Raw genomic sequence first — 281,544 nt, 5'->3', positions numbered from 1 at the left:
GGTGCCAAGGGGTTAAGTTGCGGAAGGGCGACGGGAAATTATGAATTCTCGAGTTTTACTTTAGCTTTTGCACTGAGGAGCAGGTCGCTTCCAATACGGTGTAAATTGTAGATAGTAGCAGTTCTCCATCCTGGAAGTACAGGGCATTTAAATGACACCTGAGTCACAAGTCAATGTTTCTCATTCATGTCAGATGTCATTTCCATGTTATCTTCTGTCTGCTCAGCTGATATCTGTATTTCCTTTGTCATTTGACACTGAAAATGTAAAAACATTATTAGGTTTCAGAATATTGCCATTGATGACAATACATTGATGTATGAGACTATTTACTTTATGTGTGCAATTGCAATAGAAATGCTTGCCGGTTTTGTCTTTAAATTGCAATATTGATTTCATTATTGTGGGCTTCTTGACAAGGTTAAGGAATTTGACAATTTGTAAAGAAAAGAGAAAAATTTCGGTTTTATTTCAGTTACAGGATGTCAATTGTAACTGAAACAATGGAGGAAAAGTCATTGATAAAAAAGAGTAAATAGCAAGATGTGTATCCCGAGACTTCCTGAAGTCGATATCTTCAATATCTAGCAAATGCCTTCCTGCCATGCTTTTAAGTTCACTGGCTATAATTTCCACTTCTTAAGGGTAGTACAGTACATGATATTCTTCCCAGGACCATGCTCTCTCCATCTTAAAGGGAGTTAAACAATCTGAGTAAAAGGAGTTTCGAATGAATTAATCAAGTCAGTGCATCAAAATGCATTTGTCTTTTTGTTGGTACTGAAGTAAATAAAACTCTTGCTTCTCCTTCTTTGGGGGGAAAAGTGTTCATAGGACAGTATTCAGGACCCCTGTGCTTAGGACAGTATTTGAGTGGAGAACCTGTGTCACTGGAAGGGACCTTGCATTTCTTGAGGGCTGAAAGAGTATCAGTGCTGACCAGGGTGAGGTTTCGCTGTCACAAACAGCTCAAGCTGCAGGTGATATTTAGCTAAAGAGGGAATTTAATTCATCACTCAGAATCCTAAGCATAAGTGTGAGGTAGATAAAAACATTAGAACAAATAATTCCTTTAAATTTTTTCAGACATCTGACAACCTTTAGTAGTAGGTAACCTTTGCTAAGTTATCTTTGTGATGCCTGCTATAGCTGTCATATACTGGCTGACATGAAATCATTTTGAATGGACTAAAATGTTTCAGTACTCAGCTATATGCACTAAAATATGCTAACTTTGTAAATCTTGACTAAAATTTGGCCCTATTAAGATCAACGGCAAAACCCCAATTAACACCTCCAAAGACTGGGTTTCACCACCTGTCTTCATTAGCATTTTATGGCTCAGTGCCAGCCAACTGTGGTTAGAAATTCAAGTGGCAAAGTTTAAAATGTGGGTAGTGATGTCGCATACAACAGCGCTCTGTAACAGTGCTTTATAATTTGGAGGAATAGCCACACAGGTGTTAACATATTAAAAAAAACACTGTATAATAAATTGTATTGTGCTTTTGAAAAGAGTAGGCTGTTCAGATTTGCCTTATACTTAGATTTTTGTGAATACTTTCATCAGAATGGATCGTAAATAAGTCAGATTGCAGTTTGGGTATGTACCATACTTTAAGAGAGGTATTCAGACTRTGTTGAGAAATATCATCAAAATATGTTGATATGGTAAATATGTTAAATTTATGACTTATTATAAAAATGTCTGCAAACAATAGAGCTTTCTTACAGTTTAGCTCTCTACAGCTTATAAGCTTTTATGTGAGATGAAGGAACAGAAGCATCTTTTCTAAAGAACTTGTTGAAATATTACTGCATAATATTTTTGCAAGAATAAGCTTATTAAACTGAGTGAATACAGTTTAACAAACTTTTTCCCCTATGTCTACAACAGAATGGTTTTGAAAGCATCTGAAAAAGTTGAAAATTTTCATTAAAGATGAAAATGATGATCTACAGAATGTTTTGCAGAATTATTTTTCTTCCAGCTCTCCTCCCAGATCGAAGTAGAATGGAACAATGCTTAAAAGCTAGCCATTTAGTATTATATGTTTATTTAAAATCTATATCTATGGTCCTGTAGGAAACTAAATGGGCATTTGCTTATATACAAGTCCTGTTATATAATAATACCAACATGAACAAAAGAGCTGCTATTAATTCCATTAATTTTGTATAAGCAAAAATGGAAGAAGAAAAAGCATATCATGGTTTAGAGTTCCTGAAAATCATTAGATAAAAGAAAGACTTTTCTATATTTATTTTTAAAATGATGTGTGCAAATTCAGATCTTGAGAAAATGAATGACTGAATCTTGTCAAGTGAGCTGCACTTGCCTGAAACCATGATAGCAAGTAACATGAAATTCAGTTCTGAAAATGCCCATCAGTCCCATATGTTAATAAGCTGGAGAGGTCATTTTTATTCTACTTCCGATTATTCAGGTTTGAGGTCCTGACTCTGTTGGCATTAAAGGCAACTGAAGTCAAGCTGCTAGCTCAGCTCATGCCTGAGCCTTTCCGGGGTGGTGTGGTTATGTGCTGAGCACTTTCAACCACTGCCCTTGTATTACAGTGGCATGCAGTCAGATCCCGGCCTGGGAGGACAAGCACCCACTAGGATTCACTCCTTTGAAACATTCACAATCGAAACAGCCAAGAGGCACCAAAATGCCCTGCCGAAGGCCGTGCAGTAGGGCAACAAACAACCTAGGTCTGAAGCACGAGTGCTCTGTACTTAGTGAGGGTACACTGAGTGCCTTTTAACAGGATTGAGCATTAATTGATCCTTTGATGAAGGCACTGAGGAAGGAATAACTAGCCCCTAAGGTTGTATGTTATTTCCGTCTGATCTTGTTTACTTCAGTATGAACATCAATGTTTACTTATAATAGCCTGCCAAGTAACAGCATATAATTACATATTGTTTGTTCTGTGCTGCTTTTTGGTCTTTACACGCACTTTCCCTTTCGGCATTGCTTTTAGTCACTTCGCTGCGCAGCAAGGGGCGGGTCTGCCTGCTAGAGGCCTCTCTTACAGCAGCGTGAGGCACGTGCCGGGGGTGCGAGACGTGCCCCTGTGGCCCAGGCCTGAGGAGCACAGCACTGGTGTCGGGGCGGCTGCCGTGCATATGTGACAGCGCTGCTTCGAGTACCTGAAATAACTGCTCTGGAGCTAGCCCTGGGATCTGCGTGGCACCCGGTTGTAGAGGTGGTGTTTTGTCTGAGGAGTACTTCTACAATACAGATGTTGTAACAAGTAGTTCTGATGTATAGTAAGCCTAGCTACAAATCTCCTTAAAATGTAATTCGCATTCTTCTGAAGTGCCTATGAAAGATTAGACTGCTAAATAGTGCTGTTAATTTAAATAAAGATCTCTGCTTGAAGATCAGTAACGCATAGACCATAGATATTTCGGGCTGAAGCTTTTTTGTTGTTGTTACAGTTATGCTCCGTGCATGGCTTTTGATGGTGCGATAAGCAAGTGGAAAGAATAGAGAATCTGTGTACAAGACTGTTTTTAAAAGTCTGTTCTTCGTATTGGATGAAATTTGAACTGGATTTGCCAATGAACTGGAGAGACACTGGATTGCTTGTATGTAGTACTGGCTAATACAATACGCATATAGCACAGTGATGTTGGCCTATCTCAGTTATTCAGCAGCAATAGTAGCAATGCTGGATTTGGTATTCACCCAACAGTAACAACTGGGAAACCCATGCCTGATGCTAAAGTTTGTATTTATGGACATGTTTTACCTGGATACCTTTTTAATTAAGATGACACTCATAAATGTCAAAAGAGTCTTATTTTGGGTGGTCTGCTGAACAAATTGGTGACTTTTTATGCCTCACCAGTGAGCAGATGAGCCATTTAAGTGGCTCCATAATTTTGAGGTGAAGCTTAGATAAAGATATGGGTTCACAGGGTGGGGAGGACTTGGGGCTAGTAGTTACCTTTTCATGGAGGGCTCGACTGCCTGTGCACTAGCTTGTATGGGCGTACACAAAGACTTGCCATTAAACAAGGAAGAACAAGAAATGTTGGTACTCAACCACAAGGTGAAAGTGGAGCCATTTAACATATTTGCTAATAAATAGCACTGAGAATGAGAATAGATATAAAGCACGTCAGAGCTATGCTGCCATGGATTTTTCCATGGTTCCCAAAATACCTTCTGAAACAGGATTATATTGCAGACAGGCGAGTCAGTACTGGCTTTTAGAAAGCTGCCTCCTGAAGTGCTGCAGTCCTCAGAGGTGGATTACTGCAAAGATCAGCTTAGTCTCTGCACCTCAGACCCAGGGCAACCTGCAGGGATCTCCTGGATCCAGGAGGAGGTGGACTGACAGTGCGGTGCTGGTGTTCCTGCTTGTACAGGTAGTAAAAAAAAAAATTGAAAAATATGGTTTATGCAAATGCATCTCATCCACTGCATCTGAATACAATTGCATTGCACCTGTTTATTCACTGTAATCCTGTCATGTTCAGTAAAGGTGACATGGAATGGCATCTATTTTAAAATAAGCTTCTGCAGTGTGACTTCTTGATGATTTATTTCAGTTATACGTAATAGAAGACCTGGCACAGATTTGGCAGAATTGGTTATTTACACCACACTTTAATAGAGTTTTTGAAAATAAACATTTTGTTTCATGTGACACTGTCCAGCAAATGTTTTCCTCTTTGGTTATATACAGCAGTGTATATAAGAACCATATCACCCTTTGTCTGTGGCTTTTGATGAACATTATTTACTATTACCAAGAGTTAGATGAATAATACACTTGATAAATTTTGCAATATTTTTGAATCTATGGTTTCACTGGTATTTTATTTATAGTAGCTCTGGTAGTATATACTTTAAAAGAATATAAAGATAGTGATGTATGCTTGTTGGTGGCTTTCACATGCTCACTGTAGTTTGCAATATGTTCATTAACTTGGGGCAAAGCACAAGTTAGAAAATTGCTATTGTTCAGAAGCAGGTGTTTGAAATGCCTTTCTCTTCTGGGATGTGCTACTAAGTGCTGAACTGCCTCTCCACAATTAGAAAAGCAGATTTTTATTCTGTTGTTTTGTCCTAGAAATTGGACACTTCTGTGGGCAATGCCAAGTGAGTTCGCAGACATATTTTGAGGTTGCTCGAGTCAAGATGAATTGTATCTTCTCACAGCTAAGCTGATAATAAAAAAACTCTTTTAAATGATGTGAAATACTACTTAAAACACAATATTGTTATTAGAAAGATGTCAAAGCTCTATAGTTAAGATTGTGCTGAGATATACTTGCAAAAGAAAAAGAGGCAAAACTTCTATTTTACTATTTTATTAGTGACTGGAATAAGACTCCACATTTGGCACAGTATCTCTTCAAATGTTGACTGAATTTTATGTGTGTGTTTTTTGTGGTGAAATACTTACTTAGTTTTCTGTGCTCACATAACAGAAATTGCTGTAATCCATGGCACTATTTACAGCTTGATGGAAGAATGAGAAAGGTAATCAAAAACTAAATAAATTCATGGGAGTGAATTGGCCACTTCCATTTCTCTCAGGCAATGTTAAGGCCTAAATATGGGAAAGCTCACATGACTGCAACGTTGTAGCTGTGAAGTATGCCAATGGATTACTGTTAGTGTATTAGTTCTGATTTCTCTCCATCTTCTATCAGTCATGAGTGCTAACTGCATAGAAAAATCATAACATGTTTCATTGATATTGTTTGTACTTGGATCGCCACTGCAGGATGTGTGTGCTAGAGCAGTTCATCTGTGGCAAATCAAGCTATCCTCATTGCAGTGAGTTCTGAACAAGTAACATGATCCCCCAAAGTGATTTGCCCTTTTAAATTTAACCCTCCACAAAGCAATACTAACTTGGTCATGCTCTACAGTGTCTTTGGTACAGAACGCATCTGTGTCTCACTTTCTGTTGCACAGGCAATGTTCTCCTGTGCAGAGCTCCGGCTCTTCCTTATCTTTGTCTCTCCATTCATGTGTCTATAGTCTTTGTTACTTGTGGCTGTGTAGCTGCTTCATCACTTGGATAATCTCTTATGTTGCTCTCCCTTTTGCTGTATATCAGCTAGCAAACAGATGGTAGGCATCTTTTGAAGGATGAGTGTAATTCCTTGCAGAAGAGGAACAAATGATGTCCATAAAGTTACTGTTCTTCAGCTATTAAGGAATGCTGTCTTCCATTCACTGGAGCATAAGGAACAGCAAAAGTTATTTGATGCTCTTTAGATTGTCATGATAGTCCTCCAAACTACTATGCACAGCCTGAAACACCCTGTGAGCATGAACATTTCCAGCCCTTAAACAAGCTAAGTGCTATCTCCTCCAACCATATATGCTCAAGGCCAGGGGAAAGAGGTTACTTACACCTTCGATACCTCACCCGATTACCTGGAGAAACTTTTCGTAATTGTTCTTGGCTTTGGTAATGAGAAAGGTATCTAAGACTGATGACTTTCCTCATGAAAGTAGTTAGATCTTTTCTGGTGAGAACTCCTGTTCTCACCAACCAGTCCAGCTCCTACTGGGACCCTCATTTTCTTTTCTCTGCAAATCCCTGCTCCCCAGAAAATATGAAAGTATAAGTGAGAGGGAAGGTTCACTGCTGTTATCCTTTACTGTGCTGCTGGTGTGGGAACACTATGAAGACTGAAGGGTATGAGATGTAGAAAGAAGCAAGTAGAGAAGACTAGACAGAAAAAAAGGAGAGGTGAAACACTGGAAAAGAGAGTGCATCCAACAAGAAAAATATAGAGAAGGAGGTGTTTTGCACAACAAAGAGAACACTGTCAGATGGAGGGGGTGCCTTAAAAAATATGTGCACTTATGCATTTAATGGTAGTCATGACTTTCTGGAAAGTTACATTACAAAATGCCTAATTAATTAATAGAGAGCATTGTCTTCCAGTATATATTTTAGCAAAGGAGATTTTGTTTGTGCTCCAATATTAAATTTTGCATTTACAATGTATTGATATGACATATCATTCATACTGGTTTAGTCACTTACACAAGTGTTTGAAGGGATTATTGAATCTCAACATTTTATATTGCAGCTCTTCCAGAAACTGTATTTCTCACAAATGAAAATGGCAAATAGGACTAGCATGAGGGTCATCCAAAGGATGGTTTAGTCTGACCAATTTAGAATATCTCCAGTAAGTCCAGTGGCTTTGCTTCAGGCCATTTAAGAACATTTTTTGAGAAACTGAAAGAGTAACACATAGTCTGCTGATCCTGTTTCTCCTCACTGTGCAGAGTTGTAGGGCTTAGAGTTTAGAAAATYCTTTAAGTCCTGGTCTTGAGAAAGACTCAGTGATGAGGAACAAACTGGGTGTAGGTAGACTTTCCTTTAATTTTCTGAGGGCCACTTCCCCTACTACAAGCTACTTGACTCATTTAAGTCCTTGAGCTGTGTGCATTACAATATAAAATTTTCCCCTGTGTTTAAATGCTGCCAAGTATATTTTAGGTCAAAGTAGCATCAAGTAATAAATAATAATCATTGTTACCATATGTTCTCACAGATCTAGCAGCCTCAGTATTTTCTACTCTGCTTTTTTATTGTAGGTCTCATGGTATTTGGTAGTATGTGCTTCTTAAAGGCCTAAGTCTGGAGTCATCTCAGCACTGAAAAGAAAGCACGTATCCATTTAGATTTATAAGTGTTTATACTCCTGCTAGCTTTATTGACAGTGCAGCCAAATAGTCAGTGTTTTGCATGGAATATGTTCATCCTGTGAAATGCCTAATATAATCAGAATTCATCACTGGAAAAACCTATAGATAGTTACCGCATAACTGTATCATTTCTTCTCTTTCACTTACCATCCAAAATAATTCACATCTCCAAGATCCACATCCAAAATAAAAAAATAAAAAACTCCTGCCCACTACAGCATTTTGTCATTGCTGTATTGCAACATCATTGCAACTCAAAGCTGTTTGAATTGTCTGCACAGTGACAGAAATGAAACAAATCTTTATATTTTAGACCAGTCTATGGTGAAATAGGTTGTAGAGTGGCAAAATGGCAGCAGGGTCCCTTTTATTAAGGGGGAAAGAAGTGGGGCTTAGTGGCCTATGGAGTCTGAGAAATGGGTACGACTAAGCAGGAAGAAGGTGTATAGACACTATACACAGAGTCTTGTGGAACCTTGACGATTACCTGAAGGTATCTTCATACACTAACAAAATACTGGGACAATGTTTCATCAGTGTCAAAGTCTACCATTTCTCTGCTTACATAAATAACTTGTGCTGTGTGGTCAATATCTTACTTATTATAATGCAGCTCATGAGATGCATTATAGCCATGTGACATGTATTCAGAATATGACTGATAACAGATTTCTTAAAGCGATGAATTGTGGTTTTCATCGCATATATAACTCCACATGGAGAAATCACAGTGGATATAACAATTAAAGATAGTTAGATATGCCAATTACTTTTCTGTGGATTTTTATAAAATATGTTTCAGAACTAATTTTACTGTTCAAAATGATCCATTTTTTCAATGAAAAAGGAAACATTAATGAATGGCAGGAAATTTTTTATAGCAACTAGATTTTTATTTCTCACTGTAAAATTACTTTTGCAGTTGAGGGGAATCTCAGCTATGCATAAAGGTATTTTATTCATTGTAAAATACTATTTTAATTCAAACAAACAAATGCACCATAATGTAATAAGTGTCTTGCACTCTGGATGGCTATAGCTTTGGTGGACAAAGATGCAACAGCCTGGAGAAGATACCCAGCCCTATTCAGGGTGCATACTTACAACTTTGTTTTGAGACATCTGAGATCTACTGTGTGACTATAGTAAGGCTGAATCTGGTTAGCATTATGTTTCCTGTACAAACACAGGCACGTAACCGTGCATGTGTGTGTGTGTGTGTATATATATATGTATGTATGTGTGTGTGTGTGTATATATATGTACATACACACATGTACATATATGGTTATCTATATGCAGTGTACAATGGAATTAATGCAGATTCATACTTCTTATCAGAAGTCCCCGGTTTCCTCAGCTTACCACTTTGCTAAACTTTCAGCTTTTGGGCTAAGAACTTCTGCARTCTGCCTTTGGATAAATTTATTTGAAAAATTTAGTCAAATAATTTTCATTGTCTCTGAAAATCTTGTCTAGTGCAGGATATATTGTTTTGCATATGTCCACAAGTTCTGGTCACTCTTTTTCTCTGAGAAATTCTTTTACTACCATGCTGCAGAAAATGGACTTGGCAGTAAATAGTTTCTGAGTCAGGGCTGAATTATTTTTTGTGTAAGAGCACACACACACACACACACGTGCGCACATGCACATGTGCACAGACACACASACACACACACACACACACACACACACACATTTGTACAGTCCAGAACATTGTAGAACTTTGGTCTGCAATCACAGTTTTGAAGTCCTGTAAGGCAGTCTACGCTGCCTAATTGAAGGCATATAGAACAAGAGCCAAAGCGCAGAGGACGAGCAGAGAGAAAAGGAAAGTAAAGGAGATGACGACGACCTGAGGGCCGGGCAAAGAGATTCATACCTGTATGGCAGAAATCTTTGAAGGGCCTAGGGTCTGGCTGGGAATGGTGAATGGTATGGATGAATGGAGAGATGAAATGAGGTGAGAGGAAGCAGCCAACACCTGGGAGACAGGAGTGGAAGAGAAGAAAGTTTATAATGGAGAAGATCAAGATGAGGGAGCCAATGCCCATGACAATGTCTCTAGTCGTACACGCTCTTTCTGAGTCCTACCAGTCTTCTGATATTCGCAAATATTTGTGAAGATCTCTTGTAGTGTTTCATTTTCCTTCAGGACTTATTTATTAAAGGATGTCAACCTACCACTGCTGTGAACAACTCAATGCCATTCACAGAGACCTGTTCAATGTACCTAAAGGTTCCAGTCCCTTTCATGAACTGTTATATTGTCAAGTGTAGTTAAAATGCTGATGCACTGACTGTTAAAACGCTGGTATTCACTCATGTATTTATTGTACAGAGCTTCAGAGGCCAAGGTGTAGACACAGAAAATCTGAATCTCTGAACACCCAATTAATTTAAGCAATTCTGTTTAGTTCACTATATTTAGTGACCAAGACTGTGAGTCTCATTGTCTTTCTGGGAAAAATCTGGAGAAAAGTTTCATGTTGCTCATACGAAGAAAGGAAAGAAGTGTACAGCTTCTGAACTTCTAAAAAGGATGCATTCAATGCACAGGTTGAACTGATGGAATCAGTTTGGTTTTTTTTGTTTTTTTGTTGTTTTTTTTTTTGCAGGGCCTCAGGCAGAGAGGGTGAAAGCTTCTCTTTTTCTCATATTCTTTTGTACAGACAGATGACAATGTTTACAGATGCCTGTAAGGGAGAGCTTACTGAAGCAAACAAGAAATTTGGATGTACTTTTGGAGCTATTTGAAGCATACTGTTTCAGAGAGAAGAGTTCTCCATTCAGAGAAGAAATCCTAGGAAAGCTGAAGACCTGCTGAGTCCTCTGATGTGAGTGAATCAACTGGCTGTAACAGATTAGAAAAAGACTGTTATTGCAGAGGAGAGTGGAGTGCAGGAAACTCTTAATGGGATGAGGCAAAAAAGAAATGGAGGGATGTATGTTAGTGGAGGGCACTTGAACATCCTAAGATACCACTAGAATGGCTAGAGCATAAGCCATCCAGAGCAGATGAAAAGACACCTCAGTAATGATGACATGTAGACGATAACATGCAGGAGGTCAGCAGTCGCTCATATGCACAGTCCCAGATAGAGGCATCAATCACAGTTCATGTCAGAAGAGAAGCCTACTGTAAAGGCACAAAACCAGCAAATTGCCGGTGAATGTAGATAGTATCACACAATCGAAAATGAAAGCTAAGTGCTTGAGAAGATTTCTGTTACACACTACAAAGCAAGCTGAGGAGAACAAAGCCTTCAGTGCATGCAATTGAAGAATGCCTCTGGAGAAAGCAGCAAGCAGCAATGCTGCAGAATTCTTTTTTGTCTTCAGTATAGAAAAAGGAGAATAATAGTGGTGAGACAAGCAACTTTTCTAATAAATCTTGAAGAAATAGCTGTAAAAATCAGCATCAACATTGGGGTACAATTTTGGGGACTGACTATGGGAAAAATTGAACCTATGGCACAAAACATAACAAGACTAGTAGAGTACAAGAATATCTATTCTATGTAGATATAAGTCAAGGAAAAAGTAAATATCCAGGTGTCTGTATAATAGCTTCTCCAGCAGAATTAATTTTTGGATTTCAATTTTAGCTATGTATTAAATTTGTTAAAAACCTTAAGGGCAATGAAAACTGGAAAAGGACACAGCCTGGCAGACCTGTGTAGTAGGAAGTTTTCATGTGTGTTTGAAGACAGAGAATGTCAACTGCTTACTGCAAAATCTATCTGTAAGGCAGTACCAGTAATGCATACTCCACTGCGATAACTATTATCTCTACTTTGAGCCCCTTGGCAATAAAGACCTTAATTAGAAAAGTGAAGAAGACATGGGAAAGTGTACACTTGGTGATGACATTAGAGAAGAAAAATGAGGATATTCCACATATGCTCAGATATTAAAGATCTTTAAGGCAAAGAATCAGGAACAAATCAACACTAGAACAATCAAGCAATGATACAGGAACAAAACAACCCACTCATGCTGGATGACATCACTTCCAAACCCTCTCTAACAAGCATATTCATTATGCCTGATGCACAATTTGGTATTGGAAGATGAGCTAGGACAAGGAGGGCAGCTAATTAATGCCTTCCAACACTCTATCTGGAAGCCAGCATTTCAAAAATGCCTGCTGACGTGTCATCTGCACAAGATACGTGGAAGAAGAGAGGCCTTGCAATAGTAGAAAATCTTACCAGAGTGAATGCCACTAAAAATCAATAGTGTTAATCACTCAATACAGGGGTCATTTCTAAATCACAGTCAGATCCAAATTGTTAGAGAGCAGATGAACGAGAGGCTGTGAAATTTCCATCCTTGGAGATTTTCAAAACTAGCCTGGATGTGACCCTGAACAACCATATCTAATTTTGAAGCTAGCTCTGCTTTGAGCAGGAGGGTTGCTAGATTATCTCCAGAGGTTCATTCCAGCCTAATTTTTCCTGTGACTTAGGGAACTACTGTGGTCTGGAAAGGAGGCATCCAATCGGATCCTAAAGAAAGGGAAAGAAGAAAGGGTTGAAAGAGCCAATCACCTCAAAAGAACTGGAATTCAGATTAGGGGTAGCAATTTATCTACTAAATAGCAGAAATAATAGCATTTCTATAAGAACTGGAAGGGGGAAGAGAATCTGTTGCATGGTCCAAGAACTTGAAAAAATGAGGGCACAGTTCACCTGGAAATAAAACTAAATGTTCCAAGGGGAAATGGAGAAATAATCTGCAAGAAGTGCTTCATGAGCTGTGGGACATTGTGCTGGTGGTGCTCACACCAAGAACCTGTATGACAGCAACAATACACTGTCAAATGTCTTCTTAAGCATTTTTCCTCCCATGTCTGCATCCCATATTGCATCCTCATCCTTCATACACATGCTGTGCTGAGCTACAGAGAGCAGGGAGTCCTTTTTTTTAATGAAAAAATGTCAGGGTCTCAAAAGGAAATGCATTGGCTCCTCATCTGTGAAATCATGATAATACTATCTCTCCCCAAACAGCGGTAGTTTGAARGTAAATTGTCAGTGAAGCATTTATACTGCAGTAATGAACACCATAGGAAAAACCATATGGGGAAATTAATAAATCAGTCTGCCACGCAAGGTTTGATGAGTGTACAATAAATGAAATTCACTGAGTACCTGTAAAAAAATAAAGTATTGAATCACTTATTCAGTGGACACTGTTCATCCTTAGCAACCCAATGAGGAAAGGATTCATATGGAAAAATAAGTGCGAGGACAAGAATTAAAAATTGTAATGCATATCCCTGAGAATGCTAAGCTAAGGGTACATAAGCAGTTTCTAACTTTTGAGTTACCTTTAGTCATGTGACTTTATTACATGCATTTAGTTTTAATAATGTAGTTTCAAGAGATTCTATATGAGATGAGGGCACCAGCACTTTACAGACACAGGCAAGTATGGTTTGTTTTTGTTTAAAAGATCTTGTAACATCACTGAATACAGGGTTTTTGCTAAAACTTTAATACATTCGTAAAATTAAAGGTGGAAAGTAAAGACAATGCAGGTATTTAAAAGCTTTAGGTTACACTTAAGCACATACAAGTTTCGGAAAGCAAAAGCTGATATATTTAGGACACTACTGAGAGCTAATATTAAAGTGGTCTTAATGCTGCTGAATAGTTAAAACTCATCAGTTTTAAAGAAGATGGCAGTATGGCAACCAATCTATTATTTTTCATGTCTAATGCTAGCCCATGAAGAACTCTCATTTTCTCTGTGGAATATTATCATTAGACTGATCCAAGAGGTACACCTCTGTTGTTCATCATCTGCTTCCTTGTAAGTTTTCTTCTTTTTTTAAAGAATCAATTACTCACACTGCAAACAAAATGAATTAATGCTAGGGCATGAGTTAGCTTCCATGACTGGCAGCACTGCCATCATGTCAGTGTGACTGAAGTGTGTCAGTAGCTAGTTGCTCCATGACAGGAGAAAATATAAGAAGAGATCTGTTATTCAAGTAGTTAGAAGATCTAGTTGTCTAGTAATTAAAAAAATACATATTTTGCGTTTCTCTTCCTATAATTTCTGTCATCTTCGTGCAGAACCCTCTTTTTCAGTGACTGGCAAACAATGAATGCATAATGGGCATTTCCTTAAACAAGTCATAATAACTTAAATCACTGTCCTAAATTAATGCATTTAAATCAATGGCTACATAGACTGGAGTCAGACCACCTACCTTTTATGCCTGGAAGTAGAATGGTAAAATACAATAAAAATGCATGTCACAAAATTAATCTCCTTAGTGTCTAATGAGGTGCCTGGACTGATCTGAGGTGCTGTCAGTACTGGGACTATGTGTGGTGACCTCAGAAACTTCAGCCAAGGTGAGCTAGATACCAGGAACCCATTTTAGATTTTGTCCAGGTGGACACGAGACACACATGGGCCTGTTGCAGCAAAAATGCTCATATTAAGGCCTTAATTCTTRTGTAAAAAGAGTTGATTTATATTAAGTCCTCTTTACACTATGAATGTAATGAAGAGTGACCATAGTGAAAGTGAGAATGGGGCCTAATGTAAAGAAATATAGTCTGCTTATTTAATTAAGGTCCCTTTGCATTAATCTGTTAGTGAAAAGGAATCTAGAGATGGTAGGTGTAAATATAATCTATGTTTGCTTCAAAGCCTTTTAACTCTGCTAGAATGGTGTAACTGGTCCCCAGGGTAAACGAGAATGTGGCCCTCTGTTTTGTTAGTCCTTTAACTAACAAACCACACAAAGAACTGCACACATTTCTGAAGGTTTATATTTAATCTTAGAGACTTTTTAAACTCATGTCAGTTCTGCAATTTTTTCTGGTATTTTGCACTCCATGGTTGCAAGGCAGTAGTTCCCTATGTGCCTGCTAGTTTCCTGCTAAAGAACAGTATTTTAAATATAGAACAAAAACAATAACTTTGAAACAGAATGTAGCAGCAGAACAATTAAATAACACAGCTAAGACATAATTTCCACACACACCCCCAAAAAAGGAAATATAAACTCAAAGCCAAACCTCATTTTTAACTTTTCTTTTTGACTGCATGCCAAGTAGAGCCTAAAGCAGAGTCTGATTTTCCCTTGAAGTACGATATTAATTCCATCATGTTTGCTTGTGTGCATCTCCGCACGTGTGTGCATATATTACATCTTTCAATTGTTTTCAGTGGAAAGCCTGGACAATGCCTGTTAGCCTAAAGCAGGGAGGAGACAGGAAAAAATTGCTGAATAGATTGTTAAGAGGCAGCCTTCTCAGTAGGAATATGGGCACCAGGAGGGGAAGAGTTAAGAAGAGAATTTGATGAATAAATGCTTATGAAGTATTGGTATTGTTGCTGCTATTGCCACGAGGAAAAAAAAAAGAAAGGATGCATCAGAAAGCTGGCAGAAAAGAAATCAAACCATAGGCTTTTGGGAAATAGAGCACAGAGAGCTATTACCTTATTTTTTTCAGCTTTAGGGAACTTTCTTGCAAGGCAGATTTTTTCACAGTTTTCTCAGTCCCACTTGCTTACCTCTAGTCTTATTTTGGAGGTTGATAAGATGTCCAGTAGGTGGCATCCTATTAACACAGTGCTAATGTGTCTTCACATTTTTTCTTAAAAACATTTTCCTGCAGAATTTAAATCGACTATCACAGGGTCAGCACATGCAGAAGTTACATTTATGTGAAGACTTCAGGTCAAAACCCTCAAATCTGGATTCCCCAAGCTGCAGAAAATCCATATTTGGATATCTAAATGAAAAAGAGAGCAAGAGAGAATGTGTTTCCCCCCAGAGGTTTGAGGGGAACCCAGCTTTGAGGGAGTTCACCACAAATGGCAGCTTCACAGCACCTATGGAAACCACTCCTGTTTAGATGTATGAGTTTTACCCTGACCGGTCTAACTTAAGGACCAGTTTTAGGGATGTGGCGATTAGGACTTCATGTTTACATTTAAGTGATCGATTATAGAGATTGTAACATCTTGTTCTCCACATTTAATCTACCTCTGTTACATGTTGATCATTTCTTGAAATGTGCTCGTTTTTTCTTCCTAAGAAATAGCCTTGACAATGATAGCTAGGGAAACAGGTGTTGTTAAAAACTATATCTGCYTATGTATCTACATATACTTCTGATATGAATAATTGTCATCATTACAAAACACATATGCCAGGTCACTGGAAATGATTTGAACAGGCATGTGCTTCAGGCTGCTAGTGTCCAGCATGAGACATCAGTACCACGTACCAGCTAGCCATTTGATTAGCCAGTACCCCGCCTGACACCACACTAGATAATTCACAGACTGACTGCAGGTAGAACACCAATGTGTTAAAGTGTTTGGGAATGTGTAGTGAATCAGAATACTGAGTAGTCAGGAATGTCTCTGCTTGGCATGAGATAGCATTTTTGGACATCTGTTCTTCAAATTGAACAGCCACCTACGGCTCTGCCTGCAGGTCCACCTTCCTTGGAGAAGTGCTTCACTCCACAGTGCCTGGAAACAACCAGAAAAAATCACGGTCACTATCTAATAACACAAGATCTGAAATAAACACAGTTGATAGCTGAGTAAGTCTTGCTAGTTCTAAAGCCCTCTTTACACAGAATAAAATTGACAGATCTTCATCAAATGGATCATAGACTGCAATTTTTGAAGCATTTTTCTCCAATTGAGTCCTGTGAAGTTTGCGAATTACCCTGGGGATAATGATGGCGTGCTGTACTGTATCCATCTGCAACGGATCAAGTGGTATCTCCTAGTCCTGGTGCTGTAACAAGTCAATTATCCAGTTAAGTTACATGAGATTGCGAGGTCACTCTGAGAAGAAAAGTTTAAGAAAATTAGGTTGAGTTACTGACGTATTTTCATTCCTTCTTTTATTTGGGTGAAAATTTATTCTGAATGTTTTTCATCCCAAATTATGATGAGGATATTGTTTTAAGGGGCATAAAGCCCCTTAATATTCACTGTACATGCTTGTTGAGTGTTGTGCTTCACGCATGGAGACTTATCAAAGAGTCCATCTCTGTAACTTCTTCCATCCTTGTCTACTCAGCCTGAGACAATCCTGTTTTCTGTCTTTGCAGAGGTAAAACTCCCCAGAAAGACAAAACTAAAAAAAAAGTTGTTGAGTTATTGCTGACAAATGTTTAAAGTGAAAGAATATTTCCAGGGTTAGGAAAATCCCTTTTACAGCAAGAATATGGGAAAAATTTTCCTAGTGAAAGTGTCGAAAAGCAATACCACATTAAATGAATGTCTCTGATGTTTACAAGGGTAATCTTTTAACCAGGTATAACCTGCAAAGTCATCTTCCAGAGTCCACAGGCACCATCTCAGTTTATCTGCTGCCAACCATAACTCTCTCAGGTTGTAGCAGACTGAAATTCATATAACGATAGCTTCATACCCACCCTTCAGCATGCAAGTGGCAAGAATCATGCTGATTTAGAAAACTTCTGCCACTTCTTGGAAAAAGCTCAGAGGAGCTGTATTCATTTCTAGGGTCAGAGGAAAGAACCCAATAAACAAAGTTTAAGACTTGGATAACCTAATAAAGACACTGCCCTTCTAAAATAACCAGGAGACTGGAGGAAAGAGAAAGGGCAAAATTCTTTCTCCCTTGCAGCTTACAGTAGGGGTGGAGTTTCAATATCTTAGATGCATGTTAAGGAGAGAGAGATAATAATGTGAAAAACATCCAGGACAGTCCTGTCTTAGAAGTCACAGCATACACAGTCACAACAGACTGACATGTTTGTCTCAGTACTTGCTGACTGATCCTCCAAAGTCTCTTTAATGACGCATTTTCTGTGCTGACGTCAAACTGATAGGTGTCTGGTAACAAGGACTGTGTGTAACCATAACTCAAACTCTGGTGCAGTCAGCACATCTGTCACAGGTTAATACATAAGCACAAAGAGGACCGCACTAACACAGGAACCTCCATAGTTCCCCAGAGATGTTTCAGGTCTCTGTGTACTAGAATTTGCTCCTATCTTTAGCGGAGAGATGTGCAGAACCAAACCACTGCCAAGCAAGGGCCTGAGGAGGGCCACATGAGGAAGTTTCTTTCCTATGCTGTGTAAATAAAAGGTATTTATTGCTATGTTAATGAGTGGTGTGTAGGACTGATACCCCACATTTTCAGGTAAACCAAGGTCCACTTTGAAGAAAGGAACATTTTCTGATGTACCTCAGTGCATTATTAATTTTGTCAAATTCTATAGGAAACTGTTACTCCTATGTAGTATTATTACATATTTAAATTACACTATTGTCATGGGTTTGAAGACAACTGTTCAGGGCTTTACAAACACCAAACCAAAAAACTGTTCCTATGCCAGAAAATATACCAGCTAAGCCAAAAGACCGAWACGGTTATGTTGATCAGAACAGTGCTAGTTAGGATGATAGGCAGCAGATAATAGGAACCTTTTCAGTAGTACTATGACTTTATTTAGAGTGCTTCTTTCCTGCCAGATGTTACAGAAAATATGACAAAGTTTAATTATATAGTTACAGAGTTAATTAAGAAATTATAGCAAGCACTGAGTGAAATTAGGAACTGTAATCAGGAAGAAAAAGGTTTTTATAGATCAGCTTTGAAAACAGAAGTGTGAGTAAAGCCAAGGAACAAGAGATAAGTAAAGGAGACTGAGTTATTGTCAGTCTGCTGTCCTCAGTAGGATAACCTAAGTGGACTCCTGATGCAACATAGGCCAGTTTGGATAGAGGAAACATGAGAGATCTAGTACTAGATACAAGCAAATGTGAATGTTAAAGAAATCCTAAAGTTAAAAGAGAAAATACAAAAGTCATCCAGAAGATAGTCTGGAGCAAGTACCTGGAAGGTTTTGAAACGTGAAAAGTAAGTTTGAAATGGATCCAGAAGTGAATTAGCAGTCAATGAAGTTATAGGAGGATAGAGGGAATGGGTATGGCTCTTTAGACATGTCATAGCAAAAAAAAATCTCTAGAAAGTTAAATTTTGAAGAGTGAGTCTTGAAAAGAGCTGCAGTAAATAGTTGCACTGGATAAACTGACAGAAAAAAAGAGAATTGTGTAGGCAGTAGTGGCTTCTACGGCTGCAATCCAGTATTTACTTTTTCACTTATGCTTTTACCTTTTTTTTTTTTTTGCTTGACTATAATATTTCTTTTAAAACATTTCAGTATTTGTTGACCTCTAGGTAGATCTGTGATTGTTGATTGTGATTTTATACACAGTAGACTACTGTGTTTTTTCCTATTTTGCTTTTTTGAAAATGTCCCCCAAGTTTGTCTTATGTGTTATACCCCTTAGAATAAAACTTTGTAAAAGTATACTTCATGAGTGTAGTAGCATCTGCTTTATAATCAATATTTGATCCTATATTTTTCCATTGAACCTCGTAACTTAAATTACTAAATCTAAGTAATTTTCAATTACTTTATCTTGTTGGAGAAGATGGCATGGTCTTGACTCACAAAGGGCAGCTATGGATGGTATGGTTGCAAAGTGGCACATGGTTTAGAGATGCAAATATTTACTTCAGCTAGCATGTTTGTTTTCATAATATAAAGCACTGAGTATTTAATAATTAACACTGGCTAGATTAAATTAGATACGTCATGGTCTTCATTTTAGACATACTTCATCTTGTTCCTGCTTGCATATTGGATTTGCTGTTTGATTACACCTTAAGAGTCTAATTGTCTTCCAGCTGAAGTCAGCACTAAAGACCAACACAGTTACAGTAGATCAGGCAGGTTCTTAACAGCTCCGTACCACTCCCACAGTAGATAATTCTGGACAGAAGTGATTGACCTTATTATCAATTTCAGTTATGGATCAGGAAGTATGCAAGGCATAAGTTAACCATAGAACTGGGCAGTGTAGAGTGCAACTTCCCATACTTTGTCACGTTTATCTATTAATTGCATTTTCTACAACTAGCGCTGCTTACCAGATTGGCAATACATAAGCAAAAGACACTTAAAACCATTTTACCGCAAACAGACAGAGATAATGAGCTCATTTCTATGGAAATCTTTCCAATATTGTTATTGTTGTCTCTGTACCAACTGATTTATAAACATACTTGTCCAAATTTTTCATTTATCTTGAAAGACTGAAAAAATAATAGCATAAAAAATGGATAGAAGGTAGTTGATTCATAAATATGAATCTAAAGTTTGGCTTTTTGGAAGATAATTGATCTGACCTTAATTCAGAAGAAGGATTAATGAAATCAGTTTTAGTGGGGTAGAACATGTAAGAGAGAGAACTGTCACCCATAAGAGCAACAGTTACGTGCCTTCTGTATTCTATTTTTTTATCAGTGTAAATCCATTAATCTTTCTGAAGGTGATCTCACTCATTTTTGACAGAATACATAACTGAAAATACAATACAAAATACCTTTGCCTTGAATATTATGATCTGCCTGAAAAAAAAAAAAACACGACAAAACCAACTCTAAATCTAATCATATTTGTAGTTTTTGTGACATTTCATTCTTTCTGAGGGTGAAGGTATGCATCACACTATCTGTCTGGAAAATCAGAGTGAGAGTCAAGCTATAGATGCCCAGAAGTGAAGGCATAAAACACAGAGATTAAGGGGCTCATCCAAATGAATTAAGTGGTGCTTATGCACTGTTCCAGTTTTAAGTTAGTATGGACTGTAGTTCCCAGTGGTTCTTCAACCATTCATCTTTTTAGAAGCAGAATTGCCTCTGCCATTAATGAAAGTTAAGTCTCAGGTTAAGTCTCAGAAGGTGGAGTGCTGAGCTGATTCGACATCTGGTGTCTCAGACTGTGATTTCATCAGCTTTCAGGGTTTTATTGGGTACAAGCTTGTTGAAAACACCATAGAAAATCAACAAAGAATACAAGAGTGTAGTGGGTGGTTCATTAGATAGCATTTTTATTCAGAATCAATACCGAACTAGTGCTGCAGGGACTGTTGGTGGGTAAACACAGAGAGCAGCCTAGGATGAGATTCTGATCATATATCAATGGTAGTTAAGGACACTACCTAGTTTCTTTGTTTGTTTGTTTGTTTATGAGATTATTGGTGGTAACTATGCTGTCTAAAAATAATTCCCAGCAAGGAAGCATACAGCAAAAATCTGCAAAACATTTGATTCCTGCACTGTCTCCCTCTGATCCAAGCAATAGTAGGCAGGAAATTTTTGAAACTTTATCAAAAAAGATTTTTATGATTCAAGATTCATGACTTTTTCATGATTCAAGATTCATGAAAAAGTATAGGATCCATCTCTTGTAATTACATAGCACCTCTATATTTCTTTTCTCCATGCAGTTTCAAATGTGAATTGCAGTCTCCTCTCTCTGCCRTCCTAGTTCCTGGCCCAGTGAAATGTTTCCTGTATTTGAGGGCTCCCAGTTAAGTGTATGCAAAAAATATTTGCAAGATTAGTCCTTAAATCATGATGTGGTACTGTTGTGAAGCATTAAAAGTCTACATTGATACATCATACTAATAGCAGATGGAAGGTGAGAGATTTTGGTATTTAAAGGTGTAATTTGGAAAGCACAYTAGAACCCTTTGAAATTAAAAGTGGCATACAAACTGATATTTTATCTCTCCTGTACAAACAGGTGAGGAGGAAGCTTCCTCTGCATAAACTGCCATAGTGCTTGCTGTATTTTATCATGTGTGTTCATAATACAGCAGCTAGTTTCAATACAACAGAATTAGAATATCAATTGCCTGTTTTTATCGGAGCACATAAAAGTGTTTAACCAAAGTGAAATTGATTGCATTGAATTGCAAATTTCAGATGGGAAAAGCAGTTGAAAACAAAATTAGGATCGCTAGAGAGAAGTTAACATGCTCTTTAGCTTTACTGTGCAATAATATTCTATTATGAGTTTGAAATATGAGTGCCTATTCTGCTAAAATTGGGTTAGAATGTCAGCTTTGCATAGTCAGCTTCACACAGTCTTTAGGCTGTTTCCTGAAACATTTCCAGGTTATACTGTCACCAGATTTGGCCCATCCATGTCTGCCAGAGGGCAGAAACATGTCGTAATGCCAACCCTGCCCTAATCTCCTTCTGGTCTTGCCTTGAATCCAGAACAGCTGGAATGAATTTCTGGTTTTAGTTTACTTACACGGCAGCTAACTTATAAAATGTTCACCGGTAAACCTTACTACATGCCTAGTATAGACACAAACAAGTATAAGCAGGCAGCACATTTTAATCTCATCTACTGTTTAGAGATCTCCAAAATACGATACTCTTCAGCTTTGCCAATTACTGGCTTCAGCTCTTCTGTCCAGCCTGCTTTGCACTCTCCTGATATTAGAGGTATCCCAGCCAACTGCTCATATGATGGAAACACAAATCTCACTGAAGGTATTGTTGAGTCTGATGTAGATTTTTCTCCAGAAAATGGAAAGGGAGTGTTGGCTGGCACTTGACTGACCTGTATTAGAAGGAAAATGAATCATATCAAAATACTAATCAACTAGAATGACCTTTCTATTGTGCTCGTTTGTAGCAGTCAGTAAGTAGTTTTAAACTTATACCATATTGAAAATGAACAGCAGAAAAACATGGACAGTGAAGAACAATATTTTTAGGGCACAGAACTGAAGAACTGCCATTTTAAAACTATTGTTAATATGAAAAGTTTTCTAAATGTTTGAAATAAATAGAATAATAGAAACACTGAAGAAAGAGGTACAATCCTTCCTACCCAATTGTTTTATGAGGCTTTGGTATTTCGTACATCTCAACTTTGCATCAGGAATCATCTAAAAACACATCTGAACAGTCTAGCTAGCTTAACTAATTGTGAGTCATTTACATGTTGTAAATTGCTATAGTACATTATAAAGGTTGTTACATTGGCTTATAACTATTTTTCTGCTTGCCAAATTAATTAAGGCCTACAGCCCACAGTTTCTGTAACTGTGGGCCATTCGCTGTCTATAAGACTATAGAAGGTGAAATAAGGTAGAGTGTGAAATAATGGCCATTTTTGCCTCCAGAGTCTCACACATGCAAAAGAAACCAACTGGGGAAAATGCATGAACATGCAAAATTGAACCTAGTTTTCATCTGTAAAATGAAAAGCATTTTTTTCCAAGATGACCTCCAAGTATTTCTTCAAAAGCTCCTTATGCAAATAACAGCCAGCGGTCTACAGCATTACAAATATGGATTAGGAGTACCAGAAGAAAAAAGTGAAGAAAAGTGTGTCCTAAATGAATATCTATACATGCACATATTTGCAATTTACATGAAGGTTTACAATCAAATATTACATACTGCTAGGAAATAGTGTCTTTATTCATCTGACATCTCAGGAATTGTTAAAGTTACATAAATATGCATGAGTGTGCATATATATATATATATGTATTTACTTTATAGTTTGTCTGAACATATTATAAAATTATGAAAAAAATGACATAATTTCTAATGACTTATAACTGCAGGATTTGACAAGCTGAAGTTCTCATTACTTGCTGGCAAATTGCACTGTCTTGGAGTGGTCTTGCTCTCCCACATTGACATCATTTTCCAAATGTGATTGTACATATATAATTTTAGATATTGCAAAACATTGCACTTCTGTGGTTACTTGACTAATATAGCGAATTTGCTTTAAGTAGAAATATAGCACATAGGACATGCTATTTTTTCAATTTTTACAGTTCAGTTAACATGGAAAGAGCTATATTGTTCATTGTTCATGCTAAGGAAAGCACAGCATTTGAAATGATTGCCAGCATATCAAATTAGTTAATAGCTAATTAAATAAAATCTAATTAACATATCTAACTTGCTGGAAAACACAATTACCCTGATGGACAATATGAAAAGTAAGGACAAGAAAGATGATAGTAACTAAGTTGACTAATTTAGAGATGGAGATGATATTCATGTCAGTATTCAGTGGAGTGAATATAATCAAAATAGGCTGTTTAATTACAAGCCCATCAAACAATATGTCTTCCATTCTTGGCAGGCTTGAGCACATACTCATGTTCTTATGTAAGACCAGGAACAAATCACCGCAAGGAGGAAAAAAATCTGCAAGAGATGCTTCTTAGTGTTGCTTGTTACATCCAAAAAGTTGACATGGTCCCTCATCAGTCTTGAGGAAAGGATATCTTGGAAAAAAAAAGCCATGGAGAACGTACCAGGAAGGGGTGTACAGAACGGTTATTCATATCATTGTCTTTATTCCCTCACTGCCTATTGAAAAACCCATCACAGAACAAGCAGAGTTCTTTTTCCTGTTCTATGACAGATTTCTYATATAAATCACTGACTTCTAAAAATAGGATGATAACAGAAGCCCTACTTCATGGACAGATATGAAATGAGTCTTATTGCAGTTGATAAGGCAGTCAGATGCATAATATTAGAGATATTAGCAATTATTCTTAGTTTTCAGTAAGATAATGTGAAACACTTTCTTTAATATTCCCCATGAACTGTTATAGCTGAGGGTCTATGAATCAGAGCAAATAGTCAGCACCACTGCAAATCAGGCAGTGAACTTTGGACAGAGATTTTTTTTAGAAGTGCTTTCAGAGTAAATGTAAAACATGCAGCTTGTTTATACACTTTTCAGGTTTCTCTTCTCTTTTACTATTTCTTACCTCCTGAGAGCTTTTTGAATGCATTACTGCTGCCTAATGGCAATTACAAAAAAGCAGAAGGTATCCTATACATGTTTTGAAGAGATATACAAGTATCTGATTCTGTTCATTTTAACTTTAAAATTGCGAACAGATTCTTTTCATTCTTTCTAGAAACAATTAAAGTGCATGACTCATATTATGTTTACTTATTTCCTTCATCTCCTTGCATACTATGTGATCCACCATGGAGTGGATGGCCTGCAGTACTTTCCTCTGCTTCAGCACGGAATGGCTTATCGGCTGATGTGGGAGCACTTTCTTGCTGACAGCTGTGTGAGAGGAAGCTGTTACAGCTGAAATTACATGGTATGTGAAGCCTGATTGGATCTCTGGGGATGGCAAAAGTTCCTGGAAAGCATGTCTGGCTGGAGAAAGTTATTTAAAGTTGTACCAATACTTTCCTAAGTGATGTCCGTATGGAGTACAGGGTGGCGTTCTCATGGAACAAGCTGTCCTTGTTTCCAGCTGCTAAGTCACATTACAGTCAGCTAAAAATACGTTAGTTTCCTGGTATTAGTTTTTTCCATGTGAGCAATTGATGTGGCTATCATAGGGTAAATCGGATTGTGAGGAGGAATAGAAGTGTTTTTTGAGGTTGCAAACAGTGTAGGATTCCAGCTGTCAGATTTCAGAAATGGGAAGGAAGATGAAGTCTGTGAAATCTTGAATAGGAAGGAAGTTGATCTTTCAGGTCACACATAGGGAAGTCTGTTCAGATTCTCTTTATGTTCAAAATTTGTTCTGGGAAAAAAAACTACCAGGGCTTGATAGCCAGAAATCTAAAGTGCCTATTTAATTTATATGCTGAAAGAAAGGTTTTGCTCAACCCAAGCAGTTGTTGTTGTGCCTGGACTGGGGCAAGGGAAGTGGTCATTCAGTCAGTGCAGCAGTAAGAGCTAGTCAGGTTCATGATCAGAAGGGAAGCTGGAGTGTGTTTTTGGCATCTGTTTTAGGTGTTTGGTTGTAATTGATTCTTAATTAATAACAATCTGTTTACATCAAAATTTAAATTGAAGACAACTGGCCATTATTAGATCACTGCAATTGTGATCACTCACCTGTACAAAAAGTACTTTTTGAAATTCATTTTAGCAAAACTTGTAGAAATTATAACTAGCCTCTTGAATGTCTAAACAGCCTCTCTGAAATCTTCTGTCAGTAAAAGCTCATCAGAGCTCCCTGCTTATATACAAGGAGTTAGATCATCTCTGCCAGAACAAACCATTCCCAGTTTGTGTCTTGCACCAAATCATCTTGACCAGCTAGGGACTCTGGTGCAACATTAACACAACTGGATTTCTTTTGACTTAGAAAATCCTTTACTGTTGAGAATTGAGGGGACATATGTGACAAGGTTGCCTTCCTTGGAAGCATATGACCAAATTGTCCCTAATTTGAGTATCTGTCCATGTAACACAGTACCTGTTTTCAGTCTGTCAGGCCTGCCTATGTGCTGTCGTTCCTCTTCGTTCCCAAGGCTCTCTCTGATTTTCCCATGTGGATTACATCTTTTTGACTCCAGTTTCTCTCCTAGACCCTTTTCCCTTTATTCTCTTATTTGTTAGCTTCACTGTAAAGCATTATATTGCATTTATAGTGGCCATCATACTCATCTGGTATAAATCATGGCTAAAGCCACAATATTGGTGGATTTTTGAAATCTAATCAAACATCAGATTCACATTGGACTCTTAGGATCAGATTGAATCAAAATAACAAAAATATCCTTAGAACTTTTCAATGTTTTTTAAGAGCTGTTCAGGGGAACTGGTTGTAACCTATGTCCTTACACTTCCATGAACATAAGTTTGATAACAATTCTTACCATGAAAAAAAAGTCTTAGAGAATAATGTTGTTATGGTGACTACTGCAATTTTGTATTTTGGGTGAACTGGTGTCTGGAAATGTTATTACAAAGTTACTTCCTAAGTCACCCTTCTGTATCACTGATAGGTGACATCATCAGCATTAATGAACATGATTTTGTTATTAACGCAAGTTGAGAAAATGGAAACTTGACCATTTCCCAGCTAAGGATCAGTAAAATTAGAATTAAAATATCTTATATTATCCATAACTTCTTTTTCACTGTGTATCAACACTCAGTCTTGCAACAACTTATTAACTTCCTCACAGCTAAATATTCTGGGGTAGTTTAGATTATATTTAACCTTGGTTTTAGTTTGACTGAACTCTTCATTTTCAGTTTGGTAACAAGAACTATTTTCCCCTCTCATCAAACAGTGCAGATTAAATTTATTTTGATTATTATAGAGATTTCTCTGTAGTATCATTTACATTCAGGTTGGGCTTGGATGATTTAATACAGATTGTGTCTGAAGCTAAAATAAAATATTGAAATCAGGTAGTCTGATTTTAATAAGTTTCTCTAGGGAATAGGTTACAAAATCTTTGACATTTTTTACTGAGTGTAATGTTACTGGTGAAAAAGAGCCCCTGTGGCTCATATTTCTCTAATGAGTGTTTCTAGTTTAAAGCTTCTGTCCATCATCATAGTCATGGTTTTTATTCTATAATTATATATGTTGCTCTGACAAGAATACTAAAAGAGTCTGCAGGCATGGCAAAAGATTTGTATTGTACATAGTGATATCAATGAAATGAGTATATCTTAATTATAAAAAATATGTCTTGCTGAATTTGCTATGGTGAAAGATTTTATTTCTACCATTTTCTATATGGATCATGGACAGCATAGAGAAGAAAGCTTCTGTTTGGGTTTGTGCTTGTGTCCTGGTAAAACTATACTGAAGAAAAATGGTTTTGATGGCTTGTATATGTCATAGGGTCCTATAAAAGCCTAAAAATTGTTATTAATGACTAGCTAAATTTGCAGAGTTGGAAAATTTGTCTATAACATCTGTGTGCTTGCGTGGATTTAAGTGAATATATTGGATGCCAGCACAGCAGAGTGGCATTAACAGTAATGTGATTCAGGTTGTCTTTTTGACCTGCTTTATCATTTTGCACAAATAATTTTATTTCATCAAGCCTGTCTGTTATTTCTTGTGCTCAGAGGAGACTTGTGATCATATAATCAATAGACTATTTGAAGTTCTCTGAGTAAAATTTGATCATGTTTGTCCATTCTGCTTCTTTCTTGTCTGTCCTACTAATGAAGTGTGTTAAAGGGAAACATTTTGCAAGTTTCTGTATTAATTATAGGCAAGATAATTTGATATTGGTATTAATGTAATCAAAAGCAAAAAATCATTTGCACTGATAAACCTGGACCATATCTTTGACTTTTCTAAAGTGTCATAGGTGTAACTGAGATCAGAATTTTGAACAATGTACAATGTTACAACAATAGAATCAATAATTTTGAGAAGTCTATTAATTTCCTTTYATGGTTTTACCAGACAGATAAGAAAAATGGGTCAGAAAGCTGTTGGGCAATCAGATTTTCTATGGTGGAAAATTATGTTAATTCAGAATATTCATAGAAGTTTATAGGGAGTGAAAAGTTCTAAATAACCATAAACCAGAAATGTCAATAGTTGGAAGAAACAAAACCTTTTGATATCCCCAAATAAAATGTTTCAATGGTTTATTGAATGGAATTAGCTCATAGAGGAAAATAAGGACATGGGGAATCTGATCCACAGATCACATGAGAGTACGGCAGCTCGGCCAGCTACAGATAAATGTCAAGGTAATCAGACAAGAAATGTTTCATTTTAATTTAACAACAAAAATAATTTGATACTTCTTTTCCCCAATGTGTCCCCACAAAAAAGTATTTAGATTTTCCTAAGGGAATCATGATGTTTCCCAATGAAAAATCAAAATTCTTTGCTGAAATAACAATTTTGCCATGGAAAAATTGAAGACAAATTCCTGACCCACTCTAATTCTAGAGTAGGTATAGTATTCTGTGGGTAATTGCTCTTAGAGGGGAGAAAAATCTTGAAAGATTGAAATTAAGAGTTATTTGTGTCTTATCTAAGCAAGACTTCCCACCTCACTCAGATTATATCACCCTCCAGTGGCTTCCTGATATGATAAAAAATTGCATGCTTGATTCCTATTTATGTGGTTCTGACACTTAATTAACTTAGAACTTTTAAGGCTTTTTGCGTGTGTAAACATTTCAGCCTATGTTCCTGGGCACTGGAACGTCATCATACTTAAAACTGTTAGAGCAGCCCCTGGCTCAGTTTTGGCCTCAGCCAATTTAGACCTCTCCCAAGAGTTGCTGGGTGCAGTTTGGGAATTAGCATGGGCCAGGGACATTCACAATAGGCAGTTGGGGTGTGGCCATCCTCTTTTCAAAGATAAGAGAGTGAAAAGCAAAGATGAAGGTTATTGCATGCCTCAGTCCCAGGGAACTGTCTTGGGCATGTTTAAATTACTAGTATAAAGGTAATCATGGTGTCCTGAATTGTGCTACATTTGCTTCTTGCTCATTCCAACATTTCATTAACAATTTTCTGTTTCTATAGGCTGTGATCTTGAAAAGAACATTTTTAATATTGCTATACACTGTGTACATATATATCCATCTTTTTAAGTGATTCTTGCTAATATTGATCCAAATTCAAAGCCTTACAAATACCCCATGGAATACAGCATTCTACAATTCTAATTCAAGGACTGGACTGATAGGATTTTATCATAACTTCTGAAAGGCAGAATGAATAGGCTGAATTTGTCATGCTCAAATAAATCTTACCCTGGAATCCTGCATAGAAATTCTGTCAAGTTTAGCGGAAATGTGTTTCACCACTAAGTCAACTATAATGAGGAGGATCCATTTYTCTTCTTTGTGTCCATATGGATATCTGCCTTCAGGGGAAATGAGACCATCATGAGACTGAGAGGGTAAGATTTAGAGAGATTGTGCAGGAGGTCTCCTGCCACTACAATTTGTCTCATCTTGTATTCTCAGTAAGAATGATTTGTGAATACCAGAGACCTGAGGACTAATTCTTTTTCACTGAGTCAAAAATCTTTCTTTGCAAGCGTTTATTTTAAATGCTTTCACTCAGCTGCACTGGGTAGACTGACCCAGGACTGGTGGATCAGAAAACCCAAGAGCTGAGGCACTAAGAGAGCCACTTGCATGAGGGCTCCCACTTGTTTTCTCCCAGAGTTGAGAACCTAAAAGCTCTGTGGGTTCAATCTCCATAGTCTGGAGCCTGAAGGACCTGGGAATACCTGTTGGGATCTTGGGCTGCTGTGAGATCAGGACTTGGAGGCTGTACCTCCCAGGGCAGGAACCCGAGCGCGTGTTTCTGGGACAGTCAGCAGGGCCTGGCTGTGCTTCCGCTGGCCGGAGGAGCCCCAGCAGCTGCTCCGGGAAACTGACATTGGTTATTAGCAACCGTGAAACTAACAAGAATGTCAATTTCACCGAGCAGCTGCTGGCTGCAATGAGATTATTTCCTTTAGGAAGTCTGTGTTGGTGTTGTCAAAAAGAAATGCTCTCTGAGTTTCCAGTTCATGGGAAAATTAAAAAATATATTTTTGGTCTGATTCAGACCAAAACCAAATAACCCTCCCTGCTTTCCCCCAAAACTTTTCCACAAACCAGAAGTCCTGCTATTCAGCCAGCTTCACTCAACAAACAGATCAGAGTCTTCTGAGAGAATACCTGTTTCTCATTCTTCAGCTGAGATCCAGTTTTGCAGGCCAATGCAAGGTTGAAGATGTAAAACTGATCTTAGGCAACTTATCCATGTAATACTGACCTTCTAAATCATCTGGTAATTTGTACATTAGATCAGTTCTTTCCTCTTCACATATGGTATTAAAAGTCAGCTCAGAAAGCAATACAGAAATGCTGATCAGAATTCATCCTGATGCTTTTCAGAAAACCAAATTAACATTTGGATTAGAGAGCCTGATACCAGTTCCCTGAATGTTTAGAATATTAAAACTCAGCTCACACAGTTCTGTTTTTAAATGTCAGTACTAAGAATAATATCTAAATTACTTGAATCCCAAGCAAAGGAGATATCCAGCTGATGGATGCCTGCTTTCATCTTGTGACAGAAAGGACAATCACATTCTTTTAGGGGGAAACCATAGGTGTGGAACAAACTTCCTCAATCTATAAATAGCACCTAAGTAGCAGCATCTTCAGAGTTTCTTGCAAGCGTGTTTGCAGAGCTCACTCTGTGCCAGCCAGTAGAGGAGATTCATTTTTACACCACTCACTATAGAGGGCTGACTTTTTAGTTTAAACTGCAGTGTTTATATTCTTGGCCTTGGCCATCCCTGGTTCAATGCCTGATGTGTTGGCCAAGAAAACAGCCATTCCCATCAGTAGGGGCTTGTTTGGGATGCATCTGGGATGCATCTTAGGACAAGCTTTTTTTTAACAAAAGAGATATGTCGCTGTCTGGTGAATTTGTGGTCTAATTTACAGAAGGTGTGAATTGTTATACTCCTCTGCCATAGTAGATTATGCATTTAGTTCCTGAGGTCTCAGCTCAGTCCTATATCCCAGCCAGGAGAGTGTTGTCAAATTTGCAAGACAAACATGTCTAGACAAATAGCTTTTACCAATTATAGTTGGAATGTACTAATTACATTAGCACTGAGAAACCAGCCAGTAAAATGTTGTCGTTGTCAGAGATTGTTTGAAAAGAAAGTTAAGTTCAATGAATCATCAACTATCACAAGATATGAAACTCACAACTGAAATTCCTAATATGTTCAGAATAAGCATCGGGAGTTCTTGGAAGATGTGGAAAAGGTGAATTCTGGTGTCCTGGGGACCGCGACGGGTGCTATGCCTCTGTTCTCTGGTGATGCTATCTTGAATCTGGGAAACTGCTGCTACTGCAAGCAACCCAGGTCTCACTTGCAAAATGCATGATTGTCCTAGATCCCTGACTTCGTGCTGAACTGCGCCTTCTTATGCAAGTGCCACTGGCTTCAGGCAGAATATGATACTGCTAATTTAACATGGAAAGTGGGCAAAATCCAGCTTCAAGTATTTTCAAATATTCAGGTATTTTGGGGGGTATTTTTGCCAGCCTTGGCACCTTGATATTCTGTTTTATTTGGGAATAGTTTCTGATCTGTTCAGGAAAAGAGCATAAAAATAAATCCCTTTCCTCCAGAAGTAAAGAGACAGAGAGGAGACTTTTCTGTATATGCATTAGTTGCTACAAGGCAGTAATCAGCAACATCCAGAGGGTACAATAAGGAATTCTTACTTACCCTCAGAGAGCAGGTTGAAGTTATGCTGCCCCCAAAATAGGACAGTAACATAACACAGCAGAATCCTATGTGGACTCATCTTTGCAGTTTGCTGATATATTCCAGAGGGTTTTCCAGATTTTATTTTTTGATGTGATAATATCAGGGGTTTGCAGAAGGTAAGACTAGATCTTTTATGTGTGTGATTTGGTTTGAGTCTGTGGGGTTACTGTTTGTCTTTATATTAGCAGTGATTGGTACAGCCATGTACTACTACGTGACATATGTTTCTGCTGAAATGAACAGTGATAATTATATTTTTCTAAAAATTATGGAACATTATTTGGCTACATAATGAGCACCAGGAATAGCACKCATTCTTCATGGTTACTCTTGGAAGACATTTAATTTTACACAAAATTTAGACACTTCAGAAAATTAGCTTTTTGAGTTTCAGATGCCTTYCCACTTCAGTTCACTAGAGACATACCTCTGTTTTCTGGTTTTGTTTTCAAAATCGGTATTGAAGTGATTGCTTTTTGCAGGGAATCTATGGCACAAGCAGATATTTTTTTCTAAAACTCCTTGAGATATTTTTATAAAATGTCAATGCAAATCCCCTTTCTCTGCCCCCCCNGAGCTGAAATCTCTTAAAGCTTTGAAACTCAAACCAAAGTTGTGTTGGGGCCTAAGGAGTCATTCTCAGTCTACTAAACTTCAGCTCCCACATAACTGCATGGCTGATTCAGCACCCCCTGATGTCAACGGAGAAGAGTCCATCCAGATCCTTACATAGCAACCTAATGACATCAGAAGATGACAGGTGCTATAACTCATGTGCAGATTTAATACAACAGCTGGTTCAAAAATGGAAATGCACTAGTATCTGATAAATTGCCTTTTAAAGTTGTTCTCATGTTGGAGGTTTAAAAGTGCAGCCACTTTTGTGTGGGGTTTTTCCAGCAAAAATACTTGGCAAATTGCTTAAGAAAGCAGTTTTGAATTTTCTCAGCAAAATGGTTCTRAAACATTTTCATTTTTCAGGGACTCACTTCTGGATAAATAAGTCTATAAAGAAGAGGATATTGAAAGGCCAACACTTTGATTAAGAAAATAGAAAAAAAATCACAATATATTTAATTGTAAAAACAAAATTGAGATTTTTTTAATGACATTATTGGATAAAATGACATTTATCCATTTGCTGGAGAAAGTACAAACAGCACTATTTAATAATGGGAATCACTCAGTTAAAAAAAACAAACAAACTGAAAACACTGCATTGATCTGACTTTGCATGCCTTCCCATCCCATCTGTCAGCTTCCTAATGCTGATTGTGAGAGCTGTTTTAGAAGTCACAAGAAAAAGACAAAGAGGAACTGGTATTCAGCTACAGCATCTTTTATTTGCATGGAGATAACTGAATTGCATCAGCACAGGGTGTGGTCCACGGTTGCCTTGGTGAAGACATATACTGCCTACTTACTTCCAACTCAGATTCCTACATTTATTTAGCTGGTAATATAGTAATCTAATGTAAAGACATAAAACTCTTGGGATGACTCCAGGTACATAATACTCAGAARTTCTGTTGTAGTTCTTAGCAAAATATATTTTAGGATTATAACTCTGAGTGTTTATAATTGTAATCTTSAGAGTAGCTCAAAAGCTAGCACTAGTTATACCTGCTAAGTCTTAAGGGCAGGTTCTTCAGTGCTTATTGAGGAAAATTGTTCATTGGCTTCAATGGGAATTTAGCCTCATCAGTAAGCACTGCAAAGTCAGGCCCCTAGAGAGTGACATTTCATAAATCAATTATAATTAATTCATCAAAGAAAAAAAATACTAATACTGATGCAGTTTATAACACCCAGTCTCATTTCAAATCATTAGTTACCTAACCATGAAGGAAATTAAAATATTGTTAGAATTAATCATGTGTGACTCAGCAGCCTGAAAGACCTTCAGCTAGCAGATCGAGTTAAAACTTTCCATTGATGGAATATGCTAAACATAAATATGACTGGGGATTTTGTTAGATCAGMTCATCTTTTCTGCGTAAGCTGTTGTGAGGTAAGTCAAATGTATCATTCTTGATAAGGCACAATGAGGAGAAAGCATCTCTGATAAAGGATGTGTTTATCTGAGGAAAACAAATGCTATTAAGATTAAAATCCTGCCTTTCCATGGGGAAGCTGTGTTGACAGCAGAAGTGATGACAGCAGTGTCTGTCATACCAATGCCATCATAAAAGTGATGAAGAAGCTGCCTCTGCTTTGCAGTGATGATCTTTGCTTATTTTTTAATAAAAGTACTGCATGATGTTTAACATAGGAGATACATTATGCAGTGGAGCAGACCGGTCATATTGCTTTAGGACTATAAAGCAGTGGTTGATGCAGCCATGCTCAGACAGGAATCTGCTGGGCTGCTTGTCCTTAAAAAAACTTTGTCCCCTTTTTAGAACATCTAGACAAATGCAGCAGTTTATGGTCCTACCTGTAAACAGGACAACAAGTCAAACCCATGGCAACTTGAATCCGCTTTATTTTTTCTTTAAAATAATTCTCCACAAACTTTCAGAAAGTCAGAATCAACCTCTGTTTATAAAACACATCAGAGCTGCACAAATAAAATGTCTTCCTCCAGCAATTATATGGACATCAGGACAAAAAGCACTGTTGCTGATTTCTGATTTTGTACTATTGCAGAGTCTCTGTTTGCTATGGAATACATTTGCAGCCTAACTGTAATGYTGCACTGTGAGTTTGACTGTAAACATGAAAATAAAATACTTCATGTGCAGTGTGGCTGAACATCCTACTGCACTGGAAGAGGTTTTTGTGTCTAATGAATCGCATTTCTATTGAATGAATTCAGCAGGTAAATACTTCGCTTGCATTTTGATGTCCACATCTCACTGAAGAGATTGGGATTTGTTCTTTCCTTTTGTGCTGCTGTTGGATCAGATAGTTTTCCATCCATAAAAGAGAAGCAAGAAAGTGACATCATGTTACAACCTAAGTTTAGCACATAGTAGTTTGTATATTCAAGGGTAGTAAGAAAGAGATGTGCCTAAGAATTTGTAATTACTAAAAATGTTGCACTCGTTGCTTGCTCTGTTTTCTGCTAATGCTCATGGAATGTTAGCAGCATGGCTGCGGTTCCACTAAATACACATAACTAATTTCCTAGGACATTGGAGGTAATAAAGCCTTCATATGAGTGTATGCTTTCTTRATTAATTATAGTTGGTTCTGACTAGTTAGCTTTAGTTTCTTTGGTATCGATAACAACAGAACCTCAGAAAGTGTCCTTGCACTTGAGGTGCTATGGATTTCTGCATGCCCAATATTAATGATGTCCCATGGGAAATATCGTAACACTCGKATATTTTTGTTTTGAAAATAAAATGTAGGATATTAGCAAGCAGTAAGGAAAAAATGTGCCAAGAAAAATCCCATTCTTCRGTGAGTATTGCTGTCTGTGCTTAGAAAGTTAGATGAGGCCCTTGCAAAGATATTCTGAAAGTATGCTCAAAGATGTATGAAAGTATACATACTCTACACAAAATCTAAATACTAGTTGTGCTTTACATTTTACCAAGGAGGTCTAAATTCAGATCTTCAYAGTAATGAACTTCTTTGTTAATCAGAATTAGCTTAACCCTCTTGAACCTGAAGCAAACCTAGTCCAAAATGATATAAACAGCTGCTGTCTGTACACTCCAGTGGCAGGGACATGAGACAAACACTTTCAGGAGGGCTTTCATCCCAAATTTCTGTTCCTGGAAAACAGGTCGTATATTTAAGGTATTCACAGATAAATTTCCCAGGAATCTCAGGTCRTTTATAAAACTTTTCCCATCTCAGTAAGTCCTATATACATCTTATGCAGGAAATAGATACACTACCTAGAATGAAATCTACCATCTACTCTCTCTTTCTTGGGACGAGAAAAGAGAAGGGATCAGGATCTGTCTTCTCCCACTGCTGGGGAGGACAGGAACTTGAATTCTTTTGTGCTTTCCTTTTTCATTTTTAAATRTATATTTATGAGATTAATTGTCATTTTCATTGTAACTTTCCTTCTTCTTACTAGATGCTATTTTGAAAAATAGCTTTGAAACAATAAAACTCTACAAATTTTGTGTATGTAACTGACTGAATGGCATATTCAGGTCTAAACAAAGACTTGTGCCAGTGAACAAGGATTCAGCAATCCCACTTTCAGCCACGCCTGGAAAATGTCAGTCAGCTAAAGTCTCTTCTTGACGTCTCTTTTTGGCAGTTGTGTTGGCTCTTAATAGCAGAATTCTGATCGTCACCCAGAGCCATGGGCTCCATCCCGCATTTGATGAAGTCAACAAGAGCTTTCTCATTGTGTTTGGGTGTTGACTGGTTCCATTATTCCTGCGTAATAATAGTCCGAATACAGCATTGGAGTAATCTAARGGCTACTGAAGTCAGAGAAAAGATTCCTGATGATGTCAGTGGGCTTTGAATGAGGTTTCAGAACTTCCAGCATAAAGCCAAATAGCAGCTTTCACTGGTGACAGGAGACTGCTTACAACATAGAAATAGTCATTTGAAAATTGTTAAAATCTGACTGTACACCAACATTCTAGTGCACCTTCATTGCTAATGAATTCAAAGGATATATTCAAAGGATATATTCGACAGATATATTGCATCACACACATATTGCAAGCTAGCTATTCAGTTTAAAAGGACGCTTTAAAGTTTTCCTGAGTTATAAATCAATCACAGCTTCTTTAAAGTGTCTGAAACAAGTAGTTTGTACTTGATGACTTCAGTGAAAAAAAGTGAAGTTTCCCAAAAAATCCATACTTGGAAAAATAGATTGATATACTRCCACAACTTGTTTTTAGAAGGTTTTAGTATGAAATCTGAATTCAGCTAATACTTGTGTGACACACTAATGAATGCTATGGGGCTTCTTGTATAAGCAAATATTATTTCTGTGAGTAATGGTTGCAAAGACTGAGGCATCTGGCAGCATCTGACTTCCTTTTGCTTCTTAATGTTTCAGTTCCCCTACTGTGGTAGCTAAATAAGATATTATAATTAGGTACACTGTACCAACAATGTATTCATTTTTGGAGGTCAAGTTCTGGACACACTCTTCTGATAAATCTCCCACTACTGTCTGTGGGAATGTTATTTATGTCAGGATTAAGGTCTTTATTTGACTGTTCATTTCATGGCACTGTTTTGCAGAGCCTGATAATAGGAAAGCTCATAAAATAAAGATGCACTTAGCTCTATGACTAAACTCTGAAATGCATGTGAAAATTGTTTTTCTTTTTATAATTACAACTGGCATTTCAGTGCTCTCTGCCAGGCGTCACTTTCCTTCATCCACATCCCCTTTATTTCTTCCCTGGTATTGTCAAAGAAATTGATTTGATCACTCCCAAGACATTTATACAAAAGATCTTCCATAATTTATAGCTGGTCCTGACAGGACTGCTGAAGCTAGACGACAGATATATGTCCGTATAACTGCAYTGACTTTCATTCTGGTTTATGTTTGCAAAGGGTACGGGTCTAGATCGGTGTTTTCTTTCTGTCTAAACAAACAGATAAGGATATTCTCTTTTTAATGCATTATGAAGAACAGCAGTTACAGCTGGAAATGTTTTTCCTACCAGCTACATATTGCAGCTGTAGGAATTATTCATCACTCTGAAAAGCCCACATTATTTATCTTTGCTTCTGGCACACAACAAACACACCCCTCCATTTCCTGCATCTGCTGTAGTGAGAGACCTGTCAGTCCCCTTACTGATACCTGYGTCTACATTAGCAAGTAATTTGGTACAACAGGAGTAAATCAGTAGATCAAAGTAGCTGGTGCCGAAATTTGCCACATCTTGCATTATGTATGTTTTGGGGGGGTTCTTCAGTTTAGGGATATTCTGGTTCCCTGACCAAAATTCATGCACCACAGATGTTTCAAAGCTATCCACAGACAGATGAATGACATTGGGAGACAAAYCATCCAGACACCACTGTTGCTCACAGAGACGCATTGAAGTGCCTTTTTTTCTGTTGCTGCCCATGATATTTCATTTTTTTACTATTTTTTGTTCTTTTCTCAGGGTCTGTGTCTTCCTCCTCACAGTAGTGCTCATTCTGTACTCTTCAGGTCCTCTTTGTCTATTCATCTTCTTCTCTTCATCCTGTCCTCAGATCTTGCCTGAATTTGATCATGATTTCCAGCTGCATCTCTATCTAGTGTTCAGGCACTTTTTTTCTACGGGTTCTCTCAGGCAACACTTCATGCATAAATAGCTCCTATTAAGTACCCACTTGATGGTTAAGTACATCCTGCAGCTTCTGCATTCAGTCATCTGCAATTATTTGGTCTCATCTACTGCTACCTTAGTTGACATTGGCTTTTCTTCCCCGTCTCTCTCTTTTAAGGAAAAAACAAATGTCAAACACATCTGTTTACTGCCTCCTGTTTAAGGGGTTCCCATATTCAATGTCTGCTTGCTGGTTTAAGAATGTTGCACAGGACAGCCTCACTCCTTCATTTAGACCTGGCAACTAGCTGCTGGCCTTCTGTGTTCAAACAGCACGAGMTTTTTCATCCTTCTACCTGTGAAGCCTTTATTCTGCTTGCAATGCACAACCTTCAGAGCACTGTGCAGACTCGATCCAGGCCATGCGCTCTGCAACCTGCAGCTGAACAAACCTCAAGGACAGCTCTTTTCTCACCACAGACAAGTCCAGTGCAAACTGTCCTGTTTACACTTTTGCATTTGATATTTTTATTGGAYGCTGAATTCTTGTGAAGCTCTGATGTTGGTTGAATAAGATGCTTTATTGTAAAGCTGTGGAGAAGCTGTTTGGAACTGCTGGACCTGCTTATTGTCCGATAGGTGAGCAATGTAAGTAACATCACAGTTAAGAAAGGGATAACCTTGGACACAATTCTTGGACATGGACAATAGTAGTTTTTTCCTCCTGAATTCAGCATGAAAAAACTTAATTAAGAAACTGTTTTTCTTGCTTAAATGTCATGATGTCTGCCAGGTTTTCACTGGGAAAACACTTGTCTTTTTTTCCCCCAGATGCTGATTTTCAGGTAACGTAAATTGGATCACATCTACTAATATTAGCGGGTTTTGCTACCTTAAAAATATGCCAGAATTCTTAAGAACACATTCATATGTTCTTTCAAACCACCCTTTACAGTTTGATAAGTTTGGCTGCAGTTTTAAAATTCATGTTTTGTGTTATGGGAATATAGCTCATTTTCTTAAGTAAAATGAGAAAATTAAGTCTTCTCTTTGGAGACTTCCTTAGTTATAACATGGGTTTGATGATATTCACCCTTTAATAATGCATATAATTTATTTCAACATTACTGTGACGGCTGAGATATGCAAACTGACAACTCATAAAGCATCTGCTTAATTAGCACTTCCAGTCTTCTTTGTCAAAATGAACAATTCCACTGAGTCTTGGAACAATAAGATGATTCTAATTCAAACTACATGACCCAAAAGAAACTAGAAGAATGCTGAATTCTTTCAGTAAAGCCTACAGAATTATATGCTAAAACTTTAGCTTTAAAGCAATGAAGAATCATAGAACCATAGAATCACAGAATAATTCAGGTTGGAGATCTGAGGAGGTCTCTAATCCAGCATCTTGCTCAAAGTAGTGTCAGCTAGGAGATCAGACCAGGTTGGTCAGGGCTTTATCCAGCTGAGTCCTGAAAACCTGCAAGGATGGAGACTGTACAACCTCTCTGGGCATCCTGCTCCACTGCTTGACTGTTTTCATGGTGAAAAGGATTTTCTTATATCATGTGAGAACCTCTCATGTTTCAAATTATGCTCATTGTCTCTTGTCCTCCCACCATGTATCACTACAAAGAGCCTGGTTCTGTCTTCTCAATACACAGGAAGGCTGTTATTTGGTCCCCCTGATGCCTTCTTTTCTTCAGGCTTAACAAATCCTCTTCCCTCAGCATCTCCTCATAGGGCAGGTGCTCCAGCCCTTGACTGCCTTGGTGGTCTTCTGCTGAATTCACTCCAATTCATCAATGCCTTTTTTAATTGGGAGCCTAAAACTGGATGCAGTATTCCAGATGTGATCTAATGAGGTTCAAGCAAAAGGAGATAATCGCTTCCCTCAATCTGCTGTCTATGCACCTGTTAATACAGCCCAGAATACCATTCACCTTCTTTGCTGAGCACACTGCTGGCTCATGTTCAGCTTGCTGTCTGCCAAGACCCCCAGGTGCAGGACTTTGCATATGTCCTTGCTGAATTTTATAATGTTCCTCTCAGTTCACTTCTCCAGTTTGATTAGATCCCTGTGAATGACAGACCTGCCCTCAGCATATTGACTATTCCCCCCAGTTTGGTATCATCTGCAAACTTGATAAGAGTGCACTCCATCACCTCCTCCATGTCATTGATGAAGATGTTAAACAGGACAAGTCCCTGATGGACTCATGTGGTAATCTGCTTGTTAAAGGCATCCAGTTAGTGTATAACCCCTTAACTATTAACCTCTGAGCCTGACCATCCAAACAGTTTTTTTATCTCTCTAGCTGTCCTTTCATCCAGGCCATAAATTCCTAACTTAGATACTAGAGACAGCATGGARAACCTTGATAATGAAAAGTTGTGCTTAAAATAACATTGTGAGACAAACATTCACCCTTCTTGTAATTTTTAACTTAGGACTGAGTTGAGTCAGTAATGCAGAGATTGAAAAGTTAGCAGCTCTGGTATCTCACTTCATGTGCTGGGCCTGTAGAGGGAAGCCCTGATCCCATGGGGTAGAACTGTCCCTCGAGATCTGCATCAAGACGGTCTCGGAGAGTGTTAGTTTACAAGAGTCAAAATCATGCCAGGATACATTCAAACAGTTAAGAGAATGGGTGATTGCAAATCAATGCTTGGACTCATGYTCTGGCCCTATTTTAATTATAAATACAGATATAGTCACAGTGGACTCTGGCAGAGGAATTAATAAATTTTGAATGTTGATTAGGCTTAGATCTGAGATAGGCACCAAGTTAGTTGTTCAGGCATGTCAAGAGTTGGATAGTCACAGGCAGGCACAGATCCACAGTTCTAGGTACACTGGGACTTGTAAAGCACGTAAGAACAATGTCTGTGAAGTTCAGATGCTTCTAGGAAGTGCAGGTTTTTTCAGACTGCRGTTGTGCCCAAAAAATAAATGTCTGAATTCCACTGGATCATGCTTTGTGCACCTAAGTCCTTTTCTGACTCTTGCCTCAGYGTCCACTTCTTTTTGCCCAATATAATAAGTGGCAGTGGAGATAGAGGGTGTGTGCCTGTGAACAATGCAAAGCCAGAGAAAATTTCTGTGGATGAAAATGGGATTTGGATAAATTCTGGATCAGGACCCTGCTCATGGTTTACTTTCCCTAACTGATTCAATATATTTTCTTTTTAGTGCATCTTTATGGATATGGGAATAGATACATACTTATTGGTGTCAGCCAATGACAGATGTATTTCTAAATTGACAGTCTTCATTGATGATATACATAAGATGACAAGATGCTTTGTATATGACAATGCTTCTTGTGTAAAGAAATGATTAGATAAGGAATGYATTCAAACAAACTTCCACAAAATAAAAACCTGTGCCAGAAAGGACTCTGGAAACCATAAAATATAACAAATGTTCCCCCAAAGTATATCAGCTTTGTTTCTTATTTGGTATTTGATTTTACAGCTATGTACCTTTCCGTGAGTGTTATAGGTTATAGATACACAGAACTTAAGGGGCAAAAGGATATGAATAGTGGCTAAAATTTAATTATTTGAAGATTGCTGAAAGATGTAAAATGGTAGGTCTTAAGCTAAAAACAAAAGTAGTTTTGTAGTAGTTTTGTGTGCTTGCAGAGCCAAACATCTTATCAGAATGAAATTCCATGAAACTTTGTCAGTAAAAATAATAGACCCAGAACCTTAGGCCAGCAGGCCAGCTGATTGTCTTTCTGTATTTCTTCCATCCTAAATGTTGTTGCACCAAAGCATTGCTAATCACTGTCACAGCTTCTGTTTTTGCAGAACCAACATGCAATTTAATGCTACAGCAATAAATGATTTTTAAGCTTAGAGTGGTGTGATAGTTTAAAACTTTGCAGCTGCTGTATAGCATCATAATTGGGCTTCCCTCCACCTGCCTTCCTCTCACCTCCTCCCCCAAAATTCACAATGAGTGTCTTAGGCCAGAGAGAACAATATTTTTCTGAGTTTTGAGCTTCTGATGTTTTGAGCTTCCAAAACATCCACAGAATTGATGAGCATAATAACTGCCTGCCATCTCTGAAGACAGAAAATTATTTTTTATTTATTTTAGAGCTGTGGACAACTTAATGGTTTATTCCTTGTTAGTCCACTTGAGTCCTTTGCTTGCTCACCCTTCTTCACAACTGGAGGTGTTTCACCATGAGGATGGGATGCAAACTCTTTCAAACTTTAGAAACTGGCACAAAATGACCAAGTATCTCAAAACGCTTGTGTCATTGGCAATTAAAAAAAAAAAATCTTTTTTGACACGCTTCAAAGTGACAGTCCTGTGAATAAGAAGTAAACCTGAGACATGTGTATGTGCTTAGTACAGCAGGGTTAGTTAAGTGCATTCAAGTTATTAATTCCAAGAAGTGGAACCTTGCTATTCTCCTAGGCTTTTAATGTCATTTATAAACTGTTCTCTGCAGCTAAGGGACACTCGCACAGTCTGTTGTATTCATCTGTCATTCATCAAGGGACAACAAGGATAAACAAAAGATGGTGTCATGGCTGTGCATCCAGCCATCACAAAGCTACTCTGCTAAAGTTGTCATCTCAATATGTCATAGAAATAAAAAGTACACCACCACTTGTAGGCTAAACGCTTAGTAGGCAGGGACTAGGGGACTTGAACGGCAGTACTGTTTTTTCCCCCATTAYGTGAGATGGAGCAAAGCTGATGCTAATCAGGAAAGCCAGAGCCCCATCCAGCCTCAGAGCCATGTGTCTATACAAGTCCACACCTTCATGGGATGCTCTGTAACTGTGGTGATACAAGTCCTCTTAGTATTTAGCTTTTTTGTAGTAAACTCTTAGAAATGATTCTTAAAACTTCACATTTTGTTTCTTCATAGGAGTTGCCAACATTATCCCAATGCATTATTCTGAGGATATTTCTTTTCATTGTCAGATCCTTTATATAACATGGTTTGGAAGTAAATTTGGGAGATGTTTTCTAATGCAGTTCCTTATTCTTTTTCTGCTACTTTTGTCTCTTACTGGTTTGGGGGATCTGATTTTCTTTAACCAAGAAGTCTCTCTCAATTTTTAGGAAGTGTATGTGCTGTTGTGTCCTCAACCTGTTTGCTGAGACTGCCCACTTGTCACTCAAGGGCACCTTTCATGTAATACCAGAACTGCTTACCTAAGTACTAAAAATATGCAATGAAACTTAGTGTAAAACTACAGTGAAAACTGCAGTTAGGAACAGGACTAGCTTAAATGCTCAGCAAATGCAGGGGGGAAGCTATTCAACCTCTACCATTTCATATGACTTCTTCCCCTGGCTGAATTGAAAATGCTGATGGGGGAGAGCTATTGTTGCTTCAGCTCCACTCCCATTATCCAAGTATAATTCTGCATCTGGTTATAATGCTGCAATGCCCTCTTCTGTTAGTTCTTAGCAAAGGGATATAAATGGCATTTTTTTTTCTTAAGGAAGTAGGCTCAACTGATATTGTAAACAAAAGGCCAAAAGGCAAATGACATGAAACCCCCAGCCACAATATTGATAGTGTTGAAATGGGTTATATGAAGTGTTCCTCTGAAATGCAGTTAAAGGTAAATAGCATGTTAAATAGTTGAACAGGAAGATATGCATTCTTTGACATTATGTGTGTGGCTTTGGCACCATTTTTGCTTATTATGTTTTCCCTGAAATACAGAATTGTATGACAAATGTGGAAGACAAGCCATCGTTTAGCTCAGCATGGCTACAACATAGTTTGTAGCCTTCCCCACCCTTCAAATATGTTAGGCCTTGTCCCCATCCTGCCTGTCATCCGAATCCATTATCCAGCAGAAGGTAGATGAAGACCTAAGTGACTGAAGCAGCCACCTTTTCAGGAGAAGCTAAAATAATTGGAATTCTTCAATTTGGAGAGGAGAAAGCTGTGGGGATAGGTTCCTGGTTTACAAAATCATGGAGGTGGTTGATAAGATGAATGCCGAACTCTTATTCACCAAAACCCACAAAACTGGAAATATGGAGCAGTACTTTAAAACAGATAAAAGCAAGTAATGAACTTCTGGAAGTTCACTGTTGTCACAGAAGGCTATGGAGCGCAAACAGTACCAGCAGGTTCCAGAGGTATGAGATCTATTCATGGACAGCAGGTTGCTAGACACTAAAAGGAAGAGAAATGGATAGGGAGATATGTGCTAAACATCTCTACTACAACATCTTGGGTAGGAGGGAGAAAGAAATGAGGGAACAGACTGCAGAGCTAAGCTAGATGGGCCATTGGTCTGACCAAGCAGACCATTTCTTATGTTCTTATGTCTTCTTCTGGAGTCACCTCACTTTTAGGTTTTTGCCTGGGTCTTGAAGATTCTTTGTTCATGCATGGCATCTGTGAGTTATGACCTTTCCTATCCAGTCCCAAAGCAGTACTTATCATGTAGTCTGTCACCAATGTGCTTCTCAGATACTAAGCCCGTAATCTCTTTTCTCATGCAAAAAGGCACACCTCTTCCTATTAAWGTAGAATACTAAATGATTTTCCATAAGGGCACCAGGATACCTACCATAAGGATACCTATTCCAGTGCTTTCTAAATGTACAACTGGAATACTTTTTCTGCTATGTAACCAAATCGCTGTGGGATACTAAGCTGATTGCCTCTCACCCTATCACTTGTGGACAACAGAAAACTAGACTCTTTTTATGTACTTTATGTATTTTAAAATGCTCCTGAGTCTTTGCTTTCCTAAATTCTTTCACCAGGTCTCATGAAACAGCTTTCTAAAACTCACTCTTTTACATCGCTCCCTCTGARCAACCGTTTGTCCCCATTTTTCTTAAAAAGCTGGGCTTACAAATTGTTGGTCTAGTACCAGTATCTTTTTGTATATTGAAGTTAGGCTGACTTGTATAATCTCTCCAGTGTCTTCCTATTTCCTATATTTATGAAGAGGTCTTCTTCCACCATCTTATGGGACATCAGCCCTGCCCCAGTTTCTCAATGGCAGTTCAGCCTGCTCACGCTCAGAGGTTTTTTTCCTTCACTTTCTCTTCTAGGCCTGTACTGTGTAGCAGTCTGATGTGAGTCTCATCTCTCTGGCATTACCATTCTACTTTTAAATAATCCTGGTGCATTAAAGTACTGCACCAACCACTTGTTATGTGTTGGGAAAAACCCTTCATTCTTGTTTCCCGTACTGTCTCTCCTCCTTGGAAGGATCCCCCAGTGAATACCTGTTTTGCTGTTTTCATAGAAATCCTCCTCTTCTGTGATTTTATTTAACTTGGCAGGGGCTAGGCTCTTGAGACCACTGGCTGTTACACTGACAGTCTTCTTCCGTGTACTACACAGTCCTTCTGTACTGAACTGTTTCTCTTATCACATACTTAAAGTTAAGTTGTTTGGTGCATGGACAGATTTTCCTTTGTATGTTTTTACTTTGCTAAACAGAAGGAGTTACTGATCTATGACTAGGTCTCCTGGATATTACAATAATACTAATAGTGGTTAATAATGGTTAATAATAGGGGAGTTGAGAAATCAGTCTACAAAGTGAAAATAAAATAAGATATGATTATAGTAACTTGCTTAGTATATTAAATCTCATAGTTTCACAGTAAAAAAACAAACAAACAAAACAAAAACAAAATGTGAATTCAAAACAGAAGGTGTTATTTCATTACTTCACAGTGTGGTGAAAATGCACCGTTATCCATAGTACATCCCTRTTTCTCTAAAAATACAGTTTGAGTTCTTTCAGAATTCTTCTGGATCCCAATAATATCCAGGTGATTTGGATAAATCACACCATCTCCTAACACTACACTGTACCTTTGTAAATCAGTTAAATCAATTATGACATGATATTTCAAAGCTTCTATATCATTTAAAATAAATTAGCTCCTGGCAATATTAGTATATCTGACATATATTAATATATTAATATTCCTGGGAAAAATATTTTCTTATAATTTGTCCCTCTCATGACATTTCTATGTAATCTCATTCCCTATCTGTATTTTTGCTTTCAAGAATTATTGCAGTAATAGTTAAAACAAACAGTCTTAAAATCTATGATTGTAGACATGTTTTCTACGCTTTTATGGCAGTTCTCACTGTTAGAAACACAAAATTTTCCATCCTATCCTAAATATTATAGATAGCATAAAAATGCTGTGCTCCACTACTGTAAGTACCATAGTTTTTCTCGCGTATTTCTTTAAAAAAGCATAAATCTGTCTCCTCAGAAAAAGAGAAAATAAGTGATATTTCTGTATCTTTTATACAGTTGCAAAYATCAGAAGATCATATTAATAAGACGTTTACAGCACAGTTGTGTCTTCTCTAGCAGTCAGTCAGCTTTTGAGCAAGTAAAGTTTCAATTAAGTTGTTTACAATTGCAGGTTACTCTAAATTCATTTATTTTGAATTAAAAGCATAGAAAACAGAACTGAACCTATGATGGCAGCTTGAACAATTTCGGTTCTGCTGTGGGACAGTGTTTTCCCTTTCTTCAACATCCATTATGCCATGTCTCAAACCTAATCTCTGCTGTTCAAAAGTAAAGCTGCTCATTTATTCCCCACATTTTTTTATTCATTAATAAACTCTTTTAAAGATTAAAAAACCTGTCRTTATAATGTTCTGGTTTGGTTTTAAAAAGATAATTATTCCTATGATCCTGAGAAACAGTTGGATGAAATATCTCTGTAGGACTGACTGAAACATTTTTGATGAAGTATTTTTCTGTTAAAAAAATGTTACTCTGTCAAAATCCAAATATTTCATGGAAATGTATTCTCTTAATGGAGTTAATTGGGAATTGCCGAACATGACCAAGGTTTCAGTCATTCTCATTCTATAAAATTCTATGGGTGTGTGGATAACTGCTAATTTGGACTGGCCAATCCAAAACAAGCTTTCTGATTATCCTTTGTGAAATATGACCTCTCTCTGTATGGCAATTGTGAAGAACATTATTTGTGTAATTAAAAAATACTCAATTGAAAATGTCCTTGACTGCTTGAATTTACCACTTTCAGAGATTTACATTTCAAAAGTAAATATATTCCAGAAGTTTTTGTTTTGATTTTATCTGAGAAATTTGTTCTTTTCCTGGGAGTAGAGGACCACAGATAAGAGTTTTAAAATTACTATGTTTAGAGCAACTACGAATAGCATGCAAATTTGTTTCAGAATGAGACTGGCATTGTTGACAACCAATTTGAATGCACTGTCATGGCAGTACTAAGAAGGCTTCTTTCAATCTTCCCAATAAATTAAAGAGAAAAATAAGGTGTCTGTGACTCAGCGGTGGGGGAATTTTTAAAAATACATTGTTTAAGGCAGTTCATTATTGACTTTAGGACAGTGCTGTAATCAGGACTTCCATTTTCAATCAAATATGTGCTTCTGAGCTCTACATGCATGACTAATATTAGTCACCTGCCTAAATTTGTTGTCTGAAGACTGAGTCACTCCAAATCAGAAGTCACTTTTGGAAACACTGATCTAAGTTTTTATTCTTTGTGTGGAAAGAGTCTGCCTTTTACACTTCTGCTTCCCCATGGGRACCTGCTAGAAGACGGCACTTCTAGTTCCCAGGCAGTGCTCCATGGAAGGCACCAAGAGTGACTACCAGCATCAGTAGTGAAAATTAATAGCTCTGGATATAGCTGGAGAAACAGCTCTTGCATCCCTGTTGTGACATATCTGGTCTCTCAGCTCTTCTGCCTGACTGCAGGTTTCCTGGTGAAATGAGGAAAAGCTAATCTAGTCCAATTCTTCACTGACATTGTCTTTCCAACAGGGGTGTTGAAATATGGGATTTCAGAAAATTCCATGGCACCTGCTGAAGTGCAAGCCATGCTTTCAAAAGATGTGGGGTTTGGTAAAAATAAAGACTGGAAATGTGGAAAGAGTTTCTTTTGCAAAATCTTGGCTCTATAGACCACTTCTTTGCATGAGGAGCAAAATAATAAAATCTGCCTTCCTACCTATTTGTATCCTGTTYCCCTTACTCCTCCTCCTTGCACACCACTGCCAACACATCTCCTTTAGCATCTCTTCCAGGTAGCCACATGCCAGCTTGCCACTGCCAAGCAGATGCAATGGAAGCTGAGTTGTGCCGGTGTCTCCCTTCATGAACCATTCATTTCAATCTTTCTTCTCAGATAGACTACTAGTAGTGACAACACTGGTAAGAAACAAAGCTACATCCCTAGGCAAATTGAAAAGGGCACCAGAGACAGAATTCAAAGGTAGATCTTGGTTTCCCTTGCTATGGAGGGATAAGATCTGGAATTCAGGTTGCAGGATATTTCAGTAGACAGTAATATCTAGAATATTTCCCCTACCCCTGAAATACAGGCCAGTCATTTTCACATTCTTTCCTTTTATCGGTGTACTAAAACCAATATTATGGCCAGACATACACCATTCTGCTCCAAATATTTGCAATGAAAACATCAGGATTATGTAATTCACACTCCTTAGAAAATCAGGCTTAAAAATGTTTGATGTTGACCTGAAAATAAAACTATTAGTTGTATTAAAGAAACCATCATACCAGCACCAACACATTATTGCAGTTTGATGAAAGCTTTTCTTTCTTTTTTTTTTTCGGGGGGGGTGTCATTATTATTGCCTCTAAGCAAAATTTGAAGAAAAAAATCGTTTTAAAATAAAAGGTTGAAACCTTCTATTTTCTCCATTTTTTTCAGCCCAAACTACACAACAGAGTCAACTCAGTTTTGCAAATAGTGTAAATGAGCTAAAAATCCTTTTTCTGGTGAATTAGTGGTTTGTCGGAAAAATTTTATGCAATTTTAGTAATTTTAATGAACCTATTTTGGGGTTAAATTGACTTTTTTTTCTCCATCTATCCTTTGGTTAACAAATGTCAGTATCCAGCCCAAGAGAAGTCAATCACTGTGCTTTCTGCTGCTTCTTCTCTGGCCAGCCCCCTCAGCAGTGTTCCCCTGTTTTCACAAATGCCACACTGTTGAACACTGTTCTGGACCCCACTCACCAAGCTAAAATGAAGTTTGAAAAGCCCATTCATAATTCTCCTTAATTTTTTCAGTGTTCTTCTACTAAATATCTAAAAGATATTTTGGATTTGCTTTGGATTGTTTGAAAAATAGTGACAGGGTTTCGGTGACTCCAGGAATCTCTCATAACAATTCTAAAAAGATGGTCCTCCTTCTAAGAAGCTGAAAAATTTATAAGTATTATACAATTTTAACAGGAGGGTGTCACTGAATACATGAAAAGCATGCATATGGGGGATGTTTGCTGTTCTTCTTTGGTTTGGTTAGGCTGTGCGAGGACTTGTAGACTGCCTGTTGAAGGAGGTGTCGTGCAGCCATGCAGCTGAACTGATGAAAGCATCATGTGTGTGCCGCAGCTGGCCCTGTCCCATGTCGCTGCTCATCCCTTCCCATGCCGGAACTCAAGGTGGACTCTGGCCCCAAGGGAGGCATGGGTCCTGTGAACACAGTGTGCCAGGGAAGCAGGCCAAGGAGGGTGTCTGGCTGAAAAGAGCTAAGAACAGACACCRGGGTAATCCTCTGTGGTCTTCCTAGTCCTCCACAGGGGATGGATATTATAGCTTTTTACTTGAGGATTTGGTCCCATTTCCAAAGTGACAGTGCATAAAAAGTATCAAATCCRTTTCCTTCACTTTTGCCTCACTTCCCATTTGGACTCTCACTAACCTCATATAGTATCAGTATTTGCTTCAGATAAAGTCACTAAAAAATTTTAAATGGACTTCATAGCTCTCCTTACAGTTAAAACACTCTCAGTTATGACAGAATCGTGAAAATTTGTGCAACTACTTTGTCAACAACCGTTCATTCAGCCTCCCGGAAGATTTTAGCTGTTTCTAAATTTATCATTCATTGTAGCCCCAAGGCCACTGAGCATATCAAACTTTTAAGAAAATTGATATTAGAAATATAGTTAAAAGGRAGATTTCTTCCTCAGTTAGCTTTAGCACTTGTAAAGGGAAATATTTCTTTCCAGGCATATCAAAACTAAAGCAATGTGAAGTGTGTCTATTGCTTTTCTAATATATCTTCCTTGGTGTATAAATATTTACAAATAAAATTCCCTCAGTCAAACCTCTGTGTACAAATTCACTTTTTGGAAATATAAATAAAAACAAACCAACATGAAAATAGGAATAAAAAATGTCCTATAGCATGTGGCGTTCACTGAACACCATTCCTGGCTCATCATGTCTATCTTAGTAACTTACTCTCCATCAAATCTTGAGCAAACAAAGGTAAAATAGTGTATTAGGAGACCAAAATGTTTGCTTTAGCAGGCTGATCGAAGGTATAGGTCTGAAAATGAGTGGTCTGTTTTTTTGGAGGGAAGAGTACTAGATACTACTGTCTAACTGAAACACTGCAAACTGAGTCCCAGATCTTAACTTTCCATAATGTGAGAATCCAATGTGTGGGTCAAAATCTACATTTGAATCCTGTGGCTAGAGCTCTCTTTGATTTTATCACAAGTTGAAAATGTAAATATTTGTTGTTTAGAGACTTGACATACTGGAGAGAAAAGTGAAATGCCCATCAGATGCCATGATGCATATTTGAAAACAAAGTAATTAAAGAGCCTAAGTGTGGTATGACCTAGGTTTAATTTCAGCAGAAATCAGCTTCAAATTGTGACCTTTTAACACTCCTGTGCTAGTTTTATGCAAATAATCCTTATTATCTGTGGTCATTTAGCTATTTCCCACAAGTGCTTTCAGTCACATTATAAACAGTTCRATGTGACTAGAGAGGGGCATACTGGAAAGAGCTGCACTCTGCCCAGGCAGGCCTGCATTCCCAAAGCTGCAGGCAGCTCCAGCAACATCTTCACAGGCTAACCATTGCTTTGGCACACAGAGTGCTTCTATCCAGCAAATAAGGGTTCCTGGTGACATGAAACTGTGGAATCAAAACAGTTGCCAATACACTTTTAAGGAAGAGGTTACGGATCAATATAAAAAGAGTATTTTGAAGCTGTGCTTGCTACCACTTCTTAATACTGGTTTATCTTGGCCTACTCCCTAACACAGAGAAATGCTTTCTTGAGTTGCAAAGCACTCACAGGGATTCAGGGACCTAAGAGAGACTGCATGAAAATCTGCCTGATTCATGGTTAGCACCATGAGTTGCAACTACAAAAGTTGGATGAGGTTAAACAAATAGGAATAGTATATGCATATCTCCTAGTTAAGACAAGCAAGTTATTTAACYATGAGACTTACCATGCATGCAGAAAACAATGATGGTGAAGAATGGCAGCTGAACAGAACCTGAGTACTKTATGTGTGTATTAAATATTTCCTATCTCTAAATTAAGTCAGCTGTCATTTCCTCTACTTATCTATTAATTGATTCTTACAAGCCCTCGTGTTGCATGCTCARGGAAAGATCTCCAAGGAAAATGTGATGAGATAAGAACGTGAAGTACAGAGCAGACAATGCTGAATTCAAAAATATACAGTAATGGCCCAATTCATGGTCAATAGTACTATTAAATTTGGCTCCTATTGGTTCCAATTTAGGAAAGCACAAACATGCAGGCCTAAATCTATCTCCCTTGAATTATCTCTGTCTTTGCTGATTGCAATGAGACTTCAATGCATGGTTAGATTTAAACATGCATTTACATCTACTGATTAAGGTTTTCTTTTTTCCTTTTTTCCTGAACAGGACTATTTAGTAAGAGTATGCAGAAAATGGCTTTGTGACATCAAAATCTATAATCCTGTCCCATCTTTTACTACTAGTTACCGTGAGTTATAAAAGACTTAATCCTAGGGCAAGGGATGTCAGCATGTGGCTTTCTCTGTAGTCAGTGAACTGCAAATCTGCAGGTCTAAGGAGAAGAACTGAACTCCTTCTTTGTCTGAGAGGGTGCTTTGGCTGGTAGAACAGGCAAATGCCTTTCCAAATCTGCTTTTACATTAATCAGTCCTTAGTCAACATGGGGTTATATCTCTACTCATGGTCGTCACCACACCGTGGAGACAAATCTATTTCCCCAAACTGGTATTCCATCTGTGGCACAGCTGGTTGAATGAGTTCTGCATGGGTAGATGCTAGCCTCAGAAGGAATATTCTTACAGAGCAGCTTCCAACTGACTTCAACGGATACTGGAAAATGACCAAAAACATACAAAAAAGGCCGAGCTTTATTTAGGCAGTCTCACTTTTTTGGCCTTCACAGTTTCCTGTTTTCTTCTGAATAAAGAAAGAGGGGGCAAGGCTAATGAGGTACAATTTCTTCTGCTCCACTCAGAAGGGAGATCAGTCATGCTGTACCTCTGCTAGGGATTTCMTTTGAACAATCAGGTAGTTTTGCAGCATCTCCTTCCCCCTTTCTCCCTCTGTCCCATTGTCTCTCTGGTTTGGTTCTCAAATGTAATTTTGATGTGCATGAACGAGGTGTCCTGCACAAGAAATGAAACTGGAAGCTGTGCTCCAGTGCTTGAGGGGACATTAGGGTCTGAACATATGAGTAGGCTGTATACCCACAAGGTCCCCAAGGGCATATCTAATGTGCATGTGTCCACAAAAGGCTCTTTAACCATCAGCAGCTCCCAAGACAACCTCTTATGCTCCATAACAAGATAAAGAGCCATGTATGCTTTCCTCATGTAAGTCATGTATGSCCTTGACCTTAAGAACTCAGTGCTTTGAGACTACTGCTCCAGCCTCATCCATCCATCCTTCTAATCTGAAATCTTCACCCTTCTTTACCTTCTATATCTGTCCTCACATGCTGAACCTCTTATTTTGTCACTTTAAAAAAAATTATYGCTCTTTTTCTGTTCCTTTCCTGGAATGGTGATATCTATGGCTCCGTCCAGTCTCAGAAAACTCATAAAATGTAGCCTACATCCTTAGGGAAATAGTACAGCTCATAAATCTGTACACTGAGAGAGCCAGATATTTCTCCAGTGGCAGCATAACCCTGTGGCAACAGCGGGAGGTTGCTCCTCATGAGCACCAGGAGATACGAGAGGACAGCTGAGCAGTGCCATACTGCAGTCAAGAAAATCAGCAAGATTGCATTCTTGATGATGCAACTTTGAACTGCACTCTGGGACTAATACAGCAGACATGCCCATTATGGAGAGACTGTAAATATCTTTGCATGGGAGCATACCACAATGCCTMCTGCTCATCTGTAATCCCATGTACGGGGCCCCAGGACCACCGTGCAGGAAAAACTAGAGGAGAGCATGTCCTCCAGTGCCACTCCAGGATTCCTCTCTTCCTGGCTCTCTCTGAAGACTGCTACAAGGCACAWCGAGGGACCCCTCTTTGGCCAGCTCCTGCCACTGCCAGCATCAAGAATCCATGAAGCAGCACTCCAGAGTCCAGACCAGGTAACTGAATTATGTTTTTATGCATGGCTTTGGATTGAAAGGATAGGGCAATGCCTGAGGCTTCTAGTGGAATTTGGGTTTTGAGCTTAGAGCTGTGGCAAACAAAACTCTGTATAAGCTGCGTGCCTAGCAGGGATGCTGTGCATTTAACAGCATAAAAAATGCATTTAGAAGCATAAAATTCCCCTAGGGCTGTGAGCTATGAAGGAAATCTTAGTGTAGCTATATTAGAAACTGCCTGCTATGTCTGCCCAGCTCTGGCCTTGCCCTGTGCAGTATCTTGTGATAATGTAACCCTCCCAGGTTTCCATACAAAGATCCTGTCTAATGGCTCCTTCTCTCTCTAACACAGAAGGTTAAGGACTGATGACATGACATCACATGTGGTAAAATTGCAGACCCCAGTCCTGTCCCACAAATGCCAAGAAGAACGAGCAGCTTGGGAGCTGCTCTTGTTTTGGAGTCCTAGGCAGATGGAGGGTAGAAATAGCACTCAGTTGTATTACTGTTCTTCCCTCTCCCTGCAAACACATACCATCAGAAAGTCCCAGGGTCACCTTCCTTGAGTCTGCAGCTGTGGATAGGCAGCAATAGTGCAGCCCTGCTCCTGAGACCTCTTCACCCATTCCCATACCTCCAGAGATGTTAGCTGGCACTGAATAGCCATGACAGTGACAGGGGACCAGCGTTTCATGGGAGGCCGCTTCAGATCTCCCCCCATGAGAGAAGGAGATGAAGGCAAACTTTTGTGTGGGCAGAAATACCAGGTAGTTAATTGCTTGAGGGCTGCGGAGAGCCAGCCCATGGTGTTGCACGCAATCCCCAAAGCACAGCTTGGTTGTTCCTCAGTTTGGATAGGCAGTTAGGGGTGGGAGCAGGGTCACAGCAAACACTTGCATGGACACTCTTGCTCACTCAGGCCTTATCCACTACCCCAGGAGCACCTGGAGCGGCAGGAGGCTCCTGGTCCCCTCTCCATCTAGTACAGGTTAAAAATCAAAGTGAGGTTTCAGTATCCCTCTAGAAGCCTCTTGCTGCTCTCACTGATAAACACCTACTTTCCACCCTGCTGTTTCCCCAACACCATAATGCCTGAAGCCTCTAGTTCACCTATCCCTTGCTACAGAGGACAGCAGTTTCACAGGATACACAGTCTTCTGGGGCACAGCACTGGCCATGGCACAGAACTAACCTACCAGTACATGGGGGTTGAGGGCGAGAGGGTCATCCTATTCAGAGCCAAACTTCATCTGCCCTTCACAGGGGCCGATCATGGCAGAAATGGTTTGACCCCACTCTGCCCACACCGAGTCTTTGAAAACCTGGGGGCTGTGCCACAATGGCCACAAACAGTAGAGGGACACTCGAGGACCAAAGGTTTGCTTTTCTCTCCTCTGCAGGTTCTTCTGATGAAGAGCAGGGTGAAAGGAGCTGCACTTGCCCCTTCTCTTACGTCATTACCTCATCTCCATGCTGCTGCAGGCAGTCAACAGTGCCTGCACCAGGAGGCTGGAGCCTTGCAGCTGGGGATGCACTGCCAAGGCAACAGGAGAGAGGGAGAGAACATGGAAGCTGTGAGTGAAAGCTCCCTCGAGACCCACAGCACAGCTGGCAGCAGTCCTCAGCCTACCTTGATCCAAACTGATAGAGTCTCAGGAGCAGCAGGATCTTCAAAGGTGGCAGAAATAGCAACTTTCTGTGGATGGCCCTTTGGCCCAGGTGTTGGGACAGCAATAAGAGGTATCAAAAGAGAAAGAAGTTTGGCCCAGAGCTGAGGAAAACCTCAGCAAGCTTTGGTGGTGGCTGCATGGGCTCACACCAAGCCCTTACCTAGACAGTATCCTTAGGCCTCTGTTGTTTTTTCCAGACCTTCAGGTGTTGTGCATCCTCCTTTAGTTAAGCCATAGCAGTCAAGATTCTGTTAATACTAGTCCTAAGTGTGGCATGTTCCTGTTTGTACTGTTTGGCCATGTTACTTCCCACACGCTTCTCCTCTGGACTCCTTCCTTATTTCTCTTCCCCTTTTCCTGGTTTCAAAAGCTCTAACACTCGCATTTTCCAGTTCATAAGTTATGGGCATGTTCYGTTACCCTTCTATCCCTCTCTGACCTTTTAATAAAGTTTTTCTGTTGACTTGAACAGTGTTGGAAACCCATTTCTGTTTGGGTAAGGGATTCTTCCTATTCAGATTCTTAGTCTTTGCTCAGTTTTYACCTAAAGCTATGTGCCTTCTTTTCTTATATCTTATTTGTGAAAGACACTACTGCAGGGAGCATTTTGCTGTGGAGTATTGATGCCTCAGTATAAGGCATAAGTCATCCTCGTAATATTTGGAAGTTGGCCTCTAAGCACAGGAGAATAGGTAGTTTCTGGGACTGAAGAGATCCAGTTGTAAGAACTCTCTGAAAAAAGGACCTTGGGCCGTGTGCTGTTGATGGGATACCAGGAGGCCCATCAACAGGTCACTATTAAAGTATAACAGACTATTCCAGCTTAATGTCTAGGCAAAGGACAGGTAAGTAGTTTCTCCTGAGAAAGTCTGGGACTAGATATCACAGGGGAGGCAGGTATTAACTCTGGGTTTATTGCAAACAAGTTTATTGAAGATGGCAATACAGTGTAGTCATAGTAAGCAAATCTTACTGCACATTTGTTACTGCCTGAGTCTCGGTTTCTTACCACTCCAACGGTTTCTTGTCAGAGGTTCTCTTAACTCTTGGAGAGTAAGCTTGAGAGGCTTCCCAACTCAAGGGGAGGTTCACCACCATGCAGCCCGCTGCCATGCAGGAGAGCTCAGTGGACTCTAGGCTGCAGTGCTATTTATGGGCACAGAATTTGACTCATGGTCATACAATATTTGGTGTGGAGATATACCTTTTTTGCTGATCTCATGCCATGTTGGGGAAGAGGTACCTTTTTGTTGATCTCATGCCGTGTTGGGGAAAATATACCCCTTTTGCTGATCCCATGCCCGTTTCTGGCCTCACCAGTATCAACCTGTATCGCCTCATTCCTCCTGGTCAGTACTGGGCRTTGTCAGTTATTTGTGGTCAGCTGGGCCCAAGATGGGGGAGGGAGAGGGTAGTTGCGCTCCACGACACTAGAGCTGAAAAAGATATAGGTGTCTCGAATCCTTGGGGGTGGGGGGAGGAGGAGGCTGCTGCAATAAATCTGCCCATGTCATTCATCAGAGCCAGCCTGACAACAGGGTGGTAGTTCCTGTAGTTGCTGTAGTCATAGCTATCCCAGGCTGGCACCAGGTGGGAATGTGGATCCCATAAAAGCTCTACAGAACTCTGTAGACTTGGATATGGGAATATGGCAGCTGAATTATTTCCTCCAATTATTTAGATATAGTAYTTATATTCCCAGAAACCATCCTCAGCATTTCTACATAGGTACAGAGATATAGTCTGCATGCACATCAGAAGACTGCTAAACATAGCAGCATGTAACTCAAATAAAGCTCTTCATTTTAAAAGTTGTGGCTTCCTTTCCTGGTTTCTTCCCAAGTACAGTGTGAATTCAGTATTGTTTTCAGCTATTTCACATCATAAAAATATGCAAGTCTTTTTACCCCTTTGTCTTATTACCACAGTCTGTTATTTTGGTAAGGCAGCAGCTTCAGTTTCATCTCTGACTCTGGTTAAGAGGTGATTCTCCTGTGAAGAGCAGGAGAAGAGCAAGTTATAGGTCACTACTTCTACAGGATGGATATTTCTGATGTGCCAGTAGGGCAATATGTTACAGAGATTTCCCACAATTCAGCTGAGGTTGTGGTGGGAAGACCCCATTAATACTTGTTAAAAGCAACAAGTCTATATGCAGTGTTCACATAGAGGTCCAGGATCTCCACTCTTGTTCCTGAACAACAGTCAAAGCAACCCAGAAGCAGAGGTTTTTTTCTGTGAGATATCAGCTGAGATCTGGTCCTGCCATGCTTTGCTTATCATTCATCATAAGACGAGAAGAAAGAAAAGGAGATGATCCTGCATTATCTCAGACCTCATTAGTTTTCCTGAGTTATACCAAGAGCAAAACTCCTCCCATGAATTGTCACCTACCAGTTCTCTAAACAAGTGAAAGTTCACTCATCTGAATCCAAGGTCTCTAGTCTGCTACTTGTCTTCCTCACTTCCCTCTGGATCTTAAACTCATGGTCAACTCATGGCTGCCATCAGCTGTTACATCCCTGACTATTTCTTCCTTATTTCTGAGTAGCAGAGCCAGGAGAGCACTTCCCCTATTTGGGCCATCCAGCACCCACACCAAAAAAATTGTCCTCAGCATTTTCCATAAATCTCATGAGTAGCTCACACCTCATCATGTTGTCCTTGCAGCAGGTATCAGGATGGTTGAATTCCTCCTTGAAGATCAAAGCCTGTGACTATGAGGCTTCTTCCAGTTATTTAAAGAAGGCTCATCCACTTTTTCCTCTTTATCAGGCAGTCTGTAGCAGACGCCTACCACTTCTCGTCAGCTTCCCRTCTGATCCTGACACATGAACTCTTGACTGCTTTGTCACCAGTGTCATCGCAGAGCTCTCTGCATTTGAAACACCCCTGTAGGGCATGACCTGTGCCATGTCTTCCCTGGTCTTTCCTAAAGTTCCTAAGTCTATCAATTGCAGCACTCCAGTTATGCCAGCTATCCCACCACATCTTAATTTCTTTAATGCCAGTAAAATCATAGCTCTGCAGCTGCACGCAGACTTCTGATTCCTCCTGTTTCCAGTGCTGTGTGTGTGTGTGCGTGTGTGTGCAGGCACTTGAGATGGGCTCTCAGTGACATTGTTTTCATGTGGGAGTGTGAGACCCTCCTGTCTCACACGTGCTCCCCCCATTGCCTTTTCCAACCATTTATCTGTGGACTTTAGTCTCCATTCCTTGATGAACTTCATTTAAAGCTCTCCTTACTACTCTAGTAAGCTTGTTAGCAAAGATGTTCTTGTGTTGCTTTGTCAGGTGGATCCCATCCCTCCCCAGCAAACCTTGTCCTCAGAGAGGTTCTCATGCCTACAGAAGTTAAAGCCCAAGGACCAGACAAGTCCCACCAGTCTCTCTGCCATGTTTTGTGCTCAAGCCTGAAGCAAGCATCAGACCTGAGTCAACGGGTCTGGTCAGCAGGTGGGTTGGAGTCTCCAGCCACAAGCATCTGTCACTTTTTCTGATCAGCAGGTTGGGCATGGCCAGCCTAGACACCTCACCTGACAGATCCCATTCCTTCTSTTGTGGTATCAAGGCCCCATACCTGTTTGAACATCTGCAGGTGGAGGAGCTTCCTTGTTGCCAGAAGTCACATGCTTTCAGCTTCACTCATGATGGAAGTCCCCATCCTCAGCCTCTGGCCATATGTCCTCCTGTGCAACATGGGCCTTGGGCTCTTGTCCCTACAGAACCTGTCGATCTCCTGTGCATCCTCGCTGATGCTAAGCACCTCCCTCAGCTCCTTCCTCTGGCAGATCACCTCCCACTGCTGAGGCCACTGTCACCCTGGCCCCGGGGTGAGGGAGGGCCACTGGGCTCTCCCTGTATTTTGAGATGTGGATGGGTGCATCTGCTCTGAGGAGCTCTGTCCCAGTCTAGGACTCTGACTTACCAGGGGTGTGACTTCTGCCACTTCTAACACTTTAAATGGTACACACTTCATAGCCTCTTATTATACTACATCAGTAATGCTGATGGTTTCCAGAGGCTGCTGTATCTCATTTTTCTTTGGATTTGTTTACAGTAAATACCACTCCCATTCCTAGAATTATTGCTGTCATATTTAGTACTAAAATTACATATTAAATGGTAGAGCAATGTATTTTTACAACATTCAAAAATAACAGGGTACCAGACTTACAAGATATCAATCTAAATATACTGTGCTGAAATATATTCCAGTGATTCAATTCTTCAAATCTGCCTATTGCATTAGAACTGAATTCAGGCTGTGATAGGCTTTGGGAAAGGATGGAGATTATATCAGTGTATGGTAGAAGATAGTCTTGTAGCTGAGGGATAGGCTGAACCTCTGAAGATAAAGATATATTTCCCTGCTGTGCTAGAGATTACAAGTACAAACTGAGATAAATCATTATAAAATGCCATTGACTTCAATAGACTGTTATAACGGCTAGTTCCAGCAAAAGGATTTAGGCATTATAAACATGAGCAGCCATAGAGATTGCTTCTATCTCACCTATTTGTACCTGTTCTGAGGGCTGTCATCCGTCCTTCTTCCCTTGAAACCTTGTCTTAACCTGCTGCTGAGACACCTTCTCTTCCTTTTTGTGAGGGTGTTTAGGTTCTGGGGAAAAGGCCTTAAGATGCAGGATGTTTTCAAAATAGAAACCTGAGTGTTGAACTCTGAGGCATGGRTCAATAGCTGTTGAAAACTCAGCTTACTATCATATTTTGCTAATATTATCCCTCTCCACAGGTTCTCACAAAGTTCACAAAAGTGTCAAAAGAAGATGCAGTAAACAAATCTATCTTTAGGTCTTTCACCTCCTTCCCCTATTTGCTCCAAAGCTCTTCTAGGGAACAGATGAAGTGATATTATGCTGGACTTTTTTGGAAACCAACCTACCGGAAAAGGGTTGTAGGTTGTGCTGACTGTAGTTCTGGCTCAAGATATGAATTCTAATTTCTTGAGGAAGTATCCTGAATTCACAAACATGAGCAGGCTCTGTCTGGCAGGGCAATACACACACACACACACACACACACACACACACACAGACTCTTGTATTTGTCTTTCAGGGATCAGTAAGTCCCTTTTAACTCTGTTCACACATGCTTTGTGCTCCCCAAAGCTCATCAGGGAGGGCTTGAACTGTCTGTACACCATTCTGCCTTTCTCTGAGGTTGTGGAGAGATGTGCTCTCACTGCGTTGGATGTAGCAGAGGTATATCAGCTAACCAACTTTCTTTTGATAGTGTGTCAAAATGTGAAATTCTTCATGAAGGCCATGATTTCTTTTTCAAAGAGAGATCTGCCACTCTTCCCTTTTCTATATATATTTTGATTGCCAATTAGGGGGAATTCAGCAAACTCTTCTAAGCAACTTTGGAAGTTTTGTAGCTAGAAGCAACTCAATAAACTTCAAGGCAATGAAAAATCTTTACCAAACGCTTAATTTAATTCAATATAACCTCTACATCCTTCAAGTCTTCTTAGGCAGCATAGTAAATACAAAGGCATTGTAGATTACACTGTTTGTTTTGAGCAGCTCTGAAATGCATCCACTATGTATAACAATAAACAATGTAAACAACCAGAACTGAATACTACTGTTATAGAATTTGTGTAGCTGCAACCATCTGGTGGGTTGTGAGCTATGGTTGTTTTATTATTCTCTTTTCTTCCTTTATTTTGTCCACTTGTGTCTTATATAATCTGTGTCCTGTTAGTTATTTGGTGCTCTCTAAAATAAGGTCTACACTAGTTTGTATCACAATTATCGTGGTGGGGCTGTGGTCCTAATTTTGAGGCCCATGTCATTACTGTAATGAAAAATTAATAGCCCAGTAGTACTCATGTCCTAATACTGCTCACATTGTTTCCCACCCTGAAGCAGAACCAGTCATGAGCTAAATGACTGTATCATTTGGACTGACAGCAAATTGGTGAACTAATAGAATGAAAAGCCATTTCTAGAAATAAAACAATTCATTTAATCTATTCTCTGACTGTTTTTCAGGTCTACAATGCTGGAGTTACGAATCTGTCTTTGGGGATAAGGCAAACTCTTTGTTTTGTTTTGCTTTGCTTTATTTTCAAATATTCAGAGGCTGTCTAAGGATTAGTAGTTCACACTTATTTTGTATCCCTCTGAGTGTAAAATAAGAACTTTGGGGATACAAAGTAAGCCTTAGAGACAGCTAAATATTTGAACTCCTCTTTCCCTTCACTGATCTACCTTATCCCGATAGACAAGTCCCATTACCCAGCTCTTTCCCAGGGAGGAGCTGTGCACAGCAGCCCATGGGAAAGCCCATGGGAGGAGGCTGARCAGAGCAGCTGATCCGCCCCGGCAGGGCGACCGTTCATGGTCTGGGAGAGAAAGGGTGAGGTGAAGAGCTGTTTGGCTGCAGGAGAGTTCATGCAAAATGATCTTCTCACATCTTGGGTTACAATTGTTTCACTGGCTGGTTTTATCACTCTGGGCTGTACCTCCAGGAATTAAACAATTCTTCCACTTTTCAGGGATGGGTATACACATGATATGGACTTGATGTCATGCACAGGTCTAGAATTTTACTAATTATGTTATTAGTAGCCAACAGGGTGTGAAACACTCAATTGTGTGTGATATGTGGTTTATGCACAAAAATATAGCAGCAGTTTCTCTGGAAATGTTTAGGCCTTTTCTTTCTTGTCTGCATTTCATGTGATCACTAATACTCATCAGCCTCACATGATTAGCCTAACAGCAGATTACTTATTTGCCATCAGAAGAACATAAAAATGCTGTATTAGAGATATTCCAGACGTGAATGTGCAAAATCTTGAACTTCTTTGGGACCCCTTATTTCGTGTGCTTTTTATTTTTATATCTTACTTATGTATTTGACCACTGAAATTGTCTCTAAAAAGTTATCCATGGATTAGCTGCTTATTTGAATGGCTTTGTTCAATGAAGTTTCATTTACTAATATTTGAATTGATTTTCTTTAGCGCTTCCAGCCTACTGAAGATAGTTGCTCATCACTAATGATTTAATCAGAGTATTATAGTACAAATGCTATATCTAATCAGCAAAGTAGCATTAGGATTGCTGTTGGGTAAGCTGTTAAAATACTTCATTATAGTTATAAACTTATACTACATATACTTACAGATATTGAGGAAGTCAGTAACCAGTACTGTGGTGCAGCAATCTCTTTTGTGTATCTATTCTTACAAAAGCTGAAATTCAGTTAAATGATAATTTGAATTAATTTATGGCTTCAAGTTCTCAACTGGCACAAATTAGTAAGAAACTGTAGAAGTTTGCACTGAAATAAAATTTGCTGATGACATGTAGAGGATGCGGATAATCTTGTATTGAAAATATTGTGAAAAGACAAATGAAAACATGTTTCTTTTAAAATAGTAGTTCACCAATAGCAGTTAAAAATGACAAAATGATAGAAAGATTTAAACTAAACAATTTATTAATCACATTTCAGAAGTAGCTGATATTTGTATTAGAAAATTCATTCAATGTTATTAAAAAAAAGATCATTTTCCATGTCTTTTGGCCAAATTAAGGCCAACCAGTTCTTTCATAAAGCAAAAAAATGAAAATCCAAGTTGTGATAAATAAATGCTGCAGGAGGACTATTCTATTTTATTATCCTTGCAATCACAAGGATTGTGTCTTTTASAGAAAGATAAATTGATTTTGTTAGATTGATTTTTGTCTGGGAACTTTATGTGGAATTGTTTCAATAGGTCAGAAAACATAGTTCAAATAAATAACTCTAGTAAGAATAAAATTAATTTATAAATATAAGACATTTAACTACTCTGATGGACTTATTTAAATAAGTGTTGGATCTGAGCTGTGCTTTAAGAATAATATGCAGAATATTTTCTTCTACTTTGCAGAACATTAGACTTCTGAAAGAATTTTGCTTCTTCCATAACCAAGAAAAGGTCACCTTTCTGAATACTTTCTGTTAAAGGGAACATAATCTTTATATTATGTTAGAAAAATCATCAAAGAAACCCTATGTGCTTGCTTCTGGCTTGTTCTGAATTCTCATAATTGTGCTTAGCAACATTCTGTTTTTCTCTTTTCTTAACAGCTCAAGGCTTTTCCAGTTAAAATAGGCAGGTAACATTTATAAGAAAGGAGGAAAAAAAAACCCAAACCCACAACAAAAAAATCTCCAGACTAACTTTTGCAATCTCCACGACTATTCATGTTCAAATACCAAAATAGATACAGAAGTGCTTGCAGATTTGAGGACTAAAAATGCTCTTGGCTAAATTCTATTCAGGCTTTACAGATTTTACTAAATTCATGCTGAGAATTGCTTCAGAACTGAGTAAAGACATTAAGATTTGGCCCTTGTCACGCAATCATCTTTGTCAGAATACAAAGTGGTATTAAGAATAACTACCCTGAAATAATCAGAGTGTGAAAGCTGGAATAGGACTTCATTATAGCATTTTGTTMTCTTAAAAGGAGGAGCTGAAGATATTCCTATGGAACTGATATGACTGACATTTATACCTTCCAGGCTTTCAGTTCAGGCACAGGTTAAATATATAATTTCAAGGGCTCAGTGCAGAGATAGTGTTAATGAATGAAACTTATGCTGACATTATCAACAAGAAATTCATCATATGACATTTTTATAAATACGTTTCTTGGAACTCACTATTTTTCAGACAAACCATAATTAAAATGAACTCACTTTCATTTCTAATTTTTCGTTTTTCCTGTTAATAGAACCAAGACCTGATGCCAGTTATTCTTGGTCTAAGCCAGGCACACTGCTGATGTAAGTTCAAGGCAGCCTTGTCTTATCACATCCTTAGCAGAAACTGCAGGCTTTACACCATAACTCTGCCCCATATGGAAGTGTACCTAAAGTACAAGAGTCTTGTATTACAGTCTGTTCAACTAGCAAGTGCAGCTATTTAATATCACAACATATGTCCTCTTGTTTACTTCAAAATAAATATACCCCAAGCTTGACCGAACCAATGGCTCCTAGGAGAACACTTGACTGATTCATGAAATGCAACAGCTGACTCCAGAATGAATGTTGCTTTTCTCTGGAGTACAACTGTCACTTGGCAGTGTTTGCCTTTCACTCTTTGCAACTTCTTGACATAAAGAAAATTTCTGATAGGCAGGGGTTGGACTTGGAGAGAAAAATAAAGACTAAAAAGATGAAAGAAGGTTAGAAATGGCATACCAATTCTTGGTCTGGTAGTTCAGCTTGATGAACAGTTATTAGCAAGCAAGAAAAGAATTACTTTATCTCATTGGTCTCCCTTAAATCTCCTGAGATGGAGCCAATTACAGATTGTATTACTGAGTTTATATGCTATAGGATTCTAATCTAATGTTTCACCTAATTAAATTCCAGCAAGATAAAAGAAGAGCACTGTTCCATAGAGAAGGGTTGGTGAATATTTATAATATTTGTGTATAATATGCATCACTGACTTTAAGACAAAGCTTGAAGTAATTGGAAAGAAGTTCTGATAAAGCTGTCTGAATATTCAAAAAGCCTTTCCTATATCTATGATCAAATAATTGTTTTATCACTCATGTCATAAACCTCACCATGATCTTTGTTACAGCTGGAGAATGTGAGCCCTGGTCCAGCTTTCAGTGAAGTAGAAAGGCAGATTCTGACTGAAGGAATTGGATAATGCCTGGAAATGAAGTCAATAACCAAAATATTCTCCAGATCACACAAATTCAAATTAGCAAGTAAGGCATGAATTAGATGCCAGATTTAGGCAGTCTCACTTGAGACATCTCTTGAGAGGTTACAACTAAATCCTCCACAGGACATAAGTGTCTTCCTGTCTCATGGGTAGCTCCCATGCACCTGAGGGGAGAACTGGGACTCAGAACCAGGTATCACTGAAAGGTACTGAGAGGAGTTACCTGTCTTAGTGGGAAATGCCAAATGTCAGAGCCTAGCTCTGTGGTAAGATGGGAACTGACACTCTTCACTGACCAGGAGTCAAGTCTTGAACAACCCCCTGCGAGCAGGGCCTCACGCCAACTCTTCCTCACAAAGTTCGGCTGATCCAAGCCTTACACTGGTTGCAGCACGTTCGCGTACAGACACCATTGGACAACAGGCGATCCTTCCACTGGAGTAACAAGTAACATCTTGCTAAAGATGGCATCCTCACAGTGCTACTGATATTAGAGGAACCCAAACTTCTACCAGTGTTCTTGCATATTTGGCACTGTGGATAAGCATCACTTACAAATATAAAAGCCCAGAATACTGGTTTTCCCATGTATCTGTGGTAGTTTGCAGCACGCTGCTTATCTGYATATTTACATATCTATAAAGTCCTATCTATGACTCAGATTTTATAGGTACCTAAGTATAGAGATAAGCAGTATGCCACAAACTAATACAAATGCATGGAAACTTTGCCCATAGATACTACAGTTTTATCCCAGTTTTATTTTACCACAAGTTAGCAGCACAGTCTTTACCTCCTCTCTTGATCTGATCTGACAGAGTGAAAAGAGCTGTTCACAAACCATTCAGATATTCACAGATATGTCTCACAAATGCACTTGAAAGAATGTGCTATACTCAACACCATGCACCCATCAACCATGGGATGAAAGCAAACCTGAAAGCTGCCAATATCTTTATGTACAGCTGTTTGTCCAGCCACTGTGACATGTTGTTCTGCTTTTTTTTTATCTTCTTCATCTGCAGCAAATAGAGCTTGAAATAGAGCTTTATTTCCATAAAAACAGAGCATCCAGAAAAAGCTGCCTACTCATGCAGGCCTGCTGGAGCACAAGTTTCTTGTCTGCGGCTTATTGTAGATCACAGAGTGGGAGCATCTGAATCTCCAAAAAAAAAGCAGTATTAAAAATGGTTTATTTCTTAGGAAGTTGTTCTTTGATGTTTTGGTTTCCAGATTTCATGAGCTGAAATATAAATAGGGAGAAACAGCTTGCTTATCTTTATGTTTCACCAAGTGAAATCTCAGTTGACTGACTGAGGTGAAGTTGGAAATCGATTGGAGGCAATGCCAATTTGTTTGTTCAAGTGTTTTCAGCCAGTCTGTTTAATTTCAGCGTTATTGTTACACTTTTCAAAGGATCTGTTCTGACAAGGGGCTACTTCTTCAAGAAAGGAACAAAAAAACAAAATTCATAAGAAAAAGGAATATTTTTGACAGARAACCCTGTCTGTAAAACTCTGCTTTTCAGTCCTTGAAAATCCAAACACCAATATATTTCTAATATTAGAATAAATGCCATGTTCCAGAAATAGCATCACATCCAAAGCCCATGTTTCTGTAAGTGGAGTTCTCTATAAATTGCCCTCAAAAATTGCCAGCAAAAGTTTACAAGCTGTAGTTGCCTGACTAAACAGCGTCATAAGAACTTAAGTTTATGGGAACAAAGCACCARTCCTGGAGTCAGGACCTGCCACCAATTTCATTTTGGATTTCACACCAGCTTAATACATAATGTTGCATTTTTCTTGGACCTCAGCTTCCACACCCTAAAAATTAGTGCAATAAGTTTTGCTATTTTTTCCACAGTGTTCAAGGAGAGTAATGAACTAAATAATGAATTGTGTCTCAACAGGGAAGACTAAACTTTCTCATTGGGGTTAGGCCACCCTGCTGGGACTCATGACCACGTAGCTGCTCCTGCSTGCTCTGGGAAAGCTTCTAGTGCCACAGAGCCCTCTTGGAGCTCCTTCAGCTGCAATTTCAAGCATAGAGATGGGTGGGGAAACCCCAAATCCTGCTGGATGGCCCCAGAAGATTCTTTTAAGCAGGGGTCTGCAGACTGTTCTAGTACCAGCGCAATATCCAGCAGCATTTATCATGGAGGAATGCAAAGATGCCTTTGAAGCTATTTTTGATCCTGTCATTTTCACCGCTTTGCACATTTTGGCCTCCCCATAAAACTTAATATCATCATTGGCACTGTGACCTAGTTTTCAGTGTTGCATATCCCACTGTGCCCACTAACGCATTGCAGCTGAAAATAGATATATCCATGAGACAGAAGGGTAAACAATGTCACATAATGTATAATGCATAATTGCAGTGCAATGACTTTCTCACCATTAAATGGCATAGAATAAATAAGAAGATTGCCAAGTCATCCATTTCTTGGTATTTAATTGGAATTACCTGCAAAATCTTGAAATAATAGACCTTGTGAATTAACATTGAGAAGTCTGGACTGCTGTTTGTTTATTAGAGCTTCCTTCCTGCAACACTCATAAAATTGTAATTTTAATGGAAATTGTTTCCACTAGGAACATAATAGGCTAGGTGAAATGAATGAATGAAAGCTCTGTTCAAAACAGTTCAAAAGGGTATTGGAAATCTTTGATAGAAATACAGCTTCTATGCTGTGCAGTCTATTTGAAAAATGAAATGAGTATTTTTACTTTAACCAACAAACAAATTATTGCTGGACCCTTTGACAGTTGAGTGTGGTGATGGAATGCAACCATTTCTTTCATGTATGGTCTACAGATAGCTCATTTGAGGTTTTAATCTCATAAAACTGCATTGTAGTAAATTGTTATAATTTATTTGCTGTCTCCTGAGTAACCCTGTATACCTGAGAATGTAAATATACTTCTAGTCTGAATCAGGCATAGTGGGATAATGGGACTTTCTGCTATTTCTAAAACTGTTGGGGTATTTTTATCAAAATGTTTTGATAAARCATTTCTGCTTCATTATTTTGTTGGACAATGGCAATTTGTTGAAATAAAAAACCTGCAGGAACATACAAGTTTCAACAATTTTCTTATAGAGAAAAGTTCCTCAGGTTCAGGACTGACCATCTATTCAAAAACAGAAGGGGGTAGAAAGACTACATGTCTTTGCTAAAATACTGGGATGTGACAGATTTCAAGGGTCTAGTATAGTCAGACAGGTTGGGAAGCTGGAAATAAGTCACCTACAACCTAGGTGCATGTGCTAACCACTTAGTTCTTAGCCAGTCTTAGTCCTCCTTGCTGAAATTCTTACCATTTGTATAAGCAGTGAAATATTAATTGGACCAATTGAGAGAGATGGATTCTCATGACTGCAGAAAATAATATTTCAGCCTTGTAAACAATGGATAGCAAAGCCCAGTGTGAGATCTTATGGGAGGGGAGGGTGATTTTTTTTTAAAACAAAACTGATTTCACTCAGTCACACTCTCATACCACTTACACACAAGCCCCAGATGCATGTGCCCAAGCAGTCTGTTCAGCATGCAGACACCACATTGTACCTGGGTGCTCTGTCCAAGATTTCTTGCAATTATATGGAGGACAAGGGATGGCAGCTGTCAAGTCCTTCTCATGTCTCCTGGGTGCTTCTTAGCTTGTAAACCTTGCTCATATTGGATCTGTCTATCTGTACCCTTTAGGAGCTGACAGTGATTGTGGGTTTTTTTGTCTCTATTCTGCCATCTCTGTGAATCATCAGGGTTTATTCACTGTTTTTTGTCTCCTTCTATGGGTGTCTTATGCCTCCTACTCTGTTCACTGTCTTCCCACCATCATCTCTAAATGCACTGAGTCTTTGCTTTAGTCCATGTGTAGGCTGCCTTTGTTTTAGGATGTCCCTTCTTTCGGTCTGTTCCTTGCTGCTGTCATCTTGCTAACCTGCTAAATAAGTGCCATCAGCCCATGCCATTCCCATAGCCCTCCTCCTGTCAGTTGTTCATTCTGGTTCTTCCAAACCCAGATATTCCCAATCATTCTCCATTCAACCAAACTTAACATTTCCATGGCAATTCTCTACATGATTGGGTCCTTGGTCTACCTAGCATGAAAGATGTTCGGGCTGCGCTGCTGTGAAATGAAGGACAAAGGGCTGTAGCTGGGCTGCTCAGTCTGGAGCTCACAATAGGCTTAGCTGTCAGCTGTGGCAATCAAGTTCACATGTATGATAAATTATTTAAATACCTGCCCCCTATTAAGAGAAAGAAAAGTTCAGTGGTTAGATGCCTTGCCTTCCCCAGTTGCCTAACTTAGGGATTTTCCCTTTCTCATTCAGCTGATGGTATCACAGTCCAGGAGTCAGCAACCTTGCGTAGTAGGTAGAAGGAATTAAACAGCATAAGAACGATGGCCTAAACTGGTCTTTATTGCCCTATTAGGGGAATTGTATAGAGCCTCATATCACTACATCTTTAACCACATAGCTGGCACTCAGTTGTCTGGCTATTCTCTTGGAAAAAAGTCTGTTATTTGAGTAAACTCCAGTTTGACATCTTCAAGTCTATTATACTATTCAAAACCTTGATTGCAAACATTGGTATGGAATTTATTAAAGCACCCTATAGTATCAATCAATGACAATGCTTGCACAGAGGTCCCTGAGTAAATGCTCTATTGAAGTTTCATCAAACCCAGGGAATGGTGTTCATCTGACTATTGTATTTGATATAGAAATAGACACTCAAAGGGACTAATTTATATCATCCTAAAATAAACATTTAAAATAAAGTGTGAATGAATCATGTCCTATTTATGCCCATTTCCCTTGACTGTGTCTGCCAGGAGATTTGGATGCATAGCTCAGCTATAGCCAACTGCACGGGATCTGAATCTCACCTGGAAGTTGTAGTATTTCTAACATTCCCCTTTTTAAAAGAACTGTAACAAGAAAGGACCTCATTGTGCAAGCCTCATTCAGAGAGGGGCATTTAATACTTCTGGGTCCATATCTTAACTTCAGGCATCCTTCAAGAGTGTCTTTGTGAACGGAAGAGAAGAGAAGGTGCAGAGGAGGACAGAACATGATCTTATAAACATAAGGGATCAGTCCATAAGATCAGAGAGATCAGGTCCAAATTTATTAGCCTAGTCATTTGAACATGCCTGGTTTGTTCTGTAATTTTTAAATTGCTCAGAAGTGTTACTTATTAGAAAATGACTGCTAGGAGAAGCATTATTTCTTTTTCTTATAATATTGTACTTTTCTTCAGAGAGAAATGGACTTTCTCCCTCTTCCACTTTTGTTGAAGTATAAGGCAACACAAAGCTGCAGCTTTCTTTATTGACTTACTACCATAATTTGCATTACCACTGATGTCAGGCACGTTATGGGAAGACATTTTGCTGAAAGAAATTGTGCTCTTTCTAGTATCTGAATACTCTGACTATGTCTGAAACATCAGGAAAAAAGAAATGCTGGCCAGATCTCACTACCTTAGCTCGTGCTGGGTTGGCCTTTGTCCTTTAAATGGTGAAACTGAAATCAGTGTGTCTGCCTGGGAAGTAAAGTACTCTTCAGCATGAGTCACAGTGTCAGAACTCAACCTGAGAGATCAGTTCTATTATGTTGATTAATCATCTTCATTTAGCATTAGATTAAACCTGCGCGCTTATGTCTGGATAAGGACAACATCACAGGTGTTTCACAATAGGAGGAGCTTTGGGAAGGAACAATGATTAAGACTGACCATACCAGCCAGCCACTTTTGTTTGTTCTTGAGAAAGAGTCTATTGCATCCAAGTGTTTTTTTCCCCCCATCTTGGTGAGGGCACTGCTGCTGGTCCACTGAAATGCTGAAGCCAAGTCTCCAACTTTCCAAATTCAGCTCCTTAAAGAAGGAAGGTTTGGGGGTGTACCGCCTCTGCTTGTGTCCAAGCCAGGATGTATCAACATTAACCGCATTGCAAGACAGAGATGTAGGATTTCAGAGATAACATTAAAAGTTAAAGCAAATGAAAATAAATTAGAAAGGGTAAGGGACATAAAATCTAAGTAGTATTAGGTCCTCACATTTCTGCCAGAATCAACTGCTGTCAGAGAGTTTTTCCCACCACTGCCTGCTGTGATAGCCAGCTTTTGACACTAATTTGAATTTCATTGCTATTTTACATTTATAGGGTATACCACTTGCCAAGATTTGCTTGCTATGAAAACAATGCACTGACTTCCTATCCCAATTACTTAAATCTGTCTCCTATGCAAAATAGTAATAAATGATAGTTAACATAAAGTCCCCATTATTTTACAGTCATGAGTAGGTGAATTCCCAGAGATTTGTCATGAGCAGGATTTAGGATTAGATATACAATGTAGCTATGATACAGTAATCAAGATGATAAGCCAGCACAGTTTATGTTTTYATTCTGGAAAAAAAACTTATTTAAGCCATGTCCTTTTCTTGGCTGGGAAAATTCTCCAGTGTATAATGAATGGATTACAACATGCTTTACATTTCAGGGGGAAAGGAGGAAATCAGACTGTGAAACAGCGGTCTCTACTTAGAGATTCATATCAGAGATTGTAATTAAACCCCAAGGAAGATTTCTGAGAACTACTCATCATGCCTTCATTAATCTGGACATGCATATTCTTAGATATAGCCAGAGTTTAATTAAGGGATCAAGCACTCTAAATTGTGTGCYTTAGCCTAGCTGAAAAGTGGATCTCTGCAAGCAGTGGGAATACCACCTTGTATGGAATTAATTCCCACCTTACCTAAGATAAAGGATGAGTGTCTGTCCTGTTATATTTCAGATTATTCATATCTTTTTTTTCAAAGGCAAAGATTCTTTGTGACACTGCAGGACTGGTACTTTTTGACAGGTTGTAGCACTGATTTTTTAAAAAAAGATTTTGGCATTGGATGGTGGTAGTTTCTGAACAGTGCAGTTTGGTCGGATGGATATACTGGCAGGAAATTGAATAAAGCATGTCAGTATACMTCACAAACCCACTGAAGCAAGCTTTCTGTGCTGATGATTCACTTTACCCTGAATGTACAGAAAAAGAAAATAGAGCTCCCTTGATTTTTCTGTAATTTGGGGATTGACTATAGCTGGAAACTAACTGATGTTGAGGGCTCTGACAGATGAATTAGAAAGAAATGTTAGAGAGAAAGAGAATAAATTTGTTTAACAATCTGATAAAAAATGAATGCCTTGGGGGACTCTCTTTCTTCAGCTCTCTTTGATCTGCTTCCAGAAGGAAATCRTCTCTTTCTTGCCTTGAGTCCCCTGCGGGTGAGATGTTCGCCATCCCGCTGCAGCTGCAGTGGTGCTACACCATATGCTGGGGAGCCCAGGGTGGCCTTGCTGCATCCRCTTCCACGGCATGGGCACAGTGCCCCCTTCAATCCCCTTATACAGCTCTCATCGGGACCACTTGATGTGGGATGTAGCACTGATCAGCTGCCTCCATATAGGCATGGACCTATCCATGCTTAGATGCATGGTCCTTAGATCCTGGTCCTGGTCTTCTCYCCATCTCATAGTGCAAGAAGAAACCAGAGCAGAAGGCAAATTTTCTAGATGAGGAAAAGGAGAAGTTAGGCAGCTGGTGCCCAAAAAAGCTGAATTACTGTTCTGTTTTTGATGGCCCTCATGATGTATAACTCCTCCTTCTCCATATGTAAAGCAAAGTAGATGATCTGGACTGTTATTACTTGTCAGCAGTAGGAATGACTGCGTATTAGGAATTAAATAGTTCCCATATACACCACCCACAGAAGACAAATGTTTTTTTAGTCAAGATTATATTTTGGAATTTCCTACACTAGGTCAAATACATTTCCACTAGTTCAGTGACTTTTCTGCAGCTTTTACTGGCAGTAGATGTTTCAGGAGAAATAATGGCTGTCCTTCTGCTGTACAAAGGAAAGTAGTTAAATATGGGCTAGAGACATATAGGAAAATTTACACTGTTTTTGGTTCCTAGCCTGTCCAAAAAAGCAGGAGTCTTACTGACATCCATGCCTTACACTGTAATTTGCACCACAACTTCTGCATGCAGAATAAAAGCCCCAAACCATGGGACTTTTATTGGGGCTTTATTAAAGGGCATTCCATGGCCTTTTCATGTGTCTTTTCCTGCCTCACCAAAGATAAGGTTATGCACAGTGTGAGAAAGGTATGTAAATCAAATGAGACCAGGAGATTCACTAGTCACCTAGCTAAAACCCATCGGCATCATCTGAGTAAATCTAAAGAGTGCAGGTGAGGAGACTGTGTTGAAACAAAGTAGGGAGCAGTCATGTCCCTTGCGCTCTTTATGGCTTGTTTAGTAAAAAAATAAATAATTTTCAAAGAGAAAAGATATTGATCTCAATCAGGTGTACGAAGCCTCATTGTGTTTACAAATAACAGGTGAACAGGAAGAAATTTTCAACTAGCCTCCAAAATGTCCCTGTTACTTGCAAACACATTTATGTATATACCCCAACACATCTATTGGTTCCAGAACACTACACATAAAGTGCTAGCTAAAAACATGGATCGCTACATGCATAACATTATGAATATTAAAGAGTTTGCAGATAGAAATTTAATCACTTTTGACTGCATGTTTGTAAGTCAATTTAAAATTTGACCCAAAAAGTAAAAAGGAATGTGTATTCAAAATTAGAATAATAGGGAAAACAGTACTCTACTTCTTGCTTGGGAACCAAGTCTCCTGAGATGATACTACCAGTGTGCACATGTATGGACCCATCTGTCCTCTATTGATAACTTTTGAATCTGTTTGTCGGTTTTTCCCAAACTGGACATGCCCCAGGGGTCAATATATTTCTGTACAAGTTTCATGAAAGTAGGTGGATGAGTAGTTAAGAGAAATCCCAGTATGGGTGTCCTGTGAGTGTATTGACTGAGGAGAAAACTGCAGTGTGTGTTCTTTGTTAGAAAGTACAGTATCCACATGCAGCATAGTAAATGTCTCTTCATCGCAAAAATCTATGTTCACAAGTTGTGATTAATCTTAGGACATGGAATCCTTGAGGAACCAAACATCATTAATTCTGACAGTTCAAGAACATTTTGTTTGTGGTTTACTCTCCTCATTTTAGGTATACATTCATGAGGTARAATAAGGATTGTTTTTCTATTAATTTAAAACTGTTTCAGTTAATTTGGTTAAATTAAATAAAAATTTGCTTCACAGCGGCACTAAAAAAATTAGATTTCACTGTTAAAAATTAATATTTATTCTGTTTTGAGAAAGCAAAATGAGCCTTCTATGTCTCTCATTTGGCTTATGTTTATTTAAACATTTAACTTTTTCCTCTCAGCTGTCTTCCTGGCATATTTGTTAGTGAAAAACATGATTTCAAAAGAGTATGCTGGATTTTTTTTTCAAGGATGGATAGAAACCAGATTTGACAAGAATTTCTTATATTGCATAGCAATGCTATATGTTACAGATGTAATTTTAGTTAAATAAAAGGAAATTATTTAAAGATAATTTCAACTTATTTTGGTCTTAGTTTTCAATTTCCTGTTAAAACTCATAGCTCATTGTATCCTGTCCTCTGTATTTCCCATTCTGAACAAGTGTCTCTGTAACGTACAAAAAACAGATCAGAAAAATACCACCTTTCCCAGCATTATTCCCTCCTCAGTCAAGAGCTCTACCCAGTCCCCTGCCCCTCTGTTATGCCTATCCTGAAGTAGCTTATCTCTTTCCTTGTATAGAGAGAATAACTGTGAAAACTTTAAGACGATTTTGGAGTATGAAGGTGACACATGATTTGCATCCTTTATTGTGAAAGAACTATGTCACCATGGGTGGAAAAGTTATTGTTCTCTCAGCGTTCATACCTTCAAAGAACATATAGTATGCCTGAGTCCCACACGTGTTTTCTGCAAGAATGCTTTTTTCCCATGATTTAATTCTTTAAACGATTTYAGTGACTGGACTCTCTAGGTAGCCTGCTGTACCTAAGCAAGATATATCTCTGTCTAACTTTGTCTGTCTTTGCCAGGTTGTTTTTGAAGGTGGCATTGTTATTAGGAATGCTTCAAATGCAAAAATAACCCTTTGGTTTTATTTGCAAGGGAAAGCAAGAATTTTACACAACTTTGTTAAAAAACAAGCATCAAGGCAGAAATCACAGTCTGTTCATATGAATTTAGAAAGGAGTTATACAAGCTCAGATGAATTTAGTTTAACTTCTAGTACTGATAAAGTATGTTTAATGTTATTATCTGATGGAATTATATCAGTGGAGAATTACATTGGTTTTCATGGTACTATTTCATTCCCACTTTGGATTTTGTTTTCAATCTCAAGGCTGGTTGGGAAGTTTTTTCAATATTTTTTTACTGACTTATCTTGAAGTAAGGTTCCCTGTTCAAGTCACAGATAGTAAACTGAAAAAAAATCCTTAAATTGTAGTCAGGAAAGCAAAAGGAAATGGCTTATTTCATGTTGTGTGGTGGTGTTAGAAATCATAACTGTTCTTTTTAATATTATACTGTCACAATCCACAGAGTCTTTTCATCTTGTCTTCTCAGAATAAAAAAGAGTATTTCCATGTCTGACACCAGACTTTGGAGAGCTGCCAGCAAATGAGTTTGGCTTGTGAAACAGAATTTCAAGAAAAAGGCCAATACAAGGATTCGCATAGACCCATCTGCCTCTGCCTGAGAAACCTGTATCACCACTGATAGTTTGTCCCATGATTCTAGCAAACTGCAGGAACTAAACTCTGGCTCTGGAGCCTGTGTGGGGCTTTCCTGGAGCTGCAGTTTGCACAACATGTGGAAGGAATTGGGAGCAGGAGAACAAATCTGTTGCTGAGTGGAGTGGCAGAGAACCTGTATGGAAGTTTTGTTAAAGTTTGTAAGACTATTTAATTAAACAGGATAGTTAGCTCTCTCCCAAGCCCTCATTATTAAATGTGATTGAAGCAAGGCATGGTCATTTCTGCAGACAGTGTTGTGTCCCCCAGCTCTGAACTGCAATTACCAGGGAGAACAGTTTAGCAAGAAATCCATGATGAGTAAAAGTGTTTGTCTTTTTGTCAGTTTTGCTCACTGCTGGAGACCATCCACCTTCTTCTTTTTCTCTGTCTGATCCAAACTTCTTTCCATTGAAATCAATACCAAATATTGATTTTGAATAGCACCATTGGCCCAAAGCAAGGCCAATATTTCTTATAACTTCAAAAGTGATAGCAATTAAGAAGTTGTTACATTTCATTTACATTTTATGGGTCAGATGCTTATTGCTATTTAATCAGCAGTATGTGATATCTTTAATGACTGACACCTGGGATTAAATCCTGAAACAACAATGCAATTAAAATCACTTAGAAATTAATCTATTTTAAAATAGTTATCAATTAAAAATCAGTTTAATTAAGAGCATATGTTCATTCATTTGGAAATAAATAGAAAAATAATGTATCCCAGAAAACTGGCAATATTTCAGATATTTTACATGTCTTACAGTCTTTATTCCTCCTTCACAAACTTAGAATCAAAAGTTCATGCTGCCATGCAGTGTGTAAAGTCCCATACTGAGATTGACTTGAAGAACTTGACATTAAAATTGAGGTTGCCAAACAGTCTTGCCTAAGATCATTATTTCTATAATTAAAATGTCATATGAGATATTTATAGAGCTATAAACATCTGCTTGAAACAGTGACCTCTGTCCTGGCACAAAAACTCACAGTAGGACCTAGTATATATTGTCCTGTCAGCAATACTTATCTTGCAATGGTTAATAGCTCCTGTTCAAATATATACAGACTTGCTCCCAAAAGATCAGAGCTCTGCCCTTCCAAAAATGAGTCCTATCAGATACACCATTTTTCCAAAGAGCTGTCACAGCAAGCATTTGAAAAGGGACTCAGTGTTTAATAAAGATGCAACACTGAGGAGTTCTGCTAAGAAGGAGCTCTATATTCCTTCCAGCATCCAACATGCATCATCACTCCAAAATAACATTATCCCTTGTGAGGGATAAGTATTCATTGCCCTTCCTTTGAAAATAAAAATGAAATGCAAGTGCAACTTAATGTTATTTAAAATTAACAACACTAAGTATACATCATAGGTTGTTTACACATTGCAAAGGAAGTTTCCTAGAAAAACTTCTAGGTCCCTTGATAGACAAAAGGATTATTTTGCCACTTTTATCCATTTGTCAGTAGCTCCTAAAGTATCTCACAATAGCAGAGAAATTTAATGACTTTTTAATCAAGAGCTGTAGAAACAAAATTAAAAAAAAATTCATCATGTAGGAAGGTGCAATAACGTGACCCTTTAAATAACTCTGTCCGTGGCAGAAGTGAGAAGACTGATCAGATGCACATCTTTCAATAGATCAAATCAATAGAGATTAGTGTCTCCTAGTAACCTGTTTCTAATCCACTGTTTTTAATAGTCTTTTATGTTATTAATATATCAAAACACAGTGAGATAACTGATAAGAAAATAACACATTTAGACTTAATTATTTATCTGGCAATACTACAAACTTCAGATCTCATAGTAGTAGGTGCTGTTGGAGGACAGTATTTAGAGCTCTCAGCTAACCAGTGCAGAAATACAGAAAGCTAACAAATGTGCCACAAGGTAATACCAGTTCATAAGTAGTCTGAGCACCAGTTTTGTACCAGCTTAATGTCACTAATTTCAGAGGAATTACCCTAAATGGAGAAAGGAATATCTAAGTCCAAATCAAACCAGGAACATTTAACTGAAGCACTCAGTAAGTGCTTTGGTTGGAGCTTATCAGCACAAATATTTAAACCAGTCTATTCATGAAATGTCTTGCTCACATTGTCTCTGCTCAAGGGCGTAATGTAGGATTGTTTGATCATGTCCAGATTAATATTATCAGTCATACCTACCTGAATGAAAAAAATAAGTCTTAGTCACAGAGGAATAGTATTGCATAAAGTCTCACAACTGTTTTTACTGAAATCCAAGGGAAATTTACTCCTCCCATTTCAAAGAGATTAAACTCATCTACTTCTATCTGAAAAGAAATAGGTTCAGTTCTGTATTACTCTAAAACTATTGAATGTTGCTTGAGCTACAGTATAGGACCAAAACAAAAATTTTAAAGCTAGTCTTTAATGGAAACTTGTAATTGTCTCTAAACTTTGTTTCACTTATTTGGGTTTTGCATTTATTTAATTTGTGAAAATTGGACATATGCAAGATGGATACAGGGCTAAATGATTTTCCCCAATCATTTGTTATCTAATCCTACAGCCAAATTGTGTTTCAATGTCTATAAATTCAGAGTGTAAAAATCTCAGCTGAACTAAGTTGAGCATGTTTGTCTTGCTCTGTATTTTACAGAAAAGGAAAAAGATAGTATCATTACTCTGTTTCAAAAGGGATCTGAAAAGTTTCTAATCTTCCAAGCTGAATCTTTATCTTCATGTAAGCTTTGCTTCATGTCTTTTGTTTTAATCAACAGTGCTCAGTGTCATAAAACCAGGCATTTTCTACTTTCAGTTATGAATTATTAGTTAAAATTTATTTGATATGTGTGGTACTTATAGTCTAAATTATATTAAATAAAAAAGGAAAGGTAAAAGCAGTTAATTTTTTATGAAATTTGGTTGAGGACTAATACTCTTCTCACAGCTCAGGGACTGAATATATGATTGCATAGGATTAATATTCAAAGCTTTGACACATCTGCGTTATTGTAATGTATACTTGGAGCTTTTATTAAGAACTCTTTTGAAAGGCAGGACCACTGCCTTTTACACCAAGACAAAAACAGCAGATGTATTTCATATGCAATAGAGTACCTTTGCTTAAACATCCCACTGAACAGCATCAAAGCACTACCATCCTGACACCCAGACAAGCAACCACGGTCCTCTGATGTGTTGGTCAACCCTATGTCCTGCCCCTTAGTGGGCAAAGAATTTAAAGCAGGGAAGTCTTCCATCCAGTAACAGCAGTGAACACACAGTGTACTCACAGTCAGGCAATATCCTCTGACCTCAAGCAAGTGAGATCAGATGTCATCAAAAACAATAGCATCTGCATGTGATGGAGCCTGCCTAATTGTTCAGTACTGTAGATGGCATTCAGCTACTGATCTGCTTCTGCTGCTTCTACCCCGTGAAAGGTCTACAGCTGCATAAATAGAAAGGGATAGAGCTTGTAATGCCGGGCCTGGTGGGCTTGGGGTCACTTCAGGAAGCTAATGTAGGATACAACAGCCATGTGTACAATGTCTACATCTCCAGAAATATCACCATCATAAACCAGGTTAAACCTTTAAGACAGGAACATTAGCCATATCAGGATACCAGCCTGTATTGCATATGTTTAGCTGAGCCATCAACTTAAGGAGTTAATTCAGTATCTGCTACCAGAAGCCTTGGCAGTGACTGGGAGGTCCCAGCCACTGTGGACCCTGTCTAGTGACAAGAGCTCCAAGTATCTGTCTTCCTATCTTCTTCTTCCAGGACTTATGCACCTGAATTTCCCTGTGAAAGTCTGGTCTGTTGTTATTTGTCTTCAACTCAATATTTTTGATGTTGCTAAAGCAGCTCCTGTCAAGGATTCTCATTTCAGCATGAAAAACATCTCTTGATTTTTGCAGTTGTCAGCCTGAATGCACAACCTCTCCCAGGGTTCCTTCCAACCTCAGCATTTCTGTGCTTCTGTGCCTCCAATATAGCCAAATGAAACCTCCACTATATCTGTATTGTGTTGCTGGTATTGGTTCTCTTTCATGTGTGGTGAAATTGTCAGACCCTGAGCATGCCCTGACACCCTCTTTCTATCTATTCAGTTTCTGGTGAGGCACCCTGTGACCGCAAGGTGGGCAAGAGAGGGTCAGATACCAGTGAAGAGAGACACTCAGAGTTTGCGAGGGGTTAAACAGGACAGATTTAATAAAGGACTTTTACGCTCCAAGCTGCATGGGGAGCCCTGGGAGCTGTGTGGATGGGTCGCTGATGGGAGGCTGCTAGAGGCACGGGTTGGTCTCCCAGGTCAGATGCCCAGGCGGGGCTCAACTYGTTGTTCCTAAGGGCCCCTTAAATCTCATAGAACTGTTTCCTTATCTCAGCTGTGCTAACCTGGAGTAGCTACTGCCCAGGAAGCAACTAGACATTGTTGACCGAGTAGAATATGCATGCCTGGCCCTGATGGCAATTTGATCAGTGTGTAGTTTCACACACTGGGCCTGCTACTACCTACTCTGCCAGTCACTGACTCCTCGCCAGATCTTCTGCAGGTGTTCTCACTACACACCCAAAACTTCAAGAAATTTTTGATCAACTTGCTACACAGCTCAAGGCAGAAATAGATATAACATGGATGCAATCCTCATAGATTATTTCCCTACACAGCAGAGAGAGGAAAGGGTAGCCATTGTCTCTGCGTACCCTGTTCTTGACCAGGAGCTCAGCGTTGACCCTGGTAAACACCAGAATATGTAGTACAATGGCTTTCTCTCACGCAATGGTATTATGCTAGTTTCCCTAAATGCAAGCTAATGGTCTAACTTAAATATGTTGTATACACGTGATTTTTATAATTGTCATTGGCTGGGTTTGGAAGTAAGTCACAGTGGACAACCTCAGCTTTTCTGTGGCATTTTTACCAAATACCAACTGACTAAAATCTGTACTGTGACAATGAACTATATTAATGGCAGAAGTGTGTATTCTTAACATGTTTTATGCTGGCTTTGAAGTCAAAGGTGATGTTCGTAGTTCATTTCATGTACAGGTTTGTTTCATGTACCTTTTGCCTTTCCCGACAAAATTCAGGACGTAAAATCTTTCATGAAGATAATGTCAGATTTGTGCTACTGATTGTTAAAGACTAAGTCCATGATACAGTCACAGGTGTCACAGCCTTTCAGCCTACATATGGCATCTGTTGGGCAAAGTAATACAGAGAAAGAGCAGGTTTCCAGATCTATTCATTAGCTAGAGTTGTTATATTGGCAGTGCTATACCAAAGCAAAGATGGTTTTACTGCACATACATTGGATCACTCAAGAAGGAAATGATATGAAATCATATCATATTAGCGGGAAAGCAAAATGAGTTGATTGTTTGATTTTGGACCATAATTTTAACCCAAATGTCAAATAAGGAAGCTAATTAATAAAATTACTCAACAGGGATGAATGGCTGGGCACCAGGTCTGCTTACAAATTTGAGGAGCAATGAGGGCTCCATCTCTTGCATCATAGGAGCAGCATGATTTTTCAGATACTCTCCCATCACTATCGGCATGGTAACAGCAGATCAATGAAGCAATGATTGTCATAATTACTCTCCAAAACAGCAGCAAATCCATAAATTTGCCTAGCCATCTCTAAGCACCGCCCATTTCATGACTATGCTACAGTACAAGGGGAATTTTAGGCATCCAGGGCTGGCCAGGAGTGACACAAATGTGAAAGATCAGTATTTATATGATTTGYGGTAAATTAATGAATACCTAAAAGTAGTGATAACATGCCCTGTGCCCATGCCTGTTAGCTGTTCTGTCTATATTGTAACCTGTAATTGCATGACAATGATGGTGTTACAGTGGCTGTCTGAAAGCAGCCTCATGAGAGTGGCAGTTCTTACAGAATTGTACCTAACTAGACTGTCAAAGAAGGATGTACCTATTTTGCTACTCCTTGTATAACAGTTTTTACAACTTTACAATTTTAATGTCTTTAATCCCTTGTATAGCAGATCTTTCAGAACTCACTTGCCAAAGTAGGGTTTGCAGAGTTGTTCATTTGCTTGTTTTTTTTGCTATTAGTATTTTCACTGTTTCATTTGAACCGATTTCAAAAGGATTTCAGGATTCCTCACTGACTGCAACTGAATCTGAATTACTGATTCCATTTGTTAAGGGAGGAAGTAAATTCCATTGACTTAAGCGTGATGAGATCCCTGGAGCAAAAATCTATAACCAGAGTCCAATAAGCCAGCCTAATTCTATAGCAAAGGGCTGGGGATTTTGCAGACGCATAATACAGCCAGCTAGATACACTGTAAACTTTTGAAACAAATTCCACATGAGAGATTTACTGAATTAATATGGAAATCAATCAGCACAACATTAATTGACATTAGATGGAATTAACGTAATGTACCATATTTTCTATTTCCATATGCTATGAAACTCTTACGTTGTCAGTATAGGACTGCATTATGAATATATGTAAAGAAGGTGGCAGTAGGATCTTCTGGGAAGAATGCATCTGAAAAACGAGATAAAGGATAATGAGAAAGTGCTAAATATGGGGGAAGGAACTATGACTACAAGGTCTGGAAGAAGAGGTTTTAGGACATCCTTGGAAGACCAAGTTCTGCTACTTGCTTCTTTGCTTTGAGTTGGATTCCTGAATAGGAATGTGTAAGATGTTTCTCCACAGCTAAAATATTAACTCTTGTGCAAGACTCATTCTGCAAAAAACACTGCTTTTGTAGATGCCTCCATTCCTTCCTTCCCAAACAAGACCACCCGTTCACTCTCAGATCCAGACTATAGAGCTGTGCAAACAGTATTGGCATACAACTTCATTTGCCAGTGCTAACCCTGCTCCTGAGATCATTTGTAGCTTTACAGTGATGTTTTCCTCTGTTAAGCATTACTTTCTCTTTTCCTTATAGCTCTGTAAAAAAAACCCACTTAATTGGGGTCAGTGTGTGAGGCTATGCAAGTGACATTACCTTGCACATACAGATATCAAATGAGTTTACCAAAAAAAAGTGTATTTTTCTCTCAGTAAAAAAAGACAAAACAAAACAACCAACCAGTTGATGTTTGTGGTCATTACAAATGAAATATGTGGCTTTTACATTGCATTTCTGCCTGTGTATGTGTGATGTGTGAGCTATATAATATGCAAAGCTAGATTTTGCTCCAAGAAAACAGTGAGAGCTGGGCCTCTCAGTACCTTGGTGAAGCTGGCCCTGTAAGTGTGGTGCAGAAGATACCTAACTTCCAGAATTAGAAATGTTTATATTATTTGAGAAAAATACTCTTTAGACAGCTTTTTAAACAGCTTGTGTCTGAAAAACATTCTGCATAGAAAGGTCAAATGCTTCACCAGGATGAATATATGGCATGCTTTAGGCAAAAGCTAAAAATTGCTTGTAAGCAAATAAAAACCTGAACTCTCTGGATCACCAAAAGGCCAAATCAACCCCAGAAGAAGGGCAAAAAGTCCCCAGATGCAGTCTCCACATATCCTATATGAACTAGGTTGTGTTAAACTGCCTACATCTTGAGATTTTGCACAGCCCTGCAGAAGCTTACACATGCATACACACACACACACACGCCCTGATTCAATGAGACAGTCTGGTTGTCAAGCAAGGTCAGTCCCAGCTGCTGTTGAAGAGACCGTTCTGACTTCTTTCCAAAGCCCTTAGAAGATTTTTATGAAGCTCAGTGCTCATCTGAATGGACTTTCCTTTTGTCCTCTATGTGCTATATAAAGTACTTTCCATATGAAGACACTTTATCTGGCAACATATTTTATGGAAGAGACCATCTATTATTTTTCCACATGAAGCTTTTGATCATGGATGGATATTTCAAGTCATTAACAGCACCAAGAGGCTAAAGTTTCAGGTCTTTTTACTCATTGCCAGTGAAATAAATACTAACTTTGACAACCTATGGTGTAACGGGAAAGATCTTGTGGAGAATTACAGACTACTTCCAGGTTTTTATTTTGAAAACTCTACAAATAGGCTGCTATATTGGAGGGATTTCTTTTCCTATTTAACTGTATCATTTTTGGTCCAGATTATTCTTTGTTTCTGCAGCTAGAGTTGGGAAGAAGATACTGGGGCAACCCTAAGCATAGCTGTTACAAAAATGTCTGAGTGCTCTATAGGCTAAACTGGAGAACAGCCCCATGGCACCTGCACGGGTCTGGGCTGTGGTCAGAAAAGAAAAATTGATTCAATATTTTCAGCTGACCCAAAACTCAGAGGTTAGTCCTCATTAGTGACTTCAGCAGACATTTTGGGGTTAGGTCCGAATTCCTTGTGTAATGGAGCCAGAAATTCAGTTTTGCAGCCCCGGCAAAATAAATCCCTGCTAAGGACAGACTGTAGCCAGCATATCAAGATTTTACCAAAAGCAAACCTTGGCACAAGGAAGCGTTCAGAGTTAGTTTTGGCAGCTGTAAGAAAAACATGATGTTGGAAGCGATCATAAATGAGCTTTGACTGACTGAGTTGCTTGAGAATTGCAGTAGCCCGAGAGGCTTTCGGAGACCTAAGAGCAGAGCAGGTACTAGCAGGTACTATCCTGTCTCTTCGTCCCTGGCTAATAAGATGCTTCAGGCCAGTTCTCTGCTCCCCTCTGGTGCCCTGACCAGGACAAAATTAGGCTGTATATTTATCTGTCTGACTAGAATCTCATGTAAGGAACTTATGCCTGAAAGGAGAGTAAATCAGAGAATGAACTGAAATAATCACAGTAGTAGCAAATGGGACAGTGGCAAAGCCAAGAGGCTAAAAGCTTTTCTGCATTAAAATTAGCAGGTTCTGAGGAGCCACTTTTGCCAATATTGGTGACAGTAAATATTCCCAGACTGTGCCATTTTCCTGTTTAAGGTAGGTTAGCTTCCCAGTGCTGTCCCACAGCTCTACTTAACATGTATAAAGGAGGAAGGAAAACCCAGGGCTCACAGAAAACCGTCCTGCTGTTTTGTGTCTCTGTTTCAGACACACTGTTGAAGGCAATGAAAACCTTAGCACCTTGCAGGATCTATCACTGAGATTGCCCCCAGCATAGTGGGAAGGAAGAACAAAGTGTTAGTCTGTAATCTGAGAGATTGCCCAAATTCCCATAGTAATCCTGAGCTCCTGTTGTCCTCAGAATGCAGGATAGGAAGAGCTCTTCAATAACTATGGTTTAATACAAGCAGAGCTTCACTAACTCCTTAGAAACTTATTCACAGTAACTCATCCTGGGGAACTACCTAGATAATTTCCACCTAGTAGAAAGATGCAAAGACCCACGAGTTCAAAACTTGTACTCTGCCAATTGCAGGATCCAGCATCTTCCCCATCTGGCATGGTTCTGGTGCAAAGGCTTGTTTCCTTGTTGTACCGCATGTTCCTCATGCCTACTTTGTGATTTTTTGGGAGAACACTACATCCGCCTCTGATCCACCAGAAAATCAAGCCTTTCTTCCATGAACCTGAATACTCATGTGCCAATACAACTTCCATGAGAGGTGTTTGGCCATTGATATTCAAGTGTATTCAGGAGCTGTGAAAGGTGTCTGAAAAGACTCTAAACCCCACAAGTGGATAGGCTAATTCCTCTGTTTATTAATATATAAGAGCGACAGGACAGATCTGTTGTTTGCCTGGCATGTGGACAGGCAGCTGATTTCGCCAGAAGATTAAAGATGAAGTTGGTAGTAAGTCGTGGCGAACCCTTCAACTCAGAAGGCATGTGCACATGTTCAGCCACCATCTATTTTAGCCATCTCTTGGTCCTGTTTACTTGTGAATACTTTTTGTCTCACCTGGACCCAGCTATCCCACTGAGACACCTGGATGAAACTCTGGACTCCAGACTGCAGGCCTGAAAGGATGTTTGGGATGAAGGATCAAGGGTTTTCTATAAGTTTTTCTAGGAATGTGTGAGTTACTAACACACGTAATGACTTGTCTGGCTGTTCCGGTGATTTCCACTCCCTCATCTGTGTTCCTTGCTAATCCCCTCTAATTTGCAGAAGAAAAGAGGAACCTTAAAGAAAATACTACCCTTCTCTCTGTAAGCCTATGAAAAGACCCATTTTCCCCCATTTACTCTAATCTAAGCACATGTGTGTTCATTACAAACATTGCCTGCCTAGTTATCGTGAAAGTCAATCTTTCAATGTAAGTTTCCTATAGAAAGTCTCCAACGTTCATAGTTCATTGTTCATAATTCAGTTCCATAGAATTGTTATTTAAGTGGCTAATAGCTACCTCTTGGTGCTTTCAGAATTAAAATATCAGTTTGTAGCAATTTATCATATGTAAATCACCCTGTTAAACTTCTGTAATGAATGTGCAATGCCATAGTGAGTAATGTGCTGATTTTGCCCTAATTGAAACTGGGAATTTAGATTGTTGCACTCAGTCTACAGTGCTGTAATTCCTGACAGAGACAACACAATAAACAAGCACTACAGATGTGATATTTAATTAATCTATAATTCATGGAGATAATCTTATTGTTACTGGCTTACCTGTGCTTCCTTATTTCTGCATTTTTCAGAGATATCATTAGATCAGTTGCAAAAATATGCATAAAATGCAAAGGCATCTTTGGATGACTTGCTATTTATCTTACTTTTTAGTGTAGGTGTGGTAATAGAAATATCAATGTTGCAGTAGCTGTATTAGTTTAAGAACATAGGCAAGGCAAGATTTGCCATTAGAGATAATATCTATTTCAGTAGACGAGCTGGTGTATCTGTACTACTTTCCAAACTCTCAGACACACAAAGCCGTCTTCAGACTCTGTCCCAAAATGGCTTGCATGCTCAAAAGCTTGTCTGTCTCTACTGGTTCATTTAATATGTTAGATACAGCCTTTCCAGATCAGTGGTAATGCATCTTTACCCTGACTTCAAATCATAATCAGGATTTCTATTCCTTATTAGCAGACCTATAAAATTAGAACCAGACTTAAGAAAAAAGTGTTAGTGTTTCAACAAAGGCTCCTTTTTGCCAGGATGGAAATGAAACCCACATCCAGCTATAGCATAGGTTATTCTGTTGCCAAATGGGAATAAAATGCTGTAAAAGTGTGTCATGTGTCTTTGATTTATAACAATCCGCTCACATGATTTTTCACACATGATTTTTCACATGATTTTTTTGTATGATTTATATAAAAACAGTGACATAATAAGAAGGTATATTTTTCTTGTTCTTTTGCCCACCCCGTAAAATATTCACTTTCCTTAAATAATCTACAGGAATGTATGGTTACAAAAAAAGGACCAGTGGGAATTTGCCTGAAGAAGGATAGAATGGAAAGCTGAGAAGGAATTGGCCAAAAGTGAATATTAAATAACTATTTTTCTTTCTAGTATTTGATCTTGTACATATATGCTGCAGCTGAAAGAAAATTTGTAACAAAAATCCCAATATATGGAATCAACAAGGTATTGACCCAAGAAGGGAGGCTGTCACATATGAGGTTATACTCATCTCCAATTAAATGAAGATTTTTCTAATGTGGAGAGAATGTAGGAGCTGGGAAAAGGAATACTCTTAAGTTCAACCCTCATCCTGCAGCTTTTCTTACCTCGTTTAAACTCTTCACCCGTGCTTCCAAAGTGCATCTACAACAGCATTGTCACTGTATTCTTGTTTCACTGAACTCAGTTACTTATTAAAATATTTCTAAATGAATTCACTGGCATGGACTGTACTGTACATACAGCCGAGGTCTAATGTACAGTGCAGTCATGATGCAAGTCAGATTAAAGTCATAAGGCAACCATGAAAGTGACTTTTTCCTTAACTCACTTAAACAGTTTTGACTTAACCACTTGCAGTCACTTTCAGTTTATTTAGCTCTCCCCCTTATAATTGTTGTTGTAAATTATACTAATGTTATTAATATTAGCCACAAAGATTATTTTGCAGATGATAAATACTCTGAAATCTCTAAGAGAATTATAGATACAGATGATATGTTCCAAAGATCTGCTTTAATTTTGCAGGCTATGCAAAAGATTATGATCTGACATAAATGTGTGTGACTCTTGAAGTCACTGCTCTACAGCAGGCTGGTACTCATCCCAAGCTTCTGGATGTGTGCAAGCTGAAGTGTGACCACACTTAGGTAATTGTATACCTGCTTGTTTTACAAGTACTGCTGCAGAGACCTCAAAAAATTGTAAGCACTTTCCAAAAGACCTTTCACAACTATGCCTAAAAGACTAAAATTATATTGTCTTACTGTGTGAGATCCTAAACCACAGCTTCACAGTGTGACTAAATGGCATGCTTTGAGGAATGCTTAGTGATGAACTTGGCATTCATGCAGTGCGGTTGCTTTCATCCATCATGTGGTAGACCACTAGCCAAAACTTCTTCATTTAATCCCTTTATTCAAGCACTCTTAGAGTAGCAGAAATGCTTTGCTACAGAATTTAGTCCTATCCTTTGTTATGTAGCTTTCTGCTGCTTTGTTCTATAGCTTAACTATATTTGACTTTAACGTGATAACATGTTTACTGGCATTTAATAGTTGGGGTTTTTTTATCTTATTATCCATTACTGAAAATAGAGCTGCTAAAATCTGAAGTGATGCTTCAGAAATTTACAACTTCTTATTTAACATTAGTAATGCAAATCTGAATGTAAAAAAAGAAAACCCTCTGCACCGGATATGAATGAAGGTGCTGAGAGCCTGACTTAATTCTCATATGAACTATCATTGTTTCATTACAATGAGTTTGTATTAAGAGCATATCCTTGAATATTGACTGAGGAGGGTGAACTCGTTTTCAAGAGAGACAGTGCGATCCGCTGTCTGTAGCTCATTGTGGCTTGAGTACAAAGTGTAATCACACACGTTGTTCAATCACACACTGCAAACACGGTTGCTTCTTTCACCGTGAAAGCACAGAAGTCAATTTTTTTTAGTTCAAATTCCACAAGAGCTTAAACTGATCTATACCAGGGCTGTTATGTTCCTGCTGCTCTCCCTCTCTTCCCAGCTAAGTATATGCGCCCCCTTCCTTTAACTGGTGCTTGTATCACCTGAGCCTGTGGTAAGTTCAGAGAGTTGCAGAGGCAGAAAACCAGTCACTGGCATATGGCAGTGTTCAGTTTCTGCTGGGATAGCTACTTGGACCAGGTTTTCACAACACCAGCACAAAGGAAGGCTGGAAACATGTAGCCAAGGCCAGAGTACTCCAAAAAGCATGAGATGTGTTATTTATAGTAGCATTAAGTGCCTAACATTTAACTTTAAAGATAAATTCTGCAATATTTTTTTCTTTTAAATAAAAGTATTTCTTACCTGGGATAAATTGATGTCCAGCTTAATCTGAAGACCCATTAGTATTATTACAAAATAGGGTCTTAGGCATTGTTCAGACACTTACTCCTAGGTAAAACAGAATGGTTTTACCAGCTTCATAGAACTGAAAGTGCAACAAGGTTCAGGGAGTCCTGAGGAACCTAAAACCCAGAAATGCTAGGAACTCCTATCTTCAGATACTCCTGTTAACACTTTGGGCTAAAATATTTTATGCTTTATACCTCCCCAGAGTGCATTTGCAAAAGTTAAAAAATAAATCCTTTTGTAAGAAACCACACAGTGTACTTCTTATAAATGCTGCAAACTTTTGCTACCATCAAATCCATTAAAATACTTGTCAGTCCCTTCCTGGAATTTTCTTTTCTTTCACTTTCTTTTAAGACGCCTAAAACCTCTTGAACAGCCAGAAGGGGGATTAGAGATGCCTTCCTAAGTACTGAAAAAGTAGTAATTTTCTGGCTACTAGTATGGTAGGAATCACATCCCTTAGCATTAGTTATTAGAGGATAAAAAAGTACTGTACCCAGATCAACATATAATACAAACAGGATTCATCTAACTTCAGGGACCTGAAAATTAGATACTCGTATTGAGCTAGTTATACTGCCTCCCCTTTTAGTTAATGGAAACCTCCCAGGGGCCCCTCACCCCAGCTTTCAGCAGGTGACTGTGACAGGTAGACAGTAGAATCAGCTTCATTTAATGCTTAAGTGCCTTTGGCCTAATAAAAAGGTTCAATCTTTTCTGAAAACATTCTGGGTAATTTGCCTTGCACATTATTAGTTTCACACAAATAATTCTCATTCGAAGCACATTCTTGTGATGTGGCATCTGTACTTTTTGCCCTTTCAAAGTATAATCCTGTCATGTGACCCCATCTAACAATAATAACCTTCAGTTTTCTCTGGAGTGTTTGTGATCACCATTGGCTGCTCAGATCTGTAGTGTGGGAGCTTTTCAAAACTCTGTGATTACCTTTAAAGTAAATACAGCCAAGTTTGTAGCTGCTTTCCTGTTTCTTTTGATTTTTGTCTGGTTTATTGGCAAGGATTTGCAAAAAAGAGAAGCCTAAGRTAAAATAGCCCCTTCTTGTTAAATAGTTTTCATTAAGAAAATGAAGCATCAAACATTGCCACTTCTATGTAATCCAAATGAATCGATAAAGTAGTTTTATTTAGTCACTTGATCTGTGTAGCTCTGAAATTGCCTCTTTGCCGTAGCTAATAGTTTCCATTTGCATCCACTCAGCATTGCAGACGCATTTCACCATCTGAGCCAGGCAAACTAATAGAAATTAATGGTAATCTGCTTCAGTAACAACTAGTTAATCGTCAAGAAACTGAGCATTTCACTCCCTGACAGTGAAATCACAGAATCACAGAATCACAGAATGGTTGAGGTTGGAAGGGACCTCTGGAGATCATCTAGTCCAACCCCCCTGCCCAAGCAGGGTCACCTAGAGCACGTTGCACAGGATTGCCTCCAGGCAGGTTTTGAATATCTCCAGAGAAGGAGACTCCACAACCTCTCTGGGCAACCTGTGCCAGTGCTCTGTCACCCTCACAGTGAAGAAGTTTTTCCTCATGTTCAGATGGAACTGTGTTTCAGTTTGTGCCCGTTGCCTCATCTCCAAGACTACCAAAAGGAATAAGATAAGATCCTGCAAGTGGCCTAGATGTCTATAAATTACGCATAGCAGTGCCTTTATGTGCCTGACACCTGAAATGGAGAATCTGGAGCCTATATTTCTTAGGATATCTCCTGAGATTGACAGTCTCCAGCCTTCCCACATATTTGAATGAACTGAACAGGGCTCACCATTTCCATTGGAAATGTGACTGTCGGAAGATCATGGTGCCAGTTAAACATTTTGCAGACCATTGCAGTCTAATGCCTAGAGCATGTGCTTAGGAAATGGTAGGGTGCTATTTCCTTCTCTTAGGTTTCTAGGAGTGTGATTGCACAGCTGATTCCTGGCCCAGAAGGTGAACCTTTAAGCAGAAGTCTGATTTAGGAACCCAGTAGTAAGATGTACAGCTGGGAATGAGGGGATGATTTTAATCCTTTCCCCCAAACTGTTTGTGCATTTGGCAAAACAGATGCAAACAGACCTGCAACCCCCTCCTTGGACCCAAGTTTCCTAGATACTTAGCAGCGTGGTCTGCTGGCTTCCCTGCATCTTGCCCAGGAGCCTCTGCCTTGCGTTCCTGCTCCAGGGTTAGCACAGGCAAAGCAGGTTGGTATCTGTCTGTGCCAAGTGGCAAGATGCTCCTGAAGAGGATCTGCAAGCCTTCCTATAAGCTTAGAAATCCTAGAGACCTTGGGGCTGGAGGAGGGTACACAGCTATTCACAATGGGAAAACTGCCCTGAGCTGGAAATCAAGGCATGGAAGGAACTTGCAAGCCAAATAAGGAGGTAGCAAGTGAATTGTAAAAGCTCCTGGGGGTAAGGCAACTACAGAGGAAGGGATATTTTTGCATCACACTTCTGCACTTAGTCACAAAACCCCCAATCCTGTTTCCTTTTCTTCATCCAAAGGTATGTCAACAATATTGTGAAATATGCATGGCAGAATAATTAAATGAGAAGCTTCTCCAGTTCTTCCTCCAAAAAGCCGTTCTTTCTTGTATTTCTTCAGACCTCAGCAAAAAAAAAAAAAAAAGTTGCTTTACTGCCCTTCCTTGAATCTTCTCCCTTACACCTCTCTAACTGAATTTGACCTTCTTTATTGGCCAGCTCAGGCCACTTGTGCAAATGGCTGAGGGGGGAGGGTTGTCCCACCTTTTGGGTAGTCCTATAATAACTGTAATTAAAGCCCTAATTGGTTTAGTATTACAGCTTTAAAAATCAGGGTAGGGCCAAAAGAGATGCCACTACTAAATAGGATGCTGTGCTGGTCCTCAGATGAGCTTCAGGACCAATCCAAAGGGGTCAATGATATTATTATAATAATTGAAGCAGGAGGAATATCTCAGCACATGATAAGCCATGCTACATTAACAAAGAAATGAAGTACAATATTCTAGTTTTAAAAGCAGACTGGGATTTCATACATAACTATTATAACCAATGGAGGATGAAGTTAATATGATCATGGAAGAGGACTGGGCTTTAACAATGTGCTTATGATTAATCACTAAATATGGATGTTATAAAAGTTAAATATGTGAAGCACATTATATTAGCATCAAGCAAGGATATTGCTAGGCTTATGGAAAATAGGATAAATAGTATAGAAACAGGAATCAGAACAACACATAAAATCCGCTTGCGAACTTCAGCAAATGAAACAGATTTTTGTGTCACTATGAACCATATTAAAGAAAAATCCCCATTCTTATGTTCACTCCATTGACCACAAAAACTATCACTTTGGCATTTATAATTCCTGTTGTTTTCCTGCAATAAGCATCATCTGAGGAAAACTTCATGCACACCTAGAAACATCTGCAATGTGGAACCCTCTAAAATACCAAAGCATAAAACAACTTGAAAGATTAGAATTTATTGTTCCATCTTCTGTACTGGTAACAAACATGTATTCTGTTTAAAAAATATGCATTTTTAAATTAATTTCCCAATCTGCTTCATGACATTGCCCCAAACAGCTGTGGGAGTAACACAAGTCAGGATGCAGCACATCAAGAGATGCTGCTGCAGAGGGGTTGATAAACAGTGGAGGTGGGCTCTCACTCCTTTTGAGGTTGCTGCCACCAAAGGCGGTATGTGGCTAATCATGGTATGAATATGGCCGAGGGACCGGATTCATTTCTGATTTATCCCTCCGTGTTCAGGGTAGCGCAGCCTCAGAGCAGCTACACTCTGCCTGAGGCTGCTCTAGGCTGCCCAGTCTCTATCAGATTTCCATTAGACTGTCCATAGGTAGTTGTGTGAGTTGCTATAAAAAAGTGATATGTGTAACACAGGAGTCCCTCACCCCAGCACACTTGAGTGTGCTGCTTTGCACATCCAAGTCTACCTTTTGTGTCAGACTTGAACATGGGTGGCAGGAGATGGAAGCAGAGCTGTGGTGATGCTGATCTCCTGGTCCTCCATCTGGAGGTTGACAGAGTCTGTCTCCCAGGGCTCCCCTTTCTGTGAACCTTTCTGCTTGCCCATTGCTTCTGCCCTGTCCTTTCATCAATGCTTTTTACCTGCGCATACCTTTTCATCTCAATGTGATCATCCTCCTTGATTCAATAGTGATGCTAACCCAAGTGTGTTGCAATGCTAGGGCCATTCTCATGGCCCATAAAGTAATAAAAAGTCACTTCTCAGTCAGGAGCTTTTTTACTTGTGTTGTTAGAGTCTATTCTATTTAAACTGTTGTCACTGGAAAAGACTCCTGTGGAAGAGGAAGAAAAAAGAGGAACTGGATTTTATGTAGCGTGTCAGCCATTCCTGTGGTTAAAGTTGGCTAGAACAAGAAAGACTAGAAATATCAAGACTATATAAGATTTAGTGTGGGAAATAATTCTTACTCATTTACTCAAATATAGTAGCATATGGCACAGTCATTGTGGTTAACAGAGGGGAAAAATAATGTGTGAAATATTTTACAGATGACTTTTTCTTATTTGGGAGGAGAGATGGGAACAAGAAACATTTTAAATAGTTCTTTTGGCACATAATAACGAATGTTTGCTAGGATCACTATCTCACTAGGGTAAGATTTACCTGCAGCTACAGCTAAAACCTCAAATAATGCTGTAAATACTTCCAACACAGAGTACAGAAAAAGTAGATATGTCACTGATAACTTCAACTGCTATTGATTTTGCACGTGCTTTCTAGATCACAATGTAGTGTTGATCTCTAGTAGTCAATCAATAGTGTCATTGTGCTATTCATAGCAAATGATGCATATTTTAAAACTATCTATGAATCAGCAGCTTGTAAGGAAAAGTCCTTTGCCCACAATTTCTCACCTCCCTGCAGATGCAGCAGAAGTACATGAGACAAGAAAGAAGAGTATAAAGTCACCTACAAGACTGGCGTCTTTACGCTACACTACAGAAGCATTACATTACACTGCATAACCACGTGGACACACGCATCCATGCATGTGTATCTGCTGATTGGGCAGCTGACCAAGGCCCATATTTTATCCACTCATGAATCTTTTTTACAATTTTGAACCAATACACATTGCAGTGAATATTCTGAAGAAGATGCAAACAATTCCAAGCATTTTCCTCTGATATAACTGTCCAATTTTTGCTTCAATTCAGTTGCCTGTCATTGCTGATCAAGTACAAATATGTGGCTGACAGTGTAATTGCATATTACTTCTGTGTCATAAGCCTGTCCCATTACCTCTGGCACACCAGAATGGTTCTGGCAAGGCTCAGACAGTGATAAGGCTACTTATTATCAGAGGCAAATCCTTTGAACCCTCTTTTTCATCAGTTTGTTTTTCATATAATCTCAGTGACGTATGACTGCAACACTTCCATTCTGATCTGGTAGGAGATTACATCCACTTAAGTTACATTGCAATAGAAGTGCTTTACACTCATTACATCTTGAGATATTTCTTCTTTAGATGAGAAAGACTACAACTGATCTCATATTTTACTTCCCCTCTGTAAATGGGTGACTTTCCAGACCATTTCAACATGAGAAATGTTGTTCCAGTGCTGTTGTTGAGACAAATGTTGTATGAGTGTTTGTATTCCTCATTACTTGTAAACCAGACTGAGCGTCCAAGTCTGTGTGCCCTTTTTGCATTAAATTTCTGGGTTTCAGATACTTAGAGTGCTCACTGGATTATTTGCCCAGGTATAAAACACCTCACTCTTGTTTTCTAAGTTGTCTGAATAGCTAAGGTATGACAGGCTGCTTACTTTCTTACTGTGGCAGAAGATGCTCTATAGTCATGTTGCTCAACTTGTGGCCTATGCACCATTGGTGGTTCATAAGATATCAGAAGGTGCCGTGCCTTCACAAAAGCGGTGTTTCTGACTCTAATATGGAAGTTCGGTTTTTATGAAACTGAAAAGGATGTGCTAATGCAAAGACCTTGACTTGCTTAAACTCCCACAACTGCCAAACAATACGGTGATATAAGGTGACACATGGATATTGTTCCCAGAAAGGCCAGAGGGGTGTTGATTAAAGAAAAAAGAAAGAAAAAATGAAAAAAATCCCAAGAAAAAGGTTGCCAATCCAGTCCCATCCAAGCCTGCGGAGCCTTGGCGATGCTCTGCTTCTCCTGTCACTTTGTGCATCTAAACCAGTCACTCTGCATGGCTTGAGGGTTATCTGTAGTGTGTCTATCTGCAGTCAGGCTGAGCCAGACGCATCGAGGAGGGTGAGGTCCCACCACAGCATTCCTTTGTCCCTATTTCTCTCTCATTTCCTGCCCAACTTGCTTGTTCATCTCACTGGAGTTTACCCAACCCCCGGCTTTATCTAGCTCCATAAATATGCCTTTTCTGCTGCCGTTAGGCCTTGCCATGAACCAGAGCTTTCCTTTTTTTTTTTTAGGTCATTTTTAAAATATCCAAATTTTTCATAGGTCTGCAGCTGTATACCTAGGTTAGGAGCATCTGAATCAGGACAGCCAAGGTAGCCTCCAGTAAACAGGGAGAAAGAGCTTAAACCAGTTCTGCTGAGGGAGTAGTAACATGGAACCGTACCTTAAATCAGCTGAACTTACAGCCAGGACATCCATAGAGGAGGCRGAAATAAAAGCACACCAGGCTCCGGTGAAATCAAACACAAGCACACACAAGGGTGGAGGTGCACACACACACACACGCACACACATACACACACATATACAGTGCACTTTAAGTCTAAAAAGATGCCCACACATAAAGAAAAGGAGATTATCAGAACAAATAAAGTCTAATACTGTTTTGTTGTTGTTGTTTAATTCCCAGAAGTGTCAGCTACAACGTGTCTCTCCAGAAAGAATCCACAATGAAAAAAACAACCCACAGTTGCTTCTTACTGATTATCCTTCTAATTGTAAGTATGAGAAAAATGAACTGCTCATGACCCCTGCCAAATTTAAACCTGTGGTGACGTTCAGAAAAATAGAGAGTACCGAGTTATATTTCTTGTACATCACAGGTCAAGGAATGAGTTCCATTACTGAGAAATTTTTGAATAAAGTTAATAAAGTTCCTAAATAAGATATCTCATAAAAACTTTAACTTGAAATCAGTGTTTCTTGGTGATACAGAAATGGAAGCCTGAAGAGGTAATGCACGTGCTTTTTGATTTCCATGTTTTACAGACTAAAAAGTATCAGTGATGTGGAAACTTATACTTTTGAAAACATGCATAACATTAATGTGTGAGACAGACTGACCTAATTAATTGTGGGTTTTCCCTGTTTATAGTTATTCTGCTCTGAGGAAAGCAACCAAAAGGGAAAATAACAGTATAAAGATTAGTTATTCACTTCAAACTCTATTTTCAACTGTTTAATCTCAATACTTCTGTTATTCCAGTATGTGCAACATGGCTGAATAGCTGCTGTTCTAAATATGTAGCAAATTGGTTTCTATCTCACTGAATACCTCTCCTGTAAGTGGAATGCTTTCTCTGGTCTCTGCTTGATAAACTTCAAGAGATTAATAATTATTAGCCTCAGTTGTAGAGCAGCAGGTATATATCTGAATGATGCTACTGGGACTAAGCACCTCTCTGCCTCAGTGTTGTCTGAGTTACTTGGATGCCTGGTGCCACCTTATTCCCCAACTAACCATCTACCTTTGTGTTCCTGAAGAAAACTTCGAATGCCTGCTCTTCTTAATTGCGCTGTGTTTGTTAGCTACTCGTGCCCCAGTAGCTGGGACTCAGTAGCGTACCCTCGGTGCTGGAGCACTCTGCCCTGTGCACAGTCTCAGTGCTTTGCAGAAGAGTCTCTCCCATGTCCCTCATTGAATGTTTTATCCTAGACYCCAGTTATAGGGTGTTCTTAGACCCCCTCCCCACACTCTGCAGCCTTAGACTGATCACCAAGTCTTTTTGGTACTTTCTGATAGAAGCCATCTCTCTTACATGTTTCATTTTTGCATAGAATAGATGATAGCACTTTACTCTTCTGTGTAAAGGCCACAATCTCTCCTTTGCCAAACAAAAGCTATTTAAAAGCTATTAACAGAAGCTATTAGTTCTGGAGCACCAGTTGCTCCAAAACTCATTTATTAGATATAAAGCTAATTTCTTATTGCCTTCCTCTTTGATGACTTCCCTTGTTTTGGATGCAGAGTAATGCTGGTGTGCCACCATCACCAGGTATTCCCCTGCATTTCAGATAAAGTGAATTCCATTAGAAATTTTAACAATTCTTCTCAGAGAATATGTCTTAGTTCACTTTATGCCTGATATTGTCATTTTTTCGGTTAGTATTCAGAGCCATAGAATCTGACTGAGGATGTGATCTTATCCTGTAAAAGAGGATTGATGAAGCAGGTTTTCTCACATAGTCCAATTTTGTCATCCTGGGCCAATCACAAAGTGCTTAGTAAAGACAAAATGAATGCTCCAAATGAAGGTCACACCATTATTCAATCAGATCTGTTAGACCAAGATTGTATTTTAAAATAGATTCATTCTGAGCAAGAAACAAGTTGCACAGGTTCATTAAGTCCAAATCTGTGTAATCATTAGCAAGCCTCAGCCACGACAGAGTCAAGTCAGATCCTGAAAGGCTCATGAACTCTTGAAATAATTTCCACTCACAAAACAAGGAAAAATAGTTAAGTGAAAGCCTAAAAAGCAGCTTGTAATTTTATGCAACTGCACAAACTGGCGTATTTTGGAACATGATTACAAAAGGTTTAAATCTCCAGCAGCCGATTAGTAAAGCATTTGCCATTGAATGAGGGCACTGCTCATGGTGTATCCATCTGATCGCTGCCGCTCACAGCTGTGAATAGGATAGATGCCCAGGAGATGGCAGCCCACCCGTGCACTCCACCAGGCTCCTGCCACCTTCCCAGATCAACAGCTTTACCATGAGTCTCTAAAAGCCACATCCGCATGGGCGCTGTGAGGCACATAGCAGATAATTATTAATGAAGCCATAAGCCTTTCCCTGCCTAGACAGCAGCTCTTCCAGCAACTAGTCCAGAGCAGGTCTCACCCATCGCTGGGCCAGAAGGAGCATTGCAGATTTGTCGCAGTCTCCCCTGGCTTCATGAAACACCTTCCTCCCCTTCTGACTTTGTTCGGAGCCCAGCGGTTTCTCCCCTCAGGACATATCCAGCTGACAGTCTGGTTGGTCAGCTGTGCTGGCACATCTCCATCTGCCGGCATCATCAGATCATCGACTTCTTGTGGTCTGTGGGTCACACCTTTGCTAGCTGCCTTGTTGCCCTCCCACCTCTTCTCTGCAGGGACAGAGCCTCATTATCGGTGATACTGCCTTTGAGAGGGATAGTCTGAAGTGCATATTTCCCTCTGTAACTGTGGATTTTTGCCAGCTGTAGGGAAGTGGACTTGCAAATTCAAGAGCTCTGCTTACACAAGGAAAATTTGTGAAAGTAAATATGTTACCTATGCTTTAGAGTTGTTGAGATTTAATTTCAGAACCAAACTGGTCATGGYTTTCCATCAGGGAGAGGAATGGCAGCTTCTAAAAGCACACAAGATTCGGGGGTGATCAGTTTTGTCTCCATTTTTACCTTAAAAAAAAAGAGTTAATGTTGCTCTGCAGCTGATTACCCTAAAAAGGACTCTTAAAAGATSATAATCAGAGCTTCAGCCAAAAGTTATGAAGCCTCCTGCAGCCTTTCTTTAAGCCCACATTTTCCATCAAGTTGCCCTGGGAGTAAAGCTTCCTTGTGTGCACAAATACTGCAGCACTGGAAAAGAACTGTAAGAGATTCATGAGTTGTTTTTAATTAAATGTGTCTTGTCTTCATCTGCTCATGATGTCTTCCTTGTTTAAACAGCTGCCAAAATCTGCAATATAAGTTGGATGGAATCTCAATATGAGTTAACTTTCCATCCTGCTTCAACAGCAATTGAGTATGCAAAGATTTTAACATTCAATGGTTAAACAAAACATACTGTGTTGAGGTATTTCTCCAAAGAAATTGTCTGCTTTTTTCAAGCACATTTGTGATGGATAAGAAATTATTGTTATGTTTACTGATTACCATGCACTAATGACCTTCCTAAAGCATCACAGTGTTTGGTTTTTTTCACTGTGTGTTTTTTTTTTTTTTTTTTACTACTGCTAGTAGCTGTGAAAAGCAGTTCAAACACAATCAAGGTACAACAGGGCTCTGCAACTGGGCTGAGTCATGCTGAGCTCTCACTCAAGGATACAATGTTTTGAGGAGCATGAGTTTAGTGACCCACAAGGTGGTGACTACTTATGGCAGTTTTAAAGCAAATGTTCAAAATGTATTTTTGAGCTCTCAAAATCAATAACGAATAGTTGCAGCATCCAAATTTGAAATATCTTTTGACCGAGCTCAGCAATGAGTGTTGCAAAACATTTAATGGAAGCAGGAAAAAAAAGAAGGAAAGCAAGCCACAGATAAATACTTTCCTGTCCTAAATGTCACATATTGTTAACAGTTTGTACACTTTAAAGTTCTTCACGGTAAAAGAAAAACATTTGGGGATACTTGTTCATCATGTCCATGTTTTGTGAAACAACTGAATTTTATTCTTGCTTTATCTGGATTATGTCTTTCAGAAATGGGGAAAGTCTTTCATGGGTTAAAAAGAAGTGTCTGTCTTACAGAAACTGGTGCACTAATTGGTAATTTCTAATATAGATTAATAACAAATCCAAATTGTTTTCTCTAGATTGCTTCATCAATTCTAGGTATAAAGTGATCTTCAGCATTCCAAGCAGTCTGTTCTTTCTCTTTGTAATGATAACTCATCTTATAACAGTCATTTGTCACGTGGTGGCTTGGTGGTCGTATGTATGACGTCATTTACTTGGACTTTTAGGAGTGACATCATATGTACGGCTGCTAAACTGCTGCATGGGACATCACTTATACAGTTTTCTTCAGAAGAAATCATACTAATCATTTTTAAGCTATGCAGCACATCCTGATTATTAAGTTGTAATTTATTTATTTCTCTTTAATAAAGAATATTTTTAAATGAATGAGGCATTCTACTTTATTGTATCAACAGCGTTTACACTTCCATCTGAAATAACAGATGGAAGAATGGGAAAGGTTTTTATCTTGCAGTAATGGACTATGAGAATTTAGAATTTGTTCAATACTGTAGGTACTAACCAGGTGAAAATGGTTTAGTCTTGGCTTTTTTATGGTAAAAACATATGCTTTAAAACTTTATTCCCAAAATATCTAGGTGTAATCATCAAAATGTAATAAAGAGGTGATTCCTAATCATTTTTTTCACTCGTGTGTATGTGGGCAGAGGGACATTCCCAGTGTCTCACATGAGCATGCTATGCATTAAACTTTTCCCCCTGTGCAGTCATGCCCAGGCTTCTTCTAGTTCTGGTAAGAGAATAATGACACAGATGAATGAAAATGAATTCCTTTCTGCTTTATTTGCCCTTTCCAGACTCCTAAGGTAAGGAGCTGAAGAAAAATAAAATTAGTAATAATATCTAACATCACAAACCATACTAAGATTTTTGGCTGATTAAGTCCCAGATATTCAAGGTTGGATCCTAAGCCCGCTGAAATGAATGGGAAGACTGCCATTAGCTTCAGGGAGTTTAGGTTTTAGGCTCTGTATATCAAAGTGGTAGTGGACATTATTCTCCTGTGTACTTTAGAAACCACTAATATTGCAAATGGAGGTCTTACTGCTTCAAACTCCAGCAAGCCACTACATTTACTTTTCATTGGTTAGCTGAAATGCTCATCAGATTTTAAGACAGAGAAAATATTATTCAGACTTCCATGGGCCAGCTTTTCAAATGTAGCCAAATAGAAGAGAGTAATAGATATCAAATGGAGGAGTACATTCAAGGGCATATCTGTATGAACAATACTGGTAAGACACCTATGTATAACTCTTAATTTGACTTCCCACACAAGATATTTGATTACATTAAAAGTGCATGGAAATATTTATGTGTGACTACCTTTAAAAATCCAATTCTTTGTGTTTGGTAATAAGAGAAAAAATAAGTTAATTTAGGAGATAGCTGTAATCTAATATTAAATATTCTAGTCTTTATCCAAACATGCTTTATATTTATTGTAGGCTGTTAAGTAATTTCTGCTGGTGAAGTAATTTCCATAGAGCTTTGGTGACACAGTCTCTGTCTTTTTAATCTCTCTGACTGAATTCCTGACTGAAATGTGGGCAATAGAAATTTTGCTAGCAGTTTCAATAAGGCCAGCAATGCCTTTCTCAGAGACCATAGAATCATCTTCATTACATGATTGAGTACTTTAAATAATTTGGTGCAAAATACAAAATTCTTATCCCATCCACCACCACATAAACCTTCTGCCGCCAAATATGAAAATATTCTCCTCAATCTATACCCAGTGAGAGATAACTTCTTCAGGAATTAGATTAGCCTCTTACATATAGCAAGTTATGGAACTGGCTTTTAAGAGTAAGGTRTCTTCACTCTCTGAATTGTATCACACCCTAAAAAATTATGATCCCCAGTAACAAACTGTTACATCCTCACCAGTTAAAAGATATAATTAGACCATTTCTTTTCTGCTGGCATTTGTCACTTTTGATGTCAGTTTATGATATGTTTCTATACTGTGCAATCTTGTGGGAATGCACTGTCATTTTAAAAAAATTCTTTGTAAAAGAGGATCCAAAAATCAGAAAAAGGGAAGGATGTTCTGAAACACTTAACAAGTACTTATACTTTCTGTCTGTATATCTGTAATTTGTGAATTATTTTGTATGTGTTGTGCTTTATTCTGTACAGATAAAGCAAATGAAACTGCAACAGCATTTATGAGCAGGGACCCTGACCTTTCTGGTCTCTTTGTCAATGTGAATTGACTTTCTTTGGTCAAACATATCTGAAGAACAAATAAACTCCTTCCTAGAAGAAAACAAAAATCAAATGAAAACATTGTTTCAGGGGAAAGAAACTTGGTGAAGTTTTCCCAGCATAATCAGATGGTTATGCTTTCAAAATACAGACGTCTTCCCAAACTCACCGGGAATGACAGAGGCAATCCCATGGAAGCCCTAGCTTTCTTGGATTATACTTCTATTCTATTCTTGAATCCAAACAACTTGAAACAGGTATTATTCAAAATAAGCATGAAATATCTGTGGATCATTTCAGGGAAGCACTAAAGCCCATGGAGGTACATGGACACAAAGGGCTGAGACAGACTCAGGGTGGATAACCTGTCTGAGGTCCTCTAAAGGGCATCCTTTGAAACTTGTCTGCACTTCCCTACACCACTTGTTCAATATGGGACATTGCTCATTTGGTCTTTAAATGATCTTTATGGACTCCAGTCATTCTCTTTTATCTTTTCATGAATCACGGATCCCAGATATGCTTGGTTTTGCTTCTGCTGAATTCTTCTGGCTTTCTAGATGCTTGATTCTTCMCTTGAGTGGCCTGATGAAATGATCCAAATAGCTTCTCTATCCAAGCTTCTCTGGATATAGTTTTATATAGTAATATATATATACATATATATAGTTATATATGGCTATATGTAGTTCTACAGATATATAGATATATACAGTAATATGTAGTGATATATAAATAAAACTGTATCTACTAGAAAGTATCTTCCTTCTTATTCCTCCCATTTTATATCAAGTAATTATTAAAGTTCAATGATATAAACTGCCTTTGCTATCCTCCACGGTCTTCAAATAGCATACAGGAGAAAATGAAAACGTCAGTATCAGAAGAGATTAGATTAGATTAGATTCCAGAAAATATCAGTTAAATTTAAAAGTATAAAAAGATTAAACTGTGATTATTTGGCACAGAAGTATAATGATAAAGTAATCACTTTATTTTGTCTAAGTCAAACATATTGTCTTTGTTATGTATTTTACCAAGATGTATTAGTTGTTCTAATAGAAAAGAAAGTAATGTATTAATGGAATTGTTTGTGGGATGAGATAAAGAAAGGAAAAGCACCAATTTGAGAAATAAAATGATGTTTGTGCTTTGAAACYTGTCATGTTTTCAGTTTGAACAAATGCTTGCTTGAAGAACTATGTACTCATATTTGGTGCCAATATAAATCTCACAAATTTGAATGTGCTCTGAAGGTGACCAATATAATCTGAAGAATACTAGAAATCCTAGACACCCCTTTCACACTGGGAAAATATTGCAAAAATAATAATGTTAATAACTCTGTTTACATGACTGTTGTCTAGGGAAATCCAGGCTTTGAATAAGAAAGATTCCCAAGAACATCAAACCTGTGTGCTTGTGTGAGTCTCATGTTTTAAAGCAGCCTACAGATGACTCTGTATGTGTTTGTGATGGCTTTAGTACAGCTTTACAGGAAAAAAAAGTAGCAGATCAGGCAGGAAAAGTGCCACAGCAGCTTTGCTTTTGGTTGTGGAAGCAGAAGGACTAATCCTTTCCTATCACCCTCATGTGGAGAAGTGGTCTGACACAGGATTAAGGCATAATAGAATTGAACCAAAGCTTCCCTGCCTCACAGACCCGGGCTGTGCAACAGAAAGACAAAGCAAGCATCTAGGGATGGAAAAAGGTCAACTCTCCTCTAACTGACCTATCTACCTGAGATTTTGCCTACTGGAGGCAATGATCCTTCTGTATGCCCTGCAGGGAGCTCAGAGTGGAAAAGGTCAGAAGATATCAGTTGATCGAAGGGGACTTTTTCATTCAGACTCCCAAATTTAGGAACACTTCGCTTAGGTAATTACCTAAGAGCTAAGGTCAGACAGTGAGGTTTAAACTCTTTGCCTTATGTTTCTATTACCTTAACAGCTGAAGGAGCTCAAAGCAGGTGATGTAAAATATGAAACAATCAGACAATTTCTAGGCTGTGTCACTGAGGTATTGTCTGGGTAGCCTGAAGAGGAATCAGTACCAGTAAGAGGAAATAGATGGGTGTAACTTTGGTGAGATACATACAAAATTTTTTGCAGACTTTTATGCCAGATGAAAAGATTTTAAAGATTTAAAAAGGGCTTGGTTAAAATCTTGCATTTATAGTGAGGTAAACTAGTAAAAATTCAGCATTTCCGTTGCAAGCAGTAAAAGGCCTATCATAATGCTAAACAGATGTGCTTGATAATGCATAATAGAGATTTCTGATCCTCACTTTGTTTATCCTACCTGTTTATTCACTTGTACTAACACTTTTTCCTTTCTGTACAGAGAATGGTTCCAAGTCTTACCTCTACGGTAAATTACACTGATCCTACATTAGAGCCTGTAGTAACTGAAAATTCAGTCATACGACAGAAGATAATAGATTCGCAGTTCAAGTGCTATGAGAGAATGAACAGAGCTCCTCCATATAGGAAAAAAGGTAAAAAGCAAAAAAAAATCTGTTTGTATATTGCCATGTTTGCTTATATTTACTACTATAAAGAAACATTTTCTTCTGTATATTAATACATGGTCTTCCTAGGGATGACACTTCCTTCCAGTAAACAGTAGTCAAATTCACACTAAGTTAGCATCCTCTTATTAGCCACAGAAAGAAGAAGCCTAGAATGAGCACAGGGAGTGAACAGGTTTTCCTTCCTCCCCGTGCAGAAAATACCTCCATCGCATAGATGAAGTACATTTCTGGCTCAGTGTTTTGCAGCTTGAATATCCAATGTTCTTGCTTAGGGAATATGATTCTCCAGAACTGTCAGTTCGGTACCTTTCGCTAAGCTCACACAAAGACCTAATTGTGACAAATGGTCTCTTGAACATAAGTGTCATTTTATTTGCTACCCTCACCATTTCATTTTACTGTCATTTGTGTATTGACTGATACCTGTCTGTGCTCTGTACTATCACAGATGGTCTATGTATTCCACATTCAATGGTAACACTATTAAAAAGAAGTTTATAAACCACTGAGGACATATCTTTACTGAATATGAGGCACACATTAAGATTAATAAGGGAAATGGCAAATAACAGTGATGTTACAATGGCATGATATAAATCAAGAAGCATTCCTAGCTGGGACTGAGTGTTCTGTTCTGGTCACTTTTTCTCACAAAAAAAATGGAAAGAGTTATGAGGAACTAGAGAGAAAGTATTGGAGGCATTGTGGGAATTTATGCAAGCAAAGAACAGAAAGATTGAGGTAACAGTTTAAAGAGAAGATATATTAAAGACACATGATAAAGGTACCCAACATAATGAATAGGGTGTAGAAAATGTGTTTTTTTAATAATACAAGAACAAAGACATTTCTATAACTCATTACCACAAAGATTTTACTGATTTCTGTAAGACTCAAAGAATGATTAGACGTTAAGATGCTCAGGGTTTGATGTTTTGGAATGAATAGAGAGATTCCCATTGCTTTAAACAGGTTTTCATTCAGGCCAATAATGGGAAAAGCCCACAGGTATTCAGATAGTGTTATGGAATAGAAACCTTCATGTTTCAGACATAAACAAGCCTTTAGCTGCTGGGCTTGATAAGGAAAAAAGTTACTATCTGCTCAGATAACTCTTTCAGTCTCCAGCTCTATAAATACGTAATTTTTGCACCCATGGATAGTTCTACTGGATTCCCCTTTCTTTTGATCCTTGATCATGTGAGTAGTTGCTGAAGCATTTGCCCTGCATGAACTAATTCTCATTAGATATGAATTCCTTGTAGTTTTCTCAAGGGAGATGTTGCCTCAGGACAGTTATTGTAGCTATTGTAGATCAGCAGCAACCTGACACAGCACAGCAATTCTTGCATTCCTTTAATTAGCAGCTAGATTTAAGAGATGCCATTGGGGACTGTTATGTTCATCGCAACATGCTCTTAATTAATTTATATCTCAGAATGAAGATAATGGGCAATTAGAGAATGATGCCAACACTACTGAAGCCATCTTTTCACTGTAGTTTCTATAAGTCACAATTAAATCCTTAACCACCCTCCAACATTTATACCTCCTGAAGTGCTGGAAATGAACAAGGGTCTAAATGTCTTGCCTGCAAATTTGAAAGAGAGGATGGGATGAGATGGGGAATTTTCCTGATGCAAAGAATAACTATGGGACAGCCGAGGAGAAGAGCCTGACATATTGGTTGAAGGGATATACCAATTACAAGGTTCCAGCACAAACAGCTGTGGAGTTTCTGTCTAACTGAGGCTCCCAGGAAAGCTCAGGAAGGCTGGTACTGCTCTGAGAGACCCTGTCCAAATGTGTCCACATTTTTTCTGGGGCCTCCGCAGCCCCTAAAGTAGCCAATTTCTGTACTGGCACAAAGGTGGTTTACATCCATCATAATCCTGGGGCTCAAAGTTGATGAGTATGAACTGCAGAGAACTGCACAGTCTCACACTCAAAAGCCAAAGAGTTGGTGTAACATAGACGAGTCGCAGCAGATTAACAAGTGGCCATGTGTCAGCAGGGTTGAAGTAACAAACCATGTGTACACATTTGTCTTGCCGATTTGAAGGTAGAATTGATTGACACCTGACCATCCCTCTGGGACGGTGCTGCGTTCCCTCCCTCCCCATCCATCCAAAATTGTAATCTTTTCAGCCAGTTGCAAACCAGTATTCTGCTCCTCTTCCTTTTCTGTTTTATTGCTTATACTGGCTTATTTCCTGCACCAGTTCTAAAAATAAGTATCTATATCCATTTATCTACCTTGAAAGACACATTCTACAATGTATAGATCAACACCAATGAATTTTTTTTCCTTATAAGGCAAAGCAAAGACTTTAAAAAAGCCAGAAATTCCTAACAAACTCACTCTGCGGTATCTCTCAGATACAATGCTCAAGTTGCATCCATTTTCTACTCATCTTTTTCATTGATATTACAAAATAATCCCTAAAAGTCTTTCAACTATATCTCAAAGCCAGAGCAGAACATGAGAATGCCTGAAAGAAAGATAACAAACTGCTGATATCATGGTTTGTTAATGACCTGAGCAAGTAGCATTAGCACGTTTAACTTGGCAATGGGAAAATATATGTCCATAAAATCTTAGCTAATGATGAAAAAGTCCTCATAAAATATCTTTTTTGCTATAAACTAACCTGGAAAACATTAATTTAGAATGTTTTATGCTTTTGATTTTTAATCCAAAGCTCTTTTGATTTAAAATAACAGGCATCTTTTTACAGCTTTCTAAATCTGTTGTAAATATTGTTTCTTAAAGAAAGCTTAAAGAAGAAAGCTTATCTGAGGATCATTTTAAAGGCACCAGGAGCAATTAGCTGCCTATGTTTTATTAACTTTCAATGGCTATTTAGATACTAACTTCCTTATGAGTCTTTCAAAAACAACTTACATGATCATAACAGCAATTCTAAAACTCCCTTGGGACCAGAGGATAAAATGCAAGATGTGTTTTCTCCCTGTATTTCTCTTTGACCTGACAGTCATGATGATAAATATCTTTTCTCCAGTATAAACTGATTTTAAATGGGAAATAATGAAGAAGTACAATTTTTCAAATGTGTTACTTGACTAAATCTGCAATGACTGAGGCAAGTGTGTTACAGCAAACAGTCTTATCATACAATTTCAGTTAAGCAGTATGTAACCTCTCTGTAATGGGAATCAGGAATGAGCTGTATAATGTATTTCTAGCATGGTGGGGAAAAACAAAATCAAGGATATTTTCTTCTCTTCTTCTTCATCTTTTCGGGGGCTGGGAACAATGCTAGTAGGGGACATAGCCTGGACAGTGCTACCTTCCCAGAAGGGGCATGACGAGGACAGGATTTATGTGCCTTCCCCAGGCAACCTCAGAGGGCAGAGTTCGCCTGTTGCAGATAGCTGGAAACACCCTTTGATCTTATGTCTCACTTCACTGGATCTACAAGTTATCACAGCCCACCTGTGGTCTTGGTATCACAAGCCATGACTTTAAAGACACACGCTAATCTTTAGCGTTGGGCAATGCAACAAACTTACAGGGACCAGTCTTTGCAAATGTTGCCTTTATGTGGGACAGCCTTGCAAGCTCTTCCTAACTTTGCATTTCAAAGACTTGGTCTTCAGACCTGCTGAACAGCAGAAAGTGAAATGAAGTGTGGATGTCTGTAAGGATCCAGGCAGCTGAGGCCCCTTCACCACTATTGCATGTGCTTAGGGCTGAAAAGGTATGGGAATCAGGACCAGGAATCTATAGGATCAGACCTACATTCAAAGTTCAATTCAACTGGTTTTAAAACATTACTTTCCAGTAAAATTAACACCACTGATGACAGGTCAGCAACCACAAGTACCCTGTAGCATGTGAAGGTCACTCAAAGTGTAGTAATAACAAGGTTTTTTTATTGCAAAAAGAAAACACTTTATTATCTGCAGATGCCACTGTTCCTTGGGAGAGTAGAACAGAATGTGTTCAAAATGACTATTTATTAAATTAACTGCTGAATTCCTCTTGAATGTCTAGGTTTGTTCTGTAACCGAACCTGGGACGGATGGTTGTGCTGGGATGACACACCTGCTGGAAGAATCACTGCTCAGAATTGTCCAGATTATTTTCCAGACTTTGATCCAACTGGTAGAGTATTACTTTTCATCATATTATCTTTCAAAAGAAGCCTTCAGAACATTCATGCTATTAAATGTAAGCATGTTTCTAAAGGCATTTTTGTGACATTATGAAATCTCCGAGAGTTTGTCTGAAATGAAAACATATACAGTCATTGGGTTGCATAATTTATATATTTTAATTTTAAAAACATTTTAAATGCATTTATTTTTATATAAATTTTACTCATGGATTTCTGAAATCTATTTTATGAAAACATTGACTGTTTAGTAGCAATATCAAAACAGTTTTTAAAACTTAATTCTAATTTTTTCTGATGAAGAGAAAATGCTGAAAATATTATTCTATGCATGAAATATATATCAGCATTTTCTCTCTCCTATTTTTATTGGAAAAGACAGTTTTATGGAAGAAAGCAAGCAGAAATAATGTTCTTTCAGCCACAGAGCTTCTGTTGTTCATTGAATTCTTCATGCAGTTACTTGCAGCCTTTTAGACTAAGAGAAGTAAATCAAGAACATTTAAAAGCAAATGAAAGGAAAAATCAAGGTTAGTTACCTTTGCTGCTGATAAATACTGATAATGCTGATAAATAGGTATGAGGAAATATTAGATACAGTTAAAATGCCACAAAGCATATTATCTGACAAAAGATACAGTTGCGTGTTCCAAACCCAGGACATATTGCTTATGGGCAGTGTTTCATGCTACAATGTGCTAGATCAAGCACAGACACAGTCTGCCAATTGCAAATAAAAATTACTGTGGGGAACATATATATCTAAATATTTTCAACAAGGTTAAAACAAAATTTATGTGCCTGATTGGAAAGTAAATAGACTACTGCATAGCTGTAAGATAAAGTGTTAATTATCCAGTCCAATAGTTAAACTTTTGGTTTGGGTGAGCTTTTTACCTGTTTAGAAACAGAGGAGTTTCCATGTTGGATCAGACCCAGCATGTATTTAGTTGAATTCCATTTGTAGTAGCAGCCAGATTTGTCAATTTTTCTGATCTTTAAAAATCAAGCTAGCCGTGGTTAGAGAATTCACCCAGCAGGTGGGATATTTCAGTATCAGTCCCAGTTTGCAGGGATTCAAATCCCCATCTTCACTTGGATGAAGGAACCTCCCCCTTTTCACTGAAAATGGTCACTGGACAGGAAAGATTGAAGGATTCATTGTCCCAGAAAGCAAGTGAGTGAGGCTGCATGGGAATATGCTCTTATGGAATACCCCGAAACCTACAGCACAATTCTTACGGTAACCAACATTCCTGGCGTACTTCTTGAGCACTGAATCACAAATTCTTGTCTTTTGTGTCCCTGTTTACTTTCTGACATGCTCATTCTTGAACTCTTTTCTATACAGTGTCATAGTTTCAAAAGGGAATTGGAGAGTCTTGCTGCAGGGTCAATCTCACACACTAATCCCTGATGCACCCTGATGGGAGCTGAGACCCCTCCAGCTAAGGGGAGCCTTTCACCTGTGTCTCCCATTCCACAGACAAATGCTTTAACCATTAGGCTATTTGCACACAAGATGCTAGTAAAGAGTATTTTGAAAGAATTGGACAAATTTCATTCAGTTCTCTAACAGAAGTGCCCACGTTCAGCAGACTGGACAGCTCTGAAGTCCCAGAAGTCTCTCCACAACTTTTAGATCATCATCACACAATGAATGAGAGTGATAATAGAGCAACTCTCCCCCTAGTTCTCAGGACACCTATTACTAGCTCTTCCACCAACCTTCTTGTCTCTAAAGCCTTGTTCTGAACCAATCTCTCCATTACAACAACGTTCTTCAAAGTAACACTTTAAACCATCCATAAAGCACCTCACTCTTTCTATTAATGCTTATTAATGCTGAGGTCTGTGACTCATCCAGCTGATTGCAAATGACTCCTTTAGGTACTTACACATGTGCTGCAGAATCTGGCCCTCACTGTGTAGGTACTATTGTTATTCTTTCTCCCATTTTTTAAAGCTTGCATATTTTATAATTTTTTTTTTAATTTCTGTTATCTCTACACAGCCACAGGGGAAAAAAAAAGCCTCTGGTAATTTCTTGCTATTTTTGCTGCTGTCCTGTTTAGGAACAATATCTTCATTTGTCATATTGACGTACTGACAAATACTGTAGCACCTGCATTTCCCCCCCGACACATTTTTCTGCTCCTTTGTCAACACCTCTGTCTGCCTCTTTGCCTGCATCCTAGTCAATTGACACTGTTTCCGTGACACAGTGGCAGCTCAGCAGCTCCTGCTTCAGCCAGAGTCACTTTCCTAGAGTATCTATTAAGTACCCCAGCATGTATTACAGCTACTGCATAAAAACAGCAGGTAGTCGGCCTTTGCTTTACAGATGCCTGATTGTCACATGGGGATTTAGTAAAGTGGGAGGGAGACAAAATTTTGTGGTGACTAGAAATCTTCCAACTGCTAATGGAAGTGGCTGCCACTTAGAGGTGACCAAAAGCACAGGTTCAACCATCTTGTGAAAAGTCTGTCAGATTTTGTATCACAAGTCATTATTTTCTTTGGTAATTTATGCTTGTTAAGCAAAATACAGCTAGATTTGCTTCTGAGAAACAGAAATTTAATCCTAAAGAACAATAGTTTTACAAGGTGTAAACTGCAGTGCCTGTCAGATTTCCTTCTCACTAAGGCTCCACGATATCAAACCACCTCAGCATATATTTTAGATATGCAGGTAACTCCATTGACTTCAAAAACAAGTATTTCATACTGTGCTGCTTTGGGCTGCACAATCTGCAAAACTAGAATATATCAGACCACTGATATCTAAGCTGCTTTTGCTTGGGGCCATATATAACTTTGAGTCCTAGAAAAAAATTCTTTGTCAAGCTTTCTTTTTGCACTTTGATACTTACTTCATTCATAACCGGAAAAATGAAACAATGTCAGGCAACATAAGGTCTGATCCTCCAAGCCATCTGCACCTGTGAATGTTATATAACAGACCTCCATATCCAAACCCCCAATAAGATCCAGTATCGATGCCAAGAGAAAATTCTTACAGTACGTTAGAAAGTAAATAAGGTGAAATCATATTCTGGAGGAAATTGTTACAGTATGTTAGAAAGTAAATAAGGTGAAATCATATTCTGGCAAAAATGGCCCAGAAGCAAAATGAGAGCTCCAGCATGCTTAGTGCTCAGTCCATTTTCTGCCTGACAGCTTCACAACCAACTCAACCTGATGTAATTCCACTTATTTCACTGAACTTACATTAGTTCATACTAAATAGAAATCTGAGTTCTGAAACAGGAAAGGACCACTGTAATAATCTAGTCTGTTTAATTAGCTAGGGCTTCCTACACTTCTTTTCCCACCTGATGCAGATCTATTCCATGAAAGGAAATTAGTATCTTAAAGCAAACAAACATACAGAAATCCCTCTCTACAAGCTGGGACAACTGTTGCCTTTTGCAGTGATCTCTATCTCACAATGACCATCATGCGCAATATGATAATGCATAAAAACAAATCAGTGTTTTGGGAGAACATACTGAGACCTACTGGGTTAACTCCAGTGACAGCAGGAACTTCATCATCATCCCTGTCTGTGAATGTCTGACCAGGGCTGGATTTTATACTCCCATGTTCAGATATCATATACAGTTTCCCTTGAATTATATCTTATATTCATATTTTATCGAGGTTAATCTTTAGTGTAATTCCTTGGAATAATTCTCAGTCATGCTGAAAATGATACGAATTGCATTTGATAAGAATATAGTACATAATTCATTCTGGTAATATTCTTGCTAATAAAATAGAATGAAAATATATCGTGGATATAATGGCCTTCCACCAAGATGGATTTACTGGGGGCATTATGAGGTGCAGATCATCATTGCCCCATGCAATGCACAGGCAGTTTGCTTATGGTAGGGGAATGTTATATTACCCACCTCACTATCCGAGCTTTCTGCTCATGGTCAGGATGAATTTGCTTCAATCACATATAGCAATACAGCCTAATGTACAAAGTGCATTATGATAGTCACACCTTTTCACTTCATTTTCACTCCCTTTCCTCTTTTGGCAAAGCACATGGTTAAGCTCAGTAACAACCCAACGCGAAGCTAGCCTGGCTGGCTCACAGGCAGCTGGCTCACCCAATGATCCAAGGCCACTTTTACCAAAGCTCCATTCAGTTCTCTGCTTAGTTGGGTTTATTTATGTCTTTGATTTCATATTACAAACTAATTGCTCATAACTCTCCACATGGCTCCAAGAGCAAAGTTTTTACAATGACAATTCAAAAACATATATATATACATAAGCAATTACATCAGAGGAGGATTAATATCTTGTTATCCCTCGTGACTGAAAATCATGGAAGTAGAGCCTTACCTTATTACTCTGACACTGACTGGAAGGAATGAGGTCCTTTCACTCTGGAGCATGGATCGTGGTTCACTCCCTACTTTTATTGGGATCTGAGGAGCACCCTGGCAGTGGAGATGGCAAAGGCACAGGCAGTATTTTTGTTCACTGCCACTCTCTTCTTGTGCCATTTGGCAGTCTCTGAAACCTTTTGTCTTCTGTAAAAAATATCTTCAGAGGAGGATAAATGTCCTGTGCAGAAGAGGGGGAACACACCGAATAGTTCTTGTGGCTCCTTCTGGACATAGCAGCTATGACACCGATGGCTTGTGGCTACAAGAGATTGGATATGATGGGCACAGACAGGTCCTTTCCTCAGCTGGCAAAATGCATGAAGCTGAGTAAGATACCAAACCGACAGGCACAGTCATTGCAGATGAGAAATCATGACCTTACACAAACCAGAAAGAGAGAGACCTTCTGGGTGCCAGCTCCATCCCACACCCCTGGCTCAGGGCAGGCAGGGAGGCCATTTTCACAGGTATCTCCCACTTCAGGCAGCATCCTGACCGCAGCCCCCTGGCTGGAGGCAGGAGGACGCAGCCTCAGGTGCCCTGGAGCCACAGGGACCTGCTAGAGTGCACTGAGCCACGCAGGGAGAACTGTGCCCTGGATAGCCCTTCTCTTCCTGCCACAAAATCTGATATTATCTGCTCTGACAAAAAACATTCAGCTCTGAATTTCTGCAGGTCCTATTTTGCTGTCTTGAAGTGACATCATTTAGACAGTGATAAATAAAACAAATCTGTTTCTTCAGCTGGATTCTTTGTCCAGCTGCTTCTTTCTCCACTTCCCCTTCTGTGTGTTTCTATCCTGCTTCTTAGCAAGCTTGATAGCTACATTTTAAACATCTTTTCTTATCTCCACAGTGCACAACATGACTCTGTTATACAGATTCCAGTTCTACTGACTGAGGCATTTTGATAATATCAGTCTTCAGTTATAGGACCCTGGAGCTGAAGTTTTCTAGGGGCTCCATTGTGTTATATCAGATTTTTTTTGTTTTTGAAATAATTTCTTCTAGATATTTTACCAAGGATATAAGTAAATCAGATGTGCTACAGAAGTATCAGCAATTCCAATTCCTCATCTGAAAAACTAAGTACTATACAGCTCTATCTAAAGAATGGCAAACAATCCAGTGTCTGGTATGTGCTGAGCATTCACTGCAACAGAGGAAAACTTCTGTGAGCCACCAACATATAATTCAAAAATAAAAAAAAGGTGTTGACTCTTTTAGCATCTACTAGCCATAGAGTTGATCTAATTGTAAAAAAAAAGTGACTGATAGAAGTGTCATGTTTATTTCATACTCATTGGGGTAAGATATTTGCTATATATAAATGACTGAGTTTTGTATGAAAATATGATTCATAAAAGTACTATCGGTAGCTCAAACCCCATGCAAAATTATTCTTACTAGTTAATATTTTTAGACATTTTAGTACTCCCAAGAAACTTTCATTGTGGGTGAGATTTTTCTCATCTGGTGCCCAGATAACTCTTAAAGTGTCTGTCATTTCAGGGAAGTACAGACAGCCTGCACAACTACCTTTGAATAAATGTATAATTTAAGGTACCTAAAGTTAGGTGAGATGAATCCCACCCAACATCACAATTCCTACACTGAATAATGTGATACCCAAGTGATCCAAGCTGATAGGCCATAGTCACAACCTAGAGGATTACTGTTCGCATAATATTTTAATAATCTTAGAATACATACTTCTATTTTCCCTTGATAATATTGTCTTACCCATCCTTACACATTTGTGCATTTCTTCAGAGCTTACTACAGCTTCTTATGTCAACTTCTTCAAAAGCCAGTCCTACTGACTAAGCCCATCGCATCTCAGGGTTACCCTGAGTAGAGGAGACACAGGTGCCCAAGACTGATTCTCTTTATTTATAATCCTCCAAGAGCAGAGAACAGTAACATAAAAAATTATCCTTCGTCTGAAGTTTAGCCAGTGCCATTTATCAAATTAACTACCATCTTACAAAGAAAATTTGTAAGAAGTTATACATCATGGTTAGCGAGTCTATCACAATCCCATATTGTGATAACATCACAGTAAGAAATTAGTGGGCTGTGGCAACACAAGCAGCTTCCAAACTAGGCTCAGCTATGTCTGTCTGGATTCAAGGAAAAGTATGAGGCAACAGATTTACCTCTAATTTACAGAGGCCATATCGAGCTGAGGCAGAAAGCCTACCTAGACGTTAAAGTGCAGAGATGATAGATGATATCAGCATTATGCTCTATAGCATATTAACAAAAGCCATGTACATTGCACAGTACATAGGAGAGTAGGTACAATGTTTGTACACTGTGTTCCATGGTAGAGTAACCATTAATCTTTATCTGTGACTGAAAACTTTTTCCAGCTTTAGATAGTATCTGGCAAAGAGTACAAGGGGAACATTGCTGCACAGGCAGTCTAAGATTATCTTCAAGCTGAACTGATGGAAGGCTGAGATAACATGTGCTGTTCCTCTCGTTGTTGAGGCACGTATTGATTTTCAACAAGTCCCCCCCTCCTCCCCAAAATGATTTGAAACTCACACTAATTTCAACAGCATGCTATTTTCTGGATGACTAAATTGTCCTTTTTTTGCAATGGTACTGTATAAAGTTTATTTCTAGTCAGAGGAAGGTAGCACAGCTTATACAAATTTCACCTTGCCGGTATGATCAATAGCTTTTCTTAATTAGGGTATAAAGAGGGAATATGAATCTTCCAAATTAATAGGATCATAAATCATCATTAAGAAAAATAAATGCACATCTTGAACAGAAAAAAGGCTTGTGTTCAGATGGCAATTGGCTCTGTAAAAGTATTGTGACTGGAAATGCTCATACGGTATGTATAGAACCAATACAGTTATAAAGATAAAATAGGTGAAGGGAAGTCAAGGTAGACTTTTTGTACTTTTATATAAAAAGTCAAACTTGCAATACTTTGTTTTCATAAAATAAAAAAAACTGTACCACTATCTAAGAAAACATCAACTAATTAACATTTCTGACTTTATGCACTTCCTGCTTTTGTTACTCAGGCAGACTTTTCACTGACTCCCATGTGGCTAAGTTTGAGTAAAGGCCAAAGGAACAAGTCCAGATCTTGACAGGTGATTAGAAGTGACTGCCTGCGCTTCAGCTTCCAGGGTTTCCCAGGCAGAAATTAATGCATGGCCGAGAGGACACATGTACAGCACACATCTGTGCTTCCAGACATCCCTCAGCCTAGTCAGAGCTATATATTTCTGAAATCCTTAGAGTCCCTCTACCATAGTAAAAGCACACGTACAAAGAAACACGAACCTGATGAGCTATCTGTACTGCACAGCTCTAGGAAAGGATGTCAGAGCTACCTGTGGTGCAGAAGTCAGCCCCTGATGCACACGTGGTGAGGCCAAAAACATCAGATTATTTAAACAGAGCACTCTGCAGCCATTTGAAATTAAACTGAACACTTGGGACCTGTGCCAAAGCGTCCTTCCATTGCAAGTATGCTTCTCTGTATGTCTGCATGCTTTACAGTCTCAGGGCAAATAAAAAGTGCTCCCGCTGGCCTCTGGCAGGCTGTAGCCAGCACAGACGCTGGGCAGGACTCTTCACCCATTTGCGTAAAAGCGGTACTAACAGTGAAACTATATCACCATTTCTCTAATTCCTGGGCTCCACTTTAAACCACTGCTTGCTACACTTCCACCACACAATATTTTTAACTATTGATTCAAAAGACTGTTTCAAACCACCGTGGCACTTTGTAACGATATGTAATGTTTGCCCAGCTCAGTCTTCCAGGGCACCTCTGTGCAGAGAGCTGCAGAGCATCGCGTCAGGACTAATGAGAGCTAGTTTCACTTATGGCTTCTCGTTAGGTCAGGTATTCCCTGTAACACATGAAACCCTGCTACAAGATTCAGTCCATTTGTGTTTGTAGTGATAGCAGTGTCTTCTTGTGAATGAAAAAAAAAATTTGAAACCAAAAACTTTTGATTTACATGCTAGCAAGTGCATGCATCCATTTTCCAATGTTAATATTGTAGGCTGGCATGAAAACTGTTGATATGCAGACACCACTGTGTTTCATGTGTACACCTTGTACAGGTTCTGTGTCTGAGCTTAACATTACTTTTTCTTCCATAAACAGTTTTAAGAGCCTCTTTAAATTAATTATTATCACAGAAATGATTGATTCTGAATGAAGGCTGATAGCTATGCTCTACTGCATTCATTCAAGACCAAAGGAGACAGATAAAAGACAAGGACATTGACAAATCTCTGTGAGGAAAAAAAGAAACATAAAAATATACATTAATTGGACAAGCTGAAAATCCTTTGGATTTTGTTACACAGGTGTTTTATTTTCAAACAAGTTACTTATTTTCGATGAATGCTTAAAGGCATTATATGCACATGCTAAAGTAACTATTATTGCAATTTATCTTCAGAAAGGGCTTCAAAATATTGTGATGAAACTGGAAACTGGTTCCGACATCCTGAGAGCAACCGAACTTGGTCCAACTATACTCTGTGCAACTCTTTCACCTCTGAAAAACTGAAGGTATGCTACAGTTAAAAAGACAGTGATYGTCTGACAATGGTTTGGGGCTGGGCTAGCAGCGAGATACATATGAGAGAAGTCAGAATAATCCTAATCATTCAGCTTTATTTGTTGCACAGGAATTTAATAACCTTGTCCTTGAGATGCTAACTTATTAAAATTATTTGATGAATATTCAAACCTAAATATGGGTTTGCTACAGGGTGGATAATTTAGTAGCAATTCATATAATCAGTTTTGCAGTATTTTTCAAATGCATTTTTAATTACTGTCATTTTCCCTGATTGTCCAACAGTTATAAAGTGATCCTTTAGAATTTCATTTTTGCTTTCTGTAAAAAGCATCTCCCAAGCTGTTGATGCCTTCTCTGCAGGTTTACAAATTTTGACATCATTTGAAATTACTTTTTATAAGCAAAGAGTATCACCCTATGCTCACTCCCTTTGAAAAGAAATATTTATGGAGATACCATTATGGCAGAAATCCTACAAGCCTGAACACATTTAACTTTAACAGTTTGACTGAAGTCAATGAGATTACTTACACTACTAAATTAAGCATTTGCATCAATATTTCCAAAATCAAATTGCTCAGCTGAAAGAGGAGAACTAAGTATAAAAGCACCAAAAGAAACAAGGAGAGAGAAATCTGAGAAAAGCTTTGAAAAATTAATTTAGGGAAGGTCATGAAAATAAACATATTTCTCAAATGTGAATGGAGCTCCAGGAAAATCTGATTACAGATTCATGACAGAATAATTTGTGACTTTTTGGAATTGTGGAAGGAAAAGAGTCAGAAAGTGATTTGATTTGGGGTTTGTGTTGGAGGATCTTTATTTACGCAGCCAAAAAGCAGTCTGTCGTTATATTTAGTAATGATCCAGCTTAAAGTGCCTTGGAAAAGGCTACTGGACTAGATGGGAGGTAAATCCTAAAAGTTCTTGCGGTATGAGGAACCTTTGTGGTAAAATGAGGCTCACCTGTGTAACAAGGAGAGAATAATAGTAACAATCTGAGATCACAAAGGCATTAAATGGAAACACCGTAAAAATTTAATTTTTCCAGATGTTGGCCCATGTGGGGATGCAAAAAATGTACTTCTGTTACCTATTATCCATGCCTTCCAGAAGAAGAATTTTGAACATATTTCAAGCAAAGTGGAGATAGAACACAAAGGAAAATTATACGTACATTGAGATTTTTCTGAAGCAAAAAATAATGGAAAAAGCAGAAAGAATCTAACTTTACAGTAATGCCAAGTTGGATTATGACCTTTAATCCAAGCCTTCAAAACCCAGGAGTATGCTTTATTTCTAGACTATTTCCATGTACCTACAGATAATTTAATTAACTGAGTAGGAAGCATTTCTTTTGGAGAATTCTCTTTTCTCAAGTGGAGAATTCGAGGGAAAAAGGAACATTTAAGTGTTTCTTTTAGAAGTTTTCCAAACCCAAGATGAAAAAAGCTGCATAAACTGTAAAAAATTGGTGAATCAGCATGTTATAAATCCTATATGGCAGAAGGGATATGACAGACTGATGTTTTAAGGAGTGCAGGAGCTGACATAACAGTTTATTATTTGTTTGAAGTTAGTAGGAAATATCAATATGCTGTATTTGTGAGATAAATTATTTAAAAAAACATATTGCAGCCAGTTCTTAAAAGTGCAGTGATATACCGTATTCTTTGTTATTTGACAATTCAGTCCATTCTGATCTGCCTTTGTTATTATTTTTGGAAAGCTTTTTTGAAGCTTACAATAGTAAGTTTACATGGAGTAATCAAAAATGCTATTGTTGAGCCCCAGGTATCCAGTTAAAATGATTTAGCAGTTGTATGATGAAAGACAGATAGTTTGAATAACTATGAGTCCTTCGTGATGCACACACATATACACTTGCATGTAACTACCCAGAATCCTTTCCTACTTTATAGCTGTTTCAGGCAACACAAAACAAAGATTATGAACAGTTGGTGTGTAAATAAAATTCAGACTTGGAAATTTTATTCAATTTAACATAGTGAAAAACCATAGCAACCATTTAATGTGCAGTGAAAGAAATGTCATGTGCACACATGTATAAGCCTCTCCTGCTACACCATATTCGGAAGTTGTCTCGTCTTCCCTGCAGGCTGGTTGACCCTACCTGCAGTTGCTGGTGCTCTCAGAACAACTTGTCAAGCATTTGCACTCATTAGTGGTACTGTGGTTAGTCACTGCAGAGGGAAACTAGGAAACTTAGAGTTTTTCCAGCTAATATTCACGGATTTCCATAACTTTGTGAACGGTATTTATACTCATGTCCACTCTACACGCCAGAATGGTGTAAATGTGACTTTGGTGTAAATATGAATCAGACCACCACATCACCTATGTTAATGAGAGCAGAAACTGATTCCAAAGTTGTAAAATGACAAAAGAATAAACTAGAAGCTTTACACTTGTGCTAAGAAGAATAGATTTCTTTTCTGAATTTTATTCATCCTTGTTTCCAACTGAAAGTTTAAAATGAGTTGGAAACAGCAAAAAATTGTGACTGGCAAAACTCAGGACTACAGAAAGCAATTAGAAGTTAGCCAGATATTAACTGAAGATGTCTGAACTGAAAAAACTGCATGAAACATGCCTTATCCCTTTATTCTTCTCACTTTGCTGAAGACACACAAAAGAAGCGAAGGAGGAGGAATATAGAAACAGTGCTTAAAATGCTCAATGGTACTTGCAAGCTTTTCAGGGAGGAGGGTGGTCCTAAAAGGATTCATCTATTCATTGAAAAGAAAAATTACCCATGCATAACACAAGAAAAATGAATGAAATTGAGCTAACAAAATAAACCCAGCAGAGGAGCTAAGACCTACTATCTAGTAGTCTCTTCCACTACAGGCTGATAATATGTTAGTGATCTCAGAAAAGAAGAGAACGGCAAAGCCTGGCATGCCATTAGCCTCCTGCAGCCTTCTGACAGCTGGATGATGCTTAAGACCTTGACTGAGACCAAAATATGACATTTAAATACCTCATCGTTCTACAGCCAAGGTGCTGTCCTGCGATTTTGTTTCACTGTTGGCATACAAAATATAGATGGGCCTATCTTAGATTTCAGTGATATTAGTTAAAGTGAAAGTCTGATTCCCTGTTTATGCACAACAGTTTTACAGCAATGTAAGACTTATTAGCTAGTTGCCCTCTAGCTAGATTTGTATTAGTCTCAAAAACAGAATTTGTCACAGGTCTGTTGTTCTAGAGTGGTAGGAGCTGCATAATAGTTTTCACTATCCATTGCCTTCACGACTTTGTGGGCCTCGGCCATAAGCCCCCTCTGATTTCTTCTTTCCAAATGGGAGAATCTCAGCATTTACAACCACTCATCATAATGGAGCTGCTCCAGCTCCTTAATTATTTTAGTTGCCTTCTTTGCACCTTGTCCAGCTCCACTGTGTCCTTCTTAAGGTGCAGAGATCAGAAATACACAAGCATTTGTGATATGGGAGTGCCAAGTTTTAAACAGCGACAAAATGTTGTTCTGTTCTCAGTACCTTTCCTGATTATGTCCAACATTTTGTTGACCTTTTGACTGTCACTACGCATTGAAGCAATGATTCAGAACTGTCCAGGATGACACCAAAATCTCTTTCCTGAGCTTTAGTTGTCAGTTCTGAGTTCAACATTGTGTAGGCATTGTTTAAGTTATTTGTCCCTAGATGTATTACCCCACATTCGTCTGTTTTGAAGTTCATATGGCACTCTAAGCTCACTTAGTTTTTTGAGGMCTTTCTGAATTCCCTCTCTATTATCTGGAAGAACTAAGCATCATGTAGAAACTTAAAGATTTCTCTGCATCCTCCTGTCACAGGTCGTTGATGAAGATCATCATGAAGATGTTGAAAAAAAAACAGCCTCAATACCAGTCCCAGAGGCACCTCACTGCTGACTCATCTCCATCCCCAAAGTAGCCATTAAGATTTTTCTTCCTGTTGTTTAAGCAGCTTTCAGACCATAAAATGACCTGACAACCTGTTTTCTTTAATAATTTTTTGATGTGGAATCTTATCAAGGGCTGTTTTGAAAATCCACATAAGTTATGTCCACTGTGCTTTCTTAGAGCTCTGGAAAGTTAGTGAGGCACAGAGTTAACGGGAATCTTGCCAGTGGCTTCAGTGCAGAAGACAGCAGAAACAGATCAACTTATATAAGAAACACTTATCTCATCTGTAGACCTTAACCAATGCTATTTAATGTATTACTGGCATTTAAAGTATATTGCAAAAGAACCTTTGAAAGTAAAGAAATATAAAACAGGAAGTTGATTTTGTAGATTCTTCCTCAATGAAAAATAAATGAGTGCCTGCAAATTGTTCATGTTTGCTTTGTCTTTTTGTTAAATTGCAGATGGCGTTCATACTTTACTATATGGCGATCGTTGGCCATGCTTTGTCTATAACATCCCTGTTGATTTCCTTGGCGATTTTCTTCTATTTCAAGTAAGTGTTTTTTACAGACACTCTTCTTTCCCTGAGGGATCTTAAGTGTTAAGGAAAGAAAAGCTTGGAAGGGGACATGGCAGTGAGAAGCAGCTCTTCTCAGTACTTTTTTATATAATCCTGGTAGAAAAGCCTCAGCACAGGGTCACCTCACCAAAGGGACATCTCTCAGTGGGGTGTGGCCAAGAGCATGCAGTTACACTTATCAAGACTAACATAAAAATGAGAAACAGTGTGACTGGGGATTCAGTAAGCCTCCTTCATTTATCAGTTGCCTGTAGATCCTGGAAGGGTATGGCCAGCTGCTGCAAAGTCAAACGACAGTGAGGGCAGTAGTTTGGAGCCCACTGCTCCCTGAGGGATGGGAATATTCCCATCCATTGCTGAAGGACTGAGGAGGCATATCCAAGACTCAGCAGTAAGGGGTGAATGTGAGACCTAGTGTGTAGCCTGTCAACATCATTAGGAGGAAATAAGTGATGTTTTTTATGAGAACTTTAAAGGAGGCTGAATTATCCTATATTCACAAAAAATATTTGCAACTACTGTATGAAAACTGAACTAGAGTATTTAAGTCTTATCCTTTAGAGAACCTGCTGCACACTATTTATCAGAATGTGTCTGCAGTGAAGGAGCAGAGGGAGGCCAGTTTTGCCCTCAGACATGTAGTCACAGATTCAATTGCAATAAGTAGTGACAGGCTTTCTGTGAACGGCCTTCTGTTTCCAGCTCAGGGAAACAGTAAGCACTAGAAAGCAACAAAGCACCACATTTCTAACAGATTAAGGTCTCCAGTTATTTCTTTTTTTCAAATCACATGAAAAGCTGATGTGTCTAAATCATACTCCAGCCACAGAGGATTTCTCAATGGCAGTCACGGTAAACACATCTGTATGTTAGATGACAGTGGGAGATTACTATGGGGAAAATATTCAAGAATAACCACTTGGCAAATCCCTGAGCCATTGTACACAGAGAGCTGTGAAGACTTGGATAAAGTATATACTTCTCGTAGCTCTTAGGCAATCTTTTTGTGGTATTACACTTTCATTACACCACTATAAACTGTAAGCTTCCAGGACTGATAGCAAAGTTCAGAAATTGGTGTTGTAATGTCCATTTACAGATATTCTGATGCAACAGAATGACAAAGACAGGATTTTTTTAAACCTGGTAAAATGACCCAGGCAGGATGGTATTATCTTGCTGATTTCAGCAAAGGTACATCAGTTATCTGCAATCAGAGGGCCAGATATTCACTTCATGACCAGAGACAGGGAAATGCTCACCATCAGTAGAGGTTTGGAGATGGTAATTTAGCCTGCCTGTAAGAAATTATTTCAAGTTAACATTGTTGATTATATCAGAACACAGATATGCCCACCTGCAGATGACAAACTATCATGTCATTTTTAATATTCCTAGTCCTGTGATGTGTTTGGAAGACAATTTTAAAGCCATGGAAGTTGTTTTGGAAGACTTGTTCAAAAAGATGAGGCAAATCTTATGACAAAAAACAATGGGCTGAGGAAGAGAAAGTAGTTATTCAGGGAAAAAATGGGAAATAGGTGGTTTTGGAAGGTAATGACAAAAGTAGTTTCAAGCATGGGAGGAAAGGTCCAGTTAAACAGGGACTAGCTCACTCTTGGTAGCAGTTATTTGAAACTTTTGCTAAGAGGAATAACAGCTAAAGAGAGCTAAAGCTTCATTTTTTAGACAGATACTCCRTGCAAATCAGCATCTTCTTTAACTACTTTGATGTTAGGCTAATTTACACTAGTTAAGATTTTGGCTTTGTATCTTTAATGGGCAAATTAATAGAATTATGCAGATACATGAACAAAATTAGGTCTGAATTTGCACATACTTATTCGACTGTAGCATGACTAAATTTGTTCAGGTCATGAAACCAAATAATCCAAAACACTAGATTGATTCAATTAATTAGTGTGGAGGTACTTTTATTTCTAAAGTAATTAAAATTAAAGAGCAGATATAAAGAAGGCTGAGGGGGTAGAAAACAAAAAGTAAAGTGCTCTGAGGATGGAAAAATGCGTGATACTTCAGAGATGACAGACTTTTGAAGAAACTTTGTTACAGGTCAGTATTTCTTCCTCATACAGAGAAAGTAAATTGTGCAGAAACCAGAATGAGTGGTTTTAATATTTTTGTTTTCTAGGAAAAGCTATACTCACCATAACAGGCCTTAATTTTCAGGCACAGCCTGATCCTGTAAGAAGGTGCTGTGTGTTATCTCCTCTCACTATCTCTAACGCGGGTCAGGTTATTGCAGTCAGACTATTACAGTAGTACTAAGCATCCATATGATTGTCAACAGGATCGAGCCTTGATGAGCAAGCACCTCCTACACAAGGGCAATGAACTACTGAATCCCATTCCCATCTATGTAGAAGTTAAAGAGCATGAAAGCACAGCCAGAGAAATGTTTCAAGAAACCTGGGAAGAGCAAAGTTTAATCTGATTTGAAATCCTATACCCACGATTCAGAGCTGYGTGGGACAGGAGAGATAGGATCTGGTTAAACTAACTATCCAGAATGATCCCAGCAGGTGATTATATCCTATTGAGACCTTGCAGCTAGGCAGGCGGGGACCAGGCTGTCTGACTCACTCCTTGGCCTGAGTCATGGGCAATTCACAAGCCTGGCCATTCCCAGACTGCGCCGAGAGACTCATCTCTTCAACAGGCTTCCTGACAGGCATACACCTCCTCCTCCTCCTCTCTCTCCTGCTCTGCTTCTCCTCTCCCTACCATGACTAATCCCTTCTACAAAGATTATAGGAAGAAGTAGAGAAAGGAATTAAAATAAAGCACTGCAAAATGGGAGGATGAAGAGGAAACCAAACTAAGAAAATGAGAATCAAGCTGTATGGGAGCAGGCCTGATGATACGTTCAATTGTTTTCTATCATCTGGATATGACAGTGATGGATTATTTGAACTTCATTAGAAGGTAGGCTGTCAATCAGATAGCAACATCAGGTTTCAGAGCTGTGCAGCATAGCCTTTGACCATAAGGGCAATGGCTTACAGAGGTTGTTTCAGAATGTGAGAGAAAACTCTTCCCACATATAACAAGTCTTTCCTGGCAGAGATTTATTTTCTTTTCAGTTTTGGGTATCAAGTTTCATAATGATCTGGTATCACAGATGTTGCAGTACTTTGAGAAGGGAATACTGAAACGGTAGTGACTAGCTATATTAAGCAATACTAACTCATAACAGAAGACAGAGTATTCATAAAGTGGAGTCTCTAACAGTTACATGCATCATATTATCATTGCAATATTTTTATAATTACAAACTGAGACCCTATTATCTTATATGATAAAACACAAAAGAAAAAAAGGACTCCTGGCACCAAATCATTTCCAGCTGAGTTATTAAAACAAAGACATTTGAGCACAGACAGATGGGGAGTACTATATGACTAGATTTGCCAGAATAATAGATGGTGTTGTCAACACACCTCCAGTCTAACTGTTGCCAAAGTTTTTAAAGGGATTTGAAGAAGGATAATGAAGTCAATAGTTTTGTAGACTTTTTCAGTGAGTTTTCCCCAGGAATAAGGAAGAGCATGGTAGAAAGCATGAAAATAATTGTTTGAAAACTAAACAAAAGGCTAGAAGATGGAAAATAACTGACTGAGGGTGAAAATCAGTATTCTGGATATTCATGAATGAGAAGTAATGACAGATTCACAGAGCAGATAGATGAAGAAAATAATTGCAATAATGCCAAAAGTGCCTTGGAAGTCGATATATCATAGATGAAATAGAGAAATGAAGTTAGGAACTCAAAAGGTAGGGTGATTCTGGAAATATAGGAGGAGCTGTATCTTTCAGACGAAACATAGGAGACTCAAAGTCTGAGACACAATACATAGTGGCATAGTGACACAGAGAAAGCCACAAGGGGAATCTAGGTTTTAGTCCTGAGTAACTGGCTTGGTGATGTCTCTTTGCATACTGATTAATAAAGCACAGTAGGGAACATACAGAAAGATGGGTAAGGGATGAGGAGGATCCTTCAAGGATGCAAGAGTGATTAGGGAGGCAGGAAGAGGCAAGAAGAGAGCCAAGAAAGGTGAGACAAGGAGAAAATCACAGCTGGTTGTCAAAAGCAGCAGAGGGACTGAACAGAATAATGGTTTGGGTTTTGCCCAGAAGAGAGTATCACAGACTCATGAGAGCAGTTTCATTTGTGGGGCAAGAAGAAAGGAGATCAGAAAGATTAGAACTGAGGAAGAGGATTACGAGGCAGCAATTGCAGGCAATTTGTTGAATGAGCTAAGAGACGAATAGGAGAAGGGACATAAAAGGAAGGAGGAGAACAGGAGATAAGCTGGGCTATGGATGCAGATGCAAAATTAGAAAAGATAAAGTAAATTTCCATTATGAGGGGAGATCTTGAGAAGGGGGAGGGATGTTAAAGAGAAGACTGAGGCACTGAAGGGGATAGGTTGAGATGGGCTCACAGAAGTAAGCGGGAAGTTAAGACAAGGAGAGTGCCTGTAGGCTATTCCGTATCTGTGACAGAGAGATGCTTGTAGAAGGAAATAAGGAGGAGAAAGAAGTCAATGACATGGGAAGGTCACATTGTGTTTTGTCGGTTTTCCAGGGAAAAAAGGGTACAATTCTGTGCCCAGAAAGATAGAAAGGAAGAGGGAAAAGATAGATTGGGAAATAAAAGTAGGTGTAAAGATAGTTTGGGCTGGAAGTAAGGGATTAAGGAGGTGGAATTGTTTAGCTAGGAGATAACAGAAATGAGGGCAAAGAGAATGATTTTATAGTGGGAGAATTCAGGTTCACCAAAGGATTTCCGCCAGAAAACTGTAGTACCCGAGCAAAAGCAGAAGTAGTAAATATTGGGGGATAGTGAGATTGGGGAGCTGGCAGGGTGGACTTTGAAGTGGGAAGAAGAGCAAGAGTGAATGGGAAGAAAGCAGGGGGAGAATCAGTAACCAAACATCTCAGCAGGATTAGTCTGAGCATAATTGATGGACTGGGAAGGGCAAGTGAGAAGTCACACAGAGGAGAAGAGAGACTGTGAGAGAAGGAACTGCAGCAGGCAGAGCAGAGGAAAGGAAGTTTTTGTCTCAGTGCAGACCAAGACAGGCAGGTGCCTTTGCCATTTTGATGACAAACACTCAGGGTCAAATGAAAAAGCAAGATATGGAACTATACATTTAATGAGTCAGATGAATCCTTAACATAAAAGCTGGAGTCAAGGAAGAAAAGTAGGGGAGACTGAAGAAAGGAGGAGAGCAATCCAGGAGTAATATTAGGAGAGGAAGACAGACAGGGAAAAGAATCTGGGCAGCAGATGATGGCAACATGTAGGGAAACACTGTTCAATTTAATAGAGGAATAAGCCAAAGAAGAGCCAGGAGGAGCAGTGATAAATAACAAGAATGAGGAAGGAGGCACACATACATGGCAAAGACTATCACAAAAGACAGTTTTGCTATACCAATAGCCACGTAGAAAGGCAGCTGGAGAGGGAAGGGTCTGTGTCTCTGTGGCCAGGAGCTGAAGAGACTGCTGTAATTGATGGGGAAGTTCTGATTTCTTGGAGATGGATGGGAGCTGCCAGAACAGCAAGAAAAAGACAGGAGGGGTAATGGGCACATGGTAGTGTCCCAAGACAGGTGGACTCAGTAGTGTAGGTGGATTATGATGATGGAGATCTGGGGAGAAAGGAAGTACCAGGACTGGACAAATATCACCTGAGGAGCAGAAAAAGAACATAGGTGTGGATTTGTGCTGGGGGGAAATACAGCTGGAGTAAGCATGAGAACACACTGTAGGAACAGTCATTCCAGAGAAAGATCTGTTTGGCCTAGTATCCCATCCTACAGTGGATCAGACTGAAGGGGCACCTGGCTCCACATCTGGTGCCCAGCAGTCACCAATAGCAGATGCTAAAGGAATAACATAAAATCAGGGCAAGTGTAAAGTGATACTCCCCCTCCTAGCAAGTGACCAGCATCCCATGGACATCCTGAACCAAAGAGGATCTCTTGGTAATTAAGGAGATCAACAAAAATGATAAGCATTGCAGGATCAAGATGTGACCAGCAGGATGGTCTAAAGTTGAAGGAAGCATTGTGTCCAGTGACTCAGAGGAAAGGTGTGAGGAGAACCAAGAATAAATGGCAGATGACCAAGGAACCAGAAAGGAGAAAAAAAAAAAAAGATAAACATAAAAGAGTGTAGCTGTTTAGATTAGCTTTCTCTTTTTTTATAGAGTGCATTCTGCACTAACCTGCACACACCCAGCAGCAGAAAGTCACAGCAGCAGTCAATTCCAGACTGTAAAAGACTCCTAGTGCACAGGGTGAGGTTTTTCTCAGCGAGGCAGCAATATTTGCTCTTCTCAGCTGTTCTTTTACCTACTCGTTTTGCCTGCTTGCTCCCAGTGATCACTGAATGCAGACATCACAGCATTATCTCACAGCTCCATGACTGCTTTTCTGCAATCACCTCCTGGCAGCCCCAGGCTGAGCTCCCAGGCACAGAGCGCTGTGGAGGCGTTCTCCGCATCGCAGAGGTAGCTGAGGGTGTGGCATTAGGATTCAGGTATGAATTAGAAAAAGGAGATGGTTCAGGTTTGAAACTACAGCCATGATTTAGTTGGACAAGAATTCTTTGAACTTCTCTTATGAAATTTTGCTACCCAGAATAGCAGAAAGCCTGAAAAAAAATCAGCCATTCAGAAAAGGTTGCCGCTCCCTCTGAACAGGAAAACAACCTCTTCTGGTTTGGGATCTCAGCTGGACTCAGAAACATGCAGGATACCAACTCAAATCTCCCTGAAATTTAAGGGGATTCCAGTCCAAGTTTCCCATCCTGTCTCACCACTAATTCCTAAAGTAGCAAATAATTTTCATCTGAATATTTGAGATATTGAGTCTCCAGGGAACAGTTACTYATGAAGCAGTATTCCTAAGGTTCATTACTTGCATCATGCGCATCTGTAATAATTCTCAGGGTTCTGCTTCACCACTTAATATCTCAATTACCATGAAATAAAGAAAGGCATCAAGGGCTGAGAATGTAACTGGATGGCTCTTTACAACATGGTCTGAAAAGCATGCGGTACTAAACAGGTGTAAAAACAAAAACAAAGAAATTGTCAGGGGTTATGGCTGCAATGCAAGGCATGTATTTTCCGACTATGCCTTGCCAAAAAGCATTCTTGAGAAACTGCTGCCAGAATGTGCTTGCTAAAGTGACATCAGAATTAAAATACTAATTTACAACGTGTGCTACATATTTTTCAGGAGCCTCAGCTGTCAAAGGATAACGCTGCACAAGAATTTGTTTTTTTCTTATGTGCTGAACTCCGTGTTTACAATTGCCCACCTCATTGCTGTTGTGCCTAATCCAGGCCTTGTAAAGAGGGATCCTGTAAGTACTGCATGACTCCTCTCTGTCTTGACACCCAAGTAAAATTACTACTGCCACTCCAGAAACAGCCATATCCCTTCATCAAAAAATGATAGCCATCTGGTGAACCCCCCAGCAAGGGCACAGGTTATGTGAACTTCACTCAACCCTACTCAGATCTTCACTGAGCGATAAAAAAAATCTTTGAACAGGAGCAAAAAACCTCAGACTTGCTCCAGCCTGCATGTCCATACGGACTTGTGTCAGATCCCCATTGACCTCATCAGTAGCTACCTGACATTTGCCAACAAAGTCCCTGAGGGGAGAAATCCTCTTGCTGGYGCCCTGTCCTTTCTCCCAAGCAAGTACTTCCTGTAGGGGTAGGGATGGAGAGCAATCTGACTTCTGATTCCAAAATTCCAACAAAATAATCTATTCACTGCATTTCTTCTCCAGAGGTGGTAAATCAAACCAGTAGATCGGTTCATTCCTGTTAGCCTGTGATGCAAATTGTGCCAACCCCTCAGCTGATAAATATGTATAGCATCTCTAGATCTCAGTAACCTAAATCTGATCTGGCTCACTAATGGAGCAATCGCATTGTGCTTGACGTTGTTACAGCATCCCAGGCTGATATGAAACTAATGGAAGTCTGGGAACCTCTGAAGTTGTATCACAACACTGATCAACTTGTCTTCTAGTAAGATCATTTGCTTATGGTTTAATCATTTATCTGCTTCTAATTTTGTGAAAGCAATTAAGCATCAGCACCTGATATTGTCAGGTCACATGTGTGTTTCTCAAACATATGCTACCAGGTAAGTAAGCTAATTAAAGCAGAAAATGTATAGACTAAAGAAAACATCACCAGTTCCAGGGACCATCTGGAGATCAAAACATAGAACAACAAAAGAATATTTTAAAAAATCACACATTTTTCTTCCTTACTGCATACCACCCTATGTACCTATCTCATGCAAAAGATATGATGAAAATACACTTAATATTTGAAGATAAAAAGTTGGCGCATGATATCAGACACCTGAATTCAAGTAAGATCTTACCTCAAGGCTAAGAATGGTACTTCCTGATAGCAGAAGTAAATTGTCTGAACTGAAGTGGTTTAAAATAAAAGTTCAGGCCACAGCCAGGACTCTTGTACTCCAAGACTTCATAAAAAAGCTGTGTTGTAGTGCCTTTGAGCTAGATCCTTATTTGGAATGAAATTGTGACCCCAGTGAAGTCAATGACAAAGCTCCCCCTGGCTTCAGTGGACTGAGCTTTCTTGCTGTAGATCCACATAGCCACAGGACAGAGAGCAGGACATTGAACAGCACCCACTGAAAACCCCAAACTCCATTACTACAGCAACAGACACTATAGAAATGACATAAGTAGCTACCTTTGGAGCCGGCAGAGCCCCACAGCAGTGCAGAGGTTTCTCTTTGCAGACAGTTTTCAGATCTCAGACCATAACGTAAAGAGGACCCTTAACGCTGAATACAGGCTGGAGCCAAAAGAAATAGACAAACAGAAATCATCAAAAGCAGTATATTTCCGCTGATATTGAATATAGTCATATTAGCAAGCCTGGCCTCAGCAAAATATCTAGGAATATACTTAATTGCTTTGAAGAGCAAAGATCTTATTTTGCATTTTCTTCTCCCAAACAAATTTGCATGTGTTTGACAGTGAACTCCTGTCAAGAAGCTGAGATTTAAAACCTGGGGCCAGAAGACCCAGGATTTTCCATTTTTATTCTACAGTGAAGTATGGGATGAGAGCATGTGCATTACTTGATCTTACCCTACTCTCTGTATCTCCCTTCCTGAAAAAAGGTGATATGCTAATATGTGCAAAGTCTCTCAATATTACTAGAAAGTGTATTCTGCTCTTTTAGTAACATAATAAATTTGCAAATACATGGTTGGGAAAAGAAAATGAATTGCTGGGGTAGGTCCTTAACACATAATGATGACACGTACAATCTACATATGATTATAGGAAGAATTAAAGGATTTATGTTTAAATGTTATTTATTTCACCAGACAGATTCCCTTAGTATTTTCATATTAACACTGCTTAACAGAGCAAAAGAAGACTTTGTAGTTTGCTTTTGTCTAACCCTGTTATACCTTCCATTCTATTAAGTCCATTTGAAGAAGACTACTACTGAGTTTTTGTAGTTTGCTGCATTTATCCACTTTCCTCCTGTGTGTCTTCCGAACTTAACAGGTTCATGAGTGCAGATCTCCTACCTCAGAAATACAGAGAAATACGGAAGTGGGTAGAAGGAATTTCAAAGTCACATATACCCCTTATTTAACGGCGATATACAGACATGAAGTTGGTGGTATTTATTCTGCACAATAATAAATGTGTTTCCACCCCAATAGCTCCTGCTTTTTCCCTGCCTAAAGTTTCAGAAAACAATTTAAATATGCAATACTAGGGGAAAAATGCTTACCATGTATACATACTTATGAGGATATCAACCAAATCCATATTATTTTGAAAGAAGAAAGAAATTTCTGTTATATAATGAACACTCAGGAGGAAAGACAGGACGAACAAGAGATGAAATTCATCCCTAAGACCAACACCCCAGATTCTCTCTGTATCAAGATACAAAAAATGTGAGACAATCCAAAGAATCAGTTACATGAAGAGAGGTCCTATCCTCACTCACATATATTTTACTGTCATGATCATTCTACTCATGCGAAATGGTAAGTCAAACTACTTTTTCCATATATCTTAATTTGCTTTTTTTCTTGTTTGTTCCTGCTTTCTGGTTATATAATTATTTTCTCTCTCTCTCTCTCTCTCTCTCTCTCTCTCTCCCTCTCTATTGGATTTATATGGACCTGAAATGATGGAAGAGAAAGAAGCTGTGAGTCCAGGTATCTGTATAGGAAGCAAAGCAGCAAAGCAAAACGTCCAGAGACGTGTAATTTTTTGCGTGTTGTATCTAAACTAACAACTGCATTAAACATACTGTTACTGACACAGATATTACAGGATGGTGTATCTTCTATTGCATTCTTAAATGAGACTGACTGGCAGAAGAAGGATGATCTGTGAACAACACATTATGTTCTCCATTAAAAAGCCTGGAAATATAAATAAAACTCTTGCTGCCTAATCTTTTAATATAGTCTTGCACATCAGGTCTGTATTTTTCCTTTTTCTTTTTCCACAAGCCTAGTAATTTTAATACTGAATACTGATGGAGGTAAAGGAAGATGCAGCTAATGACTAGAGGGATATCTCTGCTAATGAGAAACTGAATAATTGATCAGCTAGCACAGAGTGCTCCATGGGCACTAGTATAAATATGTTTGTAGATGGGACTAAGCTTGGTCACTAATTAGTAATGGCTGGATGATTTGAAACTCTTCCAGAAAACCTTTAATAAATCATACTGTATTTTTATCACTTTGTCCTTCTAATGGAGAGAATATCTGTCATCTGCTTTCTACAGGCTATTCTGTAGCCTCTTCACAGTTGGTGCAGTAGTTTTCCCCTTGCTGTTTACTACGCCTGGCACTGTGTGGTATGAAAGTTTAGATTTGTACTGCAGTGTTACAGAGTCCATAATAAGGGCCAGTGCTCCACTGGGAACTCCTGGGAGCCCTGTGTGGGCTTTCATGCATGGCCACAGTATATTAGAGAGTAAGTCCACATCAGCCATTCAGGCATGCTCCAGTCTCACTATCAAGTCCCAGCTCTCTGCCACACATATTATTTATGCCTAAATGCATAAATCAAGTTGTACCCCACAAGCAAGGTCACAGCACTAGAGCTGGTAAGGGGGAGTTCAAAGCAGTCCATGTTTTATTACAAGCACCTTACTCTCATTTTCTCAGCCAGGACAGACTGGGTATGGGCTGGGCTGAGCATGGTTCAGTCCTTCCCACCAGCAGTGCCAGTAGCTCAGCTCGTGCTAAGCAGAGTGTGAACAGTTTGACACTGAGTTCCAGTGGGGCTGGCAAAATCTGTTCTTACATCCTTGTACTTAAAGACTTTAAAGAGCCTGAGCTAGTTTACAGCCCTAACTGATGGTGCAGCATGTACCTTCTCCCTCTACCAGGACCAGCAGCATGTAGTCCCTTCCCTTCTCAGGCATTTTGCTGAAGTTTCTGTTACTGTGGGCGTGAGGTAGGATGACAAAGTGCACGCAGTTTGTCTGTACCGCACAAGACCCATCTCCTGGCAAGAATCAAGTGTTCAGAAGAAAACAGTAAACTACTTCCAACTCAGCAGTATTAGTAAGATCAATAGAAAGTGAAAAGGAAAGCACAAAAAGGGGTGTCCACTGAAATTACAGTCTTTAAAAGCAAAGCCATGGTAGAAGTAATATTAAAAAAATTAGTATCCTCATGCACACTAGAGTGCTATAAATAATCTCACAATTGACTAATTCAAATGAAAACTATGACTTATCTAAGCATATTAGTCTTTCCTCCCTATCAGAGTAAAACAATGGAAATAAAAGATCAGCTGTGTGAAGACAAAGAGCAGAAAAGGGTAGTTACTGTGATTTATGGGGTTACAATACTGTTGATTTCCCTTATTCTCAGAACAATAGACAGGGAATTAAAGCCAAGAAAACCAAGAAGATTCACAGCATTTCAGAAACTGTGTTAATTTTAGGTCTTTTACCATATAAATGTTATCTTCCTTACAACAGAATTTTGTGCCTTGTTATTTTTAGTTCCTTCTGATGTAGCCTGGTAGAGCTTGGGGATTTTTTAAAGTATATTTTTCTCAAAAGAGGGGCTCATGACTGGTGCCACTGAAGATAAATGGTGAAAATGCTGCCATCTGTGACTTGTGTTGCCTCAGCAGGCTCAGCCTTTCCCATGGTGCAACCCCCACTGGATGCAGCAAAGAGGGAGCTCCACAAAGGAGAAGGACACGTTGATCCTAGGAGTTGTTTCCTGCATTATGTTTGGGGAAAAACTTCAGGAGACATCATTCTTGTTAAATTAAACTGATTCTTTATTCAAGTATCTATTTCCAGAACTTTTCTGTCACTCTCAAAGCATCTCCAAATCCTTTCATCTTAGTTCATCTGTTCCTCCATCCTGTTCCCAGGTTACTTGCAGGGGCCTCTGCAGCGAGTTTACACCCAGAGATGACTCAAAGCTATCCTAGTATATATTCCAGATCCAAAAGTAATCAAAGACAAAAATGCTAGCAGAGAACTACTGACCAGTGCCTAGTGGTCATACCTCCTAAATCTTCTAGCATATCTTCTACACTAGGAACGGGTGGGTGTTCTTGTGAAGCTATGTGTTATCTTGCCTATTAGGGGGCCATTCATCTAATGAAGGCTCCAAATGGCTTTTTAAACCACTGTCCTTCTGCTGTTTGAGGCACAGGAATGAAGAAGCTTGGTGAGATTGGGCCCAGTGTTTGTAATTATATTTGTGCATTGACTTCACTAGGACTAACTGGCTCAGCAAGGCTGTCTACCTCACCCAGAGAAAAAAGTATATATTAGTTGCTTTTGTGTAAGTCAAAGAGGGCCAAAATCATTCTCCATTTACACCCATTTCAAGCCTTACTGAAGTCAAAGKGTTTCCACCAGTTGTGTGTTTCTGACCACTGTGTTCTATGATAAAATTAGCATTTTTTGTTCAGCTCCAAAATAAAGCAAAGAGCAAAAGTGCCTGCAAATAGATTTGTTTCTATTTTTATTTTAATCAACAACTACAGGTTTCTATCCTAAACTAAATGAGCATCCTCTAACAACATATGAAACTCAACATAGAGAGGAGCTCAGAATGTGCTTAAAAAACAGCTAGGAACAAACAGGAAACTGAGCCTCAAAAGTAGAAACATGCATACTAGGAACCATCCTCTCATCTCTACTCTCTGCTGAATACTGAATTTAGAATGAACCTTCCCATTTCTGTTCCACTCCGCTCAGGAGAGGAAGGAAATACCAGCCCTGGATGTTTGTCTACCTCTGAGTTACTTCTCAGCAAAGACATTTGCACAGGACAGCGGACATCACTGCTTCCAAGAATTCCTATGGCTTCTCCCCAGATGCAGTAAGATATAAATGGTCAAGCGGAGAATTTGTGTCTGGGCTGAGGAGCTCACAAGCCAATGCCCCCCATTCGTGTGAAGCACAGCATCGCCGTATGCACACTGCCTGCTGCTGTCTTTGATTCTTCACTGTATAGGTGCTTTGGGCCTGTCTGATTTCCACAGTTTCAGCATCACTCCCAACTATGAGCATAGGATAAATGGATGGGGCTGCCCTTGGAACCCATTAGCTCTGATTTCTTTTACTAATAGAGGCAAGACTTGTTGCAGAATGACTTGTAGCCCTGTATTTGCCTGAAACCATTTTCACTGTGCACTCTGAACAGCTGATAATCAAAGCATTGCTTCTGCAATTCCAGTTTTGTCCCATCCTGATGCAGCAGAAAAGTGCTCTAGTCTTCTGGGTCTAAATACAGTCATGTAATGCATTTTGAGATGATGGTCTCCAGTTTCTGCTCCGGAGGGGCAGAGTTCTTCCACAGCTCATCTGTCACAATGGCCAGACCCTTGTAGATGACTCAGATATCCAAGAGCATCTCAGACAACCTCAGACATTTGTTGTGGGCTGGTAAACCATGCACTTTAATCCATCAAGCAAAGCATTGAGGCTGTGCTTCAGACTTTGTAGATGCCCCAGGATAATCATTTTTGACATCTAAAAATAAATACCCAAATCCCATTAGTTTTCCTTTCCATGAGCTGGTACACCAAGACAAGCATTGAAGCTGGTTGATGCATTCAGAACTCAAGTCTTCCATCACTCTCCTTTCCCCAGTGACAGCTACCTGTCTTTTAATTAGCTTTTGCCAGTAAGGCAGAGAAGAGGAGCAGGCACTCACAAGACACAAGTTCTTTCCTGACACAGCAAATGCTGTACCATAGACAGGAAAGTCACAAACTAGCTTTTGAAATAGGAACCAGCGTTGTCACTAACATCCTTCTAAGATCCATTTGACTATCTTTTTTACCTGAAGAGGATCCCATTGCTTGTGGGGAAAACAATAGAGAGGGAGAAAAGGAAGACTGGTCTCTAATGCTCAGGTTTAGAGAGAAACAGGCCCAGCTACAGAGCTTTTATGAATTAGACTACGAAGCATCTGTATCACAGCCCTGAGGTTCTTAGTTACGGTGGCTGAGATCGTGAGAGGTGCAGGCCAGCACAATCCCCCAGTGATGTTCCTGCTGTGCATATGGCTACAGAGGAGTCATTCACTGTACCTGACTCTCAGGAGGTGATGGGGAGAAGGAAATTCCTGCTCTATTTTCTTCTGCCATGATCCACGGAACAGGACTGACACATGAAGTGCAACAACTCACCTTGTTACCATTGCATTTCTCTAGTGTCAGCAGAATTACACTTCTTGGGGTATAACTCTATTTCTTAACAGCATTTGCTATGTAATGTCCAGACCTGTCCAGCCCTGCTAAGCCACAGGAACAAGTGAACTGGAGCAGAGCTCTGCAGGCTGCCCAGAAGCAGGATCTCCCACTCTCCCCTTCTGCACCCAGCCAGCGCACGGTCGCTGTTCAGGCCTGTGAGCAAAGGCAGATTTCCCTCCGAGTGAGYGTGACCCTCCTTTGAGGGAGTGAATGACTGTGACCTAGGTCTTCAATATCCTTGTTTATATCCTCAAAACTCTCAGGGAAATGGGGGAAACACAAACTTCTAAGTAATCCCAGTGGTATCAGATTTACTTTTGGGGTAGCATGCCACACCCAGGATGCAAAGTATGGACGTTAAATGGTCATTTGTGGCATTCATAAATGCCATTTCAATGAAGAGCATTTGTGGTTCATACAGAACTACTGAATTCTTACTGAAAAGAAGTCAGTCAGTTATCATCTCTGAGAAAGATCTGAACTTTCTCAACTAAGTTATTACAGTTGCTTTCTCAAAGGGAAGGCACCATCAAGTTAAGAGCTGCCATAAGAAGGGAAAAAAATGACTTAAAACTCTAAGTATGGATTTATTTTGGGCCAGATTTCCTCATCTTACTTTCCTCAGGAATTATTCTATCCACATTGCAGTTTGCTTCCTCTTTTGGAAAAGTGTTAGCTCAGGCATCTCAAAACTGTTATAGCATCATGAAGGGAGAGCTTTCAGGTAGCCCCATCCCAAAGTATCTCATGTCAAAATAATAAAAATTACATCAGACTGTGTGGAATGTATTTCTGCAGTGTAGTCCCTATAGTTTAATAGGCTGAGTGACCCTTTCTTCACAAATCTGACTCCAGAAGAGGATTTTGTACTGCAAAATGTGTTGTAGTCCCCAGAGCCCTGGAGATTGTTTCCAGGTTTTTGGAGCATGGGCTGCATCTTTTCTGCTTGGGTGAGGAAGAACCATACTCTCAGCCACAGCATGGATGGAGGCTGCAAATGTGGGAACACCTGAATGGACCACACAGTCCAAACTTCAGATTTGACTGTCTCTGTGAAAAGACTGATTTAACCTGACATTCTGCCTAATTAGTATACATCTCCACCATCTCTGTTTGACCCTGAAGATGCTGCCACTGTGGCAGAGAGAAGTGTGTGCTTCCAGGACAGCCTTTTTCAAAATCAGCAAAGTCACTGCATCCCAGTCTTGTCATTTAAGAGCTTTCTTTTGATTTCCTGCTGTTATTTCCTGAGAAGTCCTTCCCAACATGCTTCATAGTTAGATCCATTAAACTCTTGTGGGATTAGGCCAGAAGCCAGAATAAGAAGCCTGCTCTCCCATAACTCGTGCCAGCCAGCCATTTTATCGTCAGCTGAACCAGCAGCTCTCATATCTGGCAACGGTGGCCATGTGCAGCCACTGGGGTTTTTATACGAGGTTGCCGCACCAAAGCACATGCTGGCTGTAGGTGTAATATGACTGAATCCACTTTGCTAAAATTCACGACATTCATTCAAAACTGCTGCACAAGGAAGCTGTACTTATATTAGCCTAAGAATTGAACAGTAGCTGTCACTGAAAGGCTGTAAGAATTTCACGATTTGGAGATGTGGTTGACCGAATTCTGACACTAAGCCAATTCTCCATGCTTTACTGAGTTTTTTAATCATTTTTCCCTCTGGCTTTCCTCAAGAGATTGGAGATGTTTATAACTACATAATGAAGATGCAAATGTAGGCTGAGATCTGGGTGACCATAGATTTCTATTGATTGTACTGTCTCCTTACGCATTTGGGAGACAGTTAAATAGGTGGTATGTAATTAGCACTTAAACATTCAGGCAYGAAAGTGTCATTTAGCAGCTTCTTATTCTTAAGCTCTGTCAGAGCAAGAAGCTCAAATGCTAACAGCTGCCTTTTTGGTGAATTTTGTGCTGTGCTGCATGGACTTGACATCCTCTAATAAACTCCTGCTCCTGTGCTTTCCACACAGGCCTCCTACATGAATGGGGTGCTTAAGCACTTTAGGTTTTGCTATTGTTCTGGGAGTATAAAGCAATTATGTTTAGAAATTTTACTGAGGTAGAAGCAACTCTTAATTCAAGATAATTCAAATTAAACTTGAAGTTCCTCTCTAAGTGTCCATTTAAAAGAAGCCATCTGAAATATAGGAAATTTGAACCTGAACTGGGCAGAAAGCAATTTTTTCAAAATTCCTCAAGAGATAGACATTTCCAAGAGGGATTCCTCACAGAAGGACTGCAGCATGCAAGATTATTTCCAAAACAAGATATCCTCCCTGATACAGACCTCCATACAGAAAAGAAAATAGCTGCCACAGCTATTTTCCTCACTGGGATTTGTCTGATTAAATGACAGTCATCCCCGTGTATGCACCCTTATCTGAGTCTAGGAGGTGATTTACCTCACTCTAAAGCAAATGGCTAAAACAGCTCAGAGTAATTAAATGAGGAGTGCTCTCCAGGGCCTAGCTTGGTCTATACATCTATACTGCAAAGTTAAACATCTAAGGTGATATGAATGCTATCCACACTAGTTCATTGCCCTTGGTGACTGCTGTACAGAGCTGTATTACTGCCCATTTTCAGTCAGGACCCAGCCACCTAGCTACTCTTGAAGGTATTTAAAACCAAACACAAAGCAGTCTGAAACAGAAGAGTAATGAATGGAAGGGCACCAAAGTATCTTTACAGATGACAGCTAGGCAGATGGGGTAAGATCAGGTGAGAACAAATAGTAGTAATGACTTTGAGCAAGAGGAAAAAGGCTAGAGGCTTGGGCTAGTTAAGTGCATGACCTTTAGCTTAGTTATTTGGCTCTAGGCAGAATGACTTATCAGACAATAACAGGTCAGTTATTTGGAGGATTAAGCTCTTTTTCTCAACATTTCCCCTCTGAATTGCTTACAGTAGCCCACACTCAGCTAGCTGGTCTCTGAATTTCCTTATGCTCACTCTCCCTATCTACTAGGAAGTGACCCTGTGTCCTTCAGAGGACTGGTAGCTCCACCCGGCAGGAGGTCACCCCAGGAAAGGCACTAGAGCAGAGTCTAAGCACGTCTAGTAAGTTTTATAGGTGTTAAAACACCCATAAGCATTTAAAGTCAGATTTGTCTCACCTGCATTTAGACATCTGCGTTGTAGATGGGTACAGCTGAGCTATGCTCATGCTCCTTTTACAGCTAMTGATAGACATAGGCACAACTAGGGCACAATCCAACTGATTTATTTTAGGTATCTCATTTAGGATGAGCTAATTTATGCTCTAATCTCCATCAACTGTATTGACTCTATCTTTCAACTAGAAGGGAGACAACATAGATATCTATATTTAGTCTGACAAATTCCAGTCCTATCATTAGAAAATCCCTGAAGTATTTCTCTGAATCATGGATTGGTTATATCGATGTCATCAAAGTTATCTGTGTACCTAGCCCCCAGGAAATGCCTTTGCAGTTCTATATCTTATACCTCAAACCTAAGCATAAGTATCATCAGGTATTAGATGCATTCCACATARTTTTAAACTAGTCTGGCACAGGAAGTGATAACAAAATATCCATAGTAGAGCAGAGCTCAGGCAGGGCTGCAAAATCAGCACAAGACACTGCATATCTGAGTAACCTGTGCCTTGCTCCATCCTCCTGTGCCTGGTGACTGTGGCATAGGTGTGATTGCAGAGGAGAGGCACCTGGGGCATGCAGCTGGAATGATTTATCCCTCTTCATTGGGGATTAACCCCCCCCTCATCTGAGAAGACAGTAGCAGACCTTGTAAGTACCTTGCATGCTCCTTGCCAGTGAGGAGTCAGGGTTTCCTGGTATGTTAGAAGYGGGAAGCAGCACTGCTGGAGGTATCCCCTGCTCCCCAAGGGAGCTTGGCCTGGTGCAGCACCATGCAGAGTTAAGAGCATGAATCGCAGAAGAGCAATAGCTACAGAAGCTGGAAACTCAAGGTTGTGTGGGTACAGCTATGGTAATTCCTGTCCAAAACTCCTAATTCTGAGGTGACTCAGTGACTGCTTCTCTATAGCATAGACGTGGGCACAGATGCTGTTAAAAATATCCTTTGTTGTTTAATTTCACATTTTACTTTCTTGTAACACAAAACCTAGGGTCCCTCTGAGCAACTGTGTACATTTTGTTCTGTAAATGGTTTAAAAGTATATTAAAACATTAATCTTAGTTGGAGCCCCTGAGTGCCAGGTATTCTGACTGGAACACACTTTAATGGATGACTCATAGTAGATGTATTGTATAATGCTATGGTGTTCTGATAGTCAGTGATTTACAGCTGCATTACTTAGCACAGTCTTGCTTTGGAAAGTCCCTTTACTGCTTATTTGTGTAACATATGGATACTTGGAATTTAAAAATATTTTCATAGAATAGTGATCTAATAACCAGAAAAAAAGTATAAGGCAGGTCAGTAATCAAACTTCAAGTWACTCCTTGTTAATGTTAAGTGAGGAATGCCTGAGCATATATTTTATTGCCTTCAAACTGAATTCAAATAAATCATGTCTGGCCTCTGTGGCGAGCAATACAAACTCTCCATAAGGAGAGCCCTTTGCTGCTATGTACTAAGGAGTTTCACAAGAAAAGCCACACTAGTTGATCCTAGGATGAGGTCAAATATRTTTATTTTCATTTAAACAAAGAAATGAACAGCTAGAGTGGTGGTCCATGTGGCTGGCTTGTTTTAAAATTAATAACCTTGTTTGGCTTATTCTCACCAGCTTCTTTCAAATGTCAGTCTGGGGCATTTCAGCAGCTATAGAGCATTTGAAAAGAGGTTTTATTATGCACACTGACAAACTACGCTGCTTTCATTTTTGATAGACCTTCAGAGTTGGCAAAGTCTGGCGTAAAACACAGACATCCTAATTGCCAGCCTGAGCCCCTTCACCAGGAAAAACATCAAGGGAACAAGGGCACACAGGAATCCACCTTTCCTATGCCAAAATTGAGCTCGTCTTTTTATTCTGACTGAATTACTAGAAAAGCTGCTCAATAACAATTTGTAATTTATTTAATATTACATTTTGTTATTACCATTGAGGACAGTATTCTGGTTTTTATGTAGTCTGAGTGTTTTGATTTGATTTGCCATAATGGCTAGTAATGGTAATTAATGGTGCTGCTCTCTGTCCATAAGCTTTTAACCAATAACTAAGGAAAGTCTTAACAGAGAAGTGGCAAATATATGTGATGAAGGGCTGTTGAATTAGCCAAAGAAAGTGGCATGCCAACTATGTTACAGTGCAATTGCTGGGTCCTGCGCTGGCAGACGAACCTTTGAGACTCCAGGGATGAAACATTGAATAGTGTTTATAATATGTCAATAAATCCTGCAACACATCACAGACACCAGTTCTAGCTCCTCCTTATAAAAGGAAACTTTTTCTTCTTTGTGAAAAAGCTCCAGCATCCTTTTGAAGCACTTTTATTATGTATCACAGCTGAGGTGTTCCCAAGAATTGCACGAGTTCTAGCAAGATTTGCACAGTGCAGCGGTGCAGTAGGAACAAATAGCAAGCAGCAATCTCCTTGCTCACAGATCCAAGTTTCTTTTCAGGCAGCATTGCCGAAAAAGGGTTCATTCTTGGCCTTCTTCCTAGAGCCACCAAAAAGCTCCTTTCTTAAGTGATTACTTGACTTTTCTGGTTGTTTTCCTAATAATTGTCCATATCACACTTTCCTTTCCTATACAGCCACCAACCGGTGCAGCGCAGTGCTGTCAGTGTCCACACTCTTTAAAGAAAGGAGCATTTCGTTATTCCTCTATTTAGGAGACAGACACACCAGCCCAAGCAGCAGTAACTGAACTGCAGCGGAAAGGACTGGCTATTTCCTATCAAAATTCCCTGCTTATGAATTACAAATTAAAGTTTAAGTCACCTGCACACCCACAGACTGAGGGCTAAGGACATTGTACTCTCTTTCATAATATGAGTTGTAGTGGTAGTAGTAGCAGTAGTAGAAGTAATAGTATTAGTGTTGTGATAACCATTGAAGTCCTGGATTTGACTGTGCTGCATATTCTACAACATGCAACAGGGCCAGAGACTCTGCCTCCAATAACTGGCAGCAAAATATGTTTGACTTCAACAGAAGACAAAACACATAGACATATCTTTTTTGTCTCAAAGTTTACAATCAGTCCGTTATCAAGCATAGGAATAATGAAAGATTTGCTTCTGTATCATCTTGCAGTTTCATTTTACTTCTTTCAGTAAAAATAAACACTTCATAAAACTTACTAGTTTTTTGCAGTTTTCCCAGCTYAGACTAACGTACACTGAGATGAGCTGTAACGTTTGTCATGTTTTGTTTGTACTATGAATGGCTTCAGGTCGGGACTTCTGCAAGCTAATTCTCTTCATCAGTAGCAGGTTCTTTTCTTTTACATACTCTGACCTCAGAAATACACGCTGTTTTGATTGTAGGAGAATATTTCCACTGCACGACTTAGCCACAGATGAAAACAGGCTGCATTTGTTAGCTCATCCTAAGCAAGGACTGATTTTCACTATACTTTGATTAATATGAACTTAATGTAATTCATCTTGATGCATTGTCGTGCTTAAACTATTCATGCTAACTTTTTCACGTTCATTCTCAGATTAATATGATGTGGATCCAAGTACTAATCACACCCATCATTCATGCCTTGCCAATGGTATTCTTTAACTTACTGCATGGAAAGTGATTGCATTCCTCAAAGCAGTCATGAACTGTCTGCGTGGCCATTACTTTGAAAGATAGATATATAATTTTGTTTTAAAAGCCACAAATGATAGTTCACATGGAAGGCACAGGAAAGAAAGAAATATTGAGGAAATGAAGTCTTAGATATATAGTTCTTCAAGAAACAAAGATAGTTCTTGTTCAGGAAATGTGCTTTAAATGTATATATTTTGTTTGAGCTGCAGATAAAAATTCAACAAGGACTCATTTTGTTCAAATTACATGTTCAGTAAATCTCTGTTTAGAGCGTTGATGAACACTGCAAACAGCTAGCAAAGAAAGGCAAGAATACACCATATTCATCTCCTTTTCACGTGGAAAATATGAAACAGTGAAAGCATTAAGTTAAAATGAAGAATCCGAGAATATGTTGTAGATTTTGTTGCAGAATTCACCAGTGCAGCTCTGGCCACCATGTGTTGTTGGGACTGCAGTGCGGTGCTGTTTCCAAAGCCCACATAGCTGCATGGAAAGGTGAGGCTACTCGGACTCTTGAAGAAAATAGGATCGGCCTGTGTGCAAGTTGTGGGCACCCCGAGTTGTTCCCAAGGGAATAGCTACCATCTCAGACCATCACTGTCATGCCCCTCAGTTGTCAGGGGAAATAGTAGCTGGAGCCCTCAGACTGACTTCCCAACCTGCAAATTCTGCTAGGAAATCTTCACAGGAGAGTGTTTGACTGGCCCAGGTCAAACCTGAGGTGTGACTGATTTTATCAAACCTGTCCGGTAAACTACTGTGTTCACCCAGAAAGTTAACTGACTTTTTACACACTGGCATTAACTGGCTCATGTCAGGGAGAGTGCCACCCGAATTAAGTTCAGCCTTTGCGAAGCACTGTGTATCTGTCAGTCAAGGCGGCTCTTGAGATGATGGGTGATTCATAAGGGGAGAATGGAGAAAGGCTGGCCACCAGCTGGGAGCCTGTACTGAGCACACAAGGCAAGAACCATATTGACCCAGACCTGTGAAAAACAGCCCAAGGATGATTTAAGAGCCTTAATGAACACATTTGCCAACAGAGAAAGAAGCAAATATTGGTTCATTTTCTTCCTTTTTTTAAATATTTTCAGACCACTTACATACAATCCTTTTTTTTGCATATTTTTCAGATGCACTGTTGAAAAAAAACTGTGACCATCCGCTCTGCCCTGTATAGTGAGTGGAAAAAAACAAATGATTAAAAAAAAAAAATCAGTCTTTCGTGTTAATCCTATCAGTCCTAAATTTTCATGAGCACCAAACTGCACTTTAAATATCAAAGCAGAAGTAAATGTATGTCTTCTGGCAGTTGTGGTTGGAAGGGGTATTAGCAAAAAAGATGGTTCATTGAATGGCTATGAAACAAGCTTTTCTGGTCCAGAGCAGCAGCCTGGATCCTCTGCACAGGTGCAGGATGGGCAGCGCTTTACTGGCTTACCAGATGAAATGTCCCTTGAAATAGACAAGTAAATCCTAAAAACATCTCTAACAGTCCAAGTAGTCAACATGGAAATGAAGGGGAAGGAGTATTTTCCCCTGGCCGCAGATGACAGCTGTCACGCCACCATCACTGCTGTGATCAGATTTCTGATGAGCATGTGGTCGGCCCCAAGGACCGGGGCCTTGGCAGGCCCAGCAATGCCTTCCCTCGTGCTGAGCCTCTGGGGTGCTGGGGGGCAGGAGGCCCACGTGTACAGTACCTGTAGTCCACGCTGTAAAGTGTACCATCAATGAGCCACTGGGCCTGCCTTACCTGCTTGGAGGAGGCGGGTGGACATTGTCCGAGGAGAAACGATGTTGTCCCACACCAGCTGGCTTTCTGGGAGAAAAGCAGGTAATGGACATGACACATTTTCCCCCACAATCTGCCCACTTCTCAGCAMGTCAAAGCCACGATATCTTGTTGAGGTGTATCTCTGTAACCTCATCTGCACTGCAGGCAGGAACCGCTTCCCACCTCCTGGTTTCACCTAGGAACTTTGTCACGTGTGAACTTTATCACGACTCTGTGTTGAGCAGGCGTCCTCATCCCATGTCCCCTGGTTTCCATAGGAAAAAAAAACAAGAAAGAGCCCAAAAGGAGTAAAGACATGTCCCAGTTGTGTCCCCAAGGCGTACGTTTAGCAGACCAGCAGGGCAAGGCCGTCCCTGGAGGGCAGTGCTACTTTCGCCTGGGTGTAACCCAAGGGTGCCGCAGCCCAGGTGTTTTCAAAGATGCCAAATGAGTTTCAGCTCCTGCGCAGCAACTGCAAAGGCAAGAAGAGCCTTTTCAAAATGTGGCACCAAAGCTGGACTCAGCCTGGCTATTTTTACCTCACTGACTCCATTTATCTTCATGTGTCTTATTGCTATGTGGACAGAATAAAGTAAAGCTGTCTTCTTGCAAAGAGGGCAAGCCAGTATTCCTGATACCTTACCCAAAAAATCTCCACTGCCAACAGCACCTCTCCTTCGCTAAGCAGCAAGCTCTGAGCTGGCTGCAGTTTAAAGAGTGAATGACTCTGACTCATATGGGGGAGCTGAGCAAATCTTAGAAAACTGTGATTAAAAGTAAATGAAAACATCCAGGCTGGAGTTCTAAGTCTCCTTTTTGCAGCCTTTCTTGTACTTGCAGAACAAGTTCCTTGCTTCAGTTCTAAAATCTATCAGACTGCCAATTTTTGAAGTGGATATTTTTTTACATAGTACTTTTTGGACTGCTGTTATATATGTATGTATATTTACTATTTTGCAAGGTTTATTTGTTCCATTCATCTCATTTATTAAATTTTAAAATTCCCATCACTGATATGTGCTGAACAAACCCAGCAAGAGTTGGGAATTTTTATTTCACTTTATTTTCTTATAGTTTAACATTAGCATTTGTCTTTGCCTGCTTAGATGAAAAATTCAGGTCAAGTGCATAACGTTATCTCATGTGTCTAACAGGTAAGCTGCAAAGTGCTGCAATTCTTTCACCAGTACATGTTGGGTTGCAACTACTTCTGGATGCTCTGCGAAGGCATTTATCTTCACACTTTAATTGTGGTGGCGGTGTTTGCTGAAGAGCAGCGTTTGCACTGGTATTACCTCTTAGGCTGGGGTACGTATGTTATAATTTGTAGCAATTTGGTCATTTCTTTCAAGCATTTACACTCACTCCTAAATGTTGTATTTATACTACTAGATCATAGCCTAAGATTGAACTCTTAAGTCCTAGATTTGACTGCATTTATTTGGATGGGACCGGAGACTCATAAAAATCAACAGGAGTTAGTATCCATTATTTGCTGGATCTTGGGATTTGCTGAAAGAAATATTTAAGGTTTGTTAAGCAAAACTTCAGGAGAGAAACAGATTTCTATCCAAAAACATCTTTCATCTGAACAAAACTTTTCTATTTTTGTCATGTTATTTGCAAAAATATTAATCCATCATAGGACCTATAAAAGTATTTATTCTGGAATGAAGAGGAGGAAAATCAGTATTTATGTCTCCCAGAATGAAAAAACACAGCACATACAAAGGGGAACCAGAGCCCTTCTGGAGCTGAATCAAACTATCAGAAATACTTTGGCAGATATTATTTTAAAGAAGATACCATGCTACCTACACAGAGTAGTGCTACTCTGCTGTGGCTCTGCTGTAAGGGCTGAGTTTGTCTAATAACAGTGGTCTCTAAAGCATTTCAGAGAAACATACAGGTGTCAATTAAGTAAATCTCAATTATATTCTTGGAGAGAAGTTACAAACCCACGCACTGGAAATACAAACTATATATACGCCCATGCATACTGGCCTTCGCTAAGTCTTGTCCTTCATTCCCAAATATGCAGGCCTCTAGTTTTTTCACTAAGGGACACCTTGCCTTTTAGGTAGTAGCAACAACAGATATTTAACCTTTGGATGGTCTGGCCCAATAGAAGGCCAAGTAAATACAACCAATATATTACAGTGAGGTGCAGACCCTTTCACATTTAAATCACCATTGGCAATCCAGTCCACAACGTCGTTGACATTAAGTCGTTACTAACAGTAGCTTTTTTCCAGTTTGGCAACATGACATGAATTTCTGGCCTCATTCCAATTCCTGGTGAGCCCATCCCAATATCTCAAAACCTACTGGCGCAGCGAAGCAGCAAGCAGTGGCTGTTTATCCGTTGTCCCACTGCACTTAGGGGCATTCACTTGCGTTCATCTGAAACTTAGCTCCTTTTTTTTATGAGAATGCCATCTTGATTTTTTGTATGAGAACGGCATCTTTCCTGAGAAGAGAGGGACCTGCCATGCTCCTAGAATTAAAAGCGTGTCATGAGATCTTAAATGAAGAAAACCTTAATAAAGAACCCCAAATTGACTTAACGTCTCTGGAGCTCCTCTGTCAATCTAAATAGCTGAGCCCTCTCTGGAGCAAGAAACTGTGGTATCACAAAGTTTTCATAGTTCAAAATACTTGAATATACAGAGTGAGATCAAGCCCTGCTTTTGAAATGRAACCCCTACCTTAAAGGTCATTTAAAATATTTCTCTCCAGGTAAAAGTTTTGCCATTTTCATGTTTTGTAGTGTAAGTCATCCTGAATTTGTGGCATTCTCTGTCCAATTATCATGTGAAAAATGGTCATAAACATGTATCTTTAAGATGACATTCAATTTAGGCAGTGCAATTTAATGCAACTGGTACAGCTAGCCTGCAGTGAAAGCTTATGAGGTAGCTGTATTATTGCTGAGAAGAGCACTAGCATCATGGTAGATAATTCAGCAAAGATGTCTGATAAGATCTTGGTCAGTATCTGCAGCACTGCCCCAAAATAAACAGGGCAGTGGCTGTGGGAAGAGGATGACAATATCTTGGCAGGGAAAAGGTTAATAAAAATGGACACAAATCTTTGACTAAGACATCTGCAGCCTTATTAACGGATACCTACCACAAAAAAAGTAGTCATTAACACCTTCTGAGGTAGAAATCATTAACAGAACTATGATCTGACTAAGACTGTCTGGCTGTCCCTTCAGTTAGCATAAATCAGTGTAATTCCACTGATTCCAGAAGTGGAAGTCACAGGGTCTAACTTTAGGCAGCTGGCTATATTAATCAATGGAAAGAGATGCATTTCTCCAAAGGACAACTCAGAGCACCCAGAGCAGGCTGTGCTCTGAATTACTATTGAAAGGATCAAGGTAAATGTACAACACAACATGAATATAATCATTATTTGCTTTTATGGCTAATCCCTATGCAAGAATACTTGGATTATTTTATCTGGAAAAATCACTAATGACATTTTAAAAACAGCCTTATAAGAAAGATGAAAATTTAAGCAAATATCAAACACTTCCCCAGAAGATTCAGATGGCTGAATATAATCTGAGATCAATGAACAGATGTACTTCAAGCCTGATATATTCAGGTGACACCTTCTCTGGCATATGCAGCTGGGGATGTCCTTTTTCAATCGTTATTGTTTCTGTGGCTGAGGAARTCACCCTCATATGGGGCAAGAAAATAGTATCAAATGTTTGCATCCAGTTACAGTCCCTTTGGTTCAGCTGCTTCAAGCAGCTTCATCCACCTATAATTCAAAAGGGAATTGTTTATTTGGACAGTGCTGACACAGAGTGCCTTCTAGATTCAAAAGGAAATGCAATTAAGCGTAATTGCCAGTTTGTGCCATAGAGGATCTGGCATGACTTAAAGGGATATGTCTTACCTGTTCCTGTGATGGCTGGGGTGAAACCTTTTCTGCATGGCTCACGCCCCTGATGTGTAGGTGGGATGACTGGTATGATATCTGTTCTGCCTAAGGATGTGCCCCGCCTCTTCAATGAGCGTATCAGCTGCAACATCTGCTTTATTTCCAAGGATTATACAGATTGTCCCTCTCCTCCAAGCTGCATCTAACTCACTGTGCTCTGAAAAGGTGGAGCTGAACCATCATCTCCTTTCTTCACAACACTTTTCTGGGAGTTTTGCCCCATGAGGCAACCAAGACCCAACAGGCCTTCTTGGTGCTCTACTTCTCATTACTGCCACCTTTTGGCCCTTTGCAAGGGAAGGTCAACATCCAACCCTACAGACTGGCCTGCAGCTGGAAATTTGAGCTCTAGACAGTCATGAGCTTCTTGCCCTGTAACTGACTAATGAAAACTTTCCATCACGTTCTTAAGATATGCATGTGAATCTGTTGAGCCAAATATCCTAGGCTAATGCATTTAACAGAAGAAAAAAAAAAATCCCTTCATCATGTGGAGCACTCTACTTAATACTACAGGCCAGGGCTTTCAGAGGAAAACATTTTGCTATTACAGAATGGTCCCTTACAAATTGCACTTCCATCTATGTTTTCTGTCAACAAAACTGTCTCAGACTTGCTCCATTTCCAAATCAAAGGATTTTCTCAAGCTGTCAGTCCCATAAGCTCCCCCTGAGATTGGAAGCTCCTTTCTTTCTGAGCTTTTGTTTTTCTGCTATGCATCATCACCCTAAAAAGGCATTCTGTAAAGAGAAGCCAAGGATTCATTTTACTAACAATATACAAGGGAGAAGGCAATCTGTGTGCTCTCCCACAGCTGCATTGTCATCCCAAGCTAAATTATAGTAAGAACTTCTTTCGGCAGCAGAGTAAGAAGCTATTGTGTAAGGATAGCTGGAGACAGAAGTGCTCTATTTACATACTTTTTTGACCTTATTCTCACTCTAGTATTAGCTGGCCTGTGCTCTGAGGTAAGAACTCCTGAGAATTTGGCTAAGAATTCTCTACCCCTTCTAAAAGTATTTATGAAATTGCCAACACCTAAGAAAACAGGGAACCACATTCCTCCCTCTGTGACTAATCACAGAATCATCAGGACAGTTTCACACATTTTTATTTATAGCTGTAAAATATCCACAGCTCTGCTCAAGCATGCATGGTTTATAGGGAACAGGCAGCAGTTACACCAAATGTGTCCACAAAGTACTCTGCAAAAAGCAGACTAAGCAGTATAACTTCTGCCCGCTGGCCAGCTCGTGGTATGTACAGGGTTGTACAGACTGGTGTATTTTAGGACAGACGCCTTTAGTCCAGATTTCTAGCCTATTGAAATGGAGACAACATGCAAGCAAGCAGAAGGAAGAGGGGCAGGAGTGGAGCTGACTGCCACTGTTAATGTCAGGGTGGAAAAACTGCATGGCAGAGGTGATTCAAGATTCGGAGGGGCCAGGCCCCTAGGGCTTGCAGACAAGCATTTGGGGGTTCAGTTTATTCAAGGGCTGTAGCCTGTTCCTCCAGACGCTGCTATTGCCTCCCATGCTGGCAGGAGTGTAGGACAGCACGTGCCCAAGCCTTCGGCCCAATGCTCCCTGCAGCCCTGCATCAGGACAGGGACCTCCCCTTGCGTGCCAGGTGAGACTCACAGCCAGGGCAGGAGATGTGGCAGCAGAGCACCCGCAGCTCCCCGTCTCTGGGACCAGCACGCATGAACGGGCCGCCTGCCTGCACGGGCGCTGGGGACTGGCAGGATTCGCAGAGAGCAGACATCCCACATCCCATTCCCATGCAACGCCTGGCTCCACACATTTTCAGTTGCCACAGGCTCAGAAAGAGCAACTCTTTGCTCTGTTGTTATTGCTCCATGATCTGGCGTGCAAGTTAATTTGCCTCTGTCTTGCTCAGTGGTGATTTACATGTTTTTAATAAGTATCCGTGGTTTCCGAAGGGAATGCTCCACAGAGAACCGAATGCTCCCTGCCTCCTTCCCACGCCCCTGCTCACACCCCTTCCTGTACGATCCGCATCAGATCAGGGGCATCCAGCAGCCGCTTGGGAAGCACTGTGAGAGCGTTGCCCGTGTGCTTTGCTTCTCCCATCGGCCTGCCTTGAGTGTTATTCCCTCTTGTATCTCACTGTCAAGGTAATGCTAAGACCCTGAGTGAAAAGGGATTACCATTTTTTCGTGAAAGCTGTGATTTCACATATATATRTGTTTTAAAGAGAAGAGGGGTTATTTGTGTGTGTGCCACAAGAAATTCATGCCAAAAAGATTCATGCCAAGACTTGATTATGCCTTTAATTGTTTCAGGGTTCCCTTTAGTGCCAGCATCTATTCATGCCATTGCAAGAGCCAAATACTTCAATGACAAGTGAGTAGTATGTCAGTTTTTTAAGTAACTTAGCTTTATTTAACTGTGTAACACAATTCATTTGAATTAATGGTATATTTTTAATGGTGCATTTCCCCTCCAGCTGCTGGATGAGTGTTGACACTCACTTGCTCTATATTGTTCATGGACCTGTAATGGCAGCTTTATTGGTAAGAATATTATTTTCTAACAACAGTTCAATAATTATTTTAGAAATGCTGGTAACCTGCATAGAATAGAAGTTTCTGTACTTTAAGTATTCTGGTAGAAACTGAAAAGTAGCTGGTGATTTTCTCTATTGCAAAGGACATACATATTAAGAGAACAGGTTCTCAATACTTTTCAAAAATCACCCCTGTAAAGGGACCTCCCAAAAAGGAATGAGATCTTGAGGCAAAGAGAATCACCAACTGCTTTTGAAAATCACAGCTGTCGCTCTCCTCCATGGTAACTTATTTTTGACAAACATACAGCACTGAATGACAGACTGTGAGTGAATGCAAGCCAGTTGGTCAGCACTGGTTTTACTGCTCTCTGCACTGTATGGTCCAAAGGTAGTGAGCTAAACTAGGCCAGGAAAGAGTCTAGACTGGGATGTCTGAGTAGCAGCAACACAGGACAGGCACAACTTGCTAATGTGTATATACAGCATGTTTTATGCCAGCAGTGCCCTGTTTAGTACAGTGGAGCTGACCTTCTTGAAACATGCAGAACGGTTTTTATCCAGCCCAAGCCCCAAGCCCATCTCAGTGTCACCCAAGATGCACTTTCAGCTTTCTGGCTTCCACTTGCTTGCAAACATCTGCATGGATATACCTGCAATAATTACCTGGGAGATCAAATGGTAGGGCGACGAACACTTTGGAACATCTCTAAACAAAGAAACAACCCTCCATGTAAGAGCATCTGAAAAATCTGAAAATCTTTCTACCCTTTCTTGAGAAGCAGTCTTGCATGTTAGCAATACCAAGAAGCAGAAACCTTTCCCCATATTCACAGTCTGCCATTCTTTGAGAATTATATTTATTATGGGTTTATTGGTTCAATGTGGATTGCTTCTGCTGTTGCAATGCTGGCTTCTAGGGGTGACCATTCAACCTTTTTTTAATCACCCTGCTCCAAGTTTGTACATCTTAGCCACAAAGAAAACAAAAAAGTCTATATTTTATGGAAAAAGAACAATCTTTAACTGTTTTTAAAATACGGCTTTAAAATTTCTGGCTTGTGCTTATGCCATTTCCAGTCAGATTTTTCTTGTGAAAATGATAATTTTTACAGAACAACCTACATGATTTGCTACAAGAATCTCATAGTGACAGACTGACTCAGAAGAGCTGAAGAATTTTACCTTTGCGAAGTCTTTTTCCACCTTTCATAATTATTTCAAGAAATTCTAAAAGTGAAGGTTAAGCTGAGTAAATGAAGTCAGAGGAGGATGGAGAATAAGTTTTAGATTTAATGCTGAATGGGACCTCAGAAGTCATTTATTATTACTTTTTTTCAAGTAGAGCATGAATATAAAACATTTACAAGATTTCTCATTGGCAAAGAATTTATGAAATGGTTTATTAAAGCTTACTGATTCATGGTTTATTGTTCTGAAAGGTCCAGATGAAGTTTCTCTTGTATTTATGGCATATGGGCTATTAAAATAACTATGTAACTTATGCAATAAGAGAATACTTATTTTAAAACATTATATGAAAAGAGTCCTTTAAAGTTCAGAAGCATATGTGCATATATTGTTGTAACAGAGTGGAAAAGAATGATCTGAGTACACTGGAGGGAGAGACAGTCTATGATATCTATGATATCCACCTGGTACCCACCGGCCTCATTTTCATCATGCATCCACCCAGCTTGCTCCTGTCCCGGGTTCCCAGCACATCCTGCAAGGACCTCTATCTGTGAAGCCAGAGTCAAGAGCAGGTTTTCATATGCTGAGCGTCTGCAACTGAACCCGAATTTCCAGAAGTGACTCGGGAAATAAGATACTAAGCTAGTCAGAATACCCAACCAAAAGAGTCAAAACTTTTTGAAAAGTTCAGCCTTTCTGCCTTGAGCCAGCAATTTTAGCTTTAACCTGTGGATGAAGTACCTAAGCCCAGATTTTTCTCAAGAGCACTTGCCCCTTTGTGCAGGCACAAGCCTGAAGTATTGGCCTATGTATGCCAGTTCATGTTGCTTGGAGAATGCATATGCCTGCATATGTCCCATATGCCCAGGGACACAGTGGGGGATTTGTCTCACCTGGCTATAGACCTCAGTGCAGAATGAAGCAAGACAGCTAGGCCACCCTCAGAGTCAGGAGAGAGAGACAGTCAGTCCTGGGGCAAATCATCTGCACTGTATTAGACTTCTGGATAGACATGAGGTGAATTGTGCTCTGGAAGTCCTAAATTTGACCACAGTAGTGTCAAAATCTCAGGGCTTTCTAGAAGGGAGCCCAACCTGTCTGACACATCTGTTCAGGCAGGTCCTGGGGGACGCATATAGAGCTGCTTGACACATACTGGCTTAAGACATTCAAGATTACTTTCCAAAACCAGACTATCAAGGAGCTGCCCATCATGAGTTCCAATGAAGCTAGAAAGTTATACTTTACTGTCATTTATATGCTCTATATTTTTATTTTGAATGCCTGCTTAATTTGAATGCTTTGCCAATAAGTTCTTTGCTTTTGCAGGTCAATTTTTTCTTTTTGCTTAACATTGTCCGAGTTTTGGTGACAAAGCTAAGAGATACCCACCGTGCTGAGTCCAACATGTATATGAAAGCTGTCAGAGCCACTTTAATCCTGGTGCCCTTACTAGGAATTCAGTTTGTTATTATTCCCTGGAGACCAGAAAACCGACTTGCTGGAGAAATATATGATTACATCATGCATATATTAATGCATTACCAGGTATGTTATATAATAGCAATTTAGGCTTAGGTGAGGTACTTGTGTTAGGTTAATGTAGCCAAAGATGCTGTTGCCAACTGTTTTGCCATGAAAATGAGTGTGATTGTGGTTTTGTGGTTTTGTGTTTCTTTCCCAATCACTTTTACATTATTGGATTATCTTCCTCTGCAAAAGTAGTATTGTTGCATAAAGAACAATCACAAGATAGATGAAACAATGAAAAATGCAGCAAAAATGATCAGATAGCACTATTTCTAAATTAAATAGAGAAACCTGAGATCAGAGAAAGCTTTAAATAATGTTCAAAGCACTATTCTTGGCAGAGCATTCAAATTGACTGAAACTGTTGCCATGAGGTTAATATTAAAATTAGTTGTGTATGAAAACTGTTATATGGGGGGAATGTCCGATGAAGACAGTGAAAGTTCATTTAAGAGTTAAAATTCTAGCATTAGGCAGTATAAATTAAAATTTAATACTGACATTTTGATTTTATAAATGCTTTGAAAATACAGCATTATTCAATAGATCTGTTTTGTTTTCTCTCCTTTTTTAACACTAAATGATTTTAAATGCTTGGTTATCTGGTTTACTGGCTGTAATATATCCAGTCCAATATTTACTAGGAAGGGCGGATTTCAGATGCAATTCTGAGTAGTGGACAACATAGGCAGGCAAGGTGACCCAATTCTTAGTTTCTTTTATGCAGAAGATAAACGCAGAAATTGTTTTAATGAAGTAAGCAAACAACTATAAAAAATCAGTGGTGCTTCTTTCCTTAAGTGATAAATTCTACTAACAAAAGCTATTTATCCTGTCATCTTAGGTTATATTTTCCGCTGCAATAAAAATCCCCCTTGCCCCTCCAAAAATGTGGTATGCTACTGCATGCATAGAGTAACTGAAGTAAGAGGCCTATTCTTGCACTTTATGTCATCTTTATTTTACAGTTCTTAAAGTAATGACAGTCTGTTTCTTCTATTGCTACCTGTACCACTGTGTTATCACTTCAGGGATCCCAAGGTTGTTCTCAAGGAATGTGTCCAAACATGCTTTTCTGGTGTCAAGTTGCTTACAGTTTTAGCAAGTTAGGATAAGATAGAGTGTTAAAATAGTCATTTGACTCTAAAGCAATTCCGATTCCTGAAAGGTTTTCAGAGAACCACAAAAAGAGTGTTAATTAGCAATCCTAGTTATGATCATTATGCAAGAGAAAGTAGCCCGGCTGGGGCCAAAAGGGAATGAGCAATGGAAGGAAAATACTGTGAAACTCGGCTGTAACAGGGGATGGGATTAGATGAAGGAGTGATCTAAGGAGACCATGTTTTGTCTCCTGTGGGCTCCTTCTACTCTTGTCCCAGTCATCGAAACGGCAGTCTGTCCCAGGCTTAGTGATCCCAGACGCCCAACAGCCCAATCCTTGTGGTCCATTTTGGCAGCAGTCTCAGTGCTGGGGACACCAGTGTGGACAGGATGGCACCATCCAGCGCTGTCCCAGCAAGAGCGGTGACACAGAGCTGTAGCTGTGTTTCCTAGTGCAGACCAAGCTCCTGACCTGACAGAGGAGCTCTTAAAACCCTCAGGAAAGTAATCTTAGTGTGCTACCTACCAGCATGTAAAAATCGGTCTTTCCTGAAAGCTATGCAGTTTAACCCACTAACTGTATTTAACGGTGACTCCCCTTTTCTCCTTAAAGCAGAATTTTTAAATTGTATTCTAAAATAAACTTTCTTATTCCCTTCCCAAACATTTCTTGTATGCATATTTAAAATAGCCAGCTATATTATCCTTCCTCTGGTGCTCGTTTTCTTCTAGGAGTGGTTATGTAATTAGCAGATACCGTATTAGCGTGTGTAATGACTATATTCCCCCCTACCACTTTCACCCTCATAAACTGCAGTGCAGCCTGCCTCTCCATAAACTAGCAACAGTCTGTTAGCTGCTGCATACAGTGGTATGTCAGTCATATACAAACAGACATTATATGTGTAGTTATGATATTTCTTCATGTGGTTAGTGCAACACATGCTCCATTCATCTCTGAACTGGTTAAACAACGATTTTTTCTACACCTTTTCTAGAATAGAAAGAGAGGCAGTTTTTCAACACTGCGTCCCTGCTTTAAGTGACCACAATGATTCAATATATTATCTACCTCTTCCATGCACACAGGAAAGGTGCAAACCAGCACTGCAGTCTATTGTAATAATCAGATGATTGAAGACAATGAATGCGAGAGAATTTGTTCCCAGATGAAACTGTGTAATAGTATTTCCTTTAGAGAGTGGTGTTCCCAGCTGAAAAAAAATGCAATGAGATGTTACCTGCTAGACTTCCTCTGCTAAAGTCGATTTTGCATAGCAGAAGCCAGTCTGGTTTTGAATTGTTCTGCCCTCTTTGCAATATTACCCTCAATGCTCATCATTCTAAGCAGAAGGGTTTTTTCAAATATGTCTATATGAGCAAATCACAAATGCCTCACTTTCGTCAGATTGCGTTGTTTATTCCATATGGACCTGATTCCCCTTAACAGATCTGTGGAGTGGATCTGTAATAAGTTATAAAAATTGAAGACTGGCTTTTGAGCTCCCAATATGAATGCATATACTTTTTCCACCCTGCCCAGCAGCCCCTGGTGTAATCTGTAGAAGCAGAGATTTATAACTCCCCTCACCATCACTGGGATGGGTTCTTCAGTCTCAGACTGTGTTGAAATTAATGTTACATCAGGCAAAAGAAAGATACTTCAACTCTTAAGTGGAATAACTTGTGCACAGAGTAAGATGCTTTTGGTGGATTGATGAACACGCAGCTAGCTAATTAAACAGACAGAGCACCTAAAGTGGGCACCATAAAGCAAACATTTGCATTACAGAACAGCAAGTGATTTGCAGATTTTCTCTAGAGGACCTGACTTTCAAAAGCCCATTAGATGATGCTGAAAGCTTATGAAAGATGCTCTTTTGCTCAGCGTGTAAAACATTACAGCACGGGATGCACTGGCTCCTCGCACACCTCTCACATAACAACATATCCGTCGGATTTGCTTAAAAGCCTGAAACGTCCTATTGTGCTGCCCTGCAAAAACAAAATGGTACAAATAGGTTGCCTCCTGTGAAGGACTGGAGCAGCAGCAGCCCTGTTTCTTGTGTATAACAAGAATATATTTAACAATATTGAGGAGCCTGCTGGGTCTCTGTGATGAGAGAGGGCAACACGGACATGGCTCGTGCCTCATACCCCCAAGAGGCTTGCCTGTGCCTTGCGCCTCCGGAGTAGAGCTCAGCAGCCCCCCTGCAAGGGCCTGGGCCTGCAGGGTGGATGCTGCAGATCCCCCCAGCCTGGCACCCACATCTGGTTTGGGGGATCCCAGGCAGGCAGAGAGAAAAGGGAGTTGAGGTCCTGTCAGAGGGTCTGCCACCAGCAAGCACATCCAGGTATTCCCTTCCCTATCTCTGATGTTGAGCGATAAGAGAGGCCTCACAAAAAAGAAAGATTATGGAAATGCAATACCCCCAGGATATATACGTTAGTCCCACACCTAGCCCTCCCCAGCCAGATGCTCTCCAAGGAGCCCCTGAATCCCACTCCCAAGCTTGTTCCACCAGCTCTCCCCTCTCGCTGACTTCGCTCTCCAACATGATGCATTTGGGTTTGGAGACAGTATCACACCACCCAGCAAGGGACGGCCTCCTGTGCCAGAGAAGATACAGCCATGGAGGTCTGCTTGGTGCAGTGGAGAAATAGCCCCCGAATCAACAGCAACATGCATGCATTTAAAATTATTCACGTTCTCAATTCCTTGCTGACTAGGATCCTAAAGGTGCAAATCTGCCCCTAAGAAGACGTGATAATGCTATTCAGCATATGGGCCTTGCTGACCTTGGCAAATAAAATATATTTTCTATTAAATGGAGCATGATCAAAGTTCTCATTCTCCTCAAATAAGATTAATCCTATGTCACTCAGCAGCCTCCAAGAAATACCCTCAGGACTGCAGCACCTGCCCTGCTGAGCAGGAAGATCCAGCTCACAAGAGCCTGATTTGTATAAAAATTATTTTGTCTTTTTTAGGCATGGGTTTGAGACTTATATATCTCTACCCTACCTCAAAGTTTGACATTAAACATTAACATTTAACTCCAGCTGATAATCCTTGTGCAACTTTATGCAGAAAAAAAATTAGCCCACTTAAAGATAACCTCTCAAAATATTGAGATACTTCAATCCATTTTACATTCAACCTGTTTCTTCATTTAAGGGGAAATAAATATCCTCCCTGATGCCAAACCAGACAGAAACTTCTTCTCCAGCTGTGTAAAGTTAAGGGCATAGGACTGCTTTTGACAACATAAATCTTTCTTTCATTTCCTATTCTCTTTTTCTTTGAATTATTAATAATTTTAAAACTTTCTAGTATTTTGAGCCAATAAAAATTGGGGGAAAATGTTTTCTGAAAGCTGGATATTATAAAGTGCCATTTTTTATGAAAAATTAGTGTACAAAATGACAGGAATGAAACCTCCAGCAGAGAGAGGGAGAAGCAAAAGCATGAGCTTTTGATGACGGGATGTCTCCATCATTTTGCAGCAGGTGAACTGCCATCTTCGGCCCTCTCGTGACAATCATCTCGCCATTTCAGCAGCAGTAGAAACTGCACAGACATATTCTTCGCTTGGCTTATTTTTTTTTAAACCTAGCATGATTGAACACTTTGTTACACAATCATTTACCTCAGTGGTACTGTATGAGAGTGCTGCGGACAAGGATGATCAGGAACAYGGCATTATTTTTCTCAAAGTGCTTTCTTTGCTGAAAAGTTCCTGTGGAGAATGGCTGTGCTTCACTGAGCAATTTTTCACATTTTCTGGACATGGAAGCACCTTGGCCATGTTTAATTATTTTTAATGGACCAAAGCCTTCTCCAGTCTCCCACACAGAGAATCAGAAACTGAATTTTTGTATTATGACCATCTGTACAATTATCCCTGCCTTCGGCTTCTACCATCAATCATGAACACAGCATCCCACTGAAGCCTGTAGGGCAGCACAGTGTATAACTAGGGCAGAGGCTAAGGCCATACAGGTGCTCAGTCATAAGCATTTATAGGATCTTTATTGCTTTTATGGAGACATGAGATAGAAGAAACCCAAAATGAGGTATCAGAAACCCACCTAAATTTGCAGTATCTGCATTGGGAAACCTTTTTTAAAAAATCGTTCTTAAATTTTTAAATCTAAAAAAAAAAATTTTTTTACCTGAGCCAATTATTGGAACATTGTTTCAAGACACACATCCTGTAAGAGAGTGAAAACCAAATCAAATACCTGTCAAACAAAGAATGTCCTTGGACCAATACTGGCATTTAAATGTGCAGGAAAAAACACACTATCCGGTCAATAAGGTACATTAAGTTCTCAGACCTGCAGACTCTGGGCAGTCCCTAAAGCATGATTCAGTAGAAAGCCATGTTCATCTGGTCTTCACAAAGTTCCAGCAATAAAATAAAGGATTCCAGAAGGCCTTAATCTCAAAGTAAATGTATTCCTCATCTCTGCTTTCAATCCTACAGCCATTGTTATCCTACTGTCAGCAGCCAATATATCACAGGTCAGTTTAACAACTCCACACAGTGGCAGAGAGATATAATTGACCTAGAGATCCCATCCCCGACAAGGATTGCACTCTGTGCAAAAAACAGCAGCAACTGGAGGAAAAAGGAAGACTTACGTAAAAGAAATATAAGAATTAACCTGTGGGTCACCATGAAATAATTAATCCACGTTCAGTCTCTCATATGTTTTGATATTTTGTAAAATCCTCTCCAGCCCTCTAGCTCAGAAAAGACAAAGCTACTATCTGCTACTGATGTAGTTCTGTAGCTTTACAACTGAAGGCACACACAGTACTGCACTGTGGGCAGAATTTTACATATAAAGCAGAAGAAACAGAAATAGAAATAATTGTTCATGTAGCAGCGTTTTTGGACTGTGATTGAAAGCATGCTGGATGTTATGTTAAAGGCATCATAGAGATCAATAGACATGAAGGATCTGGCAGTGCCAGAACTACACATTGTGTAGTGATACATACATTTTACAAAACCCAGTGAGATGGCAACTCTCAATCAAGATAACCATCCTGAAGCCTTGAGTCTAAAATTCAGGCAAGATGCAGAACCACTTTAGTATTTACTCTAATTGAAAACAGCAAGCAGTTTATATGCAGTTTTAATCTGACAAATGTTTGCTGCATGTATTCTCCCACTCTCATCCTAAGTGCTCACTAGTTGTGTGAACATTACTTCTGCATTTCCACAAAAGTCTGGCAGATCATGTAGTCGGCTCTCTGTAAACCAGTAAATGCTACATCGGCTATTCATTGTTCTCCTTCAAACATCCTCATTCAACTCCCATCTGCCATGAGTCCTCATCAAAGTTTAAAAAATGTTAGCTCATACCCCCTGCATGGTTACAGTCCTTAGTGTTCCCCCAGCATTCACCTGGGTTTTGTGTTTGATTGTGARATCTTTGGATAAAGGATTTTGTTGTAAAACATGATGTAGGGACCCTAAATGCACGGACATACTGACGTACAGCAGAGGCTGAGATAAAAAATTTACCTCCAACCTTATTCCAGGGGACCTCTTACTGATTTTACTGCTAAACAAAGCATTTTAATTTCAAAGGCAACTGGCCCAAATTCATGCAAATGACAGTGAAAACAATTTCCCAGAGAAGCAAAATAAATTTTATTCTGGCCACTTGTCATTTCAACACAGGTCCTCAGATTCATTCAACCCAAGGAAGAGCAACAAGTGCTTAAGTGACACTCAAAAAAGAAGAGCAAAAACTGAGCATACTTTGACATTTGCAAACAAGAGATCTCTGCCATGATCCCTGGGCACATAGGGAGGCACAAAGCACTCTTACACATCTTTTTTTCTCAATTTGGCTTTTCTTGTATATTACTGTAGTCCTGCCAGGAGGCAAAGGGAGAAGAAGGACTTTGTGCCCAGGTTGTACCTCCTGTCAGGCTGTTGAGCTGCCCCTGCAGAGCCACAGAAATGGGATCCCCATGGCGATGTGGGCAGGGGGTCCTAGGGACACAGTGCCAGCCCCCGCGTTTGTCAGAGAGCAGTGGGCATGGCCTGTTGTTCCCTGTATGGCTGCAAGGAGGGCACATTTAACATACAACACTTTATACCACAGATTTTCCATCTCTCCGTTTTCCCCTCTTATCTTTTGAGCCTTTCAGGGGACATATTGGGGTTCTGAGCTAGTTTCTTCACTATGTTTCCTGCTTGTCCATCTTACATAGAGGGTTAATATATAAAAAGTTCAAATGTAAATATATAACTTTAAAAGAGGAAAACTGTTCCCAAATTGTAGATGAACAGAGTTCTGGTCATCATCTACATAAAGAATTTTATTCTGTTGAAATAATAGACTTGTTCTGARATAGAATCAGAAGTAAAACTGCGAGACGTTTCATATCCATTTAGAAAAGAGAAAAGAGACAAAATAGTGGAGTAGCATTTAATGTTGGAAATATGATAGATAGATAGATAAGAAATGAAAAGGATAACATGTAAATTGTCCCCCGTTTGCTCAAGTTCACATATGGCTGTATTCACTTGTGCGAGAAGTGTGTCTCCTGGAGACCTCCAGCATCATGTGTGGTTATTATGGAGGTTTCTGACTCACTGTAAAACAGGTTCAGGAACGATCACGAATCATTTCAGATGGCAGATCCCAGGGGGCTACAGCTCTTGGGAGAACAGCAGGGAGATGTATGTGGAGCAAAATGGAGAAAATAATCCCTGCAGCCAGCAGAGACATATAACATTCACAGCCTCAAAAGAATGAGAAACTCGATCTGTTCTCAACTTACTCCAAATCAGAAGTGCAACAGAAGAAAGATGAGGCATCACCATGTCTTCCTCTTCAGCATTGTTATCAGAAGCTGCCTGGAAAAAACATTCATTAAGGGAACTACCCACTGAAACAAAAGAAAAGAAGTAGAGCAACTATAGGATGTAACAGAGGACTGCAAATACCATACAGGAACCTCAGCTGTTCAGATTCAATTTCTGCCTTAATGTGAACTCAAGTTCCCAAATTCTGGCTAAACTCTCCAATTAAAAAAGAATAGACTTATAAAAAAAAGCTCCTCTGCTTCTTTCTCTCTGATTAGTGTTTTTTATATCTGTCATGCCTCATGTGGATCACCCACTGGCAGTCTCTGATTCCAAAGGAGTTCAAGGTCCATCTCATTTCCCATCATGGCTGACTGTTGTCATTATAAACACTTATAGTTTAGCAAAATGGTGAAACCCCCTAATATGACTATGTATCATATGGTTCAACAGCAGATGTTTTGCAAGGCTCTGTGCAAGTTAATGCATCACACAGTGGTAAAGAATATTTGATATAGGCCACAGTGATGTGCAATATTTRCTTCCCTTGCATAAATTTGGATTTAGGTGTCTGTGGTCTGCCAAAGTCCTGCTTTAGAGGCGCAAGGTTTTGGAGAACGTCGTGGTGTTTCTCAGACAGGGATTTTGTTGACAAATTATTGCATATTGTGAAATGGGATTTGAGATTTCTGAGAATATTCACGTTTTATTCCAAAAATATGAGAAGAAGCTTTCTTTTTCTCTCCCTGTCCATCCTTCCTCCTCCTCCTCCTCAGACATGCTTTTCCATGTTCATATTTTAAATCATGTCCAATTACCCATTTTCATAAAAGCAAATTTATTGGAGTAAAGTAATTGCCCACATTCAGGTGGTTAGCACATCTTCAAATCAGCCTCTGTGTGTCCCTAATATATAAGCATTTGGTAAAAAAGAATTATCACTTACCATAAGTTTGTGGTCCAAAATACACTCTTGAGAGTCCAAGACCTGTTTTACAAAGTGTTAGTTACAATTTAACTTGTAAACAGTTAAATGAGGTTTTATAAAAAAGATACAGCTGTAACACTCTTCAGAGCAGCCCTTGGGAATGCAAGCTACTGTATTGCAGTTTTCCCCTCAGTTTCACAAACTGCCATAAGTTTAGTTTATTATAAATACTTTAAGCAATTTTAAATGAATGCATTTGACTCCCAGCGTTGTTATGTAATGCTATTTTAATAAGAGCTAGTATTATTTAGAACCTGGGCAAGTTTAATTACATGATTCTGAATGGCAGGCTCTATATATGAGAATTTTCTGTTATATTAATTTTGTACTTTCTACCTCCTCACCTGATGTTCCTGGCTTGGCCCTGTTTAATCTTGTAGATGTAGTGAAATGTTATCATCTGAACTACTGTTGCACTATTTAAATTAATTTTAAGCAGTTTAGGACCAAGCTGTGATCTGCAGTCTCTCTTTTTCTTTTTTTTTTCCACACCTGTCTTCTCAGCTATTACTTTTTTCCTTTTCCCATTACTAATACTTCTTTTCACATCCACCCCATCAATCTCACTGCACCCCAAGCAAGTTCCCTTATCCTAACATGCACTTCAGTTTAAAGGCTTTCTGAGGCATTTGATTCTCCTTGGCTACCTTCAACTGGGTAAATGCACCCTGACAAATAAGTGGCATCATCTATGCCTCTATTCCTCTTCCGTCTCTTCAGAGAAATCAGTATCAGTGGGGTACTCCACAGTAAGATATCTACCCTAAATATCTCTTAATTTCCCTTCTGTAACTCTCCTGTATAAAAACAACTTTACAGTCAAAACAGCTGATCTAGAAATGTTGGTAATAAAAAAGAAAATGTTAAACACAGTGAAAATACAGAAATCAATACATAAGTGTAACTGTGAACAAGGGGGAGGTTAGAAGAAATAGCTGAGATGGGGAGGAAGTGGACTAATGTTTTTATCCTGTAACTCTCAAGTCTAAACTTCCAAACAGTGCAGTAACAATGATGCATTCTAAAACTCTCTTTTCTTCCTCTTAGGGCTTGCTTGTTGCAACTATATTCTGCTTCTTCAATGGTGAGGTAAGCATGTGAAATACAGTAAATGAACAGAACTTCAGACTCTTGATAAATAGTCACTTTGTTGTTCATTAATACAGAAAAGAAGCCTGTCCAGCTACAAACTTCAAAACAACACGAAGTCTTTGTTTTAATCTATATATGCAAGCAGTACTGTGCATTTTTCAAAGCTCCATACAGCACCTGACCTGAATTTCTCTGAGGGGGTAAATGAGGAGTGTTATCCTTACAAAGCAGACCACACTAAGTGAAGTATCGTCAAGAGATTCTCACCCCTACCCTCCAGAATTTCATCCAAAATAGAGGTCAAGGTAAAGGAGAAAAGCAATCTATTTCATCTCCTTTTCCTACTATTTAACTTTACCTCTAGCCCCAGAAAAGCTGGATGAATGACATGAAATAACTGCAATATCCTGAAAGAAGCAGTAGGGCTCTTTGAGAGGGGTGACCTGGAGAACTGGCATGCTGGGTTAAGCCCCAGAGAGTGGAAAGAAAGGCCATTGCTAGTAGTGCTGCCAGATCAGAAAAGCCTGAAGGAGTGCAATTACTTTCGCTCCTTCAAGGATTAGCATTGGCCTTTTTAAGGTCAGTGTTTCTCAAGTAGTAATTGAGAAATAAACACCCTTGAGTGAAAGACGCCTCCCATTCTCTTACAGCTGGATCAATATTTTATATTCCTACAGCTTGTTTTAGGTCCACTTCACTACTTTTTCTTGTTTTAATAAAAATAGCTGGTTAAAGCATGTCAAGAGCCATTTAAATTCCTACAGCAAGCAATTTTCCAAAGACGGTTAGCAGGAAAATGTTTTTCAGAACATCAGGAGCATTTAACTGTAGCGAAGTGAAACACCGCATATCTTAGAAAAGCTGGAAAGCACTTTAAAAAGTTAATTTTCAGACCAGTGCAGATGAATTAGATACACGTTCCTTTATTAGAGCAAGATTTGTGATGCTAACATTCAGTATGTCACCCTAAAGAGATATTCGTGTTTGTATTTATCCCTGTATATTATCAGTAAGTAGCAAGTTCCCGGTAATGATGTAAGCACACTGATTTTTTGTAGTGACTTGAAGTGAGTTATCTTATTCATAAGGTGCTACTGACTGGTTTGCTATTTTTCAAGAGGGCACAGTGCATTAAATCCTGCCACCACATCATTATACCTTTGCTTCTGGCTTGCTCGCCGAGTAAAGGTACAGAGAAATGCAATACTACAAAAGATTAGATGCCTCCCACTGTAATTCTGTAGCATGGCTTCTCAGAAGACATAAAAGAGAATAGGAAACCATGAGCAGTTAATGACACCAGCATCTAAAATGAAATGATAGCCTTAAATATCACATTAGAGTAGTTCACTCTTTGATTGCAGAGACAGCTCCAATTAAACAAGGTTTCAGATATTTACAACTCTTTATTCACACCACATTTCTGTCCCCAGGATCTGCAGGCTACTACCATGTTTCTCCTTCTGCCTTACTCATCACTTCCCAGCACAGTTGAAACATGAAACATGGAGAGTAAAGGGTTCTGATTCTCTCCAGTAGGGAAGAACTGGCATGCAGAAAGAAGAAAGCAGCCAGGAAAATTTTGAAGCATTCTCTCCCTATAGAAATAACTGCATAGCTATGTACAGGCAGTGGTCCTGCATATCATCACTTGCCTCTAAATAATGTGTTGCCCCAAAATCCTGGTCCTGAACATTGCCTTCTTCCCCCCTTATTCCCCCAGCATCATGGGAAAAGTATTGTAGATTAGTTTTTGCAAAGCATATTTGTTTAGTATTTTACAACTTCAGGGTAAAACATCAATTCTTCTGTAATTCTCCAGCTATGATGAGAACATATGGATCTGTGCCTAGACTAAAGGCTGTAGCAATGCTAAAAGTGAAAATAAGCAGCAAGAAAATGCACAGAAAATATAAAACTTCTTAAAGGCTGCTTGTTTTTTAGATATGGTTCAGCAGATATAGCTCTAATTCTAAAGTACTGTTGTCAATGCTGCAGTGTCAGAAGAACATATCCACCTTTACAATTCCACTAATACAATTTTCAAGGTACCCAATAATGATGCCAACATCATGACCACATGTATCAATTAACTGAAAATTAGATGCTAGGGTATGAATGAGTTTACTTGTTGTATTAATTAAGCTATAGTGTGCTAGGCAGAAAAACAAAAGCCACATTCCAGAAATGAAACTGAGTCTAAAATAATACACAACTTTCTTTTATTCATTAAGTATTGGATTACATTTAATTTAGGATGCAGAAGGCTTAAGGAAATACACCATATTCATATATGGTACTCAGATGTCCAGTCTCAGAGTCACTCTACACTTTGTGGACTTCTGCATCAGACTGAGCTGCTGTTAGGAAGCTGCAATAACAGCAGCTGGCTCCGTATACAGACTGAAGATGCACGGTCTGAATACAAACCCTGAATAATGGCAATAGTCATCAGCACCTAGTCACCTCTGAAAGCCTTTCTAACACATCTGGCAACCCACAGGAGAAAGAATTCCTCCCTGTGAAAGAACGTGACCTGGACATCTGCCTTTGATACTTGAGTTGTCAGCCTGGCACCACTAAGGGGACAACTCAGAGGCCCACTGCGTTTATAATCCTGGTGATCACAGACACATATCTGTAAAGGATAGGGCACAAAATGTGATAAAATAATGAATCTTATATTGAAATGTGTCTTCCAGACCTCTACTGTATTGCTCCTGTAAGTAATCACATGGATGCCTTGGCTACCCCCAGGTAGTTACAGACTGCATGAAAGATTAATGAATCCTTCATGGCATGACTGATGAGAAATGTTTGTCAGCATCAGGTACTAGGAACAAACAGCTGTGGGGATTCGGATTTCTCAGTCATGCCGAGTGCAATTTTTGTTGGTGCTTGGGTGCTTTTCACCATTACTCCAGCTTCCAAAATTGTTGTATCTGCTGCAGACATGCAGATTGTCTAACAGCCAATGACAGAGGTGCTTAGAAACCCTCTCATTATTTTCTTATAGGAAATTATATTCACCAGACAATAAGGGAAGCTTTTTTACAATTTCCCATTAAGGTGAACAGAGACCCAAGATGACACCTCTATCATACAGAGTCAAGACAATCTGGTGATACTTGCATCAGCATTTTACCAATAAATAACAAGCATAATAACTTGCTATACAGTTCATGTACTAGAGCAGCTTTGATGGACTGTGCCAGAAAAGARAATGAAAGAATTATGACCCCTTTCTTCAAAGTGTCATTTTTTCTTGCAGATGCACAGGGGCAGCTATATAAGGCACAAAACCTATAGAGGAGTAGCAACAGACTGACACCAAGATGGTGTTAGGAACTCCTGAAGGGAGAGAAAGGGGCTGTGTCCATCCCCCCCATCATGTACTGATCTGAATTAGGCTGTCCAAGAGAATTAAGCTAATTTCCCCCAGGACTTTTGCTGAATGTGGTATGAACGGACATGGACCAAAGCCACAGCCTGGTCTTCAGTCATGGCAGGAAATTGTGCCAGCTGCTGTGTGTGTCCACTGCCAGGGCCATAGAGCATGGGAAAATTCAGTGTGGGTCAAGAAGATTAGTTTTAGTAACACAGGAGGCTGTATCCTTAGTGATTTATTTTTTACTACTGGAATATTTAACTTCAAGGCTGAAACTAATGAAGTTTATCCAGAACAAACAATGCTAAACTCAGTACCACCTGGCAGTGTTTTATATCAGTGTTCGCAGCAAGCTACCTCACCTACCTCACTTCAGTACCAAACAAACCCATCTACAGAAAGAAATGTCTAAATACTGAATAAGAAGCTCTCTGCATTAATATAGAAAAACATATAAACAATGGCTTTTTTAGGACTTTTTAAATGATAGATCTTCTCATGAATTTTCATATAAAATCTCATTGTCAAGTAGCACTGTAGTTTCTCTGTCCAATAAAAATAGCATTGCACAGATGATATAGGGTCTCTGCAATTGTCTGCTCACCAGACCATATTTCCAGTCCTGAGATTACTTCTAGACTGGAAGGCTGGCCAACAAAATAGAAAGTCTGTTTGGAAAAAAGAAGTCATATATCCTATGTGCCAAAGAGGCATGAGTGTATAATAGAGAACAGAAAACACTTTAAAGTCTTAAAGAGCAGAGTAAACAAACTTAGGCTCTTCTTTTCTTCAGGCTTTATTTTCTTCCTTCTGCCATCACAGAGAACAGCACAGCAGGCACTGCCCAGCCCCTCCCAGTGTCTTTGGTTGTTAATACATTATGGTTGTGCATGTGATTTTCAATAATGCTGCTTACACATTTAAAACCCACACATGAACAGTTTTAGTTGGCACTGAATTATGATCATCTGAGATCCTTGGAGTTAGCACAGAAATATAGATTAACACATTGTTTTACTCAGGCTCAGCAGCTTGTATTATCCTTTACCCATTTGTGGTGAGATTCTTGTAAAGGCCAGCAGTTCAGTTGAGAATAAAAACACAGCTGCTTTGACCTTGTGCTCTCACAATCCATGGAGCCTTTTAAACCTGACAACTGGAACTTCTAATCGTGGGCTGAATTGGAAGGGATATGCCTGTCCTCTCCCAAACCATATATAAGCATCACTCCTGTCTGAGACACAGAGCCATGAGCTTCTCACTGCAGCTTTTACACGGCTCCATCAGACTCCCATTGCCCCCTCTTCAGTTGCCCATGTTATTCCCAGACCYATGGTTGCCTGATGGCCCATCAGACCGCAGGTCAGCAGAGAGTGGGGAGCTCCTCAGGGGCTCATCACCACCACAGCGGCCACTCTTACCACACAAGAGCAATCAAAGCCTTCACCAAGACCTTGGGGTCTATGCAGGGTATGGAGAAAGAGTGGGCTGGGAGGGGAACAGGAGGGCTACAAGAACATCTTCTTAGCACCTTTACCAAAGACTCTGAGATTAATCTGAAAGGATAAATTCCTGCGAAATACAAACACACTCAGTACTAGCCTTAGGGGCAGCAATGGCCAAAAGTGCTCGTGGTTAGAGACACTCATAGACCACTGTTGCAGCATGAGAGCACTGGCTCCTGGCAGGCAGAGCCAGTGTGCAGACATCAGATTTCTGCATTATCCTCATTCTGTCAGGTCCAATAGGTTTCAGAAGCTGCTGCCCAAGAATGATATTGGGGAAAATTCTCTGACTTAATCCTTGTGAAGATTGTTTATTCCAGTTCCTTCCTATAGATTTTAGGATGACAAAGCTACAATATTCATGTGAAACACTATCATGTCAAAAAACAATTTTTAAGTGACTAAAATCCATGCAAGATTTGCCTTATGCATAATGCTTCCCTATAATGTACTATAACTGTGTCATTCCTTCATGCAGTAATTCTTTCTCACTAATAAATTTTGGCGATGGTGTGACATGAAACATCCCCACATGCAGCCATTTAACTTTCAGTCTCGACATTAGCATAGGAAGCTTTGTTCACAGCACTGGTAATTAAAGTTCCATTGTAACCGTATGCCTTTTCTGTGCTTGATATCTAACTAACCTACATTCAGCTATTTGGTTTCTTTTCTTTATCTGCTATGAGAAGGTGAATAGCAACACATTCTTCTAGATGAAACGAACTCTAACTACATTGTCTTGAGAAAATGATAGCAAAAAACAGCTAGTATTGAAAATTGGGCATGGATATAGTTTTCAGTGAGTTTTAAATGACTAGTCCAGCAAACGACTGTTTACTCAAAAAAGTAGTCATACTGAAGTCAGTGCAACTACTTGCATGAGTAAGGATTTATAGCATCAGTCCTCATACCTTGGCTTGCTCATTGGCATGAAAATAAAAAGCTTAAGCAAATGAAATATCCATTCTTGGCATGCTGCATAGTCCCACTGCACACTCAGTAAGCATCTCAGATTTATAGCAATTCCTTATGAAGCCTTGTCCTTATGTGACATGAAACAGCTTTCTTGCAGGCAGCTGTGGGTGGTGAGTAGATAGCATTTTACTATATACATATTAATAGAGTGATTAGAATTGTGGAGACATGGGAAATATTAAAGTCATTCAAACTCTTCTATGTGAATCAAAGATACCTTTCTTCATAAAGCTTAGAGAGTGGCTGCTGAGCAAACTCCCTGAGCAAAAAGTGACATACAACACCCACCTCAGCAGGAGTACTGTAACTCCAGGACACTCCTGTAAGTCCCAGCACCTCACCTGCTTCTCCCTTCCTCTGGAGGAAGTAATTTACAGCAGATTATTATGGCAAACTACTCCTGTTCTTACATTTTCTTGGCTAGCATAGCGAAACTGAAGGTGCGGAGCCAGGGTTTGCCCACCCCTTGCTCATGTCTGAATGCTTCCTTTGGGAAAGAGCTAGCAGGTTCCAGCACACCTGAACACGCAACCTGAGAAGGGGCTCTTATTCCCTGGCACAACTCAATAGCTTAAATCGTATCCTAGCTCCGTATAAAACATCATGCTTAATGTACATGTTGAATAAAAGACTTCTTCCCAGAAGATGAATGTCCAAAGGTTGAAATTCTCTGCTATGCAGAGGGCTATGACCAAGGCTAACTTTTTGCCAGCACAGAACTACCAAAACCTGTTCATAAATTACCAGGACACAATCCCTGTTCATCTGCACTAATCCTCCAACTCTTTCTCTGTACAAAAGTAGTGCTGGCAAGTCTGTAAAGTGTACTTATATTCTGCCATTCATGGCTAGTTTTACTCAAGGTTAAGTTTCTTCAAGACAGAGGTTCATAAGCCATTCTAGGGGCAAGGATCCAGCTGCAACATCAGTTGAGTTTTAATCTCCATCCCTCCCTCCTTCCACAGCAGCATCCTACTGCATTCCTGTACAGCAGTCTATCTCACATTTACCTCTTACAGGAATAGCTAGCCCATACCCTCTCTTTGCATGCATCAACAATTGCAGAAAATCTGGTTGCTGCCATAGGGTAGACAGGAAGGGACCTATGGCAGAGAGCTGAATAACTGTGCTACTCCTGCTTCTGGAGCTGGGGGGAAAGGGGAGGAGAGAGACAGATTGAACCTGATGGGATTGGTCCTGGAGCTTGCAACCGATGGCTTAGCAAAGCACAGGCCAGGTGTCACTGCAGCAAACAGAACTGGCTTAACTGCAATTTTAGGAGTTACAATTATGCCTCACCCTAACTATGCATTTCTTTAACAGGTACAAGGAGCTTTGAAAAGACAATGGACACAGTATAAAACCCAGTGGGGCCAAAGGCGCCGAGAGCACTGTTCCACGCGATCTACCTCCTACACAGCAACATCAATCACAGAGGTCCCCATTTACTTGTACCATCATGATTCCAACAACGAACAGTTAAATGGAAGATACATAGATGACTCTGAACTCGTTGCATTAAAATCTGGAGAGACGTCTGCCTAGCTCAGCAGCAACCATTGCAAACTCATCATTTCACATTCTGCTTGTGAACAAAGTGGGGAGAAGGGTGGAAGTGTGGAAATCCAAACCATGGTGGGAGAGGGCATGACCAGATAACAAGACACATTATTCAAGCCACATCAGCCTTTTCCAGGGATGACATAGAGAGAGTCTGATGCAGAGGTGGGAACAGCAGTCCATCCTACATGCTGCAGCAGGGACTCAACATGGAACTGCTCCCCAGGCTACATAATTTCCACACTTTCTGGTACCAGCCATATGAAGTGACGATACAACAGAAAGAACAGTGTCAGGTGGCCCATAGCAAATAGGAAAGAAAGAACCAGTACATGGCATTCAGAAACTTTTAGCACTTTTTGCTTTAGGTACTTTTCTTCAACCCTAGATTTTGAACTATCAGCTTTCACAAGAAGTAACTGGCTTGGAATCCTTTCCTTTTCGCCTTTTAACGAGCTTGATGCCATCTTAAAAAAATTTGTACTTTGCAAGACAAAAAAGATTCACTCTAAAGTATTCAAATCTTGATGATTTCCAAAGGATACCCAAAATATTACCATCCCATTATCAGGTGCATAAAGCAAATGGAGGTAAATTAATAGTCACATAACAAATTCTCAATCATCATTACAGAAACATACCAGTTCTTTAAACTGCCTCACAAAAGTCCTGAAGACATCTCAAAATAGTTTTTATTTAACATTTGGTAGTTCCTTAAGAGTGTCTGTTTATAGGAAAAACTGTCACCCTATTACTCTGCCCAGAAACTTCATCATTAAGGCACAATTATTTCACTCCAAATAAACGGTGAAATTTGTTTGGAAATGATGATTTTCTTTAATAGCCATTCTGAGATGAATGCTAGATGAGTGTTTGCCTCTAATAAAATTATAGCCATGGCAGTAAAGAATCCCAGGTAAGAAATAAGAAAATAATGTCACAGCACAAGAAATATCTATTTTTAGAATCTGGATGCTGCTGTGAGTCCCTGACAGCTTAAGATAACACTGTCATGTGTGAGTCTGTCATCAGGAAAACATGGTGAATGTACAGTCTTGCAAGTAATAAGCACCTTTTATCACACATTCAAAGCATCATTAGTCTCTGTATGATTACTGAGACAGAAATAGGGCCAGGGAGAAGTTGATTTGCAGGTAGGAGTTACAGTACTGTCACTGCACAAGTTCTACAAATCACTAAAGGAATAGATGAATGTCCCACATAAAGCTAAATGTTAAGAATCTGCAAGCAGAATGGCCAGTGCCAAGGAAGTTTTGAACACCCATGACTGCTAGAGAGTTTCGTTCATAAAACTTTCGATGAATATGTCATTCATCTCTCTGAAAGACTTTTCCTACAGATCTCCCACTCCTTTGCCTTTGTTTTAGACAAGCATGGGATATTTCAAATGCTAGCAATGTCAAGGTATGCATCACAGCCTTTACCTTYGAAGGAAGCTGGAAAGTTATCCATCCCCCTCTTTCTCCCTGCTCATCCACTTACATCTGATGCTTCAACCCCAGCCCAAACAGGGAAATATAGTGAGAGGAGAAGGCAGCTGCTAGATAGCAGCCCTGAACTGGGAGCTGTTAAAATACCAACCTATATGGCAGGTGAATAAGAAGAGAAGGAAGAAATAGGAAATTTAGCTCTTAAGCTGCAATTCAATTAACGTGGGAATTCTTTCACAGGTGTAAACTTTTCTCTCTTTCCTTTACTTACTTGCTGAGATTCCATTCATAATGTTTTTTTCTACTTAGCACTGCATAAGGTACTTAAATTAGTTAGAATAGTCTTAAATTCAGATCTTGACAAACAGCAAAAGAGAAAAGAAAATCTGAAATAAAATGCTTGAGCTAAATTTAAACTTTAAAGATTACAAATAGAGGCCGTAATCCTGCTGGTCATGCTCTGTCAAAGAAGGGCTGCAGGACAGACTTTATATTCCACAGCATAAACTGCTAAAGTAAATCCTACCATAAATCTTCAGATTCCATTAAAATTATCAGGCAAATACCTGTTGACTTAGATGAGTGTTGGGCAACTCTCTTCAGTATTTAGGTACAACTTCTGCAATACAGTTTGGTGTAGACCTTGAAAGCTGGAGACAATTTTAAATACTGTGTTCAGCTGGGCTTCATTTTTCCTTCACTGTTAAACCCTAAGCTTTACCAGTTATCAGTAAATTTTAAATGGAGGTCTGCTGTACATATCCACATACATGAGTCATCATCTAACTAGAAAAGTCCCTTTGAGGAATGAGCTCGTGAGGGAAAGGTGTAATCCAGTGTTGGCAGAGGGACCTGAATTCCCCCTCCAGGTACAGGAGGCAATACCTCACAGTGAGGACGTTTGTGCTGCGGAGGCACACACCTCGCTGCTGTGCATCACCGAAGCTTTCTCCCCATTTTGGAGAGTGAGTTGCCAATGCTGCGACAATCGAACAAGAGTACAGGAAAAAGAACTAACTGCTCACTGACGGTGCAATCCACAGCATGATCAATCTAGTGGAATATTTACAGGAAAACACAATCCTGTGTACTCATTCAAACCACATGCCTATTTTTCAGACTTCAAGGAATATTAAGGCAGTTATTTTTTCAGACAACAGTATTTTGCATATTGCTATTTCTATTTTTGCCAGTGAACAACAGGAAATGGAAGATTTAGTAGCTAAAGACAATAAGGCAGCTCTACTATGAATATTGTATTTCTGAATAATTTTGAGGCACGCTGTGCTTCCCAGGAGAGCACCAGAAGGCATTCTTAATTTCTAAAGACACAAATGAGCTGATTGTAAAGGAAGTGTGCATAATACAGAAAGTTTAATAATCATCATGTACATATAAGTACAGGTTGTTTTGCACTCTATTATGTTCACATGGATGTACAAAATTGATGTGCTTTGCCATTATCGTGGTTGTTTTCTTCATTCGCTGATTTCTTTTTTTTCTTGCTCTATTTGGTAGAATGTTCTGAAATGCCAAGTTCAGGAGCTTGGTTTGGGGATCTTGGTTTTAGCTTCAGGTGACAGAAACACTGCATGGTTATGGCAGTCTTTGCCATAATTGTGATAACGATTCAGAGCCACTAGAAAATTCACATGCTGAATTCACTGCTAGCATTGTCCTGGGGCTTTGAAGAAAAGGCTGCGGTTTTAGAGCTTTTGTTAATTTCTAATCAAAATATTTTTCCAATGGAAAATGCTATTTTTCTTCATATCAAAATGGTTTGAAAAGTTGTCATTGCACACATGAGGTAAATTGCACTTCTCTGCTTTATAAATAGCACCATACACTAATGACAGTAATACTGAGAATGCTGATATGACCTGAATAATTACAATGTCTTAGCATTAGAAAATTTGTCTCAAATACATATCACAAGAACAGCAGCTTCTTTGTCTCCATTCCTTAGAAATGCACAGTTCAGGTATCAGTATACCAAAAAGCAGGAAGGGAGCATTTTCAAAGGAAACAAACCTTACATTAATCAGCTCTGTAGTATCTACACCACACCCAACACATGAAAACCCAGTTTAGTGAACATTGGCTCTGGCAGAAGGGGTTTTGTTCCTTTGTTTGAACAACTAAATTTATCAGGAAGGCTCTGGCTGTTCTTTTTTATCAAGTACAGAAACTCAGCACAAATGAAAAGACCTCTGGTGACATGGGGTGCTGAAATTAAGCCTTGTTTTTTTCATTTAATTTACTTAATAAATATGTTTTAGCTGAAATAAAACATCAACAAAGGCAGAACAGACTGTTTTTTCTGTATTAAAATTCTTAGCAATAATACTACCTTAATTAAAAGTCTGCCAGCATTTCCATTACAAAATGCTCTTGCGTTTATAATATAGCAACATAACTTCATTTGGGGATAAAACCAACCATGCAAATGTGGTGAATTTCTATCCCCTTTTTCCAGAGCCTCCTCCATCCCTTGCCAATCTTAGCAAACAAAATCCAAGCCATTTTTTCAAAGATACAAATCCTAAACACTAACAATGTGAAGGTGTCTGCATTTCCAGTGTTTGAATTCTAAAAGTCAGATGTGTCTTCATGAAGCTAAATATGTATATATTTTTGATCATTGCTCAATAATAGGAGCATTTGTAACCTTAAACTTTTTTGCTTGGAAACAATAATTGACCACAAGCCAATGAGGCTCTGCTCAGCATAGGACTGTGGTCTGTCTGCCCTCTGGCAGCAAGGAGGATTGCACAGGAGACCTTTGCGTGGGGAGCCTGAGCCAAACTGTGCGTGCTCTCTGCACCCGCTGCTAGCCACACCAAAATCAATTTTGTAGCAAATGGTAGTGGCAAACTGGGAATTTTAAGTTCCAGGGACAGATGGGCCATTGTAATGTGCCGCTGTCGTTGTCCCAGGAACACAACACCCATTTCAGAGGGACTTGGCAAAATGAAAGCGTGAATTATATGCAGCAAATGTCAGAGACCCTCAGTGAGGGAAAGTCAGACCTCAAGCTAAAGTACCACCTCCAGAGGAAGGCACATGATCGGCTTCTTAGTCAATTATCTAGAGAAATTTAAGTCCCTGAATGACCCTGAGATTAAGTATGGTGCCAGAGTTATGCTTTTTTGACAACTCTAGTTCTTAGGAGAGCTAGTAATTAAGGTACCTTTAATGATTAATTTAAAAGCATCCCTTTTTCATGAGCTCCAGATGTTCCTGTGCAGCACAGTATTTTGCAGGTAGTTCCAGATGAATACCAGATCTACATTTAAGCATCCCTTTGGTTGAGTACTCAGACCATCACTGAGAAAATTAAAAAAAAAAAAGTATTTCTCAATGTTTCAAATAAAGATCAGTACATTCCTCTCAGTCTAAAAAAGAACAGTTGCTTATAGATTTAGTTGTTTAAATTAAGTGGGTGAGAAGGTTATCATTATTGAGCATGTTACATTGCTGCAGAAAAAGAAAGCATATAGGTGAGCTGTGTAACTATAGTGTTGTATGAGACACTCCTGAAACAATCCTGCAACTCTCTGTGGCAATGGTTAAGTCCTTGACTGGGATGCTTAATCGACTGTTCTTCCTCCCAAAAGAGGTGGACAAAGCACAGAGAGCCCAGAGGACAGCAGTGAGACCAGTCCAAGGTCTAGAATACAGGATTTGTAAGGAAAAAGAGTGGAAGAGCTGGAATTGTTTAGTCCAAGGGAAAAAAAATCCCCCCAAAAATGTATAGTAACCCTCTTCAAGAATGGAAATGACAGTCATGAACTTCCGTGTTCATGGAAGAAGTACAAGAATTAACAGACTTAAAATGTAGCAAGGAAGGTTTAGGTTGGACAATAGGAAAAACATGCCAACAGTAAGGATAGAGCTATGAATCTCCCTAGCTGGATGTTCAGGAATAGTGTTAGGGATGATTTCTGCCTATCTGCAGAGGGACCATACAGATGACCTGCAAAGCTCCTGTCAAGACTTTTTTTCTATGATTTCATAACAGCTGAGGTGGGCACTGTGGGAGAGGAAGGTCTTTAACTCCCATTATATATCATCTGTGAGCACAGAATCAATGTTTGGGATTTTCTTCATAATCCAAGCTCTCTCAAGGCAATCAAAAAAAACCCAAAAGGTTAATTTTTAAAAGGTATCAGATAGCTACAAGAATTTTAAGAATCTGGTTCCTTTTCTCTCAGTACAAGTAAATATAACTTTAAGAAGTGAGTGCAGCAGGTTACAGTGCGTGATGCGTTAAATGTAGCAGTGTGACTAGACGTGACCTCTCCATTACTAGGCTCTGGTGCTCTTAGTTTGCATAAACACTTGCAAGGGGATACAGCTCCTTCTCTCCTCTGCCCTCATCATTTCTCTCCACCACAGTAATGCCCCTACATGAAGTGTTTGCTCTCCAATCTGTGCATTCTATGCATTTTCATAAGGAACATTTCTCCTTTACAGTTTGCATCTTCCAGTGACGTGCTGTTAATTCAGAAGGTACTTGCCACATTTCAGACTGGAGAGTGTGTGTTTTAGACCAAATCAGTTCATGGAATTGAGACATTTGGCTCATGTTGTTTAAAAACAAATATAAATGGGAGGTGCATATTTAAAACTAAATTAGGGATAAAATTTTGAGTGCACAGACCAGTTATCTTTAGAAGTAGAATAATGTCACCTTTCCCATTATAACAGAATGTAATCCTGTTGAACGTAACAGGTGTTTTGTCAGCTGAAATAACATCTAGAACCTCTTGAGAAGCTGAACATTAGATAAAAGGGACAAAAAGCCAAATATCTTCTGAAAATTCTAGGTAGCATGCATATGTATTTACTATAATCTTATATAAATGATATATGAAAGAACTCTTGTTCAGATGGAGAGTGACCCATAGTCTGTCCAAAATGCACCCAGCTTAAATCATGAGTGGGAGACACTGTGGGGCAGAGAAGGCATATAGCCTCCTTAAACTACTTTAATATTTTCCCAGGGCATTTTCTGGGGCCCCTGTGCTGAGTGCAGGCAATCAGTGTCACCTGTCTGCCCACTCCCGCACCAGACAGATAGATTCATAGTGGGAATAACTGGGCCGAGAGACGTTTGTTACACTGCATTCCCCTACCTGGTACAGCAACACTGAGCTGCTGAAAGGGGCTCATCAGGAGTGAAGCAGAAATAATTTTTTTCCCAGCTTTATGTCTGATCTCCAATAGGTAACCTCCTTTATATCACCAGCATAAAAACTATTATTGTGAAAAAGACTGACCTGAGATCAGACAGCTCCTCGGTATCAAAAACCTCTTAGTTCACAACACCCTGGGTTACACAGTGGTAATTCCCGCTGACTTCAACGATGTAGCTAAGGGCAGGATTTCTCTCTGCTTAGTTTAGAGATTTTCTAAATATCTAGCAACATTGAAAAGACTTGGTAAAATATAGTATCATCTGAGCATTTAACATAAAAGATCAAAATTTATCAGCATTATTCTACCTATAGACTGTTTATGGTAATAACATGCTATTTTTCATATTTCCCTGTTTTTTGTAGTGAAATATCTGATCCCCATTTGCAGTATATGTATGTGTGTTAGATATATTTGACAGACTTCATAAATTACGTGACTATTAATATACATTTTTCAATGTCATATTTATAGGTAGAGACTAACAGTTGTTTTACACTGAGCACTTGGCACGTAACAACTGCTGGAATATCAAAATAAAAAGGACAAAAAAGTCCCTCCCCAGGTCATGCTGACTATGTAGAAAAACCTATGAAGTGACATTTTTTTGGTACTGTAATATCCTCCCTTATCTCCCAGTTATTACTTTAGCTTTGAACATACAAGGCCAACATATCTCAGTGCACGTGCACGGGCACGCGCTTCTGAGAGAAGGGAGATGTACAGCTCTTCTCACCAACCACTGCAAGGGGATGAACTTCTCCCAGTGTGTTTGTGTGTGTGTGTGTGCACACATGTGTGTTTGTAGTAGCTAGTAAATGCTACATGAATAAATAACATCATGATTAATGTTCCTTCTGAGAAGGGCCTGGCAGTGAGAGCTCTGTGCAAATTTAAGCAATCTGCAAAATAAGAAAAAGGTTACCATATCTCTGGCTTTACAGAAAGCATCACCAGTATCGGCTTCCACAGGGGAGAACAGAGAATATCTGCCTGTAATGAGCATAGCTCTATGAGTTGTGAGAGCACACATCTTTGTTGCTAATTATTGTGCGGGCAGGTCTATCAAGTTCAGGCCCACAAGAAATGAACAGGACATAGCTGAAGAAAAGTTTTACTTATTGAATTATATTATATTACAGGGTTTTTATTTTATGAGCTCTTGCAAATATTTAACTCCCAAGGACTTAGCCATCATTCTCACAATTGGCTAGCCAGCAACTGAAGGGAGGTACTGTTCTGGCATATGCTGTAGCTTTGAAGAGGCAACAATTCATAGCATTCACAAGAATTTTAATATGAGTATTTCCAACACAAAAAGTAAATACAGTCCATATTGCAGCCTTCATTTCTGAAAGGAGGGATTTTGCATTTTGTTCTTCTCCTGTAACGATGAAATACTCTTTAGTAAGTCAGAATTAGTAAGGATGTGGAAGGATAATGAATCAGTGCAGATTCGCCATCACCTGCACAATTGTTACTACCCACATGATGAACTGTCTGTCATGACTAGTGAGGTTTGGGAAAAAGGCCAAAAATAAGGAGAATGTTTCCCCTTTCTAGCTATAGGCCAGATAGGATTAACGGTATAACAGTTCTTCTTTATGCGAAAGTACTGTAAACAAAGGTCTCTTCAGCCATAAAGTTCACTTACATTACACTGCATGAATACTCAAAATCTCAAGCACAGAATGGTGTATCAGTTGCTAACAATGCACTTAGGCAAAATAAATGAATGCAATCAGGAAAAAGAAGTATCAACAATATTTTATGCTTATCACATACAATCTTTGTAAATTAGCAATAGACCTTCAGAAATCAAAACACGTACAATAAAATCTGAACACATTTTAAATGATTCCTCATGCATATGAAAAGTTTTCTAGAATTTTTTTTTAAGGTTCATATCTAGATAAAATTTCACTCTGTTCGTGACAGGGAAGTTTGATGCAATCAAGTTCAGTTGCATTATGCTCAAATACATGGTCCACAAAATTGAAGAGGCTTGAAAATTCAGCAAGACCTTCTGTGCTGGTAATCTGAGGGACAGTCAAAAGCCACAAATTCATTATTTATGACTAATATGAATGAAAACACAATTTTAACTGAATTATCCCTTTGTTTTCACATAAGCCAGAGAACTCATGTCTACTTTAACATTTACTGCTTAGTGTGTTTTTATGCCATAAAAAACCCTGATGATTTTCTATACTAGGAAATGTGTATTTCTGAGTGTAAACTAATTGTTCTTTTGCATTGTGTGCTGTATATAAGCTGAAACTTGATGTAAATAATTCACCAATAGATTATGTAGAAAATCTTTTTATAAAGAAACATTGACTGAAGATCTGAGTGAAATCTTGACCTTACTGAAATTGAAAGGAACAGCTGCTGGAGTCCTGTGAAAACCAGGATTTCACTCTTTACAGCTCCCATTTCACGAACATTAATCATTACCGACACATTGGAGCAGAGATGCTTGGTGCTGCCCCACACAACACCCATGTCGCCCAGAGAGACCGCCGATGAGTAGGTGCTGCTGTCCTCCTCTTAGGGCATCCCCCAGAACTGGGGAGATTGCACAGAGGGCAATATTTGAGGGAACAACACAGAAGTTAAGCCAGGCTCTGATAAGATTTTCTATCACAGATGGTACGGGAAGAGCTAGCCCTGAAGGTGTTTTCAGATACCCTGGAAAGCCTGGTCTGCTCTAGCCCTCAGATCAAGGGGTTCCTGGCAAGATCCAGGCTGAGCTGGCTGCATTATAATTGTGTCGGTCTGTAGTCCTCTTAAAGTTTTAAGTGTTGCACGAGAGTGTTTTACATGCCATTTCTTTGGTGTAGAACTGAGTGTTTGGGATATTCTGGCTTTGTGAGAGGCTTCTATTTTTGCAATTAAAGAAAAGTCTGACTCATCTTAAAACCATTGGGATGTCTTCTTCCTTTAGGGTCCCAGTAAGGTTAGGGTAGTCAGATACAAATGGATACCAAACAGTTGGTGTTTTTCTTAAACAGTCAGATCAAGGTTTGACTCACCCTGTCAAGATCATTCTTAAAGTCTCTGAGAAACCCAGCTTTGAACTAGTAGCACAATGCCATTAAAGGTCCCAGAAATATCTGAAAAATCAAGCAAGAACCTGTGGTTAAGACACTGGACTTTTAGCAGACCTAGGTTCAGGTCATGGCCCTGCCGTAGACTTACTGTGTGTTCCTGAGAAAAATATTGCAGATGAAGTGCTAGCATCACTGATTCCACTGAAACTGCCATCAAAAGATTTAAGTTCCTCCACTGAAAATTTAGACTTTTCCCCTAAGCACATATTCTTGAAAAAAAACTCCAGGCAGTGAAATCATTTTATTCTAGATACATCCAAAACTGCCTCAAAGTTCTGATCACACTCAGAACATATGCTATTTAAATGCTCCTGGATAGGCAAACATGCCATACCTGTGACAGTTGGCTCAGCATCTGCAGAGCATGCCAAAGGTCCAGTGGGGAAAAGCTCTTCCTCCCTCCCTCCCTCCCTCCCTCCCTTCTTTCCTTCCTCCTCTTTTCTTCCTTCTCTTTTCTTCCTTCTCCTAAACTGCATATTCTAGAAAAGTTACATGTAGAGTGACTGACCTGCCTTCCTACTCTCTGACAGGAATTTTGTATCAAAATCTCCTTTCTTCCAATAGCACGTTAGGTCTCCAAAACTACGGATTTATTTTCATTTGGTTAGTGAATATTTCAAAATATTTAAAACATTCTGAAGAATTAGAGGTAATTGTTACTGAGAGAGCCCTGTCTGCCTTCGTGAATCCTCTAGTGTGCTGTGTTTTAGAGACTATGCACACACACACGTGAAAACAGACATGTATAATACAAGATACCCACATAGATGCTACCCCTATAGTGCCAGTCATCTGACTGGGACTCAAGTGATGTTACTTCAAACCCTGCCAAGCAGGGAAGGGATCCAGCTCTTGTACTTTACTCAGTGCTCCAACAAATACTTTGCTAAAAGGCTGCTGATAGTCTGGGGTGCGGCTGGTGCCAAGAAAGGCCTGGCTAAGTTGCACATACATACATTTTTAGGCACTTCATGTAGTTGAGAGATCTGAACCCTACTCCCTGAATTAGTCACATCTATTCTCTAAGTAAATGAAAACAATGAGCATACCATCAAATGCATGCAATACATATAGTATTATCTGCTTGTTCTGTTAGCAACCCTTTGCCTGATGTTCCCAGATTCAACTGTAAAAAATGCCTCTTTCTGGGCAACTAGACAACACAAAATCTCTGTGGGTACTATCAGTGATAAAGTCGCCAAGAATGTTAACATCTCCTTAGTGTCACGGTAACTGAATGAATATATCTCTTTGGCAAAAGGACAAAACAGACAGAGGCAACACATCCCTACAGTATGTGTGAATGTCATCAGTCCTCGGTAAGACAAAGCCCAAGAACCCAGGTTGGTTTTGCTCAAATGGATACCGTGATAATAGATCAAGAGTGCTTTGTGTTCAGACTGTTTGACAGAGATGTGCAGAATTTGCATGAAGTCTTTTACACGATATAGCGATAATGAAAGCCTAGTTCTTCAAAGACATTTTGGTGCTATGAATTCCCTCATTCAAAGACTAGGTCTAGCTTAGAAAATAATCCCACTGACCCTGGTAGGTCAAATATCAGTACTCCTATTCCTCCATTTTCACAGCGYCCCATGACACAGCATGAAAAAGATTATCAGCATTATGTCAGTGTATCTCCAAAGCAAGACCCCAATCCTTAACAATGTAGAAGTAATGAACAGAATACAAGCAAGTCTAAGCTTAAAATAAGCCACCACAGACATAGCAGGATGGATTCATACCAGATGCTTCTCTCTTTCATGACTACAGCTCTTTTCTTCTGTCCCCAAACAGCTGCTTCAGTTCTCCTCAAAGCCCAAGATGTTCCCTATCATGAAAGCCTTGAAAGTCATGAAAAATTCCCACTAGTTCGTGCTGGAAAGCCACCATCATTTTGCCTTTCTCACACATTGGCACATTCTACTTCTTATCCCAAGTGCTGTTTTGTGCTTCACTGACAAAAAGCATAGCAGTAAAAGTCCTAGTGAATATTCATCAGCTTTCTTTGGTTTTGGACTCTGTGTCCACCATTGCTGTATTAGCTGTTAGTAATTCAGAATAGACAAGGACCAAGGTTGATCTGCCTGCACATTTCTATTTTCTCAAAACCAAGCTGTGTTGGATGTAGCACCTTGGAAAATATATCTGAAATCAACAGAGGTTTGCTATTTTTATTGCATTTCGAAAAACACAGCTTATTGAATTCCTTGGGAAATGAGTTTGAGTAAATAGTAAAGCCAAGTTTCAGTGTGGTCAAATTAGAAGCAGCTGAAATATTAAGGCCTGATTTCCAAAATGGAAACTAAAATAAACAGAATATAATGTTACAATTGGTACTAAGAAGTAACTGGGATTAAAGAGGAGCTGTGGTGGGATACAGTGGTAGAATACAGATGTTCAGGTTGTATTTTTTGCAAGGAACCCAAAACATAAAAGCCATACCAGAATCAGGCTTTGCACACATTTTCTTACAGCATAATTTTTGATTGCTTCATGAATATCTCCATCTTTCAAAAAACTGGCATTGTCTTCCTAATCACTTCATTTTTTTCTGATGCTGAAAGAAAGTATGGATAGCAGATGAATTGTCTTTTCCTATTGACTTGGTTCTGGTTTCAGGTTCTCACAGCCCTCAGAGAAGTTTGGGGTTTTTTTTCCTTCCTTGGTGATTGTTCTGGTGTTATTTGGTTCTGGGGCAAATGGAAAAAGGCAAAATTGTTCCCTCACAGCCCAAACAATGCAGATTAAGATTACAATATGCGAAAAACAAACAGCTGGAGCCATACGTCAAATTCTCCTGTGCTATGAGGTGTTTCTGCTGCCACTGGCCCGCACTGTAGATCTGAGAGCAATGCAAACACGTGTTCTTCTCTCCAAAGATGTTTTTCACCCTGTTAATTACATCACCACAAAACTAGAAAGAAACTTTCTAACACAAGCACCTTTTCTCACTATAAAATGTGTGCCATGGTATGAGCAGCAGTGTGCCAATTTCTTTGTGTAACTTCCTTTCATGGGCTTGGCAGGGACTCTTAAAAGGAGCATCACTACCACTTTACTACACAATGCAGAGACTTTCTTACCCATCCCAGACGTAAACGATCTGCCTAAACCTGAGAACTGAGTCACAGTTCAATTTCTGACAATCTGACTGTAATTGGACATACAGGAATTATCACTTATTTGAATTTATTTGCCTTTGAAAACATATAGGCTCCGAAGAAAGACTGTTTCCCATTCAAGAAGCCAGACAGGAGAGCCTTCAAATCCCACTTGCATCAGTGCTCTCTATAGATTTTTTGGCTACATGAAAATGGTGCTGACAAAGTTTGCGTTAATCTGTTTTTATTTTGTTTGAGTCAGAAGTATCTGTAAATAATCCAGAAAACACTTCAATACATCCGAACTTCTTCAACAGCATTATCCCTGCTGCCTTTCATCTAACTGCATGGTTTCTGGTTTTTTTACTGATGATGTAAGAACAGGAAATTATGAAATTTGCTTTACCCCTTTCAAAAATGAGGATGACAACATCCTTTATTGCTTTTCTTTATCCTTCAGATTCCATCTGGGCTATGATGAGGGGAATCATAGTCTCTTTTATGATTATTTATTATTTAAATATATTCGTTGCCACTAGATCCTACACAGTGACTAGAAACACTGTTACCTGGGCACAGTAACTCAAAAGCAAAATGGTAGTCTTTCCCCCAAAAGAGTGCACGTTCTGCTCACAGAGCCTCTATTTTCACTCACTGTACTATAATACAGTGCCGAAATTACACAGGGCCATTGAGTTAGGGGGGGATCACAGAATCACAGAATCACAGAATCACTGAGGTTGGAAGGGACCTCTGGAGATCATCTAGTCCAACCCCCCTGCTCAAGCAGGGTCACCGGGAGCACATTGCACAGGATTGCCTCCAGGCGGGCTTTGAATATCTCCAGAGAAGGAGACTCCACCACCTCTCGGGGCAACCTCTTCCAGTGCTCTGTCACCCTCACAGTGAAGAAGTTTTTCCTCATGTTCAGATGGAACTKCCTGTGTTTCAGTTTGTGCCCGTTGCCTCGCGTCCTGTCACTGGGCACCACTGAAAAGAGTCTGGTCCCATCCTCTTGACACCCTCCCTTCAGATACTTGTACACGTTGATAAGGTCCCCTCTCCATCTTCTCTTCTCCAAGCTAAACAGGCCCAGCTCTCTCAGCCTTTCCTCATAGGAGAGATGCTCCAGTCCCCTAATCACCTTCATAGCCCTCTGCTGGACTCTCTCCAGTAGTGCCATGTCTTTCTTGCATTGGGGAGCCCAGAACTGGACGCAGTACTCCAGATGTGGCCTCACCAGGGTTGAGTAGAGGGGGAGAATCACCTCCCTCGACCTGCTGGCAACACTCTTCCTGATGCACCCCAGGATACCACTGGCCTTCTTGGCCACAAGGGCACATTGCTGCCTCATGCTTAACTTGGTGTCCACCAGGACTCCCAGGTCCTTCTCCACAGAGCTGCTTTCCAGCAGGTTAACCCCCAACCTGTACTGGTGCATGGGGTTATTCCTCCCTAGGTGCAGAACTCTGCACTTGACTGTTGAACTTCATGAGGTTCTTCTCTGTCCAGCTCTCCAGCCTGTCCAGGTCTCTCTGAATGGCAGCACAGCCTTTTGGCGTAGCAGCCAGGATGCCTGCGTATAGAGCRCTTTGAGGAAAGAACACTGAAAATTCAGTCTGCAAAGTGCAGGAGTAATATAAGGCAAGAAATCTGACACGTTCCCTTACAAATATATGTATATTTACATATAAATGTGTGTGTCTAACTCTTTGGACAAATGTCATCCAGGCCTCGTGTATATTGTTCCCTACATGCATCCAAACAAATCTGAACATATAATAAAATGTCAGGGACCTGCCCTGTTTGGAGAACAGATCGAAGCAGGTAAAGGGGACTGGATCTGCATTAGGATGCTGAGCAGCCAAATACCTTCTCAATGAACAAAGTGGTTCGGTGGACTGAAATTATATTTTGAGGTAGAGAAGCTATTTTCTGTTTAAAATAACTGTCTGGCCACCCTCCAAGTATTTTTTTCCTTTGGGGGGCTGTTCGTAATTGGCTTGTACTTTGGCTTCAAGSAGCTCTTTGCCTCTGCAGCAAGAGGGAGGAGAGCCTTGCTCCCAGCCAGCTCTCCACCCCGCACTGGGGCTGGCTGCCTCTCCACCTGACATGATTTGTTTTATGGAAGTGCCAGATGAGGTCAACACTTCATTAACAAATTCCACTTCCTCTTTAAGGAAACATTTTGTTTTCTAAGATCTGTCACTTCCTAATTAATTCCCCTGTCATTTCTTTTTCGCAGTGCCTCAGTCAGGGAAGTATACTCTTTAATGAATTGAACTGCATTGTATTTGTGTCTTAGGGCTCCAGGTATATTGGCTATTTCATACTAATGTATGCTAATATATTCCACCCTCTTCTTGGTCCAGACTCCTTATCTAGGGAGAACAGCAATTGTTACTAATGAGACTAATGCTAATATATGAAAGTACCTTAAATGTTCCCTCTTTTCCCTCTCCCAACCTAATAGCCATTTCTACATGGTCCAGGTTGAATTGTAGCATTTTGACTCTTTTCCCTAAAAAGAAATAAATACATATGCATTAAAAATCTTTTGATTATGTCTTTAGTTCTGTGATTCAAAACAATCACAACTGTCAATCTCTGCAAAGTAAGACTCACAAATAAAAAACTATTGGTTTCTATAATAGTAAAGCATGGGGCGGGGGGAATTTTATGTCACTGAAGCTGATGATTGCAACAATCAGAATTTGTTGGGACTGAGAGGCTGAGACTCAGTCTCATAGATTGACCCTCCTAACTATCCATTTCATTAATTTGTTGTCTGGAGCTTGCTATGGTTTCCATCTTGAGAAGTTTCAATCTTAAATTCTAAATAGATCCAAAAGCCAATCTGAGGCTAAGTGAAACATGTTCCTCTTTGACAGTCAGAGTAAAATTCACTGAGGAGTTGGGACAGACTGGAAGGACCAAATTTAGTTCAGGCTCTAAGCACTGAAACCAAAAAGGTTGTTGGAGGGGCTATAACAATTGTTATTATTCCTATGCTGCCTACCACTCCTTCTGCCAGAGGTTACTGGCTGCTGCAGGCAGCCAACACAGTAATATATCAATTTTTCAGTCGGCATTAGATCAAACCACTATCAATTTCAGGTCACAGGCTAAGCTGCAGGCAGTTCTGCTGTCTTTGATTTGGGTTCAGTACCCTCCAGCCCCCAAAACACCTGCCAATGTTTTAAGTGTTATTGAAGAGAGAAGAGCATTAAATAAATTTTCTGTCAAATGGAAGAAGTTCAAGAAAACTGAACCTAGGCCTACCAGTGCTTTTCCTTGAGTTGTTTTGTCAGATTTACTAATAAAATAGAACAAAATAAATAGTTTTAGACACAAAAGTAATTATATCTTGGCATAAAGTTACATTCAAAAATGGTAACAGAAAATTACATTCTATTGACATATTTGCTATCAATTTACCAACTTGGAAAACTCTTAATACAATGCCAGAAAGTTAATACAATAAGTATTTTGGATATAGTCTCCAAATCTCTATTATTGCAATGGAAAGAATCTCATAATTTCATGAAAATAAGTAAAAGCAACTACTTTTATTCAGAAATCTTGTAATGGAAGCCAATAAATAGTATTTAATCTCTTTGGTTACAAAACACACAATATCCAACATTAAAATGTCCTTACTATGAAAATAAACAGCAAATGAAAATGCTTGTATGATTGACTTTTGTGAATCAAGAAAATGTATTTATGTATGTCTTAGGAAAGACCTGGAGGGTTTTTCTTCAGGAGTGATTAGCAACTTTGGATGACTACAATCAGTGTTCCCAGATTTGGATTTGCCTTAAAAGAGGTATGATTTCCACAGGCCAAATTCTCAACAGAATCAGATCTAGGTACATCTGCTCTGAAGGGTGTCTCAAAGAAGGCACCAAAATTACTTGCCTTTTTTTAAAGTGGGTTGAAAATGGAGTGGGAACAAGCCCCATCACATTCCAGGAAGAATTTTGCTTTGGAGAAGAATACACAAAAAGAAAGCTAGAGTAAGGTAAAGAAGAGAACCGCAGAGTAGTTTATCAGTCATGCTACCAAGAGATAGAGATTGTGGCTGAAATTAGTCAAGAATTAGAGTTTTCATTAGAAGCCTGGGAGCTCCTGAACCAGAGAAAATGGGGCAGAGCCACGTCCCAGCAAGCCCCGTGTCCCAAGCAGCCTGTAAAGTCATAGCAGCTCTCCATTTGAATCCTTGCTTTGCTGCATGGGGGGCAAAAGTTTCCTTGGAGAATTTCTGTCAGTTCCTGACCAGATGGGAGTACACGATAGCACTTCTGGTTAGCTGCTGAACCACTGAGGGCTTTGACCCCTTATGTAACACTTTTAGTTGCAGTCAGGCAAAAGCACCAGTAATACAAATGAGAGCAGGGGAGGAAAACCTGTATTGCAGCTTTTGCAAGGAAATGAAAATACACATAAAAAATAAAGTCTTATTTCATGGGCACAGCCTGAAAGCAGCAAGTCAGCAGAGCAGGAAGCAGACATTTTCTAAAAATGTCTGGAATAAATTGCTCATAGAAAAGAAACCCACTTCAAACATATGAACAGGAGCATTGCTTCCAAGCCTTCTTCCCTTTGCCCATACCCACCTGGGCTTCTGGAGATGAATTTCTTTGCCTGGTCTCCTATTCCTAATGAGCCGACCAAAGAAATRGTATGTGAATATTCTACACACTGGAGATGTTTAGATGAGGATCCAAACTTTACAGCTGTATTGCAATTTGCTGAGTACAGTTTGGAAAAAAGAGATTTGAATATCAATGCTGCACTTGAGGGGAAAGTCACATCTCTCAGAGGAACACAAAGCTTCATTAAAATAAAGCAGAACAGGTAGATTCTCACTCTAGCATATGCTAGAGCAGGGAGTAGCATTAGCTGGAACATGGCAAAGCCTACTGTACTGTACCATACTGTTCAATGCAATATACTGCAGACAACTAGAAGGAGCTAGTTCTGAGCTGGGTCAGGAGCTGGAAAAACATCCAGTTAAGAGACATTACAAAACAGTTGCATGCAACACTGCACAAAGCTGCAGTACTGCTTTCAGGAGCCACACAAGTAGATCACCTCAAGTAAGATTCAAGGTGCTGCTTCATGAACAGGATAGCCTGTCATTGAATACAGCAGTTGTTCCCATCCCAGCTGACCCATACATGCCTGCATAATGCTAGGTAAGATGTAAATTGTACCTGGACATACCAAGGAAATCTAAAATCAGTTCTGGTTTCCCCAGATGTGCCTGACTGCAAATTATGGCAGCTTGGTTACTGCTTCATGAATAGCCATCATCTCCATGGCAAAAGCAGGAACCTCTCCAAATAGGTGGGACAGATAGGAAGGGGCAGGAAAAACAAGGTCAGATATCTGCACTGAATCAGAGCCTTGGCTCTGGGATTCCTGCAGTGGAGCTGCACTGTGCCACATGCACACAATAAAATAACCAGCTGTGGTTTCCAGCTCTTGGCTCTAGGTCACACAGCTTGTAGCAGTTTGGCAGCTTCTTATGAAGGCTCAGCTGAGAATCGCAGGGAAGCAGAGCATGACACCATCTCTGCCTGCCCTGATATGCCCTTCCTGGGTTGCAAGACCTCCTGTTTTGGGGACTGTGCTGGCAGAAGTGGAAGAATCAATTTAGTTTTTTTCCTAGAGGCTCTGGAGCCATCCAAAATGAGGAAATCACAGCCTGGAAGTTAGGAGGTGTTTAAAAGCCCTTTATGCCACCTGAGCAAAAGTGCTTAAATCTAAGATTTGAAGAAATAAGTAACAGAAGTAACAAGTTCTTTGTATTAACTAACRAATACTTAATACATCAAATCCCATTCTGCTATAGCAGCTCTTTTCAGCTTTATTTAGTATGAAAAATACCTAACAGCTATCATCTGAAAGCAGATAACAGACACCTGTGAGATATAATATTCCCACAGGATCCCAAGAGTTTTTCTTGAAATCTCCAGAGATCTCTTGTATACACCTAGGACATATATCCCCTCATAGACTTGACAGGATTTTTGGAACCACTGACACAGAGTACTCCTGATATAATAGTGTGAGTAGAAAAACAGATGGATGAGATGATTAAATTGTCAGTACAGTTTTCTGTTTCAGACACGACAAGAACACCCACATGTGGATGTTGCTGCAAAGTATACTACCTTGATTTCAACAGAACAGGCTTAAATCTGCTTTTATATTCATGCAATGTTCTTTTTATCAAAGAGAAACAGCACCGCTGCACCAGTAAATATTTTTTCTGAGGTCTTGAAACATTACTTCAAGAGCTCAATTATTCTTAAGAAATTGTTGAAAAATTTCCCCCCTACCTTTAAGACAAATGAACAAGTAAGCCCTCATGATGGACAGAATAAAAGCAGATGACTAGACAAAGAGAAATGCRTACTTTCTGAGGTTTCATTTGGCCAGACACTGAGAGGGCTTAAGAATGATGCATCTGCATATTTCTTATGAAGTATAGTTACCCTCTCTACTTGCAACACCTTTGCCTTCAAAAATCCACTAGATTCAGCACCAAATATTACCACTAGTGTTAGAAAAAATAATGGTAATGAGAGTTCTTCTAATTGTTAATCTGAAATTCTTGTTTTGCCATTTGTTTCCAAGAGTTAATTAAAACACTGAATGTCAAGAGACTCACCAAAAGTGGTTCTGCTGCCTCTGCAGCAGCATCTCCTGCTCACACTTTTATTTGCTTGCTCTCTGTCTTTTTCCAAGGGATCTCTGGGCAGCTTTGCAGGCTCTTGAAGAGCACTTGGCACTTCTGAAGAGACTATAATATAGGAGGAGTTACAGTGTAGTAATTTGAGGCAGACCATAACTCCTCTCCCAGGTTATACAATAAGAAGAGTATATGAAGATGGCATCAAAACTGTATTAACTCTGGGGTTTTTCCACCCAGTTTCACTCAATCTGCATTTGGGAACATAGAATTTTCATTTCACTCTTTATGCACATTCACTCCTTATGTGTACTCTATGCACTTTTTCTTCCCTATCCAGATTCCCTGAGCTGAAAGTGCCCCAGAGCTACACGAGTTAGTAAGAAACAGGCATATTCATTATTTGGGAGGACTGGGCCCAGAAGAAAGAACTCATGTCCACCATAAAAYGTTCATTCAAGACGTGTTTTTTTTTTCCTGATCTGTGATCTGCTTACAGGTAGTAGGGCAATTGTTTTTCCCTCCATTATAGCCAGGACCACAGATGTCTGCTTTGCTTTCCCAGGACCAACAAGAAGTGATGCCCCCTGCTCCTTTTGGTGGTCCCCCTAACACCAGTGGCCTCCCCTTGCCACCTCCCTCTGCCCCATGTCCCCCAGCCCCTTTGCCACAGGTTAGTTGTAGCAGGAGGCTAATTCATCTAACCCCTTTCTGGGCTTCCCAGTGCCATCTGCCTCCACAGCCTCCTGTGACAGCTCATTCCTGAAGCTCTGCATAAAGCGCCTTCTTGTTTTGAACACATTTCTGACTAGTTTCCTAAAGTGCCCCCTGTTTCTGGAATAGTTGGGGAGTAATATTAGCCTTGGCCACTGCCTCCACGGCTTTGCAGCCTCGGTCGTCTCCTCCTCAGTCCTCTTCTCTGCCAGCTGCAGAGCCCCAGCCCTGGTCGCCAGGCAGGAGCCCCATCCCCTCATTCGGTGGGAGCCAGGGCAGCTGCTCCAGCTCTTCCACAGCTTTATCACTCCTTCCCAGGTCCACCATGCTGCCAGGAGCAACACTGCTAACGTCGAAGAGGAACGCGGGAGGCAGGACTCAGCTCTGAGCAGGTCTTTCACCATGGGTTAGTTCTGGGTGAACACAAGTTAAACTCTCACAACTCAATCTTTAAAACTATTATTCCTTTTTTCTTCAGTTTCATAGTCCACAGCCCATTTTATTCCTATTCTTTTACAACTTACTCCACGGGAAAACATATCTTCTAGTGCATATGTAAGGAGTATATTACACTGTCATAAACAGCTTTAATAGCTATTCTGTGACCAACAGGATAAACAAAAACAGGACATTTTTGAGGACAAGTTATGGTTTTCCTTGAAGCTTGTAAATTTGATACACTTCACAAAAGTTACTGAGAATAGGGAAAGTTTACTGTCTTTGGATCATTTATATATAAACTTGATGACAAGGTGTTGGAAAAATGTTTCGGTTTTCTGACACCACAGTCAGACAAGTGGACAGACTCTTAGGACAGAAATTCTCTGCAACTGCAGAATTTCATTGCTTTTGGATCATATATGCCCTTAGGCAAAAAACAGCTCTCCATTTTTCCACTATCTTCAAGGAATATATTGACAGGCAAAATGTTGCAATTTTAATTAATGGGGCGAGGGGAAAAGCTGTCAATTTTGTCTCTGAGAAATTTTCCCAAATGGACTGTGTTACTCAATCACTGAAGAATACTATTGCAGACAGCGGTACAAAGTCCTGATATATTTGCCAACTCTGATCAAGACGGATGTCTTTAGCAACAAACAGCACAACTGGACACCTTCCAGCTTCCTGAGATGTTTAAACCACGTGAAGACAGTTGCCTTGATGCAGCAAGACTTTTTCTAGCTGTGAGGAAAAATGACACCGCTACCACCTTTAAGCTAAACAAATTTAAGGAAAGATACCATCAGCACAAGACCATGAACAACTGACGTAAACTGCAACTTGTAACACTCAGTTTACATCCTACAGATCCTTCAACCTGATATCTGCATTCAACACCTTGGGGACATTATGGCACACTAGTTCACAAATAATGTTAATGGATACTTTCCTCCTATTTTGTAAAGATGATGTATAAGAGTTTACCCCAGGGAAAGCCATTCCAGTCCTCTGGGTTTCTGTCTTCTGTTTCAACTTAAGTCCCTCTACTTAAGGATCTTTTTCAGGTGGGCTTTGTGTTAATCAGCAGAGAGAGAGTCTTCATCTCTGAAGAGCTATTCAGAAACTACATAAGGCAGTAAGCAAGAAACCACCTAGAAACAACCAATATAAAATATGAGGCTCAGTGATGTAGGTGTAATGTAGGGTGTCTGAATACAGCAATATCCCTCTGAGCTTCAGTCTTACATGTACTGCATTAACTCGCAGTAGTGAATTCAGAAAGAGTAACACATCACTAAAGTAGGTCTAAGGCAGGAATGGGAGACAGTGTAAGGAAAGGAACAAATCCATCTGTGCATTGTTTTTATTTTATTTACCTAAAAAAGGTAACTAATGAAAAAGACTCCAGCAACCTAAATTCTTTCTTTGAATACTCACCCAGTTCCCTTCAGTTCTATATTCAGTACATCTGAAGTCACAGTTTTGAAAACTGATCTGGCTGTAAAAAGAAGGTGCTAATTTAAAAGCAATTAAAATAAAGTAGTTTTGTTCAGATAAGCAATCTAATGGTCATTAAGCATTCATTTAATCTTTTCCTTTTTAAAGTTCAGTTAAGCACTTGGGACCCAAGTATTGCAGTGAGGCTTTAATTATTATTTTTCAAACTCCAGTGATTGTGTTGCAAAAATATACCACTTTTCCCTGCCTAGAAGCAAATGGAAAAAACTGATCTTGTTCAGCTCCTGAAGCCTCTACTTAGTCTGAGGAGGGACTAAGTTCTTGCTGACTTCACAGTGAATTTAAATTTTAATGTGTAGCATGACTTCTAGGATTTGGCCCATTGACCAATTCTGTGGCCTTTGGTGATAGGCTGCAGTCCTTATGGTTGACACAAAATATTCCCTAAAGGTAACAAAATAAAGGCTTACTAAACAGGCAGAGGAGAGACCTCAGGAATTGTCCGGTGGGTCTTCTGCGAAATATATCAGGAAATCTTGAGGAACGCTGCTAAAAATATATATTCTTCAGAGCTTTTTGGTAGCGATCTTAACCCTGTGAAGTAATCATTTTTCAACATCCTATTGTCAAAAGCTATTCAGACAGGAACAATTTCTCTTTATCTATCTGATATTTGCAGAGCAGAAATTCTATACAACAATGAGGAAAAATAAAGCACGGAACAATCTTCCAGAACTGCTTACTCTAGCAAACATTCTTCTTATAAAAATAAATGTCTTAAGGTTGAAATTTGATGTAAAGGCAATATTTACTAATTTCATTTTCTCATGATATTTTGAAAGGTTTGGAAGGAGTAATTCATTTAAAAATGTAGGGGGAAAGAGATCTCAGGTGATTATCATTTGTTATAAGAAATCTTTCACTGTTTCCACTTTCTCAGGTCCAACTAATGCATTTTCTAATTTTTCATTAGTTCTGCCTTCCCCTCAGAGCTTCCATAATTTAAACTGGGAACATCATAAAGATGGTAATTATTTGCTTATGATTCTTTCCCTCTGAAGGTAGCCATTAGACAGCATCGATGCTCTAGGATGGCCTTCTCTAAGGGAGAAGGTTCATTCTGTGCTTGCACATGGACAGAGAAAAGTAAGCAGCTGTCTACGTTGTTCCCTGTCTGTCAGGGCTGATACAAAATGCTCTACCCCCATGCCTGCTTCAGCTGTGAAATAAAATTTTGCAGAGAGGCAGAGCAGTTAGGGTGTAAAAATGTCTGGAATATGGTCTGCCCATCTGGTGCTGCTCAGCTGTCCCTCRTCATTCCCAGGCCTGGAATGTGCCTCGCCTCCACGTCACGGGTCCCTGCTGCACCACGAGCACCTGCACTCCTGGTGGGTCCTGGCTTATTCTTGGTCCTGGCTTAGAACTAGCTCCAGGCAATTTATGAATAGGGTCACTGATGATACTCTCATGGTTAAATGAAACTATGGGTCTTATTCAACTAATAGTTGCTACAAGAGCTTGTGAGCAGTGAGTGTGGCTTTTGCTCTTCCTTTTCTAAAATTCCCCTTCAAACTACTGGTCGGGTGACTGATTTTGTGTTGCTACAATATCTAAGATATTCATTCCTTGCTGAGCCATGTTCAAACACCTTTATTCACAATGAGCCATGAACTACTCAGCAGCCGTTCCTTGATCTAAAGTAACAAGATATTTGGAGTAAGATGCTACTCATCACAGCGACTCACATGCTACATCTATCATGTGGGAAAGTACCACCCTCCTCCCAGAGATGGTGACAGCAAGTCCTCCTGCCAGCATTTTGCCACCTGCCTCTGTGAGTTAAGCAGCACGCTCCAGGGCACGATCGGCAGGATGATGAGCATGTAACAGTAGGACTGTGGCAAATGAAATGTGTTGCTTTGTCAGAATTAAACTATATCAGTTATGGGTCACTTCTCTGTGTACAAGAGTAGCTGTTACTCTCTCACATTAATTACGGCCTTTTTCTGAATCTCTGCATGCGGATACATTATTGGGTATTTTATCAGTATTTCAATGAACATTTGAATAGAAATGCTGGCTTAAAAATTCCCCAAAGCCAGTCCTGTTTTCACTAATATGAGATCCAGAAAAGTCTTTCACATCAGCAAAAGTGACAGTCAGGACTTATCACTCATTCACTCACTTTGTATCCCACAGCTTCCAGATGAGCACAGAGCTCACCTTATTGTAGCTGAATTTACCACTGCTGTCAGAGCATTGAAGACAGCGTATAGATGTCAGTAAGTCATTGACAAGTTTTGTCCTTGTCATTTTGCTGTACATAGTGCCTGCTGGCCACCAACTCTTTAAAATTTGTTTTCCTATGCATATTTTCCAGATGTTGAAGATGACCTGCTGATTTATGATCATTGTTCATGTTTTACTAACACTTGCCTCTCAGAAATCAAATGAAGTGTGGCAATACAGAACAGGCAGTGTCGAGTCTGACAGATTTCTTTATATATATTTACATCTAAAACACAACAGTGAAACTCAAAAAAAAAATCCGCTGAGTAAAGATAAAGACAAATAAAGTGATGGTCCTTTACACACAACGATAATCCATCAGACTTTACTGGAGTGAATAAAAACACTCAGAGGGTCTTACTAACTTACACGATCCTACTAGCTGTGTGAGAGGCATACATGAGATTTAGGTTCACTTCACTTTAGCTCCCTTTTAACTTAATTTTGTATCTAAGTTAATCATCTAAATTTCATTCACAGTCAGTGAAGAGAGAGCAAAGAGACTTTGCTAGAGCTTACTCATGCCCCCAGCTTCACATGGTTAATGCTAGAATATATGAACTTCTCCCTTATATTTAAATTTTTGTTTTCTAATATTATGAGGAGATCAGCATTCATGCTCTCAATCCCTTTAGAAAACACTAGATTTAGCTTATGTCCTGTGGTTTAAAGAAAATTTATTAAATTTCATAGCCCATAAATCTTTAGTTTCTCAAATAATATTCACTTATTTTACTAAAGAAAGCCTACTGACAATGCACCCCTGTCCCCACTCTGTGGACACAATAAGACAGATCATTTGTTCCAAATTCCATGCCTCCTTCAGCCACATCTCACCCAAAAAAGTTACTCTCCCTCACCCTCTCATCTACTTCCAGGTCGCTGTCGTTGCATTTGTTCTGGATGTTTTCTTGAGTTTCTTGCCTTTCTCTGCTCGTTCTGCCACTTCAACACACACTTACATGCATGGAGTAAAGTAAACCAATCTCTTGCCCTTATATTCAATACCAGGCCACTAAAGCAGTCTGTTCAGTCAGTTGACTGAGCCCCTGCTTAAAMCTGCATGAAGCTAATCTTCAGATGGTGGTTTCCCATTGTTACAGCTGTCACTAAAAGGAGCATACAACGGTTCCTTCACTTGTCCTGGAAGTCCTTTGTCGTATCCAGCAGCTTCAGTGAAGTGGTTTAAATGATTAACCCACAGTTAAATAGTATTTCAGAAAAAGTCTCTCAATGAAATGAAAGGTATAGAGGGATTTGAAAAGTTGCTGTGAGCATATGTTACTTTTTAACTAGGCATATGGAACTTCTATAGGACCCTATGCTCGGTATTATTTGCAATTTGTTCAGCTGAAAGTCACAACAGTCTAAAATTGCATCTTTAATGGTTGACACATGAAAACAGGAATTGTCAAAGATGACAATAATTTATAGATACTGACAGATTTAAAACCTCATTGTCAAAACAATTTCTCAAAAAGCTCCATATTTCCTATACAACTTCCCACTTGCCTAAAGCCGAAAAGTTATTTCTAGAAAAAGCAAGCACATCTATCGTTCCTTGCACAAGACATATGTAATGTGAAGTGCAATGCCCTGGCATACCCTGGCTATCTGTTGCCCCTCCAGAAGAGTATGGATTTCCTGCTTCCTCTCTGCCAGTCCTGGTCAGACATCTCTCAGACAGCTTGGGCCTCTGAGGTGACACAGAGTCCTCTGATGAGACCCCTGATTCATGCCCTTTTAGTCACATAACTTCTTTTACTCTCTGCATGCAATTTCTCTGCTATTTTACAGCTCAATCTCAACCCCTACTGTACTGGTGGACATGAAGTACTGAGGCTTTGTTCTTATCTCCTGTCCCCCATGGCAAAGGGGCCATAGGGCATAATTCTGCCTCCAGTGCAGAGGTGGGGTATTAGTGTTGTGCCTTGCATGTGCCATGAGAAAAGAACAGGCTTCTCAGATCATCCCCATATCTAACCTAACCCTTACGGAAGGCAGCAAGCTACATTTTATTTATTATCCTCAGACAGCACCTGGAGCTTCARCTGATAAAAAGACTTGGCCCTGTGAAAATACAGCTTAAGAAACTGTGGAATTCGACTTGTAGCAAAGTTTACCTGCAAAAACACCTTTACGAAGTGCTCAAGTGTGAGAACGTGTCAGAAACAGTGACTGGGCAGTAGCAGGAGGACTGTGTACAAAGAGCGAATGAAGTCATCAAGGCTCCCATGTTCCTAGGATCCCATCTTCAGCTTCCCCCAGAAAAATCTGCCACATAACAGCCTTTGTGTTTTAGTATGTCTAAGTACGTTGTCCTGGTGGGGTGGGCACTGGAGATGGAAAGCCCTTTTTAGGTGATGAGTCCTTAACAACCCACGGGATCAGGCCCATTATTCACATTGCTGACAGAATATCTCCTAGGAGTATTTCCGAATCAAAACGTATGATCAATAAGACTAACAAATGAGCTCCCTTTTTCAATTCATTTACAGTGGTGAGGGTCAAGGAGCTGGAGATTTTTAGTTCAGCTGAATCAGTGAACAGCTGTCCAGCTGACTCTGTGGCTGCCTTTGCCCCTTTAAGACAAGACTTTTAATGATCTGCACAGATTTCCACTGACACTTTGAAAGGCAAATGCGTTTTACCCAGGCAAATATATTATAGTCTGATATGAAAAAGGCAAGGTTGTTGTTTTGTTTTTTTTATCTCAAAAAGTAAAGAAATACAAAATGTTATATGGGTGCATTTCAGAAGCACAGAGACCAAGACATCACTGACAAAATCAAGCTCATGCATACATATGCAGAAATGCATTACTGTTCCTGTAAAATGCACTGTGTCTGTATAAAATAACATGTACAACAAAAACAGAAAATGTGAAACAATGGCATCAGTGGCAAACTTATGCTTAAAGCAATGGCAAGACCACTAGTCAGCAAAAGTCAGCAACAGCGCAAAGTCACTTGAAGCAGTTTGGGAGCAGCTTTCTCCACAGACTTTCTGCAGATGCAGCCATAGCCAGCCATTACAAGCAACCTGCATTTTTCAGGCCTGGCCTGGACTCCAGTTCTCCCCCTGAAGCACATGCCTCCAATCTGCACATCATACAATCATCCTTCCATAAATATTACAAATTATACTTGTCCTCTGCTCTGTGCTGTGCAACTGGTACTGAATACAGCTAAGCTCTTCCATTTTCCCCTCAGCTTCATTAATAGACTTTTTCTTTTAATAGCCAATCCCCTATTTTATGAGAGATATTATTATTGTTTTTGTGTTACATTGCTGTGTAGGTGCCGCAGGAACTCACTGCTCTCAGCACTGTAGAAGATAAATGCATGCAGAGAGCCAGGGAGTTCGAGAATACAGGGAGAAAATGCTAGTCACCAAGACTGACACATAATAAACCTAACAGTTGCCAAGTTTTATAAATGTTTATATATATATATATATATATATATAGCCAAGGGAAGAATTTTGAGGAGTGATTTGCAAAAGAGCAGTGAAGTTGGTAGGAAGGTGTTATTGGTAAGTCATTCCCCCGCCCCCCCCCAGACAGGAGGCAAAGTACAGGAGAAAGCAGAAAGATGGTCTTTTGGAAATTGGTCAACTCAGGGAGAAAGGCTGTGGCATCGTGGGCTGAGTACAGGCAATGGGAAACTTCTTGGGCTCAAAGTGAAGACAAGCAATTCAGATTTGATGTTAGAGAGGACTGGGGAGCAACAAAGCATGGAGAGAGTGAAGTCTCACAGTCACTGCAGAACCTTCATGCAGCCCAGGGCATGTTTAACTGTTGGTACCAGGAGCATTTTCCAGGACAGCTATGTGGGTCTCATTTTGCACATAGTCCCTGACTGACACATACACGCTGACTGAAGTCTGCAGCAAGGACATAGTTTACAGAACAGAAAAGGCAGGTGGTCTCCTGGAGAATTGTGTTGAAAGGATAAACAGACTTCATGAAAAGACTGCTGACATTTTTGGACACAGGTTAGCATCATTACAAACTGTATTGGCAGTCCCACTGTAAGGCTATATATTGGGATAGTACATGGACATATCTACAAGTACTGCTGCTCACACTAGGTTGGTGTTTACTGCTCAGGCCCTTTAAAGCAAGAGAAGTATAGAAGCAATCCAGAAATACTGTGCAAAGCTAGGATGGATCTAACATTGCAGCAGGTAAGGTTGAGACCTATGAGCTAATGCAGCATCTGAGAGCCAGTAATCCTTGCCAGCTTTCATATTACAGTGATTTAAGAAGACATTTATTTAAAGTGTTTTCTCCAATATTTAATCATAAGGTTGGTTGCCCTGAGGCTTCAAAAGCATTCAAAACTCTTGGAAAAAGCCTCTTTGGACATTGCCTCTTACAGTAACTAAATACTTACTTATTTAGCTTTTTTTATCTAATACCTCAAGGGCAGTTATGTGAGAATCATATATACTAGGTAGTTCTTAATGTTACTAATAAGCTTATTTCATCATGTAACTTCTTGTATATTCTTTAACTCACTGTCTGACTTAACAGTTAACTATAATATCTAGTATTTCTGCTCTCTGCAGTATTTGGTAGAGCATACAAATGAATTTGTCTGTGTTATTATCCAATGCTCCCAGGAAAGGCAACTCCATTTTAGATCTAGGAATGATTCACTTTCAATCCAAGCTGTCCCTTACCAGCCTTACTTTTCAGCACACAGTCCAGTAAGTTGAGAGAACAGCATCTCAAAATATCCATACCTCAAATATGAGACCTTCCTCTGAAGCTGCAAGTGCAGCACCAAATTTTCATTTGACTGGCTGCAATAACGGAGATAAATTCTCCACACTTTCCTTGAACTAGTGCTTTTAGTCCACTGGTGGTCCCTTCGGTGTATGCCATGAAAGATCACCATTGCACCGTGGCTTTGGTATTGGTGGACAGAAGAAGAGGTTCATTGGGATTTTCTTGGGAGAAAAGAGTTACTAGGTAGGTAATAGGCCCTGTAGATAACCATACAAACCTCACTGAAACCAGTTAGGAGAATACTTCTAGGCAACATAAAGAAAAAGTTAGTAGCTGTTTTTCAGGGGTATAAGAGATGAGATTCATGGACTGAATGTGAGTGTTTGAAGTATGTTCACAAAATGCAACCAAATATAACAAAAAAATCCATTTTAGAGTCATGGGGATCTCTACGATTTTTTTAATCTGACTTTTTACATGACGCAGACGACAGAACTATATTCAGTGATTTCTGCATCAAGCCCATAAACTCTGGGACAAAGCTACAAACATATTTTTGGAAAGGCAGTCAATCTTGCTGTAGAGCCCTCCATTGGGAGAATATCCCACATCCTTTAATATTCTGACAGCTCATACGCTCAGAGGTCTTGTACATCTCTGTCAACAAATAGGCACAAATTCTGCTAAACAGAGATATAAATTCTAACAAGCAATATGTTAAAGGAAAATCAGAAGAACTAAAATAGCTTTTGCAAAGCAAACGATGGTAAGTATGAACATTCAAAAAATGATGCAAGTCCACTGTAGATGCAGAATGATGGAGTAATCTGTAAGTCTGTGGGGTCCATTCTGTGATTCTGTCAGGTTGGGGGCTGACCTGCTGGAAAGTAGCTCTGCGGAGAAGGACCTGGGAGTGCTGGTGAACAAGTTAACCACAAGCCAGCAATGTGCCCTTGTGGCCAAGAAGGCCAATGGTATCCTGGGGTGCTTTAGGAAGAACATTGCCAGAAGGCCGAGGGAGGTGATTCTCCCCCTCTACTCAACCCTGGTGAGGCCACATCTGGAGCACTGTGTCCAGTTCTGGGCTCCCCAGTACAAGAAAGACATAGCACTACTGGAGCAAGTCCAGCGAAGGGCTACAAAGATGATTAGGGGACTGGAGCATCTCTCTTATGAGGAAAGGCTGAGAGAGCTGGGCCTGTTTAGCTTGGAGAAGAGAAGGCTGAGAGGAGATCTTATCAACGTGTACAAGTATCTGAAGGGAGGGTGTCGAGAGGATGGGGCCAGACTCTTTTCAGTGGTGCCGAGCGACAGGACGCGAGGCAACGGGCACAAACTGAAACACAGACGCTTCCATCTGAGCATGAGGAAAAACTTCTTCACTGTGAGGGTGACAGAGCACTGGAAGAGGTTGCCCCGAGAGGTTGTGGAGTCTCCTTCTCTGGAGATATTCAAAGCCCGCCTGGAGGCAATCCTGTGCAACGTGCTCTAGGTGACCCTGCTTGGGCAGGGGGGTTGGACTAGATGATTTCCAGAGGTCCCTTCCAACCCTAACCATTCTGTGATTCTGTGATTCTGTAATGAGAGGTTTCAGCAAATACTGCTGAGAGGGCAGATAATTTTCTAGCAGAGAGATATTCCCACTGAGTCTACTCCTCCTTTTCTGTATCAGAGGGATTAGTATATCCCCAAGAGTTCTGAAGGAGATGAAATACTAAAGATCTAGATTTAAAATGCCCATATGAGCCACTAAATTTAGTTATCATCAGCCTTAAAAGAAGGCATATGGTCCTTTCAAAGTGATTCAGAGCACCAATACAGAGAAATGAAGGATTTTCTAAAAGAGGATACAGGAAAGTAAATTTAGATACCAAGCAATGGTAGAGACAGTCTTGTCTGTCTGAGCTACTACCCTCCATTGGCACTTAAGCCCTTTTCTTATAGTACTGCTGCCCATTTGAGACCTCCTCTGAAGGTAAGTCCCCCAACCTGAGCAGGTTGGCTCTCCTAGAAGTTATGCCTAGCTTTACCTTTTGCAAGAAGTACCGTAGGAATTAAGAATTCTCTCTGGAATTGAGAGAAAAAGGATTAATTCCCTCTTCTCAGAAAGACAGATAGATTGGAAATGCTTCCCTTAGAAAGGGGATCACTAAAAAGATATCTGATGGACATATTTAAAACTTTGAGCAACAGAAAAAGTTAATCAGGACTTCTGTTCTTCTTGTCTCAAGATACAAGAAACAAGAAATTGAAAGGCAGCATATTCAAGCCCAGTTAGAAGAATACTTTTTCACATAAACCTTTTGGGATTCCTTGCCATACTGAGGTCAAAAGTTAGCAAAAGGCAAAAAAGAATTGGATATTTATACAGATAATGGAATATGAGAGTTTCAGTAGTTAATATTGAGTCATTTTTAAAGAAACACTAAATTGACAAACATTATTTAACATTCAYGTAGGGAAACCTTCTGTCTTCCTCAAGAGCACGTGACACTCATTCTCTCAGAAATAGAGTATGGGTGAATTGTACAATATGAGTCTGTTTGAATACTCTTCATTCTGCATCAAGAAAGTAATACCTAGATTTCTATTTCACTTCAAGGCACTGTAACATTTTTTTCTTTATTTGGGGATGTTTTCCTTTTAAGAAATCCTAGACATGGGAAGCAACCGCAAAGTTTCTCTGGAAATGTCTTAGAAAATAGCAGACACACCTTTGGTCACCTCACCAAGACGCATCACTCATTTTCTTTGCCCTTCTCAACTCCACGGTGAGAAAGATCTGTGTCTGCCAGTGTTCTCTGAGGAGCTTTTAACAGGAGTTCAATTCAAAATTGGAGTGCATTTTCAAGATGTTTCTTCTTCCAAAGCTTGCTCGTTTATGTTTCATAATCATGAAACTAGAGAGGCTTCAAAGACAGACAAATCTGCAAGCACATACCAAATCTGCATGCAATTTTCATCCCAAGGAAAGCCTCAGCACTGCTCTGTGGTTTCTTATCTTGTTGATCTGTGGCTAATGGCCTGAAGCCTGAGCCAAACTCATTTACATCTGCAGAGAATGGCCCCGCAATGACTGTAGTAGCTTTTGGAGCAGGCCTCATATCTTCTGCTGTGTTGCAATATTGCTAACATTTGAAAAAGCATGCTGGAACAGAATAGAAAAGATCTATGGAACTACCAAAGATTTCATTCCAAAGTGAATGCATAAATTAAGTTTGGCTTAAGTTATAATGATTATCACTTACGCAACTTCTTCACTCCACATTTTTCTTAATGTTTATAGGAACTATGAATGTTATGACTCATAAAAAATGTCGATTATTTTTACTAAAGTAGGTTCAGAATTTAATAGTCTTGATATACTGAGAGGAGCATTTCTATCTACAATATGAATTTCAGTGTCTGAGAAACTGTTAGCAGTGTAGCATTCTAAGTAAATACATCTTGTAATTCTTTAAATGAGAATAGTATTTCTTCAGGCATAATAAAATATTCTGGCTCAATACATACTGTACACTAAACTATGAAAGGAATAAGGAATATATTAATGGTATTACTAATAGTAAAAGCAAGCATCACTAACTATGAAACATGCTACAGTTCTTTGAGCTCCACTTTAAGCACCTAAGTTCAAAGCATAGAACCTGAAAACCCATTCAGCCCTGAAGATACATTATGACTAGGTGCTACATTTTTGCCAGTAAATAACTTTAAGAGCTTAAATTTCTTCCAGGAGTTATGTGCACAGAAACCTGGCAGATAAGCAGCAAACTTTCCCCATGCCACAGGGCTGTGAAATACAGTGTAGAAGGACCTCTCAGAGTTTAAGGCTGTGGTCATCAGCTTGCATCTCCTTTGTCCATCCAGCTCTGGATATTTTATTCCAAGTGAAATGACACTATTTCTGTGTCTAACCCTGAAATAGGCGCTGTGCCACTGGCTTTCACATCACTGACATCAGTACGAGTTCTGACACTGATTTTAATAGGGACAGCAGCAAACCAAGAACTCCTGATTCAAAGACAATCAAAGAAAATGGAAAAATGCCTGTTGACGTATTCAAGCTTTGGTCAGGTCCTTATTCCTTCATCTTTGGCTGACTGTAGTTCCAGAACATGGATTATGGGCTAAATATGTCTGATAGTTTGTTTTAGATGAGTTGGCTTTACTTTTGTGCTGAGCGAGTCTCTAATTCTTACTTCAGAAGTAAATGTTTTTATTATATTTAGATTGCTTGGAGTTATGTCATATACCTTTGGTTTTATGTTAAATGTAGCTAATGTCTCTTTGTTTGGTCTGTAATCTGACAGCTGTTATTTGAGCAAAACTGAATGAAAGAATTTGTGGTCTAAAAACGTTCAACCTAGTAATAGAGACACCTACAAATCAGCATTCCGGAATGTCCTTGAAAATGAAAAGATGTAATGCACCACTCTGCAAACCAAACTCCARTTAGATGGATGATAATAGGTTCATAATTTAAATAATGTCTCCTGATTTTTTTTCTGTTTGCTGCAGTTTTTGCTACCCAGGTGTGGATTTATCAAGAAGGAGGCTTTGAAAAGGTCACCATACACTTTTTTGGCTTACCCATCCTCCTCTGTCAGCTGAGGCCAATATAGAACAAATATCCACTCCACAAAAGATGCATTTGCATTCACCTAGCTATGAAGTTCCCCATTCAGACTGCCACCCCACCCTTCTTAAATCAACAACAGCCCTGATTGATTGTGCAAAACTGAGCTAATCCCTGCAAAACCTCCTAAAATCAGAAAAAAAGACATGCCACAAAGCCCAGTCCCTTTTTCCCTTGCCATATTAGTTAAATAAACCAGTATACAAATCTTGCACTGAAAAGAAAAGCTGTGGTCATTTGTTCACTTCCCAACTAAAGGGAATCAGGCATCTTAAGACATCAAGGGGTTGAAAAGAACCATACTAAAATGACTGCAAACTGAAAAGAAAGTGAGGAAACTTCTGGCAAATACAGGGATTCAGAACAAAGCAAGAGACTGACCATTCACACAAAAAACCATGTAAAATCAAAACTACCACAGAAATTATGAGCTAAGTTGCTATAGAAGTGCGGTGTGTGTTTACAGAATGGAACATGCAGGTGTTTCATTTGCTGTGCTAATCTCACCCATGATTATACTCGAGACACCAGGGCCTCATTTTTCTTGTTGCCTGGAAAAATAGATGAGGAAAGTTTTAAGACTGCTTCAACTTCCAGATGTGAAATGCAAAGCTTTTAACAGGGTCCATGAATGGCAGACTATAAATGACAATGACCAACATAAAGCCAAGGGGGAGGCAGCAATGGATATGCAGTATGAGATGAGAAATGGCTCTGTTTTGCAGAAATTGTCTCTCTTACTTCTAGCTAAATTGAAGAAGGTTACATCTCTATATCCGGAAAGCGACCTTAGAAAATTATTCTCAAAATGCAGTGTGTGAGTCCATTGCCCATAGTAAGCACTTTAATGGAAGCTATATTAGAGGACAGTGTAAACACTGAGGGCCTGACTCTGATGCTACTTGCCCTCATTTTTGACTTTATAGGGTCTACACCTGATTTTTACCCACAATTACTTCAGTCAGCTCTTCCCCTACATACTGCTTCTTCCTACTACATTAGGAAGCTTCTTGCCATTGTGTTATTCGCACTATAAAACAGTGACCGCCTATCTCCTTTAGTGTTAGACTTGTAAACTTATCTGTAGAACTGTTCTTTTCTGGCAGAGCACATTTTCACTGAATTGGCTCTTCGCACAAGTCTAGATCCCCAAGGGTGTTTAAGTATGTACAAAATAAATCTACCATTTGTCACCATTAAAGTTCTTCAGACTGTCTCTCATATGTTTCCTAACCCTGTAGGCCCCTGTAGGTGGTATTACACAGAGCACAGACCTTTTCTTACAGCTAATGAGCTGCATGGAGCCTTTGCCTCGCTGAGGGAGTCCCACAGTGCCTAATCTGTATTGCCTGCCAGGCCCGATCAAGTACGCATGCTCGATGGGTATTCACAGCACATGCACAGAAGCAGTCAGCACTAACGGAAAGAAGTCAGGAATTTGGAAATGAGTGCAAGAAAGTTCCCTTAGAGAGATTCACACTCTCTTAGAGGTGTGAGTCCTGGGTTCCGCCCAAGGGGAGGAAGATCCAGAACACAGTCTCCCACCCTTCAGCTCAGAGAGCGAATCACACATTTAGAGGATTCAGGGTGGGGGTATCACTGCTAGCCTCTCTTCTTGGAGCTATTGCCCTAAACATCACTCGGACTTTCTTCTAAGCTATAAATCTTCTAGATTTGTAACTCATTTTAGGATGTCTAACGGCTTGACAGGAAGGCAGACTGCTCTTACCAATAAGCTGCTATCTGTTCTACAGGGATAGTTTCTGAAAAATAACACTATGCTTCTGTATATAATATATACTTATATCATTAGAGTGCTCTAATACATGTAATACACTCTTACACTTGTTCCCAGAAACCTGGAATTAGGTACCTAACTGCAGGAGAGGTCCACCTAAGAGTGAGAAGCAGAGGACAACAGAGGCTGACCATAAGCTTTATCCTCTGAGTCCAGCCCTTTCCTCGTCATTCCACTGCTGTCTAGCCTACTTCTCCACCTATGGGGCTCTGAGGGGTCCTATATGCACTATATGGCATTATATGGGTAAAACCCATAACACAGAACTAGGGAATCCACACTGCACAGCAGGGCCAAAGATCCAGGCCACTGCCTCTGCTCGTGTTCAGTTTTGCCTCCTGACTCATGTTAGTTCACTTGTTTACCTGTGTTTATTTTAGTGGTGTTGCATACGCCAACATATTTTGCAGTGAAGGGTTTTGAAGATGCATTATTAGATAACATTTTCTCATTTAAATGATTTGGCACAGTACCTAAACAAACGCCTAAAGTTAACTGCTTGAATGGTTCCACTTCTTTCAGTGCACTTTTCTTGGGTAAAGTCAAAAGCTTTGAAGCATACACTTAAGTGCTTTGCTGTTAAGTACAAATGAATTTCACAAGTGCTTTTTCTCTGTTGGTAGACACTGGAGTTATTCCTTTTTATGCTGAACTTTTTTTTTTTCATAAAATGGAAACAGGAAGGAAAAATATGCTCTTATAGTAGTATCTTATAATGAGGGAAACATCACGATATGAAGCATTCAAATCTTACACAAATGTATATACAGGAAGTAGTTTGCATAAAGCATCAGAAGTACTTTGGAAGTACTTTACACTTTTGAATTTTGATTTATAAGGAACCATATTTTTTATTTGAGAAATAAGCAATATGAAGCTACACTAGACTTCAATATATGGACAGTATTCGGGGGGCAGAAAGCTTTACATCCCCACAGATCTGCTGCTTTAGGGTTTTTGTTTGATGTCTTTACCAAGCCCTAGCTCTCAGGGCTGGTTTCTCTCTCCATGGCTCCATAGGAGGTTTCATTCTGAAATCCAACAAAAGCCACATCGCTAGCAGAAACATAAAACACACTGGGGTCTGTCTATTCTGAACTTGTTTATTCTTGGTGAATATATACAAAACACCCAAACAACATAGAGGGGAAATGGAACAAAAGGGGGAAACATCCCTTTACATCCAGAAAATTATTCAATATCTGCTTCAAAACAGGGATTTGGATGGCAGAGAGGAAAATAAGATTCAAATATAAGACTGCAGTATCCACAAAACCTTGATATTGGCCTATTGCTAACACTTGGTATTAACTCTCCCTGTTACTCTCAATAGTTAAACAGTGAGCAGAACCCAACCTCTACAGTCAGAGGCAAAGGCTAGCAGATTTAAAACTTTGTGTGCCTCTCTCCACTGACTCAATGTATTTTGGATCAGGCACTCTGCAAATGATTGTCTACAGCGCAACAGACACAGAAAGTTTAATCATATTGTGTACTCATGGGACTGGGCCTTTTGAAATAACTAGCATTCGGCTTACATACATAAATACTCATTTTCAAAAGAATTGCAACAGTAGCCCATAAAATTATACAACCTACTATACATGTACAAATTTACTCTCAAATTGCAGACTGACTTGGAATTAAGTTACAAGAGGCTGGATACTATCAATCTGTGCCCGAAAGTGAAAAAAATCTGCATGTGAAATAGGCAAATACCACCTTCATACAGAGGTCACACTATAATGTACATCACTCCTAGAAAATTACTTAATACCAACCTACTCCAGACCTGAATGGTCCCTGCTGTTAGGAGCGAAATGGAAACCTAATGAACATGCCATGGCAATGTCCCAATTTCCAGTGGTACTGGCAACAAATTTTCGCATCAACAGAATCTCTCCCCTTCTGAATCCAAATTATGTTAGTGAGAAATCTGCAAAGATGTGAAGACTGAGATTCTTCAGGACTGCTTTCTTCACCTTGCCCTAATCACTGCCACATCCAGAGCCAAGTCTTTATTAAAATGTTGTGTGAAAGGAATGGCCTATATACAGGAGGCTTGCTTTTTCCTTCAAAAAGCACGGGGGACAATGGAATTGTATAGGGGACATCGTTTATCTGCATATCAGTAAAAGCTAGTAACAATACAGCACCATTTTTATGGTAGATTTTGCAGCTAAATAGCAAAATCACAAGTACCTAGAACTCATTTGACTGGAACTGATGATTGCTTTTCTCTACTAAAAGAGACTGCTCGCCACCTGTGACATGTGAGTAGGGAGATCATTGCACAGAGACTCCAGAGCATCCAGTCACTACCCATCAGAAAACTAACTATCCTTCAATATATTATGCACAATTAAGACCGTCTTGACAGCTATAAAAACTATTTATTGTGGTCTGCCTGAAGTTCACAGCTGGGTCTGTCTAAGCCCTATAACATAGCTTTCTACACAACCAAGCTGCTTTCTTAAGGTATTACACTAAGATTGAAAAATAGAGTCCAGATACATCAGGCCAGTAGATGTAGATTTTGCCATTACTACTTACAGGCTTTGTATTGGCCTGACAGTGCAGAATCTCAGGAGCTGTCTTGGCCTGAGCTGATTTTAGCTTGTTTTGCTGTGACAGCAATTGTCTACCAGTCAGGTAACTGCTGCCTAAACTTGTTTTAATTATGCTGTAGTTTATAGTTCTAACAAGTAATCATTCTGTGTGCACTGAACTGTCTATGAACTGTTCAGAATTAAATTGGTGAGGAAGAGGGCATATTGTAGGTCCCAGACTGTAAACACAAATCACACTGGTCAACCAGGGGTCCCCACAGGAGTGCAATTTTGTATTGCTCAGGTAAAGCCAGTTCTAGAGATAGCAAAGAGAATAGAAACACTGAATAATTAGGAACCAATGAACAGAAAGAGCACATAACCCAGCTGTGCTAAGAAAACAGATGGAAATAAATTCAAGGGGACCCAAGGCAGTGGAGTAAGAAATCCTCCACGCCATGTTCCTCCTGGAAAACAGGAGAAAGAATGAATATGTTTCTCTTCCCAGCAGACACCTCAGGATGCTGACAGCTCACTGTCACCCCTCTGTGGGCACATACTCTGAGACTGCTGGCCTGGGACCCAGAGGAGCACTGGAAGGATGAGCATAACTCCAAATACTCTAGGAAGCAGTTTTTCTGTATGACATTTTTAACTGTATTATTGAAGATTTCCAGTATTAATTTGAATACATGGATTATGAATATGTAGTATTATAGCTAGACTATTAATCTGTGTTATTATTTTACTCTAAAATCTTTTCATTAGACCAACAACAAATTCTTGGTTTCACATGTAAGAGTGTGTTCTGCTTTTTGCCTCTAAGAGGTACTGAGTGTGACAGTAATGTCATCCCAAGTGCTTCCCTACTGGTGACCCAGCTGGCTCCTCAGCTGATCTCCCTTCCAGATAAGCTGTACAATATCCTTTAAGAACTCTTATTCTGTTATTAGATTCAGTCAGCTTTGCATTGTCTCAGACTCTCAGGTGCCACGGTGTTGCAGAGAATGATTCATTGCACTGTGTAACAAATGTCTCAGGAAAAACCCAAGGTGCTCATTGTTTGTCACAGGACACACAGAAAGGAAAGGCAGAGGTAAGAATTAGGCCTTACGCACATAGGAATTGAGTACGGTACAAAGGCTTGGCAATTCCAGGAGATCTTCTCTTGTAAGGAAAGCAACAGAGAGCCAGGGAGCAAGAGCAACACACCAGAGCATGCAAGCAGATTCTAGAAAAGGGGATAGGATGTAGCAAATGAGACAAGTAAACTCTAGAACAGCTTGAAGAATTGCTCTAGATTATATGTTTTAAGCAGACAGAAATACTCGTGCTTGTGTTATACATTGTCCTGCATTCTTTGTGGATATGGTAAGCATAAGCTTGTCAATAGTCACTGAACAACTGAAAGCTAAATAATATGAATTAATATTAATAAAAATGCAGAACTATCCCATAAAAGTTAGGTTTCTGAATTATAAACAGGAAGCACAGAAACATATATAAATGTTAACTTTTAAAAAATACAGTTAATTTCAAAGTATTGACAGACTAATTTTATTCAGAACTGTTTCCCCAAGATTCCCAGAAGAATACACTATGTTTACAGTGAAAAGCACTTAGCTGCATTTTTTTTTTAACTTCTATCTTCTTCTCTAACAAAAAGAACACTTGTATTAAAACCAGAAGTGTTTTGTTTCCTAGAAATTCAGGAAATCACAGCTCTTATGAGTTCTTCTCTGAAAAAGTGAGTGTCCTTTATTTATGTTATCACAAATATTTCCACTGCACGTAGCTGCTGTGTCACAGAGAGAAGTCAGGGGAGGAAACAAGATCTGGTTCCATCCCATTGTATGCAGATGACAATAGCACATCACTGGTCCTGTCTGCTTTGAGAGAAAACACCATTGATTCATTTTATTTACTCTGTTCAAAAATCTAATCACTTTTACCCCAAGCTATCTAGATACAATATGCTTGGGTTTCCCATAACATTGAACAGTGAAATGATATGTAATTTCCTTGACTTTTTAGTGTAGTTTGTTTTTAAGATTTAAACACTTGGTCTTTTTAAATAGCTGATAACAAGATGAATTACTGAACTTCACAGAATCACAGAATGGTCGAGGTTGGAAGGGGACCTCTGGAAATCATTTAGTCCAACTCCCCTGCTCAAGCAGGGTCACCTAGAGCATGTTGCCCAGGATTGCATCCAGATGACTTTTGAATATCTCCAAGGATGGAGACTCCACAGCCTCTCTGGACAATGACATTATTCTTTTTCTTTCACAAATGGGACAGCAGAGGAACTGGAAGGTGAACTGACTTGTTAACGCACTGAGGCTATTCAGCATATGGGCACCAAGCTACTCGGAGAGAACTTGGGAGAAGTTCCTGAGGCTTTTATTCTAGAATAAACTTTTATGGCAACTCTGCCGGAAGCTGTTGACATCTACRATCATGTCTCAGGACTTGCATGCCTCAAGTTCCACCTTTGTAGCAGGAGGCCTATACACTTTGAGCACATGAGTTAAGCAGTTTCAAGGCCAGAATCATTTATGAACAACATTATTATGATCAACAGCAAGCACATCTTCATGTACCTATTTTAGTGCTCTATAGCACTTTGAGGGGCAGAAGAACCACATTTCAAAGCTCAGAGAGTCTGGGCACAAGCTAAACACTCTTCTGCTCCACAGATACCCTAATCCACTTCCTAAGCACAATGTAGAAAACTCTTTGCCTGGGCTACACTTGGGATAGTAGCTCATAAAGAGGACAAAGCCCACAGCAATCTTGAGATGCTTACGATCATTACTGAACCCCCCCTGAAGCCATGATGGGGCTGCCCTAGATACGATAACACCATCCTGCGACAGACTAGAATCAGCCTTGTCTTTGATTCACCAAGTTCTTCAAAACCAAAATTTTTCTATGGGTTTGGGATAGAGCAATATTTTTACAAATAGAAATATTTAGCAAATAGGATTTTTTTTTCCAAAACTCTGTTTCCCCCAAAACGTCTGCTCTATGCTAGGTTTAACAGCACTGTAATAATCATGGAGAGAAAACAGTGAGACCTAGCTAAAGTAATGAAGTAAACTGTGCTGAGTATTAGAAATCCATGGATGCTTGCAGAAGTTCTAGGCATTTCTTTATTTTTAAAAGCTAAACACAAAATATTTTCTTTTCCCAGGTATAGAGCATCTCTTCTCTCTAAGAGAAGCGAGTGAGTAGCAGGAAAAGATTCAACCAGAGATCATCTTTCAGAGACCACTTCCAAAGCAGAGGGAAAGAGCAGCAACTGAGAAAAGCCCTGCTCTCCATCCTGGTGGATACATCTTCACACACAAAAGCTTTGGCAGAGTCAGAGCAGGAAAAGCAGCCACTTGTCCATTAGAGTTGATGCAGCTGTGCCTGAGTGCAGGAAGGCAGCAGGCAGGGCTGCTGTTGCACGGGTGCAAGACCCAGCATTCAGCTGCAGCCACCCAAAGCAAAAACACCAGGGAAAGGAAGCTGGGAACTTGGGAAATGGAGGGAGTAGAAGGGAGACAGCAGAAGAAATGGTAAATTGAGCTTAAGGATAAAAGGAAAACGGAAATCTTTTCAAGCTGCTATTAACAAATAGCCACTGATGGATCTGATCACACATTAATACTTGTTCCCTCTTGCCTTTATTATTAGTATTTTGTTCCCAGTGCTCCAAAGAGCAGTACACCATTTTTACATGGAAAATTTGATATTTCAAAAAGATCTGTGTAAAATACCTGCCACAACGGTGAAATAAAGGAAAGGAGAAATCTGAAGCTCTTAGCTCGCATGAGGTGGACCGATGCAATGAGAAAAAGCCGAAGGCCCCAGGTAGGTGCAGAGGGTTGGTGAAGCTGCTCTGCTGTGGTCCCAGGAGGGAGGGAGGCACCGGGGGCTGGGCAGCCCCTGCACCCCACATCCTCCCCACAGCTGTCCCACGCCGGGCAGGGCCGCCCTGGGCACAGGCGACCCTCGGCCTCCCCGCACCAGGGCCGGGCGGCCAAGGACAGGGAGCTGCGTTGGCAGCTCAGCCCCGCCGTAATCTCTTTGCCTACAGGTGGCTCAGTTATTTCGAATATAGACTCTCTGGAGGACGAGTAGCCTACACAAGACATATTACTGTGGTCTGCAGGAACTGTTCTAATAACCACAGTGTGTAAAGCCCAGCAAGGCACATATACATCAAATTAACTGCTCGATAGGTCTGAATCAATGAACAAAATGCTTTCTTTGGCCATGATCGACCATTTACATTAGCTATTTAATTAAATAAATGGCTTTAAGATTTGACACTGAACATAGACTCATATCAGTCCCTTTTGTCACGTAAAAGAAACAAGAGACTCTAACTGCAGGAGTCCATTGTTTTTTCTTCACAGATTTGTATCTTTACAGTGCTGTTCCTCCACATGACGCTGATGATTTTTCTCCTTTCAAAAGAAACCAAGCTCTGGCCTAATTGATGCTGCAAGCTTCTCCTCCCCTTCAGGGGGGTTTGCGAGTACTGCTGCAGACACTCTTCTCACCACATAAATCCGCCTCGCTGCTTCTTTCAAGTCTTACCTCCCTTCACTACTCCTCCATCCACCTCCCCAGCTTAAATTTGACCAAAATCTGATCAATGTGAATAAGCACCTCAATGGCTTTGCAGCATCCTGGTCTCCTATAAAGTCTCCTTGGTCTCCTATAAAGTAATAAATAGACCTCCTGCTTAAATGAAGAACTGTAATTTCCCATAATACTCAGCAATCCCTATGTCACTATTAAAAGTACTGGTAAGTACGCTTAAAATAGGCCGAACGGTGAAGTCAGCCTCATAAAAACATCTGGAACAAACTTTCCCTTGCTCAAGACTTCCAGGCATTCCGCTGCATGTCAGAAAAATGGATTATATCCAGAATGAGGAGGTGCTGACAAGGGGTCCCTAATCCAGTTGACACTATTCATTCCTGAAAGGTTTAACTCAGAGGTGGTCACTGAGCTGACTGTTCTTGAGGTATTCCCTGTTTACACAGGTCTCAGAAATTAAACACTATGGAAGAGCTAAATACTGCATAACAAACAGTATAGGTAGACCAACAGACACTACCAAGTGTTTAAAAAGCTCAGAGCAAAGGATCCCTTGGAACACTATGAAACTTAAGAAACATCCTATTTTTTAAACCTGCAATTAAAAGTAAAAAATAAAAAAAGAAATTAAAAATGAAATACAAAACCTAAAAATTTTGGAAAATCTTTAAAATAATTAAAATGAAATTAAAATAGAAGCATGAAATCAAAGAAACAAAAGCAGCAGGTTGTTTTCATAGATCTTGAACTCCTCTTGCTCCTCTTGTCTCCCCCCAAAAATAAAGATCATTTTGAAATATTGACCCACATTCTCTTCCAAGATAAGAGCTAGGACTTATCCCCCTCTAGGAAAATATCTCAGCTGAGGAAGTGGACGACAGGGTCCTGCGTAGTGCTAGATATTTTCTTCTCTCATGACTTTACTAAAAATAAAGCCATAGTAATGTGTTCAGTAGCTCAAAGGACGAGCACAGGGTTAATCTGAGCCTTGAGGCTGGTGCACTAAGAAAAACCATGTTGAAGGTAGAGGACAAAAGCAAGCTTCCCTCCCCCACAACCCATCACACAAGCTGAAAAAAAGAAATAGCAAAGAAAAAAAGAAAGAAAATTTATAGTGTATTTAAAATTAATGACATGAGGTTAATTGTTCAGTTCTTTCCTGACTCTCTTTGAGTATGGATTAGGAATGGAGAAACGATGCCTTCCAGACAGAGTTCACATTCAGCACTGGTCCTGAATACATGTATGTCTCTATGGAGTAAAAACTTCATTTGACTTCCTATGGAAAATAACATTTCTTTCTGACCTTATTAATGGTTTTCATCTCAAAGGCTTGTTTCAGTGTCTTTCGTATGTAATTAGAATTCAATCACTTGATCTATTATTTCAAGGCATACTTTGACAGAAGGTTGGAAGTCAATGTTTTGCTCAGTGTTTTTTTTCTCCAAATCATTTTCTCCAAAGTTAGTTTTTCCCCTCAGTGCCTTAGTGCTTTCTGAACCTGGGCTGTGTAACCTTTCGACTCCTTCTCTAGTCTGTCAGTATTTTTGAAAAACATTTTGGAGATTCAGTCCTCTTCTCTTTATCCCAGTCATGATGGACCCCTCTATATTTTGGGATTTATTTCTTCATACCTACAAAGTTAATTTTGAGAAACTGTGAAAGTTTCGGTCATACTCTTTTCTGGCATAAAGCAGCAATAATGACTCTGAAATTACACCATATCATAGCAGCTGTGATATTACCTAGCCCCTCATTGCATTACCCAATTCCTTGGTACGTTATCATCAAACTTCTTTCTAATATCACTTCTCATAAATGTTTCTAAATTTTCAGTAGATTGCCAATAATACCAATACTTACACAACCCCTTCCTCATTTATTCCCCTTAATCATCTGCCTCTCAAGAGTAAAGGTTTTTCTCATCAGTGAGACTATTTCATGGAATCATTATGATCATTTAGTCTGGTCTCCTGCATCACGTAGGCCACACCATCTCACCCATACAATCCTGCTATTGAGTCTTTAACAGTTGGTTAAATATAAAAAAAACTTTTTAAGGAAACGTGATGACCTTGTTTGCAAGATTTCAGGACCACAGACTCTTACCATTTCCTTTGATCTGTTTTCCTCTTGTTGGTCATCCTAAATGTTTCAATGTGAACTTTTCTTACAAGCTAACTGACTGGCTTTAGCTTCCAGACAGCTTTGCATATTTCTGTATTGGATTAAATGCCCCAACGTTTAGAAAATTCTCCATTTCCAGTCCTATTAGACCTCGCTCAGGTTTCCTCTTAGCCTCCTTTGGTTAAAGTCAAGAGATTGAATCCTGAGGGGGCATTTGAACCGGGTACAAAATTCTAGCAATGGTTCCATCGCTGCTGTTTGCAAGGGCAATAGCACCTGTCTAATCCTACTTGATAATTCTTTTTTTGTACAAGTAGAACTGTTTGGGCTGTTTATGTTTCATAGTGAAAATATATACTGTGGTGCTGTAATAAACTTTGAGAAACAGCACTGTGTCCACTTGCAAACACTGTGGATTGTATGCATGTACAGTCAAATTGCAGTTTCAGTCAAGTTAAAGGTTGGGGAGAGTGGCTGAGTCAGAGAAGAGCATTATCTGACACAACACATTGAAAAATGAATCCGTCTTCTTTGTCCAGGAGTTATTGTAGGAAACAAAATAAAGGCGATTTGTCAAAGCAATCTCTTTCCTTTTGAGGTTACTTTGCTCTTACAGACTGCAATGAGAGTAATGAAATCTACAGTCTTCTTACAGAGCAAAATGCAGCCTTTTCCTAGCACTTTGTGGCATCAGTATATTTCCTTCCTGTTACACCTAATTATTTGGGCCAGTATCATTTTCAGAGAAATAGACATTCTAAAGAATAGGCAATACACATACACCCATTCTGCGAGTGATTTTTAACTCATACACTGATGAGTGTATAATTCAGAGTGAAGAACTGAAGTTAGAATTTTTTTTTTTTTAAATAAAAGAAAATCTTAACTGCTTAGAAAAACAAAATGCCTTCTGGGTCTTCAAGAATAAACTATTCAAAGTATTCTTCATTTCCTTTTATATAGGTTTGAATGAGAAATAATGATTCAAGATGAATAGTGTAAAGTAGGTAGCAGGCTGATTTACCAGAGTAGAAGAGAGAAACTAGAGGGATTATAGTTCCCTCTCCCTGCCATGTGAGAGAGGCCATTTTGCTTAGTAGGCCTCCTCCTTATCTTACATTGGGGTAGATTCGTAGGGAGATCCTATCAAACATGCAAATTATTCTCCCTTTCTTTTGTCCCACAGTGTACTAGCCCTGAGTCTCCTTACAACAAAACTATTAAGTCAATATCAGAAGTTTTCTATTTTGTTGGGGAGGGGTTCCCACTTGTTCCCCAATTCTTTGCCCCTCTCCAGCCCAGGTATGTGTTGGAAATATTGTCCCTGAAAACTCATGATCCTATTTTGGCCAATAGCCCAGAAACTCTGCCATAGTCTGTATCCTGGACCAAACTTATACCCTCAGTCAGCCTTGCTCCAAAGGTTACATAAAAATGCTTTTGTAGTTACAAGCCATGTTCCAGTGCGTGCTAAATGGTTAGTCCCTGGCAATTCCCCAGAGCATTTAATTTAAGTCAAGTTTAGATGAAACAAATTGGATTAATTTGTACTTTTGATTATACTTGCATCCTCTCATCTGTCACTAACAAAGAGAGCATGGCATTTTAGAGTAATGGCCTATTTAAACTCTGCTAATATAACAAGCCACACAGAACAGGGTGGCTTGTGATTTCATTAAGAAGGATGTTCCTTTTAGGACACTTTAACAAACAAGTCTGTAACTCTGAGAGAAAACACCTGAGCGTGGTACATGGTGCCCTCTATGGCCTATCCTGTAGGGTGGCCACCCCTTCTTAAATAATAAAGGGAAGTAAAACAAAGATGCCTTTCCATTTTCAGGCAAGCGTTCTCTGTTCACATGCCCTGAGTCCTTTCTGCCCAGTCTGCTCTTAAAAGAAACTCACCCATGAATGTGTGCCAGGTGTCCTACTCATTGTGTGGCCTAACTCCTGCCATCGACTCCTACCAGCCCTGGGAGGGCTCAGCAGCACCAGCTGCAGCCTTTTCTTGCAAGTCACCGAGATAACAGCAGCTGGGGCTCTTCTCTCACAAGCATGAAAGGAGTCGGGAGATGAGGAACTAATCCCACAACCACAGCAACATCTTCGATGAAAGCTGGAAGGATCATATCTCCTGCAACACAGAGAACAGAGGCACCTTCCCATCGACGTACCCCTGGGAATGGTGTGCCCAGCACCCTCTGCTCCCATCTGCCTGAGCCCAGGGCGGCCTCCCTTTGCTCTTGTTAGAAGGGGTTTGCCTTGATGCCATTTCCTCCTTCCCTCTCATGTCAGTAGGGTATTTTAATCTTTAAATAAGGGTGGCACGATGCAGAGGGTTGTAAAGATACCATGGTGGCGTGGTTCATTATCACTGTATTTATTGCACTGAATTCTGCTTTCAGTTCCAGATTGCTACTTTCACCCTTGTTTGCATTGGTGCTAAATCTGATTTTCTCAGCAGAAGGTGTTCATACTACACCATACAGGCTCTTAAATTCGTCTCTTTAGACTCATGTAGTAAATGGGGAGAGAGGCTTCTCCACAGGGCAATTCAGCAAACCTGTTAGGCTCCTGAAATGAATCACCCTGAAAGGGAGTGAGGGGAAGGGAATGAGGCCTTGCTCTCTCAGTCTGATGGTTATAAAGAGGCCTAAGAAGATTAGCCAAACAACTCAGTGGCTAAAATCAGGCGATACAAATATCCTTTGCAGTCTTTGCTCTGTCTGTCTCTAACTACCTTTTTTATCTCATGTTATTCTTATATTGGAGCCTAAGGCAAGATAATCCATTTATTCCATAGCTACCAAGAGCCCAACATGGTAGTGTTGTGGACCATGGCTGGAACACCCAGGTGCTATTGCAGTACACATAAATTAGAACCAATGACAATGATTAGGATACCTTTCACAAGTTGGCCATTAAAATGTTCTTTTTCTGTTATGCAGTGCCATAGAGTACAAAAGAAAGAAAACGCAAAAAATTAACCTGCCAACAGGTAAAGTCATGTAGAAGCAACTCTAGATACTAATTCTTTAGTCTCTATACCACTCCTTCAACTCCACATTGTAAAATAAAGGTGGACATATTAATAAAATATTTAAAGAACCCCACAATCTTCTGCAATTTTTTAAATTTATATTTCCTAAAAAATGAATGTATGTAAATATAATGAATATGGACACTAGCCCCATTTTCAGGAATCCATGCAAGGGTACAGCATAGAGTCCAGCCTGAAAATCCTTCAATAACCTGATGAAACAGTGAAAGCAGAAAGATTCATCACAAAGTACCAGATACCCCTAAAGAGGATTTAACTTGTGCTTTTCAGGCTGTGACCCAGGCACATACTGATCTCCAGAAAATTTTACTTAACTTGAAGACTTTTTTCTCATTCCTACAAAGAGTAGGCTTCATAACTTCCCACATGCACATCATTCAATTCCCAGCCATACCAACTATTGATGAGAGCTTGGGAAATGGATTTTAATTATTCATACCATTCACTCCTTTCAACTGCAGAAAACAGAAATTTAATACAGAAATTAGTCCCAGCTTGAAGACGTGAAATGAAAACATATCAGTACATGGGAACTAATCATCAAGAATCTTAAATGGAGCCTACCAGTCTAGAGTCTGAATACCCACCCAGGCAACTGAAACTAATCAGATAATTTAGTGGCTGCAAAAAACTTGTCTCTAGAAATATAATCCCATAACTTCTCATTAATGTTTCATGAATTTTCCCAATACAGTAGCCACTGCTTGCAATGACATCAGACTAGATATATCACTGGCCTGATCCCATAGGACAATTCCTGAATTCTTATCTAGCAGGTAAAACATCAACTAACTTTGGTAGACTTGAAAAAGAGTGCATAGACATCGGACAGAAATCTGACTAACAAACAAGTTAAGATCCCTGATCTCTTCACCTGAATTCTTTATTAGGAACAGCCTCAGATGCGGGCTTTGCAAAAAAAAAAAAAAAAAAAAGTTATTCCTAAAGGAAATAAGTACTCAAGAGTTTTGTTTTCTAGGTTTTCTGTGAGCAAGTGAGATCTTAAGTCTTGTGGATATTGCTGTTGCCCCTCCTGAGCCTACTCCTTTGCGCATTTAGATCATAATTCAGTGCCTGAAGAAAAAGAACTTGTGCTTTAAGGAAAAGGCCCTGCTGAGGCCCCATCTGGAGTGCTGCGTCCAGTTCTGGGCTCCCCAATGCAAGAAAGACATGGCACTACTGGAGAGAGTCCAGCAGAGGGCTATGAAGGTGATTAGGGGACTGGAACATCTCTCCTATGAGGAAAGGCTGAGAGAGCTGGGCCTGTTTAGCCTGGAGAAGAGAAGATGGAGAGGGGACCTTACCAATGTATACAAATATCTAAACGGGGAGTGCCAAGAGGATGGGGCCAGACTCTTTTCAGTGGTGCCCAGCGACAGGACGCGAGGCAACGGGCACAAACTGAAACACAGACACTTCCATCTGAACATGAGGAAAAACTTCTTCACTGTGAGGGTGACAGAGCACTGGAAGAGGTTGCCCAGAGAGGTTGTGGAGTCTCCTTCTCTGGAGATATTCAAAACGCGCCTGGAGGCGATCCTGTGCAACGTGCTCTAGGTGACGCTGCTTGGACTAGATGATCTCCAGAGGTCCCTTCCAACCCCGACCATTCTGTGAAAAGAAAGTCTAGGAGGTCCCAGGAGTTTTCTTTGGTTTCTCCCAACAGATAAGAGGTCCTGCTGAGGAAGAACAAATGTTTGGTTCATAAAAGCAGCAGATCACCTATCACCTGAGATTTTGTGCATGGAGCCTGGTGCCTCCATTGCAGCTTTGGCCCCTTTCCCAGGAACAATTTGACCAAGCAATGCTGCCAGGGACTACTCCAGGTAGACCTTCCCCCAGGGTGGCCTCCCCGGAAAGGGTTCCTGTGTCTATTCCAGTTTCTGGATGCATAGGGAGGAAAACATGGGCTCCAGGTATGGGAATGGGAAAGGAGAGAAACTGGTGGGATGAGCCTGGGGAGAGCTCTGGTCCCAGACTCTGACACCTGGAAACACACACTGCTCCCGGGCTGAAGGGCAGGTTGTGCCCTGCAAACAGCAGCCGGCCAGCTGGCCTAACAAGAGCCTATGTGTCAGCAGCCCCAATACACCAAGAGGCAGTAATCTGTCACTGATACCACACAACACCAAGTGTGATAAAAATTAAGTGTTCTTATGCAGGAGAACAGGAAAATGGCTTGAACCCTAAACTGAACAATAACTTGATTTGCTCCCCAAAATTCTTTTTCCTCTACTGAGAAATCATGTTCAGCATCACAGTAGAGATCTTGTGTCTTGCCTCCTCACAGCTTGTGTTTCCCTGAAAGGCTGTGTCACACTGTCGACGCAATAAACCATCTGTCTGCATCCATGAGATGTTTCAAGGGGGCCTATCACCTTAGTATCTAACTACACCCATGATTCACAGGGAAAACGCGAGTTTTTATTGACAGTGTATAGTGGATAGTGACAGCCATCAAGAAGCATGTGTGTATGTATTTTTAATATCCTTAGGTACTTTCAGGAAAAAAAGATAAATCTCACTTGCATTTTATCCACGATCTTGCTTGTCTAATCTCTCCTGGCTGCCTTCTTATCATTTCTGGCAGTAGCAGACTGCTGCATAGGCAATGCATAGCTAATGCATAGGTTCATCTTAGAAGATTGCCACCCATACCTCAAGCAATACTTTCTGGTGCATAACAGGATCCCTCGCCAGACAGCCAACCGCACTGCCTGGTGCAGTTTGTAGTGCAATGTAAGAAGAGAAAATGTACAAGAAATTACTGCCTTCTTTCTTAACGTAAAGGAAACAGTACCTAAAAAGTCTGAGAGAAAAGGTAGGCACTTTCCTTACGCGTTTTCTTCTCCACAAAGATTTCATGCTTCCGCCTTCCCTGGGGTTAAGTCACTGATCCCCACTAGAAAGTACAGCATGCCTACATAACCACTGTCTTCTAGCACTTTATAAAACATGGTAAATAACTTCACTCCCTTTATAGCTAGGGGAACAGAAGCACAGGAAGATAAAACACACTTCCCTACATCACACGCTGAGACAGAGCAGAACCTAAATCAAAGCCCAAGACCAGTCCGTGATCTGGCCGCCGCAATATGCAGTTTCTCTGAGTATTATTAAATGTACAATCCACAGTGAGCTGGTTTCCCCTAGAGTCAGGGCAGCCGTTAATAGCAAAAGTTCTTTTAGTGCATACTGGGAAAAATACATATGCACCACCCAAAGCACAGTCTCTGTTGCAGAAATTTTGAGCAATACAAAGACAGCAGCAGTAAACATCTCACTAAAAATGAACAGCTCTCTTATTCCCAGAATAAAGGCTCTGTGAATACTTGGATGCAAAACCCCTGTCAAATAACACAGAGACACCAGGACAACTCAGGATTGTGGTGTGTGAGGCAGGGAAGGGAGAGTTAACAGCATTATAGCCATGAGGCATTACTATTCACAGCAACAATTTTGTGCAGTTTGAAACGTAACACATTATAAAACACCCCCAAACATTCAGCTGGTTGGATCATTGGGGTTGCTTAATATTCGAACAGCTCCAGAGGAGACAGATGTTGGCAGCTCAGGGCCAGGAAGCAGCTCCTGGTCAAACTCATTTACATCAATGACATTTTCCTATGCTTAAAAAAAAAAGATCATGAAAACTGACAGGTGCTTAGTACTGTGCTAATACTTTATCCAACAATGACAATTCTAACATTTATTGAGGGTTCACATTTCAAGAGATCAGCGTATTAATCATATTGACATACTGTACCCGTTCAGTCTGATTCTGCCTGTCCTCTGACCCCCAAGTTTCATGTATCTGGAGTAGGCATTTCCCCAAGCAGGCAGGCCAGCGAGCGCAGCTATCCGTGACCCCTACTTAAGAGCATGAACTGTGCTATGCTCCATCAATAGTATCTAATCAGGTACTTGCAATATTTTCAGCAGGTTGGAGCTCCTGTTCAGTAGGCTTACACAACACGCTTGATATGCAATACGCCTGTAAGAGGCGCACAGATTCAGCAGCAGCAGTGGGAGCAGTATAACAACTCAAATAAATATTAACATGAAAACCAAGTTCTTAATTCAGACCTTGATTATGATCCTGTCATCACTGGACATCAGCTACTCACACAACGAAACACCTCTGCAGTAACAACCCTGGTTTAAATATCAGTTAATAATTTAAGTGGTCCCAGAGAAACTAGTAATTAGCTGCTTACTGTTAAATGCTGCCATATTTTTCCATGACCTTTGTGTTCAGTGTCAAATTACATCATACAGTGCTCTGTGTGTGTCTGTGTGTGTGCATGTATGTATGTGTATTTACACTGTAATACATGCACAAATTTCAAAGGGAACAGTTTTTATGGTGCATATTCTACATTAAATCCTGCAGCACTCCAGAGATCAGCCTGCAGAATAATCCTCTTTCAATTTTGTTCTTATACAAGGATCCATTATATTTTAAGACTGAGGTGAGATTTCTATTTTATTCTTCACTGAAATACTATGCATGCGTTGACTTTTTTTATTTATGAATAGTGGTATTTATGAATAAAAATACACAAATTAAGGACAGGAGATAAACACAAGTATGAACTTTGAATTTACCGTACAAAAAAATCTTTAGAAATACCTTAAGTCATTTTGCACATCTGATCATCTATTAATTTTGTGCTCAGCGAGAAGCACCACCTCACTGCATCTCTTCTCCTCCACCTTCAGCTTGCTCATATATTTTGTTTTTCAAAGCTCAATACAAGTTTAGGCAGGTGTTTGCCAGTTTCACACTCTACAATATTGGAATCTATGCAAGAAAATCTACAAATCTAAGTGTATACATCTCTCCTCTAGAAGTTGTTTTTCTTTCTAGTAGCATTCACACATGCATGCAGATCAAAAGTTCAGACCAAACGAGCCCAGCTGAGGGGCTATTGGAGGTACCTTCTTTTACAGACAACCAAACAGATTCAAGTTTAGTTCATATCCAACTATTTTTAGTTTAGCTTATATATGTAGGTCTTAGGGACTGGATAGAATATGCTAATTAAAATTTAGCCATGGCATCCACCACATAATAAAAAGAGGAGGTTACTCATCTTCTCATTAGCTTCTCAGATGTGTACTTTATCATATGGCATGCAACTGATCTAATATCTATTAAGAAAAAAAAAATCTCAAAAGTCTCAGGTATAGTTCAGAGACATTGCTCCACATCGCACCTTGGGATCTCATGGAAGAGCAGGAGGTCTTTAAAAACTGAGTTTCCCCTATGGCGAGAAACAGTTCTGGCATTGCAAAAACACCTTCTGAAATATCCTTAAATAGCCAGCAAGAAAGGAAACACTGTGGTTTACAAATAGCATTATTTCCATACTTGCACCATAAGCAAAGTGTCTGATGCAATGTTTAGTTTTTATGCTATGCTGTTTCAAGCAGTGGTTGTAAATAAAATAGATACCATCACCCTCACCCAATAAATCTGCATTTTTTCGCCATCTTTGTTTGAATCATTCGTAATATAACAGGTGTCTGCTGACATTTGGCAAGAGACATTACATTTTGATAAGAGACAGCAGTATTTATCAATTAATTCCCCCCCATCCCACTGGTTTTATTCAAGGCTCAAGTTACCAAAGTACAGCTTGCAATACAGAAATTTCGTAAACATTAACCATGAGCCAGTTCTTGGAAGTAAAGACCTTAAACTTAACACTTTCACAGGAAGAGAAAAGAATCCTTATAATTTTGTATGTTCTAAGGCAGGAGATCAAGTCAAGAGGATAAACTATGCCCACCACTTTGCATTAAATAAACCCCCATCTTCAGCATTACAATGCATTTGTCATTCACAAAAATTAAAATGGAATGCAAACCTTTCACAGACAGCTTTGAGTCAGCCACTGATCACCCTTCCCCTTTTCTCCCCTAAAGGGGCAGGGAAGAAAGAAGGAATGGGGGGAATCTCTAGGTATAATCTACACCCCACAATGAGGCTTTGCTAAGCAGTTCTAGTCAGGAACTAGTTTTCTCATTACAGATCAGAAGAAAGCCAAGCAGTTTCTTTTACACATGTGAAGACTTTTGCCCACATGGGAGAAACAAAGGACCCCAGAGCAGTGAATAACCTGGAAACTTAGCTACTCATCTACAACATGGAGGGTTCACCAGATTAGACACCAGCTTCAGATGTCAAGTGGGTGCTCTACACACTATTCCATCAGCTGAACCAGTGCTGATCCAAGATGGTCTTTCCTCTCAATGGCTTTCTACTTTAAGTAACTAATAAATAATAATTAATTCACTGGAGCAAGGACTTGAATCTTACATCATGGTCACAATCACTGATCAATAAATTTGCTCCCATTTTTGTCCCAATAGCTGCTGCTTTGTAGAACAGCATAACCATGAGATGTGACTGAGAGAAACTGACTGTAAAAAAGCCAGCTGTATACTCATCAGGGCAGGTATATGCTTTGCCTAACCAAGGGCTTGAAAATTCAACCATCTATGCTCCAGCTGAGCTTGGTGAATATCAGAGTACTTGTTTGGGGAACAGGATTTTCAAATTCTTTATTAGGCTAAAGGACAGACGGAGAGATGAATTGTCCATCTCTGCAGTGCTGGTCAACCTCCTCAGAGACCGAAGGAGGTACCCTCCCTTATTAGGGTATTTCAGAATACTCCTCTAAAACATAAGGGATGTTTTAGGCCATATTCTCTTCATATTTTGCTAAAAGTAGTGTAGCGGAGACCTCTTACTCCACAGAGGAATGAGGAGGTAGAGAGATGGCCGAATCAATGGCTTGTGAAGAATTCTCATACCAGAGGATGGAAGCTATCAAATAGACCTTTAGACAATTCATAATTCTACATTCAGTCCAAACTTGGTTTTAGTAGTCAGTAAGAACCAAGTAATACGCAGGTCATTTAGCTACACGCTTGGCAGGCACCAGCAATTCTGGGCAGGGTAGGTTCTTTTGGACAAAAATAGTAACTGCCGAGGAATACAAGAAAGGAGTTCAAACAACTGTTGCACAGGTTCAGCACTGCATCTTACATGTTCTTTTATTTGGTGGATAGCTTAAAAATATAAAAAGTAAAATTACAAATATACTGTAAAAAAATTCTCCTGGCTATGATTCATGCAAATGCTCATCTCCTTCTTTGACCCTACATTCCAATCGATGCTTATACTCCTACCTTTAGGTAAGCAATTGAATTACAGCAACCTAAATAGTTAAGGACAGATTAACCATGTACTCATTCACCAGAACTGCAGTAAAGACGTTTAAATTTGTTACTTAATCCATGAGAATGAAATTGAAACAGATTTTACAGTGATCGTCTCTGACACATTTCTATTTCTTCCAAGAGTTCTCGTTCAAGATCTGACTTTAGGGCAGATGCACTGAYGTAAGTGTCCACACTTTCAAGATGAACTACATTTTTTTATTTTGAACCACCTTTTTAACTAGGGTAAAGTGATTCAGCTTCACCATACACATTAGAAGTATGCTAAACAAGTTTTAAATGGAACTCTGAATGACAATATGGTCAGTACAGAACGGACTCAAATTTTGTTTTATATCTTATTTCCTTTCAGATATGGATGAGCAAGAAAACTGAACACTACCCAGGCAATATTTAAAATGTAAATTTTGTCACTCTTCCAAAAATTGTACATAGGCTTTCACTGAACTCACACATTGACGCTCAGTCCTCTTTACTTCAGAAGAAGAAATTAAACTRTAGAAAAGAGCAATAATCATGATTCCATGAGGCATTTTTCTGTCACTGGGTACTGCTGTTCTTCAGTAAGCACTGATGCTCTTGTATTCAAATAAAGGTTTACTGATAAGTACAAACCCAAAACTGAAGATTTTGTGTAATATACATGAAACTGAAAATTTCATGTTGTATATATTAACGCATTGTAGGTTATGTAAATTTTACCTATAGCTCATTGCTAGCATGTTCCCTTTTAAATGTTTAAGGACTGCAAAAATTCTATTATGTAACAGGAAAACTGAAACATTACATGACTGAAAAAAAATAGAGAGAGACCAAACAGATCCTGAGAGAATTAAAAAAGTCTTAACAAATATTAAGGTCTTTGCTCTAGTTAGTTCAGACTGTTTGGGGAGTTTTTCTGTTTCTGCCACCACAGTATCTGAGCAGTCTCCGAGTATCTTTTGCAAACCAGCTCTGCAAAAAAAAGTAAAAAGGCACTTGAAAGGCAGATTCCTCAGCTGAAGTCAGACCTGAGAACTTCAGTGGAGTCAGTGATGCTCTGACAAAACAATCTTTAGGACAAATCCCCAGCCGAGCAATTTTGATTCACTGAGGATCACTCAGGAAGTCTACAGCAGAGCAGAAAATAGATTATCTTGGTACCAGTCCAAAATATCAGCCAAAAGTCTTCATTCCTATTCATTGGCATTATTGCTTGGGAATAAGGAAGACTGGCTGGGGGACAAAAAGAAAGTGATATGAAAGAACAGTACTCATTTTCATTGTAAATGACATTTTGCATTGTTGAATTAGGCAAATAAAGTCTCACAAATCAAATCATATTAGTGTACAGTATTTATTACCTTCTTATAATCTGAAGTCAATTATTTTGATTTGACTAAATTAATTCTGAAATAAACATACATTTTAAAATACATACGAAGATGAGAGGCTTTAACATTAGAGTATTTAGTTGAAGTGCACTCTTAATCCACATGCAAGATTCATCATTCAAAGATATTGTACATTTTCTTTTACTTTACATCGGTCCATAATAAAGCACAAATTCTAAGGATAAAAGCAGGGAAGAAAAAGAAGAATCACATTTTCAAATAGCCCTTTTATTAAAAAGAGCATCAACTATATATTAAGTCAATGTGTTTCTCTGATTTTCATTTACTTACAGTATACAGTTTTGCAAAATATACAGCTCACCAATGATACATGAAGAACAGCCCTTTACTAAGGGCAAGTAACAAAAGAAACAAGAAATACAACAGAAAAAAAATTCTACAGGTAAAAAGTCATATTTTAGAACATTATGCCAATTTAGAGCATCTCCAGTGCTGGTAAGAAAGGTCATGCACAATGTCTTTTAAGAGAAAGTTGTCATTAGTCCATGAGAGATGTGTTTGCATGCTCACATTAACAGAAAAGGGTTCAAGTCACAAGGAAAGCAACTTTCTCCAGTTATCTTTTAGGTCTGTCTATGTCATCAATAGCAGCTAGCAGCTTCTGTCTTGCCTTTTTGTTGATGTGGGATCCCAGACAAACATTCACCAGATTGGTCAACTGCTTAGTGGAATATTCCTGGCCAAATAAAAGCAGATCGTATTATGGCAAACAGAATAAAAATACCAGACAAAAGTACAAATTTAAAAAACACAGGCATACACACTGTGGACTTCTCAACTGATAGAAGTAGTCAGTACACAGAGAGATTTAAAATGGTAGTTAAGCCAGGCCTGGATAGTTTTCATAGTTGAGTCAGGCAGGGACAAAACAGTATTTTGCTACATGGCAGGTTATAATGGAAAATGTTTACAACTTCAGTAGTGTTGGACTATGTTCACAGAAAGTAATTTTGAGAATACTGGCATATCTAAAACCATTTTTAATATATTTTCCATTCTTTGGGAGGTGTGGTGGGAAATATATATGCAAATGAGGTAAGTGTTCAACACAATCATTTTTCTAAACAAGCTGTGACAAAAGTTGATGATCTTGTTTTTCGACTTCTCATTTCCAATAAGCTTCTAAATACTTCTGTCTACAGGATCTTTAAACATTAATTTCACTACATGATAAAGGAGGAAAAAATGGTAAAAATGTTAACAGAAGAACTCTTAACACCTGTAAAAACACCACATTTGCCAGTACTACCTCTGCACTTAACACTATCCAAAATGTTGCTTCCACCAGTAGGTTTAAACAAGAGCTTTCAATGTAGGTCACCAAACAACAGCTCAATCTCTTTCATGGCTCCAGGTATAACAAGAAAAATGGTATGAAGGAAGCATTTCTTCCATCCATTTCTAGCTATGTTTCAAGTAATCCCAAAATACAGATTTCAAAATGCTCCATTTTAACGGACTTGTCATTTTAACAATGTGCCAGCTCCAACAGCATGTGACTATTACTGACAAAGTCTTGTAATTACTGTAAGATTACAGTACGTGAAAGCATGCTAAATGCTTTCAAAATGCTTTACTGTCTTTTACAAGCTAAAGGGATATGGCCTGAACCCAGTAATGGTAAATAAATTTAAATTCTCCTTTTTGTCAAAAGGATGACAACTTTTCTTAAGGAACCAGCTGTGAAGTCTATTCTTAATCCTGACAAACCTGCTAACTACAGATCCATTTTTAAACCTTTAGGTCTTTATTTTAAAAAGTGAGAAACCATTAGCTTGCTAAATGCTCAGAATTCCCTGATACCTGTCAGTTAGGTTACAGATCTGGGTGTATGGTAGAAACCACACTGGTAGTATCAGGTTGCAGACAAAGAAACAAAGGTAAAGCTCAAAGCACAAACAGGTGCCAACTGCACTGTCTGCAGCTATGTACAAACAAAAGGCCATGGACTTAAGGCAGACATATGAAAGAATGATAAATTTAGCTCTCATTTGAAGATCAGAAGCATTTGAATTGTAACAGATCAGTTCATTCACATAACCTTGGCTTGAGCTGGCTCAAATTGCATTTTTGTCTGCCATTTCCCTAATCCATACTGCTACTGCTGAAAGCTTGAAACAGTATTTTACTGGTAAGCAACGGGTTTCCATTCCTGCTTGTATTTATATATGCGTATTAACAAACAGCACAAGCAGTTTAAAGATGTACAGTAAAAAGTTCCCAGGTGTAAAGACTATAGGGAGAAACTTGTTTATTTATATTAAATTATGAGTTTACTGGGGGAAAACAAAGTGACATAGCACACTGCATCTCAATCTCACAGATGACACACAGCTCTAGTTCTCCACATTTTTTGATACAGGAAGTTGATTTGACTTGGCTTGCTCATCCTCGCCATTATCAGATTTTGAATCAGTACATACACATACTTAGCTTCAACTGATAATAAATACAACAAACATACAAATATACACAAATATATATATTCATATTGCACCCCCTACAGATTTTATTATAGCATATGAATATATACATATATATGAATATATTAATTCTTAACACATGTAAGCACTGATCATATAGCGTTATTAGCATGACGGTGAATCTCCCTGATAGAGAGTAAAAGAATGAAACTTCAGCTCTTACCCTATGTTCTTTGATCCAGCGTTCCATGTCATTTTCTGTTAGGTAGTATGCTTTAATGTAGGTCTCCACAAATTCTTTATCTGGAATAGGTCTAATGTCTGTTAGCTTTTCTAGTTTCATTAAGAATTGCTGAAAGTCCAATTGCATCAAGGCACGTCCTTCATTGCTGCATTTCTTAACATTGGCATAACTGAAAAGAGGAATGAATTGGAAAGTAACAACCAGAAGGACATGAAAATGAATCTCACTCTTCAAAGTTGTTTAACTTAGCCCTTCAAACATTCAGGAGGAACATAATTATGGTTTTAAATTAAAAGCGAAAAGAACTCCTCTTAGGGTGTCCACTGCAAAGTTATTAATTGCATCAGTATAACACCTTTTAGCCCCACTCATAGAACACGACCCCCCTGTACCCAGTAGGGTACTTAAAAAAAAAAAAAAAAAAAAAAAAAAAAAAAAAAAAAAAAAAAAAAAAAAAAAAAAAAAAAAAAAAAAAAAGGCCACAAAAACCTACACTGAAGAACTTATAAACAGAAGTGGGTTAAAGGAAACAAAGCCAGTACTGATCAGTACATTAGGCAGTGGCATTAGTGAACTGATCATCATAACAAACTGAAAGGTAAAATGGCAGCTTTAGGAATGGTCACCAAGAGCTTGCTGAAACAACAGTGGAAGCATAAGAGAAAGACACAAAGCTATCTGTTCAAAAACGCACAACCACCAGAGGATAAATGATGACAGCACTAGCTAATCACTGACAAAGGATAATATTTTAATACCAGCTGAGGGTAGACTGACAGACAGGTGGGTGATAGGTTTGAGTTCAGACAAGAGGAGACAGTAGCTGAGCTTAGAGTAGGGTGATAGGCAACAAATGAGGAAAACAATCTTTGCAGCTTTTGAAATGGGAAAGAGATTGCATTTGTCAAGATCAACAGGCAAAGACCCTGCAATAACTCAAACAGTACCAATCTCAGCTGTGTACAGAGAATAAAAAATCTTGGGTTTGGGCCACAGTGTCTTGATAGATTCAACCCAGTCCACCCACTGGCTGCTGCCAGAAGTGATAATCCTGTCCCAGCATTTCCACTCTTACCATGCATCAAGTCAAGAACAGGATTAGTCTTCCATTTGTTTATGAAGTTGATCCTAATTATTGTACAGTCCCACAGTTATTAGGCCTGATGCAAAGGAGGCAGCAGGAACATGCAGCTGGGGACTGGTACACAGCAAGATCAGGTTCAGAATACTACAAAATTGCATCCTTACAATTGGTAAGCAGAAAGAATTTGTAGATACATGCAAAGAACCAGGTGATCTGAAACACTGATTACACAGAGAGAAAAGTAGGAGGCAGAAGAACTATATGTTGATATATTACTGCACTAAGAGAGGCTAAGCAGAGGTTTCAAAACTTTTAACCATATTGATCTGGATATGATAGCTAGAAATCCATTAAGATGCTGATCAGACAGAAAGGTTAGTTATGCAAGGTAGTCACAGTGAGATGGATGCTGATTTTGCATTTGTAGAAAGCAAAACTTGTAGAATACAGAAATAAGACAGGCAAAAAGAGAGGGGGACCAAGGAATGAGCCTTCTGAAGCTCTATAGAAGATTGGATGAGAATCCTCAATAGGACATACTGAAGAAGCACTTCAAGAAGCCAAATTGAAAATGGGAGAACACAGAACAAGGAGAAAAGAGAAGAAAAAAATTTAAGAAGGATACAGCTGACTGAAGATGAGTCTTCACTCAGTGAAGAGCTTAATGAGACCAATTTCAGTTGACTGACTGGAGGAGAAATTCCATATTGATAGCTTTTAATTCCATGGCTTCACGGAATTTGGAGATGGAAAGAAGATAGGTAGGTATTTCCTATCAAGTCAAGTGTTCAGAATCCCTTCCCTCCCTTCCCCCATGGTAAACACACTTCACCATGTGTGAGAACAACAAACTGCAAGAATGAGTAATTACAGGCAGACATTTGGGAGGAGATGATGAGTGCTCTTTATACTTTGAGAAAGCGTATAGGACAACATGTCAGCAAGCTAATCCCAGTCCGTTCTTATCAGTCAGTGAAATGCTTAGGTGAAGGTAAAACCACATGTTTCATGGTAAATGGTAAGTGTGAATCAAAACTTCAGGGCAAAAGAAGAGGAACCTCACAGCTAAAAAATTAAGTGGTTTGTGAACACTGAAGTCCCAAAAGATGAGAAGATGAGTAAGATTGTTAAATAAGGGAAAGAGAAAGAAGCCCAAAACAGACACATGGGCTGAGGTAGAGGAGGTTAGCTGCCACTGATTATGCTAGTCCCTCAGAAGAAAATGGCAGGGGAGAACTAGAAACAAAAAAACCAGATGCCTTACTATTCAAAAGAGGGGAAAAAAGTTGAAAGGGAGACAGAAAGCAGAAACAGATGTGGCCAATTTCTTTTGTTCTAATTCATTTGATTCAGGGCATGATGGAAAAACAGAAAAGATTTCAAAAAGGCAGGATATTTGTATAGGGCATCTGTCATACTAAGGAATTCAAAAGCTAGCAGGATGTCATGGTTGGGTCTGATCTCCCCAAAGATGAAACCGGTATCTCAAGAGACTGCAAGAGGAGGGCAGGAAGAGAAATAGGCCTGAAGTTAAAAATGATGGCTTGACAGAAGCAGTGGAAGCTGGGGGTCCCTAACAGACAGCTGACAGTTGGAGAAGAAGGATGTTGCTGGGGTCCTGGACTTGAACTGGCAGCAGAAGAATGGGACAGAAAGAAGTGAAATAAGAAGTAGGAAGTACATTGGGTAAAAGTAACTAGAAAAGAAATACGGAAAGATGAGTGGAGAGTGGAAGACAGCACATATTCTATGATGCAAAAGAAGGTGAGATGAGAGCCAGGACAGGTAGCAAAGGGACAAGAACAGAAGAATAAATGCGGTTTTAAAAGGCAAGCTTCAGGCTACAATGTTGACTCTGAAAAGACTGGAACACGGATGAAGGAGTGGTGAGCTAGATGTAGCAGTTCCTAAGGTGCTCAAGTCCCTGTTTTACCAAACCAACTAGAACACCTCTCTGCTCCTAACCAGATTGGAGAACTCCTGTTCCACAGCTACTCTAATGTAACTGTTAGATTTAGCCACTCCATCTTTCTTCCTGGCAAAGACAAAAGGCATGACTGTAGAGATGTCAACAATTACACTTCATCTTTCTTAGTTGCTCTGTTGGAAAATGATAATTTAAAGGCAGAAGTTTCTTTGAAAGAGAACTGTATTGTTTTGAATGCTTCAATAAAATACTGAGACAATGTCAGTCTTCAGCAGTATCTAGGTACAAGACTATTGACTTCAAGCTTCACACTGTACCATACTCAGCAAAATAAACTTCTGATGACTATGTTAAGCCTTGGTATCATTTGGACTCCCTGAAAGCTCAAGAGCTTACCAGTATATAGCACACTGCAAGATTAGAACCTTTAATTCCATGAAATTAACGTTGTCATTAGAGACATATTTAYCCAAGATTGAGGCTTTCATGAACAACTTACCCTTCTACGAGAGTTCTGTTGGCCAAGCGTATACAGTGCTCCCACAGAATATTTGAGACTGGCAGTGGAATACGGACTCTCTTAGACACCTCATTCAACCTTCTGTTATATTCTTCAAATTCCTGATGAAATATAAAAGATTATTCCATTAGCATAAAAGGGATCATACTGTGTATGTCCCTAGGGAAAAAAAAGGGGGGCGGGGGGAACAAACCAGAAAATGCACATGAGAAAGAGCACCGAAAAATAAGAGCAAAGCAGAGGAGCTTAACAAGTACAGGCTACAGAAACAAGCTTAATGTGTAAGTAGAAAGCAAACCACTTTCTGGTACACCATTCATATTACCTCAGTAATTTTATTTTAAAATACCACTCTATTCTACAGTGATGTAACTCCCAATGAAATTGATGCCTCTGAAAATTAACCAAGTATTTAATCCTTCAAATATAGTTTTCATTACCTTGCTCCCTAAACTCATCTTTAACTTTTAGAAAGGCAATATATAGCCACTGAAGAAAATCTAGCAAGAGTGTCTTTATTCCTCTACATTCCTGCTCCATCAGCTTTTAACGAGAAACTCAGAAATATTGTAGCCACTTTTTATTCTTCAACCTTTCACACTAGACAGTTCCCAGGTGCTTTAAAAGGAGCTAAGAGCACCCCCTGAAAATAAACCAAATTTAACAGTTTAGCAGCATACTGCAATGCTAGATAACAATTCAGTTTGAGGGAGGGCAACCTGAAAACATCAGTAGACTGGATGAATTTGAACCTTAGCCACGAGTGACAACCTAGTCGTAACTGAATGTAATTACCATTGCATCGCTACAATGATTTTGTGACTTACACAAAGTGAAATAGAAGCTCCTGCCAGCTTCCAGTGAATAATGCATCTATCATTAAAAAAAAGTATCAAATGAATTGAAAAACATAAAACAGACCTTGATAATGTGCTGCTCTACGTAACCAGCAAAAGCAGCTTGTACTGCAGCTGATTAAGACCATACTTGTTCAATAAAGTGCTTTCATTCCAAGGCTGTTAATACATTTATTTTTTCAAAAATTCAGTAAGTGAACAAGAAGAAAACCACTCAGAATGGAATGTCAGTAGCCAATTTAAACTGGTATCTGACCAAAATAATTGGTGCCTAACACACAAATTTTCTGAAAGAGGAATTTGGCAAGAGAAATCTGGATACCAAAATGCCATGCTTTAACTGGCATACAACTCATTCTTATGAGGATGAAATTCTTGAACAATCTCCTTTCCCCAATTTACCCACTTCTATACATACTAGGACTAAGTGAGGAATTTTGYACGTGTGTGTATATGGCTAAAATCCATAGATTATTACATAAAATATTTTGCTTACATCTGACACACTTGGAGTCCCAGGGCACTCAGCAAATCACTAATTAAGTAATAATCAAAAATTTCTACATAGCAAATATTATTAGTTGTATTATACAGAGGCCAAAAATGGTTTTAAATTGCATTCACTCTTATTGTCCTGAAGCAAATTCATCAGCAGTTGCACATTCACAGAAGGGAAAAAGTTCCATCACAGAGACCAAATGTCATGAGTACAAACTGCTTTTTAAAGAAGGCTAATCACAAAGATGCAATGATATATCCTCTATCAGATTTTCCCTTCTTTCCGTTTACTTTCTCAAAGCAAACGGCAGCTATAAAGTACAAAAGCATAATCGAATCTGTTATGCAACACACAGATGCTTAACTTTGTGATGTATATTTCAAAGTTCTTTAGATTAGAATTTTCAGCTTCTCTGTAAGTAGTATAATTCTAACGCTGCCACAGTTTCCTTCTAAAGACGGTTATAAGCATCACTTGTCATATACGAAATTATATAAGAGAGATTCTCCCAAGAATTGGTTCCCTATGCAATAAGACACTGCAATTGTATAATCACTTCTCACTTGCATTCAGCAGAAGTTGGGTGCCTAACTATTTTAGCTTCCCTTTAAAATGCCAGCTTCTAAATATACCAACTTCTTGTGTTCTTCTCCCATCTCTAGGATCCTATGTAGAGCATGATCATTAACAGTGCTGATATGTCTGACAGCCCCTACGATACACCTCACAGGCATCCCATATAATTATGCAGAACAGCAAAAAGCCTTTGTTAAAAAACCTCAGACCACTTTATTTTCTTCAATGCTACTTCCATTTTCCTGGCATCTTCATGCCATTCAAGACTGAGACATGAAACTCAAACTCATGTGGTCACTTTCACCCAAGCAGTTAAAAAAAAATCAGCATTGAAAACAAGCATGAAATTCTCAACAACATATATATCCTGAGGCTTACTGTATTCTCGTAGTAGCAAGAATAAAAGAAAATTCTGAACAGACCTCCTTCTAATAGCTTACTATTTGTTAGGATACTGTATTGCTCTAACCACTAAAACTGTTAAAGCAGCATGAAGTATTACAGCAATTTACTATTTATTTAAGATGTAGCGCACCATTTCCCGGGAAGTATTCACCTTTAAAAGAGCATCTACATATATATTGTGCTGTGACATGATTTCCTTCACATCCCATTTCACAGTAGCCATGAGAAGTAGCATCTGTTCATAATCAATGGCTTTAGCAGCAACAATCCAATAAACTGGTTTGCGTAGTTCACTGGCGGTTGATACAGTCTGAAACAGAATATAAATAAAATTCAATTCAGTAAATTTCTGGCTAATAAAAGCAATGCGTAACAATAGTATACAAACATTCACACCATACTGTACAAGTTTCAAATCTTCTGTTTAAAAATCAGCTGTGAATTGCACAATTCTGACCTGAGAATAGAACTGCTGAAGAAAAGGTTTCTTGGCAGCTGGCATCACTGCATCAAGATGAGGCTGAAGAAACTCAAACTGCTCAGCCAAAAATACCCTTTGAAAGCAAAGAAAATTCACTGAGCTAAATGCAACATTTGGAATGTCTCTGTATTTCTTTTCCTCTATGGTTAATGTTTTTGATAGCAATAATGATACATAACCCTGGAAAGTTTTATCTTGAAAAGAACTGTACCAGTTTTATGCCAGCATAATAACATGTATTCTTAATTCTGACAAATTTAAAATGTTTTCAAACAAAAAAATGCTTCAATAAAGAGACTATGGCTTGAATAAAAACAATTAACATTCCTGTGCAACTCAGGACACACTGGAGAAGTCTGATCCAAAGTCTAAGAAAGCCAGTGGGAAAGTGTTCCATAACTTCCATACTGCAGGATAGTCAACACTAACACTAAAAAAAATCCATGTCAGGATTCCAAAATAACATTACTTAATTAGATATTTACTAGTCAATCTTTTAAAGTTAGGCTACCAGATCAATTTCTACCTTGGGGTACAGGATTTGTTAATAACAAAGTAATATATTTCTAATCAAGCTGAAACAAATGCCAAAGAAAATAAGCTCCTTAGAAATGTTTTTCCACACAAGACAATGCTGTTAAAGACTAGAAGATCTTTTTTAAAATGTATTTTCAATCTGGCTCTTATTGTTATTCTGATCAAATAAAAATCACTTTTTGTAAGAATTTTGCACTTCTTTCAGTATAATATCTTCTTCACAGGTAAACTTCCACACACTGCAAAGAACATCCCAAACCAATATGAACTAAGCAGTATTGAGTCTCAGCTGTCAGTATTTGAGTACTTACTAAAAGGTTTAAGTGAACCATGCAGATTAAATACTCCCATTAGCTTCTTTAGTCGTTCCCCCCCCCCCGAGAGATTTAGCCTTGTACTGCCACTAATTACTGGCCCAGCCACTGTAAAATTTTATTGCACTTGCAGGTGGTCAGACCAGATGGTCAGGTCCTACAACCTATCAATTAAAAACTACCTCCCACACTCATTTTTAAAATAACAGAGGTAGGAATTTTTGACTTCTCAAGAAGGTTTCAGTTTGTAACCACAATCTCTTAAACAATCCATAGCTTCAAGTGACCACAAAAATATGGCGTACAGTAAATAACCTACAAGGATTCTGTGGCTACCACTCTCTCCGCCAAACCATATAGCGAATTGCCAGATGTCAAAACTACAAGATGACTGAGATGCGGGCTTGGCACCTTCTCCTTTCTCTCTTCAGCAGCTGTAAGAGTTCCAGTGGGATCAGTGGAGACCTCCTAAAACAAAGAATTGAACAAATGAATTGAAAAAGCAATAATGGCTACAGCTGAGCAGTTCCAGATGACAGATAAGGTGAAGGAACATTTCCAATTCTAAGATGTGATTTAAACCAAACCTGTATTAATGGAGACCACAGTGGTTCCTATTTGAACACTCTTTGGTGTTCAAACAGGTGAAAAGTCAGTTCAACTAGAACAGTATCTATCTCAGAAAAAAGAGACACAGAATAAACTTCTACATCTTAATGCCCATACAGGCTTTAGCCCAACTGCTGACTGGCAGAGTAACTTCTCGCCTTTGGTGACAGTCTATTCAGTCAGACAGCAATCACATATAGCAAGACAAATCAAAGGAATATTACTCATGCATGGGCTTTACTGCTTCTGTGAGCTGTGGCTAACTTGGACTAAATATAGCTTATGTTTTTAAACAACCTTAAGTTGTTATTCTATCCTGCAGACACCTCAGCTGCAGAAAGTAAGAAAACATTAATTACTCATACTGTGTTTACTGCTTACACACACATATATACGCATGTATATATGTATACATTAAACATATTTTTATATAGATATAATATATAAAATCTGTGGTCTGAACAAGGAGAAATTATTACATCTTCCAGATCAGTGCCTTAGAAAAAAACTAGACAAGAACATTGTTATTTAGACAGAAGCTACTAAGCTCATGAAAGATAAAATATATAATGCTATGTGAGCATACAGAGAGCTCCCACTGGCCATTCAACACAAATCCATCTGTACTAGTAAGTACGAAAAAGTCATCAGCCTCCAGGACAGAATGGAGAAAGGTCCCAGCACAGACTTTTTGTGCCAGGACAAGATTTTTTGCTGCAATGCAGCATGGAGCTCATCAGCACTTCCTGCCCACTGTGCTCCATGGCCTTCTTTCATACCATGCAAGCATTCAGTCTGCTTGCGAGGCAGACAACTATCTACTGTTGTACATAAAATCCAATTAAGTGACTGACTGAGGACTCTAGGTCTGAGGTGTACCAACCTGCAAAAACTTAACACAGGCTATAAAATAAGACAAATGCTACAAAAATGAAACTGATATAAAACCTGAAACAAATAAAGAAGGTAGGCATGGTATGTCACTGATTTCTTAAATAAGAACCTTCCATTCCCTGGAACAGAAATTTTGTGGCCAGTCAGCTGCTAAAACAAGTCATCAGCCTGTTTGTATGGAATGGAAATAAATTTGGACAACAACATAGTGACAAAACAGTAGTAAAAATCATTTCTTCAAAAGCAAGATCAGGTGCACAGTATGCGTGTTGGAAAGCAAGGAAAGAACACGTAAACAGTATGACAACAATAACATTTAAACCATTGCATTTATGGTCGGACTCTAAAACCAAATTAGCAGAATTCTCAGATCCCTGTAAAACTGGACAAAGATGAAGCCAAAAACTTGATAATATATAGGGCAGCTTTGTTGGGTTTKGGGTTTTTTTCCCCCCTCAATTAGAGATGGAAATAAATTGAGAGGAAATTGCAGAGATGTAGTTAGAGTAAAGCAGCAGGAGGAACAGGAAGAAAAACAAACTCAAACTGACCATAATGGTCACCAAATGTTTCCTCTAGGCATCACAACAGAGAAAGACTGTAAGGAGTAACATGAAAGATAACAGAATAATTGCAATGCACATTTTTTCAGACACTTTTGCCTCAGAAAGGGAGTGTTAGGATTGAGATCACTTTAACCATCTTAGATTTTAATTGACAGCTGCCTCCTATGATGAGATTGCTCAAGGCAACAGGGACCTGGATTTGCTAACTCAGAAAGGCTGTTTCAGTTCTATGTCTCCAGAAGATGTCAAACAAATATGAACATAAGCTGCGGAAGATGGAACAAAGTGTGGACTGGGAAAGCAGAGCTCTGACTTCTGACTGGTAAGCATGAAGAAAGTACCTCCAGACTTCCAAATAATTCTGTAGTAAGTTACAGAAGCAGAAAGCAGATAAAGCGGGGAGCCACAAAGGACCCCCTCTCTGAAATTTTGAGATTAAAACAAAGCTTGCTGACTGAGCATCACCATGTGGGATAATGGTCTGATTAACTGTAATCCTCCCTGCCGGGGGGTAAACAGTGGATACAAGGGGTGATTTGCAGTCTGATGCCATGCTGGTGAGGGGTGAGACAATGCCCAGGGCGAGGCAGAGGTCTCACCACTTGACATTGCTCTACCCAAAATGACACCTGGGGCAAGGCGGGAGTCTTGCAGCCTGGTGTTGTTGATAGGGGCAAAAGAAAAAAAAAGGCCAGCAGCCATTGACACCCTCTGCTGAGCTCGACAAGGACCAAACATCCCACAGTATTTGACTCAGCCCCACCTCACCAAGAGTATAAATTCAGTGCATAAACGATCCTCCATTTCGAGGACGAGAACACCAATCTACGGACGGGTCGACGGGCCTGGACCTCTCTCCTCCCCAAAACAGGTACGCCTTTTTGGTAAGGTTTGCGCCCCTGACAACGTCGGATGTTACCCCGGGAAAAATACCATTGTTGAAAGCGCTTAATTATCAGTTTGAGCTCAGAAAAAGTAGAACTGGTTACAGTAAGTGCATTTATCACCAGCAATCCTGAACCCGCTGATCTGTCGCTTTAATAAATTGTCTATTTTGATCAACTTTGCAAACCTGACTCAGTGAAAGTCCTTTTGAGGAGGGCTCTGGCAGGCAAACGTTGATTACCAAAGGGGAGGGCCTTTCTCATTTTGTTCAACTTTGTGAATCTGATCCAGTGAAAGCCCTTTTAGGGGGGCTCTGGCAGGCAAAGCTGATTACCCCTTTCCCTCCCTTCACACGACAGTAACACACCATCAACCCATAATTTGTAGAGTTAAAAGAACTAGCAGAAATAGATAAATGAGAAGATAAAACTTCTAAAAGATGATCGTGGCTAGTGCTATCAGATATAGTTGCACTGAGCATGGGAATGATTATAAAGGCTTTCCATTTCTCTATATGTTATTTGACAAATGAGTTTTCTTTGCTCTGAGCTGTGTTGACATTCAGTTGGATAACTTTGCAATTAACCTGGACAAACACTCAATTCAGTGAAGTTTGCATTCTGCAAAGTCTACAAGGAAGGCTAAACAATTACATCAAAAGGTCTGGACATTTGCCAAAACAGATGTAATCTTTGAGGCAGAAATTTCTTGCCCAGTCAGCTCTGGAGATACCTAGCACATTCACAAGTACAGTGAAAACAAGCAAAAATATCTAGTCATCTAGGCACAACAATCAATTCTTTAAAAATACTCACTGAGCCAAAGTCATCATTAACGTATGCAAAGTTCACTCCTTATCTGCCTCTTCTTTTTTCCCATTTCATGTCATTATCAAAAAAAAAAAAAAAAAAAAAAAAAAAACACCTAGAAGCCTTGAAATTTTTACAGAAGAAAAAAAATCCCAACCCACCAACCAACTCTCTATTCTTAGGAGTAACAGTGAGCCACAGGGACGGGGAAAGAAAATCAATGGTAAAGATTTGAAGAACTACATTTCTCTGACAGATTGTCCAGTAGCATTACGAATTTCAATACACAACAACTACTATTCAGTATTTACATACAAAGTCATTTTGACAACACAGGTCTGTAAATTACATAACAAGTATCTCTGTTTCCTTCCAAGTCCAGATTACAAAACATGTAAAAGCAAATATATTAAGGACTTAATTTTATATTTATCTTGAGTCAATGTTATCTGACACTTCAGTATCAAAATACATTTTGAACAAATTTGCTCTATCTGGCTGTTTCCACGGATGTAAATATCTTGTGAACCTTTTAAATGCAGAAAGCATGCACGTGTTGTACCTGAAGACACAAGACACTTATCGGACAACTGGCTGTGACAGAGGTGCTTGGGTTCAACTAGAGTGTCAAACTCTGGTTCAAGTATACTGGCCAAACAGCATGACTTGACTTTTATTCTCCTTACCAGTTCTAACAAGCAGCATTCAAAAACATGTTAATAGTAAAAAGTAAAAATAGTAAAGACAGTGTGCCAATCCCCAAGGAAAAAAAAGCACAAGATCATACTGAAAAAGTGAAACACGATGCATGCATGTTTTACTCCAGTCTTCACTAACAAAGGTGATCAGATGACTGACAACTGACCACAATAAAGGAGCAAATATTCAGGCTGGAGTAGGAAAAAGGTTAGAAGCTATTAAAAAAAAAAAAAGTTTTCCAATGGACTGGACTTGTTAAAGTCCAGTAATTTAAGAAGATCTTCAAGACAATCTCAGAATGTCAGCAGCTACCTTTGAATACCTAAAGAGAACATGCAAAATCCTAGAAAACCACAAGTGGGCAAAATAGTGCCAAACTCTAGAGGAGAAGGAGGAGATAGTATACATCAGGAAGTTAAACAGCAGTCAGCCCAACTTCAATTTCAAGAAAGTAAAGTCAAATCATGCTAAGAACATATAGTAGTACCTAAGAGCAGATATGCAAGGAGCAATACCAAAGCAGAACAAACTCGCTTTGTTTCTCTCTGCACCAGTGTAGTAGAGGTCTTCCTCAGAGACCAGAATTGGGATACATCTCAATTGTATGGCCTGCACAACATCCTCATAAACAAACTAGGCCAAATACAGATTTGATAAAAACGCTATAAGGTATGTGTGGAACTGTTACAAGTTACAAGATACTTTTCTTCTTCCTGGCCATACAGGAAAAGACCACAGTGATGATGCAATTTCTAGTTTAAACAGTAGATTTCATCAAAAGCACTAAACTTATCTGAACTATAAACAGATCAGCTGTGCCAGGTACAACAGTACAGGTTAAACAACATTCCTTGCAGACACCTTACAGCAGGCTTTATCTCTTCAGTTTTCTCTAGTCTTACTCTAACGCCTGCATATTGTAATACAAAAAAAATTGAGCTTTCTAATGCTACATGACTGGCATACACAATCTGCAATTATTCATATAAATTGTTTTGCTATAGAAACCTGAAAATAGCAGAATACAGAAAACTATGAAAGCAAGCACACGACTGCTGTACCTGTTTATGGGTTGCTAACAATAGTACGAGCTACAGTAGGTGATTTAGGAGATGTATTTATCTTATGTAACATCTACCTTTGGATTAAATTTCATCTAGAATTGTTTTTTAGCACAGAAGAACATGTATTAGTAAACAGCAGTGTCAGTGTGATACTGTATGAAACAATTGTTGAAATAATTGCATGGTTTATTTTAATTCAAAGTCAGTCAAGCGGTGTCTTCTTAGCAGCTACCAGTATACCCATCAAAATAATAAATACAGACAACTTTCATATTGAAAAACCCTGCTTCATAACTGGAAACAAACACATGTATATATATATATTTTTTTAGGAAAACAGAGTCTCTTAACTCGTGTGCATTGATTTCAAGAACGTGCCCTTCGGCAAAAAACAGCAATATATTAATATGAAAGTCACCATAGGGTCATAAGTTACTATACAGAAGGCAGTTGTTCAAGTAGGACTGTATCTAGGGCTGAAAGTAGATATATATGGATGCAGCTCTCAGATCTGTCTCTAGTATTTCCTGTACTAGAGTTTACATGCTTCAAACTAAGATCCATGTTGGTCTGTCCAGCTTTGTGCAAAGTGGCTCATTTAATCCATGCTAAAGCTGCTGTCATAAGGCTGCAGTATTGGGGCAAAGCAGTGTTACAGCTCCACAGTTTACAGGGGGGTTGGGAAAGAAGCATTTCAGGTTCTTCTTCCCCAAATTTATTTAGTTCACTTCTTCAAGCCAAAGTTAATTTCAGAGCCTTCTGGAATCAATAATAAATCAAGTCGTCCTTCTGCCATGGTATCATTGCAATTTATTGAGGAAATGCTTGAGGATAAAGAAAAAAAAATCTAATAGTAATAATAGTAGCACCTAAAAGAGTTACCTCAGTCTGAAATGTCAACGAACAGAGAGCAGAATGGACATATATAATGAAAATAGACTGAAATTAAACTGTAGTACTTACTCTCAAATTGTTATACCAGAAGACTCAAGTAATCTCCACAGAGCCCATTATAAATCTAAATTCTGAACATGGAACAACATCACCTGGCCTGCATGTCCTTTTGCTGTCCCAATCTAATAGTGAGTTATGAACACACACACACACACAGAATCTACCACTTGAAATGGCCAACTTACATAAATGTTATTTTAGTGAGCATGCTCAGGGAAACTATTGATTTCAAGCTAGTGAATAAACTAGTACTGTTCGGCAGTATGCAGTCTCTGAATCTCTCATTACATAACGGTCTGAAGTACAAAGCGGGGATGATATATAAAATAACATTTTCCAAGCATAATGAAGGGAGTCAAGGCAAATATTTATTAGCTTGTATCCTTTGAAAACATATAGCAAATTATCAGCAAGGGTCTCATATCCAAGTGATGTGGCTTCACTGTATATTCACTGTATAGTATATACTAACAATTTGGTCATTTTACTTCAGCATTTAATTGCTTACTCCCAAGAAGAACTTCTGTAATGAATAGGGGGAAAAAAAAAAAAAAAAAATCTGTGCAAGGAACAACCCTCTCTTTCAACCTCCACTCCCCAAAAAAGCATTTTTGAGGGAAGAAAGTTAGGTGGAACCTAGTGGCAAACCTATGTTAAACCTTTCATCTGAATGGGAAGAAGAGACTATGAGCTAATTACCTAAATTAGAAGTAGAAACTACCTAAGCTAATTATCTAAGTTACAAGTTTGATGTGCAACTTGCAAGAGATTTTGTTTTTAAGGGGTCTGATCTCATAATGAACTCAGAATTATGTATTTCAGTGTTATCCCACAAAAGTTTTAACAATAGATAAGCATCACCAAAATATCTCCTATCTGTTTATTCACAAATAAGAATCTTTCAAACCGGGCTTCACCTCATGTACTACTTTTTGCACAAGACTTCAGCATTAGAATTACATTTTGATTTAATATGCATACAAAAGAGGAAAAATCATTCTGATTTTGCCCTGAGCAAATGGCAATAGCTCTAAATCCTACTGAGGAAATTCTGAACTTAAAGGAATAAATGGAGTTTCAAAATCAGACTATCCTGCAAATGCTCTGGTAATTGTCAGTCTACAGCCGCACTGGGTAGCTCTGAAGTACCAGCACCTTTAATAAGAACTTGATGTGCACTGATGGAGGAGAAAAAGCAGACTGACCCCAGATGTTTCCCTAAGACAGTTTAGCCTTATGGGATAACTCCATCAGCTCTGTTTATGAAACTGTAATTGATAGTTTCTGTAACATCATGACTGCAGAGAACAACAAGAAAATAAACACTGATCAAACCATAACCCCTTACTGCACTCAAAAGCAGTCTGAAAACAGCTGAACTAACTCCAAGTAACTGCTAAAGATAAAATAAAAGGATCCCTGATAATAACAAATGTACTAAAAATGTCTTTTTTTTTTTTCCTTAAACTTACATACAAGCAATAGCTCTTGAAACGATGCTGAAAATGACAGGTAAAGCCAATTGTAAGAGCACACTGCATTCAAGGATAACATTACTTTTGAATATAATGTAAATGTGCTAAGGTTTTAAAATTGTACTTCTCAGAAATCCTATTACTTTTTAAATTAAAAATTTAGAATTTTCTTGCTGGCACAAAGCTTACAGAACAGGTAATCTTGACTTGGCCCCTAAGGAACCTAAATCAAACACTAAACAGCAAATTTTTGCATAAAAAAAATTACCAATAACTAGCAAGTTTATCTACTACCTTGTCTAACCTAATGGCCTTGTCCAACCTAAAAGGCCTGTATCAGCAATCACTGTGTACTGTTAGATAAATGAGAAAATGAACGATTAAATACGTATTTTAAAATAAATACAAAATGATCCTCTGCAAAAAGCATGCCCATTGCTACATCCAGAAGAATCCAAACCACCGTTTTACAAAAACGTAAGCCAATCTACTCTGGATGCATGTCTTTTACTGCAGCACTTTTCTTATCTAAAGATGGATTTTCAGTAAGGGCTGCTGCTAGTTCTCATTTGACCATCAGCAACTCTGAAAAGACACCTGTATTCTTCTAGTATTAGAAATCAGCTCAGGTTTTGGGTGCCCAGCAAAAAAAGCCTAAAATTAGATGGCTCAGTGACTGCCCGAAGGGAGACAAGCAACCACCAAGAACCAGAAAACATTCAAAGAAATAAGCTGCAAGAGTTCAGGAAATCAGTCCACTTGGGCAATACAGTCAAACAAAACATTTTGTATGAAAAGCTCTAAATGAATAACATGAGCAAGCAATACGGCTGCAGACATTCTATCACATTTTCAAAGTATATGTCACGTCAGAACTTTCCTTTGTATATACAGAGTTCTGGTCCCTTGACAAGCAATTCACACAACACCTTAAATATTGTCATTATGTATGCTTTACCAAGCTTTTCAAAGATAAAAATATAGGACACACCATGCCTTTCCTTGTTTTCTTTAGGTTTTTTGTTTTTTTTTTTTTTTTTTTTTTGAAGGAGCAGGAGACCAAGCAAAGATTGTAGAGTTGAAGAAATTATATTTAGCCAGGCAAAATCTGATAAAAAAAATAAAATAAAATCAGAGCTAACAGCTACCATTTCAATGAGGAGCTTAACTGGAGTTTTTTGTTGTTTGTTTGTTTTTAGTTGATTTCTCAGAATGGAAGTTTTAACTGTACAACTGAAGACTAGATACATAAATGCAGAAAATACCTGAAGAGAGATTTACCGTACTATCAAATCTTCTTAGCCTAGTCACTACCTGTGGACAACAGATCATATTTGACTGTGCAGTAAAAGATGCTGGTCTTCACTAGTGCTTTTTAGGAGCAACATTCTGTGCTAGGCACTACTAAGGAACAAATTCAACAACCTTGACTCTCAAGAGCTTACCATTGGTACGTCAACAAGACATAGCAGGGTGCATGTCCACACTAAGTAATGCAGTACTGTGCAGGCACCTTTCGACTAAATCTGTCTGTTTCTGGAACTGGACCGAGTGTAACTGAACCTTCCCATTCCATAGCATAGACATGTCTAGCTGGGTCGAAGGCAGGATGGGTTGGAAAGTCAGGCATTACGAAGAAAAATTACATTCCTTGTATTATTCCTTATTCTATTTGTACAGCTGAAAATCTCCTTCATTTTTCATCTCTGCATCATCAATTTCTAATCTACTGTTATTGCTAAAAGTATATACTTTATGGGAAAAGAGCCCAAAAGCAAAGACAGAATCTAAAATGCATTAAACAATACTACTTTATGCCAATGATATCTTCCATCTGCTCTTCTATATATTGCATTGTGATGTACATATACTTTCCTGCAGATAATTATTTTCTGCTGCTCTAAGATACAGTAACTCTGGCAAACTTCACTTTAAATCTCAGTTTTATACGAGCAAGCAGTAGTATGAGCATACAATGAAGTATTTCTGAGTATTTCATGTTTATTCGCCTCAAATATTTCACTTTGAAAGCAGAACAATCACTTAAGGCAGGTATTTGCATATACAGGATATTCATGAACAATATTTAGTTAATAGTACTACTGTGACTAAGTCACACTTTGTGAAGAGAAGTTGTTTAGAGATGAATAAAGCAGGGAATTAGAAGTTTCCCTTCCAAATCACCAATTATCTTTGACCATAGTCTGATTTATGTCATGTACCTACTCTGGGGTAACTTATTTATCTCAGTGGATTCATATGAACATCATTACTACTGCAAAAACACATTCCTGTTAGAAGTGACTAACACAAGAACTGAACGTGCATAGCTCTCTCTACACATCCCACTCAGGAGAACTGTCAGTGAGAAGACATAAGCAGCTCAGAAACAGACACTTGTTTCGATGTATTTGGACTAAATCAAAACAGTACCTTAGAGTGAGGTTGAAACAACAGGAGTTTTTCCTCCCCATTTCACTGTTCACTTTTGCTGTGTTTTCCTTTTAATACTTCCTGCTAGTATGAATGAAACAGTCTATACAGTCCTATTTCTGGACAATCCAAATTAGCAGCTCTATCGCTGTTGCATGGCAGAAATCTGTACTGAAGCTATCCAGTCCTAGCTGCTGAAAGCCTGGATTTAAAGTTCAGATATGCACATAAAGGTCAGTACAACACATGCAACATACAAATAAATTTGAAAGCCGCGTTTTCTTACCCCTCAGAAAATGAAACTACAGCCCAAGCTACTTTAAAACATATACTCAAAGTGCCTGTGTTTTCTATTCTTCTGAGCTTGCCTACAGATATTTCCCTAAAACAAAGACAACTAGGTTAGACACACAAAATTTGTTATTCAATCACTGTGAGATTCCAGCACACTTTCACATTATTTACTATAAGGCAAAGTTTTGCTAAAAATAAAAAGGGCCTTCATATTAACTAAACCTATTTCATTTAAATATCAAAAGAAATTTCATATTTCAAATCACACTTATACAAGTATCAATATTAGCAGTGCAAGGATTAACAAAAGCCTAAGCTGGACAGAAACTCGTTATAGGTATATTTATAACACAGTTTGGAATAGCTAGTGTATTTAAAGCAGTAGCACCCAAAGAACATGTTTGTTCAACCCTCTAAAGACCTAAGCAGCAACAACTCTCCAAGTGCTTGATACAAGCATCACATCGCAGTCCACCAGATACAATCCCTTTATTATACAAATTAGGACGGAAATATATTTGAATGAATCTCTAAGCAAAAACCTCAAATATAAACCCATTACAGAATGGACTTTTGCAATCCCAAATCCCTTGGGCTATGCCTGTATAAATGAGTAGGGACTATATCTGCTCTACCTGTAGTCCAAGCCATCTAGATGCAAGCCAATGCGACCAAAAGTTCTGCAGTGTATCACTACCACAGTGGCATTTTTTGCTCGAGTTCATATATCCAACTGAAAGAAGTGAGTTTATCAATGTGACAGTTTGTACAGGCTCAGTTCTGTCATCAGGGCTTATTAATTCAAGTGCAGTGCCACATTAACACAGCTGTATAGCTTCTGAACTGGAGCTGGCTTACAACTGGCTGGCTCCAAGCACAGACAGAAATCTGAAAACATCGCCGAAAATGTCGATGCATTTTTTTTTTTTTTTTCAAACTTTAAATGCAAACTCTTCTCATTTTCCAAGTCACACAACACTTTACATCCCCAAGAGAAAGACCACAGGAGAAACATAAGGCAGTGACCAGTTACTGCATTAAGAATTGCACAGATTGCTTCACACACACACGTGTGTGCGCATGCACACAGTTTTCTGCAGCTGCAACAGTGATGTGCTGAGATCTTTGTTTCAACATACACACAAAGGCTTTTCAATTTACATCCAATTTCAAAACGCAGTATATAAACTCAAGCTTGTGAAGACTAATTCAATTTCAAACCTGTAAGTACTTTGGGGGAACTTTTCAGAAATAACTTTAGTTAAGAGGAAGTAAACTTCCTTTCTCCTTTGCTGTAAAGGAGGTTGCAGGTTGGATGCACCAGACTGGAGGAGGAATTTCAAGTGCAACTGGTTTGAAAAAATTCTGACAACTCAAAATATAGAAAGTGTAATTTTGATTACATTACATAACATCTCCAAATTAAAAACATGCTTCTGTATCAAATGAGGGGTGAGGGCACATTTATTTCCAAATTAGGTGAGGGTGTTTAGGTTTTCTGTTTTTTGAGTTGTTTTTTACTTTAATGTTTGTTTTATATCAGTGTAGGAGCAGCATATAGACACTGAATATTATACGTCACAATTGAGTTGTCACGTTATTGCCTTGTGGTGAAGTTAGCAGAACTGAACACATGTTCATGTCTCCGCTATTTCTTGTTCTCAGTCTAGAACATCAATCTAAACTACAGGTGGGCTGGCTGTAGTTTGCAGGGTAAAGCTGGCTTTGCTGTAAGGCATTACACTGTGATATAGAGCAGAAGCAATTCAGATACATTTGAGCACTGCTATAGGGGACAGTAACTTCCAGCAGAAGGCAGGGAGTATGTGATGTGTGTGGAGAGATGCAGGGAAGAGGACAGGAAGCGTGTTAAATTGCTACAGACTTCCTGCTCTGTGACCATGAGTCAGAAACCCAACTCTGTTTCTCAGTGCTCAAAATGAAAACTGAGATAGTTTTCTCCAATTTCACTTTGCTTTTTCCTTCACAAAGGAGGCTTAAAATTTAGCTAGTATCATAAAGAGGCATCTGGTATAAACTAGATAGCATTAATTCAACCCCAAACAGGAATGACAAAGTTTACAGAACGCTATCCAGGCAATTTTATTTATTTATTTAGGGAGATGCAATCTAAACTCTCCAGCTATTTCTCTTTCACCTGACAATAAACATGTAATAAATAAGCCTTCATCCTCTTGGCATCTCAAGATACAAAATTCCAAGAGGAAGGCCAGGATCATAGGCACTCCAGCCTAAATTACCAAAGACTCTTGACGTAGACAGTAGAGGTCAGCCTTCACAGGTGCTGAGAAATTTGAGGAAATAGTTTGATCCACATGAAATTCTGCCAGGGCCTAAATCACACATTCAGAATAAAAATTCATTAGGACTATCCATGTGAAAATAAAGTAGTGAAAGAAGCTGCCATCAGGAACTGAAATACGGCAGAATGGATAGCCAGTTACCACGCACAAAAGGCAACGTCAAAACCAAAATTCCCAACATGCCATGAGACTGAAGCCACCAACGCAAACATGAAGAATATTGTCAGAAAGCAATTTACAATAAGCTAAGAGGAGAATTGAGAGGAGTCAAGAACAGTCCATACAATCATGAGATGCCCATTTTGAGACACAGTATTAATCTTAACCTTCACAAATTATTAAAAATTAGCAATCAAAAGAATTATCCAGGAGTCTTTCTTCCTGATAAATCAAAGAGAAAAAATATTGACCTCATAAGTTCATAAAATATTAACAGGCCTCATGTAATGCCTTTAAGCTAATAGAAGTTATCTAAGATTTCTTCCTCTTTTCAAGTCTTACTTGACTTACATAACTATTAATTTCAAATGACACTATCTGTAATAGCACTGTTAAGCAACTGAGGAAGAAAAAGGAATCCTGCTATTTTCCCCAATTTACTCTTACAAACAATTTTAAAAAATTATTTCATCTGATAAAAAAATCAGAACATTGTAAAAAACTGTCAGGACTACAGAATAAGTTTTTAAAAATTCATTCGATAACTTGCCATTTTTCAATGATCTTAAGCTGATTCATTGCAAGATCTTCCTAAAACTTTTTTTTCCTGAATATACTGCCTCTGAGATGAATAGCAAGATGACTTTAGATTTTTTTTTTTGTACCATAGAGGACCAGGATTAGTTATCTTATGCTCCCTCTACCGACTCTACAAGAAATGGCCCAAAAATCCTTTAAAAGGCTTCTCTACAACAGCCACGTAGAGTTTAACTGTTCTGAATACTTCAAGGAGTTAAAAAGGCATAAAATAGAATTCTGAGGAGCGCCAGCTCCTGGTGGAAGTCAGTAGAGTAATTGTCTCTCACTTTTGCCTTAGAAAATAAATCCTTCCTGCAGAACCCATGGTATTAATCATTTTAATCACTGAATGTATCACCATACAAGCCATTTATGATACTCCTAGGAAATTTCTTCATAATGTCTCCAAGTTTTATATTTAGGTTGAAAAAGAAAGAACTACTAAATTCAATTTTTGTACTTCTTAACAAGATTTCTTTATAAGCTTTCCTCCTCAGTTGAATCCATAAAAACCTACCTGAAGTTTTCTGTTTACCCTTTGTAACATGATTTGAGGGAACAGTAATCTATCAGTGTGACACAACCACTGTATTTCCTTCTCCCTTTTCGAAAATAACTCGTAAAGAGATCAATGAGACATAATTTGTAAAATATGGCAGGAAAAATTCCACTCAATTCAGAAACTACTTAACAAAGAGTTTAACATACTATTATTATAATCTTACAAAGCGGATAAGCTTCATGACAACTTACTGTTYTGCTACTCTTTCACCAGAATTTATAGCAAAAAAGTTCTCTAYTGTAGTTTTCATAAAATGTCTCATTTAATAAGGATAATGTTGGAACATCTCCCTTCTTTTATTACATAAAACATTATACCTTATAAGATTAAATACAGTGTTTCATTGTTACATGTAGTAAAAGCTATTACTGGAGCATAATTAAATTGAGGGAGAAAGCGAGTCTTCTATTAGCATTACTGTATATTAGGAACCAGTGATTTCATAAAATAACAATGCCCAAAACACACAATGAAATTAAGTCTTTGTTCCTGCAGACACTGAGAATGAGGAGAGATAAAAATCAGTAAGCCATGATGATATAAAATTCCTATACTTCCAACATGGATGTTTATTCCTCTGAGCATTAGCAAAATCCAGGTACTTACCAGATCAATCAGGCTCTCCTGGATTCTGTTCAGTGTGGTGCGTAATCTGCTGCTACTGAGGCCCAGTCCTGTTGATTCAAACTGGAAGAAATATATCCTATTTAAGTTTGGAAAGGAAAAAACGTTGGTTCAAGCTGTACAGTGATATAGCAAAACTTCAGTTTGTAAACACTGGTTACAATTTACTTACAGTGAAGTTTCAGCACATAACTGCAACCATACAAAACGAAAAGAAAGTCAACAGAGGTCACTGCACTTAACATGGCACTAACGTAAAGAATGACCTGAGTGCATTTCATGAAGATGACAATTTACCATTCATACCAATAAGCAAGCAGTATCCTTTATGGTTATAATTCTGTATTTGGGTGCAGAATTCTTAATTTTCCCATTTTGAAGACCAGCCTAAAAGAGTGCAGTCTCCCACTGGGTCAAACAGCACCYAAGTCAAATGTTCTTGGCTTCTCTCTCTCTCAAGCTATACAATTATTTGTAAACTCTCATTAAATATCTAAATTGCACATGCAAAATTATATGTTTATCTTCATATAACAATCATTACCTAATAATTAAATATATAAAGATCTACCTAAGAAATGTGCCATCTTCATGTTCATGGCTCAGAAGTATTATGGGGCAGATGATCAGCTATGATAAATCAATASAGCTACAGTGATTTCCATGTAAATGCAATGACTTATACCAGCTGAGGGCCTGATCCAACATATTTAATTAACATAGCTACTTATTTTCTACTTCAAATTACAAAAAACAAAGAACAACCTAACAAAACAAAGGAAGTGGAAATGGGACAACTAAGAAACACACATTTATGTCCCAGACTCTTGAAGTATTGGAATACAGTTCTGGTATGTGATTCACACCAAAAAAGTAATTTGCTGAACAATATTTAGAGCGCTGTTGTCCACTGAATTAGACTTCCTTTCAAAATACTGAATTATGGAGGCGAGTGTTCAAGCTTCTTCTCCCCCTCACTCCTTTATAGAAGCAAAGTGGAATAATTTATGTTCCTATTTACTGTATCTAACTTCACTGACCTAAGGTTGACATCTGCCCTATTTTTCCTCCATATTCAATGAAAATTTATGTCTCAGCTAAATTCCCCTTGGAAGTGCCAGGCTTCCTCCACCGATTATGCAGAGGTCTAAAACCTGATCTAGAAGACATGAATCCCTACCACAGGGTCCATGGTTGACAAAGTGTTAGCACTTTTGGTTTTTTTCTGGTGAATTAAAATATTTTACAAAAATAATTTGTATTTTTATTCACATTTTTAACATAGAAATATCAGTTCTGAGCTGCCTTTTATTTTGCAGGAGAATGGGTGAAAAAGAAAATCACTTTTTTCTTCAAAAATCACACCCTTAACTTCCCAAATTATTTTTTTTCTCCTTATGGTAATGCATCAGTTTTTCAAGATCATAAGATCTGTGAATTCAAGATTGGCTATTCCCCTTGTTAAGGCATAAACAAGAAGAAAGAAAACCTTGCTTAAGAAAAAATATATATACAGCATTAAAAATATATTTGCAAATTTCAGCCCCTAAATTTCATTTTTAAAAGATTCACTTCTGTACCATCAAAACTACATAGCTTACATAATCTGCCAGTAATCCTTTCTCATCACAACTTTCAATTCCTAACTTATAATAGCTATCAATAACTTTCAATTACTTGATAGATTAAAAAAAGGCAATTTCACATTCGAAACATAGAAAAAAGAATGTAAAAGCAAATTTAATTTCCATAAAACATGACATCTCAAGAACTCCCGACTGATCACATGACCAGTCATAGCCTGAAGTCTGAATTGCGCATCCATGCATACAAGAAATAAAAGGTTGATTGCTCAGTAATTTTTTCCTTAAGGATTGAATCTCATGACTTCATGCAGAATACATCAATCAGTATTAAATTGTCTTGCTTCCTGGAAGTTTTTGTTGCTCCTATAGGCAAAATGATGGATATTTTAATTCCACAAATTGATGACCTAACAAGCCGTGCATAATGGGAAAAGCAAAATATCAAAGAATTGACAGAATAATTTCACTAAACAGTAATTCCACATGACTCCTTAACTAAAAAAAAAAGTTTTTTCTGTAAGAGTATGGCCCATAAATTTTACAATTATTATGTCTTGTCAAAAAAAAATTAACTCATATTTATTCTGCTAAGGAAAGACTATTCTGTGGCATGTTCATAAATGTCTTGCACTTTAGTAAGCAGTTAAGTGTATTATGTTTTCCTATTAAGTTGTTACATAATTTGAAATGAGGAGGGAAAAATAGCCTTAATTTGCATGCCAGAAATGAAAATGGTATTAAACAAGCAATTTTGGTGACAAGGATGTGTAGATGTTACCAGTGAAGAATGCCAAATACTAAATGCATAGGATAATCATCCTAAAATGTTCTGGAAAGAGAATGACTTGTCAACATGTAAGTTTTGAATCCTTGCTTTTCACTGAATTGGCATTGAACTATGTACAATTAATCACTTTCCTTGTATGCGTTAACACAAGATGCATATTTTAAAAAAGAACACTCAGTGGTCTAAATCACATACCATCAACCATCTCTAATTTTAAAAAGTTTATAAACACTATGGGAGGTGAGGACATTAAAGCAACATTACAAGAGGGTTTATTACATTCATAGACCCTTTGTAAGCATTATGTTTCCCATGGAAAATCATCTGTCAAAACAAAAATTAGGTACACTACAAAAACATCACAATTTTACCCATCTGCTATGTTTACCTGCCTAGCACTGTGTTGTTCTCTGTTAGAAGTAGAAAGTGAGGAACTCTGTATGGGCTTTAACAAACACAAAACAGGAGGTAAAAAAAAAAAAAAAAAGTAATACAAAGTGAATACCAGAACAGCTGATTAAGCCAAAGAAAATCAATTATCTTAAAAAATAAATAAAAATTACCACCTGGCTTCTAAACACAAACAAATTGCAAATATATTTGTCCTGCCAAAGAGAACAGCTCAAAACCATTTCGAACCATATGCTGAGAGTCTGAAAAACCATTCCAGTTTGCCAATAGATGATGATGAATTTGGAACACCATGACACTATTGCTTATGGAGTAATTTAGGGGCCAAGGGAGGATAAAGTTTTTCCATGAAGCTTTTCATAAGTACTTTAAGACATTTCTGTTGACAGTTCATCTATGTTATGTAGAGACATTGTCAACCAGCATTTATTTCAACTACAAGATCACTCTCCCTCCCCCCCCCCCCCCCCCCCCAAAAAAAAGAAAATGTTTCATTAATGTAGTTAGACAGAAGAATACTAGATCTGGAACAGTATTTCAAACCTCTTAAACCTGAGTTGCTACTTAACACACATGCCCCCTCTGCTCCTCCATCTTCTGCTACTTTCATCTAAGTTAAAGAAATACATATAGAAAATTTAAAGAACTCTTTAGGCACCAAGCCACCACCCTTTTTCTGCCCACTCTCTTGCTCCCCAGTTTTTGCCACTACTTTTGAGTAGTGCATGTTGTCTTCCCTCCTTTCAAGTACTGCTGGAAGAAAATTACAGAATGTATTCAAAACATAATAGGATTCACATCCCAGTGATAATGATGTTTCCAATACTTCTTCCCCTCATTGCTGATCTAATCAGCCTTTTCCTACTCTTGCGTTCAAATCCAGGCTGATGCCACAGTTTTTCCTGTGGGAGCATATATTCACTAGTATTTTAAGTAAAGGGATTCTCCATATTATCATTCTGTGCATACAGTGATAATCTGGAACGAAYAATGTTTCTACCTACCATGTCATTTCGGCCAAAAAATGTATAGACTGCATACAGATAGTAATCAAAGAGCTGGGACATGAAGTGGATCACGTCAAATGCAATCGGTTTCAGAATATTCATCATCTGCATGTATTTCCCTTTAAAAAGATATATATATACACAGAAGATCAGTTTTCTCAGCAGAAGTGCTACAAAAACAGCAGTGAGCTTGACAAATTCAAAACAAGCTTTAGAGTTTAATATTTAGCCTTGAATATTGACTATAGAGACTTAGCAATATTTTAGAAAATAAGAGGTTTAAAAACAAAGCCAGATATGACGACCGAGACATCATAAATGACTTCTCCAAAATGTGGATGTTAATACATATCTAAGTGACTTAAATCATCCAAATCAAAAATACATGACTGTCTGGTTCCTTCAAAAGTTTCAGTTTCATTTAGCCCCCTCTTCAAAAAAAAAAAAAAAAAAAAAAAAAAAAATTTTACTTTGATCTGAGTGAGTAAAGCTCATGCCTACATCAACAAGCTCTTTTCACCTTATACTTCTTAGAAGCCAGCCTTCTGCACCAGTTGCAAATGTTTTCTTTGCACCTGTGGATTTATTCTCAAGTATCTTTTTTTGCCACTAAAGATCACAAGTGATGAATTTATAGGCTGTATTACTGTTTAGGAAGAATCAGACACTGTGGCTGATGGGAGTCAAAGAAGCAGGCTGAAACGTAATAGTGAAAAGTTCCCTACTACAAATTCATGCTCTTAGGGATAAACAATAACTTTTGCTATAAATTGAGAACTTATCAATCAGAGATGACTGCGGAGTAAAGAGATTGGGTGAAACTGGAGGATGTCAGTGTCATGGAGCCATGAAGAGGGCTGATGAGAATTAAGGATGTAGCAGACAAGTTATTTTAGTAGAGAAGAAGGTTCTATTGTACATAGTATTATTGATCAGGAAAATGGAAGAATTCTCAAAGGAGAATCAAAGAGCTTAGCTTATTTTGCCTAGCAAAAGTGAGATAGCAAACATCTCTATAAATTTACTTGAGGTTAACTGTTCTTCTCCCTAATATTTAAGTTAAAGGATGCTACCACAAGACAGAATGAGTACAAAATCATCAAGAACAAACCAAGACTGAAAGTTTGGAAGACAGATGTTCTATAGTAGTTTTACAAAAAAAAAGGCAGTCAGGGTAAGAAACCCAAATAGTTTTAAATGCACACCTGATGTTTCTAGAGGAACAGACTGACAGAACAGGAGACTTACTGACAAAAAAGTTTGTAATAACAGTCTAACCAGTTTTGAAGGGAACTGAATCACTCTTTATTACTTTTCACCATATTATTTTCTATTTTAGTATTTGTTACTAAATGCCCTAGAGTAGGAATTGGCACATCCAGGCAGAAGAATAATTCCTTCTCTTCCTTTCTGCTCTCTGTTGTTACCCATTTGACTGCTGGAGTGTTCTTCTCCCACATCTCTCTGAATCACGTCATCTATTATTCCTAGCTGAACCTCCTACTGGTAGTTTAAAAAAAAAAAAAAAAAAAAAACCCACACACCAAAAGCCACCACCTACCACCCCCTACACCACCACCCACCACCCTCAGGGCCTTCATTCATAAGCTAAGTTACACACTAAAAGTCAAACTGATCACAGGATTTGGACTCAGAAAGGATTTTTTCCCTTACAAGTCTAATTTGCAGGGCCCTATTTATTTTCATTATTTTGTTTTCTAGCATACAGCATGGCTTCTTTCATGGGGTCACATGAGAAGTTAACTTAATGAAAACTCTCGTATTGCCGAGACCCAAGATTTCCTTCAGGCTTCCTGCTTTCTGTCCCTGTATTACATACTTATCTACTGCAAAACATAACAAGATTACTAAGTGGAGGAGCTCCTCTACACGCTGTTCTGACCTGTCTACCATGCAGCTGCTTGCAATTTCAGAGCCCTGAAGTCAACAACCTAAAAGGTCCCTTCCGGTCTTAATAGTTTCCTATGTTCAGCAGGAAGGAACGTGCTCTGCTGGCTAGCCGAAAACTGGCATACCATTTGCCCTATTAGGGTCTAAAAATCAGAAATAATATATAACAATCTTTGGATTATTATAGTAACAGATGGCAGTTTCTGCATCAAACTGCAAATGCAGTTCATCTAGTATGTCAGATATAACAGATCGTTTACCAAAACGTAACGTTCCAGATGCATTTCAAAGTGACAGGTTTGAAAAAAAATTGCATGAGGGTGCCAAAATCATTTCTTTTTCCTGTAGTCAGCAATTCTGTTTTTCAAAGATACTGTGTTCAGCAAATTAGTTCACTAATCGATACAGATGATGTTGTTTCATGCAAAGAAACTGAGTAACAGAGCAACAAAATTAGCCGTTGGTATCAGGTTATCTGAACTTTTTTAAACAATTACTTGTCCAGCTCAGTAAAGGTCACATTAATTTGACAAATACATGATAACAGCTATCACTATGGGAAGAATCAAGCAATAACTTGATATTACTACTTTCCAGGTGTCTATATAGCTTAGACCGCCTGCTTGAGTATTATGCATCTGTTTGCTAACAGTTTGCTAACATGCACAAGAATGCTTTTTTTTTTTAGCATATGTTTTGGGGTTTTTTTTTTTTGGAGATTTGACACTGTTACAACATTTAATATTTGGCAATTTAGCCCAGTTACTAATTGCATGCTTATTAACTATCCTGTAGATCAAAACTTTAATTACATGTATATCAGCATTATGAACAAACTGAAAAGCAGATTCAAAAAGTTCTGCTTGTCTTCCAAAAGGGAAAAATTAATGAAGCAAATTCCAGCACAGTTCACTGTGGAAATTCAGAGATGTTTGGAAAAGGATGACACCCTACGAAACCAGCTGTCATCTTCATGTGTGCTGTCTCAATATTCTGTATTACTACATGCTGATTTTTTCCACTTGCTCTTTGTGCTAAACATGTTTTTCAAACTTGCATGCAACCCATACACATAAGGGCGATGTGTCGTATTCTGGACAGTTAGGTTTCCAAATATCTGTGCAGCTGGCATAAATACTCAAGGTAGTCTCTTGGGCAGAATCCTATGCTTTTCCGAAGGGCTACATACTGTACATCGCCCAAGTATTGTCCCCGTAAAATCTTTTGATGCCAAGAACATTTCTCTATTACTACATCACTCAGCATCCTGACACAAGTGTTCCAAGAACATTTCCTCCTAGCTTCTTCCTCTAGTAGCACACCAACTTTTAACTTCTATACTTTGTTCCTTAGTTGCACTAAAGTTCATATTTGGGGTGCAAAAGGGTGTATGAGAACATTTCCAAATAGGACTAATAGCCTAAACCTATGCTATGCTAGAAGTTTCCAGAAATATTTGAAAATACCATTCAGAGTTTCAGCAACTCAAAGTAGCTAAGTTTTCTAGAGGCTCTTCCTAACAGGTTTTTTTTTTTTTTTTTCCCTAAAGTAGTCAGTATTCCCTGCACTTCTTTTGCTCTCAAAGACAGTAAGTAGAGTACTCTATCAGACTAATCTATATAAACTGATCACTAAAAACAGAAAGGTACCACTACCTCCTGAAAAATAGGTATTTGAATTTTAGCATATCTATGGTCATTAGTAAAATCATTTCATAAGGAGCCTCAGAATTCCACACATGCCACTTCCTATGATAAACACTCGGAGCTAAAATGCCATTTTGAAGGAGAAAGTGAAAAACCCATAGTAATGATATCATTTTGAGAGACTGCAGGATTTTTTAGAAGTCCCATCAAGTTCTATATTCTGTGACCTCTCACTTTCTTCAGCTACATGTTTTCTGCTGTGAGATCTTTCACAATCATTATTATTTTCCTAAAAGATAACGGGCTCTAAAGCAAGCAAAATGTAAGAGTTCCTTCCCAAATAACCTTTACAGCAAAAGGAAAAACTAAAGCAAAGGGAAAAAAAAAAGGCATTAAAATGTCTTTCTCAAGTCAGAATAGCATTAACTAAAATAAGAAGTCTCTCCACATATACAATGGCGTAGTCCTTACTTATTCTTGCTGACATACAAAACCTGGGTCAAAAATATTCCACAGAAATGTAACAGAAGTTCATTCTTCCTTTGTATTTTAAGTCAACATACTAGGGTCAGACAGAAAAATTTAACCATATAAATTAATCTAATGGTTACTTTCTACTGAAAGCAGACATACAGAAATACTTACCTGGTTTATAAACTTGAGGGAAAACCAAATAAACTGAACTGTTCACTCAAAATTGAAATTAAATGAATAGTTGTAGCAGCTTCCAATTCAGATATACACAGTAACTCATTTATATAGCTTACATATACTAAAATGCACTTTGTTTTATTAATCTAACCTCCATACAAAGTATACAGCACACAGAGAAATAGTTCAAAACAGGTTATCAGCACTCTCATTCACCCAATACTACTGTTTGCATAAGATCCCACCCTAAAAGGTGAGACAACATCTTCTTTTATTTGACTGGGCAATTTAAATCCTAAAGTTCATCTCACTCCAGACTTTTAAACCTCCTTTCATTTATGGTTTATTTTTAACTAAGTTCAGTGAGCTGATCCAGCTCAACCAAAAGTCATGTTGATGCAACATAGGGAAGGCAGGAATATCAGTGACAACAGGTAGCAGGGACGAAAACTGCTTCAGTATGGACATTACTGCCACCAAAACAATCTCTGTTAAATCACAGCCTTATTTTCAAGAAATAGAACTTTTAAGAGAGTACAGGCTTCCTGCTGCATAGGACATATCTATAAAATCCCCTGCAGTTTGGYACAGCCCTGCTTATTTTTTTGAGACTACACATGCTGGTACTGCACATGCAATTCACTTTGTCCAATTTTACCTAAAAACTAGACACTTAGCCCAAGCTGGTTGTCTAGATTTCCTGTGCGGAAGGAAACAGCTCCAGAGGACAAGTGTTAAAATATCTATGCTAAGATATGCATACAAAGATATCTCGGGCAGATAACAAACTCCATTCTCCTCTAGAGTTGCCTAGCTTTCTCCACTGATAATGAAGGGATCCTCGGTAATCAGTTTAGATTATCCTCCTTTAGATGAGTGAAATTAGGCAGTGCAAGTACCATGCTATTTTCCTAGCCAAAATCCTAAGACAGTTCGAGACAAACTGAACCCTTTGTGGCATTCGCAGAAGAGACTGCTGTTAAAAGACGTGGTGCGCATCCCACTGCATTCTTACTTGCAAGGTGAGAATCCAGGGCACTGGAGCAAACCTGGATCTCCTACAAACTAGTATCACACCTAGGCAAATCTGCCAAGCAGACAATATACTTCAAAAATTCATTCAGAAAGTTACATTAAGAACTAGAACTACCAAAGTCTTGCTGAAGCTAGATTTTGCAAAGGCAGTAAAATATGCAGTTTTCCAATTACATAAGACTAATGAGCAAAACAGAACCGGGGGCAGAGGTGCAGAAATTGCAGATAAACAAGATAGAGTCCAAAAGCAAGAAGAAATACTTTGCCCTGGTTTTCACTGAGGACTATGATACCAATATTGGAAAAAGGGATGAGAAGGGGAACAGAGTGGTAATGGAATTGAACTGGCCACATTCAGTGAAGCTGAATGCGAACTGGAAGAGACCTTAACACAGYCAAGCTAAAGGAGTGAAGGAATCAGGACATAATGAAAAATGACCATGAAATGGTCATGGAGGGTCAGGTAACCAGTGTAATAACCTGTATGTGTAATAACCAGTCAAGCCACGGGTTGTACCACTGTGACTGAAAGACAGCAAGCAAACACATATTTAAGAGGGAAAACAGTCATCCAGACAACTACTGATCCATTAGTCTAATTTGTAGAATGTAGACCATTAAATCAAAATTTGAAGATAATATGGAAGTGACAAAAAGAAATATGGAGGCAAAATTAGGATAAAACAAATCATGAATCCACCAAAGGTGACCTGTACTGGACTAAGACATATTCTTGTTAGAGAAGCTATTCAATTGTCTAGACAAAGGCAATACAGTACATTTCATCTACCTAGGCTTTAGTCAAAGTATTCGTTTTATAATGTTGCACAGTAATAAGTGAAGCTGGAGATGTTTTGGAAATGAGCAAGGGATTAGAGAGGAGAGAATGGAGTGCGCTGAAAAGGGAAATATCTGGAAAAGCTACTATTGGAGATCCCAACAATTGGCCACCTCTAACACTTTCATGAATATCTCTGGCACAAAAATAAGTCTGTGATAATGGAAAAAATAAGGAGACACCATCAAAACAGAAAAGGACTGGTATTATGTACAGGAAGAACTGGAGGACCTTGATGACTGCTGCAATGAAAATTGGAGGAAATTCAGTACCACAAAATTTGAAGCCATGCATTTGGGGACCAATTAATAGAAAACACATTTTTCTGCTATAAACTAGAAGCTCATCACTTGAAATAAAATGGGAAAGTGAAGGACCAGCTGGCTGTACAAGCTCATTACAGAATGACTGAACTGCCTGTACAAAGAAGCTGTGAGAAATCCAAAGAGGTGCAAAAGGGAAGCAATTGTACTTGAGACCAGGAAGCTGTGACACAACTGTGACACAGTGCAGTGAGATCTCATCCAAAGTATCACACACGATTTTGATAAGCTTATAACAAGAGGAGAAAAAGAACTAACGAGAAAGTAGGGGACCTTAACCTTTGAAGGATAAATACAATGGATACTAAAAAGCTTGGCACATCTAGATAGGAAAACAAAGGCTGAGAAGAAATAGGATTACTTTATATAAAAACAGCAGGATAGTACACATCAAAGAACAAGGAGGTCTGTTAAACCTAAGAGATTATTTTGGTGTAAGAACAAGTGTGTAGAAAATCAGCACTTTTTTTTCCCCCCCAAGAAATTAAGTTGATAAGGCTTCTGGAGTAGGATTCCTATTAGATAAAAGTGGTGGGAGCAAAAACACAACTATTTTTAGGGTGGAGCTCTAAACAAGCATATTTACGGACAGTATTACGTGACATATCTCCTTATAGCAGAGGCTGCAGAAGGTCCCTTTCCAATTCCATGTTCCAACTACGGCCATCATCAATGATTACAGAAGTAATATAAAACACCTTCAACAGTAGAAAACTTGAAAATTAAATGCATTTTCAGGAGGGACAAAAAGTATATATATGAGTTTTGAAAATTAATCCATAATAAAACATAACAAAGATAAAGAATCTTCATGTAAAACTGAAAACCAGAACTACAGCTCCATCTATTCTCACACTGTGCTGGGGTGGGGGGCAGGAGTTGTGGGAAGAGCAGTATATATGAAAGTAGAAGTGCCATCTGCAATCTCTAGGTTCAATTCTAAATTTTCTTAGAACAAAATATTATCCTAGGAGACTACAAACAATCTGCCCAACCTAACTCACAAATCAATACCAGAAAAGAGGCAACAGAATACTCAATTCATATTTCAGGTCTGCATGGCAGAATCTCCAAGAGGAAAAAAAAAATGACAAAGAGGTTTGAAAATTAATTTCTGCATAAGATAATTTATGTGCTATCCCCTAAGACAGCAAAAGGAACCATCCAGGTGGCAGAGTATTCTCTTTTAAACCGGCTTATTCTGAAGTACCATAATCATTTCCAAGCACAAACACTGCAGACAGACTTCACTAACACAACATATACAGAATTCTTCTCTCTCTTCTCCTGCCCAACCTGATACATTTGGGTAATAACTTCTAATTCTCTATAAGTAAAATGCTAGTCAGCAGCAGGAAAAGACTATGTTAGAGCAAGAATTATCTGGATAATCAAACAGAAGTCATGATCACAAAAATCAACCCCATTATACTCAACAGTGGGGGGAAGAGTGTTTTCACAAAAGAATTTCAGTTAGAAGAGACCTCCAGAAGTCATCTAGTCCAACCTCCTGCTCAGAGCAGGTTTAATTAGATGAACAGGTTGCTCAGGGAATTGTCCAGCTGAGCCTTGTCCACAAGCTCCCTGGGCAACCTGTTTCCATATGTGACCACTGTTATGGTAAAAAATAATAATAATAATAATAATAAAATAAATAAAATCCAGATTATCTCTAATCCGAATTTCCCATGCTCCAAATTGTGCTTGTTGCCTCTCACTGCGCACCTCTGAGGAGTCTTCCCTCTGCTCCCTCCTCAGAGCAATATCAGTACTTGTGAATTAACTAACCAACAGTTCTGGGAGTATGTATTTAGCCATGGAATAAACAGGAAGCCAGCAAACTTCCCAAAATTGCTGTTAAAAAGTGCCCCAACTCATTTGAGATGTTCTCTCAATGAGAAGGTAATTCACTCTATGGCCCGTACTAAGGCTGCCCACAAAAATATGCCAGACGCTTGCACCAACCAGAGATGAGGACCACAGACGGCACTGTATTACGAACTAGATTGGGACCACAAACTCATTTGACCAATGGTCAACAAAACAGCACATAACAGCACGCATTATCAAAAAGTTATTGCATGAATTATAACAGCAGCAATAATGAAACATAGGCTATGTTTGCTCTAGGCAAGTACTGGCTAAGAAGTAGGATGCATTTAAATGGCTGAAATTAGCAATCTAGAAGGGCACATCTCTTGGTCTACCAGGAAATAATAAAAAAGTTATTCCCTGTGCATGCATTTGAGTAACAAAAGCAAAAAGAAAATCATTAAGTTCCTACTTTTGTAACTMGCTTGCTTTAAAATAAATTGTTTAATCCACCAGAATACATTAGCAACATAAAACACCAACCTATTCCCTTTCTATGTCCACCAATTTTATGCATTCGGTATTTTAGATAAATAAACCAACATTATAGAATAAAATCAGTATATACAAGCAGATGAATATTCAAAACAAAAATAATTCACAAGATTTATCCCAATCAGACTATCTAATAAAAAATATTTTGTTATAGTATTTTATTTAGTATGCTATTTTATTAATATTTTCAAAGAGTGGAGATAAGAGTTCAGCTAGAGGGTTTTTTAAAAAATATTTTGAAATTCAGTGAATATATAGGTTTGCATTAAAATAAAAACCACATATTCCTACAATTGTTCTACTTACCAACAAGTCTTACTACATTCAGCGTAGTATTTGTTAGGATAGGTGCATTCACTTTATTGAGATTATAATCTGATCTCTTTCTGCTCCTCAGGGTTTCTCGAGAAACACTTTAAACAAAACAAAATATACTAAATGTGACTGCCTGTTATATTCAATTATATACCAATGAAAATTAAGTAACTTAAGAAAAAAATACATCCTACTTTTCCCCTTTCACAAGATGGTACATCCTTCAGACATTAAATGTTCGAATCCTAACCCAGTTATGCTTTGGCATCAATAAAGAAATCAAAAAATAAAGAGAGAAGACTAGCTTAGTTTACTGAAAATAGTGCTAGAAAAAGGAATTTGAGCTTTAGTCCAAAGCCTGAAGTTCTGCAGGTCTCTGTCTGGCCTCAACAACCATTTTAATCACTCTGCCTCAGGTTCATTGTTTATGAAGTAAATAAAATGAAAACAGTGCAAGTCATCCAGTAAAAGCGGCAGATTAGTGAGCTAGAGCTGGAAAGTACTATCTGTAAATACAAACAACTGAGAAATATGAAGCTAGGAAGACATTAATATTTTCATCAGAAAAACACTCTACCATACCTCAAAATTGTATTCTCCCAAAAATTCAGAATATATAACAGTTTCACAGAAAATAGCTATGGACAGTGACTGCAGTTTGTCTGCTTAAGTAATTTATAGCAACAACTCCTCAGCTTCTTTGAAATGAGGTAGTTTGTGATATATCTTATAAAACCATGCTAACGATATTTTACCCTAAACAGTGATTTTACAAAAAATATATATATATATATGTATGTATGTATATATGCATATGTATGTACGTATAGTCCTCCTCTGAGTTAAGTGATGTTTTTCTAGTTCTCCTACAGTCCTCTACATATAAATAATGTTTGCCTACTTCAGAAAGTCTGAATGAATATTTAACTGGTACAGTACCCTAAAAAGAAATTTGTGGTCCAGATCCTTTCAAATGCCAGAGTTGGCTTTTTTCTTTTTTTTTTTTTTTGAGAATGAAACAGAGAACTTAGAAATTCCAAATGACTGCCTTCAGTTTATAGCAGAATTTAAGTTTTTACCTGTAAAAGATTGTTTTCTACAAAAGCAGAAGCCCAAGCCCCAGTCATTCCTCTGCAAACACTTCCCTTTGAAACAACAGAAATTACACATATGCATGACAGAGACCTTCACTTAACATCTAATGCTTACTAATCAATTTTCCACTACCTCCTTCAGAGAGTCCTTATCATCCTTCAAAATCTTGCCTTCCAAAGTTTGTTTTTGTTTTTTTTTTTCCCCCTGCAATAATGATGAACAGTTTAAAGCTGCCTTCCATCCTGGATATCTAACTGCTGGGACTTCTTAACTATGCAGGTAGTATAACAATTATTCGATTATTATTCCATTATCATAGAATACAGATTAGACAGAAAATGAACTAATTAGAGAACAGATTAGAAGCATGTAAATAAGTAGTACAAAAGATGAAGTACTCACACAGCCTACTTACCTTTTCACAGGGGCATCTCCTGTCTGCTCATCCACATAATCTCTTTTCAACTCTTCAGGAACATCACTGTCACTATCATACTCCTGATATGCACTTTTTTCTTGTTCATCCGATTCATACTGTAAAAATGAATACACTGACTGTCATTACTTTCCTTATAATACTGTCACCCCTTTAAAGCAGAATTTTGGTCACTGCTTGGCTTTTACCCCCATCAGAATAGAAATAGCTTTACTGGTTGAAAAGTTGCTCACAGTGTTCATTAAAAATATATCAGGCAAATTATACAAAGCCATATGTAAGTGTATTTCTAAACAAACTTCTATTCTCAGATGGCATGTAAGAGTAAATATGTGCATCATCCTGCTTCTCCCAGCTATTGATACTTTTTTTTTTGCCTTCTTGTCTCAGTATCAAATACTCTTCAAATATCTGAACTTTTATTATTTGTTTTACAACCTGAAATAAATAAATAAATAAAAACTCAAATTTGGTCCATATGGTGGCAATAAAACAAACAAAATGTGGCACCACACAATCCTTAATTTTTAATGCAAGGAAGGACTACATTATTGTTTTACAAAAATACTTCTTGACACTGTATTCATTTATTTTTAAAAACTTGCAGTTCTTTTTAAAATTGATCTTAGCACACTCCAAAAGACATCTCTGCCTGAGAGTCTTTCACTCATTTAACCTGTTAGAGATCAATGCTATTCTGCTTTTGTGTAGAGCACAAACACTACAAGAAAATAACTGGTCAAGTGCTACTACAAAAACATGAGTATTTCTCATAGCTACTATATAGTAACCACATACAGAAAAATTAGTGGGGGAAAAAAAAGCATGTATTTTCTTCAACTGTATGCTGTTCTATTTAAATCAACAGCAAGAGGAACACTGTATATGTCTGTACGTTCTATGTACATATATAAACCTTGCACTGTACATGAATCAAACAAAAGTGGTACAGCAAGCAAGGAATAGGTTTCTACAACCCATTTGATGTACCTTTCCTAGCTGTACAAAAAGAAATAATGCATTATATTATTCTAAGAAGTTAATGCTGTAACTAAGCTGTATCAGTGGAATAAATGAGTGGGGGCTAGTTTGATTTTCTTTCTTAAGAGTAATTAAATTTTAATTGCTTACATATAAAGCCTGATTGGTGGGTTTTTTTKGGGGGGCGGGGGGCAGGTTAAACACATGTTTGAGTTTGTTGTGTTGTGCTGGTTTTTGGTTTGGGGATTTTTTTTGTTGGTKGTGGGGGATTTTTTTGTTTGTTTTTAAAAGCACAGAGCATCCTTTACCTAGTTAAAAGCACACGATCCTGATATCTGAAATACTTATGTAATTACCAATGAAACAACTATTTCCTCTTACAGAAGAAAACCTCATGCATCATTTGCTTCATTTGTCACAGATTCCACAGAACTTACTTCCAGAATAAATCAGCTGCAAATACCCTGATGGAAACTATGCAAGTGCCTTCTTAGCATAATTAAACACACTGATCTGCACTCTAAGTATAATTCTTTAGCTTTACTTAACATCTGTCAATCTTAGAAGCAGTTAGCTACCCACTATCCAATGCATTAAACTCAAGTTATCACATGGAATAAGCCTCTTCATATGTAGGGTTGCTAGAAACATATGAAATAAAGGAAACATTCACCTCAATTTCCACAAGGAGGGAAGAAAAATCAGAAGTATTGTTCTCAATAATCAGTTATAAATCACATTATGCACATTGAATGTTATCTCTACAGTTTCATTTGAAAAGCATGTTAATTATATATACTGTTCTGAAGTTCTCCAAATAATACTTCATTTAAGGTTAATGAAACTGCTTATAACAGGAATGACTACAAATCTAACCTATGCTTAACACGACAAATACATATAAATCCTATCATTGGTATTTTATTCTTTCCACAGCAAACATTCTGTCCTTCTGGTGCCAAAGGAAAACCAGAATTCATTACAGTTCATCCCCAAGCACAAATTTAGTTTTTATCAATTTATGAAATATTAAGGTTTCAGTAATAGAGAACACTAAATTGGCATGTAGCTTTGAAAGAGGATAGTGTAGCCAGCCTTGAAAGTTGCTGAAAGTGTGCAATACTACTCAATGGGACACTGTTCAAAATTAAAGGCAGGGAAACCACAATACAGACTTTGCTACAYGTGTAACACATGAGTCTACTGCTAATTCAGGTGATCATGACCTCCCTCTAGCCTATTTCACCAAAAACACTGCACACTACTGCTGAACTGCTAGGGTAGAAGCCCTTGGCTCTGCAAGGGAAGGCATACGACTTCCTGAGACTGAATTATCAGAGTTCAGTCTCTACCATGGTGTTTGCAGTAACTGCAGCACCTATGTACAAAGCACAAGAAACCCCTTTAATAATGAGTGAACAATTATTGTCTTAGCATCAGCTTTTGGCTAGAACTGAGTGTTGTACATCCTCAAAAAATAGACAGCAGTGAATGATAAGTGTGAGAACAGTAGCCTTTCAATGTTTTAATACAGAGATTTTTTTTAAATGGTTTATAAAAGACGAAGTTTGATGCCCTTTAAATTTTCCTTAAGTCAGGAGAAACAATAAATAGATTCTGAAGGGTAAAATGTTGCAATTGAAAAGAATGAAGCAGTTTTGTTTTGAGTGCAAAGTTTTCAGATTTCTCATACAAGCCTAAAGACAATAGAAAAAAAAATCCCTTAATACAGCCATAGTCAAACGGTGAAGATAATTACAGCATTCCCAAGTATTCCACTTGGGAGTTAGTGGAAAAAATATGGAGATTGTATGCACACAGTGCACACATTCATTTGCTAGTGGTGAATTGCATGAAATCACACAAAATAGAGTTACAGCCCTTGGTCAAAATTTTGTTCAAACTTGTTCTTGAGATTTTATCCAGTCTAAGTAGCTACAATTAATATCATCCTTAGAAAACAATTTCACATCTTCCTAAATATTCTAAGTACAAACAGGAAAAAAAAAAAAAGTCCCCCTGCAGTATTTGAGACCTATTTACAGTTTTACACTTTCTTCAGTGGCACTCATAGTGCAGGTCATGGTGGTTCCATACATTTGTTGTAGARTTGAATCTTCACAAGAAATTGAACTTCAAAATATCTTCTTTCCCTTTAAAAAAGTTATTTTCTAGTTCTTTTTATTTTGAAAACCCTTTTAAAAAGCAAAGCTATTCACAAACCTATGCGAAAGTCAGAAATGAGCTCTTCAACAGGAGGAATTTTAACTTAGAAACTTCAAAAGAGCCATCGGTATCATCATTATTAAGTATTTCACCAATGGTCATTTTAGCAATTATCTACCAAATGACTATCCAGATTCCAGWAAAGCTTTGTTTCAGAGTTGGTTTCTACAAAGCACTGGGGAATTCTGCTGTTTTTGGCATGCTTTGCAGTGCATTCATCTTTGCTTAACTTGCTCATTTGGAGTTATTCTACACAAGTCTGCTAATAGCGGTAACCATGCAACTCTTACCACTTTACTCACATAAGGCAGGACATATGTTCTTCAAAATTACATGACAGGGGAAGAACTACCACCATGGAACTGGTCCTCTAGCAGGCTCATTAAGCACAAACCGGCAGTATTTCATGCCAAGGAACTGCACCTCCTCTGCAAGTGATGCAGTAGGGAAGAGGCTACAGCCCTGCCCTCAAGGGTGCAAGATATAGATCAAACCGCTTTGCAACTGAAGCCCCCCAGGGAAAAGGAGAAAGACAGCTGAAAACCCTTAGTGCAACAAGCTGAATAAACTAAGTTCCACACAAGCCTTATCACAGAAAAGCCTGAGAAAACATTATTTTTTCAAAGGGGTAAACAGGAACAAAAAGTTTAGTAAAAACATGTTAGCACAAGAGCTTAAGAGAATGGCACAAAGTTTTAACTTAAAACCTATTTGACTACGGCTACATTTTGAGCAGAATTATGAAAAACAGACCGAAAGTTAATGTTCAGTTTTACAGTGGTGGATCCCCCTGTAAAATGTCCTGAGCATTTAAACTATAAATAAAAACTGTTTTAACAAAGATCAGCTAATCCTTGAGAAACCATGTAAGTGTGAATAAATACAACAGGAGTAATTCATGAAGATTCTTTCCTAAGGAGCCAGAGCTCCAATCCTACCAAAATGACAAAATTACTTCCACAAAGCAAGCTAAATCATTGCATCTTGCTTTGTAAAAGAACTCCTGAAAAAACAAAACAAAAACAAACAAAAAACCCCACCAATTTAAGTGGAACACAGTTTGCTAGCCTTCAGGAACATTTGACTTCAGTGGAAAAAATATTGTTTCACTGCAAAACAAACTAAGTTTTTAACAGGAAACCTGGCTTTATGGCACTGTTTTTAAAAGCAAAGCAACATAACCTAATTAAAGGAGTAAAGTGAYTTGAGATCTTACATAGCATTGCAGTTAACTGATCCTCATATTAAGATATTTTGCCATCGCTGATGCACAAAATAAACCATTATTTAACAAGAGCTAGATTTGCTTCCTTCTGAAGCATTCCATACCCCGTTGGAAGCAAGCACATCTTCCGTCTCATCATCTTTGCTGTTGGCCTGAATTTCAAACGGGTTTCCTCCGCTACAGTACTGCTCAAATAAAGTTGCTGCTGTTGAAATTGCTGAAGCAGGCTGCTTACTAGGTGACACAGATGGGGAACGTGACTGCTCCATGAACTTAAACTCCTATTAATATAAATAAAGTACAATTTTAATCACCAACAGTTTCAATATCGTTATGGCTACAACTCTATAAATTCACAGCTTAAACTTCTGTACAACTACCCTGATATGAAATCTTTTCACTAGCAAAGCTTGCTTCTTAAGCATACTTTTTGTACATGCGCCAGTTAACCTTGAATTTGGCAATTTTACACAAATCACCTTTCAATTTTTAGTAGTTACCAGCTACAATATGCAATACATCACCTGCATCCTGAAGGTATTCACTTCTGAAAACTTAGTGTTTTTTGTTTGCTTTTACAGAAATATAGCATAGTATTTTCATAAGGAATAAACCAAGACCTGAAAATCTATCAAAGAATGTAAGTTTCTTTACACAATTTACCTTGTAGTTTACTAAAGAAGAATTTTTTTAATACTTTATTTTTTTTAAAAGTTCTTTCAGAAATTTTATATTCTTCAAAATATATTACACATTAAGTTTCTGAGAATTAGGTGAGTGCACAAACTCTTTGAAAGTATGGGTACTAAGTAGGGCGCACAAGGTAGGGCATTTGTTTCTAAAAACCTGAACTTACATTACTCAATTGACAAAGCATTTTTTAGCTATTAAACTCTAGCTATTTATCCTCACAAATGGCAAAAATGTGAATTATCACTTACCTAAAGATCTGATGATCAAAATATATGGAGCTAAATGGACTGCAATTTTAGATTTCAGTTTGTTTAAATGAGTCATGTACTTTCTGCAATTTACTGCTGCTTAAGTCCCATTTCTCCATTAAAAGTGTTCTTTCTTTTCCTACTGGGTGACAGGTCCTCCTTCCCTCCTTACTATCACTGCCCCAATAGCTTTTTGCTTGCTTTTACAGTTAACTATACAGAAGCTGCAAAATTATCTTTTGCTTGACATTGCTCAGCTATATCCATTTTGGACTTCAGTGATGGCTCTAAGTATCCATGTTTCAGGAGGCAAAACAGCTGAAATTCACCCAGCATATGTTATACTTCACACCTATTACTTATCCCTTTCAGTGGAACTTTGTCACAGAAATCACGACTTCCAACACTTTTCGCAATTCAGCCCATATGACCTTCATTTCCAGAAACAGGTGCCAAAACTGGTACAAGCTAGTGAGCATTCATTTAGCTACTTTTAGGAGCTCATTTTTCAGCATCTTACTCTCAGATAAATAATATAAAATCTGAAAACTCACATTTTCTGCTATAATACCACTTAAATTTTTTCCTTGACATATCTGACATATTAACAGTGCATTAAAACAAGAAAGGTAATAAAGGCTAATATTATGCTTACAACTCTAGCATCTTATGTAAACTTCCATCTGCCTAAAACAAGGACGTCACTTTTTTAAAAGCATTTGAATCTTAGGTTCCCAATATCTGAAAATGAAATATAATACTTTTAAATCAACCATTTAAAACATTCATTTAATAGTTCATCCATCTTACTACTTCTCAAAACACCTGCACTCTTAGCTATTAAAACACTAATATTTGTATGTGTTATGTGTAGAACGTACATGAAGCTGCAAAATACTAAAGCTTGATTTAACAGGGCAAAGTTCCCAGGTCTCGTTCTCCAAAAACATTCTTAATTCTTCAAGACGGGTTCTGAAATACAACAGATGAATACTCGTAATGAGCAGCAAGAGCAAATCAGAAAGTAGACTGACTTATTTAACTTATGTAGCAAAAAATGCCTTCAAGAACCACACAAGTCACACTTGAAAATGGATATTTAAACTCATTCTTTCAACTGGCAAACCATCCGAAAACTGTGGCTACTAATGCAGTGTTATTTTATGACACCTCTGGAAAAATTCTCAAAGAACACCAACCTCAAAATTGGAAACAATTTTTTTTTCCTCAAAATCTTCCATAAGTACAGAGGAATGTTTATGATTGTGCAGTACTGTGCAACAACAATGGCTCTTAATCCCCTAAACTATATTTTTCTTCATATCTTAACTTTACATCGATATTAATACAGAAAAAGTACTGGGAAATATAATCAAGCGATTGTTTCTCTGCATTGTCTCTGGTATGTTTTTAATCATCAGTAAGTACAAATACTTTTATTAACGAAAATCTTTTTGCCACATAAGCAGGAATTCATAGAAAAAGACAGCAAAGAGGGCTTACTGCTGTTATCTTTTCTTCTTAATATACATTATACTGTTTTGCTTAATGTGTAGCAGTTGATAAATTATTCACTGGGTTTCTAATCAGGCAGTGAAATATTCCAAAAATACCACTATTTCAAAAACAAAATGTAATCACCAAAACAATTAAAGATTTTTGCCTCAACAAGGTGCGCAATGTGTTGAATTATGACTACCCTTTGCTATATGTATTTAAATTTACCAACTAAATGCATATAAAGTCTGATTTTCAGAGGCACTGAATACTCATAGCCCATAGATCTTCTCCCAGTAAAGCCAACAGGAACAATAAATAAAGTAGCTCTGAAAAAAAATCAGAGCTACAGGTTAAATTCTTTGAGAGGAAGATTAAAGAGAAAAATTCACAGAAAAGCAAACAAATATTTAAATCTACATAGTACCATATTTCATATCATTTCAAAGCTGAAATTTAGCCACTGACATAACATATTTGAACAGACGCTTTTCATTTTCACCAGCATACAAGTCTAGAAAGGGGCACAAGTGGGAGGTCTGATATATTCATTCTCTGGCAAGCTTTACTGCTCAGACACACCTTTTCACAAAGGTACCAGCAAATGAAAGTGAATTATGTTCTAAAATCGGCTGGCCAATGTCTTCTGCCAAAAGCCCATTCTAATTTTTCAAAATAACCAACTTTTACCCAAAAGTACATTAGCGTTTGCTCTTGCATTACGCTGCTCTTCTATGCTTTTTGAACGATGGGACCAGTCCATTTGAATGCCTTCTCTATGCTGCCAGCTCTCTACATCACCACACCACCCAGGAAGCCACGTATGTCAAGCTACATAATCAAAGAACTGATCACTCCTGGACTCTAAGCATTTCAACTCTATGAAGCTTTCATGCAGTAATGAATTCTTAAAAGGGCTAGCTTTTTTTTCCAATTAAATACACAGAGGGAGTGAAAGCCACATTAGCTTGATCTGAAAAGGCAAAATGCTTACAGCTTTATATAAATCAACCGGATAGATATAGCTGAGACACAGCTGGTTTTGATATTTTTCTTTTTGGGGACGAAAAGATCAGCTAATCAATCTTCAGAATACCCACGCAGCATAAAACAGCTGAAATATTAAAAAGTTAACATATTTGAGTCCATATCAATAATATTTCCTTTTATTTTCACAAGAATGACAAGAAACACTACCTACGAAGAAACACAAATCATAAAATGATTGTTTTATACAGATTCCATTGATGTTCTTATTCTATTCAAAAGAAAAATCAGAAAATTATAGTTTCTGATTCCCTACACTGTTAAATAGGTTCTTTAAACATAAGCAGGATCTCATTGGTCAAAACAGTATTTACTTAACCAAGTATTAGATCATAAAACAGAGGAGTAAAATAGGATTAAGCAGATCAAAATAGCTTTTCCAAGTAGATGAAAGCTGCTAGAAAAGAAGCATGCAGCAGGCTAAGTGGGGAAGTTGAGAGAGCTTCATTCAGAGGTGTCATGAACTCTCAAACAGTTTTTGCCATAAGAATGCACAGCTGCAAGCTCAGCTTCCAGAGCAGTAGAGGTAATTCAGTTCAGATTTCTGAAATGCTTTTCAAGAAATAAAGGTAAACGGCATCTCATCTTAATTAACTCATCTCCTGACAAGACACAATATGCATCTGATTAAGCCTCAACCTTTTCAGGCAACTGAAATTGAGGTCTTCATCAAATTTCCGAAAAGAAATCCTAGATGTAAACTGACAGAAGAAAATACAAACCACATCCTTAGCGCCTGAATTTAGAAACTTTCTAATGTACTCCTGTCATAATTTTCATACTTTACAAATTTTAGATAGAAAGTTTCAGACAAAATGGGTTAGGATGTATTATTTTGCCTTGCCTTGGTATGACAGTTCCCATACAATGGAGGAAAACAGCTCGAGACTGGGGATGTAAAAGCTTCTCAGAGCAAGGAACAATGCTGTATTTCTTCCTATATCTTCCTAGTTATTTACACACAGAAAGAAGATAAATGCCAGACAACTAGAATGGAAGACTTGTCAACCAAACCAAAACATTTGGGAAATGAAGACACTTAAAAAAAAATAATAAAAGTTTTGAAACTGTCAGCTGTGCCGTCACAACCATGTATCATATCTGAGGCCAGAGACCAGTCCAAAGTAAACTTGACTGAAACATAATCAGACACTGCCAATGAAAGGAATTATGAAAATGTGACTCAAAAGCATGGACACAGTTCTACATAACTTGATATGAGACACAAAACTGCATACTTAAAGTATTTCACAACCACACACAATCAGCTCTTTTTATGTAACGGCATAGAAAAAGAAATTTATAACAATTTTGCCAAAAAATACAGACTTCAGAGGCATTCATCTTCATTAGGAAAGAAATGTATTAGGAATTCCAGAAGACAGCTAAGCAGTCTGAAAAACTACTGAAATCCCACACAGAGGTTTTCATCTTTATCCAGCTTGCTCGCTCCAGAACTGTAGTCTTCCATAAATACACAAAAGCAAGGCTTCTCCACAGAAATAAAGAGTTCAGAGTCCTATTCTCATCATGAAACATATCCCACTATATGAACCTAATCTGCAAACCTCAGTGCAGGCATGTTATTCAGTGCCTCTGGAAACCACTTAAAACTAAAAGCAACAGAGAGTCATTAAACTCGTCCAACTTCACATACAGTAGTCTCACCTGTGGTACGTTTTGAAATAGTTAACGCTTTGTTTTCTGATAGATTCTTGCAAAACTTCAGACTTACTGCCACAAAATTCTTCTCCAACTTGCATCAGCCTATAATGATAAAACATAGTTTAGAATTTATCTATTCAAAATTACCTGAATAATATTGGAGAAAAACCTAACTCAGTAATACTGTTGTTCCGAGTAGAATCACAAACCTCACTTATTACCAGGAGAGTACACTCATCTGCATAAAAGCAGAAGACCAAAGTTAAGTTACAAAAACTTACACTCATTCCACAAAAGTCCATGTCTCATTTCCTCTCCAAATCCTATCATGATATCCCATACACATAGGAACAAAGAGCCATAAGCAAAGCAAATGTCTGTTTGGGATCCTATTACACAAAGTAAGCCATACAGGTCACAGCTTGAATCCATCATTTTATTATCAAAATTATCAAAAAGGATATAATAATCTATGGGTTAGCGATACCATAATCTTTTGCTGCTACTGACTGAGGAATCCTTCAAAGCTTTTTGAAACATTAAAAATGTCAGATCTGCACTGATGAAATTTTAAAGCTGGCCAATACTGAAATCATATTAGAGCCTAACTCGACCAGCAAAGCAGTTTGTTCATATCTACTGATACAGTGTGAGGAACATTTCCTCTTTGTGTGGGAGTCTGTGCATGAGTGTCAATCTCTATTTTTGCTACCTGCTCCAAGGATGTATTTGAAAGGGAGAGGAAACAAAGTTGGCATCAGGGTGCAAACATCAGCCTTAGTTAACCATGCTGCCTTATCAGAGTCCAAGTTTGTCCACATGTAGTAGCTGGCCTTATGACCACATCAGTATACCTGCTGATAATATCAAGTACAAATATGAAGTCATCATATTTGAAGTTAGACAGGTCTGTTCCCAGAAGATACGTTTTCACTTTCAGTTGAACATCCTACAAAACAAACATTTCAAAATCAGCATTGAGTCCTTGTTAAAAGTCTATGCAAAAAAAGTTTTTGTATACTTAATATTCTCAAGACAGAAATTACGGCAAAAGGCTCAGATGCCTGGTTCATTAGTACTTTTTGGTTTGTCTGCACTGCTAACTTCTTTTTGAGATTTAGGGCAGAACTCTGCAGTGTGAATAATTTCCTGTTGACTTCCTTAACTAGTAATGTAATGCTTCTTTAACGCTCTAAAATGCGATGTCAGTCCTAGACTCTTTACGGCCACTGGAAAAAAACAGACCTTTTGAATACAGTTCTGCTATGTAAAAGGATTACAGCTTTATCATTTGAAATTTGGGGTCTTGCAACAAATCAAACTGATCTAGCAGTCGAACTATGACTATTACAAAACCAGGCAGGTTCACAAGACTTCAGGTTCTCCCTAGTTCTGGCTATACCAGAATGGCTACAGATCATTCTTTAGCTCTGAATTTCAATACTTCCATTTTCAGTTTTCTATTTATTCAGATCCTCCCCCCCCATTTTTCCCTTTCCACACCTCCCACAAGCCATCCCAAACTGAGCAGTTCAGAGATGTTATAGCACATATAGGAGGAGGGACCTATAAGCTCCTTATACTCCTTGCAAACTGTAATGAACATGAGCGATAGGGAACTAAAGGGTCTGGAGCTCTCTCCATCTTTATCAGCAAAGCCCAATTCAGATATCAGGCAGATACAATCTCATTTCAAGAGGCCTTAACCAAGCAGGAAAACACAAGCAGCACGACTGTGCTGAGAGAAGCATACGGAAAGAAAGTAGATTGTTGAGAGCCATATTACTACGTTTTATCATCTTGACTGGGTTTGTAAGCACAGTGACCAAATAGTAATTGAGTCATGGAAATGAGGTTTCCATGGTTTTCACTTACTGAGCTCAAAACAAACCACTTGAGAGATCTCCTTAAAAAGATCAGCATGAAAATAACTGTATTCTATATTGGGGGAAAATAAGTATGTAAGACAGTCAAAAACAAACCTGCCATATTCGTGAAAGCCCATGTTCCAATTTCTTTTTTACATAGCTGCGGTCAAAACTGTTCTCCTCAGTTCCAGTCACATTGCTTCCATCTGAAACTGAGTTGGAAGGTATTACAGATATTTCCAAAGGCCTTGAAATGTATTCTAGGTTTTTTTAGCCATAATGAAACTTCTGCCTTAGCCATTATCATAACATCCATTATGCAGTCTCCAGGAGAACTCCACTGCTCTGAACTTTTGAAAGGAATAAAGCACCTATAACATATAATAATGCAAACCAAGAAAACTGATTGCTAGTATGTAAGCAAGATATCCCATTCAATAAGATCAAAATAAGATGAGAGAGTAATTGATATTTATATCTCAAATAAAAAAGATAAAGTTAAATGCTAAAGTGAGCACCAGTTATCCTCTACAAGATTCTCCAAGATACTCTAGCTCTGTAGACAAGAACCATGAAATGAAAAACTGCAGAAGATATATATWTTTTTTTTAAGACTTTGTCCAACAGTAAATTCTGGTGGCAACTCTGAAGACAGACACTGGAACTTTTTTTCCCCCCACAAACTATGCACATAATATAGTATGCTCCCAGTTTTTTCCCCCCTTCTCATACTATGCCTATGTATGAAATAATCTCATAACCATGTACGTCTTCACTTTCCAAAAAAGCATTAAAATGTACAATAAGCTTCGCTCTCCCCATTGAGGAAGTGTGTTATTTCTATTAAAAAAAAGGTAATATTTTATGTAATTTGTGACCATACAGTTGTGGTTATGCTTGCAGTCTGCAATGGCACTTAGTGTCCTGCAGTTTGCTTCAGTCTACAACGGACCACAGGAGAGCTCTGTCTTAGCAGACTATACACACAATCTTTCCCAATGATATGAAAACTCCACTGTTCCTGACGAGTGGAAAAATTATGTATTATGGTCTTTACCTACAGTTTAAATCTCATCAGTATCAAACACCCAAACCATTCAGTGATTTGATATGAAAGAGAAAACTTTTAATCCATGTAGAATATTATACTGGAATATTACTAAGAGTACAGCCCTTCTCCCACCCCATCATTCAAAAGGCTGAAAACATAGAAGAATTAAGATTGTTTGCAAAATCACAGCACCGCCATGCAGATCAGACCCGTCTCCATCTCTTCTGCAACCCTCCAGCTGGTTTTCAGTGCTTGAAGACTATTCGCTCCCTTATTCCTAGACAAACTGATCTCATCTCTTCTACCTCCATGCACTGGCTCCCAACTCAAAGCCTTTTCTTTGCCCAACTCCTGATCCCAGCATGTACTCTCAAAAAACCTCCTCACAGTCCCAGTCTATCACTCTGCATTCGAACCAGGCTGTCTCCTCCCTGTTGCATAGCCGTCACACTCAGATGTAGTGGAAATTTACAGAGTTTTTCCCTTCAAAATTTCAGTGTCTTTCTCTCGCTGTTGAAAAATTATGGTTTGCACATGCTCAAAGACAAAGTAAATGAAAACAGATCCTTATGATATCAAGGGAAAGACAGTTTTGATGATAATCTGGATAGCAAGGCTCTGTCTATAACTTGATCCTATCTGGAGAGCAACAGGACATGTCTAACAGACTAAGACACGTCTAATCTCTTTGCCTTAGACTACGTTCTTGAGAGGTGGAATTTTTTTTAACCTATGGGATTTCACAACCAGGTAGACATGTCACTGCTATAATGTAGATAGGAAAGTAAGGGTGGGGGGAAAAAAAAATAAAACGTTTAACAGCTCCTCAGCTACTGGAAGTAGTGTCTTGGCCAGTCCTAACTTGTGGAATACATTATTTGCAAAAAGATATTATTCCTAGTATCAACAAGGAATTCAGAAGCAATCCAAGACTGAACAACCTTGATAGGACTACATGCATCTTCCACCTAGGGAGACAGCACTGAAGTCGTGAAGCACACTCAACTGTTAAACTGTACCATACTGCCAGAATGCTCAGGTACAGCTTCAGCCAGCAGCTTCTCATTCATAAGTTGATCTTATCAGCACAGAGACAGGTCTTTAAGCAGTCATCCAAAATGAGTAAGGACAAGAAYGTCCTCTGCATACTGAATCCCTGTCACAGTAGAGTTCCCTGCATGGTAACATGCTACCAGGACCACAGTGGGAGTTAATCCTGACCGAACTTCAGTTTTCCACTGCTATCCTTCATACAGTTTTGTACAGAAACCCTCCCGGCAAAGCAGCAATTTTTCGTGTTTAACTGTGCTGACTACTGAAGAAGAGCCCAGAACCATCAAGAACCCAGGCCTGCCCTCCATCTGCCAGGCCTAAAAGATCATTTACC

General features: G+C 38.9%; 2 protein-coding genes across 14 annotated transcripts in view; one reads left to right on the top strand and one right to left on the bottom strand.

Annotated features, from left to right (window-relative positions):
• Nucleotides 1-38,216: 38,216 nt before the first annotated feature.
• On the top strand, nt 38,217-171,811 carry CALCR (calcitonin receptor). The gene is made up of 15 exons (XM_026065393.1): nt 38,217-38,329; nt 40,987-40,999; nt 58,068-58,075; nt 95,617-95,704; nt 104,013-104,166; nt 108,221-108,331; nt 117,198-117,310; nt 121,701-121,792; nt 129,097-129,223; nt 146,320-146,473; nt 151,431-151,491; nt 151,595-151,661; nt 154,178-154,396; nt 164,351-164,392; nt 171,590-171,811. Exons 2-15 carry the CDS (start codon nt 40,997-40,999, stop codon nt 171,809-171,811), a joined length of 1,461 nt encoding a protein of 486 aa, XP_025921178.1. The 5' UTR covers nt 38,217-38,329; nt 40,987-40,996.
• A 56,566-nt stretch (nt 171,812-228,377) lies between these two features.
• VPS50 (VPS50, EARP/GARPII complex subunit) overlaps nt 228,378-281,544 on the bottom strand; it is a 104,671-nt gene continuing 51,504 nt past the window's right edge. For 2 of the 13 annotated variants that reach the window (XM_026065357.1, XM_026065359.1), the window contains 16 exons: nt 279,221-279,318; nt 278,093-278,187; nt 277,242-277,340; nt 273,911-274,001; nt 272,193-272,369; nt 267,636-267,754; nt 266,117-266,223; nt 257,037-257,158; nt 256,010-256,066; nt 253,231-253,311; nt 238,638-238,786; nt 237,444-237,540; nt 237,138-237,296; nt 234,629-234,750; nt 231,098-231,287; nt 228,378-229,127 (listed from right to left, as the gene is read on the bottom strand). In XM_026065357.1, coding sequence (XP_025921142.1) covers nt 229,008-229,127; nt 231,098-231,287; nt 234,629-234,750; nt 237,138-237,296; nt 237,444-237,540; nt 238,638-238,786; nt 253,231-253,311; nt 256,010-256,066; nt 257,037-257,158; nt 266,117-266,223; nt 267,636-267,754; nt 272,193-272,369; nt 273,911-274,001; nt 277,242-277,340; nt 278,093-278,187; nt 279,221-279,318 — 1,883 coding nt within the window. In that variant the 3' untranslated portion in view covers nt 228,378-229,007. Of the gene's footprint in view, nt 229,128-231,097; nt 231,288-234,628; nt 234,751-237,137; nt 237,297-237,443; nt 237,541-238,623; nt 238,787-251,119; nt 251,355-253,230; nt 253,328-256,009; nt 256,067-257,036; nt 257,159-266,116; nt 266,224-267,635; nt 267,755-272,192; nt 272,370-273,910; nt 274,002-277,241; nt 277,341-278,092; nt 278,188-279,220; nt 279,319-279,344; nt 279,478-281,544 lie in introns of those variants that run through there. The other 11 variants (XM_026065358.1, XM_026065360.1, XM_026065361.1 and 8 more) reach the window with 11 other exon arrangements.

This window comes from Apteryx rowi, unplaced genomic scaffold (genome assembly GCF_003343035.1).
Source record: "Apteryx rowi isolate R43461 unplaced genomic scaffold, aptRow1 scaffold_226, whole genome shotgun sequence".
Classification (NCBI taxonomy): domain Eukaryota; kingdom Metazoa; phylum Chordata; class Aves; order Apterygiformes; family Apterygidae; genus Apteryx; species Apteryx rowi.
This window is presented reverse-complemented; position numbering and strand designations above follow the sequence as displayed.

Bases quoted from the DNA above. Each gene is read 5' to 3' on its own strand.
- CALCR (XM_026065393.1), top strand. The intron at 108,332-117,197 runs GTAGAGTATTAC...ATTTATCTTCAG, and splicing joins TCCAGACTTTGATCCAACTG to AAAGGGCTTCAAAATATTGT. The intron at 151,662-154,177 runs GTAAGAATATTA...TTGCTTTTGCAG, and splicing joins CTGTAATGGCAGCTTTATTG to GTCAATTTTTTCTTTTTGCT.